This window comes from Canis aureus, chromosome 31 (genome assembly GCF_053574225.1).
Source record: "Canis aureus isolate CA01 chromosome 31, VMU_Caureus_v.1.0, whole genome shotgun sequence".
NCBI lineage: Eukaryota > Metazoa > Chordata > Mammalia > Carnivora > Canidae > Canis > Canis aureus.
In genome coordinates, this window is record NC_135641.1 from 36,966,300 (window position 1) to 37,184,445 (window position 218,146).

General features: G+C 37.3%; 2 protein-coding genes, 1 long non-coding RNA gene and 1 pseudogene across 5 annotated transcripts; 1 reads left to right on the forward strand and 3 right to left on the reverse strand.

The window, feature by feature from the left end:
* The first annotated feature begins 19,124 nt into the window (after window positions 1–19,124).
* Window positions 19,125–19,280, forward strand: LOC144302763 (U2 spliceosomal RNA; annotated as a pseudogene).
* Window positions 19,281–25,451: 6,171 nt separating this feature from the next.
* On the reverse strand, window positions 25,452–33,019 carry LOC144302252 (uncharacterized). Its single transcript, XR_013369090.1, has 3 exons — window positions 32,902–33,019; window positions 31,801–31,892; window positions 25,452–26,014 (listed from the first exon to the last, which is right to left on the reverse strand). It is a non-coding gene; the product is annotated as an uncharacterized LOC144302252 (long non-coding RNA).
* Window positions 33,020–37,432: 4,413 nt separating this feature from the next.
* Window positions 37,433–70,655, reverse strand: SERPINI2 (serpin family I member 2). 3 transcript variants are annotated; one of them, XM_077880212.1, is made up of 10 exons: window positions 70,503–70,534; window positions 70,244–70,322; window positions 68,048–68,302; window positions 62,796–63,026; window positions 61,154–61,348; window positions 60,879–61,071; window positions 49,273–49,370; window positions 45,282–45,368; window positions 41,887–41,976; window positions 37,433–37,695 (listed from the first exon to the last, which is right to left on the reverse strand). In XM_077880212.1, exons 3-10 carry the CDS (start codon window positions 68,292–68,294, stop codon window positions 37,619–37,621), a joined length of 1,218 nt encoding a protein of 405 aa, XP_077736338.1. In that variant the 5' UTR covers window positions 68,295–68,302; window positions 70,244–70,322; window positions 70,503–70,534; the 3' UTR covers window positions 37,433–37,618. The 3 variants fall into 3 exon arrangements, with proteins under 3 accessions (XP_077736338.1, XP_077736337.1, XP_077736340.1); XM_077880211.1 differs by lacking the exon at window positions 70,244–70,322 and having other exon boundaries at window positions 70,503–70,655; XM_077880214.1 differs by lacking the exons at window positions 62,796–63,026; window positions 70,244–70,322 and having other exon boundaries at window positions 70,503–70,655.
* A 5,847-nt stretch (window positions 70,656–76,502) lies between these two features.
* WDR49 (WD repeat domain 49) lies at window positions 76,503–203,603 on the reverse strand. The gene is made up of 18 exons (XM_077879533.1): window positions 202,851–203,603; window positions 181,398–181,838; window positions 175,684–175,860; window positions 174,664–174,838; window positions 166,589–166,756; window positions 164,821–164,969; window positions 150,926–151,159; window positions 130,538–130,702; window positions 127,192–127,307; window positions 118,197–118,327; window positions 115,754–115,852; window positions 113,960–114,124; window positions 111,406–111,593; window positions 110,248–110,445; window positions 106,313–106,494; window positions 97,843–97,952; window positions 95,423–95,569; window positions 76,503–76,754 (listed from the first exon to the last, which is right to left on the reverse strand). The coding sequence occupies exons 1-18, from the start codon at window positions 203,010–203,012 to the stop codon at window positions 76,630–76,632; spliced, it is 3,132 nt and encodes a 1,043-aa protein (XP_077735659.1). The 5' UTR covers window positions 203,013–203,603; the 3' UTR covers window positions 76,503–76,629.
* Between the last annotated feature and the right edge of the window lie 14,543 nt (window positions 203,604–218,146).

Consider the following 218,146-nt stretch of genomic DNA (forward strand, 5'->3'; position numbering starts at 1 on the left):
AGGTTAATATTTCTTGGTTCCATTCAGGAATTGATAAACAATTCTGGTGGACACCAACAATCCGCTACTCATTCCCCTCCATTTACCTGGAAGCGATCTGTGAGCCTTGGCTGCATGTTTTCACAACCCAACCCACTCTTCTAATGGTTTATGGGACAGGAGTCCAAACTAGACCAGTCAGATTCTCTCTTGCAAGAATGTGGAATTGAGACTGAGAGAGAGACTCTTAGGGTCACAATATTTTGTCATTTGGACCACAGGAAGAAAAAAAAGAAAGAAAAGAGAAAAGAGGAAAAAAAAAAAGGGAAGGAAGGGGATTATCTAGCGGCTTTCCTTTTCCTGAAGACTAGCTACATCCTTGCCCTTTGGTTTTAAGACACACCCCTGTATCCTTAAGATAAATTCTCCTTTGTAACTTAAGCTAGCATGGCTCGGTTTCAGTTGCTCAGAACAAAGAAATGTGACTGAGACGACTGCCAGAAGAACTGTAATAAAACTTTCTTTAAAAAGCAAGTCCAAAGTATAGATTCCCAGAGAATTCTTTTAAACAGCAGTAGAATATTAATCTATGTCTCTCATAATTTTAAATTAATATTCCTACATATGCAAAGATAGGGAAGTCATCTGGCATTCTTTTGAAACCATTGTCTCAAAAAATGCTAAAAAAAATCTCTTGTTTATTTTTTAATCAGTTTAATTTCTTAGTTTATTTGCTTTAAGTTTGGCTGTGCCAGTTTTGCTAGCAGACAATTATTTATAATTGATGTAGCTTTAGGGAAAAGCTAATCTTAAAAAGAAAAAAGCTGGCATTTCAGAGAAAAAGTCATTCATTTCTGATCCTTGCCAAGTTTTAATAAGTGTATCCTACTGTCTTCTTGAGATTTATGCACTGTTAGCTGTACTTCATTTGGAAAATTTGCATTTTTCTCTTATGCACTCAAGCTGGGAGGCACAAAACAAGAGTTACAAGGTTTGTTTGACATGAGATGTCTAACGGTAATTTTCTTTCATCAACTTTATTCTCCTACAGTTCTGATCCCCAAGGGCAGATTTTTTCATCAGATTTTGTGGAACATTTTATAACAACTTTACCTTTGCAAAAGTTCCTTCCAAAACATTCCATAGGAGCTGTCACAACTCCCTCCACTATAGAACAGACTAGATTTACTATTTTTATGCACACGTTGAGTTAACATGATCTATGTACCCATCTTCACATTAACTCAGAAAACCCTGTGCATCTAACGTAGCTAGCTTTTGTGAAGCTGTGGACAATCACCAAATACTTATAGAGGACCTGCTACACAACAGGTATTTTGATGGATAATGGCTACACATATAAACAAGACAGAAATACATTCTGTCTTTGCAGAAAGAAAATAGTCTAGATGGGAGACAGAGAAGAATTCAGAATAACAACTGCTAAAACTGTGTGAGAACATGATACTGTAGGAGCACAAAGAACAGTAACCCAACAGTTGAGGCTCAAGAAAGGCTTCTTAGCACAAGATAAGTGATGTCCTATCTAGGTTTGGCCCAGATGGTTGAGTAGGAGCTCTAGACAGGTTTTGGGGAGGGTGGGTGAAATTAGGGAATGTTCTGGGCAGAGAAAAAAAAAAAAGAATATGCAAACTTCCCCACAGTGAGTTAAAATATGGTAAGTTTAAAGAATCTAAAAATTTCCAGCATTACTGAAACATGAAAAGGGCTTTGGAGAAGTGGGGAAGGGAAGAGAAAAGAAGTGGGAGTCACGCTCTGGCAAAAAGGAGACTAATTAAGAAGTTACTGCTACAGTCTATGAGATACTAGTGGCCCAGGCCTTGATCTAGGAAGCAATATTAAAGAAAGTGTAAAGATCCAGTATTTATGGTGAAAAGCTCATCATTGGGCTTGGAATCGATTAGAGGAGAGGCTGAGAAACAAAGGATGATCCCCAGGATTTATGGAATTGAAGATAAAATTTTTGCATTTAGGTTCACGAGATAGTGGTCTGTAGTTGTCTTATGCTTTTGTCTAGTTTTGGTATCAGGGCAATGCTGGCCTCAGAGTATGAATCTGCTTCTATCTCCTGAAAGAGATCATAAGGAACTGGTGTAATTTTTTCTTCAGTGTTTTGTGGAATTCACCAGTGAATCCATTTGGGCCAGGTACTTTCTGGTTTTGAAGGTTATTAATTATTGATACAATGTATTTAACATATACAAGCCTATTCAGAAATCCATTTCTTCTCGTGTGTTGTTTCACCACATTGTCATTTTCAAGGGATTACTCTTTTTCCCCCAGCTTATCAAATTTGCATGCCTGGAGTCGTTCAGAGTATTCACTGATTATTCTTTTAATGTCCAATAGATCTTCAGTGATCCACCCCTCTTTCATTTCAGATATTAGTAATCTGTGTCCTCTCTCATTTTTCCTTAGGTAGCCTGAGTAGAGAATTATTGATTTTGTTGATTATTTTGAAGAACTAGCAATCGGTTTTATTGATTTTCTCTATTGATTTCCTTTCTCTATTCAATTTCATTGATTCTTGCTCTAATTCTTATTATTTCTTTTCTTCTGCTTACTTTGGATTTAATTTGATCTTATTTTTATAGTTTCCTAAGGTAGAAACTGAGAGACTTATTTTAGATCTTTGGGGGGTTTTTTCTAAGATATACATTCAACGTTATCAATTTTCCCCCAAAGCCCTGCTGCATCCCGCAACCATTGGTAAGTTGTGTCTTCTTTTTCATTTAGTTCAAAATATTTTTTTCACTTCTTTTGAGATTTCTATTTTGACCCATGTGCAATTTGGAAGATTGTTGTTTAATCTGCAAGAATTTGGGGATTTTTTTTTAGCTATCATTCTTTATTGATTTTTAGTTCCACTGTGGTCTGAAAACATTGTATGATTTCTATTCTTTCAAATTTGTTCAAGTGTGTTTTATGGCCTAGAATGTGGTCTATCTTGCTGAAAATTCCATGTGATTTTAGAAGAATGTGTATTCTGCTGCTGTTGTTGGATAAAGTAGTCGATAGATGTCCTTTATATCCAGTTGATTGATGGTGTTGATAAGTTCAGTTATGTCCTAATTGATTTTCTGCCTGCTGGATCTGTCTGTTTCTGATAGAGGGATTTGAAATCTCTAACTAATGGTGGATTCATGTATTTTGGCTTGCAGTTCTGTCAGTATTTGCCTCACATAACTGGTCGTTGTTAGGCACATAAATGTTAAGAGTTGCATTTTCTTGGAGAATTGACCCCTTTATCATTATGTAATGCCCCTCTTCGTCCTGACTCCTTTCCTTGCTCTGAAAGTCAGCTCTGTCTGAATTTAATACTCCTGCTTTCTTTTGAGCAATGTTAGCATGTTTTGTATTTCTCCCTCCATTTACTTTTAATCTGTATGTGTCTTTACATTTAAAGTGGGTTTCTTTTAGACAACATATAGTTGGGCTTCATTTTTCTTTTTTCTTTGTTTTAAGTTTTTATTTTATTTTATTTTTTTTTTAATTTATTTTTTATTGGTGTTCAATTTACTAACATACAGAATAACACCCAGTGCCCGTCACCCATTCACTCCCACCCCCCGCCCTCCTCCCCTTCTACCACCCCTAGTTTGTTTCCCAGAGTTAGCAGTCTTTACGTTCTGTCTCCCTTTCTGATATTTCCCACACATTTCTTCTCCCTTCCCTTATTTTCCCTTTCACTATTAACATTCAATGTATCATTAGTTTCAGTTGTACAGTATAATGATTCAGTATTTCCATACTATACCTGGTGTTCATCAGAAATACTCTCCTTAATCTCCATCAACTATTTAACCGATCATCCCACACACCTTACTCTGGTAACCATCAGTTTGTTCTCTACAGTTAAAGTCTGTTTCTTGGTTTGCCTTTTTTCTTTCTTCCCCCTTTATTCATTTGCTTTGTTTCTTAAATTCTGAATATGAATGAAATCATATAATACTCGTCTTCCACGGACTTATTTTGCTTAGCTTAATACTCTTAGCTCCATCCATGTCATTGCAACTGGCAAGATTTCATTCTTTTTTGTGACTGAGTAATATCATATATATATATATATATATATATATATATATATATATATATATATACACATACCACATCTTCCTTATCCATTCATTAGTTGACGTACACTTGGGCTGTTTCCATAATTTGGTTGTTGTAGATAATGTTGCTATAAACATCAGGGTGCATGTATTCTTTTGAATTAGTATTTTTGTATTCTTTGGGTAAATACTGGTGGTACAATTGCTGGCTCTTAGGGTAGTTCTTTTTAATTTTTTGAGGAACCTCCATACTGTTTTTCAGAGTGGCTATGTCAATTTGCATTCCCAACAACAGAGTAAGAGAGGTCACAGATTTGTTTCTCTGCTTCTTCCAGCCCGCTGTCCATTGTCTTAAGCCATTTCCAAGATCGTTTATTGCATTCTTCATCTCTGATTATTTTTTCACTGTTTTATCCTTATGGTAAGAGTCTCACTGATGTCTTCTTTTCTCAAGCCCATTAAGTATCCTTATGATTCTTGCTTTAAATTCTCCATCAGTCATGTTATTTATACCTATTTCATGTAGATCTCTGGCAATGGCTTTATCTTGTTCTTTCATTTGGGATAAATTCCTCCATCTTGACATTTTGTCTAAGTTTCTGCCTTCTTCCGTGTGTTAGACAGGCTGGTTATGTTTCTGCCCATTCCTCAATGTGGCTTCTTCTCTCCCTTTAGTTGTAGAATTTGTTCTATCAGTCTTTAAGTCTATTTCTTGGGTGTTTAGGATGATTTGATCGTTCTCTATTGAGCTCATGGGTTAAGGTAAGCTCAAGGTCCTCCTCCAAAGCTTCCATCTTCCTCTCTTGCCAGGTTTTGTTTTTTGAGCCACTCTTACATTCTGTCTTTTAATTGGTACATTTAGACCACTGAAATTCAAAGTGATTATTAATGCAGTTGGATTAATATCTATAACATTTGGTACTAATTCAAATTTCTTACTTTTGTTCTTGCTCTTATTTTTTAAGTCTTCCACTTTTTTTTGCCTTTTGTAGTTTTAATCGAGCATTTTGTATGATTCCATTTTCTCCCCTCTCTTAGCATATCTGTTATACCTTTTAAAAAATATTTTTTAGTAGTTGTCCTAGTGTTTGTGGTATGCAAGTACAACTCATCCCATTCTGCTTTCAAATGACACTATACCCCTTGTTGGGTAGTGTGAATACCTCATAATTACAATATTAATTCTTATCTCACTTTCATGGTACCATTACTGTCATTCATTTCACTTATATACAAGTATATATATATGTGTGTGTGTGTATGCCATAAACAACTATACATATACAACGATGTGTATATATATATATATATATACACACTATAAATAAGTTTGCAAAAGTAAATGCTTGCTTTTAACTGTATAATTTTTGCTTTTATCATTTTGAACAAACTTTTCTGTTAAATCAATTAAGAACAAGAAAAATAAAAGTTTTTCTTTTACTGTTATTTATTCCTTCTCCAGTGTTCTTTTTTTTGTTGTGCGTGTAGATCTGTTTCTTGCCCATATCATTTTCCTCCTCTCTAAAGAACTGAATCTACATTTGTTTCAAGGCAAGTCTACTAGAAACAGATTTCCCAGGTTTTGTTTGTGTGAAAAATTCTTTATTTCTCCTTCCTTTTTCAAGAATAATTCTAGGTAAACTCTTTTTTTTAAAAAGCATGCAGTTCTTTCCATAGGCTTTTTAAAATTAGTTTCAAGTTTTTATTTAAATTCCAGTTAGTTAATACATAGTGAAATATTAGTTCCAGGAGTAGAATTTAGTGATCTATCAGTGACATAACACCCAGTGCTAATCATAAGTAGGTAGACTCTTAGAATTCTAAGTTGGTGGGATTTTTTTTCTTAACACTTTAACTAATTACTCTCCTCTGACTTACATAGCTACCAAGGAGAAATCGATAGTATTCTTGTCTTTGCTTCTCTCTAGGTAAGGTGTTTCTCCCTCTACCTTGTTTTAAGTTTTCTCTTTATCTTTGATTTCCATGATTTGAGAATGATATACCTACGTCAGTTGTTGGCCTATACTCTGCTTGGTATTCACTAAGCTTCCTAAATCTGTAGTTTGGTATCTGACCTTAATTTGTGGGAAATTCTCAGTCATTGTTGTTCCAAATATTTCTTCTGTTCCTTTCTTTCTTCTCCTTCTATTATTTCCATTACATGTATCTTGCACCTCCTGAGCACTTGGATATTCTGTTCTAGTGTTTTTCAGTCTTTTACCCATTTGTTTTCCAATTTTAGAGGTTTCTATTGAAATATTCTCATGCTCAGAGATTCTTAGCCAAATGGAGTCCATTTATAAGCCTATCAAAGTCATCCTTCACTTTTGCTACAGGATTTTTGATTCCTAGCATTTCTTTTTGGTTCTTTCTTAGAATTTCTGTTGCTCTACTTACATTGGCCATCTATTCTTGCATGGTGTCTATTTTATCCATTAAAGCCTTCAGTATATTAATAATAGTTTCAAGTTATCAATCTGATTATTCCAAAACATGCCTGCCATATCTGAGTCTGGTTCTGATACTCGCTTTGTTCTTAGAACTATGGATTTTGCCTTTTAGTATCTTGTAAATCTTTTTCTTTATCGATGGACATGATGTACTGAGTAACGGGAGCTGCTGTAAGGCCTTTAGTAATGTGGTGGAAAGTATGGGAGGGTGGCAAACATTCAAGTCCTGTAGTTAGAATTCTGGCCTTCACTAAGCCTGTGCCTCTGAACTTTGAACTTCCACATGTTTCTCAGTTGTTCTGCCTCCCCTTCAAGTGGGACAGGATGACTAAAGCCAGCTGGGGTTGGGTATTTCCTTTCCCCCAGCTCAGTTAGACTCCAATAAAATTCCCCTTGCCCTACTAGAAGCACAAGTGGATTTTCCTCCAAAATTCATTGTGAGAAACTGGTAGGATTTCAGGAGGCAAAACTCACAAAAGTGAGGCATCCTTCCAATAACTGGGTCCCCCTGGAGTTTTAACTCCGGGTTAAACTGCATCTCCAACAATTCCTCAATTACAGTTCAAATTTCCCAACCCTCACACTGGCTCCCAAGGAAGTTTCTGTTACAGTAAGTTGTGACTCTCCGTATTTGCCTATAGGCGTCTACAATTTAGAGGCAGTGGTTTGCCCTGTGAGCTTACTTGTCTTAAAGATCTAAGGAGCATTGTTGATTTTTCACTTTCTTCAACGTTTCACTTGTTAGGACTGAATGGTGACTCCCAAACTTCTTACAGGCCAGATCATAAACTGGAATCCTCCTTGTTTTTTCAATAATTGATATGCAAAAATCATACTTTAAATTTGCATTTATTATTCATAGTGAGTTTGAGTATTTTCCAACAGCCATTTGTATTTCTGTTTGTGAGAACTGTTTCTTTTCAACACGATTAATTGTTACTATTTGATTTCTACTACAAATAAGACTATCTTTTCTTTTCTTTTCTTTTTTTTAATTTTTATTTATTTATGATAGTCACACAGAGATAGAGAAAGAGGCAGAGACACAGGCAGAGGGAGAAGCAGGCTCCATGCACCGGGAGCCCGATGTGGGACTCGATCCAGGGTCTCCAGGATCGCTCCCTGGGCCAAAGGCAGGCACCAAACTGCTGGGCCACCCAGGGATCCCAAGACTATCTTTTCTTTTACACAACTTTATTGGGGTTGTACCTACAATAAACTACACATTTTAAGTTTATGGTCAATGAATTTTGACACATGTATACACCTGTGTAACTACCACTAAATTCAAGATATGGAAAATATATATCATTCCAAAAATGTTCCTGTTGGGCTCTTTGCAGTGAACATTCCCAGAAAGCCACTAATCTCTTTTCTGCTACTATGGAATAATTTTTCCTGTTCTAGAATTTATTATAAATGTAAACACGCTGTTTGTAGTCTTCTGTGTAAAGCTTCTTTACGCAGCATAATGTTTCTGAAATTTTTCTATGTTGATGTGTACATCAGCAGTCTATTCCCTTTTGTTGCTAAGAACTAGTCCATTGAATTATGATATACCACAATTTGTTTATACATTCATCTTCTAATGGACATTTGTGTCTAGTTTTCAGCTGTTATGAATAAAGCTGCCATAGACATTTATGTACAAGTATGAGAGTTTCATTTGCCATCACTTCTTTTATAAGCATAACCTATAAATTTCATGAATGGCTTCAGTCTTTATTCAAGGAAACAGAGCTTAGTTACGTGACCACATTTGACTAAAAGCGAAGCTGGAAAAATAGTCTGTAACTTAACATAGATGCCAAGTGCCCATCTAAAACTCAGAGTTTTTATTACTAGTGGAAGACAGACAGAATGGAAATATCAAGGATTGACTTCATGCGGAAGGGAGAAATCAAATCTGGCTTCAGGATTTTGGGTGGCTTTTGGTGCCATTACTCGACCTGACATGTTAAATTTGAGATGTTAGGTACCCAAGAGGTTGGATGAGTTTATTATTATGGTAAAGTTTTAGTTTATTTATCCTCCAAGGATCAAAGCTGGGAATACAATTTGAAAATCATTGTGTATGGTGTAATTTAAAGCAATGGGATGGGATGATATCAGAAGGAAGTAAATGTAGGATATGGTTTCCTTCTGATGATGCAATGATTTCATAGGCTGTTTTCAGAAACCAAATTAAGTATAAATGTAATTAGCAGAATGCTACCTAGCCTAAAACAAAACAACAAAACATAAAATCTTTTTACCCCTTTTCTCTAATAATATGGTGAACCATTTAGGGATTACATTTCCAAGCTTCTTCTAAAGCTGGGTATGGCTATATGACTAAATTCTTATCATTCAATGGAATGTTAGTGATAGTGTCCTCCAGTCTGGATGCCCATTTCTAGACTCTTACATTAAAAAAAATAATTTCCATCTTATTTAAGCCATTATATATATATATATATATATATATATTAGCATATATATATATATATATATATATATATATTAGCAGCTTAAGGCTTAACTGCTTTAGGAAGCATATCCAATTATTTCTTACACTCAACTAAACAGATCTCCACTGCCACATATTTTACTCATTTTCATTGATTTTATCAAGATCTTGTTTATTTTTTGGCATTACTTATTTAGGTTTAGTTTACAAAAAAGTTTTAGGTTGCTGGTATTTCTAAACTGCTCCAAGAAATAACGATATTATCTTGCAGAATATTAATGAATATTTTCTTCATGTACTAGCAATTCTTTCCAGTCATTGCCTCAATTAATTCTTGGTGCTAAAGTTTAAAAAAAGCTAATGTGGTTGTCCTCATTTCACTGAAGAAAACGAAGTAGAGATATTAAATTATTTGCCCATAATAGCAAACCAAGTTAATGGAAAAGGTGGAAGTAAAATGCAATTATCTCACTTCTGTTTTTATTGAACTATTGGATTACAAGTCACAACCAATTAAAAACAGGATACAAGAGCTAAGCAGCATAACCTTTTTATCATGGAGACAGCCCCCAAAAAACTGCCCATTGGTGTTTTGCAAAATGTTTCTTACTTTTTAAAAATGTATTTTGCTGACTTTTTTCACGATTAAGTTTACACATATAAAGATGTATATAGACAAACATGAAAATGTGGAAAATATTTTAAATATAAAAAATATATTCACTCTAAGTTTTCCACACATTATCAAAAACTGTTTATATCTGTATGTATTTTCTTCCAGCCCTTTCTCTATCCATATTACTAATCATTTCATCTTCACAAAACTGTGATCAAATATAAATTCAGATGGTATCTCATATATATATGAAAATACCTATATTATGTGAAAATATGTGTGTGTATATACACACACACATATACATATATACACACACACACATATACATGTATACACATAGTGTTTCTCAACACAAGTGAAATTCAACAGAATTCCATCAGGTGGAGTTGTACTATAACTTAACATTTCAAAGTGTTTCTCAACTTTTTCTTTAACTTTTCCCCTAGGCCTGATATAGATTATGGCTAAGCAACATTTGCTATCTGTAGACTTTAAAAATATTTTATTCTCGTTGGAAATTGTTTGGAGATTGTTGGCTTGGGCATTATTTTCTTTTCTGATTGTATAAATACAAGCCACATACAAATGGACACAATTTAGGATTTAATAATCCTGTCAAAGAACACAGTTGCTTATTTTCCCCCAAAATATGTAAACTAATGAAATCAAATAGAAAATAACAATTGACTTGGTAAAAAATGTTGCTCTGTCCATCTCTCAAACTCAAGTTTTTTTTTTCCTGCCATCAAAAAGAGAGGTAAGCATCTGATATCCCAATTCCTCTGAGACAAAATGCTATGTGCCCTAAATAAATAATTCTTCATCAATGTTGATCTGTTCTAATAGTGCTACTGAAACCTGCCAAAAGTTTGACATATACTTAGAGAACTAGCTCCTCAAAAAAAGATTTATATCTATATACACAGTTAGGTTAAGCTTTCTCTGGCAGTCTGATGCAAGTATCATAAATATCTCACAAAGGACTCAATCCTAGAAATTCTGGTTTCTGTCATTCTGAGGTGGACCTCAAGGTACAGTTGAGAAGCACCCGCAATGGTAGTTTGATTATCCCTCTAATTTTAATTCATCTTCTGAAGGGTTCTTGCTCACTCATCAGAACTTATTCCCCAACCCTCTCAAAAGTACACTTTATTTGTGTCATTTAGAAGAATGAAGGCCAATATTGTGTGGGAAAATTATGAGATATGAGGATTTATAGATTGGACTAGGTGAGTATTTTCTTGAGCTCACTAGAAATTACTAAAATTGGAGTGCCTGGTGGCTCGGTGTTTAATGGGCTGCTTTTGGCTCAGGTCATGATCCTGGAGTCCTGGGATCGAGTCCTGCATCAGGCTTCCTGCTCAGCAGGGAGTCTCCTTCTCCCTCTCCCTTTGCCCCTCCTCCCTGATGGTCTTCTCTCTCTCTCTCCCTCTCTCTCTCTCTCTCTCTCAAATAAATAAATAAAATCTTTCAAAAAAAAAGAAATTATGCAAATCCTTTCTTAAGAAGAGATAATATTATTGAAAATTCCACTTTTGGTCTCATGTTTTGCATAAGATAGTTAACAATTTTGGTACTAGCTGGTTTCACTTGCAATACTGCTCTCTTTATGCAGGATTAAAATGGTGAATTCTCTTCTGCTGGCTTTACAACAAGAACAGGAAGGTAGAAAAGTAGCCAACTACTATGGAAAAATCATAAAGAACCCTGGGATCATAATTTGAATCTTAATTCCACATGCAGTAGCTGAGGAAAGGGGGAGCAGGTTGTAAACATCCATGACTTTTACATTTGTTAAATATCAATAAAAGTGCTTTAACAACTTCAAATTGTGATGAGATTCAAAATAGAGCACATAATAAAAACCTTTATAAACTGTGAAATGTTTTGAAAATCACAATAACCTTTTTTCTTTCTTTTTGTATTAGTTTCAGAGGTAGAATTTAGTGATTTGTCAGTTGCATATAACACCCAATGTTCATTACATCAAGTGCCCTCTTTAATGACCATCACTCAATTATCCCTTCTCTTCACCCACATCCAGCAACTATTTCCTAAAGTTCAACATCTATTATGGCTTGCCTTCCTCTCAGTTTTCATCTTATTTTTTTCCTTCCCTTCCCCTACGTTCATCTGTTTTGTTTCTTAAATTCCACATATGAATGAAATCATATGATACCTTTATTTTTTAATGATTCATTTTCACCTCCAAGTTACCATCCAAACACCACTGGCTATAACTGCACTTAGGAATTGAAGCCTAAGAATCTGTCAAATGCTTACCAATGATCAGTTACATCAATGCTGAACACCCTCTCTGTTATCAGTGCAATACTAATTCTTAATACAGCCATTAATTACATGTTTCTTGTGGCCCAGGGGATTACAATAGAATTATAGAACCTTAGAATTCAAAGACACCTTACAATTGTGTTTCTTCATCATAAGATTCATGTGGGGTACTTGTTAAAAACTCTAATTTCCGGTCCCAGCATCAGAACTACTGACTCACTGTCTCCAAGAGACCTGAGAATCTATATTCTATATAAGAAATCCAAAGATACTGTTATGATCAGAAGAAACCTAGAAAACTGTTTCTAGGCAACTTTTTTTTTCCCCAAACTCCTACATGATGAAAGTATTGCTCAGACAATACCCTTTAACACGGGTTAAGTTCACATTTTCAAAGGGTAATATATTCTGTTACTGGTATTTCAATCAATAAAGAGTTGGGAAGACAAGATAGCATACAAGAAATAGCAGCAAGTACTATAACTGTGAGTTTTGTGATGACATATACTGACACTTGGTGCTCAACACCGTTGCTCAAAGTACTGTTGACAATGATATACCTGAAATATTAAAGTATCTAATTTCAGGTTAATACTTGATAGCATTATCTGGATAGCATGACACATCGATTTGTCTGGATAGCATGACACATCGATTTGTTTCCATAATAATAAATATCAAAAAGTAGGAAGATTTCTACTTTCTTATTTTTATGACAACGTCAGCTAACCTATGTGTGGAATTTTTAAAGCACAAGTCATGCTTGTGCCAGACAATGTAGAAAGGAACAGGAACAGGTTAGCTTCCTTCATTCACATGTGTCCCTGAGCTTCCTCGGAGCAGGTACCATGACTCTTTTTCCTTGTGCGCCCCCCCCCCTTTGCTCTGGCACAGAGAAAGATCTGTGTTTCTTTTCCCATCTCTAGAGTGTAAAAGACTGATGAGTCATGTTTTAAGAGGTTTCAAAAGAGCTGAGAGTCAACACATTGCTTTCAATGGTCTCCCTTCTTCCTTCTCTTCCACTCAGCACAGGCTGGGCTGAGGAGAGCATCACAGTTTGTTCCCTTGTGGTGACTCTATCATCCTCTCAACTTTCCTTGATTGCTAAGTCTAGGTATATGGCCTGGCCCAAGTCTCACTCAAGAGGCAGCATTAGCCAGCTATCTCATATTAGGGCACACACTTCCTCTTTTTAAGATTTATTTATTTATGAGAGAGAGAGAGAGAGAGAGAGAGAGAGAGAGAGAACTAGGAAGAGGAAGAAGATAATCTTTAAGCAGACTCCTGCTGAGCATGGAGCCTAAGCACCAGGCTGATCCCAGGACCCATGAGATCATGACCTGAGCCAAAAGAGAAAATCCTATGCTCAACCTATTGAGCCACCCAGGCGCCCTAGGGCACACAGTTTCTTCACTCTTCTTTATATCTCTCTCTGAGTCTGGTTCATTTTGCCTTTTTGTCCATATATATCATAAGTTACACATTGGGAAGAACTAATACCAAAGTATAGAATTAAGAGAGAAATCACATGGCCCACTTTGGTTTGAGGGTTTGGTTTACTTGGTAGAAAAGGAGCCTTCTGCATGGCTCACCCTCTCTTAGTGGAGGTCTACTTTAAGGCTTGTGTCCAAACTCCAGTTCAAATAAGGTATTCCTTTGTTTTGCTTTACACTTTTATATCTTACTCAGGGATTACTTACAGAGGAAGATAGCTGCCATGGCATGATTTCAGAATTCCTTGCTTTTGTGACAAAACTTTGGCTTAATAGAGCCCAATATAATCCATTCAAAAATACAGTTCTTGAATATATGTAAACTGCTATGATAATCCTGGGTCTGTTTGCCCTCAGATTCATGTTTTATTCTACACAGTCATGCAGTAGAGCTGACTGCTGCAGGATGCATTTCCCTGGCTTATGTCCCTGCTCCCAACTGTGTTCTATTGTTGAATGTATAAATGAATGACAATGTAAACCATGTAAACTAAGTCAGTCTGCATGGTTATAAGCCAGGGTGACTGAGAGAATCAGGACTACTATGGTGCATAACTCCAGGGGACAGCATTCTCTTTGAAGTATACCTGAATGGCATGTAGCAAAATTGTGCAGAATGGAGCTTATGTGGCCATTTTAGAGGCATGAGCCAGAAGGCTGTTAGCACTGGCAGAGATAGAAATGAAAGGAATAAAAGAGTTCTAAGTATGATAATCTTATAGGCAGAGTGGAATAGTAGGCAAAAAAAAAAACACTGGATTAAAATCACAAACTGGAATTGTTAATACATAAGTGATAGAGGGAAGTCACCACAATGGGTAAAATCACTGAGGAAGAAAGTACGTATCAAAATTTAGCAATGATAAGATTGAATTTGGAGCAAGGCTAATGGCCAGAATAAGCAGGAAACAGTAAGTAAAAGAAATGCAGAAGTAGGAGAGATGAATCATCTGATGTAATACTTTGAAAGCCAAGGAAGAGAAAAAGACCAAATGTGTCTAATGGACAGAAAATAGGGATGTTCAGGTGATGAAAAATGAATGCAGGGTCTGGGCAGTAACTATTAAAGAGACTGTGGGAAGACCACGTGCTTGGCTCTGGTGCAAATTTCCTGTTATAATTTTTTTTTGCTCTATAAAGTATTATAATTGACTTTAGGTTGTGTGGGCTTGTGATTGGGAGCAAGGACGATATTTGGATGTATCTAACAGCAATAGTTCTTAGACCTTAGGGTACATAAATATCACCTAGGGACTTGTTAGACATGCCAATCCCTAAGATCCACCTCACAAGATTCTGATTAAGACTTTCATGAGCCTGCTAACTCAGTGCCATTTGAAGTGTGCTTTGAGGATGAGAGAGTTCACAAACTATTTGTTACTCTCCTGGAGGAAAGATGTACAGATAATGAGAGTAAGGGACTAGAAACTTTCTGAACAATCTTTCATTGGTACAACACCTAAGCCCCATAATTAGTGGACTTTCCTCACTGCACAGAGCATAGAACAAAATTTCAGCCCTCTAGAGATTAAGAAAATATTAAATAAAAAGACCTTTCTCCCGTATAGTTTAAGAAGCCCTGAGCTAGATAATTCTGATGCAGATAGTCCAAAAACCAAAATTCAAAGAAATGTGCTTTTAAGTTCCAAGAATATCTTCATTTGATCACATTTGAAATATATTTTATGTGTATAACAAAGGAATATTATTTATATATGTATTTATCTTTATATTATAATGATATCCAAGTGGACTCTTATATAATTTCAAATAAGTAGGTAAAATTGGGGTTCCTGAACCCAGAGACTTTTGTTGCATTTTTATATTCAGATTTGACTTATTATTAAGAAGTAGCAACTCATTTTGTTTTGCTTTGCTTTGTTGAAATTAGTCATAAATGCCTGGGTGTGTTATAAATATTTATGATTTATGAATAAGAGTATGCAAGTGATGAAGTCCTTTCAAAATAAACACAATGATGGTGATAGACAAGTCTTCAAGATTTTGTCAATGAATGTGTTAGAAAATAATGACATTAACAATTTTTCTTGCTTTTTCTTCCTAAGAGCAAAGGGTAATGAAAATTGAGATATAACAAAATTATTTTAGGAAATTTAAACTATCACCATTTGTTCCTGAATTTCAAAGGACTAAAATAAAATATAATAATATCAGATCTGGTTGTTGTTATTGTAGAGAAAAGACCAGCGAGAAAGACACTAGACTCATGGTAAGAATAACACTGTTTACCATTTTTCTTCCTAATCATTAAATCCTTGAGTATCTCATTTATAAACATGAAAAACTCAGCTACTGGCTTGCAGAACTGATGAGATATTAGTTAAGCACAGAGATTTCTCATTGGTAGAAATCTGGCTCCCTTCCATAACCGCCTTCTACTGCTCACTCATGTTCCCAGGTTCCAATTCCTTTGCATTTTTCAGCTTTTTTTTTTTTCAGCCACCAATTAAATTGCTAAATTTCATTTGCATCAGGAAGAGTGCTGCCTTAGGTTTGCAAAGATGCACAAGCTACCTCATATGAACTATATGGGTGGCCCCTGATGTTCTTTTAAAAACAAATAAATTTGTTAAATTTGTTTAAATCCCTATCCCATTACAACATATGTACACACACACACACACCTTTCCACATTATAGGAAAATTATCAAATTATGTGTTATTTCCACACTTTATCTTCCTTGAAGCACAGCCTAGCCTCATATATTAATATTTTATTCCCAAACATAACATGTCAAAGTGGAGAGTTGTGTTGACTAGTAAGAAGTCAGAAGGAAAGAAATGTCCCTGCTTCCAAGAAAACTATTGTTAGTACAGCAGCCAATAAATAATAAGGAAAGGCAGGAGGGAGCCTTTTATGCTGAGAGAAATGCACACGATGACAAAACTTATAAGGCTAAGAAAAAACAAATCATCTTTAGGAGAACTTTCACTAGAAATGGCTTTGCCTTGCAAGAGGAAAAATGCCTTGCTGAATCAGCAGTGTTTGGTGGTAGGGTGTGTGTGTGTGTGTGTGTGTGTGTGTGTGTGTGTGTTGGGGGGTAGATCTTACGTGGTTTTCAAAATACTAAACTCAAACTCACAGGCAAAAAAAAAAAAAAGATTGTGTTGCATGTAAAATGAGAATGAGATTAGGCTCAGCAAACTGCAAATTGCAGATGAGGAAAATCAGGCACAGGGGTTGGAGAGAGAAGTTGGTAGTGTGCCCATTTCATCCTGGTACTTCGTTTCATGAATGTGCTACAAGAAGGGGGAAAAAATGAATGAGCTCTAATTCTTGTTCAGTCATTGAGCTGTTCAGTCAAGCAAGATAGCAGATAATGAATATCTACAGTGAAAAATTGATTTGTGCACTCTCAAATTTTTCATTTTATGTTTTAGAAATGTATAGATGTGTCAGGATATCTTGCTAGTTTGCTTTTTTTCCAATATTTTATCAGCGAGAAGAAATAACTTGACGATAACTGAGAAATACAAATTAATTTTATCTTGAAATGCCAAATACACTATTGTCTATCTACAACAAACATAAAAAAATAAGGTTCTCTGAAGAACTAAATAACACAGTCAATAATATGCTTTTGCTATGGAAAATAAAAAATACCCAATCCTTCAGAAAAATATTCGGTCTGGATTTTTATGAACTTTAAAATTATAAGCCATAAACTGTGATGTATATATTGGATTAGCCAGAATATTTTTTCACCTAGTGAATTTATTGGGAAATATGCACATATAAATTATATAAAGATTTAATGAGCATTTATTATCATGACTGTTTGGTATTTACTGTAAACCCTTCTTTATGTTGTCTAAAGAATTATGATGGATGAAAAACAGTTTAATTTTAGATATCAGATATTTGCAAACTTAGCAAAATTTGAGGATGTGACATTATAAATAAATTTTCCTTAAATAGGTCTTCAGAAAAAATTTTCTTAAATTTTTTTCACAGGTCAACTTCACTTCATTCAAAAACTATCTAGGGACAGTTAACTGAGAGCCATTACTAAACTGATGAAAATGAGCAAATCTCAGATACAAGAAAGAAATAGTTTATAGAGATAATCCAAGAAAAACCTAAAGCTGCTGAAAGTAAGTGAAATAACTTTAGCTATTATTCATTCACTCACTCATTCAGTATTTTGTGAATACTTTGCAACAAATATTTCATTAATACCACACAGTGATAATAACTGCCATTTATAGAATGCTGATAATGTGTCAGGCATTGTACATGGGCAGTTTCAGAAAACTTAAGAAACTAGCCAAAGATTTCCAAACTATTAAGTACAAACCCAGTCCATGTAAACCCCAGTCCATCTGAAATCAAAGCCAATGTTCTTTCAACCACACTAATTTACATCTTTCTACTATCCTCTATAGCTTGCGCTCTGGGGCTGGAGATGAGAACATAATAAAAATTACCATATACTGTGGTAAGTGTTCTTAACGAGGTTCAGGAAAGTCTGACTAAAAAGATACTGACTGAGCTGGATGTTGAAGCATAAGCTGGAGTTTCCTAGGTGAAAGAAAGAAAAAGAATTTCATGTGATGGGAAAAGTAATGACAAAAAGACCAACAACAAAACCCCAGCATATTTGAAGTCAGGGAGACTATAAGAAAATATGGTATATTTGACAAATATGTATTATGTATCTACTGTGGGCAAAATCTACTATTTATTGGCATTAAGCAGACAAATAAAATGTGGCTATGGACTCGAATATTTTATGATCTTAGAGTAGGATAAGTAGGATAGAGTAGGATAAATCCTATAAACAACCAGGTACTCTAAAGAGTATCACAGCTGATACTATAGGATTAAATACAGAAGCCACAATAGAAGAATTAGTTTCAAATGAGAAGTTCTATAAAGACATCTAAGAGGTAACCCTTGAATAGAGTCTCAAAAACTACTTAAAAGTTCTCTAAGTACTTTCTGCTTCCAAGTAGGACAGAGAAGACCTTAGTTCCCATGGGAACGCCAAAAAAACATGGACAATGTAAAAATCACACTTATGTGGGACTATCAAAGAATAATGGAAACATGAAAATCTTGATGAATTGATTTCCAGAAAGAGGAGCCCTTCATAAGAGAATAGTGAGTACTGGATGGTCTGGATTCAGGAAGAGCAGACGGGCTCTCAAAACTCAGAACTTAGGATGCCTGGGTGGCTCAGTGGTTGAGCATCTACCTTTGGCTCAGGGCATGATCCCAGGATCCAGGATTGAGTCCCACATTGGGCTTCCTGCAAGGAGCCTGCTTCTCTCTCAGCCTATGTCTCTTCCTTTCTGTGTCTCTCATAAATAAGTAAATAAAATCTTAAAAAAAAAAAAAAGACTCAGAACTTAACTGGGTGGACACAAAGGCAACTGAACTACTGGCAATGATGGAAGCAGGTGGGAAATTTCCAAGTCTGAAAGACTGTCAAGTACTATAATTTACTCAACACAGCAAATCCTCTCTACCCCACCCCAAATTTACTGAGAAAATGGAAATGAAGGCAGGACTGATAAACTGAAAGAAAACATACCATCTGTCCCATCTCCCACATTTTTCCTTTGTCCCTATGCCTGAAATTGAGGAATCCAAAAAGGGTTACATAAAGTCCCAATCAAATCCTGATAAGAATGAAGGGACTAGCCATTCTTTAGGGAACTGAAAGTTTAGGCTTGCATTACCCAGAAGTGAGCTGCAGCCCAGTCCTAGCCAAATGAACTCTTATTTAAATGCGAATAATCATCGCTTCTCGGCCTTTTGGCTAAGATCAAGTGTAGTATCTGTTCTTATCAGTTTAAATGCGAATAATCACCTTGTCACTATAGCCAATAGTTGAGAGAAGAAACTTTCTGGAGGAAAAAAAAAAAAAAACTATTATTTTTCACTTCTCACTTTTCTGAAAAGTAAAGCATAGAAAGAAAAGACAAAAATACACCAAACAGAAGCATTAGTTGAACTGTGGAATTATATCAAGCAGTCAAATATATATGAAATTGGAGTCCCAGAAGGATAGGAAAGAGAGAATGGGCAGGACAAAAAAAACCTTAGAAAATAATGACAGAAATGTTTCCTCATATGTTTAAAAATACATAAACTGGAAACCCATGAAGTTTAGTGAATCTCAAGTAGAATAAATTCATAGAAAGTGCACCTAGGCATATCACTGTCACACTACTGAAAGTCAAATGTAAAGATGAAAATTCTAAAAGGAGCCAGAGAGTCAGAGTAAAATGTATAACACACACAGAGAAGTAACAATCTCATTAAAAGGACTGCAAGGCTGACACAATGGATTGATATCTTTAAGGTACTAAAAGAAAACAACCAGAATATAAAATTAGCCTAGAATCATATAGGTAGCAAAAAAAGCCTTCAAAAATGAAGGTAAATCACACACATTTTTAGATAAATAAATACATGATAAATGATAGCTGAGAGAATTTCTTGCCATCAGACCTGCACTACAAGAAATGCTAAAAGAAGTTCTTCAGTCTGAAGAGAAATGATACTATTTGGAAATTCAGATCTACAGAAGAATTGAAGAATGCTGAAAATGGGAAATAAGGAGATAAATATGCCTCCAATTATTTTTCATCCTCTGATTTATTTGAAAAACATCTGACTACTTAAAGCAAAAAAAAAAAACATTTATATTGTGGGGTTTATAGGATGTAATGGTCATATATATATATAAGAATTATAAGTGATAAAATGGAGCTATATGGATTATAATTTGGTGAGCTTCCTACATTAGACATGAAGTGAAATAACATTAATTTAAGATAGAATATGATAGGTTAAAGGTGCATACCTAGAGCAACTACTCAGAAAAATAAAATAAAAACCCAACAGGTTAGATAAAATAAAACACTAAAATATACTAGGTTAATTTTTTAAAGATCTTATTTTTTATTTGTTTGAGAGAGAGAGAGAGAGAGCATGAGCAGAGCAGGGGGGTGGAGGTGGACAGAGAGGATCAGGCTCCCTGTGAAGTAGAAAGCCTGACACAGGGCTCAATCCCAGGACTCTGGGATCATGACATGAGCTGAAGGCAGGTGCTTAACCAGCTGAGCCACCTAGACTCCCCCTAGATTAACTTTTTTTAAAAGAGGAAAGTAAGATCAAAAGAAAAAAAGAAAACAAATGGAAAATAAAAGATGTTAAACACCAAGCAAACCATATCAACAGTTACATTAAATGTAAATGGAATAAACATGCCAAAGAAAAAAATGATGTTGTCAGAGGGATTAAAAATGAGTACTAATAATAATTAGCAATAGTTAAAAAATAATTACTAATACTAGTAATATGCTCTCTATAAGAACGTCATTTTAAGTGCAATGTGAATAGGTTGAAAGTAACAGGATGGAAAAGACGTACCATGCACATCCCAATAGGAAGAAAGTTGATATGACTATATTAATATCTGAAAATGTTGACTCTAGAACAAGGAGTATTGCCAGAGATAAAGAGAGATTTTCATAATGATAACTAGGTGAATTAATCAAAATGACCTAATTTATCTAAATGTGCATGATCTCAAAAATGGAGCTAAAAAGTAAAATGAAACAGAACTTTACAGAAACAAACAAAATATAGACAAATTCACAGGAGACTAACATTTTTGCAAAAAGAAATGGATGAATTTATAATTATGGTAGGAGATTTCTTTTTTTTTTTTTAATATTTTACTTATTTGAGAGAGAGAGAGCACACAAGCAGGAGGGAGGAGCAGAGGGAGAGGGAAAAGCAGGCTCCTCAGGGAATAGGGAGCCAGACATGGGCCTGGATCACAGGAACCTAAGATCATGACCAGAGCCTAAGGCAGACATTTAACCAATTGAGCCACCCTGGTGCCCTTATAATGGTAAGATATTTCAACATCCTTCTAATTATTAGAACTTTTTCATATGGAAAATAATAAGATCAGATTTGGACTTTTCACTCTGGTGGAATTGTCAAAGAAGTTTTGAAGGGGAGGAGAGAGAGAGAGACTATTAATTAGTAATTATTCCAGTTACTAAGAGATGATGATGGCTTAAATTAATGAAGAATAAGTAGGAGTAGAGAAAAGTAATAAACTGGAGATATATTTCATTTCTAAAATTCATAGAAACTAGTCACTTCTTGGATGCTTGGTACAGATGGGAGGTGACAATAGGAAGACTTCTAGAATCTTCAAGGATTCTTGCTGGGAAACTGGATGGATGCTTTTCATCAAAATAGTATAAAGGAGGAGAATCACAACTGAGAAGAAAGGCAGTGAATTTGCTTTGGATATTTTTGTGATATCTGTGAGATATTATTGGAAATGTCCAGTCAGCAACTGAATATGTGGGTTTGAGGACAGGAATGAGGTCACGTTAGAGAAAGTCACAGTGACTGCTGTCATTGGAATGGTTGAAAGATCCCAAGAGACAAGTACAAGGCCAAATACAGACCCTTGAACTCCATCTTAAGAAAGGGTAGACAGAGGAAGAGGAAACTTCTTTAGAAACAAAGAAGGAAAAGATAGGATAATAATCAGAAAAAGTCAATCAGGAAATCAAGAAGAGAGATAAATTAGAGGATAGCATCCAGGGGAGCTAAATGCTACAACAAAGTGAAGACCGAAGCACAGTCCTTGCATTTGGAGAATGGAAGATTTCTCCCAACTCTAACAGAATTTCATGAAGAGAAGGGATGAAAACCCGACTGTATTCGATTGAAGACTGAATAATAAATGGAGGTGAAGAAAAATATAGGTTATTCTTTGAGGGATCTTGACTTTTTTTTCTTTTTTTTTTTTTTTTTTTAGGGATCTTGACTTTTGAGCTGAATAGGAACTTCTGACTTGAAATCAATAACTGGTGTCACCAATAATTAAAAAGTCTACTAAGGACTTTCAGAAAGAGGCCATAGGCACTTTCTTCAATTTAAGTGACCAATAAACTCTTCCCAACTGGAGAGATTATCATAGCTTCTCTTATGTTACGTTGATTTTCCACCTAAGTGATGTCTTCAAAAATAATTAGCTCTTAATACTGTTTTTATCAACAGTGCTGTCTATGTGAAGGGTCTAGAAAGGGCATACATTTATAAAGAAGAATGTAATAAGCACTTAAAGGCAATTTGGGCAAAAGCCTACTTATATTTTTTACAACAAAGAGTAGAAAGATTTGATACATCTTTCTTTGTAACTTATACAATGGAGATACTCTCCAGGGAACTCATGTGATGGAAAGGGTGTGTAGAAAAGAGGTAAATATTGGAGAAATCTAAATTACAGTCCTGTAGATAAAATGTTTCTCCTTAAGATAGCCCCAATTCCAGTACCATGCATACATCTAGGAAAATGTCTTACAATTCAAATTGCATCACAGATTAGTGGGTTCTCTGAGCTCTGCACTGTGATTTCTAGAAATGAAAGCAAAGGGAATGAGAAGGACTCTAAGGAGTGGTAGTAAAGACCAAAACTCCAACTTTATTCCTGCAAAGGGGGGGAATGGATATTGTACAAAGTGGAAAAAAATCCTAATTTTGTGTGTAGAACTTGGCATTTAAAAAATAAGACTTTAATTCAAGGCCCTGAGGATCCACCACCCGACCGATCCACTCACAGATGAATCTGCCCCACACTTGGAAGCACCAGGTCTGGTTCCTCCAGCGTCAGCACGTGAAGAAAGTGGTTTAACAAGCTGGGCTCAACCGCATGAACGTCTTCCAGGCAGCTGGAGACTTGAAACACTTCTGTCTGCAGAATGCCCAACGACCCCCTGTTACCTGGTCTATCTTCAAGTACGAATCCTTTCAGACCCCAGAAAGCCTGTTCTGTCCCTTTTTGTAGTAAAACAAATCTTTTGGTGGTTTTCCAAATCACTTTTCAGGAACCAGTGAATATTCAAAGGAGAACTAAATGTGAAGCTTGTACAAAAGCTCATCCCTCTAACACGGGCCATACTACATAACCTCCTACTTTTGTCAGTCCTTAACATCGACCTCTCTGAATTTTCACAAATTTCTATTTCACAAGGGAGATTATTTTATATTCACTGGCAGCAGCATACAATAAAATACTTCAGTGTAAAAAAAAAAATAATCATAATCATCTAATCCAAAACAACAGTTTTCTCTTCTAGTAGTTTCTGAACGGCCTGCCTAGTGACCCCAGAGTGGGGAGGGCAAGCTGTTTTGGAGGAAGCTTGCCTCAGTCCACCGCCAGGAATGCTTTCCTGTGTGCTGGTTCCACGCTCAGCCCCGAGTTGTAGGAAGGCAAGGAAGTCAATGTTCGCTTGGTCTGCTGGGTGGCGCCAGATCATCACATAACTACCAAATCCCAGCGACAACAAGCATTTCAAAAAATCTTAAATGACTAAGTATAAATACATACCTATGATCTTCGTTATATATTTTAATTTTTACTTTAAAAATCCGAATAAGGATATCAAAAAGGAAAAAAAAGAGTATGAAATTTCTGGTGGAAATACACTAATTTAAAATGATTTTTTCCAACATTAATGCTAAAATATTTTTATATATATAGAAACACCCAAAGGTAACGTCCACACCTATATGACCTTTCCAACCAGAGAGGCAGGGATAGGTACAATATGGTTTCTGAAAAGTGAATATTTGAGTCTTATAATTACTGATATGGGAAGACAGCTCTGGGAAGACCTTGACCTTGTTTTCCTACCAGCTCCATTGTGTTGGTCCCTCATAGGGTTCCTAAGTTTCTCTTAGGCAAGCGTAGTCTCATCTCCACACTCAACTCACAATCAGGCCCGACTAGTCTACAGAATGCTTATTCACTCTCTCCCCATTAAAAATATTCCTACATCCCGTAACTTCAAGATTTACTAAAGCAATAGCTACTTTATTGAGGGGGCTATGCAGAGCATGCTTATGTTTTTAATGATTCTGTGGTAGAGACCGCTAGTTGTCTATCAAAATCCATAATTCTATTCTTCCATAGAATAGAGTTCATACTGAGTACGTGGCTACCCAGCTAAAACTATATTTTCCAGCCTCCTTTGCAGCTGTCTCCAGGATGTGACTTAGTTATTACCAAGAGAATATGAGAGGAAGTGGTAAGTGCAATTTCTGCTTCTTTGGTTTAAAAGAAAATTGCTAAAAAGAAAAAGAAAAAAAAAAAAAGAAAAGAAAATTGCTTGCCCCAACATGTGCTCTTTTCCCTTGCCTTGAGCCAGGACATGGACATATCTGTAACTCAGCTTTGATCATGCAAATGAAGATATTTCCTAAGAACTGATGGATCTTGTAAAGCCACTATGTTTGGGACCTACTTTTTAAATAGCAGTTTAGCCTTTACCTAACTAATATAGATATTAATAGACCAGTGAGTTTTATCTTCCATGTTTGCATTTTTAACACAGGCAACAAAGAGACCTAGTTACTTAACGACAAGGAGCCCCTTTCCTACAAGAATTCTGCACACCTTGGCAAGTCAACCGTGTCTGCTACTTTTATAACACTAATGACTTGGAAAGCAAGACTGTGTCTTACTAGCTCTAGCATTTAGCAGGGGTTTTTAGTACAATGGTAGGTGCAGAGTCGATGTTTTAAAATATCAGCAATAGGGAGGATTTGCAGCTTCCGAAATCATGCCTCAGAGGCAGCCACCTAACCTGCTTACACACAGGGTGAACCCTGCAAAGGATAGGCTTTATGAGCACTTACATTGCCACATAGCTAGATATAACATCAAGCTTGAAAACAGACCATCTGGCTAATTTCGACCTGCCAGAAAATATGGCAGTTGATCAGAAGATCAGCAGTGAATAATATTGACGTTGTCAACTTTCCTGACAGCTGATTTGTACTCTCATAGTAGGTGTCATAAAATTCCATAAATGGTAAGGTACCTAGAGGTTAACAACATAAAAAAAAATACTGCAGTATTAATTTACCAGATGAGAAGGAGGATAAGAAATTTGAATTTTTAGCATTCAGGCTGCTACTTGAATGCTGTGAGAGAGCAATCCTGGCTCTGCCTGGTACATCACTGAAGGCTGTGTTTGTGTAAGTGAGGGCACACCTGGGCACACACTGACTTCACTGAGGCCTGATTCTCTAATGGGCATGACTCGAGAGCATTTCTCAGTCTGCCCTCTGCACAATAATCTTAGCTTCAGTTGTCTATTTGGTCTGCCAAGTCCAGGTACCAATCTGTCACAAGTGATTGAAAGTGATTTTTGTGCTGGACTTAATTATAATGGCAAAATGAGTCACGGAAGAAAGCATTCAACCTATAGTTTCTTAGCCTAATAAATGTTCAAGAAATACAAGTAATATCTCAATGGTGATTTTCAGTCCCTCTTCACTAAGAAATCCCACCCAGGCGGTATAGATGGAGAAAACGTCTTTCAGGGCCCGTGGTCAGTCTCAGATGCAGGAATCCTAGAATAGATTGTTTTAGTTTGATGTTCTCTGTGTCTTAAAGTGAACCCTTTATCCTCCACTCTCCTTTGTCAGGCATTTCTTTAGATTCACCTTCACTCGCTTTTGAAGATTGAATATGAGGAGATGAAATGTAGCTCTGGGCTTGGGAGAGGCATAAACAAGCCGCCTATCTGATTCCACTTTAAGTTGCCAGAGGATTTTGCTTTTATCTCTTCCTGTCCAGCTCAGCCTATCAAACAAATATTTTAGAGTTAGGGCAAAAAGTCATATATGAATAAGGCATTTGCATTTTTCTAGAAACTACCAAGAATCTGGGCATGCTGACTTCTAACATTTGTTAGTCCCTGGAAAGAATACAAATGGCGGCCCAAATCAAGCCAAGAATTTAAAGAAAATGGCTACTCTCCTATTTTGAGAAATAAACCATAATAACCTGAAAGGCCAGGTTTGAATTTAGAATTCTTGAATTCATTGGGATTCTGTAACAATACATGGCAGCAAGAGAAATCCAGTCCCTTGTGCCCAAAAGGAGGTAACCCATTCCTTTCTCTTCCATTCCTGCTTTGACCCCACTCTAGGAGGGGCCTGGTTGCATTCCCTTCCCAACCTGTAAGTCCAAGCTCCATCTATGTCCCTGTAAACACCAACCAGTCTTTTGGTCCTTTTTGGGTCTCAGAGGGGGCCTTTAGCTGTGCAATATTTCCTAGAGATAACAGACTCTAAGAATGCCTTGCACAAATGTTGGAAGTAGGCTTGAGTTGTTTGGGAAGTAAATTCTGGGATTTCAGGTATCCAAAGCTTGGTCTAGAAGAGAGTCCCAAACTTTTGATGGACATACTCCTTGGTTTTGCAGACTTTTACATGGAAAGAAAGCATAGTCTGAGGAAGTTTATAACAGGGGATTCAATCCCTCTTCTTTGATTCTAAGGGTGATATTGAACCTAGGGCAGCAATAGGTAGCCAGGAGAAGATTTGGGGGTTGGGTTTTGGTCCTGTTTCCTAAGTATTACCACCCAATTTCAATATCTGGGAGAGTATCCTCTTGAGTACATCAGTTGTTAGCTATGTTAGATGATGGCAGGGAGTTTGATAACATCAAATCGGCTCCCTAGGATCTGCTAAAGGCTAGAGGAAATATTTCTGAGTACAACCATGATAAGCATTGAGAATGGAGATTTCAAATAAATTATTTTTTAAAAAGAACTGTAACTGTAGCACATGTCCTATTGCCCTAGTTTCTAAATTAGACTAATTAAGATCTAACTTTCTAGTCCCAAGAGTGGACCTATAGCAATTATTTTTTCCCCTTTAATTAAATGGGTACTTATATAGAGACATATGTAAGACAGTACTTGTAAGACATAGTCAAGCTTAAATTCTAGCTCCAATGTCTCCCCTTAACTAGAGGAATGAAAGAGATGATATGTGGCCAAAGAGTTAGGTGTTATATTTTCTCCGCATTCCCTAGGTAGGATTCAAGGCGAATGGATCACGTTACTAAGAAAACAGTTCTGTTTTTTGGCTGTTCCAGGAGATGTCCATCACTGCATGTCAGACAAGATGGTGAGTGTCCCACTGACTCAGGCTATAGGGAAGGGGTGGCGTTTAGGACTTCCATTTTATGCATCCAATTGAGTGTTGTCCTAACATTACCAACAGTTATGGGGCCTCCTGACAAAGAGCATTCTGGACAGAATGCTACTCTAAGAATTGATCCTGGTGCTAAAAGTCAACTCTCTGCTTCCACTGCAGACCTACATACATCCATAATTATTTTCTCAGGTTGCACACATTTATATACAAGTTTTGATTGATTTAGGTTATTAGAGTCTGTTGCCCAGAGAAAGAAATTTCATTAGAGTGTAGCTGTTGCTTAGGGAGCCTCAGGTTTCATGAGGAGAATGGTCCAGGAGATTTCTACAGAAACAGTTACCTACAATGATATATAAAAAAGAGTTTTTACACCAATTACTAAACTGTAGTTTTTATATACTGAAACCACGAGGCACTGTGATTACCCGAGTGATTGGCTGGGACACTGGGTAGGGTAACTAAGTTACCTAGAGGAAAATAGAAATTTGTTAGATGTATTTACATATCTCATTTCCAGTAAAAAGCAGGTCTGTCTTGTTTATAAGACACTTCTCTGAGAGCTAACATATTCTTTCATAAGCAGGAGCTCCAAACTATCTCTAGACAATAACTATCCGATCAGGGCCGGGCATATAAACCCAAATTGGGCCAATCCAATTATTCTAAGCATTTGGAATGGGTAAAATGAGGGCAGCTTTGCTTGTAAACATGGGAACTTATGTGAGTCCTATTTAGCCACCTGCATGAAGCAGCAAAACTACTGATCTACAGGGACAAATGAATTTATCAGTATACCGGAGAGAAGCAAAAAAGTGTTTTAAAAGGAAGAAGAATAATTTAATGTCCTGAGGACTTGATGTTGATCACTTCTAGGTTCTGGTCTCTCCTAAAACTTGTTTGCAGTTTTTCCCTTGCTAACCAAAATATCTCTGTATCCTCACATAAATCCTCTTTCCTGTTGCAGCATGGTGGGTTTCTATAGCCAGGCAACCTTGACTAAACATTATTTGAAATTCTCATTTACCCTGAAAAGATCTCTTCAAACACTGGGAAAATAGAAATGAGCTTTGCTTTCCTCTTGATGTATACTGTCTCCAAAACCATTTTCTAATTTATATCCTCTTAAGAGGGGGATACACACACACACACACACACACACACACGTACATGTATTATCCACACACATATGTATTTTTTTTTTTAATTTGCATTGATTCTCTGTGGCTATTTTCAATGGCTGAATTCCTCTCTATAGTCCATCTGTCCTGTCATCATGTAAAAGATTTTATAGCTATTCTGTTTCCTTTTCGGGTGTGAGAAAGATATTGGTGCTGTTGTACTTAAAATAGTTATCCACATTGTGTGCATCTCTCTCTGACTGTGATGTGCCTATTTCACAGTGTCATATCCTCCTGCTTTCTCAGACTCATGTTTCTACATCTCCCTCTCATTTGTCATCTACAGGTTTTTGTTTTGTTTTATTTTTGTTTTCATTTTTGGTAATGTCTAACTGCCATATGGAATCATGGCCTAAATGGATATATACTCAGGGTTCTTAAACTTTTTGGTCTGAAGAAATCTTTCCACACTTAATCATTTAGCATACCAAAGAGCTAGATATTTGTCATAATAGGAAATAAAACTGAGCAATTAAAAATATTTATATTCCTTTTAAAACAGCAAAAATAAAATTATTAATGTTCACATAATGTATTCTTATTTTAAAAACCTTTTTCCAATTCGAAAAAAAACTGCAGACAAGTCATACCTTTTTATATTTTTCATATTTCTTTTATGCCTTGATGAGTAGAAAACAGCAATAATCTTTTATTTATCTCTGCATTCAGTTTGTTGCAATGTCATACATGTTATAGCCTATGGAAGCTCTATTGTACACTTATGAGAGACTTAGACTGAAATAGACAAATAACTTCATAAAATTATTATGAGAACAGTTTGACTTCATAGAGTCTTAATCACTTGGAGAAGTACTGCTATGCACTGTACAATTGCAATATTAACCTAACAATCAAGAAGTAAAAGAGTAAATATTTTAACAAACAAACAAACAAAAAAAAAGAAATCTCTTCTGGTGGTGGTTTTTAACTGAACCAACCAAAATCACATATTTGGGGCATCCTACACCAATAACTTCTGAAGGAGAAATCATATTCCTATTTTAACTTTACTGATAAAATACTTTGGGGAAATTTAAGTTGAATCTGAAAAAGCTTAAATATCAATCCCTATAGTGGACTGCTTTGTTAACTTTTCATCATCATGTGGGTAGATTGAATAAATTAGTAACAGACTTTACCTAAATGTCTTAGATGACTAGCATTACTTTTTCCTTTGAATGCCTACATATAGAAATGGACTATTTTAGTATTTTTCAGTTTTGCTATGGTTTTATCCTAACCTACTGATATAATAAGCATATAAATAAATACACTAGGCAAATTCAAATCACAGAATTCTACAAATCTCTAAAAGGAGGAGAATGTATGGTAAGAATATATATGCTATGAATTGGAATATCTGAGAATGCTCAAACACCCCAACTTTTAAATTTTTTCTTCAATAATCTCTAAGCAATTTGATTAAATAAAATGTTCTTCTTTAAACTCTTTTGAAAATGCACCAGAGCAGAACTCACTTAATCATATTCTGTCTCTCCTTAAATGATTATTTCTATGCTAAATTCAATATTTACAAAGATATCTAAACTTATCTTCTTGTTCTCTTCTCTAGGATGCACATATATAACCCTTCGAGGTGATATAAAGTTAAGGAAATCAAGTTAAGAAGGAGCTGCCTGGATTGCACCAAATCATTGCACAAGGCAATAGGGCAATGTATCTACACTTTCACTATTGAGTTCTAGGTTTTTGCTTCTTTCTTCCAAGAAGTGATACCAAGGTAGAAACAAGTTGAAAAAAATGAGGATATAAAACTAAATAAGTAACTATTTATACTGACTTTAGCAATCAGCAGGAAAAGCAATTTGGTCAGCAATTTCCAGGAGTTCTTTCAAGATTGAACCCTTTTATATACAAATCATATTCTCCACTTTCATGTTTCCATTTTTTTGTATACAGCTGAATTTTCTGTCATTAGCTTCAAAAAGATCAATCTGACCTGCAAGTAATTTTATGGCTGCTAAAGAAAACTCAACTCTATTTTTTTTTAAAGGGCAACAGATTTTTTTTAAGATTTATTTATTTATTTGCGAGAGGGAGAGAGAGAGGGGGAGAGAGAGAGAGAAAGAGAGAGAGAATGAGCGGAGGAGGGGCAGAGTAGAGGGAGGCAAGCAGACTCCTGACTGAGCGGGGGAGCCCCACCAGGGCTCAATTCTAGAACCCTACGATCATGACTTGAGCTGAAACCAAGAGTCAGAAGCTTAACCAAGTGAGCCATCCCTCATCTCTCTTTAAAGGCAGATAACAAAATCCAAAATATAGCAACATACTAACAATAATAACAATACCTAGCATCCAATCACACTGCTACATATTTTAAAATGCAGAAAATGTGATCCACAAATAAAAGGAAAGTCAATAAATTGAAAAATAAACCCCAAAATAACAGTGGTTATAGATTTAGCTAACAAGGACTTAAAATTATCAATGTATTCTCAAGAATTTAAATTTATATATTAATAATTGAACCTAAATAAAATTTGGAGAGAAATGGAAGTTTTTTTTTTAAATGAAACTGTTAGTGCTAAAAAAATATTATATCTAAAATGAAAATCCTACCGGATGGAATTCAATGAAAATTAGACTCCGCAGAAGAAAAGATTAAACAACTCAAAGACATTACAATGGAAACTATGCAAACCAATGCATACAGTAAAACATGAACAATGCTGTGTCCTGTGGAGAGATGTGATGCAGTCTATCATATCTTTAATTCAAGTCCAGAGGAAGTGGGGAGAGGAAAGAAAAATGTTTTGAAGAATAGTGGCCAAAAATGTCCAAATCTGGTATTGACTCTTAGCTCATGGATCCATGAGCACAACAACCCAAGCAGGATAAACACAGTGAAAATAACACTGCAGCACATTATAATTAAATTGCTGAAAAGCAGGTAGAGAACAGAGTCCTGTTACTTAGAAAAGATATCTTGATTGTAGATTTCCCAGCCTCCAAAACTGTGAAAATTAAATGTGTTTAACATACCCGGTCTATGATATTTGTTGTAGCAGCCTGAGCTAAGACATAATACCATGGAGATAGAGTCATGGAACTCTTATCTCAGCCATGTATCAACAACCTCCAAACTTCTTTTACTTGACAGAGAAATAAACTTTTGTCATCTTAAGATACTTTTTCTTAGTCACTGTTATAGTTAAAACATGTGCTTTATATAATTATCTATAACTTCTAGGATCTCGTGTAGACTGATAAGTCAAATATATACCTGTATCGGTGGCTCTAACAAAGTTCTTTATTTATTTCAGTTCAGTGACTCCTCATTGAGTAACTGCCAGGATGCAGGCAGAGTCCTAGGTCCTATGGGAAACATAAAAATGAATAAGACTTCATTATGGTGCAATTAAAAATACACACTACTTCCTGGCCCACTGGCACATGAGCAGCTGAAACAAAGAATTGTTATGATATATGGGGAGAGTGTTAGTGGAAAGAAGTAGCAATTGAGAGAAACTTGGATAACATTTTTAGAAAAGGAAATATTTGAACTAAGTCTTGAAGCAATATTAGAGTTTTGACAGACATTTTGCAGGAGGGGAGAAAAAAACATTTCCAGGCAGAGCAAGCAGATTTAGCGGTCATTCACTCCAAGTGAGAGATTGGAGATGTGCTACATAACCAAGCACCAATGAGTAAAGATTAATCTAAAAATGTGGGGTTACATTATGGAAGACCTTAAATACTGGCTGCAGAGTCTTGCTTTTATTCTTCATGCAGTAAGGAGACATCATCTTTATAATTCACTTACCATTTTTATTTGGATTTTTTTTTAGATTTTTTTCTATTTGAGAGGTAGAAAGAGGGAATGCAAGTTGGGGGGGGGCGGTGAGGAAGGGCAAAGGGAGAGGGAGAGAAAGAATCTCAAGTAGACTCCCTGCTAAGGGTGAAGCCAGATGTGGGGATCCATCCCAGGACCCTGAGATCATGACCTGAACAGAAATGAAGAGTCAGTTGCTTAACCAACTGGGCTACTCAGATGCCTCTTTATTTGGATTTTCAGTGTAATCTTTTCTCATTGGCTTCTTTCCTCATTGAATCGTGTATTTTGGTAGCTTGTTATAGAAGCACCCCATCAAAAATGCTAAGTTAATTTACTATTGTCATTAAAATTCCTTAAATTTCAATGAAACTATGGGATGCCTGGGTGGCCTAGAGGTTGAGCGACTGCTTTCAGCTCAGGGCGTGATGGAGTCCCACATCAGGCTCCTTGCAGGGAGCCTGCTTCTCCTATTTCTCTGCCTCTCTCTTGGTGTCTCTCATAAATAAATATTTTTTAAAAAATTTCAATGAAACTATAACACTTGCTCACATCACGGTGCAACGCCAGTGACTGCTCCTGGTGGCTTTGGCAGCAGAGAGGGTCTGCCACACACAGTGACAGAGGCACCAGGCTAACATGGGCTCTCTCATCTTCTAAATAGTTTCCAGGGTCGGCGGTTGACATTTTCAACATTGACATCACAATGGTATAGAAGAGAAAGGTTAAAGAGGAACACTTGGTTCTTAATCATTTGGGCTCACAAGTGACACACTCATCTCCATTCCAATTCCATGAATGAGAACTAATTGCAAGGCTCCACTCAGATAAAGGCAATGATGGGTGAAACGACGTCTCCAGCCAGGCCACCATTGCCTAGCAGCAGCTCTATCCCGAGGAAGCCCACCATCAAAAATCTTCACTATGTAGAGGTCTCTGCCGCAAGAGTAAAATTGTTTTATATATACTGTTTTTATTTTTATTTTTTTTATATACTGTTTTTAAAAATTGAATCTCACACCTATAAAAGACAACTGTAAATACATTAAGGATAATGTGATAAACCAATATCATAGTGAAAGGCACATCCTGGAATTTTTGTTGGTTTCATGAAAACCCACTGTTTATAGATAATGGTGACTCAAAAGACATTATTCCAGAATGTGTCTTTGTTGAGAAGTCCAAGATTTACAAACATAGGACTTCAGAATAAAGACTTAAAATAAGATTTGTCCAGCCCTTCAATGTACTGGTGAAGATATCAAAGCCCCAGAGGATTGAAGTGACAAGCCAAAAATATAATTTTAGACAGTGAAAAATGTCTCATCGTTCACTTCCTTTATACCATCAGGGTGGTCACTTGAGGCATGAAAAAGAAAAAGAAAAACAAACTGATTTTGGCTTCTAGAACTTCAGAGTTTATTTAGAGTTGATCATACAAGGAAACAGAAAGAAAGAAAGAAAGAAAGAAATGAAATACAGGGGGGGAAAACTGCTTTTACAAACAACAGATTACAGTATGCCCACTTTTCCACCCTGTGCACAGAGTCAGTCTCAGGAATCACGCAGCTCAGGGGTCAGCCCCTCACTGGGTATGTCTCAACGATGCAAGGCCCTCCTAGGAGAATATATCTTACTTCCAGAAGCTCAAACCACTGACTTCTAAGAAAACCTGCCTAATTTCTCTTTGTGTATTTCTAGATTTCTAGATCATTATTACCCAATTCAGGAAATTCTATAAATCTCACCCTCACTCAAAAAAAATCTCAGGTCTTTGACTCCCAAGGTCCCACTGCCTGAAGTAGCAGACTCCTTCCTCTAAAAAAATGTCATGAATGAGAACTATGTGAAGTCAATAAACCCAATTCCAAAGTTTCCAAAAAATACTATTACTTTAATGGCCATTTTGTCTCAAGAAGGAAAAAAAAAATGTATATGTGATATGTGTATGATGGATCAGATTTTTTTCAAAGGATATTTATTTGACAGTATTTTTATCCCACACAGATTATGTACTGTTGTGATCTTAAGAATTTCACATAGTTTGGCAAAGAAAATTATTTCATATTTATTTTATATATAAATATGTATATAAATATATATTTATATACATATATATATATATATATCTTTTATAAATATGTTCCAGAAATTTTTAACCTTTGTGATGTGGAGCTATAATAACTACTGAATTAATTTCACTGAAGATGAAGATTAAAGGTTTTAATCTTGAAAGTGCTTTGGCAACTATGTTTCTTGAACGGGTGGGAGGGGGGATTTTCAGCTGGAACCCACACCAGAAAGCTACCCTCTCTTCTATGAGGAGCTTAAACATGCTCCTTTTGGAAGGCAAGTAACAATAACCAAGTACAGAACATGAAATCAGAGAAGAAAAACATTTGATAGTGCAGTCAGTCTCCATTGCAAGGAACTTGAGGCAGACATTTAGCAGATTTTAGTGAGGAAAAGCAAATATATGAGGAACATATTATGAAAAAAACTACTTAAAGTGAAACTTGGGCAGTCACCTTATTACATTGTCTCATTTAGAAAACCCTTCTTAATTCCTTATCCTGTTTTATTCAGTGGATATTGTCCTTCTGCCACCGGTAAAATGTCAGCTCCCTGAAGGCAGAGACCCTGTCAGCTTTGTTCACTGGTATAGCCCTGGTTTCTACACCAATGCCTGGAACATGATGGAAGCTCAGTATTTCTGGAAAAAATAAATACATCTCCAGAGCAAACTCACATGGTACACATGAGGAGGATCCTAAGACTGAGGTATTCCAAGGGAAACAGGAATTTGGGCAGACCTGATTAAAACTACTATCCTCCTAACAACCTATTATTCTCTTCTTCCTGAACTGAGGAAGCATATTTTTAAATCCATTCCATGATGAGCAACAAACTTGTGATACATCATTAACATATAGATTAGCATTTACTGTGCTATAGCTAAGTAAGCTCAAGTTGGCATTCTAGAAAAATGAATATCGCTTTCAATTATGTTATGGTTTTAAGCAATCATAATTAATTATAAAGTTGTTTTCATAACGTCAGGAGTATTGTTCTAGGTTTTCCTGTAGATAGAAATCTAGACTTTGGAGACTAGATAGCATAATATTTCAGGGGAAGACCTACACTACTTTAAAGGATTTACACAGGGAGTACCTGGAAGGTACAGTCAAGTATGCGGCCAACTTTGATTTCTGCTCAGGTCATGATTTCCCCTCAGGGTTCTGAGATCAAGCCTTGAATTAGGCTCTGCACTCAGCTGGGAGCCTGCCTGAGGATTCTCTCCCTTTTCCTTCTGCTTCTCCCCTTGCTCTTTCTCTTTCTCTCTCTCTCAAAATAAGTAAATAAATCTTCAAAATAATAATAATAATAATGAAGGACTTAAGTAGAAAGGATTATAACTCAGAGATTATAGTCAGTTTTCTCACTGAGATAGTCTTGGCTTCAAACTTGGGAATACTGTGAAGATCACCATATTTATTTGCTATGTGTCCTTGACTAATTTATAAGAGCCTCAGTTCTTCCATCTGGAAGGTGGGTAATAATGTTCCACAGGGTTTTTCGTATGTTTAATGTAATGTAGATGAAGTGCTTACTTCAGTGTCTGACACATAATTAGAACTCAACAATGGGTTGTCATTACCATGAAATTCTCTGCTAAGATTTGCCAAAGCCAACAAACAAAAGGATACTCTCTCTCATTAACATGAAAATGGAAAAACTGTGAAACATGTTATATCGAGTCATCGGAATGTAATATTCTTTTGGATATTTGGATCTGACATTTCAGAGTTTTCAGAGAAAGGGTTCTGCATTTAATCTTTACAGATTACAATCTTGGCTCTAACACTTCCTTATTTCAGTGTTATAAAATCTTGGAAGGTCAGCTTCCTAAATCATCCTAATTTAGCTGCCACTTTCATGCATAGGAAAACTTCTCATTATTTTACTTTCCTATACATGTTTAAAGCATAAATCAGAAGAGGAAAATAGATATGACCTTAAAGGTATTAAACAATGGCAAATATTAAATGTTAAAGCATGGAGTTAAAAATTATGTTTTTTCCCTTTGCTCATTTGTTTCGTTTCTTAAATTCCACAAAGGAGTGAAATCATATGGTATTTCTCTTTCTCTGACACATTTCACTTGGCATGATACTTTCTGACTCTATCCATGTCATTGCAAATGGCAAGATTTCACTCTCTTTATGGCTGAATAATATTCCACTGTATGTATATGCTATATATCTATATCTATCTATCTATCTATCTATCTATCTATCTATCTATCTATCTTACATCTTCTTTATCCATTCATTGAGAAAGAGAGAGAGCAATCAAACCAAGAAGCAGACTCCTAACTACAGAGAACAAACTGATGATTATCAAAGGGGAAGTGGTGAGGGGATGAACGAAATAGCTGATGGGGATTAAGGAGTGCATTTGTCTTGATGAGGACCAGGTAACATATAGAATAGTTGAATCACTATATTGACACTTGAAATTCATATAACACTGTCTGCTAACTAACTAGAATTAAAAACAAAACAAAACAAACCATTAAGTTGAGATTAGTAAAATACTCAAAGCTCATTACTGTCATGGTTATGGGAACTCTGTATCTTAAGTGGCCCCCAGAGAGGCACACACTATTCCCATTCTGTCTCTTGACCTTACTTCTGCACAGTCTGAATAATGCTGCTATGCCTGGGAGTTAGATGGCCCAGTATTTTAGGAATACAGAGACTTTGATATCTAAGATAGAAATTCGGTATCAAAATATCTTAGACAAGATTGTTCTAATGTATTTTTTTTAAGATTTTATTTATTCATTCATGAGAGACACAGAAAGAAAGACAGAGACATAGGCAGAGGGAGAAGCAGGCTGTCTGCAGGGAGCCTGATGCAGGACTCAATTCCAGGACCCAAGGATCACGACCTGAGCCAAAGGCAGAGGCTCAACCACTGGGCCACCCAGGTGTCCCCATTCTAACATATTAATAGTAATATTTTATGTAAGATTACTGCTTTTGATTAATATAGACTTTATAAAACATAACCAGAAATATTAAATGAATACTTTCATTTATTAATAACATTAATTATTCATTAATACAGATCTATATTAGTAAAGATTGATACACATACAGTTAAAACAGAAAAAGAGATGTAGAGAATATTTGCAAGATGATGATATTTTGCCAATCGACTATTTTTCAGGAATCATCTTCCATTCTGAGGCTGTTCTTTTCAATCACAGTGAATCTAAATCTCTTCCCTTCATCTTTTGGGTGTCAGGATTTGTCACCCTTCCCATAAACAAAATTGATTCTAGGAAAAGGAAAAAAAAAAACTTGGAATTTCTGGTGAAAAAGTTGACAATAATTAGTCTTTCTGAATATTTTAACAAGTCATTTAGTCTTTCTTTCTGTAAAAGATAAATAGGCAACGTCTAACAGCAAAACCCTCTCCTTGGTCTAAAATACATAATTATATCATTATTAATCATTTTCTGGTAATTTATGAAGTAAATTAACACCAACAACAGCTTGTCACGGAAAATGCATTAGTCCTGTTTTTCATATAGGAAGGCAAAAATAAAGCAGCAGAGTGGTGTTCTTCTAAATATAGAGACTCAGGCAAACATAGCGTAATGAAATGGTGATGAACATGGTGGAGTTTTAAATTTAAGGCATTAGCAGTCATCTTTTTATGCACGTAACATAAGCCCTTAGGGTTAAGAGTGTAGCTTCTCAGATGTCCTCCTTCAGCTCTGAAGCAAAGCTTACTGAAAAAGACAATATTTTCTATTGCTAGTACTTTCAAATCCTCACTAAAGCGAAATTGTAATACAGCAGAAATGTAAACACCTGAATCCAGCCATTCTGTGTTTGTGAGTGAAAAGGAATTAGGAACTAGAGGACAAAACAGAAATAAAGGATGTGTCAAAATCCATTCACCTTTCTTTTCAACTAGGGTAAGAGAAGTGGCTTGAATGGGTTGATGCCAAGTATTGCCTTGACGTTTATGTTCCTTACAGATACATGAAATAAATGTGAATTTCAAAGTGATAAAATAAATTTTGTATAATTTAAAATCTAATGGAAATTATACTGAGATATGTTTGAAAGAATTACTAGATATTATTATTAGATATTTCATTAACTCTTTACTGTTCAGTCCAAAGAGAGCCAGTAACATGGAAATAGACATAATCTCTAGCATTTTTTTCTTTTAGTGATAATAATCAATAATACTTCACCTCAAAAACCTCAAAATAATTCCAAGAAACAGAAAAATACTCTGTTTTTCGGGTAGATGGGGACCCATAAACAACTTGCTCAGGATGTATATATTGCATTTTGTCACAATAGGAATCAGCAAGGACTGTTGTCTCTTTAGAATTTTATGGCATTAAATTGCTTATTGGAATTATTCGGCAAATTTTTAAAGTGACTTTTAGGGAAACTAACCTCATAATTGAAGGCAACAGTTTAAAATTGTCAACACTCAGAAGTGTAGGGCGTTACATAAAAGCCATTTGTCCCAGCCTTTTCAATCTGTTTCTTTGACCAAGGAGTACTATGTGTTCAATGGAGTCCTTATGCAGTCATTAATCTACTCTCCACTAAAGTGGATGGATTAGTGCACTCTTCCTGGACATAACAGCAAAAGATGGAGAGGGAAGCTGAAGCAGAAATCATTATTGTTTCATTTTTCTCTATGTTCCCCCTTCTCAAAGAGGTGTCCTCTGTATTTAACCAACATATGTATATAATATTCCAATCAGATAAAAGTAATTTTTACTTCCTAATATTAAAACACACTAGTATAACCAAAGCCAAGAGCCTAGAAGAAAGACTTCTCAATGGATACCCTGCTGTCTGCTTTTTCTTTCAAACTAAAACTAGAGTTTTAAACACAATATATATATTTTTTGTTGTTGTGTGTAGAGTACTGTCAGTTTCAGAATCATGATTCACTTTCTGAGAAATGGCACATTTCAGATAGCATCTGAAAGTCTCTAACACTGGCCTGCCCCCACGAAGAAAAAATGTCTTCATTTCCCTGGAAGTTCAGTTTAGTAAGAGCTTTGAGTGAATATACTGAATATAAAACTAACATGATAGAAAAATACAAAAAATGTTTGGATTTTGCCCAAGAGGACTATTTGACTGAAAGAAAATTTTAAATCTAGATAAAAATGGATTATACTAAATGTAAAATTATTCATCCTCTTACTTAAGAAATCATGAAAATAATATATTTTATGTAAAGCATGAGCCACTTAGTTTACTATGCTATGCTAAGGCACCATTTCTGTCAATCTCAAGGATTTCCTCAATTCATTTGTGAGAGAAAAATAAATAAATCACTGGATGTGTATTGTCTTAAGATAATGGCCCATTCTACAGTTTATATGGGAACAATTTACAGCCCCTGATAAATGAGTAGCCATTCATTTTAAACACTACTTAAAGGGAGCAACTCTAGTTTAGAAAGTCTCATTACAATAAAGATCGTGAGACAGTAGAAATTGTCATTAAAGTCTGATAGTTAAGCATTATCGCAAATAAATAAATAAATGGATTATTTGGGGATGAGAATTTTCACTGCTGTTTAACTGAAAGCGATTACATGGCCTTGGTCATCAACTTGGAAAATAGAGAGTCAAACATATTCTAAATGCTATTATTTCCTTATGCATTGATGTCCAATGAAGTTTCATTTCTTTCTATTCTCCATACTCGATAATTACATACTAATTGTAAGAAATTAGAGTTATCTAAAGGTTAAGGATGTATAGATCAAATGGCACACTCAGAATATCTTTTAACATTGACACGCCCATCGTTGGAATTGAAGTCCTGTTAATGCAATCTCAGCAAACCTAAAACTATCTCATTATTTCCAAGACATAACTTTCAGAAGGGTCATTCCGCATTGGTTTCTTGTTGCCTAAAAAGAGATGGATATCTCCCTCAGGGGGCCAATAATATCAGTACCATTGGCTAATCTAATAGATTCAGATCTAAAATTAACTAGGTCTCTTTACCATGTAACCCAACTTACACAGAGAAACTTCTCCATTCTACTTCCTTCCTTTGGTCATTCCTTCACTTATAGTTATTGTTTATTCATAATGAATGTTACATGCCAGGCATAGCTTTACGGGCTTCATATATTCTTTTATTTAACTCTAGGTGATGAGTACTAATATTATGTTTAAATAGGAGGTAGAGAAAATATGGCTTAGAAAGTATAATTGACTTGTCTCACAACCATTAGGTTACACAGCTAGGTCTTGAGCCCCATCTGACATCCAAGTTCACACTGCCAGTCTCTAGGGATACTATTACTGTGTGCAGAGCACATGGCCAAGTACACCACATGTTGCCTTTGTGTCAAATGCTGTCCAATCTACTACTACCTCTACCTTTTGTAGCTAATTGCATCATCTCTCACGAACTGCCCAGACTGGAGACGCATATTTGACCTCTCCCTTCCGCTCAAAGCCTAAAGCTAGTCACTTATTCTTTTGGACTCTATCTCTGAAATCTTCACAACTGTTCAACTCTCAATTTCTACTCCTCTCGTGGCACCACAGAGAGTTGACTTCTGAGACTAACAGGCCCTATTTCCATCTGCTACTTTCCAGCTGTATGAGCTTAGACAAATTATATAACCTCTCTCTGAGCTTCTGTGTTGTTATTGGACAAATAGCTAACCTGTAGGGAATGGTGTTAGTTAGAGATAGGTATTTAAAATTGCTAGCATATATAATAGCTGTGTTGGCAGCTATTACCACCATGGCCCGATTTTAGGCCCCTGTCACTTCTTAAAATGCAATGCCTGGTATAAAAGAGGCATTTGCCAATGAAACGCCGGGACACCTGCACCCCGATGTTTATAGCAGCAATGGCCACAATAGCCAAACTGTGGAAGGAGCCTCGGTGTCCAATGAAAGATGAATGGATAAAGAAGATGTGGTTTATGTATACAATGGAATATTACTCAGCTATTAGAAATGACAAATACCCACCATTTGCTTCAACGTGGATGGAACTGGAGGATATTATGCTGAGTGAAGTAAGTCAGTCGGAGAAGGACAAACATTATATGTTCTCATTCATTTGGGGAATATAAATAATAGTGAAAGGGAATATAAGGGAAGGGGGAAGAAATGTGTGGGAAATATCAGAAAGGGAGACAGAACATGAAGACTCCTAACTCTGGGAAACGAACTAGGGGTGGTAGAAGGGGAGGAGGGCGAGGGGTGGGAGTGAATGGGTGACGGGCACTGGGGGTTATTCTGTATGTTAGTAAATTGAACACCAATAAAAAATAAATTTAAAAAAAGAGGCATTTGCCAAGTAGCCACTGAAAGAATAAGTTGAAAAATCGAAATAGATTCAATAAATTGAACGAATAAATGATCTCAGATATTTAGATTACAAATAGCAGCTAGAACTAGGTCTGTTTGACTTAAGCAGTTTCCCCAGAGAATTCTAGAGAAGATACCTGTTGGGTTATTCTTCACAATAAACAGAAATGGATGGTTTGCTATAAATTGATTGTGAGCCAGACTCATGATTGCAGGGATGTGCATACCTATGAAATAGAGACAACAGTTATTTAGATGTTCACATTAAAGGATGAATAAAGAAAATATACCCAAAATACTTTTTGTAGACAAGAAAAGTCATTTCGTTTGAGGAGGTAACTTGTAGAAAAATGACCATTTTCAAAATACAGAGAAATCTGGAATAAATTTAAAAATCAAAGAGCAGAAGAACAAATATTGGATTATTCATGGAATAATTCTAACTTCACATTTATGCTCAATGAAGAAGAAAGCCAGATACTAGATTCAATTTAGTGAAAGCAGTTGAAAAATTTCTTCTTTTAAACAGTAATTTTCTGCTCACTTTTTATTTATGTTATATGATTTATCCTTATAATGTTTCAACTATTAATTCTTAACCAGATTTGTTTGCACTTTATTTCTATTCTTCAGGCTTGTGGTAATTACATCTGAGTTCAGATTTACTTTTTTTAACTTTTCTGAAACTATTCTGTGGCCTCAGAGCTTTTAGGATTTGTGCTGTGAATGAATATAGGATTTTTTATGTGATTAGAAGAAGAGATTTTCTGCTTTAATAATTATTTACTATAATAATTTATATCATGTGGCTCCATTGTAGCATTTGTCAACATTTAAAGTGGGGTAAAAATTTAAATGATTGTTTTTTTTTTCTTTTAAAATTAAATATTTCTGGGCAGCCCCGTTGGCGCAGTGGTTTAGCGCCACCTGCAGCCCAGGGCGTGATCCTGGAGACCCTGGATCGAGTCCCACATCAGGCCCTCTGTATGATGGCTGCTTCTCCCTCTGCCTGTGTCTCTGCCTCTCTCTCTCTCTCTGTCTCTATGAATAAATAAATAAAATCTTTAAAAAAATTAAATATTTCTATACTCAATTCAGATGTTTCCTTTACCAATAATGCAATGGTTTTGTACAATTATTTTCAGACTCATGAAAAAGTCATTTAAAAAATTGCAACAGAAGTGATCAGAACTGAAAAATAATGTTAGAGAAGGAAAAAAACCTGTCTTCTACACTCTTTCTTTGTGACTGGGGTATGCAAATTAAACTGAAAAAGACAGATTAACAGAAGAAATGGTTTATTTTATATCCCCAGAGGAGCTTCACAGAAAAAAAAAAAAAAAAAGTAAATACCCTGCAAAATGTTAGGCTTGACAGCTTATCTGGTTTATCTATCTTTTTAACAAAGGGTGGTATATTGTGGAGAATAACTCAAAAAAAAAAAACAAAACAAAACAAAAAAACAGGGTAGGGTGCTTCTGGGGCAATACATTATGGGGAGGTAAATATATAGGAAAAAATAATAGTAAGAGAGGGTTATTTCATAAGGTTTATTAAATAGACTCATTTCAGTGCCAACTTTCATCTCTTGTGATAAAGGTTGTTCTCTGATTTGGTAGAGAGGAGGAAAGATACCTTTACAAGGGAAATTTATGCCCTGGTTTTAGGCAAATCGAGGGAGAGTAGAGAGAGCTCTTTTTTTCTGTGCTGTTTCTCCATTTTCTTCAGCTCTAAACAACCCTTCAGGCAAAGAGGTCTATTTTGGGGTGGCATATTCTGATCCCCTTCAGAATCAAGCATAACCTTGGTAGTGTAAAATGCATAGCAGTCTCCTACCTGCAAGATCAGGGCTACAATGCCCAAACTACAAGTGAATATAGACTTAGGTTTGAATTGATGAAAGAATGCAAAAAAAAGTATAGTCCGTGTCATTCCTATTCTCACTTGGGTGAATACTTGAGATTTTTTCTGTTCTTGAGCATCCCCTGATCAGATACCTGAAAGTCAAAACACTCACACGGAAAACTATTCGGACATGTAATACACCAGTGTCACTGCTGATCCCTTAATGATTGTTACACCCTCTTAGAGAACCCTAGACTTAAATTAGAGGCAGTGGGTGATAGAGCTCTGAACTTGAAGTCCAAGAACCTGATTAGGGTTCAAACTCAGCTGTCAATTAATAGTATGACCGTAGGCAAACCATTTCATGTTGTGAGCCTCTTTCTTCACCGATGTAATGAGAGGATCAAAGAATGATCTATAAGGACTCTTACATAAAAGCAGCTGGAAAATTTGTCTACATAGGCCAACAACTTCATCCAAAGCAATCTTTTTATTTCTCTAAGACTGAAATAGCCCATGCCCTCCAATCTCAGTTCCTTGAACACAGTAATGCCAAGGCCTTCAGGAGATGCTAGAATGGTAGCAGGAGTCCAGTGTGACCCACCTACATGTCAAAATCCATTGGCGCTACATAGTATTATAAATTAACCAAGAAATTAATAACATGAGTACAAATTTATAGAAATTTATCAATATGACAACTTAAAGGATGCGTATCTTTTACATATTGGCTAAACTCACAATAGTCTAAAGAATTAAAATAGACTTATGAGACATCCATTAAAGTTGTTTTTGCATTTCTAATTAAATTTTCTCCAATTATTTTTTGAGGATTACTTGTATGGAGCATAGATACTATTCAAAATGCCATTTATTCAGGGAAATCTATCATGAAGGAGTGGTTCTCAAATTGTAATGTGTTCACAAATCATACAGAGACCTCAGAAAACAGAGATTCTGATTAAGTAGGTCTAGAGTTGGGCCTGATAGTCTGTATTTCTAACAAGTTCCCAAGCAATGCTGATCCTTCTAGTCCATGCACTGTACTTGCAATAGCAAGGACAAGCACTGATTCTAAACTTTGGATGTACATTAAATTCACTTAGGGAAATGTAAGAAAATGCTAGAGTCTGAATTTCACCTCCAGAGATACTAATCTAATTAATTTACTAATTTAGTTTTGGGGGATAGACTGGACATAGGATTTTAAAAAGCTTTCCAGTTGATTCAAACAGGCAGCTAACTTTAAGAGCCACTGGTGTATAGGTAATGACAAATAAAAGTATTAGAAAAGTAGGGACCTACTTGGTATAATAGAAGAAGGAAATTAATTAATTGCTTAAAAGTAAGCATTCCTGAACAATAATGATTTCATGTGTGAGGGTTAAGTTTCCCTCACAGGTCCTATCTCCTAATTGGCAGGTAAAATTCAATTTACAAATAAGCAAATATCATTAGATGGGCCTCAACTCCTAATCAAATCCCCACCCTGGTCTTTTTTTTATTATGCAGCAGCTGCAGAGACACAAACATAGCTTATACAACCAATTTCTCTTTTTTCCCTACAGTTTGCTGGACGGCAGGAGAGAAAAAGGAGATCAGAGTCCTGTAGAAATGCCAATGCCTTAATTCTGCACATTTCCCCTTAGTCATTCCTCTGGGTCGATCATGAAACCATTTGTCCTACCAGTTGCTGTTGCAGCTTCACTGCCATCTTCATTTATTTCAAAAAAAATGTGTTGCATGACCTGGGAAACAAACACTTCAGCTGAATCTGTTGGAAAATAGGAAAGTGTATTTAAGGATTAGAACTCAGACCCATCACTTATTGCATCCCATATTATATCACATTATCAAAAGAATAAAGAACAGAAAAAACAACAACAACAACAAATTCTTCCCAAGTTAGTTAATTTGCTAGAGGTGGAAGGTAGTTTAGCTCTTGCAGAAATGATACAGAGACCCGTAGAGAAAGATCAAGTTTAGCCCGGATACAAAGGCAGAGATAGAAGGGGATAAGCCTCAAATCAGGTATCCCACTAAGTGAAATATCTGTATGGACAGAAGGTTTTGCCCCCCTTAGCTACGGTCCACAGACAAGATGAAAAAGGCTTTACAGATTTGAATTAATCCCACCTATGTATTCAACCTCAAAGCCAACTTGCCTTTCAAATTCTGTATTCAGTTTTGATCTGACTTTAAAACAAAATTTACTTTCTTTCAAGACTGGTGAGACTATGAAAGTCTAAAGAGCTTTTTTGTCATCTGTTACAAAATCACTTCAGAGCCATGCTTTAAAACCTGTCAAATTTCTCAGTGTAAGATAGTGTCTTACAACATTCTGTTCCGGTGTGGATACAAGCTGAGAGAACATGCCCCTCTTCTCCCCTTGGTGGAACTGATGTGTGTGTGAAGCGTTTCTGATCCTGTGACCCGCAGGGATAGTCTTCTTGAGAAGGGGGAAGTGAAGCCATGAGTTCAGAAGCCATCAGCCATTCCCGCTGTGTCAGGACCACTTAGATCTGACAGTGTTCCTCAAAGAGACAACGGAAGCATGGTCTTGGGTTCAGTGGTGGCCAGAAAGTAGAGGAAGGACGATGGGCCTTGAAACTTGAAGAGGAAGGAGAAAAAGGAGCTTTGTTTCTCTTGGGAGAGAAACCTGATGTGATCAGACGGGCTCCACCAAAACCACCAGATTTACAAGGATTCGGGTAGCAATACCTTATAGTAAAGGGGACCCAGCTCTGGCAGCTGACCGACTAGTAAAGCCCATCAGGCAAGATAAAGAGATGTCATAGAAGGGACTTTTGCACAAAAAATGGCTTCCTAAAAATAAATTCCAAATTGCTTGTCATCACTCTATCTGGGCCCCTGAATACCTCTTATCTGCATCTGTTACCCTCCTCTCCTCATCTAGTAGCTCCAGCTCATCATCAAGCACCAAGGCCGTAGCCCTAACTCTCCTTCTACTTAAAACCCCCTTCCCCAGAACTTTCCCTGACTGGCTCTGTCGTTCTTTAGGTCCCAACAAAAATGTTACTTCCCACCCTAACTCTGCCTTCATCTGACCTAATCGCTATTTATTCCATGATATTTTAGTTAATTTACAGCATCCATCACCTCAGCATTTCATTAACTAATTGCTTATTAATTATTCATCAGCAGATGTATACTTCACTAGAAGCAGAACTCCGTCCATTTTATGCATCCCTACAGAACTGCCTGGCATGTGGTTGGCTTACAATAAATATTATCAAACAAATAAACCATGGGTATGAATATGTCCAATGATAGAAACATATAAGATGGAGAAGAGGGGACATGCACATCTTGAAATACAAGAGAATGATCTGGTACAGGATCAGGCAAGTAAGCATGCTCTTTCCTGAGGGCTGCCTAGAGTAAATCAGGATTCACATATGGAATCCAGAGAAGATGACCTAGAGACCCATATCAAGCCATGAGTGAAGAACAAAAAGCACGTTGGGGTGCAGCGGAGAATTTCACCCAGTTTAGCACTGGTACCAGGTCAAGTGACTCCATGGCCCTCAGATTAAGTCTCTGGTCTCATGTATCCTGTCTTACCACAAATAAAGCCTGATTTTTGGAAAAGAATGGGACCTGACAGAGAATAGACGAGAACAAGGAAACTAGACTCCATAAAGTCACTGATTTCTTCACGTTTGTAATAATTTTCCTCCTTTTCTATGAAAATTCCAAGAATGTCTCTGTCAAGTTAAGAGCACAAGAAGCCTTCTACAGCTTTGCTAGAAGATGTCCAAGTAAATAGTAATGTGCCATTGCCCCACTTGGCTTTTTGGTGTTTTTGTTTTTGTTTTTTTACCATTTACTTAGTATCTATTATGTGCCAGATGTTGGACAAAGTGGTTTACATACATTCTTTCATTTATTTTCACCATTACGATGTATTATCTCATTTTACAAATTAGAAAGTTGAGGCTCAGGCAGCTTAAAGGTTTTACTAAAGGTAACACAAGAAGTAATAGCACTGTGAAGTCAAATATTCATCTCCAAGTTTCCGAAAGTGACTTCCGGAAAACATTTCATTCAAAGCTTGTGAATTAGGTAAGTGTAAGATGGTAGGTCTTGTGTAAATATCCCACAGCACTAGTGTCGGACTGGCTCACGGTAGCTTTAGTGAATGTTTACTGCAGAAGTGAGAAGTGGGGAGAGCAGGGAACTTACTGTTCTCCTAATGACCAGATATAGCGCCAGTGATGGCTCTGGCTATTTTATTTCCAGCAGTAAATTAGAACCAAAGTAGTGAAAGCAACTCAAATCGGCAACTCTCCCAGGAGGGAAAGAGCAGAAAAGGTTGGATGTTTGCTTTTCTCTGTTTAAAGTTATTCTCTTGCACAAATTCTTTTAGAAAGCATTTTGGAGGTATTTTCATGATAAATCTGCCTATAAGAGGAGATTTTATAGAAGTCACAAATTGTTGGGAATTCGTACATTGAGTGACTGTTGGAAAAGTCTGATGTACAGCAAGTGAGCCTCTGAAGGCCAGAAAGAAGGCTAAGGGGGAGAGGTGCTTGAGGTTGGTGAGGTGGCTGTGCTCCAGGGCACACGTAGATAGCCTGCCGTGGCAGTATTTAACGTTGACGGCCTCATTCCTGATTGCTGATGAAATTGTCAGAGAAGTCAGATCTGTCAGTGTGAGAACAAGTAGCTAAATTATGTGTGAAGCTAATAATGAACATCTGTCACCAGTGTACCCCACCCACCTCCTCCACCAGGAAAGCTCATTCATTCTATTCATTTACCCACGTAATTGATGAGTGAATGAATTAATGAATACTTCTCCAAAGCTCAGATATTTACATAGGAATACACAATATTTCCATGTTATGATACAAAACCCCATCAGACAGACAGGCTTGTCTTTTTTTTCTTTTTTTTTTTTTTGGTCTTTTAATAAAACAGAGGACTGAATTTAAAAGAGGGTAAAAAAACTTGGGGTGAATTGGCCCTCTTTGTCTTTAGTTAGATATTTTTATTATTTTATTATTCTTTATCTTTAGTTAGATATTTTTGAACCACCGGTATTGCCAAGACAAGAAAAAAATAAATAAAAGATTGTCTAGGGCTTTGTTGTGTGAGTGAGCATCTTAGCCATGTGCCGTTTCCCAGGTGTGAGTTAGCATAAAAGCTCCATCTCCTCAGATGTGTTGTTAGTCTCAAGCTAAATCTGCAAGCTGTGGCATTACAATTTCTACATTGTGTTCGTCATCCAGCAGCTTGTGGATGCCTATTTCATGGGCTCCAGTATTACCAAATTAACATTTGCAAATTGGTTTATAAGAGTTTTATTAGCTCCGTGTAGATGAGAGTCTCAAAGTCGTAATCCCATTATTCAGATAAGGAAATCCAAACAGGGCTGAAATAAAAGCCCATATAATACTTTACCTACATAGTTTTATTACAAGCATGGTTAGAAGGCTTATCTAACATTCTGAAATGCTTTCTGACTTTCATTAAGGAAAATGACTTAAATGCAAAATAAAGTGCTTGTTTACAGACAGCGCAACATGACTGTGACATTTAGTCACTGTGTGTGTATGTATTTTCTGGGGCCAAATGCTCTTTCAGATCAGTCCGTTAGCAGTTACTAAGAAAGCATATTAACATAATAATATAAGAATTATTTATCACACTACCTGTTATTCCAGAAAGGTCACAGCCACCACTAAATATCTCGGTCATATTCAAAGAATACAAAGCTTCTTTGAAGTCTAATTTTTGTTCTACTTTAAATCTGTTAAAAAAAAATGAAGAGGAAAAGTCTTGAAAAATTGTATAACATATGCTACCAAAATGTTTTCCACAAAATGGATGACTTGGAAGAGATTATAATGTGAAATCTTTTGTTTTCATTAGACCAATTACATTTCCCCCAGCTCCACTGAGCAGTTTCTGAAGTTGCTAATAACTGGCTTCCCAGATAAATGGTTGGTGGGAAGGGGGGAGAAAATACTACATTTTTTGAAGTTATAATTATCTAACAAAACAGGGTGAGAGTTCTAAGTTTTCAATTGCTTGGCTCCTTCCCTAGAAAAGTAAAGTTTCCCTCCAGTAACTGTATGCACTCTGTTTTTCACACCATCAAAAATGGTCCCTGGCATACTTCCAAAATACTATGGAAGGAGAAGAGGAGCCACCACCCTTGGATTGTTGGCTACTGAAGCACAGAGAGACATTAATAATCTATTATCCTTCCCATCCATTGTCACAAGTGATGTGACTTCCTTCTATTTATGGACACACCTAATATCTTCCCAAAAGGTTCTATAAAAGGGGTAAGAGATAGAAAGGGAACTAAATGTCTTTAAATAAAATAAAAGATAGGGCAGCCTGGGTGGCTCAGCGGCTCCTTCAGCCCAGGGCCTGATCCTGGAGACCCGGGATCGAGTCCCACATCGGGCTCCCTGCATGGATCCTGCTTCTCCCTCTGCCTGTGTCTCTGCCTCTCTCTCTCTCTGTGTGTGTGTGTGTGTGTGTCTCTCATGAATAAATAAATAAAATCTTAAAAAAAAAGATTAGAGTCATAACCAAAAACGAACTCTATTTAAAAAAAATAAAAGATAAAAAATTATAGGAGGGGGAAAAATTGCTGGCCACTACTTCCTATGCAGGGCCCTAAGTTAGCACTGTAGGTTCCATTCAAATCATCAAACCTCAATTTATCTGATGTGAAGACTCTAACCAAAGAATCTCATAGTCTCACAGGCTGATCTGTGATTCCAAGTTAACAGAACACTGACTCTCACTTTACCATTTCACTAAAAAAGAAGAAAAAAAGAAAAGCTAGTACTTCCTGAGTCTATAGAAGCCAGAAACATCGACATGCATTTTAAAACCAGGTTGGACCTTTATGAAAGAAAAGAACAAGGAATTCTGTATATTTCTTCCATCAGTGAAATTCCAGGACAAGTCCTGCCTAAGGAGCTCAGCCTGAACTGATGAGCCTTTGCCCCTGTGCTCTCCAGTTTGGATACAGGCAAGGCTGGTCGAGAACAGGATCCTTGCTTAGCTAATAGGCAGGCCCATACCCAGGGCTGGAAATCAGCTTGAGCAATCAGTCCAATTAGATTACTGTTTTAGTTGCCAAATACTGAACAAGTTTTTAAATTATAATTCTTCAGAAAAATGAACATGCTATGGCAGAAATGTACAGGGCCTGAATTATATCTTGGTAAAATATTATGTACTTTTGGAAAATATTAACTTATGCAGAGCCCCAAGGGTGGCCACAACATGGGCATTAAAATCTACCGATAATGAAAATAGCTTGTTTTATGCCACTGTTTTCAACTTCTTTCTTTCCACTTCCAGCTAAGAAAGATAATATGCAGCCTGATGGTTTTGAAATCTTTTCATTTTTTTTCCTGTTTTTATTACCACACTCCTTTTAACAACTAAATGGAGTGTAGGCATCTAAAAGGTGGAAAATAAATGTTCTAGTTCACCTAAAAACTGGCTATTTTTAGCATAATAGTTTTAGGATAATGGCAAGAATCCTGCAAGACTTATTACAACTTTTAATAATGCCTAATTATTGGTGGAGACTCATTTAAGCTACAGTCCTGCTCATAATATAGTCCAATGAAACCTACAGCAATAGAAACTTATTCAACCATTTAATAAAAGTATAATCTACAGCCAATTACTAATTATCCATAATTACTGGAGTCATGAATAGCCAGGTGTGAAGTAGCACTTCCATGTGTTAGACACTTAATAGAGATTACAATTTCTAATCTTCACAAAAACCTGAGGAAGTTAGCATTATTCCCATTAATTACGAAGGTGGAGGATTGAAGAGGTTGATTTCCAGTCTCAAGTTTAAGATAAACCACAAAGCTGGTATTCAAACTCAGGTCCATTCCAAGTCAGTGTGCTAACCCACATTGCCTTCTAATCAAAATATAATTTGAAATCATAATCTCAATAAATATATATACAGTGTTAATTATGTGCCTCTTGCAAATTATGTGAGTCTTAATGTTTATTTTAGATGTGGTTCATTTCCCCCTTTTCTTGACCTTCATCTAAAATTGTCAAAAGAATACATCTAAAGATAAAAGAATAAGCAGCAAAAAGACTGAATAGACAATTAACAATTAAGTAATCATAAAATGAGTGTTTTCGCATATGTAAACATTAACTTTTGTCAAATTACTGCCATACAGAACCACTGGGTTTAAAGGGGCTCAGCACAGACAACAGGTGCAGAAAATGAAGAAAACAATTCAGAATTTCCATTTTTTTAAAAAGATTTTATTTATTTATTCATGAGAGACACACACAGAGAGAGAGGCAGAGACACAGGCAGAGGGAGAAGCAGGCTCCACGCAGGGAGCCAAACGTGGGACTCGATCCCAGGTCTCCAGAATCACGCCCTGTGCCAAAGGTGGCGCTAAACCACTGAGCCACCCAGGCTGCCCTAGAATTTCCATTTTAAGATGAATCCACTCCTGGTCTGCAGGCCCTATTGTGGATTGGTGGTGTCCCTTCCTTCCCCCTTATACTAAAGACTCTTGTTTATTGACAAAAAGTCTTGGATGGGTCTCCTTGGGGTCCCTATCCTTAATACTTAGAATCCCGGTTTTGATACAGTGGGCTTGAGTCATCCTTGAAATGTTCAGGTTGCCAATCAAACCAAATCTTAGGTCTGCCCATGAGGATAAAAATGTGACAATCCTTGACAGTGGCAGACCTACACTATTATATGAGTACATGGTAGTTTTTGTCACTTTCTGACCAATCACCTAGACTCTGTGTGCGTGTGTGTGTGTGTGTGTGCGCACGTGTGTATCTATGTAGGAAAAACTCTGTTAGCCTCAAGGGGTGAACTAAAAATGCTTTCTGTCACATACAAAACATATCTGGACACTGTTTAATGTAAACTCAATTCCAATTTGGATTAGTATCCAATAGGTTAAAGTACGTGAACATTTTGTAATCCCTCCAGCAGCTGGTCATGGCATTTCTATTCTCATATTCAGCTTCATTTACCACTTTCTCTCACCCATAACAGTAACATTCACCGGTTTAGAGATCCAAACGTGGCCAAACCTGGGACTGATGTCTAACCCAGCAAGAACATATTTCATGTCCTACAGAAGGTGATGTCTCTTTTCCAAAGACTCCATCATCCACATGCCTCACTGCTCATAGTGTCATTGACATTTGCTCTGTTCTGTGCTCCCCCTCGTGCCTGCTATATTACACCCGTTTTCTGACTCTTGCAATGTTGGCTCTGCCATATGTTCGCTGTGTAACCACAGGCAAGATAGCTACCTGTCTGTCTCTCAACTGTAATGTGTATATAGAAACTGATCTCTGTCAAATTTATCTTGAGGATTAACTGAGGTATGGTAAAGAGGTGCATCTAGGACAGTGTTGGCACTATATTAGATGTTCAGCATGTGCAAAACTGAGTGAAATAATAATAATATTAAGAACAAGAGATAATATCGAATACTAAAGTCTTATCAACATGACTTCATATTAACTCTCACAATAACTCTGAGGCATTTATTATCATTGTCCCATTTAACAATCAAAGAAAAATCTTAGGTAAGCTAATTAAAGTTACGTAGTAAAAAGGTGGCAAAGCTCTCTGTCTTCAGTATTATGTTCTATTTTCCATGATCTTGTTTCAACACTTGTTAAAGATACTATGAGATGCCACATCAGTCAATATTTTTTTAAATGGTACCTCTCAGAAAGACTATGGCTATTGTTTAGTTATTACTATACTTTTTAATAGAACTCTAGTATTTAACAGTTTAAAGTCCAAGACCACCAAAAATTCATTGACCACTATGAAGCCTCTCCCAAGGAAAATATATGTAAGACCTTCTATACATTAACTCGCTAATAGTTTCAAGGGCTTCGAGGACTCTCTGAAGTCTACCACAGAACTCTCTAGAAGTCTAGGGTGCACATCTAAGGACTGCTACAAAAGAATAAGAAATCACTGTCTTCTCATTTTCTTAGTATGTCAAATTTAGAAACTCCAATCTATTTCTTCATAACCCATATCTCATTAGTCAATACTCCAATAATCTTTCTATTTCACCAGTTCCTTACTATCCCCAGTGAGCCTGTCCCCTTTAAACACTACCCACTTTGTGCCAAATTATTGCAGTGGTTTCTTAACTGATCTTTTGGGCTCCTGTCTTTCTCTCTTCAACACATCTTGAACACCAAAAGTCTTCAGATTAGAGCAACAATTGTTCAGTGAACAACTGCTATTTTTCAGATGCATCCTTTGTGCTGGTGTCACAGAAATGAAATATGCATAGCTCTAACCTCAAGAAGTTTTTTGTCCATTGAGGAAGATGAAATAATAATATAACTGCTAGGCAGAAATAAACACAAGGTACAAGGAAAAGTTTCCTCAGTAGGGAAAAGGGAAGATGTAGTGTTATCTTGGATGGAAAGATCAGAAAAGCTTTCTAAAACCTGAACTTGGTTTTAAGGACTAAGAGAAGTTATCCAGAAGAGTGAGGATAGTGGTTGGAAGTGGGGAAAAGATTCAGATAAGTTATCTAGCATGAACAAAGGCATTGTAACTACCAAATATATCTCTCTAAAACACAGCCTTAATCACTCCACTATCCTACTTGGAAGTTTTCAACAATTCCCCTTTCTGTATGGGACTTAACCCTCTTGATTCTTTCAAAGCCCAGTTCAAGTTCTTCCTCTTCCATAAATCCTTTGTTTACAGTCCAGTTTCTGGTGCTCCCTGTCTCTTGTCTTTTTTCATGAATCTTCTAGTACTTACTAATTGTAACTTTCTTTTAATATTTACTGTCTACTGCTGTATATTGTTAGTAAATTTTTATGCAAATCTTACACCACTCCATCTAAGTGGTAACCATCTTATCAGTAGGCAGCATGTCTATCACTTTGCATCTGTTTCAGTTCCTTGTCCATAGCAGGGCCCCAGTCAATCTGTGCTTTTGAAAAGGAGATAAAATTTCTAGGAAGCAGCAAACCAATAAGAGCATAAAGCTGTAAGACAGTAGACATAAGACCTAATTCTTTCTCCCAAAACTTAGCTAAATGGTGATCAATTCACTTTTTGAGCGACACAGTTCCCTTCTTTTTATTTTTTATTTTTTTTTGTTCATCTTTTTCTTTTTTTTTTAATTTATTTTTATTGGTGTTCAATTTACTAACATACAGAATAACCCCTTCTTTTTAAATGCAAGTCATCCAAGTCAGACTGTAGAACCATAATATTTAGTATTAAAATACTTTAAATGGGGATGCCTGAGTGGCTCAGCAGTTGAGCGTCTGCCTTTGGCTCAGGGCGTGATCTAGAGTCCGGGGATCGAGTCCCACATTGGGCTCCCTGCAAGGAGTCTGCTTCTCCCTCTGCCTATGTCTCTGTTTCTCTCTGTGTGTCTCTCATGAATAAATAAATAAAAATCTCAAAAATAAATAAATAAATAAATAAATAAATACTTTTTAAAGTGCTATGTGAATGAAAGTTACTTCATTTGCCTTATTTGTATGTATTAAATAATTACTTTTGCCCATACACATAATCATAAAAACATATTCTCAGAGAGTTTTTCCTATAGAGAAGATATGATATATAGAAAGTGCGTGTCATACTCTTCAACATGAAGAACTTTGACTACTAAGATGTTTGTAAGATTTCATATCACATTTAGACAAAGTAACATGATTATTTTTTAGCTGCTAACACAAGTAATGTCCAAAATTAGATAGCTGGTATGCTATAAATAATAAACACTAGAAAGCACTCTAGTATTTTTAGATTATACTCTATCTTATTGGCCTTAATTCTAAACTAGTCCTACATCAAAGGGAAAGGAGAGATGTTTCTTAAATAGTAACAACTATAATCTAGTCACTCACATGTTCCTTCCTAGTGTTACTAATACAGAAGCATTCTTATGATTAATTTTTCTCTCTTTGGCATGAATTACAGTTTGCTACCAAAGAGGCTTTTTGTTGTACATTAACAGAATTTAGCATAGTTGGGGTTACAGATTGAATGGGGCCCCCTGCCCCAAATTCATTTATCAAAGCCCTATCTCTCAGTACCTCATAATGAGACTTATTTGGAAATAGGATCATTGAAGATGTGATTAGTTAGGTCAAGGTCATAATGGAATAGAGGATGACCTTAATCCAATATGATTAGTGTCCTCATAAGAAAGGAGAACGCCATGTGAATACGGATGGCTACATGGCAACAGAGGCAAAGACTCGAGTGGTGCATCTACAAGCAGAAGACAAAAGATGGTAGATCACCACCAGAAGCTGAGCAGAGGCAAGGAAGGATTCCACACAGTCTCAGAGAGAATGGCCCTGCTGACATCTTGATTTTGGATTTCTAGCCTCCAGAACTGTATTTTGAGAGAATGGATTTCTCTTATTTTAAATCCTAGGAAACTAACCCAGCTGATTAAACTGTTCGATCTTACCAAAATCTCATTTAGTTATCAATTTGAAAGCATAATGCATTCATCCAGATATAAAAGAACCACAGAATTGAGAAATAAAACCTAAAATTGTCAGTCCACTCTAAAGTATTTACACCACCTATGTAGTTTTCCCTCTCTGTACTGAATGAGGATTTTAAATGGGCATTTTCTGTTGTAAGGAAATTATTCATTATGGAGAAATATACTTCAGAACTTTCAATCCATGGTCTTACTGCTCGGGAAACATAATTCAATAAATGTGTCCTGATGGACTAAAATTGTTTGTGAACTTAACACATAAGCAAATCCTTCCTTTGATAAATTGGAAGATTTATCCTTTTGTGAAAAGTGAATGAATACATTTTAAATATAACGTTGTGTTAATGGGATCAAATAATTGATAAAAAAAAAGATTTCAGTCTTGTGAATTTAAAAATCTCATTTTTATTTCCCTAAAGAGGTTTCCAAGAAAATGGTTGATGTCTCGTCTTTCATTATGCTACGTGTATGCAAAAGTTTCATCAGGATCTTCACAAGGAATGAATTAAAGTGTGATTGGAAAGTTGAATTCTGATTTTTGAGGTATTTAAAGTTAGATAAAAGTAAATAACATGGAATTGTTTTCTTTGAAAATATTTGTATAATTTAATCCAACAGTATTCATTTAGCACACTCTATGTGCCATGAAATGTCCTAGGTATGGTGGAAACCAAAAGAAGGAGACATAACCCCCTATTCCAGAGCTCACATCTTAATAGGATAGACAAGAATGTGATCAAGAGATAGAAATGTGGGATCCCTGGGTGGCGCAGCGGTTTGGCGCCTGCCTTTGGCCCAGGGCGCGATCCTGGAGACCCGGGATCGAGTCCCACATCGGGCTTCCGGTGCATGGAGCCTGCTTCTCCCTCTGCCTGTGTCTCTGCCTCTCTCTCTTTCTCTCTCTGTGACTATCATAAATAAATAAACATTTAAAAAAAAAAAAAAGAGATAGAAATGTAAAAAGTGCCGTAATATAAATTTGTATAAAGTGTTCTAGAAATAAAGATAAAGAATGGTTGATTTTAACTGAGCATGTTGGGGGAAATGTACACTGAAGAGTTAATTGCGAGAGGACATTGAAAGATGAATGAGAATTTACTGGCTAAATACCATGGAGAAGGAAGGGCCTGCCAGACAGAGGGATAGGCATGAGAGACACTGAGAAGTCACAGAAGACTTTCTACTTTGGGGCTGCTGGGCAGTGATCTTAACAAAAGTAGAAAAATAGCCATCACTTTATTAGAACCATCTATTTGCTAAATTTTGTGCTATGAATAGAAGTATGTAATGAGGTACTGTAATTGAAACTGCCACCAATTTTTTAAAAAATCTTTGGTGCCTGGAATCTGTTTGAGAAAAGGGAGGACAACTGCCAATTAATATTTCTGTTTTTGTATCACTGAAGATTCAAATTCACCTTTAAGACAAAGCATTCTTTTGTTTGGGAAAAGCAACAGGATGAACTTCTTATTATGCATATAGAACCAGTGGGATGGAAATAGTGAAGTTTGAAATGATAAAGGTATAATTTATTCTACATGATATGAAAATGTTTCCACTGAGGGTCAAAATCTGCTGCTATAGATTCTTATCATACTTAAAGGCCAGAAAATCTCTGTTACCTTCTGTCTGTGATGGAAAAAGTTGAAGGACTCTGGATGCTGGGTAGGAGGAGGTCAGAAAAGACTGGGTGAGGATGGGTTCTGCTACCAGGACAGCAACGGACAAGGGAAGGCTCCCTGGTGACAATGACCTATACTTCAGAAATACCCAGCCCTGGCACATGGTTTTTAAATTACTTTCCACCTTATAAACCCCTTTTATTAACATAAAGCTTTCAGTAAAATTTGGTTAAACATTGAAGTTGTTCTTACTCCTAGTAGTTTGCCAAGGGCTACTTCAACAAATTACCATGAACCAGGTGGCTTAAATAACAGAACTTTATTGTCTCAAAGTTGTAGAGATTAGAGGTCTCAAATTAAGGCGTGGGTAGCCCTGGTTCCTTCTGAGGACAATGAGGGAGAGGTGTGTTCCACGCCTCTCTCTTTGGCCTGTAGATGGCCATCTTCTTCCTCTGTCTCTTCTTCCTCTGTCTCTTCTTCCTCTGTCTCTTTCTGCTATGTGTATCTCTGTATCCAACTTTCTCCTTTTTGTAAGGACTCTAGCCGTGTTGGATGGGGGCCACCCTAATGACTTTACTTTAACTTGATTACCTCTGTAAAGACTCTGTCTCCAAAAAAGGTCATATTTTGGGGTGCTGGGAGCTAGGATTTCAACATATGAATTGGGAGGGACATAATTCAACCCAGAACTGTTTTTCTTGGAGAAATTAAAAGAGAAGTCTGTGTCCATACTATGAGAGAAGTTGTATGAGCAGTGTGACCACAGTTTAGAAAAACTGATAATAAGGCCAAACAGTTTGGAAAAGCTGTAGTAGTGCAGTAGCCTGGATGGATTTGTGTGCTGTGCAACATTCTTGTGGAGATTCCTAAAATTCCCCTGAAGAAGGGAATTCTGGCAAAAGCCCATATTTCCTGCTGCCAACTGAGTTTGGGACTTACACATTATCATCTAGGCAATTTGTTAATTAGGCTGATGATGCTGGGGCCACCTCGGCTATAAGTATCATTATTTCAATATTATACTCATAAAACCACAGCTCAAGACAGTCTAGTGACTCTCCTAAAACCCCATTGCTAGTACCTGGCATGCACAATTTTCAAACTCAGTGGTTTTTGGCCCCAAATAGAGATCTTTCCAAAGGAGAAAGAGAGAAAAATAAATTTGAAAATAAACAAGTTAATCCCCCAATTGTTATCTATTAGAAAATAAACTGTCATATCATTTTATCTCCAATGTTTCATATGTAGTAGGAACAAAAAAAAACAAAAACAAAAACAAACAAACAAACAAAAAACACCACCATCAGCAACAACAAAAACACCTCTTTAAATGACTGAATAACATCCAGGTAGAGTTCTACAGGTGCTAGGGAACTGGACAACAGGTTGGAGGAGAGAATCAGATTTTAGAGACATGAAGAATAAGGGGCAAATAAAAGGAAGAAGAAGAAAATTCTGAAGACAAGATTTTGGTAAACATTAGTTGGGAACAGAAAGAAGAGAATGTAAGTCAGGGAGCAGGAAAATTTTACAGAGGAGAGAAAAATAAACAGAAGTAAGTAGTGCCCTAGGGGCCAAAGAATGTAAGATTTTCAAGAAAAAGGGGATGGTTTATAGTATTACGATCAAGAACCCAGAGTTAGGGTGAGAATAGGATATCTCCTTTTCCAGGATGTCAAGGAAGGTAAAGGAAGAGCAGATCATCAAAGATGTACATAAATTTTTGAGTGCCTGGGTGGCTCAGTCAGTTAAGCGTTTGCCTTCGGCTTGGGTCATGATCTCAGGGTCCTGGAATTGAGTCCCACATCAGGCTCCCTCCTTAGTGGGGAGTTTGCTTCTCCCTCTCCCTCTGCCCCTCCCCCCTGTTCATTGTCTGTCTGTCTCTCCCTCTCTCTCTCTCTCTCTTTCTCAAATAAATAAAATCTTTTAAGAAAAAAGATGTATTCAAATTTTGAGGTGAAGGGTAGTGAGGAAAGTTTCCTTAATGATGTGTTTTCTCTAAGGACCAGAAGCTGAGACACATGTTGAGAGTAAGAGAAATCAATATAAGGTAGCGCCTGAGGAATAGAAACCAAGTTTTGGTGTAGTGTATGTGAGTATTAAAAAAGAAAGTTCTTTGAAGAGAAACAATGAGCTCCCAGCGCCAGCCTCAATGAGGCCAGAAGGGACTGTTTTCTGGGTTTTTACTTAACAAAATCAATAGTCGGGGAGCGGGGAGTGGCTTGAGGAATAGTTTGGGGGTTGAGGATGATTGGGGAGAAATTAAAGCAGGATAAAGACCAACTAACAAAAAGCATTAAAGATCCTGGGTGAGAATAAGATTGAAATGACTGATTGGATCCCAGCTAAAGTGGAAAAGAAAGGAAAAGCTAAGAGGTTTACGAGACAAAAGGCCTAGAAGAAGGATGCACAGACCATGTTGGCCTTGAGGAGTTTGCAGGAAAATTTAGAAATGAAAGGACTGAATATCATCTATCAAACATCTGCCTCTTTTAAAAAGCTGAGGCAGAGGGTGAATTGAGTTATAGGGGCACAACTTACTCTGGAGTTTCTCCTACCGGCTAGAAGCGTGATATTAAGAAATTAGTGTCTATGATTATTATTTCCTGAGGTAAGCCTTCGCAATTTCCATTTTGTCTTAACTATTTAAACCTGGCCAAAAGATTCCCTATTTGTCATTCAATGGCTATTAGAGCACCAGCTGTCAACAGTGATTTAACATATCTTTTAATTGTCTGATATCATAAGTGTTTGGGGGGGTGTTTTATTTTCCTTAAATGTAACAGAAGATAGATATTTTCGAATTCCAATTAGGAAAAAAAATAGAGAAAGATAAATTGTATAATAAAAAATAAAAAAAATTCCTTTTCATCTTGGTATTTTAGCTTGAAGACTTACATTTCTTCATCTATTTCGGGGAATATTGAGCACTTAAATTCAGTGCTCCTCATGGCAAAGCAATACTGCCAATGTTCAGGCTTGCCTTTGTATCCATAAAGTGGAGCTATATTTCCAAATGCATTTTTCTTCTCATCAATAGCCTATTCAAATATTTGTTATCTTTCAGCCAGCTATTCAAATGCCTCCATGAGTGAAAACATAAGAACCAAATAATAAAATGACATTACCAACCTAGGGAGGCTTACTTCCACTTCCTCTTCTTGCATCTCAGAGAACCATTTTAGGATTTGATGAGCAGTGATTCGCTTTTCCATTTCTTCTATGTTCACGTCCTCTGCGGGAAGAATGATGATTAAACTAAACCCGTCACCTTTATAAGGCAATTCCAAAACCTGGTAGTTCATGGAGGGCTCAGAAAAATAACCTGGAACAGAGAAAGAAAATATTAAATAAATATTCTTGGCAATTCCCCAAATCATGCTTAGGAGAGTGATTTTTCATATTACCGTATTTTGTTCTCAGAAGAGCCTTCATCATTGGAATTTTGACTGCTGCACCATCTTTCTTAGTAAAATTCGTCAACTGTGTGTCCTCTTTTCTGAATTTCTGCTTCCAGTCACCCTTGAAATAAATAGCATTCACCAGGACAAGTCGAGTCAGAGGGCCAAAGTCTTCCCCTGAAAACATGTCTTTAATTTTCCCTGTGACGGGGGTGGAGGACGAAACAGGGAAACATGTGCAAGAGTGGTTCAGTGGGGCTGCTTTAAATAGAATTAAAACAAAAATTTCTTTTGCAGATCAGTTATAAACAGGGTGCTTTTTTTACCTAACCTTGGCAATTCTGACAGTAAAAAAGGGAGCACTCTCAAACATTTCACTTAGAAACAGGTACCAAGAGAATCTCACTAGGAAACAGGAGATACAAGATTGTCTTAGGCAAATCTGGACAGACCTACTAATAATGGACTCTCCAGCAAGAATATTTGTGTAAATCGTTTTTCAGTCAGAAAGAACAAGACCTGAATGTCTCTTCCTGCATATTTATTGATGTTTTTCAAACTTTGTCTCAAGTTTTTCCAGCAGGTCCATCAGAAGTAATAAGTTAATGGTACACCTTCTACTGGTGTAGTAATGGTAATGGTAAACCTCCTACTACTGTGGCTACCACCACTGCCCACTGGGAAAGGGACAAGAAAGGAGTTGCTAGCATGATTTTCTTCTTTTTAACAACCAGTCTGTTATTTCTATGTCCAATGGCTATTTCAGTTAAGAGATAAAAGCATGACCGAGCGCCATGGAACTGTCCAGGGATGTTCATTTTGAGTCCTGTTAATGATACTTACCTGCGAACGCCACTCAAACCATTCATCTCACATTTTCAACCATGCCCCCCTGTGTGAAACTTCCTATAAGGAATATGGTAGCACCTTATGCCATCATGATTTTTGTAGCAGAATAAATGAACAAGGAACCAAACTACTGTTAAGCTAGGATCTAATTTATGTTTGTTATTTCACAGACATTATTATCAAACCTTCAAATAACCTCTGAAACATTTTTAAAATATCCTCATTTTAGGTGAGGCATAGCTTAGAACTGGGTAGGATTTGAACTCTGATCTGAGTGACTTTAAGCCTGTGTTCTTTCTACGGTGTCTTTCCACAGTCACTGAAGAATTTTGGCTGGATTGTATTGCAATTAAAGTTGAAATCATCGTGTTTATGATAGGACTATCAACATTTATTATTAAACATTAACACATCCAACTAAGATGTGTTAATTATTTACAGTATATGTGGGAAAAAAGGCACTTGAAATTGACAGATCCAATTTTTACCTGGCCAAAGATATTATTTCTGCTGCCATAGGCTAAAAACCTATGCTTAAACAAAAATTATTATTAAAGGTTTTCCATTAAAAATTCTGTAAATGGGTGTCTCCCCCAAAAATTCTGTATGCTTTTCAAAGCAGCTTACAATTTCTCTCAGTTTTACAATTCAGAATTAATTTGAATAACAGGGCGGCAAAACAGGAGATCCCTCTGAGCCGTAGTTTAGTAGGAAAATATTCAACCATTCTTTACTTTAGGATATTAAAAACCGTGAATACAATGGCAAATAATGAGTGTATGAAAATGGGAAACTTTACCATCTGTTTTGCTTTCTACCCAGGTACTTATTGTCTCTGCAGAAGTCTTTGCATCCTGAAAATCCACCAGTTTTATGGCACTCTGAAAAAATTCCTTGTTGCTATGGAGATACTGTTCTTTCACAGTGAATCCTTCTTGAAGGTAGAGGGCATTGGCAAGATTAAATGTAAATTCTTGCTTTTTCTCTGAGATGGCAGAGAAAAATGACTTCAGCACAGAAAATTCTTCCCCTAAAAAATAATTATAATGTATACTGACATATTGAACAACATAAAAACAACAGCTTTTCAGCTTTGCTTCTAAGCGCTGATTCATATCACCATTTTTTGCACCCTTACGTATAACTAACGGTCCTTTCTGAGTTAGTATAAATATTTTAAGCATTTGTCTTCATAGAATATGCATTTTATAAAGAACTCAGTTTTTATATAGGAAGAAAGAAGAATGTCCATGTAAATTTGAAATTTGTCAAAAACAAGAATGTGCATTTAAACAGGCTGAAGGAAATTCCCTTTTTATAGTCAAATTTAGCTCATTCTTACTTGTTGGAAATTTATCTTTAGAACCTCACTCTTTGCACAACATGTGATATTTATGGAAGGAGAATTCTAATGAATACTGATGGGGGTATGACAGTGATGAGCAATCCTTTTCAATATTGCTTTTATTCCAGCTTAAGAATTGCTCTCTTGTGAGCAATGGCACCTGTCCAAGTTGTGAAATTTACGAGGCAACCCCTGTAAGCAGCTCTAGAGATGTGCAAGAATCAGAATTGCCTATTTCTTCAGGTTCACGAATGTATATACTTTGGCTGTCTACATGAACAATAAAGATCTTTAAACATGCCAACTATTACCACTAGCCAAATGATGCCACCAGAGTCAGCTAAAAATCACCACTGTCCTATTATGTATTGCTGGCTCATTCTGACTGCACTGTTGTTGGGAAGGTGTATGTGCCTAGGAGACAATTCAGCTTTGATCTTTGTTCAGGGGCTATTCATGACCGAAGGTGTCGATGTTTTTCATCCCCTTCTGGCTTAATCCTGGGACTCAGTCATTTTAAGTCTAGGAACTATATTTCAAATCAAAGTTTCACTCGGGGCCTTTGTTACATTTTGAGCTGAATATAAAAATGCCACTTTCATAACTTGAAAGTTGAGTATGTGCAATTAATCTTTATTGAAGAAAACATAAATGGTTCATCATTAGAAGATACCCACTGAATAAAGAGAGAAAAGTTTTAATGAGAACTTGCCTTGAGCTGTCCATTGGAAATACGGCATCTGTGTGTGTGTGTGTGTGTGCGTGTGTGTGTGTGTGTGCATTTTATTGGAGAGCTAGAGGCATAGGCATCTTTGTGCAGATAAGAACAGGTTCCTTCCCTGGTGGGGAAGGAGGAGGGCTAGAGCCCCATGACCTCATATCTTGTCCAATGAGTGGAGTCTACATTTCATTCCCTACTTGTCTCCTTGTTTTCCCCTGCTTCTGTGCAGGTACAACTCACATAACTGTATTGGAGGCTCTGGGAGGTAAATTTCATTATATTTCAAACTCCACGATTCTCCATTCTTGAGGATATAGATATAGACATAAACAATTTTAGCCATAAAAACTTACTTCTCTATGGTTGGGTTTGTAGAATTTCTGTTAAGTCTTTACAATCTTAGAATTCTTACGTAAGGAAGGGGAGGCTAATCTATTTTATTTGTTTCTGCGCTGATATTATGTGTAATCGTTTGCTATTTGAGGCTGAGGGAAATATCGCAATAACTGAGAAGCTACAGAGAAAGACTTTCTAAGTCAAGTCATGTGAGTTTTTTCAAAAGAATTAATTAAGGTCAGAAATGAAGTGGCTGAATTTAAAACTAATCTTCAGAAGTTTGTAATTTATGAACATCTTAGAAGGAATGGGGGGAAAAAGGAGTGGGGGAGAAAAATAATTCCAACTCATTTGTTAGAACAAATAGATTTATGTCATGTACTTAAGGTCTAAGACTGTGTGACAGTCAGTTGCCCTTTGATAAATCACTGGACTCAGAAGTCAATGAAAAATGTCATCAAGTAGCACAAGTTTGGAGGAGAATATAAAGTTATCTGCCTTATAAATTTGATTTAATTTACAGATTAATAACTTCTTTTAGCACAGATCAAAAGGAATGTGTATACATGGCTCCTAGTAAACAATGAGAATGCACTTATTTCATTTCCTAAAACAGAACCATACAACACCTACAGGTCATGGGGTGAATGTAACCTTTGGTTTGATTGTAGTAGAAAATGTTCCAGAATTCAATACATGTTTACTTCTCCTGGTATTACAAGCCCAAAGGCCAATTATTTGTGAAATGCGAGAGACCCAAAGATGAAAAACAAAGGCAGTCATAGGATTGTAGATTATTTTAGCCTAAAGATCCATATAAATTATTTATTCAAACTCCTCTTTTTTTATAGTGAGGAATCTGAAGTCCAGAGAGACACAGTAATTTAAGAGGTGTCAGATCGTAAGGTTATTTGGTTGCAGATCTGGGATTGGAATTCATGGTTGATTCTTTTTCTATGACGCTCTTGGAATAAGGAAGCACCTCCATTAGTCTTTGATTAGTAAGCAGCATATCAGAGGCATAGCAAAAATGGAGCATTATCAGAGCCCAGTAGACTGGAGGAGGTAAATTCTGAGCAGATGTTTCTACTCAGGGGAAAGAACTGAGGACACTGAGTCTTGTGGGGGTAGGATCCCAGGAGTTGTATGTTCATCTGTGAAACAAGGCAGGTGTTAACATAAAACAACCCAATACCAGCAAATGTAAAACATAGACTAATTTACAGATAGCACCTTTGATAATCATTGGGAATGGAAGGCAGGGCCAGGACTAAGATGAGTCCAAGAGACACTTATGTTGGGCATAAAACTTAAGGAGATGCCAACAGATTCCATAATCAAGATAATATTTTAGTGCAATACATTAAAAACATCAGTATTAATACAAAGAAATCCATGAGGAACAAAATGTAAAAATGTTAAATTAAGACAGGATCACTACTAGTGATTTTCCCTTCCATCTTGGGTTCTAATATGGCCCAACCCACGCACCACATTCTGATCTATCATACCCTTTGTCACCCCTTAACACCATTTTACTCATATTTCTCCAGACCCCATGGGTCTTTTCTCCATCTCCTTGCGCTCTTCCACTCTGTTCCCTTCCTTAACTCTATTTCCTTGTTCTTTATTCTTTAATTCTCTCCTCTTTTTTATTTTCCAGAGTTTATTTTTCATATTTTCTCTCTTTCTCTTGCTTGTCTTCCTTTTCCTTTTACAGTTACCTTGCATCTGTGCCCCTTTCTCTCTTCCTTAACAAAGCATTATAGAAAGCAGCTTGGTAGACTTTGTTACATGTGTTAACATACTACTGTTTAATTGTCCATATATAATCTCCCAAGGAAAATATCATATATTGTTCTTCTGATTTATGACTCTCACTGAATCATTTTTGGAATTCATTCTGGACAAGTCACTCAACGTTTCTTTGCCTCCCTGTCCTCATCTAAGCAGCAGGATTATGTCTACCTCACAGAGTAACTGTGAAGATTAAGTGAGATAGTGGATACTAAGCACAGAAACAGTGAGTGACCACACCATATATGTGATTGACACTATAGATGTGTCATCCTCATTATTGATATGATTATAATATGTGTCATCCTCCTTATTTATATGATTATCATCATATTCTCAGTCCAGAGTTGATAAGACTTCTGTGTTACTCTACAAGATATAATCATATAGAATAATTTATATTTCAGAAGCTCTTATTTTGCTGTTTTATCATACAATCAACTTTACATATCTTTATAAATGCTCTATTACTTTTCAAGGCAGTATCATGTGATTTAAATGTTTCTGGAACTATGTAGTGGGATTTGCTGAAATTAATACAGACAGTCAAGACTAAATCTGGAATGTGGTGGCTTCATTTTACATTATTCACAAAGGAAAATTTTTGCAATTACCTTGACTATCACTAACTTCTACATAAAATTGCCTTTATTTAAAACAAAGCAAATAAGACCCTGTAAAAAAAGAAAAACAAATGCTAAAATATAATTACTATGTTCTGAGGTAAACATACTGAAGTTAGTTAGTGATTAAATCTCCACACCAAAAATCTGGAAATTTCCTCTGTTGTTTAGGACATATTACCTGACAGTGATGTAAAGTTTAAAATTAAAATCATTGTGGAAGTTGAGAACATGAGGTGTCCAGAGAGATGGACAACTACTTTTTCTTTTTTAAAAAAAACATTTTATTTATTTACTTGAAGGTGGGGGAAGGAAAGACAGAGGGACAAGCAGAACCCCGCTGAATGTGGAGCCCATCCACGACCCTGAGATCATGACCTGACCAGAAGGTAGGCACTTAACCAAATTGAGCCACTCGGACACCTCGACAACTACCCTTGCAAACAGGATGCCAGCACCAAAGTTTCTACACAGTATCTCCAGATAGGCCTTTGGGCGACTCTAAAACAACCCTTCACAACAAAAAGGCCTCAAATAGATTATGTAAGTGCTTTAAAAAAAAAAAAAAAAAAAGGATTTCCTTTAGAAACCATTAACCAAACAAGCTTTTAAAATGTATACATTACCACTCTTTCTTGGTCTAGATTAGGTGAAAGAGTTAAATTTTAATTAGAAAAATAATTTTAAAAGCTAATAAAATAATGAGAGATGCACACAAAGATTCCTATGAGAGGATGCTCACTGAAGCATTTTTATAAGAAAAATACTGGAAACAACCTAATAAAGAGAGGTTAAGTAATGATATTTCCATAAGAGGCAATAAAATGCAACAATTAACAACTATATTCTAAAGCTGATGGGAGAAAATGATGACAACATAGTGAGAGTGGAAGAATAAATAAACAAATAAACATATATATATACATACAACATGATCTCAATTAATTAAAACTGGCTAAAACAGGCCAGAAGAAAATACACTGACAGACTCACAGTTTTATATCTGTATTAAAATATCTGTATTAAAAATAATATATTCTTCTGGTAACATTTTCATTAGGAAACAATTTAAATAAAATTATTTAAAATTCTCTATTTTATTATAATTTTATGCTTTTGATAACATTTTCCATGTATTTAAATTCTGCAACCCCAAGCTTCTCTCTAATTTTCAAAATAAATTTGGCCAGATCTTATCCATTATAAATAATCATATGTAAGAATCTCACCAGTTGAGTTTTCCTGAAGTTTTAAAGTTTGTCTTATCTGCTGTTGTGCTCTTCCTTTTGCTCCCAGTTGTATCATCCCAAGAACCAAAGTTGTTCCGAGGGGGGAAAATATAATGTTGTTCTCATGAGATAAACAAATAGTTTGATAAAGATCCACTGCAAATTCGACATTTCTTTGAACCAAGGGTCTTGAAGCTTGACTTCCAGAAAAAATCAATAGGAGACTCCACAACAAGATCTTATTCATTTTGACCTCTGTGCATTAATTCAAAATTCATTAGTTTTTCAAAATAATCAGAGTTTAACCAAAGTAAGTTCCAACATAAAACTTTCTAACTATTAGGACAGACTATTACAAGAAGATTCTCATGCCAATTTTCAGACTCAGCATCATCTATTAGGGGAAATAGGCCATGTGCTAATAGCATTATCATATTCTTTCAAGAACTAGTCCAAAATATAAAGCAGTCTTCTAAAATCAAAGGAGAACCTGTAATCCTGGGACACTATCAATAGCAAATCTATCTCTAAATAGCTATGTGATATTTTTTCCTATTTTTCCCATTGTTTTATTTTTTTTTAAGATTTTATTTATTCATGAGAGATAGAGAAAAAGAAGCAGAGACACAGGTAGAGGAAGAAGCAGGCTCCATGCAGGGAGCCAGATGCGGGACTCGAACCCGGGACTCCAGGATCACGCCCCCGGCCGAAGGCAGACACTAAACCATTGAACCACCCAGGGATCCCCTTTCCCATTGTTTTAAATGGGATCACTTCTAGCTCTTTATCAAGGAAATCCTCTGTCTACACTACTCTAAAATGGTTTGTAGATCAAAAGAGAAACAATAAAAAAAAAAAGGAAGACACTCTACTGTGGTTTTGATCTATAATACTAGAAAGTCAATACTTTCTAAATTAGTTCGAGTAATCTGGCAAAGTCTTTGCAGTAGGAATTTTCACACTTTATGGAATCTCACTTCTGGAGGGCAAAATACCCCAAAATCCACCATGTACTTTATTCAAAGTGAGGAAAAACAAACTCAGAAAAATTGTAAAGAAACACAATTACAATCAAATATAACTGGTACAACAATAACAAAAGAAGAAAGCAATTAAAAAAAAATCAAAGAATAATTTGACTAACACATTTAAGAAAGTTACAATTGGAACCTTAAGCCAATTCACAACACTACTGACACCCTATGACAGTGCTCTCCACTAAAAGTACAGGAAATGCAGCCACCTGATTACATCTTAAGAATGAGTTTTGCAATATTATCACAGACCTCACAAAATGCTGACTCCGAAATCCTTATAAATTTTAGTAACACTAATTTTACCTTGCAAAAAATTCATTTTAGTAATCCTTAATAATTCCTAGATTAAAAGGTTACTAGGCAGTAACCATTTATTGAAGGTAAAGATGAAGGTCTCCAGAACAATGTATTGTCAGCCTTAAAAAATGAAGAACTATATTTCTAAAGTGTTCTGCAGACAACTAGAAGGGTCAGCATGACCCATAAATGGGTTAAGAGTCACTATTAGATATAAAGCTTACTAATAGTCAAATATTCTCTAAAACTAAGATATGGAGTCATTAGCCAACTACTTCAAATTGCATTCTAATATTTGTAATTAAACTCTGTTTAGATATACAATTTGCAAAGGAAAAAGACCTCAAAATGCAATTGAAATAAATTGTTTTAAAAAAATTGTTTTGGCAAACTGCAAATATAGATATATACTATCAAACCATGTTTTATTGAGGATTAAATTAATACATAAGGTTGTGAGTCAGTGCAACAATAGTAACAGCCAGTGAGTAAGAAAAGTTTTATACATGAAATAAATTTCAGTGAATCATTTTCTAATCTATTCAATATCTCAGAAGATTTATGATTGAAAATATCAGTTTGTAGATATATAAGCAAAGCGTTATTAGTACTTTTAAGTCATCAAGTGGCAATTCATTAGGCACATCCTGATGCATTTTATTTGTATTAGAATAATAAACAATATTATGAAGGATACAATTTTTCCCCTATAGTAGAATCAGAGGGGCATCCTCTCATTATTATGAATGATCTTAATAATTAAAATTTACATTATTTGATCATCCAATTTTCCCAGAAAATTTCTAGGCATTAAATAAATTACAAGCTTACACCAAAAAAATTGTTTTAAAAATTCACTTACATCATTGGGTTTTGGATCTTATCTCATCAGGAAGCATGAAGTACTGGTGAACTAAACAACATTCTTATAAGAATCCGACCTTCAAATTTATAATTATGCCAGTTGAGGAGAATAAAAGTAATGTGTTAATTTGATAAATTTAAATAATATCTGTATCAAAGTGAATTGAAATACCATTCCCCTACTCTATTAAACACTCATGATCAATATTATTGCATATGTACTTTACTCAAAAGCTATTTAATTTTGAGGTACTTACCCAAAATTGGCTTCTGATTATTCACTGTAATGTTATATAACTATAATGTGCCTGCTGAGAAACACTAGTACATAAAATACCCAATCAGTCAAGGCCAGCTTTATTTATCTTGAACATTGTATGATTAATTCCTCTAAACCCAAAGCAGGTGTTCACTACATTTGTATAAAAGAACTAACATGACCAGGTTAATGATCAATGATACAACTGGCAAGAATTGAGAAATAAAATGACAATAGAATTTTTAAAAATCATTAAACTTCTAAAATTTCATCCATTATTCTACTTCTTTTATATAGTAAGTAGAAACAGAATTTGGAAGAATGTACCAGGGCTTGTAAATTTGCTAGTAATTAGTTCTTTTTGTTTCTCACAGGACTCACACATCAGATTACCAGTGTATGCCATCATAAATATTTTAGAATGCCTATGAGAAAAAGGATAAAGCTAAATCAAGTCCAGAATGCACAGACAAATTGCTGCCGCATTTGCAGAGTTCTCAACAATTCATCAAATTATACAATAGTCACAGGAATTTCCTGTGGTTACATTTTAATTCTTAGCAAAAAGAGTGGATGTTGAAGAAATAAACTCCCTATGTTGAACAAAAAGACCAGATTAAGATTATTGATTTACCAAATTATATGAAGATAACACTATTAAACATAGCTAATTTGATAATAAACATCAGTGTTACTTTTATATGTTTTTAGACTTTTACATGATTTTCTCTACTGACAGTTCATTAATAAAAAATGGACACATAATTTAATGGGTTTTGATCTCATTCTTCTAGTTCAAATCAATCACCTCAATGGCAATCAGATATTAAATACATTGTATTATTCATCAGTCATCTCTGAGAAGAGAAATGGAAAATTTGTTCCAGTTACTATTAAATATTCACTATTGATAACTAAATGTAATGTTATTTCTGATAAATTTATGAAAAAGAAATAAAATGAATGTAGATGACTTTAGAAGGAATTCATCAGGAAAACTTTCAAGAATGCTGTTAACCTCTTTCGGTGTCCTAATGGGGCTGGAGCTCGCTGACAGCCCTGATGATTGCCATAGGCCATAATCTCCCAATTCACTAAAATCCTTAATTGCCCATCTAGGCATCTCTAAATGTTTTCTAAATCTTGGGTTATAATATTACATATGCAAACTCATTTCCAGCTTTTAACTTAACACTATTAGAGATCATTTTCCAAAACAGTCATGCAGCACAAAAGCATGATCTTTCTTCTTACTCTACTATGCAATTCATAAATAATAAGTCTGAATGTCCAAGACTATCATTCAATCAATGCTTTTCTATCCCTGTGGTGACACCAGCAAACATCCATCACAAGTACCTTTGGCTACCAAATTATTATTTCTCCATATTACTCAGATCATAATGTGATTTATCCAGGAACAGGCCATTACTTTTCCTTCCAATGACAGAGACAGACACTCTGTCTTAGTAAAATCATTTAATGAAGTTGTTCTGTAAGGACCTTATGTTAGAGCAGTTCAAGCAGAATGTACATTTTTCTGTCTCTTGGGGAGTAAAAAAGAATAGCTATGAATTTCTTCTCCCTGGTTTAAGCTCTTTTAATAGATAATAAAGATACCACAATTGTCCATAAAATACTACTGCAGACTTTTTAAATATTTTCACAAATCTGTTCCTTCTACAACTCTATTTTATCCCTAGAGCGTCAGCAAAAAAAATTAAAAATTCATTAGTGAGAGCCAAACTGTCTTGGTATGAATTTGTACATTATCACTTCCCCACTGTAAAAAATAAACCTAGAATATGTATAAAAATAATAGCAAGAGGTTATGGGTTCAATATCATTATCTTTCTTAGGATTTTGTAGGTTTTTTAAAGTAAAAATGTGTTTAATTCCAAATTTTAAAAACATAAAAGCAACTCTTCTCATTAATGAAGGACTTAAAAGCTTAAAAGGTAATTCTTCTATTTGAGCATGGATTAGTTTCAGGCATTATTTTCCTCTGTCAGTTAGCTCCATGTATTTTGTGTGATAAAAAATGCTCTGAAAAGATAACATATTAAATTATATTTAGTGTGAATCTACATACTACAAACAAAGTAGTCTATTGAAATTTCTGGCACATTCTATTTTAATGTGACAGTAGAAAAATGGATCTTAAATAATTGAACCTAAGTGTTAATTTCAGAAATAGCTTATAAAGTCTTCAGTTCTATTAACATTTGATAGGCGAGACCCTGCTACCTGCCTAGCACAATTAGATGCTATAAGACAGCAGAGTAAGACATAATAACTAAATGTCTTTTTATTTTTCCTTTTGTGTGCATTTTGGTTCCAAACCATTAGAAATAGTAACATTAAAAGAGACTTTCATACCTTTAAAAGCTCTATTCTCATTAAATATACTTGTGAGACAGCTCTTCTTAATTCCTTTCCCGGAAGAGGGCCTGAAGTTAATTAAAGATGGGATTAGGGTTACACACAAGCACAGTGCCTTGCACACTATAGAGAGAAGCCTGTCTATAGGAATGAGACTATTTCAGACTAGTCATTTCAAACAAAGTCATTTCCAAGGGTAAAAGAAGAGAAATACATCTAGCAAAAGAATTTCTAATTTATACCAGAAAAACTAGTGCGCTCATTCAACTTTGCTTAGTAAATCACTGCATTTTATGTGCCTTCATTCCAGAAAGCTGATGGCAGGAGAAGTGCATTCTATTATACATCTATATGTGTATACCTGGGGTCTGTAACACTCCCTTACATATGTCTTAAATAATTGGTTGGGTGGATGGATGGATGGATGGATGGATGGATGGATGGATGGATGAATGGATAAATAGATGGACGGGTGGGTGTATGAATGGAGAGTAGAGCCTTTGAAAAGTATATGGTACCCATATTACATCTCTTGGACATCTTAATATTCCTCTACATTTCTGGAAATGTGGCTCAAATTTCATTCCACTGTACTGTCATCCATCTATGATTCATAAATCATATGCTTTAAGTTTGAAATGATGGATTATCTAATCAAACCTCCCAGCCAGTGCAAGAATTCTCTGCAATATCCCTGGGAGAGAGTTACTCAGCTTCTGCTAGAACATCTCAAGAAATCTTTTGTCCCAAGGCAACCTTTTTCTTTTTTAAAAAATAATTTACTTTGAAATACTTTCAAATTCACAGAAAAGTTACTGTTAAATACAAAGAACTGTGTTTCCCCAGTTGTTAACATTCTTCGTAATATGTGCGTTCACTCTAATATCTGATCTTTCCCTATCTCATTCTCTCATATAGATATAAAAAATATATAAACTCAAATACATTATATACATGTGTTAGATACACATTATGATTAGTATTTTCTGAATCATTCGTGAGCAAGCTACAAATATATATTTTTTAATCACTCAAACATTTCTTCCTTCCTCCCTTATTCCCTCCTTTTTATCTTTCTTTTTCTTCCACCCTCCCTCCTTTTCTCTGTCTCTATTTAAAACCATGAATTCATACTGGTATCTCTAAACCCAATCTAAGACCTCACAGTTCTTTCTAGTTTTCCTCCTTTGAAATTTTATAAATATCTTCTATAAAACTGAGATACTTGCCTCTCATCCTCAATATATTCACTGATTTATTCATATACTTCCTCAGTATTGGTTTGCTCAGTGTAACCAACCTCCAACTATGGTGGCCATCTCCCCCACTTACCCTCTCTGCCTTTCTACCATGTAAATCCCCCTCCCACTGCCCAGTCGCCATACTCATGGATGCACAGAGCATATCTCTGAGGGGTCTTCTCTCAGTTCCTCTTTCTTCCTTTCACAGCCATGCAGCAGGCCTACTGCCAACTCCTCTGCAACAAGATGGGAAGGAGAGGGAAAATAAGAAATCTTCTTGTTTTAGTAGGTTTTAGGAAGTAGTTGTAAAATCTACCTTCTTAAAATTGTGTCCATTGGTTCTACTTCTACTCTTTTATCTTCAGGGAAGCTTTGAAGTATATGAGAATAGGTTATATGTCCCACAAATTCTCTTTCTTAAGCTAGACTTCCCCATTTCTTTACCTCTTCCTCTGAAACATGGTTTTCAGAACCTTTATCACTCTAATAGCATTCTCCAACATTTGTTGATTGATGCATTAAACTATATATTTCTTTTATATCTTTCCCATATGTGATTGTCATTCAATGGGGATAGAAAAGCAGTGTATATAGAAGTCACAATGCCTGACCAGGATGTACTTAAATGTAGGTGGAATAAACAGTGTCTTCTGAAAACCTTTCCTCAGCCACTCTCTCTACCAACTAAAACATTTTCTTCGCTGATGCTGGAAATTCTACTGTTAGAGTTCATTCCATTGACTTTATACTAATAAGAAGTGAAGAGAAAGTTGAAGCGTAGAACCATGGTCTTTGGAGTAAAACAAGCCTGGTCTGCAATCTCAACTCTGCCATAGATAATTGGGCATTCTTCAAAAGGATGCAAAACTCAGATTTTAATCCTGTAATAGATATATGATTATTGTGAGGCGTAAACACAATGAAGTTTTGCAGTTGCTGAACAGAGTAGGTTCCTATATATTATTTCCCTTACTTGCATGTGTTGTTGCAAAATTCTTCTTAAAATACCAATATTTTTGCAAGAACTCTTTAAAATGCAAATGTGCAGTAAATAATTAAAGTTGTATGAATGAATTTATTAATTGCTCCTACAGAACATACTAAATAAAGCAGCATAAGAATGTTGGTTACCTGGTATATGAGGATATTTATGAAGAAAAAATGGATCGGGGCACCTGGGTGGCTCCATGATTGAGCGTCTGCCTTTGGCTCAGGTCGTGATCCCAGGGTCCTAGGATTGAGTCCCATATTAGGCTCCCCTTAGGAAGCCTGCTTCTCCCTCTGCCTGTGTCTCTGCCTCTCTGTCTCTCATGAACAAATAAATAAATAAATAAAATGGATCAAAGGGGCAGCCCCGGTGGCGCAGCGGTTTAGCACTACCTTCAGCCCAGGGTGTGATCCTGGAGACCCGGGATTGAGTCCCATGTCAGGCTCCCTGCATGGAGCCTGCTTCTCCCTCTGCTTGTGTCTCTGCCTCTCTCTCTCTCTCTGTCATGAATAAATAAATAAAATCTTTAATAAAATAAAAAGTGGATCAAAAAAGTGAGGTATTGTGTTTCAGAACCAAATATTTCCTACCTGAGCATCTATGTAGAGTGGGTCCTAAATACAGCCCCAGTCTCTTTGATTTTTTATTTCTAAGGCTATTACCTCTTTGTATGTGGTATGTCACTCAAGAATATGATAAAATAAAATATAAGAGTACAACATATGCAATAATTCCTCAATACATACATGGAAGAATGTATGTAAAGCTGTGGACATGAATAAGAAAAGCTGCTACTGACTGACAAGGTCTAACTGCACTATCAGAATCATTTAAAAGAGACTAGAGAGCCACCTGAGTGACCCAGTAGGTTAAAGTATCCGCCTTTGGCTCAGGTCATGATCTCAGGGCCCAGGGATTAAGCCCTGCATCAGGCTCTGTGCTCATCAAGGAGGAGTCCGCTTCTCCCTCTGCCTTTCCATACCTTCCCCCTACCCCCAGCTGCTTGTGCTCTCTCTCTCTCTCTCTTTCTCTCGAGCAAACAAATAAAATCGTTTTTAAAAGTTAAATAAAAGAAACTAGAAAGTGTGTAAATAAGTGGAAATGGCTTACTTAGTTAAGTTTGTAGATAGTCACTGTATTGGTGCTTTTCATATTTAATATCAAGGTAGGTTTTACAATAAAAATTTATCAAAAACATTTGTCTGTAGAAGCAACCAGAAGTGCACCTGGTCAGAACACATTGTTCTGAAAATGTACATTTTTATATAAACCACTTGGGAATAAATGATACCAGTTGTTATTGTCCCTTCTTTAGTCCAATTTATCTTTTATTAAGAATATACAGAAAGTGAAAGGTGATAGATAAAAACAGCACTAAGACACCATCTGAAAACAAAACTTCCTGAAGTTTAAATGTAAAATAAAAGAAAGGCACAGAATTCTTGATTCCTTATCTGCATTTTATCTTCATACTTCATGTGACAATGAAATATTTATTTCTCTTTCAATTATAATTACTTCTTATTTCTTTTTATCTTCACTTCGCTACTTGTTTCTTGACATAATTGCTTGGCTCTTCGTTCACGATCCAGAATTTCTTTGGGGAACAGGTTTTTCTCATCAAATACAGCTTTCAAAGCTACAAAATGATGAAGAAAATGACACGGAAATTATACTTGGTAAGAGACCCAATTAAGTGAAATAGTGGGGAGAAAATTCTCGTTTCAATTCATCTGAAAATTTGTGTGTTTCTAAAACCAAGAGCGTATTCGGGGGAATTTTATCTTAGGCTCCTGTTATTCCTTCTACTTCAATTTAAATTAAAATGTTAAATTTTAACAGAGTTTGTTCTATTAATGTATTTATACCATGATAGAGATCCACCATTTCACAGTAGAAGACTAAAGAAGCTTGTGTTTTCCATTTTTGCTTTTTAATCTACTTAACAGCTATCAAAGACTCATAAAAAGCCAAGAACAAATTATTCTGTATTGAAATAAGACAATTAAAATAATCAAAACACAGTTTGACTGTCTGCATGACTAAACAAGTGCATCTGCAATCACGTCCTTGTAAGATACTTTGATCTGCAGGGATCTGTGGTTTCAGAAAAAAAGAGCCAAATTATCCCCATGAGTGGCTATATTATGCATCAGTGAGAAGTAGGAGGAAATTGTGCCATGCATTCAAGAAAATAATTTTGGCCTTTTGCTTAATTTTATCATTTCAACAAATGTTTACTGAATGTATATTATGCACAATGTTCTATGCTCAGACATAAATGGGGCACAAATATGACTAAGCCACAGGCTTTCTTCCAATTGGTAGAAAGTAGGAACAGTGCCCAAATAACCAAAATATCAAGTACAATAAGATACAGTTCTAAGAAAATATGAGCAACATAAATTTTGTTTAAACATATAAAGAGGTTATAGTAATATGCAGAAATCAGAGGAAAAGCTTTAAGAAGGGGATACTATTTGAGGTAGATATTGAAGTCCAGGTAGGATTTTAACTAATAATAAGGACCATGGAGGTGGGGAAGAGTTGGCAAGGGGAAAGGAAATAACAACTAGAGGGAAAAAAGTGAAAAAAAAATGTACGGAGAAACAAGAGCTACTATTCAGGTAATTCTGAATAATTCAGTACAATGTGACCAAAGTTCAAAATATATAGAGAATAAGGTTGGAACAGGACAAAAGAACACTTTAAATGCAAAGCCCAAGGAATATGAAATAAACTATATAAACACTGAACAACTTCACAGTGTAGTGCCATCTTTATATATTTGGACTGAAAAAAAAAAGAACTCTCTCCACTTACCATACAAACGTGATCGTATGAGTCAATATCTTTCCCCTTTTTCTCTTGGATATTATATGAGAACAACCAGAAAAATGAGAAAAAATAATATGGCAGACAGTCTCCACATGAGTAAAACCCAAAGACAGAGGTAACCTGCAGCCTGCAAACTATGAAGAAGGGAGGTCTAAGAGCTGAGACTGGACAAAAGTCACGTGAATTAAAGTGAGGAGTATGGAAAGTGTAAGAAGACCAGTATCAACAGCATCTCAGAAAGTTCTAGCAAAAAGACACTCACTAAAGGTGAAGGGCTCACCCTGCAGTATAAATGCTTTATCCTTCATTCATATCCATAGATGTTAACAGAGGTGAACAAGGCTAGAAGCCAAAGCCCTCCACAGCACCTCATTGTCTTCAGAGAAACAGATGAGGCAGGGCTACATAAAGAATCATACACATGAGCTATGTTTTGCTAAAAACAATCTGCCCCTGAAGGTTGTAAAAACTTAAGGCCATTCCAACCCCATATGACAAGCTCTCCCCTAGGAACCCACTACAAATTTCAAGTCTAAAAAATCCAACTCATTAAGATTAAATAATTAAGAAGGGAAATTAAAAAAAAAAAACAACTGGTATAGCATGGACATAGGGGACTATAAGCAAAATTAGAAACAAAACAAATTTTAAAAATAGCAGGAGTAATCAATACACAGACCCACTGGAAAAATGCTGCCATTGGCCAGATATATACTGTTACTAAACACTTTGTCACAAATTACATTTTGAAACTTGAAAGAGTGTTTCCCTCTGTAAAGGGAGATCACAGAGCAGAAGTGAAAGATGTCAGGAAATGGCAAACCAGGAAGTTAGGAAGGTGACCTGGAACAACTCAGGAAAAATCTCTCCAGTGAGAAGAGACTGGTAACACAATGGGGAGTGGAGCTTACAAATAAAAGAAATAAATATAACAAGATGAAAATTAAGAGAAGACCTGAGAGAGGAAAGTGATACTGAAAAAGAAATAGATCCAATGAACACAACACTGTGATGAGTCCCCAAGAAAGAACACCAAAGCAGAACAAATACTGGAAGGCATCATGGATGAAGTTTTCCTTCAATGAGAGACCATCTGACATAAATGGGAAAGACAGACCATGGTACCAGGAATGACAGAGTCAGAATAGTCCAACAAAGCATATCGGAGTAAAATTATTAGACTTCAAAGGGAATCATTTGGCAGCTAGACAAAATAGTTGAGTCACGTAAAAGGAGAGAAATGGATACCTTACATTAGCTCTCCTCAGGGTAATGATGAGTACCAAAGACAGTAGAGCAACATCAGCAAGAAAATCGAGGAAAGAACACGGGAGGTGTGGGTGTGAAACACACCCAAGCTGTGCCACAAATCTAAAAGTTACAGTTTCAACCTGCAGGGAATTCAGGGACTAGTATTTCTAAGACAGCTTTTCCAGAATATTACTACAAAGCAAACTGATAAGTGACCAAGGAAAATGCAGAAAAAGATTTAGTGGTGAGCCCTGAATATTTTTTAAATGTAGACATGAGATTAAAATAATTTGAAGTCTGAGATAATAAAACAGAAGGTAGAAGCCACATGCCTGACAATGTAGAAATGATGCAATTAACAAAAAACTGGAGGGATAAGAAGGAAGAAGCTTCATTCATGATAAATCAGCTAAGATGCAAGGGGCTTAAGCCAACAAGTCAAGGAATAGTCGTATAAGTAAATTTAACGAAATAAAATAATCCCAAAGGAAGATCAAATTATTGAATAAAATTAGGTAAGAGAAGAGAAGGAGAGGAATGAAAAAACATGCTCATTTTACCATCAGTCAGCATGGATGTAATAGTTACTGTCCTAGAAAACTGAAGGGCTAGAAGAATTACATAAACCAATGAGTACAAAGGTGCCATTAGAACAAATATATAGCACCCTCTTAAAATAAAACCAATGAAAAAATTACAGATCCAGTGAAAACTTTAAAAAACAAATAAACAAGAAATGTCATAAGGGTGTGAGAAATATAAAACCAAAATGTCTAATATATTAATAAATGTGCTCAATTTCATGATAAAAATGATTTTTCTTAGTTGGATCCAAAAAGCAAAACCCAACACGCATCTAAAATGAAGTGATTCCAAAAAATTTGAAATAGAAGGACTGGAAAAGTATAGCAGGCACATCAAAACCCAAAGAGAGCAGAGGTCAAAAAATCTAAAATCATCAATGCATACAGAAACTCTCAGAGGATTCAGAGAAACTCATAGCAGAGGATGCCAGAAATAGGTGATACTGGGAACTGGACAAACCCATGTCATGGAAGGGAGGGAGACTTCTCACTGGATAATTTTTTATATGTTCTGGTACTTGATGAGTGTGTATTTTTGTTTTCTAGCAATAGGACAAAAATGAATCAACCTCGAACTACCTGTTAAGCAAAGCTACAAATGAAAATACTTTCCATTTGCCTAATACCAGCAGTACAACTCTATGGGTTTCTGTACATTAGTAGTCACTTATGCCCCACAGGACTGCAGATTAGCATTTGAGAATCACAAGGCGTTCTGAATGCCTCAGAGCTCTCCTGAGATTCACTGTGACAGCAAAGAAGAGCTCCTTTTGAAATAAACTCTCGCTGTTTTACTGAGATATGTCTCTCAACTAGATGAGGAAATTTCACCATAATTGACTGGGTTTCAGGACAGTTAAACCAACAACTAATGGGTAGGCCCTTGCAGATCTAAAGGGAGACAGTGTTACCCAAAAAAATTTTTGAGTTAAAAGACAGATGTTAATAGATTGATATGCAGAGGTGGATCACTTTTTCCTGGGCCCCAAGCCTACAATTTGGAAAGCTCTCTTTAAGAAAAAAATGTGAAATTACAACTACATAATTATTTATAAAAGTAGCTATTTATTCAGGATGAGAAAATAAGTTTCAGCTAACTATTGGAATTTTGCAGAGTTGGGTCCTTTTCTTCTGAGATCTCTTTTTGGAAAGGCACCTCAAATGCTTCCCCAGAAATGATCCCTGCTTGCAGTCTGGCCCACCTGGAACATTAAAACTCCCAGCAGCTACTAATATTCACAGGGATCTTTGTAGATGAGGCCCATTAAGCAACCTTTTTGGCTTCATTGGCAAATTCTTTTACGTCGCAAAAATGATGTCATTCACCTAACACCTTCTAAAGGGATAATAGTAGCCAATTCATCTTACTATTCAGAGTAACAACATCTGCTAGGTCAATGGCATAATGTTGTCATATGATAATGTGAGTGAGTCTGCAATAGATTGTGCGATACATCCAAGAGACCGTTAACCGTTTATTGAACTTGTTTAAGATTCTAAAGGAATGTCTTTAACTTTGCTGTGATAACTCGCTTTCTTGAAGTCTTAACTGGCAAGGCTAAGTTCCCAGTTATTCAATCAAACATTAATCGAGGTGTTGCTCAGAAGCGATTTTGCAGACAATCAAACATTAATCGAGGTGTTGCTCAGAAGCGATTTTGCAGATGCAATTAAAGTCCCTAATCAATGGGCTTTAAGTAAAAGAGATTATCCTGGATAATCTGGGTGAGCCAGATTTAATCAGTTGGCAGACCTCAAAAGTAGGGTTGTTTTTGTGCCAGTACCACACTGTCTTGATGACCACAGCTTTGTAGTACAACCTGAAATCTGGCATTGTGATGCCCCCAGATATGGTTTTCTTTTTTAAAATTCCCCTGGCTATTCGGGGTCTTTTCTGATTCCACACAAATCTTAAAATAATTTGTTCTAACTCTCTGAAGAAAGTCCATGGTATTTTGATAGGGATTGCATTAAACGTGTATATTGCCCTGGGTAACATTGACATTTTCACAATATTAATTCTGCCAATCCATGGGCATGGAATATTTTTCCATCTCTTTGTGTCTTCCTCAATTTCTTTCAGAAGTGTTCTATAGTTTTGAGGGTATAGATCCTTTACATCTTTGGTTAGGTTTATTCCTAGGTATCTTATGCTTTTGGGTGCAATTGTAAATGGGATTGACTCCTTAATTTCTCTTTCTTCAGTCTCATTGTTAGTGTATAGAAATGCCACTGACTTCTGGGCATTGATTTTGTATCCTGCCACGCTACCGAATTGCTGTATGAGTTCTAGCAATCTTGGGGTGGAGACTTTTGGGTTTTCTATGTAGAGTATCATGTCATCGGCAAAGAGGGAGAGTTTGACTTCTTCTTTGCCAATTTGAATGCCTTTAATGTCTTTTTGTTGTCTGATTGCTGAGGCTAGGACTTCCAGTACTATGTTGAACAGCAGTGGTGAGAGTGGACATCCCTGTCTTGTTCCTGATCTTAGGGGAAAGGCTCCCAGTGCTTCCCCATTGAGAATGATATTTGCTGTGGGCTTTTCATAGATGGCTTTTAAGATGTCGAGGAATGTTCCCTCTATCCCTACACTCTGAAGAGTTTTGATCAGGAATGGATGCTGTATTTTGTCAAATGCTTTCTCTGCATCCAATGAGAAGATCATATGGTTCTTGGTTTTTCTCTTGCTGATATGATGAATCACCTTGATTGTTTTACGGGTGTTGAACCAGCCTTGTGTCCCAGGGATAAATCCTACTTGGTCATGGTGAATAATTTTCTTAGATCAGTGGAACAGAATAGAGAATCCAGAAGTGGACCCTGAACTTTATGGTCAACTAATATTCGATAAAGGAGGAAAGACTATCCATTGGAAGAAAGACAGTCTCTTCAATAAATGGTGCTGGGAAAATTGGACATCCACATGCAGAAGAATGAAACTAGACCACTCTCTTGCACCATACACAAAGATAAACTCAAAATGGATGAAAGATCTAAATGTGAGACAAGATTCCATCAAAATCCTAGAGAAGAACACAGGCAACACCCTTTTTGAACTCGGCCATAGTAACTTCTTGCAAGATACATCCACGAAGGCAAAAGAAACAAAAGCAAAAATGAACTATTGGGACTTCATCAAGATAAGAAGCTTTTGCACAGCAAAGGATACAGTCAACAAGACTCAAAGACAACCTACAGAATGGGAGAAGATATTTGCAAATGACATATCAGATAAAGGGCTAGTTTCCAAGATCTATAAAGAACTTATTAAACTCAACACCAAAGAAACAAACAATCCAATCATGAAATGGGCAAAAGACATGAACAGAAATCTCACAGAGGAAGACATAGACATGGCCAACATGCATATGAGAAAATGTTCTGCATCACTTGCCATCAGGGAAATACAAATCAAAACTACAATGAGATACCACCTCACACCAGTGAGAATGGGGAAAATTAACAAGGCAGGAAACAACAAATGTTGGAGAGGATGCGGAGAAAAGGGAACCCTCTTACACTGTTGGTGGGAATGTGAACTGGTGCAGCCACTCTGGAAAACTGTGTGGAGGTTCCTCAAACAGTTAAAAATATACCTGCCCTACGACCCAGCAATTGCACTGTTGGGGATTTACCCCAAAGATACAAATGCAATGAAACGCCGGGACACCTGCACCCCGATGTTTATAGCAGCAATGGCCACGATAGCCAAACTGTGGAAGGAGCCTGGGTGTCCAACGAAAGATGAATGGATAAAGAAGATGTGGTTTATGTATACAATAGAATATTACTCAGCTATTAGAAATGACAAATACCCACCATTTGCTTCAACGTGGATGGAACTGGAGGGTATTATGCTGAGTGAAGTAAGTCAGTCCGAGAAGGACAAACATTATATGTTCTCATTCATTTGGGGAATATAAATAATAGTGAAAGGGAATATAAGGGAAGGGAGAAGAAATGTGTGGGAAATATCAGAAAGGGAGACAGAACGTAAAGACTGCTAACTCTGGGAAACGAACTAGGGGTGGTAGAAGGAGAGGAGGGCGGGGGGTGGGAGTGAATGGGTGACGGGCACTGGGTGTTATTCTGTATGTTAGTAAATTGAACACCAATAAAAAAATAAATTAAAAAAAAAAAGTAGGGCTGAGGCTTCCTGAAGAGAGGAAATAAAAATCCACCATTGGACAATAGTTTCTGCCTGTACCCATGGAGTTTGATCCTGTCCTCTCCTCCCTACCTGTGGACGATAGCTTAGCCTATGCCCAGTCTGCCATGATCTTCCCTTCCTGACTCAGCCCAACTCATTTTGGACTTGCTCAACCAGCCCCCACAATCCCATTAGCAAATTCCTTGTCTTGAATTTCAATATATGGGCCTGCTGGTGCTGTTCCCCTGAACCCTGACTGGTACACTTGCCGTAAAGTACATTGTTGACCTCAGGACAATTGTGAAAAGCAAAGTGGTTCTTAACCAGACAGACAGACTGGTTTGTCAAGGTTCTGGTGGTTTGTGACTAGAGGCTGCTGGATACTCCTTGTAAAGAAAATCTATGTTTATTCAAATATATAGCTTATCTTAAAGCACTCTCAATTCCCATATAGGTGTTATGTGGTATGTCAAATCTCAAACTTCTTGCTTTCTTAGCCAACAATTTATAATCTTGAAGAGGAGCTGACTTAGAAGGGCTAGTAACGGCTAATGTATATGGCCTCTAAAGGCTTCCCATTTACCAAAAAATTAAAAAATAAATAAAAATAAATAAAGGCTTCCCATCACTTAAAACCCAAATTCTCTGTCCAGGCTACATGGCCCCACATGACTTGATCCCTATCCCCCTCCAACCTCGTCTTGTACCAGTTTTGATCTATCTCACACTACCCCAGCAACAGTGACTTTCTTTCTCCTCTTGGAACACATCAACCTTGTTCGCAACTCAGTACCTTTACACTTCCCTATCCTTGGAATAGTCTGTCCCTAATACTTCATGGGACTGCTTTCTTATCTTTCAGGATTCAGCCCCAAAATCAGAGGGACCTTCACGGCTGCTCCCCTAGTCATGTCTTATCACATTATCATGCTTTACTTTCTTCATACTTCTTATTAATATCACCATCCAAACTTATCTTCCTATACTTGCTTATTTATTATTTGTCTCTCCCCTAGGTGATAAATTCAACAAAAGCAAAGACCTTGTCTGCCATTATAACTCATAAGCCCATAGCACCCAGCATTGTGTCTGGTTTATGGGAAGTGTTCAAAAACATGCTTGTTGAATAAATGAACAAATGAATGAAGACACCTCCAGGAATGAGAAAGGATAGGCTCACTTCTCAAACTTTGGATTTCTTGCATTCCAGAGACGTGAAGGCTCTGTAATGGTGGAAGAAAGGTAGCTCTCTATGTCAGACATCCATATATCCATCCACTTATCACAGCCCTTAAAAATCAACATCTAGTGTTATCAGTAACCACTTACACTTACTATTTCCTATCTGGGAAAATACGACATTTATATATTCATCAGTTCATTCTGTAGCTGGCTTCCCAACAAGGTTTTTTATAATGATACCCAAAAGGTGTTTTAAAAGTAATGAAAATGAAAGACGTAGTGGTCATGAAGCTATTAAAACATCTTCACAGAAATAAAATGATCCTATGAACTTAATAAAGCAAAGTTAATCTTTTGTCATCTGATGCTTCTCTTGTCCCTTGATTAGCAACCAACTGTATCAGGCAAAGAATAGCGGCAAAAACCTCACAGGCTCCGTGGTGAGAAAGGACTTGATGGCAGTCTCAATAATAATAAGTGTTCAGTTTCAGTATCCTGAAAACCTTTTAATTCACACCCTCAGTCCTATTCTAAGTCTTCTAGAGAAGAGCTTCTCAAAATTTGATGTCCATAAGAATCACCCAGAAATCTTGTTAAAATGTAGATTCTGATTCAATAGATCTGAGTTGGAGCCTTGATGATGCTACATTTTTAACATGATCACAGGTGGTGCCCTTGCTATTACCAACTGCCCATATCTTGACACCAAGCTTTGAATTCCTGAGTCTAAACTCTAGATCAGTAGTGCCAAGTTGTCATTCAATTTAGCCATCACTGAGTAACATCAGTTAGCAAAGCAATGGCATGTTGGCAAGGTGGTGAGGACTGGTCAAAATGCTGTAACTGTCTTCATGTCTCTCTTAAATGATTGTGGTTCAGGACCTGTTGAACCTTTTTTTTAAAGATTCAATTTTATTTTAATTTATTTGGAGTTTAGTTTATACAGATATACTCATTTTTTTAAGAGCTGCTTTAGGTTTAAAATGAAATTGAAAAGAAGGTAAAAATATTTCCAATATATCCCCTGTCCCCACCAATGCATAGCCTCCCCTTTATTAACATTGCTCACCATAATGGTACATTTTTGCCCCTGAGGATGAATCTACAATGATTCATCATAATTGCCCAAAGTACATAGTTTACCTAAGGGGTTCACTACTGGTGGTATGTTTTATAGGTTTGGACAAAAGATTAATGGATATATTCCTCATTGTAATGTCATACAGAGTATTTCCACTGCCCTAAAAAATCCTCTGTGCTCACCCTATTCACCTCCTCTCTCCTTCTCTGGAAATCACTGATCTTTTTACCATTTGCCTCCTCCAGAATGTCATATAGTTGGAATGATCAGTATGTTGCTTTTCAGGTTGGCTTCTTTCATCTAGTAGGATTCATTTAAAATTCCTCTACACGTCTTTTCATGGCTTAATAGCTCATTTCTCTTTAGTGAATAATATTCCATTACCTGGATGTACCACAATTTATTTATACATTCACTTATTGGAGGACATCTTAGTTGCTTCCAAGTTAGGGCAATTATGGATAAAGTTGCTTTAAACATCCATGCACAGGCTTTTGTGTGAACATAAGTTTTCAAATCCTTTGGTTAAACACCAAAGAGTACGATTGTTGGATTATGTGGTAAGAGTATGTTTCCATTTGTAAGAAACTGCAACTGCTTTCCAGAGTGGCTGTACTATTTTGCATTCTCACCAGCAATGAATGAGGGGCCTGTTGCTTCACATCCTCATCAGCCTTTGATGCTGTCAGTGTTCTGGATTTTGGCCATTCTAATAGGAATCTAATAGGAGCAGTGATATCTCATTAATGTTTTACTTTGCATTTCACTGATGACATATGTGGAACATCTGTTGAACTTTTTAAAAAATGTTTTTCACATATTAATCATGTCTGTCTTGTAGGACCCAAATTTTGGTGTGTGTGTTTGTGTGTCTTTCTCAGGATGATTTAGAGCTATTATATAAAGATAAAAATAATAGGAAGGAATTATACTTCCAAGATGTCTCTTGTTTACGCTCATTCTTTAGTTATCTAAAATTTCCTGGAGTACATCACATATAACAATCTTTCATTTCTTACTTAAAATGAATATATCTATACATGGGTTTTTAATTTTAATTTTTTGTTCCAGTAAGAAATTTTCCACAATATCAGTGATCCAGAACAACTGACCTTTGTCACCAACTCAAACATATGCTTCAACTGGTTTTATAGGAGCAACATCAACAAGAATCCGTGAGACACCACTTCTGAGACCCTGCTTTGTTCCCCTCCTGTCCCCCCACTGAAGTTTATGATCACCTCTGGCTTTTTCCATAAGTGATATTCCTTTCTCTTGAACAAAAGCCAGGGAACTGACAATGTTGAACCTTACTGAGCCCTGTACTCCTGGAAAGCAGGGGTGGTTAAGAAACTCCTCCATGCTTTTGAGTTTTGGAGACAGATAACTCTGCAGATAACAGATAAGTCTTCTCTCATACTCTGAGATAAGACCTCTCTACCCCTCCCCAAAAGTCTAGTAAGATTCCTGGATCACTAACCTACCCCTGTAACAGCTCAAGCCCACTTCCTTTTCTTTGAGGCATTCCTCTTTAACAAATATTCTCCCTATGCAATAGCCTGCAATGAAATCATGTCTTTAATTGTCCCATTCACTTTGTCTTTGACAGAACAACAACAACAACAAACAATTCACGTGAGCTGTCACTAATGCAGCATTTTCTCTACACTGGAAATTTTAAAGATTTTACACATACAGTGTGAATGGATTCTAGGGAATTTATTGGCAAAACCTGACCCAGAGACACTTCTAAGTCCTTGCCAGGTTTTTGAATAAGGGATATCAAAGAGGGGCTTCAAGCTGTTTGAGAACCCACAGGGAACAACTTGGAAGCTAAAGAGAGAGTATGAAAGATGTTTCAACTTGAAAGGAAAAGAAAGAGAATACAAAAGGACATTAAAAACCCAGTAGGTAAGACTAAAAAGTCACTGGGGGATTATGGAGTGTTTGAAAACTGTCCTGGGTTCCAAAGTGATAGTTTAGAATATTGAAAGTAAGTCTGGCAGGATGCCCCTCATCATACAATTGCCAAATAACCTTCCACACGCTGTAATTATGGGGATTGCATAAGTGCGTGGAAAATGCAGCCCAAAGATTTAAGTAAGCTGTTGTAATGAAAATGTGGAGGGGGGATATGTTGGTAATTGAGATTTTTGTTAAGGGCCCTTTTATAATATTTTTTTTTCAATCTAGCAGCATCCTCCCGAAAAGGAGATGAACAATTTTTCAATGAAAGTGATAAAAATAGGTAATATTATAGTAAAATGGCTGGTTTCAGAAATAAGGATAAGAATAGTCTGCCTAGGGGATATGATTTGAACAGTATTTGAACGAGGGAGATGACACCTAGAAATATTAACAACATGGACAACTGAATAACATGGACACTTCTCATGCAGGAACCACCTCTTATTAACTATGTCAGACCAGAGAAGTGACTTAAACTCTTTATGTCTATGCCATAGAGTCTATACCACAGACTCCTCATATAGAAAATAAGGACAATGATAATTTCTGTAACATAGAGTTGTTTAGTAGAATAATAATGGAATAATAACAATAAAATATTATCAGTAAAGAAATTCTTATTAGGTGTCAGGTCCTAGGCTACACACTTCACCTAAATTATTTCACTTAATGCTCACAGCAACATTATGAGGATGGTAACTAATATGATGCCCATTTTTAGTTGAAGAAACTAAGGCACAGGGAGTGTAATTGACTTGTTCGAAGTCATATAGCTAGCAAGGGGTGGAGTCTTGATTTGAAGCCAAGTGTATGCTTGGAATTTTGCCTTTATACCATTATTGCTTTGAGTCTCCCAAGTTTTATTCACTTTATAAATGGAAATTCTCCCAAAAGACAACCATAGTCATTATTAATACCTTAGGAAAGATGAATGCAATTTCAAAATACACAAAAGAATGTAAAGGGCCAAGAGTGGGGGGGGGCATGAAAATATAGGTAAGATGATAATATGCCAGTTATTGATATATTGCCCCTCAGCTCCAAATCCACTCTCCACTGCCTCCTTTGTGATAATAAACTAGAACCCTGTAAATATTTATTTTGCCAGCTGGTTGATGCTGATCCCTGTCACAAGAGAATGCTAGAGGGACAATGGAGAAGTAGATTTTTCTTCCAAGTGAGTCTCCTCTCACCATGCTTCTGCAGGGCAGTTTCTCTAGCACTAGACTCCTACAGCATGATTCCCCCAGTACCAAGTCCCCACCAAGGCTTTTGCAGCTCTAGACTCCCATGATGCAAGCATAGCTACTCCAGAGCCCAGAACCAGCAGCTTTCCTTGTCACCTTCTCGGGTGGCTTTGCAGCAGAGTGCCACTCGTCTGGCACTACCTGGTGTAGGACTTCCTTGTTTACCCTAAGAAGTAAGCAGAGGTCTACCAGAGTGATTCCTTGCTGTGAACACCCCCCTTTGTACTCTTTTGGTGGCTTTGCAGTGAGTTTTGAGATGTAGCACCTCCCTGTGGATGGCTTCCCATGTCATTGGAGAGCAGAATTTTGACACACTACACCTGCGGCAGCTCTGCCATCTTACCATTCAGTGACACATGGATAAGCCCCCTCCAGTGAGGTCTGAGTATCAGCCCTAGCTTGGATGGGCATCTTCCTTGGTCTGTCTCAGCTCTGAGGGGTAGTGGCCGTTCTTCAGGTCTGATATTCCCAGGTTCTTTAGAATTCTCTTTACTTCCTACTAGCTAGTATTCTATAATGCTCCTATATTATATCAAAAATTTAAAAAATGAGCTTAACAATAACATAAACTCTGAAACATGCCTGCACTTGCTCTTCAGTTACCACTCTGTCTTTCTTTCCTACTATAATCACTTTCTCAGAAAAGTGTTAGCTTTTCTTGTTGACGTCCCACAAGCACCTCTATCTCAGCATATTTTGAAAACACTCTAAACCATCTTTCTCCTCCTGTATTTCCTCTCTTAAAATCCTAGTCTTGTTTTGGACATAGTTTTCCAAGCTAGAAACATGATAGTCATACACATGTTCACATCTCATCAGGGCAATAACCCTGAAATTCCCTCTCCTTAACATTTCTCAACTCCGTTACTTCCTTTCTAGGGTTTCCTTATCTTCAAAATAATAACAAATGCCATCCAACGGATGCTTAGTATGTGCTAGTCATTGTGCTAAAGTTTACCCACACAGCTTCAAAATCAGGTATGCTTAGCCCCACTTTCTACATAAGAAAACTGGGATTGGCAGCTTATATAATTTTTCCAGATATAAACAACTAGTAGAAGGCAAAGCAAGGATTCAAAAGCAGATAGCTGGCTGCAAACAACAAGCTTCCATTAGTACAATATGCTGCCTTCAGTCTAGCCCTATTATAATGCATCTACGACACAGTTTCCAGAAAGCTTTCTAAAATGCAAAACTGGTCATGTCACTTTCCTGTTTTAAACATTTCAACAGAAGTTTTGAATAAACTTTCTGAATAAATAAATAATAAATAAATAATAATAAATAAAGTTTCTGAATAAAAGATAGGTAGTGGTAGGTCCTACCATCCTTCTCATTGTACCAGATAGAAAAACAAAAACAGGTAAATTATAGAAATAATATTTTTAAACACATCAGAGGGTGGTGGAAGCAAAGATTATCAAACTAAAATTGTGAAGATGGTAAAACCCTTCTTAGATGGGTTAAGATTGCCAAATATTTAATTCCCTCTGTGGATTCATCATGTCCACAAACCGGATTGCCATAGACAAAGAGACTTTTCTAAGGGAAAGTAAAATCAGAAGAGTTTTGATGACTATGTGGGTTGGTATGATATACTGGAATCCAGAGAAATCCCACAACTACGGTGAGTATTCCCCACAGGATGGTTTCTGAATGCTAGGGTGATGGAGATTGTAGATTGGACTGGAGAGGCAAAGTAATGTTTCCTGTAATCTTGCAGTACTTAGGAGACGATATACCAATAATAGGTGAAGCTTAAAACAGACATTTGAAATCAGAAGTAGACTAAATCTAACTAAAGCTGTAACCAAGCACTGACCAAGCTCAATTCCTAATTGAATTAATGTGATGTGCCCTTCATGTTCTCTCCCAATTAAAGAAAGAGTAAACTATCTCTGGGAGAAAACAACATTAATTTCAGTATCTATACATTTTATATACACAATTTCCGTCATAGAATTAAAAATTTGTACAAAAATTACAAGATTTGCAAAGAAGAAGGAAAATGTGACTAATAATCATGAGGAAAAAATAGACAGTAGAAGCAGACCCCAAGATCATCCGGATATTGATGTTAGCAGGTCAGGGCTTTAAAATTACTATTATAAGTATGTTAAAGAAAACAGAAAATTTAGACAAAATGGATGAAAACATGAATGTTTTAAGTGAGGATTAGAATCTATATAAAAAGAGATTCAAATGTCATTCTCGAACTGAAAAAATATGTGAAATCTGAAATTGATCACATGAGTTTAAGAGCAGACTGGCAAAGACAGGATTAGTGAGTGCAAAGTCAATATAAAGCACTCAAGGCCCAAAGAGGAAAATAAAATGGAAAGAAGAAAAGATTGTAAGAAATATTTATTATGTATAGAATGTCTAATATATGCATATTTGCAATCCCAAAAGGACAGGCGAGTGGGAATTGGAAAGAAACAATATTCGAAAAGATAATGGCTGAGAATTGTCCAAAACTGAAAAAACATTCAGTTGAGAATTCCTATCAACTCCAAGCAAAATAAATACTGAGAAAAGTATATTTATATCCATCATGATAAAGCTACTGAAAAGTAAGGATAAAGTGAAAACCCTTTATTAAGGAGTCAGATTTAAATAAAAAAAAAAGATATTACATTCAAAGGAGCCACAGTAATATTAAGAGCTGAATTTTAAACAGGAATTTGGGAGCAAGGAAACAATGGGACACTATCTTTAAAGACCTGAAAGGAAATAAATAAATAAATAAATAAATAAATAAATAAATAAATAAATAAATGACCATATCCTATTTAGAGTTTTAAAACCAGTGACAATATCCTTCCAAAGCCATAATGAAATAAGTGCATTTTTCAGACACATAAAAGCTCACCAGCTGACCCACACTATGAGAAATACTGCAGAACCTTCTTCAGACTGAAGAAAAATAATTTTTGTGGAAGCCTACTATTACAAGAAGGACTAAATGACACAGAAATAAGTATTATACCCTCTGGAACAATCACAAAAAGAATAATACAAAGAGATATAAAGACAGAAGAATTAATAGAAGAGATAAAATGGAATAATTCAGAATACCTGATTGAAACATTCCAATTGGTCCTCATTTCTGATAAAATAAATTCCAAGCTCTTTAGCATAGTACATTAAGTGTTCCCAGATTTGGCTGCCATTTACCTATTTAACCTTAATTCTCATCATGCCCCTTCTAGAACCTGGCCACTTGGAACTATGTGTAGCTCCCTTAGTCCTCGTTACTCATACCACCTTACATTTGCGTAAGCTACTCCTTTGCCAGAAATATCATCCCCCATTTTTCTTACCTGACTGATAACAACTTGACTTTTACTATCTAGCTCAACATAATCAGGTTTCCCCCAAAACACCCTCAATGAATCTCCACATGGTCCCATAGTAGCCAGTGCAGATCTCTATCATAGCTCTTGCTGTAAAACACAATTATTAATTTCCTTATCTATTTTGCCAACTAGTCTTCAAGATCTTTTAAGGCTGGGCCTCCACATGTTAACTCTTTGTCTCCAGCCTCCAGCACAGGGGCCAGCACAGAGAAGGCCTTCAATATCTACCTCAGAAAAGGCTAAACACGTAAATGAGCAAACATCCCTGCAGTATCTGATAGTTAAAGACTCTACGATATTACACTAGGCCTGTTACAGTCCTCTGCCCTCCTCAAGACCTTTATTTCTAAATAGCACACCAGTACCTCAAACTCAACACATTCTAAACTCTACTCTACTCAGGTGTGTCAAACTCACTTACCTAGAGTCTCCCAGTGCAGTCAACTCGGAATCACGAGGGCCTCTGCCCTACTTCATGCATTAGGTGCCTTTCCTCACACTATTTCCTTGATCTTGACTCCCCTTCCTCTTCCTTCACCCCGTGGACTCCTGCACATCCTAAGTATGTGACCACCACTCTGCATTGCTTCCTATGCCCCAAGCTACAGTTCATCTGGCTTCTCCCTTGGTGCTTCCACAGAACCTAGCGTCCCATGTCATGCATCTGGCTGTCCTCAAAGTCTGCATGTCTCTCCTTTAAGTTGGTAGAACTTGAAAGAAAGAAAGAAAGAAAGAAAGAAAGAAAGAAAGAAAGAAAGAAAGAAAGAGAAAGAAAGAAAAAGCTAGCTCTATTTTCACTTGCAGAAAAGGCAGTTAAGTTCAATATTGAAAAGAAAGCAGAGGATGAAAAGCTGAAGAAGAAAAGGTTTTATTTTTAAAAGGGGGGGCAGAAAACATCTTTTTAAAAAACTGTGGAAATTACAGAAAAAAGTTATATTGCAAAATCAAGGAGAAAAAAATTTCTTTGAAAATATATGAGAGCATTTTAGGCATGTCCATCCAGCCACCTATGCCACACCTGGCCACATGCACATCCACCTGCCCATAAGGAAGAATTCTCTTGCTGCAGAATGTACAAGGCTCCTCATGGGAGCGCGGGACCTTGCACCACTGAGGAGAGGTGTTTGCTGCCCTCACCGTTGACCTCTCCCACTTTCTTACTCCCCAGCATGGGCATACTCCCTGCCTTCTATTTCTCTTCCCTCAGTTCTGATTGCTCCACCTTGGTTTCTTCCCCTGTGCAGGTTCTGTGTCTCTACACTTTGTCCTGGCTCTGTGGATCCTTTCTTCCTGTCTGTTCCCCAGATTCCCTTCTGTGTGTGACTCAGGAGGACAAGATAAGCACTCTCCATGTTTATTCTTAAAAGATGAATCATCCAGGGGGGTGGGGGCGGGCAGGATGATAGACTGAAAGCCCTGTCAGATGCACAAAATGGTTTATGTAGAGCCCCGAAGTTTATGGATTCATGGTTTTAAAAGAAATGAGCAGAAACCATTAGATGATCCTCATGAGACCAAATAAATGATTATAAGTTTAGAGAAGAAAAACTCTTGAGTAAAGGCAAAGGAAGCTGATAACAATTCAACTGGAAACTATGGCAATGAGGAATGACAGCTGTACCTTGCTTACAAGTGGAATTTCAAAAAAAAAAAAAAATTGTTGACCAGCTGTTCTCCTTTTCCATAGGGAACCACAGGAAGATGAGAGGCTTCCACTTCCTCCAGTGTGGACATAAGAAACGCCTCCCTCCTACAAGGGTTATGATTTCTCAAGGATGATGCTGAACCCTCCTCTCAGAGGATTTGAAAAGTTTAGAAAGCACAGATCTCAGATGGTTCGAGTGTAGTTCTGATCTCTTGACTGTGACAAGTTGGAAATTCGCACTTTTCATTAATTATTTTAAATGAGTTCCCTGCAGTGTCCATATGCTTTCTGAGTGCCTCACTGAGAATCAGGTTGTGCTTCCTGCACTCCCCCCAGGGCCAATCTCTGCGGGGAGGATTCCTGCACAGGAACCTTTCTTCAGATTCTTAGGAACCTGGAAGCCCATAACCATCAGAGAAATAGAGCACGCTTTTGCACACCTTGTTTCTGAGTCTTCTGAGATCATTCACACATATTTCTAGGCTGAGCTTCCCGTCCTCCCATTATCTAAGCCCAGCACTGCAGCTGGAAGTCTCTAATCCCATGCACGTTAAGTAGCCTCTATTTATAGTGCACCATGCGAACAGAACAAAAGCAGATTGTCAGAGGCTCTGGTCTAAAGCCCTCTTAGGATATCTCTGTCTCTGGTATCAGATTGGAAAATGAAGATTGTTGGGGGGTGGGGGGACTCTCATCCGTGGCAGACTCATAAAATATATTCATGGCATTCCGACTTCAGGAGAGTGACAAAATAAAAATACTCTCTTTATGTGTTCCAGCCTGTTGGCTGCCCTTTCTGAGAGCACAGATCAGCAGCTGAGCTATAAATCGTAACAGGCAAACCACACTTCCTTTCATGGCAACCTCAAGGCCAACATGTTACTCCCATGCTCTCTGACTTTAGTGGGGTTTGTTGTTGTTGTTGTTGTTGGGGGCGGGGATGTTGAGTGGTTGAGTTTAAGGGGGAGAGAGGATGGGAGGATATGACGGCTGACGACTCACTTTCAGAGAGTGATGAAAGCTCTGGAATTTGGGAGCACTCCTCCTCTGGCTTTCCCCTAAAGTATCTCTCCAGGTCCAGAAGAAAAGCTGGTTTCTTCACTTCAGGCAGCTCTTTCAGGTCTCTGATGCTTAACGACCTAAATGCACCTTCCCAACAGTAGGTTTTAGGGGAGGATACGAAAGAAGTACAGAATCATTAATTCCTTCAGAAGGAGCTAGCCCATTTCCAAGTTAACTTTTTAAAATTTAACCTTCCTGTTACTCAGCTGCTACAGCTGCAGCCATCAGCAAACCCTATAAACACAGCTGTTCGTGATAAATCCACGGTCCTTTTATTCAAAGGGACCAAAAGGAACTCAAGGCTCCCCTTTCATTTATTTTTTATTCTGTATTCTTTCGCTGTTTTTCCCTTGAAAATGTGTGTTCTGCAGTTTTGGAAGAGCTCCAGTTTCTCTTTTATCTACCAGGAAACTGCATCATTTTTGTCAGACGGAATCTTGTTTTTAGTATTTCACAACATATCTGAAATTTCGAATTTGCAGGTACCTTTTAATTTCGCTAACACGTAAACCAGAGCTGTGTTCCTGTGCCGCAGATGCACACAGTGAGGTGATGGAAAGGAAAGCTCTTTTATTCGTGCACTTAAAAGCAAAGTCTTGGACAATGGGAAAAAGTTTCCTTTTTTTTTTTTTTTTTTTTTGCTTCCTGGGCTAAAGGGAGAAGGCTTCACTCAAGATGTGATTTTACGTTTGTTTGATTGTTAGCAGCGCAAAGGTGGGAACTGTGCCTTTGTCGTCATGGTGGCTCGGTATCCAGGAAAAGTCAACTAATACACACTCAGCACTCTGTGTGGGACAAGTCATGTGCTATGTCAGTGGTTCTCAAATTAAACCAGGCATTTCCATCACCGGGAGGGTTTGTCTCTACATGACTCCCATTTCTGATCTAGTAGGTAGGGATGGGGGCCCACAATGTACATTCCCAGGTTGCAGACGATGCTCATGCTGCTGGCCGTGGAACATGCTTTAAGAATCAAGGTGTTATGTCAAACCAAAGGAGAAATCTTCAGAACCTGGAGAGTGTCATTATGCACTTCTAAGTGATGAGGAGAGATTGAGGCTCAAGATACTTTAATAACTTGCCTGAATTTACTGGTAAATAGCAGACCTTGGACTTCAGCTCAAGCATGTTGCACCCCAAAGGTCATGCTCCAAGGCATACTAGTAGTAATAATAATAATAACATTAGTAATTAGTAATTATATTAAGTTTCTATAGTATGCCAGGCACTGTTGTAAGTACTTTACAAATATTATCCAATGTGATCCTGTAGATTAGTTTATAAACGTGCATTGAATATTAAATAATGATATACATTTTGACAGCAAAATTTCAGTAGAAATTCTAAAATTAATGTTGGGTGGCGCAGCGGTTTGGCGCCTGCCTTTGGCCCAGGGCGCGATCCTGGAGACCCGGGATCGAATCCCATGTCGGGCTCCCGGTACATGGAGACTGCTTCTCTCTCTGCCTGTGTCTCTGCCTCTCTCTCTCTCTCTCTCTGTGACTATCATAAATAAATTAAAATTGAAAAAATATAAAAATAAAATTAAAAAAAATAAAATAAAATAAAATAAAATTAATGTATCTACTCTATGAAAGTACAGCTACCCCTCAGATATACGTTTAAAACAAGATTGGCAGTGAGTAAAATATCTTCATATGACGAAGTTTTGGAAATCACTCTCACTACATTTCTTTTTTTTTTTTTAAGATGTATTTATTTATTTTAGAGAGAAAGAGCACGCAAGCGTGTGCAGAGGGGCAGAGGGAGAAAATCCTCAAGCAGACTCCCCGCTGAGCCCTACTCAGGCCTGGATCTCAGGACCCCGAGATCATGACCTAAGCTGAAACCAAGAGTCAAATGCTTAACTGGCTGAGCCACCCAGGTGCCCCTCTTACTACATTTCTAAATAATATCCTTCAGTATGATATCAGTTCTTTTTTACGGTTACTTGTTTTATATATAACTCTTTTTCTGGTTAGCCCAAACTAAACTTACATTGGGCTTCCTTAGAGCAAGAATAATTTTTATTCATTTTCATCTCTTAAACACTTATAAGTGTTTGAGAGAGAACTGATGTTCCATGCCGACTCTCTTTTAGAAACTATACTGGGCACATTATGTGTGTTCTCTGGCTTAGACCTTAAACTTCTGCCATTTATATGCTGTGCAGCCCTGGACAAGTCGCTGATGTCTCTAAGCCTCACTTTCCTCCTTCATTAAATAGAGATTACAGGACCTTACCTTCACATTTATTAAGGGATACCAGCATTCCTGGCACACGGAGTAGCTATTTGTCTTATTCATACCAATCTATAAAATAATAACACTATAAAAATATGTCAAGAGTGATTACTTACTGGATGGTTTTTGTACAACTTCACCCTTGTAAAGGTTATGTGCTTTTTTCTTAAAGATATTTCTTTCCTTATATTTTATACCCAAATGTATGACTTCTGATGGTCTGACACTGGAAGAAAATAATACATGATAAAATAAAATATCAACCACAAAAGGATGAATAGGACTTTCAGGCTTTAAATATATATCTTACTGTTGACAACAACAACAACAAAACAAAACAAAGAAACACACACAAAAAAAAACCCCTCTATACTGTGGACCTAAGTGTCGACATTTGTTTACACTAATTAAGTCATTTCTTTGAATAAAATGGCTGCAAGCCAGGTGATGATATAAAAGGGTAAGAGCCAGAGAGGCCAGGAGGCTAGTTAAGCAAAGATTCCCATAGCAACTGGAAGGTCAGAGAAAAAATTATGCAGAAGAAAATTTCACAGAAGCACACACTATTCTTGCCTTGTGTATAAATTATACTGGCTAACTGGTGGTACGTGTCAAAAACTTATCCAGTGTGAGGACTGGATCTTCACTTATGGTATCCAAAATGCAAAAAAAAAAAAAAAAAAACAAAAAACAAAACAAAACAAAACAAAACAAAAACAAAAAACAAAAAAAAAAAAAACCTCAGCATTTTTGAGACTTGTCATATGAATCTATAGGGAAACTTTAGATTAGCTTGAATCCAAGGAAACAGTGTTATCAGTAAAACACAGGGGGTGACATCATTATACAATTGTACATAATTCCTGTCAGAAAACAGGAAATGGTTTCAACTATAGTTATCATTCACTGTATAGACCTCTACCCTTTACAGTGACAAGTTATATTAGTATTTTTTTTAGAGGCATCAGGTCAGAAAACACACCCATTTTTCACACAATTACCAGAGCCCCTGGGGAGCCTGCCCTCTCCCTGCTGCCTTCTTTCCTTGCATCTGTTGCTCCTCCTGCTGACTGCTCTCTCACCCCCTTTTATCTGTAGGTTGGAGGCTGCCTCTTGAGTAGCTGGAGAACCTTGAGAGGTTTCCTATACTCTCAGCCTCAATTTCCTGCTCTACACAATGAGATTCTCATTGTGGTTTTAAAGGAGAGGAGATAGATGGCTGTTAGGCGATGTGCCTAATAAATAACACTATTCAATAAATGTTCATTTCCCTCCTTCCTTTCCCTCTGCTCTATTTGGACTGTATTTCCCAAACTCAAGAGTTTAAAATATCAATACAAGTGAAATTAAGTCTATGCATCTCAAAGTTAATATTGTGTGCTATTTATATAGGTTTAAGTAGCAATTTATTGATTGAGTTTTTTTACATAAATAAATTTTGCATTTTAGAGTTATTTTAGATTTACAGAAAAGTTGTCAAGATAGTATAGCACAGATTACCATTTATCACAACTAAGAAGCCAATATTGATACATGACTATTAGCTAAACTCAACATTTTATTAGGATTTCCCTAATGTCCTTTTTTCTGTCCCCAGAAATCACATTATACTCCTTAGCTTCCTCTAGTCTATGACAGTTTCTTAGACTTTCCTTGTATTTTAATGACCTTGACAGTTTTGAAAAATACTTGTCAGATTTTTTTTTTCTTTTTTGTAGAATGCCCTTCTATCTATGTTTATCTGATGTTTTTCTTAGGGCTAGATGGGGGGTTATGGGTTGTTGGAAGGAAGTCAATGGAGATGAAGTGCTATTCTCATTACATCTTATCAAGGGTACATGCTATCAACCTGTCTTATCACTGTTGATGTTAACCTTACTATTGGTCAAGGTTGTGTTTGCCAAGCTTCTGCCCTATAAAGTCACTTTTCCCTTCCTTTCCATATACTACTCTTGGAAGCTAGTTTCCACACACAGACTATACTTAACAGGTGGATGACAATGGAAGTTAAGCTCTATTTCCTTGACAGTGTGAAGTGTCTACATAAATTATTTGGAATTATAGATTTTTTTAAGGGAATCTTTGGCAACCAAAGACTGAAGCAGGTGGCATTTTTTCCCCAAAGCACACTGGAATGGTTCCCTCACAATGTGCAATCCCTCATGAATCAGAACATATTATTTAGCCACCATCTGGGCTTGGCAAACCACTATGATGGCACCCTTCGAGTCATTTTAAGATAGTAAGAGAATCTGTTAACAATTAGAAGTTAGTGGTAGGTACAGGAAGGGTGGAATGTAGTATAGTTATGGCTTACAGTTGTTAGGTTAATACTTTTTCCCCCAGAGAAGTATTACTGTTATAAACTGAGGTACAAACTGTAAAGGGAGGCCTAGAAGTAGGGAGGTCTACCTTTGGACTAGATAAAACCAGACCTTTATTTTCCAAAGACACTCTGAACTCTCTCCTGCTTTTAGGCAATTTGCTTCCTGGTTCTCTCATCCAGTGACACTACAATCACTTTGCCTACCTCCCCTGAGGAGTTAAATCCACAGAGGGAAATGTGTAGGCATAAAGTAGGAGGCTCTCCTGGGAATCACACCAAACTGTACTACTGAGATGACTGACGAGGAAGTACAGCCATAATGACAAAGTTCTAACTGAAGGGCAGTTCTATGAACCACTAGACAGCAGAGTCAACTCCACATTCAAAGTCTAACTTATTACTTCCTTTCCATAGACATTTGACATTTAGGGGAATGGTCACTATGACAATGTGGACACAATTAAAAAGAGGTGAATATTCCCCAAATTCCAATACTCCTAATGGATGAAGATGAAAATGGAGAATAATGTAATAAAGGGCTTAGAGGGAGTTAAAACTTTACAAAAAGGTCTTACATGGTGATGCTGGAGGAGGGCCTACTATGGGCTCTGGCAGCCTTGCCATCAATTCTATGAGAAAGAAAGGCTCTAAGATCTCTCCCCTCTTGGTTCAGGATATAGAAGAGAAGAATGACATGTGACAAGTCCCCAAGTGCCCTACTAGGCATTAAAGGAAAGTGAAAGTGCCCAGAGTAGTGGCTTATGCATAGCAGGAATTTGACAAAATATTTGATCACTTGGCTCAGAAACCAATAGCTTCTCAATATTGTCACATGATGTTTGTTGGGCAGGCAGTATTGAGCAGTGGCAATATGCCCTAGCTCTGGAGCCAGAATGCCTGCTTTGGGATTTCTGGTTCACCTCTTGCTGGTGGGTTGACACTGGGCAAATCACTTACCATCTTTCTGCCTTGCTCTCCTAGTCATGAAATCAGGATGATAATTGTAACCATTCCTAAAGATTCAGGGACAATTAAATGAGTTAAATACATAAAGACCTTAGAGCAGTGCCTAGAATATGGTAGGAGCGCAGTAAGTATTGCACTACTATCACTTTTTTTTAATTTTTATTTATTTATGATAGTCACACACACAGAGAGAGAGAGAGAGAGAGAGAGAGAGAGGCAGAGACATAGGCAGAGGGAGAAGCAGGCTCCATGCACCAGGAGCCTGACGTGGGATTTGATCCTGGGTCTCCAGGATCGCGCCCCGGGCCAAAGGCAGGCACCAAACCGCTGCGCCACCCAGGGATCCCTGCACTACTATCACTTTAACCAAAAACACGAAAATATTTTCCATTCAAAGTAGAGAGCTCCATCACCCCTATGGCCAGTCCTAATACTCTTGGGAACTATCAGAATGATGAGACAAAAAAATAAGGAGATGTGGTACTTTCAAAAACAATCATTTGCAGTACTAATATTTTTAAGATTCGAATTTTAAAAATTGAGTAAACTTTCATTTGCTTTCATTCGTTATACATGGGCAAAGGATGATTATTGCCACAGATTGTTGGCAAAAGTAGACTTTCAATCCTCCAAGTGTTTTATGTCATATAAGGCCTAATTTAAAATGCGATTTTAATGTTTTGTGTATTTTTTTCTTATAGCTGTCCATAAATTCTCTAATTTAATTTCTCACAGAAGATCTACTGGCAGGATAATTAGGTAATCAACAGCATATAAATAATATTAAATATCAATTCCCTCCTAACCATAATAAGGACTTTAGAACATCATAATAATTTCTCACGTCTAAGAAACATCAATTTTAAGCATGTCTTCTGTCTTACACAAACTTACTGAGAAATTACTGGAAATTTTTGTTTCATTTCCCATCTGATTATTTTTTTCCTGCTTTCTGATAATTAACCCTTTCCCCATTTTTTAAATGGCAGCCAAGGTGAAAAGTGTCAGATAATAGAAGGTAGAGTAGACTTGCTCTTTGTTGCCCTAGAATAAGAATGAAGGTCAATGAGAGAGAGTTCTATGCATGAATAGATTTGACTTAACATTAAAGTCATTTTATAATAAAGACTGGTTCAATAACAGAGAAGGCCATCTTTAAGATGGTGAGTGCATCCCATAGGAATTATTCAAGAAGAGTCTAGGATGTGCTTCTCTCAAAGATATGACAGGAATCAGTCGAGTGCATGTCTAATACCTCTTTCAAGTTCATTATTAAATTGTTAAAGGTTAATAGACACGTGGGGGGGGGGGGGAGTTCAGTCTCACAAATAATCAAAAAATTCAACTGAAAACAATGAGAAGATACCATGGCAACAGTTTTAGGACAATGACAACATCCAGTGTTGGTTTCGAGGCAGCCATTTCCAGGTACCTGCTGGTGGGGGAAGGTCTCAGGGCAGCAACTTAGCAAGATGACCCACAGGCCTTCAAAATATTGGACTCGGCAACCCCATTTTAAAGAATCTATTCTAATGATGAAGGCCATTGGATACTCTAATATGTATGCATGAAGGTGTTTGAGAAATGCTTTCCCAGATAACACTGGTAAACAGTCTAAATGCTTGAAAGAAAGGAAATGGTTACAAAACTCCTAAGTCCCTAGAGTGTCATTAGAGATGTGGATGTCTGTGGATACTTCTGTTAATTCACACGGAAATGTACTCCCAGTTTTTTTTTTTGAATGATAAACCAGGTTATAAACTATGTATGCTAGTCTCTGTTTTCATAAGATACACATTGCTATATACTTGCTTATTTGCCTGGAACTGGAAATGCCTAAGGGTCGGCACTACTGTTGTGACAGGTGATTTTTCATCTTTTTCCTTCTTGCTTATCTATACATCCAAAATTTCTCCTAAGGAACATGTATTATTTTCACAGAAAATAAATATCCTGTGAATAAATATTCACAGTAAAGACACATTCTAAAGTTATACCATCTGAGTCATTCGTTTTATCTATAACTTTTCTAGAGAAGAATAATTCTGTGTGAGTCCAGAGTCAAACATTGCTATAAATGAAGAAAAATGCATGTCCATTGTGGGTTTTGTTCCCTATTTTACCCTCTCATTTATTTCTTCCTTTTTTTCTTTTCACTTTTGCAGAATCTAAGGAAGGAAAAAAAAATCTGTTTCTCTGTATCCACTGTTAACTTAGCATTAGGACTTTCTATTACTCTCTTAAATTCTATATTCGTCTTCATCTCCCCAGGACTTAAATTGAAAATGACATTTTACCACCTACCCACTTCTCACACATAATATTATACAATACCTTAAGCGCTATGGAAACCTGTTATTTATGTATAAGCCAGAAGATAATATATGCCAAGATTTTTATCCTGGAGAGAGGATCTTAGGAGTTAAGATGAGAATGCAGCTTTAAAGCATCTGATCTTTTCCCTTGTTTTTCCTGCTTCTTCTACTTTCTATTGGCTTTTCCTGTTTGCATCTCCATCTTTCTTACTGAAAGATGCCTCCATGCGAACATACCCCCACCTGCACACAGACTCACCAGCTGTGCTTTTCTCTCTTTAGTTCCTTGAAATTCTTTCATGTATTTTTAAAAATATTTTGCATATGGACCAGAAGTGGCAGGATTCCCTCCTTGTATTTACTAGTCTGATTAGGGATAGGGTACATCCTTCACAGTAATATTGTCTTAAGGAGAAAATTATCTGTAGTCTCTCAGCATTGCATGGAAGCCACGGAGGACACTTTCCAGCTGACAATTACATTGCACTTGTATGTTTTCCACAGAGGATCTGTGGTCGTGTTCCTGGGAAAAGTGAAGAATGTACCTGCCAAGCCAATTCCGAGGATACATTTTTAGCCTTTTTCTTTCAATGAGTTCAATAATTCCGAAGTGATGTTATTCTGTACTATCTGCTTGTGATAAAGTCCTAAAATTATTTCAATCTAGTCATCTGAATTAGATAAAGCAGAAATTGTAAAGATCACAAGCCTTTTTTGGATGTATTGTCATCTGAAAAAAAATGCAGTATTATAGAGGCAATTTTGCTTCTTACTGCTGGAGATTTCAAGAGAAAAGCTGATTTAAAAAAAAAGAATAAATGAGTGTGTCATAAGGAACAGGAAATTAGTATATTAGCTGAAATACTCTTAAACAAGAATGTGTTATAACACTTGCCTTTATTCTGCTAGGAGTGTGACAGGAAGAGAAACAATGCTCTGTGTTACCCTGGGGTAACTTTAGCTCCTCATCTGTAAAATTGAGTTGGGTGGCTGGGTGGGGGCCTTTTATCGTGTCTAAAAATCTTTCTATTCCCAGCATTCTATTATTGTACAGGATTGGTCATGCTATATTTCTAAATTGAAAAGATCCTTCTGCCTGAAAGTAAAATGCCACTTGACATTTCAGCAAGCCATAATTCAAGGAAATGGAAGAACAAATACCAAAGTGTAATTCAGTGTAACGGGATGTTTAAAGGGGGATTTTTTCCCCCTTCTTCTATCTCCCTGTCAGCAGAGGTCCAAAAAGTCTGAAAGCAAATTAATTAATTAATTAAGAGGCAAAAGGTATTCTGATATTTCAGAGTGAGGTGCTAGATTCCTTGTGCACCACAAGGAGGTAGCTCTACAACCAACCTGCTGACACGAAGGCTGACCACCACTCTAGGATATAAATGAACTGAAGATGCGGGAACAGAGGCAACAGTTATAGGTTAGCATTGAGTCCCACTGCCCTGGGAGAGGAAGGAAGCTTCCCCTTCAGTTCTAGCTTTTGCTTACACAGACCAGTCAGAGTTTAGTGTATGCCCCCCTGGGGTAACCATTAGAGGGACAGAATGGATCCATGACTCACTAATACCTGCAAAAGTCTACAGGCAAAAAGCTGTGACTGGAGCTGCCACGTAACTAGGGAAAGAAGGGGCCCCCATGGAGCAGTTGGTGGGATAAGAATGTGTGAGCTTCCTATGGGCCAAGCTGAAGTTGACTCAGGAAAAGTGCGATAGGAGAGGCCTGTCATTGTGAGGGACTATAAAAGAAATCCACTGGATGTGTATTACCACAGTTTAGTGGCGTTGAGCCACAAGAGACCAGTTAGTGGCGTTGAGCCACAAGAGACCAGCCAAAGAGTGCATTAATTTAGAAATGGGCAACGCAGAGGTAGTCACCAAAGGATCCTGAGTATAGTCATCAAAGGACCTGCCACCAAACCTCCTTAATGTAAATCATGTACTTTAGCTAATAATAAAGTATCAGTATTGGTGCATAAACTGTAAGAGCTACACCACACTAATGTGAGACACTGTGTGGGATGGGGGTAGGGTATGTTGGAACTCTCTGTACTTTCTGTGCGATTTTTCCATAAACCCCCCAAAAGTAATATTGTGCACATAGTAAACATTTTTTCATTTGTATCAAAGAAAATACAATGAATAAAATCATCCTCTCAAAAACAGTAGTTGTTGAGTATGAAAGATGAAATTATGAGAGGGGCACCTAGGTGGCTCAGTCAGGTAAGCATAGGACTCTTGATTTCAGCTCAGATTAGGATCTTAGGGTCCTGGGATAAAGCCCGGTGGGGCTCCATGCTCAGCCCAGAGTCTGCTTGTCCCTTCCCCTACCCTGCCCCCACTTGCATGCTCACTTTCTCATAAATAAATAAATAAATAAATAAATAAATAAATAAATAAATAAATAAATAAAATCTTTAAAAAATATATATGAGAGTATGAGTTAGCAAAAAGAAATAACTAAAACTGCCTGGCATAAGGAGTAAGAGGGATGAAAGAATGAGATCTAGCAGAGTGGGGTAAAGAGAAGAAAGGGCTTCATTTACAATGAAGAAAAGGTGAGAAGAGTTCAAAGGAGTCATGTCTAATATTCAAAGTTAAACTCTTTGAATTTCTGTCATATAAACATCTGTGCACCTTCCCACACCGGGAGTCAACCTGACGTACATTCTGAGACAGATACATGCATATATATAGTATGTTGTTTTGGAGGAAAGGGGCTAATTTTCACAATTAGGTTGATGATGGAGCAGAAACAGAAGACTTGAAGATACTGAATAGAAATCAAGAATTCAGTGGAGGCAAGAAATTGAACTAGATATAGTAACCGTGAGAATATAAGTTCCCTCTTCATCACATACACCCTTGAAGTAGTTGCTGCATGTTCCAAGGAGCACAGATGGAAGTCTGGGCCATCTTGGTAGGTCCTATCTTGACTCCACTTGGCATCCAGGTAACACTTAAAATTGCTTACTTGTATGTGGTGTCATCTTTGTTTTCCTTATCAAGTAGAGAACGTTCTCGTAGGTCTAAACTTGATTCCTCCTTAGAAAGTAAAGGAACATCCCTGATGCTTTCTTCTTGAATTTCACTTTTCATTAAATTAGCATCTCTCTTAGGAAGGGAAATATGGTTTTCAGTTTGCCAATGCTTTGCCTAAAAAAGAGACTTATTTTACCTTTATGACATTTATTTTCTTTGAATATTTATGTGCTACACTACTAACTGAAGTCCTGGGCACACACAAAAAATAAAAAAACATGGTTTTTCAAAGACCTTACAGTTATGCAAGGCAGATTATATATATAAACTTTAAGAAAGGTAGAAAATTGTAAGTGTCATAAGAAGCAAAGTTTCTCTGAAAAGATAATGAGCTACAAAAAAAATGATATTCTCACTTTAAAATCTTCAATAGCAAGATGTACATTAACTAAAAACAAAACTTTTGCTGAAAAATTATCAGTTAATTGTCATACAACTACTTTCTTTCCATCTTCCTCAAAAAGTCTCAAAAAGAAAATTATTGAGCATTTTTCAAAGAAAATATGTGTATTACACAATCGTTTTCACAAAACGTGGCTACGATTCTTAATCTCTAGCAGAAGCTCTCAATGACATTTTATTTTATATTTGAAATACAGAACCAATTTCCTTATCTTATGTCAATTCCCATCATATACACAGGAATATGTGAGGGATCACAGCCTGTGTGATTCGAGGGAATTAGGCATCCCTAGGATATCTGACTAGCCTGCAAACTGATCATCTTGCCAGAAGGGACTGCAGAGTAAAATGCCTACAGGGGCCAGGAAGATAGTGTCAATGAAGGAATCAAGCCTCATACAAGGTGATAAATAGGAAACAAAGTTCAGTCCCAGCATTCACTGGCAATTGGGCAGGGTGGGGACTACCGCAACTAGACAGAACCCATTTTACAGTTGCTCTCAGGGACTGACACGTGTTCTTTTTCAAGAGAATCCAGAAATCTGGATTTTGTATGAAATCTTTAATGTTTAAATATGGGCAGCCAAGTCCAATTTTAAACACTGGGTGAACAAGCACAACCCAAAACACTGGCTGGCTCCCCATGACAAAGAGAAGAGGTGCCAATGTCCACACTCTGCCCAATGCAACTGTGGTTAGTGTGTAAAGAGGGGCATTGAAGACGTGCATACATCATCTCATTTCTTTGGATAGAACCATCATCTGATAGTTTCCTGGGACAAGTATATCTCTATGGATAACTCAGCCCCACCTCCATTTTTCCAACTCCAGGAATAGTCATACCATACCCTAACTTTGAAAAATCTAACTTGAAGAACAACCTCTCGGATCCATAGCTTTGTTATAAAAAGTATTTACACTTATTTAAAAAATAACTTCATTCGTGAAATATATTCAATCGCATAGCACTAAATCTTAAATACTTTAAGCAGACTGCACGTGATTGGAAAATTAAATCTTAATGTGGGAAATTACATTATTGCTTTTCCTCCTGTTTTTATAACTGCCAGACCAGAACTAATTCGACGGAAGAACAAATACAACATTCAAATGTAAGGCAAAAGTCACGACACTGTACACATCAAGTTTGTTCAGCAAAAATTGTTCTGATCCTAATTATGTTTACTAATTGGGTCTCTTCTTCTTATCTATATATTACCATCTGCCTTCCATATCCTTGTGTTCTTTCTCTAAAAGAGTGTCTCTTCTCACCATTAGGACATTCATTGCTACTATTTTCTCATCTCTACTAATTCATTCTCTTTCTGTGCCCACCTCCTCTCTTCCCCTCACCCTATCCCCACACCCTGCAACCAGCAGCACCTACATTCAAGACAGCTTGATCAAAGTGAGTCCTTAAGGGGGGAAAAAAAGCTCAAGCAGAAAAAAAACCCAGAAAACCCAGTTGTCCCCAGGTTTGCTTTACTTTCTAAGACTATCCCAGTTCTGAGAACTCTTTTTCCTGTCTTGAACATAGAGGGGAAAACCACCTATTTTCACACAGGTTTTTGGAAGCTAAAATCCCTCAAAATACAAAGACTTTACAAAACAGCTAAGGACAAATATCAAAGGCATAAATATTAACAGTTTTACTAGCATATGCTTCTTAATTAAAATAAAATTTAGGGATGCCTGGGTGGCTCAGTAGTTGAGTGTCTGCCTTCAGCTCAGGGCTTGATTCCAGGGTCCTGGGGTCGAGTCCTGCGTCAGGCTCCTCATGAGGAGCCTGCTTCTCCCTGTCCCTATGCCTCTGCCTCTCTCTGTGTGTCTCTCAGGAGTAAATAAATAAAATCTTAAAAAAAATAAAATAAAATTTAGCAGCAGACACTCTCTGGTGGGCACAATATGGCACCCACACCTAGAATGGTGCTATTTCTTGCTTCAGCCTCCTCTAAGGAACTTACATTCCAGATGTTACCCATTTGATGATACTTTGTTTCTTTACCTGTCATTCTAACCTCCACTTCAACTTCCCAGAGCCCATGAGGCATGGCCATATAGCAATTCAGCATCATATTAACGTCTTCACCAACAGAAGCATCTTTCCAACTCATCTTGTGCTCAGAATCCAGCTATGGCCCTCTGCCTTAGTCACTACACATGTATACACACACCCATTCAAGTTACCTCTCAGAGGCTCTTTTTCCTGACTGAGAAAAGTCTAGCATTTGCCTTACTTTCAGAGCAGAAGAGACTGTACAGCTCTTGCCTGCTACCTTGAGACGTCCATATAACCAGCCAAACATGGGCCTGCAACCCTGGATTCTTTTCTGATTTACCGTTGCCCTTGTGTTTCATAGGGTTGTATAAAATTTCTTTTAGGACAAGTTGACATCATCAAACTGATTCAAAAATAGAGCAACAAAAGACTTTGACTTCCAACATGAAGATAGTTGCTGTGTTCTCATGGCATAAGTGGCAATGAAGTCTGCTAAATAGAACCAAGTCAACCAGCCAGACAGAAATTGAAGTTTCAGCCTGACCTCATGGCACCAGCCTGACTGCATATCACCATGCTTCAGCAGTACTGGTTAAAACAGATCAAACTGATATTTTGTCCCTCAAGTCACAAAGGGAACAAGAACAGAATTCCCATGAAAACAAATGGAAAAAATAAAATAAATGTGAGACAATGAATGTTTCCTTTCTACCATGCCCCCCCCCCCACTTCATTTCCCTAATAGGCAGGTATAAATGAGAATTTAGTTTCATGGGAGAAATGGTTAAAGGCATGAGTTCTGAAATGAGCCAGCTTTAATTAAAAGCCAAACTCTACGACTTATTAGCCTCTGTGAGCTCAGAAGATTAATTCAAAGTCTGTGCCTCTGTTTTCCCATTTGTTAAATGGGAGTAATGAAAAATTCCTCCCTCATGAGATGAAGAATCATGATTACATGAGATAATCCATGTGGAGACCATAAAATAGGGCCTCAGCCATACAGGAAAAACTCAACAAATGTTAGCTATTGTTATTTGGGCAGGAGTAAATCAGACAATGAAGAGGAAGAGGGTTTATTTTTCTAAAATTTTCTATATTTGATTATTACCTCACAGTCAGTAGCCTCTACCTATTTAAGCATATCAGTAATTGTATCCACATTATGTTTTTACTAAATGTTGAAATTGAAGGAGTTTTAAAGGAGAAAATTTTCCCAGAAATCCTGAAACAGTTTGAGCTGCACAGGGCTGCCATCTTTCCATGTCTCCAGAGTCTTCCACTTGATGGAACTGTCATGGTTAATGGTAAACAGCACAAAAGATGCCTGGAGCTAAGCTCCAGAAATGGAAGTCAGTTCTTTCATGACTGATTAATATTAACAGCCGATGAGATTCAAATAGAAATCAGCCCAAGTTCATACTAAATGTCAAGTAAACACTAAAATAATAAAGAAGCAACATTTCTACCTGACCAAAGATCCAGACAGAAGCACCACAGACATCGGTCATGCAAATGATGCAGTCTGCAGAGCAGGAGATAATCAGTAAGCGGCCACCTGGCTTACACATCTCTAAGGAACTTATCTGGTCTTCATGAGGTTGGAATGATCGTATCAGAGTCGGGGCCTGCGTGATTTTGCTCTTACTGGAATTAAGACAGTAGTCCTGAATGAAAAGAAATGTCAAAATTCTAAAAAGCCCAAATATTAAATTACTGTGGTGACATAACACTTTTTCTTAAAACATCTGATACAAAAATGAAAAAATGTACTTTGGGAACAATAATCTATTCTCCAATGCAAAACAGTAGTCCATGATAACAGGGTTTTGAAAAATGGTGTTAAGTTTCAAAAAAAAAAAAAAAAAAACGTTTCTAACCGATTTGCCTAACATGAGAGGCACAAAGGAAGGAAGAGGGGGAGGAAAAGAATGAAAAGAAGAAAGAGTAAAGTCAGTTATTGGAGAGAGATGAACTTTATCATGCGTAGATAGTTGTCTATCATACAATTTTATAATATTATTAGAAAATCAAGCAGGTAATCAGTGACACGAAAATCCCAAACTAATTCAGGATAATGATATTGGATGAAGGGCCAGTACTCCGTTTAAATTAAGTTTACAGTCTCATTTCAAATATGGTATATCCTAATTATTTATGCTCAAACAATGCTGCAGTACCTTACTGACAATACCGCATTCCTAAATTGGGTGATTGACTTGGCACACTCTCTCTCTAGAGTGGGGAAAAGGGTAGAGGGAGAGAGAGAATCTCAAGCAGACCCCACACACACTCAGCATGGAGCCCTACACCAAGCTGGATCTCATGACCATGAGATCATGACATGAGTCAAAATCACAAGTCAGCTGCTCAACTGACTGAGCCACGCAGGTGCCCTTGACTTGATTATATATTAACAGAAGATTTTCATACTGAGAACAATCTATTTTTCCCCCTAAATTATTTAAGAGCTGTCTCTGCCTAGTACATGTAAATGTTTCCTTCAAAATACTCAGACTGACCATGTCTTCTGTTATCCAGGAAAGAGACAAGACCAGATTCATAGTCATCTATAACAAAAGGCAATCAAAAATAACAAAGATAATATGAGAATACTTTCAATTTACTTCTATATTCCAGATTTTCAATTGTCCATCCAGATCTCCTGTGGCGAGGTATTGGTTTGACTTATCAATAGACATAATAATGGATCCAGCTCCACCATGAGCCAAAAATTCAGCCAGAAGTTGCTTCTTAAAGGTATCCCAGAATCTGACATACCCAGATCCTCCACATGACACCAGGTTAGCTCCTCCTAATGTGTAAGACAACATTTAATTAAGAAAATGTGATGACACACACACACACAAAAGTTCTTCAGTGGCTTGCCCTGTGGAAAGAATATGGATATTGGAGGGGCAGGTAGCCCTGATATCAACTTCCAGCACTTTAATCCTCTCAAATATAAAATGGAGATAATCCAATGATAACCTTACTGGTTTGTGTTGAGTATTAAATGAGATTGGAAATGCAAGATGTTCCATTATATTGAATTCCTTTTCCTTCATTATTTCAATATAATTGGGTTTTTGAAGTTATATAGAATTAATTTGTTACTCCAAATAAACTTAAAAAACATTAATTTCAATATTATGATAATATTCTAATTGCATGAACCCATCTTTCTTAATCACCCACTGGACACATATACCAAAGAAGTAAAATTCCTCATGTACAGAGCTATGGATGCATATATGTAGTTATAGCAACATAACTAATAATTTCTCTAGGTAGCTCCATGCTTAGGATTTTATTTATGATCTTGTTTTTAATATTTCATCAAGAATTCATGGGATGCCTGGGAGGCTCAGTGGTTGAGCATCTGCCTTTGGCTCAAGGCCTGATCCCGGGATCTGGGATCGAGTCCCGCATCGGGCTCCTTGGGGGAGCCTGCTTCTCCCTCTGCCTAGGTCTATGCCTCTCTCTCTCTGTCTCTCATTAATAAATAAATAAATAAAATCTTTAAAAAAAGAGAATTCTTTGGAAGCCCTTATGGAACACTTTTTTGGTTCATAGGCCTAGAACTAACCTTTTCATTTTCTATTTTTACATGCTTTGTAGAAGCACTCTACCTAAATTATTCTTCTGTGGCAAAGTTCCTATTATTATTTGATAAATCTGTAGATGACTTTCAATTTACTTCACAAATGTACTGCCGATTAACAATCATATCTGTTTAAGGTAGAAATAATAGCATGTAGCCGCTTCGGTGGAAACAATTTGGGAATACTGATAACATTAAGAAGAATTAGTGTTGAGGAAATGAGAGCAATTTCAGGATAATAGTTCATTTTGTGAATATAAGTGAGTTCCAGAAAATAGAAAGTTTTAGACTCTAATCGTTTCAAAGTCTATTCTAAATACTCTACAGGGTTCCTAAAACTCTATAAGGGTATACCTTTATTGATTTTTAATGTTGAAAAGTCTTTTATAAAAATCATGCATATTTTCTATCTGCAAATTGAATGTAGGAAAGTAAGTATGGAAAACATTGCTCAGACGTGTTTATTTTTTTCAAACATATAATACCTCTGTGACTGGATTGCTGATATTAAGAAAAAAATGCTTTTAAAACATAATTGCTTAGGGCAGCCCGGGTGGCCCAGCAGTTTAACGCCGCCTTCAGCCCAGGGCCTGATCCTGGAGACCTGGGATCGAGTCCCATGTCAGGCTCCCTGCATGGAGCCTGCTTCTCCCTCTGCCTGTGTCTCTGCCTCTCTCTCTCTCTGTGTGTCTCTCATGAATAAATTTTAAAAATCTTAAAAAAAAAAAACATAATTGTTTAGATGGAAAGTAAAACAATATGAATTATTCTCAAAAGCAGATCTTTATTTGAGGAAGATGCGGGCAGTGTCAACACCATGCTAACACAGCCATTGAAAACAAGGTGGAAATCAAGCAAATAGTTATTTCATCTACGTAGTATTAAATGGCTGTGGTAAGGCATCTGATGGCAGCAGTCTTAGCATACATGTTGGCAGAAGCACTGAGCAGGACTCTGACTTATTCTGGAAAATACATAAAAACTGGTAATGATACCCAAAGCATTAAACCCTCAAAAAAATTTTTAGGAAAAAAGCAAGCAGCTTTTTTGACCTGGGATCAGTGGTTATTTCAAATGTTGCTATTGCCCCAATCTCCAAGTTTCTCACTATTTTCTCCTAGCCCACTTTGATCCTAGGTGCCAGTGCAATCTGACTCTACCCTTCTGGCACATGTAGATCTGAGCATTGGCGCATATATTTGGAGCATATTACTTGCTGTGCCCTCTACCCTGTCAAAACTCCTTATGCCATGGCTGGAACAATCAATTCCAATCGTCACCCACATCCAATTGTTTGCCCGAGTTTTTTGCACTCTGATCTGACCTGTGCAGCACTATATGAGTCATTGATGAGGTCTGGTCCGCTCCTGCTCCTGGACCCTCTCTCCTGAACCGTGGCCTCGTTTGCTGTGGCCTGTGGCCTGCCCTGACCCAGCCCTACTGTTAGCTGCTACACTGAGTTAGGCTCTACGAGACCTACACCTACACAGGAACAGATTAAATGGTCTTCACTGCTCCCTTTCCCAACATTTTACAAATATGCCAATCTGCAGTCAAAATGGGATTGTATATCTTACCTGTCTCTGAGGTGTTTGTTCTTGCTTCAAGGAAGCAGAGCCTCACAACGGCATTATTGCCCTTGGTGTCGGTCTCAAAGGAGTGGGCTCCCAGGGCGGCCTGGTCTGGGCTGGGGCAGGTGGAGCGGCTCCTCCCAGCACTGAAAAGCTTGTGAGGCTCTGTATCTGTGGTGGACACAAAGCTAGATGTCTTAGGGAAGAGAAACATCTGCTTTTCAAGTGACTACTTATGAAACACAACAGGCCCACCTGCATCACGGTCTCTGGTGACCCTCTTAAGTCTCCATTAAGCTTCTAGTCAACGTCCATGGTACCTTCCCCTAGTCACTGCTTCAGCACCAACTTGAAGGATCATTTGATTCCAGTTTTGTTTTGCATTTTACACACACGCTGTGTTTTCCCTTGATATGAATTCACAGGCACTTCATTTTGTTGTGACTGTTAACATCTTAGAAACCCTGACATGCCCAAGACAAATGTAACTCTAATACCATGACATTTTGGCTTATTAATCATTCATATTGATCTCGCAAATAGTGTAATGAACATGAGCTATAATGACTATTTAAATATACTTAAATGATCATTTTTAGCAGTATTATTTGCTCAGGGGTTACCCCGGGGAGGATATTCCTGGTGGAACTTCAATCATTTTGTGACGTCATCTCCTGGCCACACTAATAAAACTGGGGATATTCAGAATCAATGAATAATCTGCACATAGTTACAAAAAATCTATACAGGGGTATCTTCCAAATCTCAAAGCAAGACATCTCTAGCAATGCCTCTCTTATCTTTTAGAAGTTTGATATTATGCACTTTTTTTCTTATCTGCTTCTCTGTGGTTTTAATCGTAGCCACAATTAGATTTGCTGTAAGAGCAAGAGGTCACTCTCCTACGGGCCAATGTGAAGGGGAAGAAGAATTCCACCCAATTCACAGAGGGTTCAAATGAACCCTTATGGTTAGCTCTTCCTACAGAAAGCAGGCCAAGAGCTTTGTGCCTGGGCAAGTAAGCCCTAAATCTCTAATGGTTTACTCGTAACAAATTACTCCTTCAACTTTCACATAAAAAAAAACTGTGTTGGATGACCTGTCCTTTCCTACGGCCCAGTTCAGCCCTGTGTGTCTATCCAATTGGGACAACAGAACCTCACTGGGCCACGGGAAGAATGACATCTTCATTACCTAAATAAATAATCCTAAGGAAAAAATCTTCAGTATCCCAGGAAACTGAAATAAAATGTGAAAGGCGACTGTCAAGACATTTTGCTTAAGTATAAAATATTCATATGCTCTGCTAAACTCCCATAAAATACAATATACTCCCATCTCATGCTCTTCACAGGTTTCTAAAGCAAGAAATAATTTAAGATTTCCAGGTGGCATAATATTTAACGCGAGCTCCAGACTGTGCCTGGGCAGCCTATCAAGTGAACACGAGCTCCTACTTTCCTACCAAGGGGTACCAGAGTTCACCCCAAAGGCAACTTGGTGAGGCTTCTTGGCAAAAACTAAAGTAGATGGAAATGAGAGGCCTGCTCCCTGCTGTCAGTAATTCAGAAAAGCTGATGTGGCATAAAGACAAGAAACAGCACGCCATGGAGAACTTGCTAAGCCAAGTACATCTCAAGGTTCTCTTTAGTCACTTTGACAAGACAACGGTCTCACTAATCCCCGGTGCCTATAGCCAATCACCTATAATTGAGGAGCAAGCTGCATCAGGTACATGCATAAACAACAAAGCCTATGTGGTCTGACTCCATGCCTTTCGAGTTTCAAACTTGCACTCACCTGATTTTGATTTTAGCCGCCTCTGGTAATGGGGGTGAAGGACGCAGTGAGCATTTTCTGTGCTGTTGTTCCACAGAACAATTTCTCCATCATAACTCCCTGTGTGAGGCAGCATGGGGAAGAGAGATTGCCAGGAAGTTGGAAAACATAAGCCACAGAAACGAGCAGAAGTCACTATCAGCAACACCTCACACACAATCTGACACACAGAAAGTACTCTCTGCATTTTTGGAAACATGAATGAACGATAACTAGTATTTTTATTAAGCTTGAGGACTTACAATCCTCAGAGGGTAACCTGTGTATTCAACGTGATAGAAATTACTGGCCTTTTTATGTAATAGTAATAAGGTATTCAGGGTAAGGGCTTCGTAATTAAACTTGAGTTTGATTCCCAGGTCTGCCACCTACTGGCTGTGTAAGTGTGGGCAAGTGATTTAACTACCCGATGCCACAATTTTCTTCATCTATAAAACTGGATTAAAACTGTATTTATTTCATAGTGTTGTTGTGAAGAATGAAAAGTACTTAGAATAGTGCCTAGCATATTATAAGAGCTGAAAAATGTTCTTAATCATTTAATTATATTATATAATTTATAATTTATATAATATATAAATCAAATCCCTCTAGGTTTCTGTTTCCCACATCTATTCATGTGTGTGTGTGTGTGTGTGTGTGTGTGTGTGTGTTCTTTTCATTCCCTCCCTCCAAGATTCTTTATTGAACAACGCTTTCTCCAATCCTAAAACTTTCCCTATAGAAAGTCCTTCCCTACCACTCATCACAGAGAATATAGAGAAGCCCAAATAGTGAGACTCAGTCTGACCAAGCCTGTCCTGGGGAGAAGCAGTGCGTGCCCAGACCGGTGCTCTCAGCAGCGAGGCGAGGAGACCTCTTTATTGAGGAGAGTGTCAAGGTTGAGTGAAGAGCAGATGGGAAGAGCTGAGTTTGAGTGGGATGTATAGATGGTAACTTTCTTGGCATTTGGAGAAAGAAGAGTAATATATACTAAACTCCTTATTGTTCTGGAAAAAGCAACCCGTATAAACCAAAAATGGGCCAAGGATGATGGATTTGCATGGATTGGCTGTACGTGGGAGTATCCATCTTCTCCTATGATTCTTGAAATGCTTAAGTTGTAAAGTGCTTAACCAAACCTTTTCACAAAGGACTGGTGGGATGAGAATCAATGAAGAAATCATCTATCCAGCAGTCACAAAGGTATCTTATGACACTTTTGCAATAACAAAGATGCAGCCTTATAGTTTATTTGTCTCCAGCACATTTCAGTACGTGATACTCGCTGCAGGGGTGGACTTTTACCAGCTATAAAGCAAATTCAACTCCAGAGTTGGCCCTACTGGAAAGTAACCAGGTAAGTCTTGAAGACAGTGGAAATGTTAAGTGCACGCAGAGCAGTAAACCTTATCTTGTAACACCTCACAGATATCCTGGCTCTTTTCCTATAAGTTTTCATCCCTCCCAATTGATGACACTTTGGATTCAATTAAAAAAAAAAAGAAAAGAAAAGAACTTAGGCTGTCAAAATATGGATTCTACAGTTTCATAGTGTAATTTATCTTTATAAATTGTTTGCTTTGGCCAGAAATGATACAACAAACTTCTGATCCTCTTTTATATGTCACATCAAAGCATGCCTGTGCATCGTTTTAGGGGCTTGGATTTCTAGACATCTGGGGAGGCCAGGATTTAACCAAAATTACTTAGACTAAATTGTGCCAAAGGCTTAGTATGTGCCCATTATGAAACATCTGAGTGCCACAGAAGTATGATTTGTTCCTGTCATCCCTAACGCTGTTTCTGGGAAAAGGACAATAAAAATAAAAGCTAACATTTACCGACAAGCTTACTGTGTGTCAAGCACTGTATTAAGCCCTTACACAGATTATCTTACTCAATTTCCACCATAAAGCAAGATATTGATATATTATTATTTGCCAGAGAAAACTGTGATGTACAGTTTAAATATTTTGTTTAATATGATGCATTGGGGGACCCCTGGGTGGCTCAGCAGTTGAGCATCTGCCTTTGGCTCAGGGTATGATCCCAGGGTCTGGAGATCGAGTCCCACATCAGGTTCCCTGCAAGGAGCCTGCTTCTCTCTCTGCCTATGTCCCTGCCTCCTCTCTCTCTGTGTGTGTATTTCTCATGAATAAATAAATAAAACCTTAAAAAAATATATGATGCCCTGGAAAGTGGTGGTGCCAGGATCTGAAGCCAGGTAGCCTTGCTCAAGAGCTGACAGTCCTAACCACTAACATGTTGCCCTGGAAGTAAGGACGGAGAGTATCTATCAGTGCAAAGGCTAACTCCCCAAGAGACCTATTTATTTTGCAGTTCAGAAAAGGCTTTTTAAGCGTGACTAAGCCAAAAGAAACCAAAAATTCACCACTGGTTGTCCAATGAAGGTTCAACTAACCTGTAACAAGAGTTTGTGGAGGTAAAAACGCAGCACACAAGATATCATCACGGTGCTGTATTTCCCCTTTCCATTTTTCAGGCTGGATGAAGAATTGATTGAAGTTTTGTAGTCGAAACACAGTAATAGCCCTAGAAAAAGGAAATAGGATTTAGCTGTGGATCCAAACGTGATATAGATCTTGCGTGGTCAGCATCCACTTGTCATCCATAATCCCGAACCTCCCACATTAATTTTTTTTTATTATTACCTCTTTGAATGCTCTGGTACATTATGAATATTTAATATTAGAAAGTTAATTATCCTTTCACAGCCATTAACAGCAAACATATATGCATTTATCAGATTAATTATCCATTACCAAGACTCTAAAGCAAAGATTGCCCATATAGGTACCATAGAACCACGAAGAGTTTTTTGATAGTAACAATAAAAAAGGAGATGAGTCTGTGGAGAAATAATACTCAGTAGTTTAAACAAAATTAGTAAAGTTTCTTTTCATTAGAGATTCCAGAACAGTTCACATGTTAACATTTCCCGTGGCGTTTTCCAGACTTACCTGATCACAGAGTCCTACATCACATAGCATCTTGAAGAGCTATCATTTTGTGAAAGTCTTGGAAAATGCCACTCCAAAGGAATAAAACTCTGGACAGATACATTTTGAACAGAAATAAAAGTTTTAAAAAGGCCAGTATCTTGGGGCACTTCTGTGAATTTGACAGGCCAGGATGGGCAGAAAATGTAATGCCTGGTGCCTGGTAGGGAGAAGCATGAACATTAAATTGGGGGGCATCAGTACCACCTTGTTTTCACTTGATGATTTCAGTTCTGACTACCAGACTATACGAAGTCTCTCTTTCCTTCCAGAGGCATATACATCTCAAATGAGCATTTGTAACCACAGGCTTGGGGTCTTCATGCTCACTCTCTCTTCACCTACCCGAAATTTTGCTTCTATTCCCACCACTCCAAAGGTCTCCAAATTGCTCTGTCACTGTAAGACCTCACTCTCTGAAGGATGTGGCTTTCTCCTCCTGAAAATTCTCTCCTTTCTAGTACATCCCACTTCTCTTCCTGCCTCCCTGATCTTTCATTCCTTATTCTCTATTTTCTTCTCCCTTTTTTCTCCCCTTCTTTCATTATAGACCTTCTTATAGTCATTCCCCGATTCCCCTCTCTCTGCTCAAGTGGGCTCATTCAGGGATTCTGTACACCACCACAAGTTCCAATCTTACTTCTATAAAAATGGCTCTTAAATATATCTACACTCATAACCTTTCCCAGTGTTGAGGAGTTCCCACTTGCCAGGTGACAATTCCATATAATATCCATATATCAAGGAATTCAACGTTTTCATCTTCCCTCCACACCAGGTCCTAAATTGGTCCTGGTGTCCAAATTCCCTGTTTGTATCAAGAGACCAGCATTCCAGCTTCCTGTGTGTTTCTCTTGTCACATCAAATCCTTAGACTCCATCTCTGTGACATGTTTCCATACCCTTCCTTTCTTTTTAAACAGCCAATGTAAGCTTCCTAGTTAGTTCAGGGTTTTCAGAAGTTTGAGTGAGGGTCATGTTTGAACTGGACCATGATAGATGAGTAGGATTTGGAAGAGGAAGGCATTCTAGGCAGAGGGAATACCCAGGTCAAATATGAGGCTAATGCCTCATTAAAAAACATTTCAGGGACGCCTGGGTGCTTCAGCAGTTGAGCATCTGCCTTTGGACCAGGGCATGATCCTGGAGCCCCGGGATGGAGTCCCGCATTGGGCTCCCTGCAGGGAGCCTGCTTCTCCCTCTGCCTGTGTCTCTGCCTCTCTCTGTGTGTCTCTCATGAATAAATAAATAAAATCTTAAAAAAAAAACATTTCATAGTTTTCCATCCTCTACATGGCAAATTTTAATGTGTGGGCATGTTATTCGAGACCCAATATTATTGGGGTCCAATCTACTTTTTTAGAAATAGTTCTATTGTTCTACCCTTGATATTCAAAGCATAATATGAATGCTCAGCTAAATATTTGATGAAGCCACAGGAAGCCGTAGGGTACATACGGTTCACCTTTTCTTTTCTTTCTTTTTTTTTTTTTTTTTGTACTTGACAGGTGAACTAATTTTGTTCTCACAGAATTGGTCATTATATTTACATTCTGAATGAGAAGTCTGATCCTCTTAACAGATGACACAGTGACTCAGGATATCAGATGGGAGGTGCGGAATGGAACTAGTAAACTCCTTCAATGTCAAAAGAATAATATATATATATATATATATATATATATATATATATATATATATATATATATATATATAATGGAATATTACTCAGTCATAAAAAAGAATGAAATCTTGTCATTTACAACAACATGGATGGATCTGAAGGGTATAATGCTAAGTGAAATAAGTCAGTCAGAGAAAAATAAATGCCATATGATTTCACTCATATGAGGAAGTTAAGAAGCAAAATAAACGAATAATGAAAAAAGACACAAATCCCAAATAGGCTCTTAAACATAGAGAACAAACCAGTGGTTGCTAAAAGGGAGATGGGTGGAGGGATGGGAAAAATAGGTAAAAGGGATTATGAGTATATTTATCGTGATGAGCACTGAGTAATATTTAATATACTTGAATAAATAAAATTTGGGGTGGGGAGCACTATTACTTACTTGGAGTTTTCCATCAGAATAAAATTTGATTTAAATTTAAGATTAAAAAATAATTTTTAAAAAATAATTAATTAATTAAAAAAATAAAATTTAAAAGACTCTCCCTCAAGTCTCCCATCCTTCACCCTATACATTTGGTTTATATTTACTTGTCTATTTATTTACTGTCTTCTCTGCCAAAAATAAGCTCTAGGAGAGCAAGAACTTTGTTTATTTCCTTTCTATATTAGCAGTGCTTGGAATAGTACCTGCACATAATAGGCATTTAATAAATATTTGTGGAATTGTATGAATTATTCTTTCTTTTAAAAATCAATAATTGAATACTAATATTCTTTAGATAACATTAATATGAGGCTTAGCAAGATAAGATACTATAAATAAAGTACCTTGCAGTTCTGAAGTTGCCATGAATCTCATAAGAGCTTTACATATATTTTTTTTATTTTTTTACCAAATCGTAGGTTTGATTGAAGAGATTACCCTTTGGAGATGGAGAGAGTGGGGTGGGAATGAGAGAGAAGTCAATCCCATATAACTTCTATTATCTCTCAGTCAAAATTCAATGTCAAATGTCTTTTTGCCAAGATACTCATACTAACTAGATATATTTAGGTAATATGAGCCAAAGGCACAAAATGCATTTCATGAGATGGTATAAAAACCATCCCTTCTGATATTTGACCTTGTGTGTCAAAATCTTGAGAAACTAATTAGCTGCCACCTTTCCCTTAAAACCCAACCTGAAACTTTCAATTGAAATGACAGTTATCCTTAAAATACCTTAAGAATCCACACTGCATTTCTCACTTAGTCCATTTCAAAGATAGCTTTTTTTTTAGTTTGTACGTTTGCCAAGAGTTAAATTGAAGTGCAGAATGAGCCAATTTTAAGGCATTTTAGGAGTCTGAGGGATTTGTTCTTTTGACATTGAAGGAGTTTACTAGTTCCATTCCACACCTCCCATCTGAGATCCTGAATCACTGTCATCTGTGAAGATGATCAGATCTCTCGTTCAGAATGTAAATATAATGACCAATTCTGTGAGAACAAAATTAGTTCACCTGTCAAGCACAAAAAAAAAAAAAAAAAAAAAAAAATGTTTAAAAAAAACAACTTCTTTTAGGATGAAAGCTGGGAAAATAACATTTACCAAAGCTTATCATGTAGTAATTGTCATGGAGAGAACAAAAGAACACAATCAACTATTTGCTCCCAGAGAGCCTAATTGCTTGTGTGCTGTTAGTCCAATTATCATAAGAATCTATCCTTGTTCAGTCCATTGCTTTTTATCCTTAAAAGAGGTATCTCAAAGACAGAGAATGAGTTCAACAGAAATCAGTTCATTTGTATTCTTTTTCCTAAAATTAGAATCAAATTTTGGACACAAAAGCCATCACAGAATTAGGTCTGAGGGTTATTTGTAAATTTCCAACATACCTGTCCCCCTTCTGACTTCCAACATGATTATTCAGAAAATTACACTTTGGAAATGTTCATTCTGGTTCTCATGCTAATAATAGAAACCAGTTGAGTCACGTAGAATTATAGTATCATAGTAAAGCAATTATTAAGAATTTAATATCTTGTAATAGATAAGTTTTATTGTTGAGGAACTTCAAATCCCTAATCTAATTTCACTTAAAAATACTTTTAGAAATCAAGTTATATCAACAGCTATTTACTGAGCACCTACTTTTACGGAGCTTTGTGAAAGATGCAATCAATAAGAGTTTCAGAATTACTTGAACTTATACAAAAGATTCTCTTTTATATATTTGTATAAGTCTAGCTATTTTACAGAGATCAAACCTTCATAAATAGATATTTCTCTTTTAACAGGAAGAAAAGAAATACAGTGGGAGAAACTAAAAGCCTGAGTCTATTTTTTTTTCTGAGTCTATTTTTATAAAGTATAGAATCATAGAATTTTAGGGAAGGATAAAATTTTAAACTATTATGATTATTTATTTGATTTTTACCAAACCTATATATATTATGGACAGATGCAAAGTTAATTATTCATTTTATCAGTGTAAATAAGACCAGGTATTTAACCAAGCATTACTTAACTGGCTCTATGTCAATTCACAGTTTTGTCTCTAAATATATTTTGCTTAAAATGTTAAGAAACATGTTTTTAGAAGTTCTGATTTCGGGGCTTCTTCTTTTTGGGGGGAGGCTTCTTCTTTTTAATGGATTTAACATATTCTCTAGATATTAATAAATGTTGGTTTTCTAGATAACCAATATGGGCTCTTCAATCCAGGTTTTCCTTAGGACCATTTCACAGTGGCATTTATCATTTAGTCTGCCTCATGTAAATTGACTCCCCAATTAGAATACGATGCCCTTGACAGTAAGAATCATACTTCTTCACATTCAGTCCATCACAGTTCCTAACTCAGGGCTTGCTACCTAGGTGCAGTTTAAAAATATTTGTGGGAAGAAAAAGGGAAAAATAATAGTAAGCTAAAACTTTGATATGTTAATTTGATAAAAACAGGTTTTAAAAAAACTTTATTTAAATTCAATTTAGTTAACATAGAGTATATTATTAGTTTCAGGAGTAGAATTTGATGATTTATCACTTGCCTGTAACATCCAGTGCTCGTTCATAAAACATAGTCCTTATGTATTTCTTCAAACACACAAAACTGATTGACCAGCTTTGATTGACATAACCAACCTATTCAAACAGATTACTTGTTTAAAAGAATATAGTTGCTCTCCCATGACTTAATGACTCTATTTGTAACTCAGAAATGTTGGAAAGAGCATGGACTTTGCCATGGAATTTCAATTTGGCTGCGCACTAGCTTTATAATGTCAATAAGCCTACCCATTTTCTCAAAATGCATCTTCTCCCTTGTGAAAGAAGACTGGTAATATTTAAGATTCCCGGTTTATTGTGAAGAGAGAATAGATTTGAATAACTATCCTGCTTGCTTCTTACTCTTAGTGTGACCATGAGTGATTAATCTCTCTAATTCTCAGATTCCCTATTTAATGAACATTGATTAAGGCATCCAACAAATATCATTGAGCATCTACTAAGAATGAGACACTATACACACACACACACACACACACACACACTTACACTTACTTGTTAAATGCTATAATCTAGTTCTGTGTTAAATAAAATACAGGAAGCTAGATGGCGATTTCTAGAGAAGGGAAGAAAATAAAGGCAAAGGGGTATGAAACAGTATGGTTTACATGGGAATGCTCTGACAGCAGGTTCCTACATTTAAGCTTGGAAAGTACACAAGTGGGTACCGGCTGGCTCAGTCAGAAGAGCATGCGACTCTAGATTGTGGGGTTGTGGATTTGAGCCCCACACTGGGTGAAGAGATTATTAGAATGTACCCAAGAATGGGGGAGAATGATACTAAGAATAGGACCAGGCCAGAGAGAGCTTCAAATTATTTTGTAGACACCCTGAAAGGTGTTAAACAAAGGAAGTGACATAGATAGAATGCATTCTAGAAAGAAATTATTATAGCAAAAATGTGCAGAATCTATTCAAGAAGTAAAAAGGAGACATTGCCAGAGAAAAGGATAAATTAGAAGGCTGTGACATTGATCCAGGTAGAAACGATGCCCTAAATGATATAGTTGTAGTAGTAATAAGAATAGGTTTGAGAAATATTTAGCATATAAAATAGGTAACACTAATTGGTTGTGAAGTTGAGTGAGAACGAAGAACCAAGGCGGATATTCAGGTCTCTGGCTGCTAACCCAAGCTCTGAAGCTAAGAGGAAAAAAGTGGGTTTTGAGGAGGGAACAAATAATAAATTCAGCTTAGAATATGTTGAATTTGAGATTGCAGGCAGACGTGTCCAGAAAGCAAATGGATAAGTGAGCTTAGAGAGATAAGGGCTGATGATAAAGCTTGAGATATCTACAAAATATTGCCTACCTTTCAAATGAAGCTAAGGATTAAGTTAGATAATGTATGTAAAGGGTCTAATGCTACAAATCACAATAAATAAAATAAATCAGATGCATATTTAGGTACTTCACTCAATAAATGTAATATCTATCTTATCCTGGGCAAAATTACCAAACCAATCTCTTTATTTAGATAGAGCCTGAAGTTCAAGCTACGGCTTAACTCATACAGCCTCCCTCTAGATTTTAAAAAAAGCCCAATAAGCTGTCAATCTCTCAGTTATTTTTTCTTTAATCACTAAACTCTTGAGAATTTGGCTTAATGGACCATCCTTCTCCAACTATAACCAAACAGTGGACCTGTCCATTTTCTACTCTGTTGAATGCCTCCTAATGTAAAGGACCTTACAAAATTCTGATAAAATCCGTCCTAACATAAGACCTTTGACTTAGGAAATATAATTTTACTAAAGATTTTATTTACTTATTTGAGAAAGAGAAAGAAAGCCCAAGTGGGGGAGGGGCAGCGGAAGAGGCACAAGAAGACTCCCCGCTGAGTTCAGAGCCTGCTGCTGCCCTGGGCCTCCATCCCAGGACTCTGCTATCATGATCCTCATGAGCCAAAGTTAGAGACATCCAGCTGAGCCACTCACACACCCCGAAAATATAATTTTTAAATCTACCAATATAAAAGTGAAACAATACAATCGATAATGCACTCCTTCAACATTCCATTCCAACTAAGGGATCCAATTCCTGACAACCTTGTGGAAGATAGAAAAGATATGGAAGGATGGAAGGAGTGGCAACTGTCCCCTCTTTCATTTCAGTCTTCCCAAATCTCCCTCTCCAAGATCACTGAAAGTCACCACCCATCGAGAGAGAGCAAAACATCAGGTGTTCCCTTCCTCCCTTCCTTTTAGTCCCTCCCTCCCTTCCTTCTGCTCTATGACTAACGTGGTGCTTGAACTCAGGACCCAGAGGTCAAGTTGCATGCTCTATGGACTGAGCCCGCCAGGCACGCCAGGTCCTTTAAACCACTTCTAAAGGACTCTACTCATTTAATCTTTTAAAATTGACTTGCCTAAGCCAATCAAAAAAAAGCCTTACCTTTGATGGTAATTTCTAACTATGGATATCTTAAAAATATAATTAAGAGAATAGTATCTCCAAAGTTTTGACATATGCTGATAAATTCTTAAAATTCTTTTTCGTTACGTTCAAAACTTAAGTTGGATCAGCCATATACTTCACCTCTACCACGCCATAATATTTGAGAATTAAATTGATTTATTGCCACAGCCCAATTATAGAAATAATTAGGCCACTGTCTCTGGAGATTGAAGTCGTTAATGGATCATGACTCTTCTCAGGATGTGAAGAAGCCTTGTCTTTCAAAGGTGAGGATTATTGAATTAGTTCTTAATATCAAGTAGAATAATCCAGATTCTACTTTCTTTCCTTATAGTTAAACTATCCCTGAAAACTAAGCTATATTTGGCACTATGTTTTCTAGTCTGCAGTCTGCATATACGCATTCGCATTAGAAGAAAAAACCTTTCATGTGACTGATAAAAGTCCCCAAATATATACCACTAATTTTCTAGGTATAAAACTTGATTTGAATCCTAGCTTCAAATCATTAAGATCAAAATTCCACAGTGAATAATGTTGGGCAAATTACCTATTAGAGCCACACTTTGTGAACTGTTGAATTTATGGACAATATACTTTCTGAAAATACCACACTTTAATTTTCCTAGTGTTTATACAGTGCCATAGAAGAGGTCCTGTTTATGATCCCTTGGTTGTCTCAGGAGAAAAAGAAAGAAGTAATTTTCCTTATAATGAAATGAAATAATTACTCCTCGAGAACAGTAAACAGGCCGTGAAAGGCCCCTGTCTGCACTGATAGGAAGGAAGTGCTAATACAGAATTCCATGGCCTATATCCCTCTTTGCTGCAATATAAAATAAGTAACAAAAGAAGAAGAAATATGTTTCCTTTAGACTTGAAAGAATATAATTTACACATTAGGAATTTATTGACTACAAAGTCTAGGAAACTTTTAGAGTCAATACTCAGAAAGTGGAACTATGACCCCGTCTGGAATGGTTAAAGAAAAAGATTCCAAAAGCCAGAAGAAAGCCTTATAAACACCTCTCAAAGCTGCTTGAGCTACGTGATCTTACCATGTTTTAGTCACGAAGCTTTCAGTCAGTCCCACCTCGCTCACCAGCAAGTTAATGACTCCGAATCAGTCAAGATTTCTATGTTCTTTTCTCTTTCAGATTCTGATTCAAATAACATTCTCAAAAAAAACAAAAAAACAAAAACAAAAAACAAAAAACAAAAAACAAAAAAAAACAAAAAACAAATAACATTCTCCTTTTTGCCTCCCTACAGTTTTGCATGAAGCACGCCGTACCTCTCCCAACCCATAACCAGTATGGTCTTCTGGAGAACCAGGATCTGTGAAATCTCCACAGCTCCCTCTTGCCCAACATTTAGTGTGTGGTGACAGTAACCACTGAAGTCCCATACCTGTAAGAGAAAAAATTGAGACAAGAATAGGAAATGTCTTCTTCAGTGGGTAAAACAACACAGAGTCACAGGATTATTTTAAACCTCTGTGTTTATATTCTGGATTAGGGCTGATTCACTTAAGGTATGTCATAATTAAAGAAAATTCTCTCACCATTTAAATATACCTGTTATTTTTATTACTCTACTTATAACCCTATCCATCTATTCTAATAATAGCTGATTCAAAGGTTTTAAGTTAGTGTGTATTTTTAAGGAGAAGACTGTAAAATCATGTAGAGGCACATTTTGGAGTCTGTTGAAATTCTGGCTCTTTCTCTAAGTGTATCTATCTAAATTTCAGTTTCCTCATTTATGACACAGGAAACTTACTCCTCTGGAATATTTGGAGGATTAAACATCTAATATAGAGCCTGAAACACAGTCTTTATGGATAGATTTCCCATTTTCTCCCAGTAAAATGTCCATTTGATAGTGGATGCCAGACCCAGGCCTACAGAGGCACAAGCACTTTTGAGTTTACTTCCTCAAGCAGGTGGTGAGGACCCAGGCCCAATGAGTGAACTTTACAACAGAACATCATTACGTCACTAGCAGTTAAAGCTAAGCTCTGTCATGAAACACTGTTGTTTTATCATTTACAGAGAATAAGTTTAATTAAAATAAATTAAGCAATTAAATTGCATATACCCTTTGACTAGACTCCCTTTGATTTTCAACTTCTGGAAAATCATTGCACAGAGGCACTTATGTGTGTGAAATGGAATTATTTTGAATATTTTGATATTCTTAAAGCATTTGTCTATAAAAGCTAAATTCTTGAATCAATCAGGTTGCTCATTAATAAGGGACTAAACAATCAGACTATGGAATATCCATACAGTAGCATATAATGTAGCCATTAAGAAGAATATGTCATTTCTAGATTTCTAAGCTCTGCCAAAACTGAACCAGCTATGGAGCCTTTAGCAATTTGCTTTATTTATCTCCTTGGGCTTTAGTTTCGTCCTCTGTAAAACTGGCATAATAATAGTACCAAGGATACAGATACATATATATATGGGAGGATGTGGGGGGTGCATTTGCATGTGAGTGGGGGTGTGTGTAAAGTGCTTAGGACAGTACCTGGTTCTTAGTAAACATGCAATAAAAGTTAGCTAACAATATTATATGCATTCATATGAATCAATGTCCAAGATAGAAAAATGTAAAATGCCGAACAACATATTATATTGGGCTGTCATTAAGAAACAAATGCTGCCCTTTGGCTGGAAGGATACTCGAGAAACCAGTAACAGCAGTAGCTACAAGGGAGGAGCTGTGAACAGAGGTGAGAAAGAAACTTTCTTCTCACTGTGTAACTCTTTGATATTTCAAATTTTATTGTATGATTACATTAATTATTCAAAACATTAATTAATTAAAAATCAGGTACTTCAAAACCATGATAAATAGGGCAGTACTTTTAAATCCCGGATGACATGGGTATTGGTTTTGGGTTCTAAATTATAAATGAGATTGGAAAATGTCATTCATTCGTGTCTTTCCATGGAACATGTCCAGAGCAGTTCAACCTTGATTTATGCATCTTACATAGAGGTTGCCAGATTTCAGAATTCCATTGTGCTATTATGATAAAGACAAATATACCTTCAAAAGCTGTGATTATTCTACTAAATTCACATTAACTTCTAAGATTCAAGGCTTGAGCTGAGATGTTAGAGGGCGCACATGCTCATCACCTATGTCATTTCATTTTCCTCTAAACATGGCTTTCACCAAACCCACCTAAAATAATACCCACAAATAGGTATTGTGAAGATCTGACTGTCCCCAGGACCTATTAAGTCCCTTAGCTGGGACTATCTGCAAGCTTTTAGCAACCGTCTGCAAGTCTTCCCTACTCTGGACCCTATAACCGGGTAACATGACAAGAAAGTGTTAAAAGGAACCGAGTCTACTTGTTTTATTTCTCAGTTCAGTCTTTTACCCTAAGACTAGTAAGTGGGATACTCACTTGCTCCTCTTGCCTAAGCCTGTCTAAAATTCCAGTCCCAGTTATTCTGGTTTTATTCCACCTTGACTATTGGGGTTGGACTTGTCCCATTAGCTTCACACATCTTACCAGTTCTCCTGAAAACTAGATTACTTAAACCCACGCTCCTAGTCCTTGCCTCAAGCCATTAACCTTCCCAAAGGCCCAGTTCTGTTGACCTCCAGAGATTCCCATTGCAACCCCCCATAGCACTTCCTTGACACTGACAGTTGCCATTCTGGAATCCCCCTGAATTCCTGGCTCCAACTTCCATCATGTTCTACCCACATATCCAGATGACTTTCCATTACCCTCCCTCGCAGCCTACTTGCATGCATCATACACCTCACCATGGAAGGCACACCTAATTAACACCCTCTGATTCTAGTTATGACAGAAGTTTGAGAACCATTCAAAGCTTATTCTGGGAAACTGCCTTCTGTTGCCTCTGAGTGTCACAAGCCATCTCCAATCAAAAACTGTCATTAGTGTCAGAGCTGAGGGGAGCAGAGAGGATTCACTGGTAGACATGACTTCAGAGAACAAATATCTAAGCCTTGCATGAAAATGTTATTTTTGCAAAGTATAATAGCACCTTTCTCCCAGAAGAAATTAGTAATAGTCACAAAATAAGAGAAATGGAAGTATTAAATACTGTTAGTTTATGATAATAAATAATATGATTGTTCTTCCTACTATCCTTCTTTACTGTCTCACTTCCCCTCACATAAACGTGCAAGTTATAACATGGGTTGATTTTAAAATATTCATTTGCCCCCAAATTTACATCGATGCCATTTTAAAAAGTTTACTTGGTTGCCCTGATTTCTCATTTTATAAACTGAGAAGAAAACTAGAGGCATTAGCTGAAGCATAGGAAAATTATTTGGACATTTTATTCCCCAAAGTAGTCCTCTATCCAGAACACTGGAAAAGGCTTTCTGAGATAAGTAAGCCAAGTTGCATTTTTAGTCTAAATAATTTATTCAGAAAGATCATTTATTCATTTTCCACAGAGGCTTTTTTTTTCCTAACAGCTTTGTTATTAGATGGTGCAGGTTATTTAACTCTTCTTGCCCCATCTTTCCTCTTGCATGGCCAAAAAGGCAAACGCAAATAGAGCTATAGCTACGTCTCCTCACATAGTATTTTACCCTCCTTGTATGTGGATAGAAGAGCATCACTGTGTTCTCACCTTTACCGTCCCATCTGTGCTGCCAGTCAAAAGCCGTGTCTCATTTGCATCAAGGGCCATCGTGCTGATTTCTGCATTGCCATGGCAACCAGTAAACTGTTTGATTTTCTGCCCAGTGTCTATCATCCAGAAGGAAACAGTAGACCCCACATCAGAGCTGACGACCTAAGAGAAAATAACATTATAAAGAAATGAAATATAGTCCCAGAGAACACCATTTTTATTTCAATAAAAATATCTAACCCATGGATTTCCACTACTGAGATCCCGCACCCCCACCTCACAATAGTTAGAGACATGTTTGTGATGTATTTTCTTTCTTTTGGTTAAGCTGATAACATTTTGATTCCTAAGCCGGAACAGAGGAAATGAAGTCATGGTTCTCTTTACCAGCAAAGATAGGAATCTACTTCCCTTACCCACTGTTCAGCTGACTGTCTAGAGGCCATACTGGAACCAAATCCTACTGAAATAAACTTAAAAATCTTCTGTGTTTAGATGAGAAAGCTGATTTTATTAGTCATGGTGCTCTGACACCATTCACTATAGGAGAAGAAGTATTTGACTGCATATCACCCTCCATTTACCATTCAGAAAAGAAACCACTACCAGACATTATGGGGGGGGTAGTGAATTTTAACAAACCGCTAGAGCTGCCGCTTTCAATGCTATTAGTCCCTTTTCTCCCTTTCTCAAGGTGCTGTATATATTTTTACAACTGAACACAATTATTGATAGGCCACTAAAAACAAAGAACACAGGAAGGTTAAATATAAATCTGCATATACACTCCAAGAGGAAGGCAACAGAACAAAGGCCAGAAGCGATAGGATTATATATAGTAGCCCGACTGTGAGAAATTTTATGGTGGCAAGTAAACTGCTAATTTCAGCTCTAGGTATTTAGTCATCCTTTAAGAAAGTAAAATCACCCCCAACCGTATGACTTTGGGACCCAAAAGAATGAAAAAGCAAGCAAACAAAAAAATAAAACACTGAATACACAAATAAGTAGATAGGAAGTTGCCTGAAGCAACATCTAGACTTTGAGAAAACTTAAATCATGTCTTTATCTGCACAGGTACTGATTACCATTGTATAAAGGTAAATTTATCAATGATATGCTACTTTGAGCATTGCATTTTTATAATTAAATAGGTTCAAGTTGATTGAATGTATATTCAGAAGGCCTGGATGGCTGGCCATCATGTGTGCATGCGTTCATTCGTTTTTTTGGGCATGCACTGAACATCCACTCTGTGGCCAGCTCCATGACAGCAGCAGGGCTTCACTAATGAATCCCTGCTCTGAAGGAATCTATAGTCTAGGCTTGAATATTAAAATCACCTGGGGAACTTTAGAAACCATGACTGTACACCAGATCAGAGACTCTGATTTAATTGAAGGAAGAAGGAGCATTTTTTTAATGAGCTTCCCAGGTTATGTAAGTCCACAGCCTGGGTTGAGAGCTATTGGTCTGGATAGAGAAACAGACAAGAAACAGATAAATCCCAAACAATACTACAAGTTTAGAGGGCTCACCCCTGGTTGCAGTAGGGGCACAGGGAGGAAAATCCCAAATCTACTCCTGGGATGGGGGATGGGGAATAAAAGGTGAGGAGGGTCAATCTACAATTGAAGAAAGGAATATGAATTTATTGGATGCCAAGCCCTTTACACTCACTATCTCACTTGATCTTTATTAAAACTCTGTAAAATAAATAACGTTATCACCCTCATTCTACCAGTGATGAAATTGAGATTCTAATCAGCTAAGTACTGTTCCCAAGCTTATATAATGAGGCTTGAATCATGGGCTGTCTATGGCAGACACATCATAAGGCCTTCTGTATTCCAGCTTGGCATCCCAGATAATTAAGAGTGTGCTTAGAAGAGAGAACTTGGAGAATATTCTAAGCATGAGAAGCAATATGAAGTGTAATGCAGCCAGAGTGCAGATGATGAGATAAATAAACAGTGCAATGGCAGGTGAGGCAGCAGGTTGGTGACAGATATTGAAATCCCTAAAGAGCAATGCTAGAGATCTTAACTATTGAGAACAAACTGATGGCTACCAGAGGGGAGGTGGATGGGGGGATGGGTGAAGTAGGTGATGGGGATTATGGAGGGCACTTGCTGTGATGAGCACCGGGTGCGAATGGAAGTGCTGAAGCACGGTACTGGACACCTGAAGCTAATACCACACTGTATGTTAACTAACTGGAATTAAAATATTAAAAAAGAGCAATGTCAGAATAATGAGTCATGTGTGTAAAGTTCTTACTGGGATAGGGGCCTTAGCTCTCATTGGATTATCAGTGGAGTGTATGACTCAAAGTTAGCAGCAATCATTGTACTTGAGGAGGAGGAGAGCAACACGGTATTTTTTCTTGTTGTTGTTAGTTGGTTTGTGAAGATACTCCTGGCAGTGGTGTAGAGAACAAACTGGGGCTGCAGAAAGACCATGTGGGGGCTGCTGTATTAGGTCCAGGTAAGAGATGTTCACCCGAAACAGCAGTTCAGAAGTTAAAAGGAGAGGAGAGACTGGAAAATAAAAGGATCACCATTGAGCAAAGAACTGATTGTGAGCACATGATGTCTTGTATCCTTTTTTTTCCCTGAAATTACAACTCGGAATCAAACAACTTTTTAAATGATGTAAAACTGTATGTATGTTACACATGGTCTCTCACAAAATCAAAAGTAGCTTAAATATTTAATTACCATTGTTCAACGATAGTATAATTTCTAGGACAAAATTGCCCAAACCTGAAATAATGTGACATATCTCTTCAATTATCACTCCAGGTAACTGCCTGGTTTCTATTTGCTATTTGCCTTTTTTTTTTTTTTTTTAGATTTTATTTATTTATTCATGAGAGACACAGAGAGAGCGCCAGAGAAATAGGCAGAGGAAGAAGCAGGGAGCCTGATGTGAGACTCGACCCCACGACCCTAGGATCACTCCCTGAGCTGAAGGGAGACACTCAACCACTGAGCCACCCAGGCGTCCCTCTTTTTGCTTTGATTTGTGCAACATGCCTAGTGGTTAAGAGCCCTGAGTCTGAGACTAGGATGCCTGAGTTTGAAGGTCAGTTGTCTGACCTTGGGCTCAGTGCCTAACACCTCTAAGCTTCAGTTCCCTCCCCTACAGACCAGAAAGAATCACAGTAACCATCTCAAACCATTTCTGAGAAGTTTAAATAAGCTAATATTTGTAAAGCACAGTGAATGGTATGCAATAAATGAGCCATAAAAGTTAACTAGTGTTACTATCCTATTTAAGCTTTATTTTTCTATTTTGGGTGATACCACTTTTCATATCCAAACCAATATAAGGAAAATATTTAATATCTTGCTTTCTTTCAACCATGACAGTGAATTTAGACAATTACAGCTTTAGAAAGCAGATTGTAGATGTACACTGAAATCTCAAATTATATCATACTGGTGAATTTCTCATATAATTACTTAGGAATCTGAATTGTATTCATTAAAAACAAAACCGTGGAAACATAATTTTCCAAGCAAGAGTGAAAATGTTGACAGTATTTTTTTAAAGAAAAAGTTAAAGGTTGTGAAGACTTTACCTATTTCTATTCAAAATGTATTTATTGAGCACTTGCATGTTAGGCATTTCAGTACAAAAAGATGAACATTCTCTGATAAAAAAAGAAAAGGGAGGGGGGCAAAGTACAATGAGACCATGTTCAAGGAAAAGACTTATTTGCTTCCTGAGACTGACATCGCCCACATTACAAAGCATCTAATCATCGACTGCCCTACTTTTATCTGCTGTAGACATTCAATCAGGAGTTAGTAACTCCCACATTTTGCTGCTTTGCAGCAAAACTCTTCCTCCTTTGACCACCTGGCTGAGCCCTAACATACTATTCATCGGCTTTTAGCACCTTTCTCTGCTCATTTCATAATTGCTCATGAAACCTGAATCAATAATGACAACAGTGGATAGCCAGTCAGATCTCATTTTATGGCAATCTGCCGTAAGGTGGAGTCTCCAGGAAAACAATGTGTTGAAAACCGAGGGCTGACCATGTCTCAGACATACCACCAGCATTAACCAGACTCTTCTGTCACTATGACAATATCAAGAATACAAGAATAGCAAGGCAGGTGGAAAGACTTGCAAAGTTTGGTGAGAGAGGAATGCATTTAACATCACTTGGCAGGTGAAGGAAATGGCTTGACTATAGGACGGTGGGGACTTTATTTTTAGCAAGCTGTGATTTTCTCAGGAATGGAGCTCAGGGATAAGTATTGGTATCATATTTACATGCCAGATTTTGAGGAGACCAAATCTCTTCAAGTTTTCAGTTCATTTCTGGCTGCTTCTCACCAGGCAAGACCTCAGCCCATGAGGACGGTGCCCCGACAGTCTGCAGAGCAGAAATGACACTCCCCTAATAACTTCCCTCTAGTGCAAGCGGCCCTGAGGAGCTAAATGTTGTTCTCTGCCTTGTTTACCCGAGTTAATAACCATTTAGGAATATGTGGGTCTTCATGTCTCCCTCATCTGAAGCTGTCACAGCCAATGAGACGATTCTAAGAGATGTGAGGCTGTATCCATGTCCCTTAATTGTCTTCTTGTATTCCAACAACAGTAGGCATTTTAGTTGTCTTTACATGCATTCCAAATCCTAGGTCTAAGCAAGAAGGGAAATAAAAATTACAGCAGCCGATGTCGCTGGCTACCAAGGGATGAGGACATTTGATTTAATTGCTGTTTATAGTTCTATTTTTTAGTCAGTGCTGTTTGTGGCCCCATAATATAAAGCAGGTTACCAACTTTATTTCTATTGTACATCAAATCTCTAGAAGTTACATCTTAGTAAGTAGTGAGGTGAGGAGAATGATAATATCTAAGTACTGGTACAGAAAAAGGGCCCAAATATTTTAAGGCAGCAATTCTCCATTTATAAATCTTATTTATTACCTCTTTTAAGTTAATTTGTAGTTTGCTCTTTCAAATTCATTCCTTTTTTTTTTAATTTTTATTTATTCATGATAGGCACACAGTGAGAGAGAGAGAGAGGCAGAGACACAGTCAGAGGGAGAAGCAAGCTCCATGCACCGGGAGCCTGACGTGGGATTCGATCCCGGATCTCCAGGATCGCGCCCTGGGCCAAGGGCAGGTGCCAAACCGCTGCGCCACCCAGGGATCCCTCAAATTCATTCCTTGAGTTTATTGAATACCTAAAATATGCAAGATGTAGGATCTGGGCATTGGGAATTCAGCGGTGAGAAACTCCTGCCCTTATATTTATTTAGCGGGGCTAGAGAGGCACCGAGATGAGAAAATAAGAGGAAAAAAGCTATATAGATATATAAATATATAGGTAGGTATAGTCTAGCGGTGATAAGCATTATGGAGAAAACTATAACTGAGACAGAGGTAGAGATCAGCAGAGTGAATGCAAAGCTGGGGGCTCTGAGAAAGCCTAGGCAAAGGAAACAGCAATGCAAAAGGTCAAATCACCAGGTACCCACAAGAACTAGGGGGCAAAGTCAGAAGAATATCACTTCCCTTTTTTTTGGCTAATATGGATTTTGCTTTTATTCCTGCCTTGTTCCATGTATGTTTCTATACCTTATCTTTTGTCCTTTACAGAAAATCTAAAAGGGAGGTATTGCAATCCCTATTTTATAGATAAGAAAACTCTTGTTTAGAAAAGTTAAAAATCCCTTGCTCAATGCAAAGTTTTGGGGAACTCTGACTCTAAAACCTCACCACTTCCCTCATTCTAAACAAATAACTGAGAAAACAGGACATCAAAGAGTAGTTGAGACTGCATTGGACTCCAGGTTCTGGTCCTGCATGCTTAGAAGTCACCCATCCTACTAATAAGTACAAATCTAAACAAACTAAAAAAAAATTGACAACTCTTATTTTATCAATAATAGAAATGAGGTCGCAGGGTAAATTGCTACCCCCAGAATTGGAGAGATCAACAGACAAATAGAGAAAATTACAATTTACCAGAGCAGGAACTCATGAACTGGAAAGTCCACGGGAAGCAGCGCCAAGAGAGGAAAACTAGAACTACAATTGATGAATTGCTGGAGGCTCAAAGTGGACAAGTCTGAGAGTTAAAAATGCCAAGGGGAGCCAGTCAGGGGGGGCCTCGACAGTATTATCATTTTATCGACCAGGATTTTACTGTAATATTGGAGAAATATCCCCTCCTGCTTCTGGCCAGGGCAGAGAGCAAGAAACTATTTCAAAACACATTAGAGTAATTCTGTTCTTCCTAACAAGGTCTTCCCTCAGGAGAAACTAATGAGGGCCTCACCTGCTGGGGTTTTAACAATGCTTAACTGATCTGAGGAAGGAAAGTACCAAATTCTAGCTGGCTCTAGCTTTCTTATTGGACATAAGTGTGGTGGACAACTGAGAAGCATATGTGAAAAAAAAGGTAATAAAAACTTTTTTTAAAAAGCATATGTGAAGTTCACAGTCCAGAGACACAGGCTCACAGAAGACTATGACCTAATGCTAGTACTCTAGAATGCTTCTCCACCCCCACCACCCTCACTGCCACATTTCTAAAGGCATATTACAGAGTTCTTACTTGGTACCTTATGTCCCACTATCAAGAAGAAATTACAAAACATACTAAAAAACACAGTTTGAAGAAAGATAGCAAGCATCAGACTCAGGCATGGCAGGGATGTTGGAATTATCAGATCAGAAATTTGAAACAACTATGATTAATATGCTAAGGCTCTAATGGGTAAAGATAGCATGTGAGAAGAGATGGGTAATGTAAGCAGAGCAATAGAAATCCTTAGAAAGAACCAAAAAGAGATGCTAGAGTTTATAAATGAAGCATGCATGCCTTTGATGGGCTTAATACTAGACTGAATATGGCTGAGGAAAGAATCTTTGAGCTTGAAAATATATCAGTAAAAACCTCAAAAACTGAAAAGCAAAGAGGACAAAGACTGAGGAAAAAAAAAAACAAAACAGTATCCAAGAACTGTGGGACAACTACAAAAAGTATAACATTCACACAATGAGAATACTAATAGGAGAAGGATAAAAGGAATAGAAGAAATACCTGAAACAATAATTACTGAGAATTTTCCCAAATTAGTAACAGGTACCAAACCACAGATCCAGAAAGCTCACATGACACAAAGAAGGATAAATGCTAAAAATAAGGATATGCAGGCATATCAGAGTCAATGATGACATCTTGAGAGAAGCCAGATAAAAAAGATAACTTACTTCAAAGGAACAAAGGTAAGAATTACATTTGAACATGATAACAACAGATGTTGGTGAGGATGCTGAGAAAGGGGACTTGCACTATTACTAGGAATGCGACCTGGTGTAGCCACTCTGGAAGACAGTAAGGAGTTCCTCAAAAAAGTAAAAATAGAACTACCCCAGGATCCAGCAATTGTACTACTAGGTGTTTATCCAAACGATACAAAAATATAGATTCAAAGGGGTACATGCACCCCAATGTTCATAGCAGCATTATCACAATAGCCAAACTATGGAAAGAGCCAAAATGTCCATCACCTGATGAATGAACAAAGAAGATGTGGTATATATAGACAATGGAATATTAGTCAGTCATCAAAAATAATGAAATCTTACCATTTGCAAGAATTGAATGGACCTAGAGTGTATTACACTAAGCAAAATAAGTCGGAGGAAGACAAATACCATATGATTTCATTTGTGGAATTTAAGAAACAAAACAGATGAGGGACGCCTGGGTGGCTCAGCAGTTGAGTATCTGCCTTTGGCTCAGGGCGTGATCCCAGAGTCCCAGGATCAAGTCCCACATCAGGCTGCCTGTGAGGACCCTGCTTCTCCCTCTGCCTATATCTCTGCCTCTCTCTGTGTGTCTCTCATGAATAAATAAATAAAATATCTTTTAAAAAAAGAAACAAAACAGATGAACATGTGGAAAGGAAAAAAAGAGAGAGAGGGAAGTAAACCATAAGACTCTTAAGGACAGAACAAACTGAAGGTTGATGGAGGGAAGTGGGTAGGGGATGGGCTAAATGAGTGATTAAGGAAGGTACTTGATATGATGAGCACTGGGTGTGCTATGTAAGTGATGAATTACTAAGTTCTACTTCTGAAACCAATATTACACTATACGTTAATTTCCTTGAATTTAAATAAAAATTTTAAAGTAAAAAAAAAAGAATTATATTTGACTTCTCCTTAGAAAACATATAGTCAAGAAGGGAGTAGAATGAAATATTTAAAGTGTTAAAAGAAAAAAACCCACCAGCCTAGAATTCTGTACCCTGTGAAAGCAACTTTAAAAATCAAGGAGAAATAGACTTTCTCAGACAAACAAAAATTAAGGGAATTTGTTGCTAGTAGACCTCAAAATATGTTAAAAAGAAGTTCTCTAGTAAGAAAGAAAATAATTTAAGTCAGGAAACTGGATTTACATGAAAAAGGAAGGACATAATGGAAAGAATTTTTCCTGTTTTTCTTATTCTTACTTGATCTAACGTATCAAAACAATAATTCCAACAATGTATTCAATTATGTATGCTTATGCATACATATATGATTATATACAGATATATGCTTATATATAAGGGAAATGAATGACAGCAATGATACAGGCAAAAAAAGGGAGGAATTAGATTATTTTGTTATTGTAAGGTAATAAAATGACCTGTGAATTAATATAGTGTTATTTGAAAGTGGACTTGGATTCATTATAAATGTATATTGAAAACTCTAGGGCAACCATTTAAAAAACGTTAAAAACAAAATATAAGTCATATGCTAAGAAGAGAGAGGAAATAGAATCATTTCAAATGCTCAATTAAAACCACAAAAGGCAGAAAAACAGTAGAAGATAAAACAGGAACAAAGAACAAGGGCAACCAGTAGAAAACAGTCACAAATAAGAAATCTATTAATCCAACTATATCAATTGAATGTCAATGTGCTCAATGAACAAATCAAGCCAGATTGTCAGATTGGATCAAAAACCAAGACCTGACTATATGTTGTATAAAAGAAACCCAATTTAAATATAAAACACAGATTTAAAGTAAAATGGAGCAAGATACATTACTAACATGAATCAAAAGGGAGCAGTGGTAGCTATATTGATTCCAGACAAAGCAGACTTTATAGCAAGAAAGTTATTAGGAATGAAAAGGGGCATACAGATAAAGAGTCAAGTCTCCAAGAAAACAACAATTCTTAATATGTATGACTCTAACAACTGCATCAAACTACATGAGGCAAACTGGTAGAAATGCAAAGATTAATCCACCTTTATAGTAGAAGATTTCAGTACTCTTCTATCAAAAAGGGACAGGACCATCAGGCAGAAAATCAGTAATGATATAGTTGAACTCAAAGGGAATATAAGGGAAGGGAGAAGAAATGTGTGGGAAATATCAGAAAGGGAGACAGAACGTAAAGACTGCTAACTCTGGGAAACGAACTAGGGGTGGTAGAAGGGGAGGAGGGCGGGGGGTGGGAGTGAATGGGTGACGGGCACTGGGTGTTATTCTGTATGTTAGTAAATTGAACACCAATAAAAAAAAATAAAAAATAAAAAAAAAACATTATCATCAATCAAGTGGATATAAATGTAAAATAAACTACCTCATATAAAAACACCAAAATGTACATTTTTCTCAAGCTTGTATAGAATAGCCACCAAAATAAACCATATTTGGGGGCATAAAACACACTTTAACAGATTTCAAAGAATAAAAATCATACAATGTCTGGTCTTAGACTACAATGAAATTAAACTAGAAATCAATAACAGAAAGATAACTGGAAAAATCCCAAAATACTTGGAGATTTTATTTTTTTTAATTTTAATTTTTATTTATGATAGTCACACAGAGAGAGAGAGAGAGAGGCAGAGACACAGGCAGAGGGAGAAGCAGGCTCCATGCACCGGAAGCCCGGACGTGGGATTCGATCCCGGGTCTCCAGGATCGCGCCCTGGGCCAAAGGCAGGGGCCAAACCGCTGCGCGACCCAGGGATCCCTACTTGGAGATTTTAAACAGCATATTTCTAAATAACACTTAGGTTAAAGAAAAACTCTCAAGAGAAATTTTAAAATATTTTTAATTAAATTAAAATGTAGGTGTGTCTGGGTGGTTCAGTTGGTTAAGCATCTGCCTTTGGCTCAGGTCATGATCTCAGGGTCCTGGAATTGAGCCCTGGGTCAGGCTCCCTGCTCAGTGGGAAGTCTGCTTCTGCCTCTCCTTCTGCCCCTCCCCTCACTCACACTCTTTCTCTAAAAATAAATAAAATCTTTTAAAATTAAAATTAACTAAAATGAAAATACAAATAAAAACGTTTCAGATGCAGAGAAAGCAGAAATTAGAGGAAAATGTATGCATATATTAGAAAAGAAAATGAAAAGTTAATGCAATTAAAAGTAAGCAGAAGAAAAAAATTAAAATTAGAGCAGAAACCAATGAAACTGAAATTCAAGAATTAATAAAGTTGATGAAACCCAAAGCTGTCACTTTGAAAAGATCAATAAAACTGATAAGATTCTTGCCAGGCTAAATAAGAAGAAGAAAAAAAAAAAAAAAAAGAGTGAGAAGACACAAATTACTCAGATCAGAAATGAAAGAGAGGACATCACTAAGGACCATACACATTAAAAGGATCATAGAGGAATACAATAAAAACTCTATGCCTACAAATTTGACAACCTAGATGAAATTGGCCAATTTAAAGACACAATCTTCTCAAACTCACACAAGAAGAAATAGACATAAGACAAGTCCAAATAGGCCTGTATCAATGAAAAAAAATAAATAAATCAATAGTTAATAATGTCCCAAAACAGAAAGTGTCAGGCTGTATGGGTTCATTGGTAAATACTATGAAGTAGTTAAGGAAAAAATGATGCCAATTTACTACAATCTTGTTTAGAGGATACAAACAGATGGAATACTTCCTGACTCATTCTATGAGGACAACATTACCCTGATACCAAAACCAAATAAAGACATTACAGAAAAAATTACAGTCTGATACTCACGAACATAGATATAAAAATATTTAACAAAACTATTGTAAATCAAATCCAACAGTGCAAGAAAGGAATCATACAGCATAAGCAAGTGATATCTATCCCAGGTATGCAAGGCTGCTTCACCTTTAGAAATGAATTAATGCAATCTATCACATGAATAGGCTAAAAAAGAAAAATCCTGTGATCATATCAGTAGATGCAGAAAAAGCATTTGACAAAATCCAACACCGATTCATGATAAAAAAAAAATTATCAGTAAACTAGAAGGGAACTTCCTCCACTTTATAGAGTATTTTCAGAAAAAAAAAAAAAAAAAAACTTATAGCTAGTATCGTACTTAACGGTAAGAAATGTGAAACTTCCCTACTAAGATGAGGTGCAAGGCAAGGAGGTTCCCTCTCATCACCCCTTTTCAACATTATATAGAAACTTTACCTAATGCAGTAAGATGAGTAAAGGAAATAAATGCTATAAATATTAGAAAGGAAGAAATAAACTCTGTTAGCAGATGGTGTGATTCTCTATGTAGAAAATATGAAAGAATCAACAAAAAACTCCTAGAACTAATAAGTGATTGTAGCAAGATTGTAGGATACAAGGTTAATATACAAAAGTCAGTTTCCTATATAGCACAACAATTAAAAGCAGAATCTGAAAATAAAATTGTAATAGCATTTACATTAGCATCTACAGAAATTAAATACTTACATTAAGTATAAACTAAATAAATGGAGATATTCCATGTTCTGTGGAGAGGAAGACTCAATGTTGTCAAGATCTCAATTCTCCCCAGATTAGTCAATAGATCCCATGCAATGCAAATAAAAATCCCAGCAAGTTATTTAGTGGATATTGACAAGCCAGTTCTAAATTTCATATGAAGAGGCCAAAGACCCAGATGAGCTAACAAAATATTATAGGAAAAGAACAAAATTGGAAGACTGACACTACCAACTTCATGATTTACCATAAAGCTGCAATAATCAAGACAGTGTAAAATTGGCATAAGAATAAACAACTAGGGATGCCTGGGTGGCTCAGTGGTTGACCATCTGTCTTTGGCCCAGGGTGTGATCCTGGTCCTGAGATCGAGTCCCACATGGGGCTCCCTTGATGGAGCCTGCTTCTCCCTCTGCCTGTGTCTGTCTCTCTCTCTCTCTCTCATGAATAAATAAGTAAAATATTTAAAAAAGAATAAACAACTAGATCAATAATATCAAATAGAGAGCCCCCAAAACAGATGCACATAAATAGAGTAAACTGATCTTTCACCAAGAAGCACAAGCAATATAATAATGAATAGTCTTTTCTTTCAACAAGTGGTTCTGGAACAACTGGACACCAACAGGTGAAAAGATGAATCTAGACACAGACCTTATACCCTTCACACAAATTAGCAAAATGGATCACAGACCTAAAAATATAGGAGAAAATTTAAATGATCTTGGATTTGGCAGTGACTTTTTAAACAAAACACGGAAGGTATAGTCCCTGAAAGAAATCATTGATAAGCTGGACTTCATTTAAATAAAAAAAATTCTGCTCTGTAAAAGACATTGTCAAGAGAATGAAATGATAAGCCACAAATTGGGAGATATTATTTTCAAAAGACACATACGATGAAGCAATGTAATCCAAACATACAAAAAAAAAACCCTTGAAATTCAACAAAAAACAACCCAATTTTAAAAAATGGGTCAAAGATGGGGCACTTGGGTGGCTCAGTGGTTGAGCATCTGCCTTCGGCTCAAGTCGTGAATCTGAGATCCTAAAATAAGAGTCCCAAAGCGGGCTCCCAGCAGACAGCATGCTTCTGCGTCTGCCTGTGTCTCTGCTTCTCTCTGTGTGTCTCTCATGAATAAATAAAATAAAATCTTTAAAAAAAAAAATAGTCCAAAGACCTTAACAGACACCTCACCAAAGAACATAAATGGCAAAAAAAAAAAAAAGCATATGAAAGGATATTCCACATTATACATTATTGGGGAAATGCAAAGTAAAATAATGTGATCTATGCATCTCTCAGAACAACCTAAATCTGGGACACTGACAACACCAAATGCGATGAGGATGTAGTGCAGTAGGAACATTCGTCCATTGCTCATGTGAAAGCAGACTGGTACAGCCACTGTAGAAGGCAATTGGATTTTTTTTTAAACAAAACTAAATGTATTCTTACCATTCAATCCAGCAGTTGTGCTCCTTGATATATACCCAAAGGAGTAAAAACTTATGTCCACACAAAAGCCTATACGTGAAGGTTTATAGGTGCTTTATTCCTAATAGCCAATAATTGGAAGCAACCAAGATGTCCTTCAGGAGGTGAATGGATAAATAAATGATGGCACATCCTTACAATGGAATACCATTCGATATTTCTTTCAAATGAGCTCTCAAGCCATTAAAATATAGAAAGAAGACATAAATACATATTACTGAGTGATAAAAAGCCAATCTGAAAAGCCAGTATGCTATAATGGTGGATACATGTGATTATACATTTGTCTGAACTCATTGAATGTATCACATTAAGATTGACCCTAATGTAAACTGTGGTTACATTTAGTGACAACGATATGTCAATATAGGTTCATCAACTGCAACAAATGTACCACTCTGGTAGGGGGTGTGGATAATGGGGAAGGGGATGCATGTGCGAGGACAGAGGGTATATGGGGTACTTCTGCACTTTCTACTCAATTTTGCTATAGACCTAAAAGTGCTCTTAAAAAAACCAGATTCTTAAAAAAAAAAAAAAAAAACGACTGTGATGATGAGAGAAGCTGAGGAAAAGGTCCTCTCCTACTCTTCTGTTGGATTTCACGTGGCTTTTATGGAGAATATTTGACAATATCCATCAAGGTTACGGACATAAATACTCTCGATGAGATCATTTCAGTTCTAGGAATTGATTCTACAGGTATTCCCTCACTCATGCTAAAAGTTGTGCGCTCAAGGTTAAAAACTACTACATTATTTGTAATATAAAATGCTGAAATCAATCTAAATGTCCATAAGAGCTGTCTAATAAACTTTGGTACACCCACGTAATGGAATACTGTGCAGCTATAAAAAAGAAAGAGGATATTCTAGGTAATAAGATGATCTCTAGGCCAGATTGTTAGATAAAAAAATCAATATACAGAACAGTGTTTCTGTGCATAATGTTCTATCATTGGTGTAAAAAGCATTTAAAAATAATACCAATTCTTAAGTATCAAGAATTATACACACCCATAATTTAAAAGTGAATATGCATATGTACCTCTGTATGAATAGAATAGCCCTGAAATTTAAAAAAAAAAAAATCTGCTCTGCAAAAGACATTGTCTGCATTGCAGAAAGGGTGATCCTGAAAGTCATAAAACTGGTTGCCTCCAGCGATGAAAGCTGAGTAAATAGAAGCAATAAGAGGAAGTTTTCACTGTATGCCCTTTTGTCCTTTTGAGTTTTTTTTTTAAAGATTTTTATTTACTTATTCAAAAGGGACAGTAAGAGAGAATATAAGCCCAAGAAGAGGCAGAGGGAGAAGGAGAAACAGACTCTCTGCTGAGCAGATAGCCCGACACGGGCTCCATCCCAGGACCCTGGCATCATGACCAGAAAGTAAACCCTTAACCACCTGAGCCACCCAGGTGCCCCTCTTTTATCTTTTGTAACATTGAAATGCCTTATTCCTTCCAAGTTAATCACATTTAAATAAGTGTGTGCATACATGTGTGCATTGTGTATGCTTTGGAGAAGCCTTAAGACCAGGGCACCTCCCACATCTCCAACAAGTGACCAGAGCTCACGGCCTCAGGACTGACATGTAACCAAGTACAGCCTCAAGCTGACCACTGAAGAAAAGGCGTGTTAATAAAAGGAAAGCCACTTGGAGCCCAGCAAATAGGGCAGCAAGGAGAAAGTTTTCATTAGTGCTCATCCAGTTCTGTTCAAAAGAGAAACTCATTGATTTTGCCCTAAATACAAGCAGTAAAGAGGTATAATGTCTTGAAAGGTGGACACAGATTTCCCTCAAGCTTGTCCACTTCCCTTTGCCCAGATTTACAATTACCCAGGGAACTACCAACTGAATTGGTTAGATAGCTCAATTTCTCCAAAAATGGATATAGAAGAGAGGACAAGAGATGCAGCGTCACTGAAAAAATTCTAGGCCAGCCCCGTTTTTAATGAGTGGTCTGGCTTTATGTTTGCTGTGATAGTGTGAGAGTTGGTCCTCAAGAAACAGCACCACCGTGGCTAACGTGGAGAAGGTCTAGTCTTCAAAATTCCAAAATCAACATCCCATGCCGGATTATGGGAAGGAACCTCATCGATGGCCTCAGGCAGGGGTCCTGCTGGAGGCAGCCAGGCAGCCGCTGACGTGGCTCCTTATATACCATGCATATGATTAATATGTTTACTTCTAGAGATTGGGCAAAATAGTGAGGTTCTGGGAGGCAATTTGTGTATCGAATTATCTAATATGCATATATTTTAACCTAGAAATACATTCCTAAGATTTCACCCTAGAGAGATAAAGTCATGAGTCTGAATATATTTATGCACAAAAGAATTCATAATAGCAAAATTCTCATCAAGGCAAATGGATCGGTAAATTATGATACGCGTCTACAATGGGTTACTGTGCTGCTTTTTAAAAATGATGAAGTAGAGCTACATCTAAGGAAATATATTCCAATATATTATAAAATGAAAAATAAGTTTGCGGAACCATATTTATACAAAATTGTCTATGCACAGAGAGATATTTAGGAAATGCTGATGATATTTCCTCAATATTTAGTTCCTTATTTGAGCTTACTGCATTGTTTTCATGTCTTATAATAAGCACGTGGTGTTTCACAAAGATAAGTTATTTAAATAATAAAAATGGTTAATATCATTATCTGCCCAAATGTGATGATGCCTGAATGTCTAGCTTGACTATAAGTATGTCTTAGATGCAAGGCAAACTGAAACATTACCTATTTTACAGAAACACCTAAACCCACATCATTAGGATGAGAGCCCCAGTGATGACTCAGAAATTTTATCTATTCCAGTTTATATGGTACCTACAAATATATTTTTTAAAAGTTTCTTAACCTTCATGGTTTTTAATAAAAGCTTCATTTAAGAACTCTGTGCAGACAGTTCATTAAAACTGCCTCCAGGATATTGAGTTACTTTGATTCTTTCAAAATTAGGCATTCCAGGGACTCCTTCATCCTGTCCCAACTTGTTCTCCTGCTAGCTGTGAGGGCACACATTGCCGGGTGAAGGAAAGCATGTGGTTTCTTTTAAAAGATTTTGTGGGGCTTAACATCACTTTTTTTAGATTAGGGTGCGAGGATCCACCAAAAGGCAGGAAGATAAAGAAAAGTCACAGACTGCACCAAGTTGCTTTTATACAGGGATTATATTAGGTCTCCACTGAAGCCCAAACAGAATGAAATAATAACAAAGCGTCGGCAACACGTTAAAATGACAACAACAGAAAAAGAGGTTTTCATTAAACTCAGACAAAGATAAATTCTACTCAAAAGACACCAAACCACATAACCACAGAGCAAGTGCCAGTGGACCAAAAAAGCACAGATTCCTTTTGAACATGGAATGGGAAGTGGTGATAAGTCACCAAACCTAGCAATCGAGCGTGCACTTGCTACTCAGCAGAGGCCAAAGGGTTGTAGGAAAATACAGAAGCAGAAAACAAGGATCTTGCCCTTACACCAAAAACATAGGAGGAGAGAAAAATGGGAGTTCCGTGTCTGCCTGGAAAACACCTAGAAATGTGAGCAATACTCTGAAAGGGTGGGGGGGTAAGTGTGGCTTGTCCTTGGAGACTTGGAGAGCTGAGAGGATGACAGATGAGCTCCAGGACTATTTATGAGCAGGAGCTGCAAGGGCTGAGGAGAGAAGGAGCAGGATAAACAACTACCTCATCTGAAGGGGGCATTCCTGGACAAAGCCCAATTCGGGGTCCCTGCCACCATCCTCACTCTTCCTAGTACATGCTTTCACATGATACAAGGTGCAAATGAAGGTTAAGAAGAGGGGGGGCTGGGGTGCTCAGTGGCTGAGGATCTGCCTTTGGCTCAGACTGTGATCCCAGTGTCTTGGGATCAAGTCCCACTTCAGGCTCCCCAGAGGGAGCCTGCTTCTCCCTCTGCCTGTGTCTCTGCCTCTCTCTGTGTGTCTCTCATGAATAAATAAAAAATTAAAATAAAATAAAAATTTTAAAAAGGAAGGAAGGAAGGGAGGAAGGAAGGAAGGAAGGAAGGAAGGAAGGAAGGAAGGAAGGAAGGAAGGAAATGAAGATTAAGGGATACCAAGAAGTTAATAAGAAAAAAGTGCCATAGAGCACCAACATGTAACCTGAGAGGTATGGTGGGAGGATACCCCTCCCCAGAGGGGGAGCCTGGCTGGGGCTGACTGTGGGGGAGGAAGGAGGGCTGCTTCCAAAGGCAGGCCACAGAAAGCCATGCTGGGGAGATCCGTGTTGTTACCCTTTACGTGTCTCTGCTCTCCACCTCCCACTACCACACACACACACACACGCATATTTAACAGTCAATACACTGAAGCTTAGACATGACAAGCTATCTGCCCAACATCTGAACTCTGATCTAACTAACTCAGCATTTCTCAAAACTTTTGACCTTGGGATTCCTTTATGCTCTTAAAAATTATTAAGGAATCCAAACAGCTTCCATTTATGTAGGGGAGATCGAGAGAGAAAGAGAGAGAGGCCAAGACAGACATACTATGCATCTACCACACTGGAAATTTAAACCAAGCAACTGTTAAGACACAAGCATACAAAAGCAAACATTCCTCTAGGCATTAGAGCAATGAGGTCATCAGCAGTCATGTGGCCCCTAGAAAACTCCCTGTACACTCCTGAGACAGAGCAACAAAAGAAAGCAAAAAATTAATAATATGATGAAAACAGTTTTGATCTTATAGATTCTCTGAAAGAATCTGAGTCCCCCCAGGGGTCTGAGACAACAATGTGAAAACTGCTGTTTTGACCTCAAGTCCATGCTTTATTTTTCCAAGACCAGGCCATGGTATATTCAGCGAACGACATTCACAATCTGGTTCTCGGCTCCCTTTACTGCCTCAACAACTACATTTGCTGAGTACTTTGAAACACCGGAAGAGGGACCCCTGGGGGGCTCAGTGGTTGAGCAGCTGTCTTCGGCTCAGGTGTGATCCTGGGGTCTGGGATCGAGTCCTGCGTTGGGCTCCCTGCATGAGGCCTGCTTCTCCCTCTGCCTGTGTCTCTGCCTCTCTCTGTGTCTCTCATGAATAAATAAATAAAACCCTTAAAAAAAAAAAAGTACTACTTTTTTTCGAGAGTGCTCAAACCTCTTTGAGGATGCTCATGGTCTATCTTCAGTGTGGAACTGCTTCCTTCTCCCCTTAGAGGGTCCCATTCTGAGACTTCAGGGCTCCAGTCTGTCCCCCACCCCAGCCGCAGGCAGAAGTGACCACCTACCATGGACAGCTCTCTGCCCTTCTCTCTACTTCATTTCACTGGATTGCAGTTTTCCTTTGTGAGTTAGGAAGGTGTCTGCCTTCCTCCCCTTCTTTCATCCCCAGGTGTAACGGGCACCTGCCAGCGACGATCACCAAGAAGACAGCCAGGCCCTGAGTCTCCTTGAGCTCCCGGGAGGAAGAAACTAAAGTGTATGAATCTGCTTCCTCATTCCTGGCACCTGCGACTTGTTCAAAACCATTTTACTTTGTCTAATTACTCTGAAATGATCAATTATCACTGGCGGATGGCACCGTGGGTGATTTGGTTTTCTTTGTCCTTAACTGCAATATGTTTTGATAGTTATAAACGTAATACATTGTTAAAGCTTTTCTCTATAGCTTAGCCACTGATAGTTGGGGACCACTTAGGTATGAAATGAACAGCACTGTGTACCTCATATATACATATTAATGCTTTTAATTATTTATACTCTTCACAACAAAAATAAGGAGAGGTGCAAATACCCAACTTGATTGCACAGGGACCCTTCCTACATCACATACCATATGTGCCCATTCTACGGTTCCCTGTCACTTGCATATACTCGCATTGTCTTAGCCTTATCTTTGTATCCCAAATGGAAGATTCCACATCTCTGCATCCCATTTCCTGAATTCCTCGTGGAATACCGCTCGCTCATCTAATGGCCAGGCGACATAGGATCTTGTCCTCTACATACATGCTGGGCTCTTTAACTGCAGACCTCAATCTGCAAAAATGTTCTCCTGGAGGTCAATACATCTTCCGGAAGCCACCAGGGAGCTGAATTAACTGGTTGCCTTCATAAAGTTCAGTAAAACATTCACAGGGGGAGCATTCCCCCCAAATGGAATTCAAAATGGATTGTTTCATCAAGGGTTTTTATCTCCTAGAAATAGCCAGAAAGCAGAATGTTTGGAGTAGTGACATGACACACTCACTACTCATTACTAACAAAGGACTTTCCACCCCTTGCACAAAAAAAACCCCGAACTACTCATTCCTGAGTGAACGCAGAAGCTTCTGCAGAAGGGAAGGGGAAAAAATGGGTTGGAGTTACTGTTTAATTGGCCACAAGCTGGATACTGGCTCTCTGCTGGGCTCCCACTGTGTGGTTACAATCAGTCCTGAAGGGATCATTGCAGCAGACCAACCTCCACCAGCGCCTCTCCCTCTATTGATGCCACACGCAGACCCTCCTTGTCCCCTACAAAGGCCTGTGGTCCGGTAGGCATCTTTGCTCCAGAGGAGCCAGGCTTCTTCATTGACATTCAGGTAGCGCTCCCGTAAGCAAAGGCTGCAAAAGTGTCATTAAAGTGGTGGGGAGACAAACAACACTCGTGCTGCATACCAAGTGGCACCACATTTAACTGAATCATTTTATTATGAATACATTCCGGGCTGCCACTGCGAGCCACTGGTGTAAAATATGCTGGCAAAATGGATCTCTGCTAATTACATTTCATGCATATTTCAGAACTTTCCACAGGGATACAGGAGGATGGTGTTCATAAAATAGAATTTTACAACCAGGTTTGCTTGCATTTGGCATCACGACCCAAACCAGCGAGTAACAAACAGAAGTTCAATTGCATTACGTTTTGTTTGTTTTAGCTGGAAGATTGTAATTCCCTATAACTGTCTGTGCTGCTGTGGTCACTGGCTGAAAACGAAATCACGCTTCAAATCCACCTGAACACACATTATTGCAGAAAAGCACACAGCTCTTCAATCATTTCTTCCCCACAATTTTTTTTTCTACATTCTTCCTCAGTTGCCTTGGATCAAATTAAGGAAATGAGCCTCTAGACACAGGGAGTTGTCAGGAGAGGGACAGAAAAGCATCATTACCTGTTTCAAGACGGAATTGTAAAGAACGCAGGTGACTGCTTTCTTGTGGCTCTTCGCCCTTCTCCTGGCCTCGCTCTTCATTGCCAACAATGCGAGCTGATTATTAAAGGAGATGAAAAGCCGTCCATGGGCCTCATCAAAGTGGAAGACACATCTGAAGTCCTGGCTTTTGGGGAAAGGACAAGCTATCCTCTGGATGGACAGCTGGTGCTGAATATCCCAGAGTCTCAAAACCTGGATATAAAGTGATCAAGTCATATGAACATGTCAAGAATAATTGTAGATTTTTAGCCAAAATCGTTCTAGTTCGCTCTCAACCCCAGGCAGATAGTTGGGTCCTCCACGGTGCTATAATTGTTCATACTTTCGTCATGGCACATACTTTTTTTGTATTTCCCTTACCCATTTAAAAGTCTTCTCACTTGTAATCTTCCCCAGGGAAGGATTGTGTTTTGTCTCAGTCGCCTGAAGAGTGCTGTCTCTAGCCAGTGCTCGTGGTAGATGAAATAATACTCCCCCCAAATGTCCACATCCTCATCCCTGGAGTGTGTGAATCGGTTATTTTGCAGGGCAAAAGGTTGTTCCAGATGTGATACATTAAGGACTCCGAGATGGAGAGATTACCCTGGATGATACGGGTGAGTCCAACGTAATCTGAAGGGAGATCAGACTGATGGGATGTGAGAAGGACCCTATCTAGTATTGCTGGCTTTGAAGTTGGAGGAAGGGGGCCATGACCCAATGAAGGTGGAAAAGGCAAAGAAAGGGATTTTCCCCCAGAGCTTCCAGAAAGAAGGTGCTCTGCCAACACCTTGAGTTTAGCCCAGTGAGCCCCATACTGGAATTCTAGCCTACAGAACACAGATATATCTGTGTGGTTTTAAGCCACTGGGTTTGTAGTTATTGCCACATTAGCAATCGAAAAGTAATACAATCTCTCTAATATACGTAACATCATATATTATACTCTCTATATAGTTAACATATATTACATAAACACATTCCTATATAACTACATCATATAAAAATATATTATATACATATTACATGTATACATATATATTTATGTCTGTGTGAAATAAAAAGACTTGGTATTAAGTGAAACCAAGCTCAAATAAAGTTTAGACATTAGATTCTTATTCAAACGCAGGCAACCAAGACACAAAAATGACATGCGGATGGAATGAGACAAGCACTGAAGAAAATAGGAAGAACTGCTCTGCAGGTGCACGTGTTGCCACTATCAGTCATGGTACAAAATTAACATGGGCCCGCGAGGGAGAGCCAAATCCAGACAGTGCGAAATCCCTCCAAAGATGCTAGGGGCAAGCTCTAGGCTAGATGTTTTGAGTTCTAATCTTGGTTCTGTCCCTTAACATAGGGCAATCTCTAGCGAGTTTGTCTCTCTGAGGTTTTGATGTAGTACCTATTCCATCCAGCACTATGAAGACTGAACCAGACCCCATGTCAAGCATGTAGCATGATGACCAGCATGTAATAACTGTTCAATAAATATTTTTATTATTAAATGCATTCTATTATTTTTTCATTGCCCAAATATTAAGACCTAAGAGCAGAAGAGGTTCTTTCAAATAAACTAGTCTATCTTATCCAATGTAAGAATTATTTCTCAATTATCTATAAAAAGTAGTCCCTGATTAAATGAGCATTTATTAGTCTAGAAGGCAGACTGCCCTGTAGTTCTTACTGTATTTTAAATCATACACTCTTTTGGGAAAATAAAATATTCCAAAATGATGGTCTACCCCCTCTTCCTAAATGTGTACACACACACACACACACACACACACACACACACACATGATTTTCTATGTAATTTCTTTGGGTACATAGACACAGCTCTCATACTATGTGCAGATCTTGGGAATGCACAAGATAGAAATCCCTATGGTAATTAAGTATGGCTAGCCAAAGACATATTCTTCTGCCTTTTGGTTCTACTCTCTTTTCCTCTTCTTCTACCTCTGGTCCAGGGTAAATGATCCCAGTTCCTTCATCTCACCATCAGAACTCACTCCACCATGGCAAGCTCTCAATTCTCTCACTCTGTTTGCATGTTCTCTCCAGGGGAGGATCATCTTTCAAGTGTTTCTTACTTTTAAAACCATAGTTGGATATGTCCATGGTCTAAAATCCAATAGTCAAAAAAATAAAAAATAAATAAAATAAAATCCAATAGTCCTGGAGGGCTCCATTCTCAACCCACCCCTCTCAATCCCAAGCCCTACTCCTCAGAGACAGCCTTTTTTTAATTATTTTTATTTATTTGGAGACAGCCTTCTTTAACCTTCCTGAGTTATAGGTTTCTCCATAACATCAAATAATAGCAGTATGTGTACGTGTGTATGTGTGTATGTACATGTGTACATATTGCCACATTAGCAATTGAAAAGTAATACAATCTCTCTAATATACATAACATATACATTGATCAAATGATTCTCTTCTTTGAAAGAAAAGAGGTTACTTACATTTTTTTCTCCCTTTTTATTCCTCTCAATCTAAACTTTTTTTTATAGGCCTATTAGTTGTGATCCGTTACAATAAAATACTTATACACTAATTACTGCATTATCAATTTAAAACAATATCTTCCTACTCATCAAAATGTAAGATGAACACTTGAAGGTCCTCAAGGACCCATGTTAAGCATGGTGCTCAGAATGGGTCAATATTTCGGGTGTATTCTAACCATTGTTAGGGGTTCTATGACTTCTTCAAACCACTTATTTTTTGCATTATGATTAAGTCACTCCATCATGAATTTTGCTTACCTTGAGGTTCCAACTGTGCAAAACTCTAAATCTTAATCCTGTGAACAAATAATCAAGCCAGATGTCTACCATCCTACCTTCAAAAATGCCATAATTAAACCAAGACTAGGATTTTTTTCTACTTTTGATTCAAAAGTAGACAAAGTATGACAATATCATTTTGAATCCTAATTCAATGATATTGACGGTTCCTTCCTGATTTGTCCACATATCTCATGAGACATAGTAGAGTTTCAATAACTATTTTGGGAATTTGTTGAAGACTGTGGCTCACATAATGACTATGTCTTTATCTAGCTCATTGATAGAGCTCAATAGCTATGATAAAGTCCAAGAATACAGAACTCCAGAAAAATGTGCCTCACTTCTACATGGTTAATCACCCAATTGCAGATATCAAACAATCCACAATGACACTTAATGAAACTTTTTCAAACATCTTGTAGAAATAATTATGTTTGATGTTTAGGATAACCTCTCCATCTACAACAATTATAACAAACTTAAAATGACCTAGTCGACCCCTGCCAGTAAACAGCATTACCAATCCTTCTAACCCCAAGAATATATACCCATGAAGTAAACTGGGGTGTTTTTGGCAAGAATTTTTTATGGAAGAACTTATTCTGGTTCTTAAACATTACTAAATTGTTTTTACTTAAAACATTTTAGAAAGTCTCCAGAATATGTTATCCTCAAAAATATAAATTCTGTAAGAGCCAAGTCTTGCAAATATTTTTCAATTGTCCCAAATAAAAATAGAATTAATAAACTTTTTTGGAATGTTAAAGCCACAGGATTAGATACATCTAAATCATTTTCAAACACTCATATTGCTTATAATAGCCATACTCGCATTGTTCAGAATCCTGTCTTGTTTAGTATGCACTCCCTTCTAAAAGGTAGAAACTAACTTCATGTCAGAATAATAATCTGAGACATATTGAATATAGATTAATAATAACTTAATAGTATTAGTGGACCATAATTTCCACAGAATCATTTTCTACTGTATAGTTCAAATAATTTATGTTGCCTTTAATATTTCATTGACATATAGCCACATAAATTAAACGAAAAATTAAAAATAGATGAGCAATAACCACTAGTCTATGATAGGTTAGTTCTTGCTATTAGCAATTAAAACTAGAAATAGGTTTTTATCAAAATGTGCATAATCGTTACTTTTTCTTAAAAGTATGTTCTATTGTTCTGCTTTCCCTTATTCCTTCGAAGAACCCTTAACCTTCTCTTAATTAACAATCCCTCATCCCAGTAAGTCCCCTTCTGTCTTTAATTCTCTAATTTTCCTCTCTGATGAGCATCAAAGCAACATGGAGAAATTAACATCAATGCACAGAACGGTGTTCCGGCATTTGCCTAGAAATCATATCACGGTATGTGACCTCCCATATGTTTTTCAATTTTTTCAATACTACCACATTCTATATGAGTGGTTCTTAACCCTGACATTAGAAACACCTCTGGTGCCTTAGAAATCACCTGTTTGGGCCTTTTTGCCAGGCCTATTAAATCAGAATCTTTAATGGGGCTCAGGCATTAGTATTTTTTTTTTAATTTCCCAAGCATTTCCTTTGCGTTGTACCTTGACTTCTCTACATGGTTTTAAGGTCAATGCTAATATCCTTGAACAAGAATTCTCTCTCTCAGCTTAATCAGTAATATCGTGTGGCTTAGCTGTAAACCGGGTAACTGTATTCCCCTTCTTTCTTAATCAGTCTTTATCCTTTTAATCGTGGAAAATATCTCACATTAATTCAGTTTTATTAATCAAGTCCTTTGAGAAAATGTAACTTAAATATCTAGTTAGTATTTGAGAAGCATGAGTTCTTCTCTTTTATGTTTAAGTTGACTTCTGGGATAGAATTAGGCCACAGTTCAGAGAGAAGTATATATTTAATAACAATTTTCATCTAGATTTCCTAGAGAAGTTTTCTTTCTTCTTAATAGAAAAAATAAATTGACGAACATCTAAGCTTAAAAATCACAACTGAACAATTGATACTTTTTAATTTATTATCTTCCACAAATTTTGATCTAAACTGTATGCTCTGTTTTCATCATGATACCTGAGAATTTGTGATGTCTATCCACGCTCAGCCTTCCTAAGTCTAGTTCTTGAAATGGCATGTTTGGGGGCGTTCTTTTTTCTTTTGTTTTAAGATTTTATTTATTCATGAGAGACACACAGAGAGAAGCAGAGACACAGGCAGAGGGAGAACCAAACTCCTTGCAGAGAGCCCCATATGGGACTCGATCCCAGGACCCCAGGACACGACTTGAGCCGAAGGCAGACGCTCAACCACTGAACCACCCAGGTGCCCCTGTTTAGGGTTTTCTATTTCATCAGCATTTTTATATTAGGAGGAATAAGTACCTAAGCGTATGATTTAATATCAAGACAAGATTTAGCTATTCACATGATGATGAGGACAGATATTTTTGTTTAATCTTTACCTTGTTCTATCTGCTAGCTATTTAATAATGCAGGATTATTCATATACATAAGAACTAAAAATCAATGGCCTGAGACCAGACACCTGGATCCTCATTTCAATATTACTCAGATCTGTCAGCCTAGGTATGTGATTTTACCTGCCCACTTCCTCACCTTTCTCCGAAAGGGACGCCTGCCAGTTCTGCAATTCGGTCAATCCTGTCTCGAATGTACAGAAGTTACTCAACCCATCATCTATAGATTCTAAAACAACAGACAAACTTAATAAGGCGCACTGTGAAGCCTGGACTAAAGAAATTTAGGACACCACTGTGTTTGCAGTCGAATTTTGCTGAAGAATTTTTTCCTGCTCCTTCAAGAGATAGAATCATTTCACATAGAAATAGAAAAATGTACTGAACAATAAGAAAATAAATACATAAAACTGGCTTTTGTCCTATAAGTATATTTGTAAACAAGTAACTTCATGGATGGGTGGGTACATGGATAGATATGTGGATAAAGAAACTGCTTTCAGTGCACTTTTTAAAACCAACTCATCATTATTTACATATTGGCAACATGTCCAAGTTTCATTCAAAGTAGGAGGGAAAAAAAGATTCATGATGTCCTAATAATGATATAAAAGTAAGGGAAAAGTAGAAAATAGACTCAGATGACTATCAAAGTGAGACCTGTTTGGTTCCATCAAACATTTACTACTAACTCCTACCATCCTGTAACAGCCAGATATAAAATGAAATAAAAGAGAGAGGAAGTATATATCACTGGGGGATTTTGAGGACAGCAGTGAAGCAGCTTCAGCTCGCTGGGGTAATCCACAAAAATGGATAGCCTACTTGCAGATGATAGGATAACGGGAACTGATGGAACTGGGTCTCCTGAATACTCCTTTATGTATTAACAAGTCTATTTACTTAGAATTTAAGCCCTTGGATAATCCACAACAGCATCATCAGTGAATGCTTAAAGGCGATTTTGTTTGATACGATATATGCAAGCAAAAGTATTCTGCTATATAGCTCAGATAATGTTTTTATCATAAAGTCATAGAACAAAGCTTCCTTTTAAAAAGTATTTTTACCAATTCTTTTTTCTAGAACTGTAGTCAAACCTAAAATGTTGGCTGGAAATTAAAATCTTCTCTTGTGCTAAACGTCTTTAAATTGTTACCATAACCATATTCTTCTCTCCCTGTTTGCTTTTTATATTCTTTTCAACAAGAATTAGAGAAGCTAAATGGCTCTAAGACTCAGATTTCTATTGTCTGTATATCACTGACCTTGAAAAATTCAAAACATTTTCTAACACTATGAATCGTTCTGCAAAAATCTCATTGATGCCCTCATTCAAGTATAACAAATTTCAGTATAATAAACTCAAGTTTAATAGACTTAATTAATACCAACATTTTACTTTAGGTGCTTTCGTTTTTCAGAACAAAAGTTTACTTGGGAAATCAAAAACATTTCTATTAAACCGATTTTTTTGCCATTATCATTACTCACCAAACACTGAAAAACTTAACAGAATTTGTCTTAGTCTTCATAAAACTTTTTCTAATTTTGCTTTTCAAAGATCACCATTCCTATTTTATTTTACAAAGTAAATGGAAAAACTTTGTTTCTTTCTTTTCTTTCTTTCTTTCTTTCTTTCTTTCTTTCTTTCTTTTTCTTTCTTTCCACTTGAGATTTATACTAATCACAGCTTTGAAGGAAATAAGTGGAAACCAGCTAGAACAAGGGAATTCTGGTTCAAGTACCATTGCAGACTAGGTTTTCATAGGGAGCCTTTCTGCTTTAAAGAAACACAACTTTGGGGATGCCTGGTGGCTCAGCGGTTTGGTGCTGCCTTCAGCCCAGGGTGTGATCCTGGAGACCCGGAATCGAGTCCCACATCGGGCTTCCTGCACGGAGCCTGCTTCTCCCTCTGCCTGTGTCTCTGCCTCTCTCTCTCTCTCTCTCTCTCTGTGTGTGTGTGTGTGTGTGACTATCATAAATAAATAAAAAATTTAAAAAAAAATAAAGAAACACAACTTTGAATAAAACATAATTTCTGCTGCCTTGCTGGGTCTTCAGAGAGTGGGGACAATCTCCACAGGTTAAAAAAAAAAAAAAAGCAGGAAGAAGAAAAAACTTAAAATGGAAACAGTGAACAGTAGGCATAAATGAAGAGACTACAACCAGGAGCCTAAGCCTTGGACCATCAGCAAGGTGCAGTTACTGGGCAAGAAAAAAGAATAGTCGCCTCAGGACAGCAGTTTCCCTCACGTTTACTTTCAGAAACAGACAAAAATCTCTGAAGGAAAGCATCTTCGGTTTAGTTCCTCAGAATATCTATGGTTTAGCAACAGCGAAAAATGAGGTAACAATAAAAGATAAACAACATAAAAAGGAAACAAGTCACCATGAAAGAGAGCCCCCAGAGGAGCAAATATTTGAGTTAGTTACCTAAGGACTCCAAATATTGCAATTATTAGATAAGGAACAGATAATAATGAAATTGAAACTAAAGAGCCCAAAGTCAAAATCTCTAAAATGAGCAAGCATTAAAAGACTATTCCAAATTACCAGGCAGTTAAAAAAATGTTTTAGAAAAAAACTGTATTAAAAATAAAAACTCTTGAATGGGTTATATAGAAAGTAAAGCCTCCCATTAGAAACACTCACATTAAAGTCAAGAATATGATAAGGTATCTTCTAAAATAAAAAGTAGGGAAAACCTAAACATAGGATGGGAAAGAAATTTGTGCATGAAATTTTTCTAAAAGACAGCTAAAAGAATGAATAAATGAAGAAATACAGGGTGTGGTTCCTCAGTATTTTAAAGATGTCAAATATCATCATAGTCAATGAAATTTCAACCTAAATACTAATATGTTCTTTTTATGAAACATGAATATTGATCCTAAAATTTACTCGGAAGGATAAAATGCAGAAGATAGTTAAAATTGAAAAAAGGAAAACAAAAATTAGAAAATGCCCTACCATGTATCAAAATATACAATAAAGTTATGCAAGTTAAATGGTGTATTATGTAGGAAAAGACAAGTAGACTGATGGAAAGAAAGCACCCAGAAACAAATTCATACACACACACACACACACACACACACACGTGTGTGTGTGTATATATATGGTAATTCAAATGGTGATAACAATGGCATTTCAAAACAGTGAGAGACAAATCATCCAAAAAATAATCTTGGATATCCATTTGTAGAAAAAACACAAAATACACTGCAATGGTAGATGCAAACTATCTTCAACAACAGAAAAACTATTAGAAATAAAGGAGAATAATTTTATAAATATGAAGTATGGAAGACATTCCTAAGCTAGACACAAAATCTATAGCCATAAAGAAAACCATTTCTTAGACTCAAATGCATAAAAATTTAAAACTTTTGAATGAGAAAAAGAATATAAACAAAGTTAAAAGCTATATACTTTAAACAAGTAAAATATTTGCATCTATAATAAAAGATAATCAAAATATATTCAAACTACTACGAATCAATAAGAAAAAGACAGAGTTAATAAGATAAAGGGCATGGGATGCCTGGGTGGCTCAGCGGTTAAACGTCTGCCTTAGGCTCAGGAAGAGATCCTAGAGTCCAGGGATGGAGTTCCGCATTGGGCTCCCTGCTTGAACCTGCTTCTCCTCCCTCTGCCTGTGTCTCTGTCTCTCTCTGTGTCTCTCATGAATAAATAAATAAGTCTTTTAAAAAATAAAAGATAAAGGACATGATTCAATAATGCACAAAGAATAAGTGAATATAAATAAATCTGAGAAAAAAACTCATCCTAATTTTTTGTCCATAAGATTAACAAAAATAATGAGCACATTAAAGTATCCATTATTGACAAGACTGTGGAGAAACAGGCACCTTTACACACCTCTAATGAGTATACCAACGTGTATAGTGTTTCTAGATCTAAATCAGCAATGACTAAAAAGGTCCTTTAAGAAGTAAATCCCTGTTGACCTAATAGCATCACTTCTAGGAACTTATCTCTAAGAATTTATGACAAAGAAATTAACACATGAGATCTTAAAGATGTGTGTGTGTGTGTGTGTGTGTGTGTGTGAGAAAGATGATTTATAAAGAAAAAAATAGATATATCTTTTATAATCAACAGGTGATTAATCATTAAGTTATACCTATCCATACTATGAATTACTGTGCAGCAGGTAAAAACTCAGGTCTATGTAACATCACAAAGAAACATCTCCAGGAGCTATTATTTAGGTAAAACCAAGTTGCAGAAAAGTATGTCTTGTGTGTTACCACTTACATAAAAACTAAACTAATAATAAATACTACCTTGTATTGGGATACATACATAGGATGGTCCATATAATGTATTGTAATATGTTATTATATACATATATTATATAATCAGTTGACCCTTGAACAACATGGCCTTGAACTGTGCTGGGCCACTTATATGTGAATATTTTTATAAATACAGTACTATATATGTATTTTCTCTTCCTTATGATTTTCTTCGCATTGTCTTTTTTCCACCTCACTTTATTTTTTTTTTAATTTTTTTTTTAAATTTATGATAGTCACACAGAGAGAGAGAGAGAGGCAGAGACACAGGCAGAGGGAGAAGCAGGCTCCATGCACTGGGAGCCTGATGTGGGATTCGATCCCGGGTCTTCAGGATCGCGCCCTGGGCCAAAGGCAGGCACCAAACTGCTGTGCCACCCAGGGATCCCTCCACCTCACTTTATTGTAAGAATTAGTATATAATACAGAAAATATACAAAATATGTGTTAACCAACTATTTATGTTATCAATAAGGCTCCTAGTCAACAGTAGGCTATTGAAAGTTAAATCTCTGAAGAGTCAAAAATTATACATGACTTTTCGACTGTGTGCCCCTAACCCCCATGTTATTCAAGGTCAACTGTATATTACAATAAAAATTGTGAGACAATATTCATAAGCGTTAAACATCACTATTTCTTGGGAGAGGAATTGATTTGAAGGGGAAGTGAACAAAAGGAATATTCACCTTTTTGAACTACATGCTTCCTCATTTGCAACTTTTATGGAAGGGCATTAACCCATTTATTTGTGTAGTTTAAACAAAATGAAAATGACTTTGTTTCTGGATGATGAGCGGGAATTTGAGGAGGAAGTGTCTGCAGAAAGAAAGGGAGGACAAAGAGGTAAGATGTAGTCACCATAGGAAAGTCTCCCTTTGTTTTTTCCTTACCAACTTTGGGGCTACAATGTTGCAATCAGGCTCTGGGGAAAAAACAGAACCTTCAATGAAGGATCAAGGTACAAAGTGATCTGATTCTGGTGGACAAATCAGGGTGAACAGCCTGGAAGAGAAGAGTTAGGAGCGATTGAAGAGCCTAATCAGGCTCACCGGTTACAATGTCATCCTCAGCAGAAAGATCTCCCAAAGGCTTTGAAATTCCTTTTGCTCCCCATGGTAATTCCTCCTCCAAATCTGCAAGTTATTGACTCCAGCAGAGCCTTGTCATCAGTCAAAGCTTAGGAGTCCAAAGCGATGTGTGATTGGACTATTATTTGGCATAATATCAAATTCTATAGGGAAAAACTTATTTAATCATCACCGCAGAATGATAATAGAGCAGTCTTCCAAAAAACAACTTAAGTCTCAGTCTTTGGAAGAAATTATTTAGATCTAAAATGCTTTGGTCTGAAATTCTCTGATAGAGCAACTCATTGACCAAAATATAATTCATTCAAAGGCTCTTTGAAAAAAAAAAAAAAAAGACGTGTTCTTTCATTTTCTCTATTCCTTAACTTAACCCCAGCCCCATAAAACATCTAAAAGAATTGTACAGCAATAAAGCAAAGGCTTAACCTGATAGCAGAAAGCCCTGTTGTCTGTTGTAAAGACATAAAGACTAAGATAATTATGCCTGTATCAAAGTGAAATGATTTAGACTAATGTAAGAGACAGCATGACAAGCTTTATTATAATGTAATAGTTTACAAGTCAAAGCAAAAATAGAATGATAAAACAGCTTTGGAAGAAGCTAGGTAGTCTTAACATTGATGATATCTATACACTATCAATTCTGACTCTAACGACTTTTTTTTCCACTTGCTTTTAAAGTTATAAAAGCTTTCGGGTGCTAAAACAGCAGTGGGTAACTGATGGAAGCCTTCTGTGACCATCTCAAGTGATCTCAAGGAGAAACCAAAACAAGAATCAGAAAACCAGGTAAGCAGAAGCATGGAGGCAATATTTTTGAACAATCAGATATGATAGAAACATAATGTATTAAGATGACCTAAGGGGTCGGTCTTTCACAAGTATATGTGGAAATCAGTAAACCCTAATTTTTACCCTCGAACGAATTACACCTTGTGACACGCAATTACACCTTGGAGAACTACCTGCAAGTACATAGACCCTTCTCCCTTTTGCATATAATCCCCTGAAAAACCAACAAACTCTGGAGTAGTTCTTCAGAACAACCTGAAATACTATCTCCCAGGTTAAAGTCTTCAGTAAGATGAATAAAGCACTTCCTAACCTACTTTAAGATTGGCTTTTTTTTTCAGGCAACACTTTCATAGACTTCTGTAATGATAAAATCTCTGTTATTTCTTTCATACTTATGTTTGATAAAGATTCATTCACTTAAGATTTATTGAGGACCTGTTTGGCACAATCCAAAAAAGATATAGTCCTTAACCTCATGAACCCCAATTAGTTGTAGTTACACTATTTTATAGGTCATAGTCAGCATGTGTTTCATGTACATTAATATGAGCTATGCCCTGGGAAACACAAAAAAATGAATTCAGCAAATAATCTTTGTTTTTAAGGACTCAACCTAACGTGTGTGTACAAAGCCCACTACATTAAATTCAGTACTGGGAGTTATAAGAAAGTGCTCAAAGATCTCAAAAACAAAACCATTAAATGTGACTGGATAGTTAAAAAGTTTTCAGATTGAGTTTTTTGGTACTCTAAATTCATAGTAACATGTCTTCACTTCAAGGTATCAACGAATAAGCACTGAACAGACACCACAAGGTGTCAGGCGCTGTGATGGAAACCAAGGATACAAGCTGAAAAGATACCCCCCCTGATTAAGGAAGGAAACTTGACTATTTTGATACAACGGGATACATGCTCTAATGAGAGACACACAGGTGCAACTGGAGTGCAAAGAAGGAAACACCTAGGCTGTGTGAAAAACTCCAAAAAGTTTGAAACTTTGAGGATAAACAGGCATTTGCCATTTGATCATCAAGGAGAGGGAACCAAAGGCAGAAGGAAGAATGTGCTGCAGAGCCATGAGGCAGCACGGTGGGAACAGCCAAAGGTGGGACATGGATGGAGCATTAAATGCATGAAAGAGAAAAGCAGGAAATAAAATAGGGCTGACAAACTTGGTGGGTGGGGGCGCTTTGTACGAAAGCTTAAGAATTCTGGAGTTGATATTTAGACTGAGGATTAGATGAAGTGCTAAAAAAGGGTTGTGTTTTTTTGTTTTTGTCTTTGTTTTTACAAACCACTTCACTAGCAGGGTAGGGGCAGATTAAAGTCAGACCCATCTGAGAGTAGGGAGTCAGGTTAGGAAACCTTTGCAAATGGGGGGGGGGGGCAAAAGAAGATGAGATTTGGAATTAGAGCAGTGGCAGCTGAGAGGGAGACAAGAGGCTGATAAACATATATTGCTGATAGAATCAACCAGAATTGGGAGAAGATTTACACAATAGGTGGTACGGTAAAATGGGCAAGCTTGGCAGGACTTGTGGGGTGAAGCTAAGGAGTTGAGGATGGGTTTCTGTTTAATTTTTGCATAGACATGTATCACTTTAGAATAAAGGAAAAAGTAGATTCATTGAAAGTCTCAGAGGCTGACCCCAGTAAGCCTATTGCCTATCCTTCTCTTCTCAAGCAAGGGTCTTGAAATCTATCACAGGTTATTTGGATCTATGAATTGGGCATTATGTAAAATGAAAGTTTTACAGAGAAACAAATGACAAGATTATTGGAGATTAAGAAATTTTCCTAAGGGGATATGGATAGAAAATAATGTGGTCAGGACTCGACGTGGACTGCCTAGTTGGTACCATGTTTTTTCCCCCCACCATATTTAAAATACCCCATCAATATCTCTAAATAGAAATGGACTGATATACATAATTGAAATATTTTTCATATACTTAACATCTTCAAATTAACTTTGATTTCTAACTTACCAAGTGTCTTCGACATCAAAAGGACAGCAAATTAGCTGTGCCTATTCCATATCTTACCATTGCCGAGAAACATTTCCTCGTCTCTATTTGTTTTTTTTTTCTATTGAATTATTGAGAACTTTGAAAACTTTCAAGATGTGTGAGAATGCAGTTCTAAGGATTAAATCTATGCGTATATGGTTTTAAAGAGTTTTTTTTTTTTTTAATGAGATACTTTCCCCAGTTGCCCAGGACTATGCTTAAGTGACCCTAAATATCTTTTCCAAATTTAGATTTCCAAAGACATAGTAGTCAACCTGTATTTTAAAAATCAACACCATCCCTCAGAGGAATTCAGGACCACAGATATATTTAGGTAGGAACTGAGAAGGCAAAACTAAATAAATTAAATATACTGTTACTTACCTTATCTTTGGAGAAGCTGAAAAGTTGTTTTCTTGCAGCAAAGAATTGGACAGCTATGACACTGGCTGAGTGACCCCAAAGGACACCAACTGGCTTAGAGACAACATAAGGGTTCCAAAGGCAAACTTTTTTGTTGATGCCAGCAGTTGCTAATCAAAATAAGGGGAAAAAATTTGTTTTTAGAACATGAATGACCCAAATAATTTTCTTTTTTGAAATGAGTATATATTGCATATCTGTAAGTTGTTAAAACCTCTGAGAACCACTGCACCCTGCCTTGAAGGAAGGAAGACCATGTCAAGCTAAAAGGGCATGAGTTCTATCACTGGAAATGGTTGAAATGGAGGGGGTAGCGTGGAAGGAGTGTGCATGAGGTGATGGGACAACACAGTCCTGTTTAGGAGGCGACTGGTAGCCCAACCAGGAGGGCAGAGAATCCCGTTTCCCAGTCCTAATGTTTCCCCCCTCTGGCTAGCACAATCTAGGAATGCAGACCAAATTACAGTTATCCCAGGAATTAGAAAGGACTAAGACAATATTTAAAGTTTCCAGATTAATAAGAGAGTGGATGGAAAAAATTATTTCCACTGTCACATAACTAATTGAGTATTTACAAGCACACAAACAGCAAAGTTACACTTTTGACTGGCTCTATTGAGAGAATAAGATATTTTTTAACATAAATGGGTTTCATTCAGGGAGCACATCAAGAGCAGGGGGTACAGTGGTTCTTCAGGTCTGTGGAAACTCAGCAGAGCTTTCTTTGTTTTTCTCTTGTCTAATGCTGAGCGTAGAGCTGAGCTTCTTCCCTCTTACTTTTCCAGCACTTATGCCAGTCATCAGTGTAAAGGGGCTGAAATAATTAATCAATGAATCAATGAAATGGCTGATATTTGAGTCCTTCGGTGAACCCAGCCTTCTCTATTAGTTCCACAATTCTCTTTGAAAGGTGGATATTGGCATATTCCTGAGTTCACATTCAAGGTGTCTTTTACCATGATTGTCAGGGATTTTGGAGACTCAGCCTCCTAGCTGATCAGTATTCTATGAATGATAATTATTAAAAGAGGCTTATATTAATGAGCCATGTATGTTCATTCTCTGTCACTACCCTATTAATTTTTTAATATCTCACTTTTTTTTTACAATGTTTGGATTAATATGTATATCAAGCTATCTATCACCTTTCAAAATGTCATATATTTGGTTAACACCTAAAAACTTTACAGCTTATATCCTCAGCTAAAATATACTCTTTTATATCCAAAAAAAGAACTTTCATTTTAAACTAAGACTCTGATCATCTGAAAATGTTCAAAAAAAAGCACTGCAGGTTGTATCCTGAAAGGGGAAAAACGTTCTACATTTTGCCGTTCTCACGCATGTGTGTACGTGATAGCAGCGGTAGTGGTGGTGGTAGCAGCAGTAGCAGCAGGTTGAGCATCTGGTGGTGTCAGAAAGATGGTAAAAGAGCAGACACAACACAAAAACCATCTTCTTTCTCTATCTCATCTTACACCCTCACAACTTCTAACAAAAACACTAATGAAAGCATTGGGGCACTCTCTCATATTTTCACCCCAATGTAGTTGATACATGCTGCACATCATAATGCATCATTATCAGACATTCTCAGGCAATAAAATGTGAGCTGTTCAAGTTGGTCTCTCTGGCAATAAAGCACAAGGTGGAGAGGCTCCCTGCATACAAATATGCACCCCAGACTATTTATGAGGCCCTCATAGTTATCATGATTTATTTTACATACCAATTAAATTGAGCTGAGAGTGGTAATCAAAAGCATGAATGCCCTCGGCAACATTGAAGGATGTCATTTTAAGATGTTTTTTTGATTTCTCTCTCCAAGCCAGAACCATAGTGTTTATATTGCTGGTTGTACTGGAAATGATAGCATCTAAAGATGCATTGTAAGTAACTGATAAAAAAAAAAAAAGAAGGAAGAGGAGGAGGAGGAAAAGGAGAAGGAGAAGGAGAAAGAAGAAGAAGAAGAAGAAGAAGAAGAAGAAGAAGAAGAAGAAGAAGAAGAAGAAGAAGAAGAAGAAGAAGAAGAAAAAGAAGAAAATCTTTAGTTGGTTTCCCACAAAACATGAGCAAAATAGAACTGCTTTAACACCTAACATCAAAAACAAAACCCAGATCATGCTCACACACCCTGACACGTGAGGAAGACTCACCAATGAATGCTTCCCCTCTCCATTAAAGAATTCACAATGAGAAGTTACAGCTGAGTCTGCATTCAGACATTTTACCCAATCTCAAGATACCTTGAGTGTTTTTTTTTTTTTCAATTGGAACACATGGCACGAAACAACATTAGTCAAAATAATCATATGGGATTCTAGAGACTTAAGATGAATAATTGGCCAAATTCCTAGGTTCTGCCTCTTGGGTCTGAAGCAGGCAAACAGGAGCTTAGCAGCCATCTGCTGCTCTCCAAGGTCCAGCTCATGCCCCAACCATGGTTTATTTAAGTCATGACTGGTTTAGAATGTTAGAGTGGGATTGACAGACCTCAATGCCTGGCACAAACACAGCCAGACTCGGGTAAAAAGCCTGTCCCTACATCCTCGATGACCCAGCACCAGATAGTGGGGAGCAAAATCCCATTCCCCGAGCAAGGAAAGGGATCTTGCTGCCTTTTGTCAGGAGGACCTTTCCATTCCTATCAGACTCACAGGCTCCAAAAGGCAAATAGCTCTTAACCTCTAGGAAGAATATGATCTCCTCCTCGTTTTCTCTCCATCCTTTTCTCTCATCTGTCTTTCTTCCAAAAGAGAAAAGGAGGGGAGAGAGAGAGAGGAAGGGAGAACAAAGCTAAGAGGTGATCAGATCCTATAAAAGTGAGTCCCCTGAGCCTCTCTAGGGAGTGATTAATTTCTAGGCCGTAAAGCTCCCTGAGCACCTGCTAGTCCCCTGCTGGTGCTTTATAGGAAGTTGCAACCATCTAAAGTCTGATGACAACTGTTCTCATAGGAAGCAACCTCACTGAAAACATTCCCTTTGTTTACAGAAAATGCTGAGGGTTATTGTAACTTGACGCACGGAAGCAATATTGCAAGATCTAAAGTGTATACCATCACTATAATTATATCTTCAAATCCATGGAAATTTCATAATATCATTACAGTACAATCAAAATAAAGTATTTCCACCCAGAAAATTACTTTGTCATGTGTTCTCACATTATATCCAACTATCATCTTCAGTTTTGAGGCTATAAAGGAAAACATATAAAGAAGTACATTCTGCTCTGGTATTCAAAGTATTGCTTTTCTATTTGAATCTGCAGGCTACCAAGTGACATTTATGGGCCTGTAGTGTCAATGCCTGGCACTACACATCGGAGGCTCAACAATTCACACTCTATTTCTAGACCAAGATACGACTTGTATCTGATGAGATTGTGGAATGCCAGAGCTCCTGAGAATGCCTGAGTAAAAGGTGAGGGTAAAGCCATTTCCTTAAAATCAAATTATCTGATAAATAAAAATGTTTTCCTCACTTCTTGAGGACAGCGAAGGAAATGACAGGTTATGATGAAAAAGTTTTTAAAACATCAAGCTAGGGAATGGGCTGAGCTGATAAAATAAACAGTTTGTTTTTAATACTCTCAGTGAGCTTGAAGACTGGTAGAGGAAAAATATTTTTTAAATTACTTTTAGATAATATTTTGAGGGGGGGGAGAAAGACAACCTGATCATGTCTGTCCATTAAGATGCTCATTTTCTTTTTTCTTTTTTTTTTTTTAAATAAACTCTTGCCTTAAGTCAGACTCAGATTTTTTTAAATTTTTATTTATTTATGATAGTCACAGAGAGAGAGAGAGAGAGAGAGAGAGAGGCAGAGACATAGGCAGAGGGAGAAGCAGGCTCCATGCACTGAGAGCCCGACGTGGGATTCGATCCCGGGTCTCCAAGATCGCGCCCTGGGCCAAAGGCAGGCGCCAAACCGCTGCGCCACCCAGGGATCCCAAGATGCTCATTTTCCATGCCACTTAGTCATCAAGAAAGGCATTAAGGGAAGTGCCATAGATCCCAGTCCTCATTTGCACTGTCAAAACGACCCTGTGTAATGGCAATTAGTTAATGTGGGAAAAGAGATTTAAAAATGAAAAGTGATACCTGGAAACCAAGTAAGTAATGCTATTAGGTGAAGGTGAGGTACGCTACAGTGAGGCCACCTTGTATCTCTGCCAACAGGTAGACGCTGTAGCAGAGGAGAAAACTGGGCCATTTCCAACGAGGGACTCTTGTGATCATTTTCCAAGATTTTTTACTTTATGAGCCTTATGACTTAGGAAAACACCCCCCACCCCACCCCCAAACTTCATTTGATGTCCTCTTGCTTGAGAGCAATTTGTTTTCAGTTGCATTTCTTATTTTGAAGTTGGAGTCCCATTCTCCGAGACCACCACAGGGCCTTCTATATTCTAAGCAACTACCATTTCAAGAGGGAAAGATAGAAAGAAGAACCCTATCTCTACCTCATTTTTAAAAGTCAAAATGCATATAATTCTGCATCGGTAGGCACATTAAAAAGTAAGCATGCAATTAATTTAATAACTTCTCAAAATACTGATTAGACCCATGTTCATGATACAAACGAATCTTCACCTTCCACCATGTTATTAAACAAGATGCAGGAAGAGGCCTCTTTCTTCAAACCTAGGCCTCCGGCTCAAAGCTGATTTCAATTGCTTTAAACACAGCGAGAGAACCAGTAGGAAGGACCTGGTGTTCGAGCCAACTCAGGGATGCACCATCTTTTTGTCTGGACTCCTGGAGATGCAGGGAAGTGGAACAAGGCACAAGAAGACACTAAATGTAGCATCTCTTCCACACTTGGTCTCTGTCAGTTGTGAAGACTTCCTAAGGAAATGCGACCTGGGAGCTCTGACACACCTCGATTCATGAGTAATTACTGATTTGGGTCTCAGTCCAAACTGATTTGTACCTTCTCCTAGCAATGGTTAAACAAAGGAGACAAAACACCTTTCCACATAGTAAAAAAAAAAAAAAAAAAAATCAATGTTTTTCATGATTGGCAATTTAGTGCTCACTTTTTCAGAAGCTACACTTCCAGTCTATGATGCCCAAGGTTTCCAAGGATATTGCCTACATAAGGAGGCAATTATCTAGGACCAAGAAAAAGGAAAACTTCTCTGAGATTCAGGACATTTATGTCTTACCACTATTGCATAAAATCTCTGTCCTTACTTTACAAGCATTTCAGAATGTAATTATTTTTCTATTAAAATATGACACAGAACCACTCAGACAAGATGAAAACATTTCTCCTTCAAAGTTTGAAATAAGAAATCGGAGCCTTATCTTAAAGCAGTAAGCTAATACTTTTAGATCTGAAACTAAGTTTTCCTTTTGACATTTCAGTTTTATAAATATTTTATCCTTAGCTTCTATGAAACATTATTACCATACTTGCTCATGTATTTCTTTCCTCAATTGTATATTCTTTCCTCACACTAAGAATAAAATCAGCCAAAATATTTCTTGAGGAGTTCTAAGAATATCAATTCATGTTGTTGGGATAAAAAAATATATATATCAAATGAAAGCAACCATTGGTTGCTTGCTCCCAGTAGGGTCAGTCTTGGGGACCAGGGAGCATACTCACTAGTAAGCCCACTGTTCTATTTTTTACTCACTATTAAGCCTGTCCTCCTCTTTCTCCCTGCTTCATTTCAGCATTTCTTTCTTTCTCCTCAGACTGAAATAACTGAGCTGCAAACAAACAGAAAAGTTGTATTTAAGCTTCTAATCTCTATTGCTAAATCTGGGAATGGGCATTCGTTCATTGGGTAGCACTGAAGTGGATCCTCTTTTCAGAGGTACTTTGAGCTTCAAATCTAAAATTTGAAATAAAAGAAAATCTTATAAAGATTCCTTACCTTTCTATACTCTGTACTTTCTCCTATTTCAATTATCTTCTCTATTCATTTTCCTCAATATCCATTCATATGGTATTATTAAACTATACATTATTTTTAATGTTTTTACCCCAAACACTTCTTTAACCATAAATAACCTATTAAAAAAATAATATCTATTAATATTTAGCAAGATTTCTTTTGGTATATTTCTTTCCTTTTGCAGTATTTTCCAATAGTATTTATCCAATGTCTTAGTCTATTCAGGCTGCTATAATAAAACACAGGTTGGGTGGCTGGCTTAAACAACAAACATTTGTTTTTCACAGTTTTGGAGACTGGGAAGTCCAACATCAAAGTGTTGACAGAGTCAATGTCTGCAAAGGGCACGTTTTGTGGTTCATAGGTGGCCTAATTCTTGCTGTGTCCTCACATGGGGAAGAAGTGAGAGACTCTCTGTGGTCTCTTATAAGACCAGAGAGAATAGGATTCATATTCCCCAGTCCTCCAAACTTTCTGATGTGACCCACTCTCATGAATAGGATTCTCCAGACCTCCAAATGCTCCAGACCTAACCACCTCCCAAAGGCACTATCTTCTTACACCATCATATTGGGGTTAGAATTTCAACATGTTTTGGGGAAGGGACATAAACATTTAGTCCATAACATTCTGTCCCTCCCCCATCCATGCCCTTCTCGAATGCAAATTACATCCCAAAAGTCTCAAAAAATCTTAACTGTCTTCAGAATCAACTCCAAAGTTTAAGTTCAAAGTCTCATCTAAATCAGATATAGGTAGTACCTGGGATACAATTCATCCTGAGGAACATTCCTTTCTAAGCTGTGAACTTAGGAAATCAAACAAGTTGTGTGTGTTTCCCAAAAAGGGGATAGGACTGGCATGTGATAGGCATTCCCATTCCAACAGGGAGTGATAGGAAAGAAGAGAGGGGTAATAGATGCTAAATAAAGACAAAACCTAACAGGGAAAACTCCATTAAACCTTAATAGCGGGATCCCTGGGTGGCACAGTGGTTTGGCGCCTGCCTTTGGCCCAGGGCGCGATCCTGGAGACTCAGGATCGAATCCCACATCGGGCTCCCGGTGCATGGAGCCTGCTTCTCCCTCTGCCTCTCTCTCTCTCTCTCTCTCTCTCTCTCTCTCTCTGTGACTATCATAAATAAATAAAAATTTTTAAAAAATTATTAAAAAAATAAATAAACCTTAATAGCCAAGAATAATCCTCTCTGGTTTGATGCTCTGCCTTCTAAATCCACTGGAATGGCAGTGTTACCTCCATGGCTCGATGGGTGCTGTCCGTACTGCACAGTGGCCCCACCCATGCTGCAGCTTTCTGATGTGACCCACTGTTGTCCTGGCTTCTCTGTGCATGGCCACACCATGTCTCTCTGCAGAGTCCTCATCCCTTAGGACCTAAGTTGAGGCTGTCTGCCCTAAAGGAACTAGAGAGGCAGCCTCATCCTTTGAGACTGCTTTGCAACATCTCAGAAGAAAAGAAACAGGAACTTGTAGACCTAGAAATAAAATCTAACTAACCTAAAACACAGTGATTTAAAACAAATTTTTAAAAGACTGAATAAAAATGTATAAAGCCTACATAACTTGTAAAATAATATGAAACATCTAAGATACACATAACAAGAGTCCCAGAAAAAAAAAAGTGGAGGGGACTGAAAATTTTTGGACAGAAAATTTTGGAAAAAATAACAATAGAAAAATTTCCAAATTTAATGAAAATCACAGAACCATACATTCAAGAATCTCAATCAATTCCAAGCAGCATTCTCTTTCTCTCTTCTCTCTCTCTCTCTCTCTCTCTCTCACATACACACACACACACACACACACACACAGAAAACCAAAGCATATCACAAGTAAATTGCTTAAAACCGGTGAGAAACGGAAAATCTGACAAAACTTTGTACCATGTGTTATAGTAGATACTAAAGAGAATAAAGGACATATTCTATGTCCTAAGAAGATTGTTTTAGTTTTCAGTTTATGTATACTTGTGGTTTGCATGTGAGGCATCCAGATTTTCTCTAAGTTTGAAGGAATTATGACAGGCAGGACACAAGTTCTGATGTAGGTACAGAAACTTTTAGGATTGTTTCACAGATTGAGCAGCATCTGAAAGCAAGATTCTTAAGAAGCCAGGAGCAAAGCCCAAATTGAGAACCATGCAAGTTGTGCAAGGAAAAGTTCATCTGAATTAGATAGAAGAGACAAAGTAAAGAGTTTGATAAAGTTAAGGAGGGCTTCAGAACAATATTGGCAAGAAAAGACTCTTCTTTGGTGGTAGGATTTGGAATATCTTCAGAACAGTATTGGCAAGAAAAGACTCTTCTTTGGTGGCAGGATTTGGAATATCTCAGAATAAGGATTTCTTCAGAGGTAGTCCACATTGAGAAGAATCTGAGTATTACGCCCAAGAGGGCATCTGTGATCTGCAAATAGAACATTCTCCTCCGAGAAACTGATGTCTTTGTAGGACATTCTAAAATGGCTCGTCATTCCACATTTTCAGATCTCAAATCCCAAAGACTCCTGTTTCAGAAGGTTGTTTAAACTTCATTCTCTACTTTATCATTTCTACTTTCTCATGCTCAAAAGCCTTCTAGCCAGTCTGATTGCAGTTTCTTTCTTTGTCCTCTAACCTATGCCATACAGAACAACCAAACAACCTTTCCTAAATGCTGTGTGCATCAGGTCTTTCCAAATGTCCTGAAAAATACACAACACACACACACACACACAATGGAATCCTACTCAGCCATAAAAAAAGAATGAGAGCTTCCAACTGATAACAACATGGATGGACCTAGAGGGTATTATACTAAGTGAAATAAATCAGACAGGGAAAGAAAATACCATATGATTTCACTAATATGTGAACATAAAAAACAAAACAAACAAAAAGCAAAAATAAACTCATAAAAACAGAGAACAAATGGATGCTTGCTGGGGGTGAGGGATGGGTAAAATGGACGAAGGAGAGTGGGGAAATATAGGCTTCCAGTTCTGGAGTGAGTAAGTCATGGAATAAAAGGTACAGCAGAGGGAATAACGTCAAAGATAACGTAACAGCATTGGAGGGTGACAGATGGTAGCTCTACTTGTGAGCACAGCATAACATGGGGGCTTGTGGAATGACTATGCTGTACACATGAAACTAATGCAACATTGTACGTCAACTGTACTTGGATTACTATGCTTGTTTGGAAGCAGCTGGAATAGCTCTGTACAGTTTCTAGTACTGTGTTTCTCATTTCCATGTTATACAAACATAACACATAATTTTGTGCTTGTGACACATAGCAGATAACCAAAAAATATCATCTTTTGTTCCACATTCAATATAAGAAAGTTCTGGCTTCCCACAGATGCTGTTTTATAACACGATCCTATCACACAGAGAGCTACTGCTCAAGTACTCTAGATCAGAGGACCTCAGTCGTTATATCAACAAAAAAGGGGAAAAAAGAAAATTAAGATCCATTTTGAAGACAGTCGAACTAATATATCTTCATGAAAACATGAAGAAAATAAAGGAGTGGTTTTGAGGGAACTTGTTACATTCTCTCACTAAGCAGCCCGGGATGTAACTAGGGGACATTTTTAGGATCAGAGTTGGGTTGAAGTTAAATGGATTCTGTGACAATTTTCTCTCTTCTCTTGAGATGTCTTGAGTGCACAGTTCACCTGAATTAATTGCATTAAATTTTAGAAGGAAAGAAAAGAGAGAAAGAATTTCTGCTAATGTGCAGGAGCTAACAGACGGCCCAGGCCAAAACCTCCAGAGAACCAATTATTGGTTTTGAGACTAACATTTTGTGGGGAACATTTTCATCAAAGAATATAAATGTAGAAGTTGAAGGTGACTAATCTTTCATTACCATTCAAATTCAGTACCTTGCCTGACCCAATCTCCATGATGAAGATTATGCTGTAATGTATAGCAACACTTGTGATATCCAGAGAGCAGTTCCTCCCAGCTAAGGGTCACCATGGCTTCTTCATCTTCATGTGCACTAGCAGGACGCTCAAACAGGGAAATCAAGGCTGTGGTGAAAGCAATTGCTTGAACCTTAAGAGAGATGTTGAAAGGAAAACAAATATGGAGAGTGTAATTGCTGCAAAAGATTCTATGTTCCTTAAGATTAATAAGGAGCAGATATTGAATTAATGTTAGTTTCCTCAATATTATTTAAAGGATGCAGGCAGCAGTAGCAAAAGACAGAACAACTACAATGTTGGTAAAGCAATTACCAAGGGCAGTTCATTATTTGCTTTTACGATACGTTTGTTATTAAAAACACAGAGAATGCAAAGCTTTCACAATTAGGAAAGGAAACTGTTCAAATTAGACTACTGCAGAGTTCATGGGCATATTCTTGTGTCATTTAGCAAGTAATACTTTTTCAGCAGCTGAGCGGAATGTGATAGGAAGATGAATCACAGTATCCAATGTCTGGGTTTTTGTGCTGCCCTCTGGAATGCATCTATCCCTTTGTTACACGATACAGGAAATAAGCACTGCCCAGGAGGTCAGTACAGAGGAGGCTTTTGAATGAAAATCAGAATAATTAATTTGAAAGAGTTATAAGAGATAACTTTTAGGCATTTGATAATTGATGCTTATTAAAATTTGGACCTAATAAATTAAGCATCCTATGGTGAAAAAATTGCTTTTTTTTTTTTCTAAATAATGAAAATGAGACTCTACATCGGCAAGAAAACCACACGAAGGTTGTCTTTCATAAGCAAGAAAAGGAACTGTGACATAATCCGTCTTGTCCATGTTCAGCGTGTGTGGCCTTCTCATCTGTAACATAGTTCAGTTCAGAGGTCACTCTCTTTGCATTCTATTTCTATACTGAGCTACAATTTGATGATTAAATCCATAGTTCAATCTTCCCTTTCCTCACTTACCTTTCCAGTTATGTCCCCAAAAGAAAGAACTGATTTGTTGGCATCAAGGGGATCATACCAATATTCCATACAAATTGGTGTTCCTTTCAGGCCTTGAAGTTTATACTGACAAGGAAATTCTCCTTTGGACAGCAGATCATAGAAACAAATCTCTTTACTGGTAAAAGCCACTGCTATCTAAAGTAGGAAATAGAAAATCAGAAAGCATTTCTGATGAATTTAGTGCAATTGGTATAGAAAGACGACATGCAAATCTTAGCACCAAAGCAGACACTGTTCCCTGAGGGTCATTGACAGTATCACAAAAACATAGCATGGTGGCACAAGTGTACTTTATTCTAACTTTGGAGGCTAGCCAAGAAAAGAATTTTTCCCATTAAAGGCATTTGAACATACTTTCTTCTGTATCCCCACTTCACACACCTGCCAACCTCTTCCATCCATGGGAGACGAGATGATTAATCACATAGGAAAGACAAAGACAGAGGGCTACAGAATCACAAAGTCATTCCAGAAGCTTTACAAACCATGTTTTCAAAGCAAGCAGAGGCTTTCACAAAAATCAGTTGATGAAAACTCTGTAAGTAGCATTCAAAAGGCAGATAAAATCCCAAAACCATTTTTAAAAGGGTCAATAAATTTGGTGATAAAATTGACAAAACTTTACTAAACTAACCCAAGATTTTTTTTAAGAAAAGAGTGAAAATACACATTACTAAAATCAGAAATAAAAGATATACACTACTAACGACCTGATAGAAATAAGAAAGTATCGTAAACAATGGAAAGCCAACAAAGTAGGTAACCTAGAAGAAAGTCCTAGACGAATTTCTGGAAACAAAAATATTACCTAAACTAACTGAAGACCAAATAGAAAATCTCAGCAGACACATAGTAAGTAAAACAATTGAGTTAGTAATCAAAAAAAAAAATTCTCACAAAGAAAATCCCAGGCCCAGATGGCTTCACTAATAAATGCAATCAAACATTTAAAGAATTGACACCAATGCTTTTCAAACTGTTTCGAAAGAAAGAAAGAAAGAAAGAAAGAAAGAAAGAAAGAAAGAAAGAAAGAAAGAAAATACTTCCCAAATCACTTAATGAAACCAGTACTATCTTGACTAAAACCACACAAAGACATAAGAAAACTGCAGATCCATAACCCTAATGAATGTAAAAATCATCGATACTTGCCAAGAGAATCCAACAACATATAAATACAGATTACATACCATGACCAGTTAAGATTTATGCCAGAATTCAAGACTACCTTAACATACAAATATCGATCAATGTAATCTACTATATTAATAAGGTACAAAAACTATGATTATCTCAGTAGATACCAAAAAAAGCATTACAGACAAAAATCCAACACATTTTCATGAAAAAAAAAATGCTCAATAAACCAAGAACACAAGGAAACTTCTTCAACCTGATATATACAAAAAACCCAAAGCTGCTAGAATATTTAATGCTAGAAAACTGAATGTGTTCTCCCTAAGATCAGGAACATGATGAGGATGTTCACTCTCACCACTACTATTCAACACCACAGTGGAGTTCCCAGAAAGCGAAACTAGGCAAGAAAAATAAATAAAATAAAAGCATCCAGTTGGGAAAGGAAGAAGTTAGACTGTCTTCAGTAGACAATATGACCTTAAACATAGAAAATCCTAAAATAACAACAAAAAATGATGAATACCAATAAATGAGTTCAGTGAAGTTGCAGGACATAAGGTCATTTTTTAAAAATCTACTGTATTTCTATACACTAGTAATGAACAACCTGAAAATGATACTATCAAAAGCAGTGTTAGAGGGACACCTGGGTGGCTCAGTGGTTGAGCGTCTGCCTTCGACTCAGGGCATGAACCCAGGATCCATGATTGAGTCCTGCATCAGGCTCCCTGCAGGGAGCCTGCTTCTCCCTCTGCCTGTGTCTCTGCACCCCCCCCTCTCTCTGTGTCTCTCATGAATAAATAATAAATAAATCTTTAAAAAAAAAAGCAGTGTTCAGAAAATACGAATGCAAATGCTGTGATTAGTATGCTATGATACAGTATTTGTAAATTATCTACCTGATAAATGTATATCTAGGATATATAAAGAACTCCCAAAACTCAACATAATAGACCCAAAAATAAAATGGGTGAAAGATTTGAACAAACACTTTACTGAAGAAGATATACAGGTAACAAATCAGTATATGAAAATACACTCAGTATTATTAGTCATAAGGGAAATGTGAATTAAAACCACAGTCAGATAAAATACAAACCTAGTGATACCACTAAATTAAGAGGAGTAAAAAACCCTGATCAGACCAAATGTTGGTAAGGATGTGCTATATCTACGTAATGAAATATTACACAAGGATAAAAAAGATAAACTACTGATGTATCTGAAAACAATTGAGCCAAGTTAAAGAAATCAGACCAAAAAGGGTACGCACTGTATGATGTCAACTGTATAGGAATCTAGGAAATGCTAACTATTATATAGTGACAGCATATCAGTAGTGACCTGACAAGAAGACATGGGAGGGATTGGACAAAAGGGCATGAGGAAACTTTTGAGGGTGACAAGTGTGTTCATTGTCTTCATTGTACCATTGATTTTTCACAATATACAAATGTATTAAAATCTATCAACATGGGTGCTTTTAATATGTGCAGTGCAAGCAGCAATGTCCACAATAGCCAGACTGTGGAAGGAGCCACCATCGAAAGATGAATGGATAAAGAAGATGTGGTCTATGTATACAATGGAATATTCCTCAGCCATTAGAAATGACAAATACCCGCCATTTGCTTCGACGTGGATGGAACTGGAGGGTATTATGCTGAGTGAAGTAAGTCAGTCGGAGAAGGACAAACATTATATGGTCTCATTCATTTGGGGAATATAAATAATAGTGAAAGGGAATAGAAGGGAAGGGAGAAGAAATGGGTAGGAAATATCAGAAAGGGAGACAGAACATGAGAGACTCCTAACTCTGGGAAACGAACTAGGGGTGGTGGAAGGGGAGGAGGGTGGGGGGTGGGGGTGAATGGGTGGCGGGCACTTAGGGGGGCACTTGACCAGATGAGCACTGGGTGTTATTCTGTATGTTGGCAAATTGAACACCAATAAAAATAAATCTATTGTTTAAAAAAATATATGTGCAGTGCACTTTGTGTAATCATATCGCAGTAAAGCTACTTGAGAAAAGAAGAAAGAAAAGCAACATTCCTTAAACTTCTATGTAGACTAAGTGCAAAGGAAAGGCTAAGATTTAGTTATCAATCCTGGAGTGAAGAAAAAATGCAATATAATCATCACATAATATAACAAGACAAATATTACGTGATAATAAGATAATAGAATGCTGCACACGATATAAAAGAAAAGCTGGGCCTGAACTATGTTGTAATCCACAGTTAGCATCAGCACCAGATCCTTAGCAAGAAGGAACATCAGCGGCCACTCTAGAGGCAGCAAAGACTGAAACGCAGGTTCTGAAATCAGGCTGCCTCTGTTTACACATCTTGCAACACTGATTACATGCTGTGTGACCAGGGCCAAATTCTACAACCTCTCTTTGCCTAGTCTCTCACTCTTAAAGGGGGAATAATAGCCACTTCATGATGATCTTGAGAAGATAAAGAGAACAGGGCATGTCACATAGGAAGCTGATGATGATGATGATGACGATGATTCTTTATGTTCAAGACATTAGAGCATACCATTCCCCACTAAAAAGAACCTGGGTCTTTGGAGAAATGGCTGATTTGGGGTCTGGCACAATAAATATGCAAGATGATCCTGGAACATCTTGTCACACCAGAAAGCAAAGAAGCTTTCAAAGACTAATACTGTTATACCAGACAAGACTCAGAAGCTGACTTGTATTCATCCCAGTGTCCAAAGATAGCACAATTTTAAGGATGGGCTAATAACTCAGTGGGCTGAAACAAATCAAATTGTTTAAGCTCATGAGGTTTTTTTTTGTAATGATATTGATAACAATAATGATAATAGCTCTCATATTTCATCTTTAGAGGATTTTGAATGCTGGTAAATAAAAGTAAAGAATTAGCCATTTATCTGGCCTTTGGTCTATGATTAGTACTACATTCTAACTAAATAATTGACAAAGGACATTTCTTTTTATAAAGGTATTGCAATTTATAAAGGAAGAGGGAATGATGGAATCAGAATGCCATCATCTTGCAACCCCTAAACGACTTGATAGATCAAGGAATATTCAGCAATAAGTGCTAATATCCCAAGAAGAAAGAGAATAGGCATTTTGCACCTCCTGATTGAGGAACACCTATTTCAGAAAAAAAACATCCTGAAACTGATCAAGGTAGATCAAGATTATCAATATACTGGAAATATAGAGAACTAGTAAATATGCTAAGTAACCCTATCTAAATATGGTCTGCAAAGTCTAGACTGTGGGAAACTGTAAAGGACAAACATCTAGTTTCTTTAACAAAAACAACAACAGCTGTTTTGCAAAACAATGCAAGAATAAAGAAGAGATGGAGAAAAACATGTAGATCAAAAGAGACCTATCAACAATTCACAACAGTTTGGACCTTATTCAGATCTTGATTCAAACAAATTATCAAAAAAGAAATTAATAAACTGTTAAAAAGATTATAAGACAAGAAAGTATGTACATGACTGGATATTTGATGATAGTAAGGAACTGTTATAATTAATATTAAATATGATAGCAGTATTATGGCTATGCTAAAATGGGAGACTTTTTATAATATGAAATATTTACATATTAAATAATTGCATGTTTTGGATCTCAAAAGAGGGGAGATTTAGATGAAACTAGGTTGGCTGTGAATTGGAAATAGTTAAGGGTAGTAATTGGTTCTTAATACTATTATCTCTGCTTATGGAAGCATTTAAAAATCTTCATAGTAAAGCTTACCGTCTGCTGAATATAAAATACTAGAATATGGATTCTTTAAGTTTCTTCATCCTTCCCTCACAAACTGATTTTCACTTTGAATATGCTATCTTGCTCATAGGTAGAGTCATATAAGGCTATTTTTGTACTTTGTGGCCCTCCCCAACACAATCAAGAAACTGATTAGAATTGTGGCTAAAAATCAGACAAGCAATTAATTCCTTGTAACTGTACTGAGTTGTGCCATGCATTGTTATGGCCTCTCGGTTCAGCATATACACCCATGATTCTGCTATAGAGTTGGGAACGTCTTACCAGCTAGTAATGTCTCATGGCTGCATTGAGAACAGAGCCAAGAATCTGAGTCACTATCAGTTGGGTCCTTTAAAGGTGGCCAAGAAAATAGTTTGGGAAATTGAATAGCTCACTTAGCTCCACTTGCATTCCCTCCAGGTCAGAGGAGAGGCACCCAGGGTTCCTACAGTTCTTTGTCACTGTTAGTGTTATACTTGATACTGGTCAAGAGCCTTGTCCCATCATTTTTCCCCTTTTAAAGTAGTAAATTTATTTATTTATTTATTTATTTATTCATTCATTCATTCATTCATTCATTCATTCATGAGAGACACAGAGAGAGAAGCAGAGACATAGGCAGTGGGAGAAGCAGGCTCCATGCAGGGAGCCTGATACGGGACTCAATCCCAGCACCCTGGGATCACGACCTGAGCCGAAGGCAGATGCTCAACCACTAAGCAACCCAGGTGCCCCAGTAGATTTATTTATAAAGACTAGGTACCTTGTTTACATTTTCCAGAGAAACCAGGCTTGTCACCCACAGGTGTTTAAGCTTGGTGGCATCTGAAGTGATGGGAAGTGTTTCTTGCAGCTTTAAATTCTCTCCCCAGACTCCTAGTAAACCTTCCTTACTGATGGTCAGATAACGACTTGAACTTTTTAAGAAAATTACTTTTTGAATGGTGTCCTTGTGCTTCACTGGGAGGAATTCAAAGTCTTTCCAGGCGGGAACCACCGTTGCCTTTGCTCGTTCATCTTTCTCATAAAGTGCGAACAGCATAAAGGAAGTCAGCTTGTCCCAGTTAATGAAGCCATCTTGGGCCACATCCACTTTGTCAAAGAGCTCCCCATATTCTTGCTTTGTGCCCCAACCCACAGTCTCTGTCATCCTTTGCATAAACTCTTCTCTAGACATGCAAATGGCTTGACAAGGATCTGAGGGCTAGAAATAGGAATAAAAACAAGACAACAATGAAAGCATCCATAAGTACAGAGCATTGTACCATCCCCAAATATGGACCCAATCAGCAATTCTTCCAAAATGCAAAGACAAATGTCTTTTACTTTTATAACAGAACTGTATTTAATTGGGGCTAGGGAGCAAATAATTGACAGGGCTACAAGCTGATATTCTCAATAACAAATATCCTCATAAATGGAAAAGGGAGGCAGGAGAGTCAGAGATTTGATGTGATGATGAAAGCAGCAGTCGGAGTAATGTGGGGCTATATTCCAAGAAATGTAAGCACTTCTGGAAGCTGGTAAAGGGAAGGAAACAAGCTCCACTAGAGCCTCCAGAAGGAAGACAATGAATATCAGGCTCCTTGCATGGAGCCTGCTTCTCCATTGCCTATGTCTCTGCTTCTCTCTCTGTGTCTCTCATGAATGAATGAATGAATGAATGAATGAATGAATGAATGAATAAATAAATAAATAAATAAATAAATAAATAAATAAATAAATAAATTTACTACTTTAAAAGGGGAAAAATGATGGGACAAGGCTCTTGACCAGTATCAAGTATAACACTAACAGTGACCCTGATTTTGCCCTGGAAAACCCATTTTGGGCTTCTGACCTCCCATGTTAGATGAGAAATTTGTATGTTTGAAGCTGCAAGGTTGTGGTAGCTTGTTATAACATCAGTAGGAAACTAGCATAGTGGTTTATGGAAGATGGGTGAACAGAGTTCAGCACAGCCAATAAAATTTTACCACATTGAAACTTTGATCCAAAAGTAAGAAGTCTACTTTCATAAATACGCCATTACAAATGCATCATTACAGTGAAACCATATGTGTTTGATTTTTGTTATTAGTGGCACTTATGCTCTATAAAGTCCTTGTAAATGCTAAATTAGCAGATAACAAACCACAGTTCTGAGAGGAAATACAGTTATGTTTCTATGAGCCTCTGATCAAAATATTTTAATCACTTGATCAATTCATAATTTGTTTTGTGTTTCTGCTGAAAGACACTTAATTTAATATATATATAATTTCCTAATATTGAATTCATGAACAACTGAGCAAAGCTTATCTAATATATCTAATAAAACTGAATAAAGCTTATCTGTTTTCATAAGGTACATCATTGCCTTGTTGCACTTAGGAATATTACACAGAACTTTACCACCACACTTGGGTGCCCTTTTAAATAGTGAAATCACCAACAAAAACACAAAATGCAAAAAGAACTTGGCACCAAGCAGACCACAAATAGGATACTTGTTTGCAGTATGAGAGCTAGAATTAAAAGGGAGCGTGTTATGTTGCTTGACCTCAGCCTGAAATATATACGTTGGAGGCTAAAATAATTTGCCCCTCTGTACATGTCTGTGAATGACTATGAAAGTGTGTCTAGTATTAATTTTGGGGCTACAAATAAATTTTAGCAAGTAGGCAAACTCATAAATACAAAATATATGCATAATGAGAATATTATACTGTCAATATTATGGTTTGAGATAATATTTCAAATAAGCATATGCTTTACTACTTAATAGGCTATTTAGTTTGGTGAGATTCATGATGAGAGGACCTACTTTTCCTACTACCTTGGAGCCAAAGGGTTGGGATTGATAGTAAGCACCGAGAGACAGCATTTGTAGAGTAAGTCAAATAATTGTAGGTTTAACCCTAATTCCACCAGTAATTGTAGAAACTACTGGCAAGTTACTTTACTGCAGAGTCTTCATTTTGCTATCTGTAAGGTAAATATAGCAATAGCAGCCACAAGAAAATTGTTTTAAAAATTAACTGAAATATCCATAGATGTAGAAAAAGCATTGGACAAATTTCAGTGCTTATTCATGACAAAAACTCTCAGTAAACTAAAAATAGAGGGGAATTTCCTCAACTTAAAGAATATCTACATCACTCAGCACCAGGGAAATACTAATCAAAACCACCTCACACCAGTCAGAATGCTAAAATTAACAAGTCAGGAAACAGATGTTAGTGAGGCTGTAGAGAAAGGGGAATCTTTTTACACTGTTGGAGGGAATGCAAACTCTGGAAGATAGTATGGTGGTTCCTCAAAAAGTTAAAAATAGAACTACCCTAAGACCCAGAAATTGCACAATTAGGTATTTATCCAAAGGATACAAACATATTTATCCAAAGAGGCACCTGCATCCTAATGTTTATAGCAGCAATGTCCACAAGAGCCAAAATATGGAAAAAGCCAGATGTCCATCAACAGATGAATGGACAAAGAAGATGTGGTGCATATACAATAGAATTACTCAGCCATCAAAAAGAATGAAATCTTGCCATTTGCAATGATGTGGGTGGAACTAGAGTGTATTATGCTAAGCAAAATAAGTCATTCAGAAAAAGACAAATACCATATGATTTCATTCATATGTGGAATTTAAGAAACAAAATAGATGAACATCAGGGAAGGGAAGGAAAACAAGATAAAAACAGAGGGAGACAAATCATAAGAGATTCTTTTTTTTATGTTTTTTTTATTTTTTTAATTTTTATTTTTTTATTTATGATAGTCACAGAGAGAGAAAGAGAGAGGCAGAGACATAGGCAGAGAGAGAAGCAGGCTCCATGCACCGGGAGCCGATGTGGGATTCGATCCCGGGTCTCCAGGATCGCGCCCTGGGCCAAACGCAGGCGCCAAACCGCTGCTCCACCCAGGGATCCCAAGAGATTCTTAACTATAGGATACAATGAGGGTTCCTGGAGGGGCGCTGGGGGAGGGGGGGAATGGGGTAACTTGGTGATGAGCATTAAGGAGGGCACCCAATAGAATGAGCACTGGGTGTTGTACGCAACTGATGAATCACTAAATTCTATCTCTGAAAATAACAATATACTATATGTTAACTAAACTGAATTTAAATTTTTAAAAAAGAATATCTACCCAAAAGATGTACATCAAACATCCTACTAAATAGTGAAAAGCTGGAAGCTTTCCAACTAAGATCTGGTACAAAAGAAGAATGTTCCCTCTCACATTGCTTTTTAAAATCATATTGTAAATTTTAACCTCTGCAACAAGATAAGACAAGGAAATAAAAGGCATAAAGATTGGCAAAGAGGAAGTAAAACTGTCTTTGTCCACAGGTGGTATGATCATCTGAGTAGAAAACCTAAAAGAATCAACAAATAAACTCCTAGAACTAAAAAGTGATTACTGCAAGACTGCAGGATAAAAGATTAATATGCAAAAGACAATTGTTTTGCTATATATCAGAGCATGAAGTGGAGTTTTAAAAAATAAATTTATTTTTTATTGGTGTTCAATTTGCCAACATACAGAATAACACCCAGTGCTCATCCCATCAAGTGCCCCCCTCAGTGCCCGTCACCCAGTCACCCCCACCCCCCGCCCTCCTCCCCTTCCACCACCCCTAGTTCGTTTCCCAGAGTTAGGAGTCTCTCATATTCTGTCTCCATTTCTGATATTTCCTACCCATTTCTTCTCCCTTCCCTTCTATTCCCTTTCACTATTATTTATATTCCCCAAATGAATGAGACCATATAATGTTTGTCCTTCTCCGATCGACTTATTTCACTCAGCATAATACCCTCCAGTTCCATCCACATCGAAGCAAATGGTGGGTATTTGTCGTTTCTAATGGCTGAGGAATATTCCATTGTATACATAGACCACAGCTTCTTTATCCATCATCTTTCGATGGACACCAAGGCTCCTTCCACAGTTGGGCTATTGTGGACATTGCTGCTAGAAACATCGGGGTGCAGGTGTCCCGGTGTTTCATTGCATCTGTATCTTTGGGGTAAATCCCCAGCAGTGCAATTGCTGGGTGTAGGGCAGGTCTATTTTTACCTCTTTGAGGAACCTCCACACAGTTTTCCAGAGTGGCTGCACCAGTTCACATTCCCACCAACAGTGTAAGAGGGTTCCCCTTTTCTCCGCATCCTCTCCAACATTTGTGGTTTCCTGCCTTGTTAATGTTCCCCATTCTCACTGGTGTGAGGTGGGATCTCATTGTGGTTTTGATTTGTATTTCCCTGATGGCAAGTGATGCAGAGCATTTTCTCATGTGCGTGTTGGCCATGTCTATGTCTTCCTCTGTGAGATTTCTCTTCATGTCTTTTGCCCATTTCATGATTGGATTGTTTGTTTCTTTGGTGTTGAGTTTAATAAGTTCTTTATAGATCTTGGAAACTAGCCCCTTATCTGATACGTCATTTGCAAATATCTTCTCCCATTCTGTAGGTTGTCTTTGAGTTTTGTTGACTGTATCCTTTGCTGTGCAAAAGCTTCTTATCTTGATTAAGTCCCAATAGTTCATTTTTGCTTTTGTTTCTTTTGCCTTCGTGGATGTATCTTGCAAGAAGTTACTGTGGCCGAGTTCAAAAAGGGTGTTGCCTGTGTTCTTCTCTAGGATTTTGATGGAATCTTGTCTCACATTTAGATCTTTCATCCATTTTGAGTTTATCTTTGTGTATGGTGAAAGAGAGCAGTCTAGTTTCATTCTTCTGCATGTGGATGTCCAATTTTCCCAGCACCATTTATTGAAGAGACTGTCTTTCTTCCAATGGACAGTCTTTCCTCCTTTATCGAATATTAGTTGACCATAAAGCTGAGGGTCCACTTCTGGATTCTCTATTCTGTTCCACTGATCTATGTGTCTGTTTTTGTGCCAGTACCACACTGTCTTGATGACCACAGCTTTGTAGTACAACCTGAAATCTGGCATTGTGATGCCCCCAGCTATGGTTTTCTTTTTTAAAATTCCCCTGGCTATTCGGGGTCTTTTCTGCTTCCACACAAATCTTAAAATAATTTGTTCTAACTCTCTGAAGAAAGTCCATGGTATTTTGATAGGGATTGCATTAAATGTGTAAATTGCCTTGGATAACATTGACATTTTCACAATATTAATTCTGCCAATCCATGAGCATGGAATATTTTTCCATCTCTTTGTGTCTTCCTCAATTTCTTTCAGAAGCGTTCTATAGTTTTTAGGGTATAGATCCTTTACCTCTTTGGTTAGGTTTATTCCTAGGTATCTTATGCTTTTGGGTGCAATTGTAAATGGGATTGACTCCTTAATTTCTCTTTCTTCAGTCACACAATACCATTTAGCTCAGTATCTAGAAAAATGAAATGCATATAAATGTAACAAAATATGTATAAGATTTGTACGAGATAAACTATAAAACTCCAACCAATGAAATTAAGATGAGCTAAATAAATGACAAGCTATTCCATGCTTACAGATAGGAAGACTCAAGACTGTCAAGATCTCAGTTCTTCCCAAGATAATCTATAGATTCCTTGAAATGGCAATCAAAATCCCAATGAGTTATTCTGTGGATATCAACAAACTAATTCTAAAGTTTATATGGAGAAGCCAAAGATGCAGATGAACTAACACAATATTGAAGGACAAGAATAAAGTTGGAGAACTAACTCTGACTCCAGACTTACTACAAGGCTATAGTAAGTACCCAAGGATTGTGGTATTGGCATAAGAAGAGACAAAGAGATCAATGTAATAGAAAGCCCAGAAATAGACCCACAAAACTATAGTCATTAGATCTCTTACAAAGGTCCAAGGCAATACAATAAGAGAAAAAAAGAATATTTTCAATAAATGGTGCTGGAATAACTGGATATCCACATGATAAAAAAATAAATAGGGATGCCTGGGTGGCTCAGTGGTTGAGTGCCTCCCTTCAGCCCAGGGCGTGATCCTGGAGTCCTGGGATCGAGTCCCACATCAGGCTCCCTACAGGGAGCCTGCTTCTCCCTCTGCCTGTGTCTCTGCCTCTCTCTGTGTGTGTCTCTCATGAATAAATAAAATCTAAAAATAAAAATAAAAAAATAAATCTAGACATAACCCTTACACCTTTCACAAAAATTAACTCAAGATGTATCACAGACCTAAACATAAGACACAAAACCATAAAACTCCTAGAAGATTACATAGAGGCAAACCTGGATGCCCTTTAGTCTAGTGATGACTTCTTAGATGCAACGCCAAAGGTACTATCCATGAGAGAAAGAATTCATAATCTGGACTTCACTGAAATTAAAAAAACTTCTGCTCTGTGAAATATAATGTCAAAAGAATGAGAATAAAAACCATAGCCTGGGAGAAAATATTTCCAAAAGATGTATCTGATAAAGAACTCATCCAAATTATATTTTAAAAATTCTTAAAATTTAACAATAAGAAAACAATCCAATTTATAAATGGGCCAAAGACCTTAATTAATACCTCACAGAAGAAGATATACAGATACAGATGGCAAATAAGCATACAAAAAGAAGCTCCACATCATATGTCATCAGGGAAATGCAAATTAAAACAGCGAGGTATCACCACACACTCTATTAAAATGGCCAAAATCTGGAACTCTGACAAAAGCAAATCCTGACAAGAGTCTAGAATAGGATCTCTCCTCCATTGCTGATTGGAATGTAACGTCAGACAGCCACTTTGGAAGATAGTTTGGTGGTTTCTTACAAAACCAAACATATTATACGATTCAGCAATCATGCTCCTTGGTATTAACCAAAGTGAACTGAAAACTTAGGTCTACACAAAAACCTACACATGGATGTCTACAGCAGCTTTATTCATAATTGCCAATATTTGGGAAAAAACAAGCTGACGTCCTTCAGTAGGTGAATGGATACACCAACTGGTACATCCTGAGAATAGAATATTATTCAATGCTAAAAAGAAATGGGCTATTGAGCCATGGAAAGACCTGGAGGAAACTTAAATGCATATTAAGTGAAAAAAGCCAACCTGAAAAGGTTGTATGGTATAGGATTCCAACTACATCAAATTCTAGAAAAGGTAAAACCAGAGAGACAGTAAAAGTTTCAGTGGTTGCCAGGAGTTAGAGGCATGAGGGGGGCGGGGTGGTAAATAGGCAGAGCATAGAGGATTTTCAGGGCAGTGGAACTCCTCTGTTTGATACCAATATGGTGGATACATGTCATTAGGCACTTGTCCAAACCCCACAGAATGTACAACACCAAGAGTGAATCCTAATGTAAAGTGTGGACTTTGGGTGGTTATGATGTGTCAATGTAGGTTCATCAGCCGTAACAGTTGTACCCCACTGGTGGGTGATGGAGATAAAGCAGAAGGCTGTGCATGTTTTAGGGTAGAGGAGACATAGGTTATCTCTGTACCCTCCCTTTAGTTTCATTGTGAGCCTAAAAATACTCTAAAAATATGAAGTCTTAATTAAAAAAAAAAAAAGATGAACTGAGGTATGATGTGTACAAAAACTAAGCAATCAAGTGTTTAATAGAATTTGGTGTAGACTTTTAATTAATTAAATTAACTTTCTGAGAAATAATTGGTATCCAGCCCTTTGAACTACTCAGAAGTCCATCATTCCTTTCTTTGTTAAATTATTTTTAGTCTAAAAAGTTTAGAGAGATGGAAATTTTTCAGTGACCCAGATTTCAAGTGTGGAGAAAGAAATCTGATCCTAAAAACACTCCATTTGAGCCAAAATTGCAAACTGTTTCTGAAAGCTAAGTCAATGTCAATCTTGTATTTTAAACTTACATAATGACATCAATCAACCCCTTTTATTTATGTTATTATCTTAGATTATGTTTAAAACATTTTAAAGCTGAATATCAGAGTATTTTCTTCCTGTGAATTAGTGACTTCTCTCTATTTCTAAGCACAGGAAATGGATTTGACAGGTAGATACCAAAATAAGTCTTTTATATATTCTAGAATATGGAATTGCAAATAGACCATAAACAAATAAGACAACAAACTTTCTTCCCCAAAGTAACATGAACAATCAACGTTACAACTCTGCGTATTGATAAAGCCAATATGCCCTGGGAGATGATTTGAGGGATATTCCCAATTCATAAAGTTTGATAGAAAAGAGCGATTTTATAATACACCGGAAAATTCTGATTATTGATTGTTCACGGATTCAAGTTTGAAAATAAGACCAGTTTTTGCCATACCTTTGGTTAAAATTTAATAGTTTGCTTTAACTGAACATTTCTAACGTACTTCAAGAAGCATTATGCCTCGATCGGTATGTGTTTTATGTTCATTGATTCTATTATGCCAGCTCAAATAAATTCATTCAATGTATAACGAAAGCATGTGATCTTTTACACAAACTTTAAAGCACAAATGCATTAACTTTTACCGCGCAGCTAATTCTCATTTTATCAGTGGCTCCCACTTATGTTCTGGGACTAAAATTAATTCACTCCCTCTATTATGTTATACACATCCTGCTGTGGCAGGGGGATTGTGTGGTTGTGCAGTTGGGGCTCTAAACCTCAGCCTCAGTTATTACACCTCTAAATAGGGATAATGATAACTGTTAGGGCTGTGATCAGGATTAGCGGATAATTGATGTGAACCACATGGGATAATTTAAGGTGAGTATAACACATTTATACTCAATACATGTTAATTCCCTGCTAAATGGTTTAAAGACTAGAAGGACTATAAATACAAAGCCATTGTGTTAGCAATGACTCTTCTCTAAGGATTTAGCTAAATTCATTTGTTAGAGAGAGAGAGTGTGTGTGTATGTGTGTGTGCGTGTGTGTGTAAGGATTTGGAAGGGTATGTAGTTACTAATTTTAGTAAAATGATCCTATTTATCAGGAGTGGCCAGTTGCTAACTAGACGCTTCTAAGAGGCTTCTCAGTGGCTCCAAAGAATATATGAAGGAGACTTTCCTAACAGGATTACAAGAAGCTCTCAGTTTCTCTGACTGTTGCCATCCTGGCAGCAGAGGCTAGTTTGGGGCTTCATATGAAATAACAACTAACTGTACACATGGCCTCAGCAGCTCCTCCTCGGATATAAAACTGGTCTAAGTGAGCCCAAGGAAAGGAAGGTTTCCCCCCGTTTCCAGACCAACACTGTGAGGCACTAGAGTTTGCATCTTGTCATGAGCCACTTCTACTGCTACTTTCATGGATTTTAGGTGAGCCAGTAGTTTCTATCCTGGACTTCTTGGCAGAAGGTAACTCCATAGGAAGAAAGATAAAACAATCCCTCAATCTAAAAATGAGCTTGCATATACTGATTTAGTTGAGATAAACTCACAATCTGTATTAGATCAGTACTAAGAGGCAAAATAACTTCTCTTTGAGCCATCTTTGGGAAAAAAATACATGTATATAGAAGTATACATATATATCTAAATTAATACCACCTTATTTAACATCTGGGTATTATCCCTGAATTTGCTGCATAGTATTTGTGTGGTCATAAATCAGTCATAACAAATCTCAGGGTTTATATAAGGATCCAATAAGATAATCTGCATAGAAAGCCATCTTTACCTTAAACAATTTTATTCCAGCTTTAAGTTATTGTGTTGAAGTCACATCCACAGCAAGCTAGATTCACAAGCACGTATTTAGTAATAGCTAGGGAAACATTAAGAATTTAGGAAATTTGATTTCATTATAAAACATAAGGATAAAGTAATTAATTCTCAGTACTTTCAATTGAAAATTTAATTTGACTTTAATAAGAAGTATGGCTTTAATATAACCTGCTTCCCATAGACAATTTGTTCGAATTTGAACGTAGACTTTCCAAACAAAAACTCCTAACGGTGTTTGAAAGTGTACCCTTTCACTTCTATTAGTCAAGATCCTCTGGTCTTTTTGAAGTAGAAATTAGTACCTTGGCATCTCTTAGAACTTCTTTTATAATAAAAGTGAACAGTTTATGATCTAATAGAAAACATATTCTCATTCAGCCCTTCTAAGATAATGTTTGTACATTTATTTTGCTATGTTTATTTAACTATCGAGCAATACAGTAACACAGCATTGCTTCCAGCTGTGTCTGGTTGAGTATCTCAGTGGTTACAACTTTAGACGTTTAGAAAATCTTCCTGTCTTCCTGAAGGCCTTTCAAAGAATATTCTAAAATTCCTTTCCTTTTGCCTAGAAAGCATTTTCTGCAGATATAGTCAGTTCTCAGGAGCTATCTTTAAAAAAAATAAAATGAAAAATCATGGACTTTGTAAAACTCCCTTCAGCCTTTGAGATTTGTAAGATTTGGATTTCACGGTACCTTCTGTGAAAACTAAGTGCTAAACCTAAGTGCAAACCTCTAAATATACATCCTTTGTAAGAAACTTGACAGCCTTTTTTAAATTCGAGATCATGTACTTTCAATTAGCAATGTGTAAGAGTGCCAACACATTTTTTAAATTATTTCCCGCACAAAATAATTCATAGAAATTTACTATAGAAAATACAAGATATAAAAAAGCCAAAAATTAAAATCCTTCATAATGCCATCAACATGTCAGATTGTTTTTTGGGCAGAAAGAGAAGTACCTGTGCATTATTTTTCAGATGGTGTCATGATATACATATCTCCGTATGCTGCATTTTTCACGTTACATCAAACCTTGTACAATATATATTGGTCTTTACCATCATTTTTAATGGCTGCACAATATTCTGTGGATAAGACATACAATTTATGGCCCCCACTATTAAAAATTTCAATTGTTCCCAATGCTTTGCTGTTTTATATAAACAGCCATCTCAACGCATACATCTTCGCTCACTTGTCCAATTATTTCCTGTGGGAAATTCCCTAGAAACAGAATTGCTGAGTCAGAATTTAAAGTTTTTGATATATCTTGCCAAATCCTCCTCCAAAAGATTGAACAAATTTACATTTCCATCAGCAAAATAAGAGATTGCCTATACCCAAACCCCCACTGAGCTCATTCCTCTTAAGACTCACAGTTGTTTGCTAAAAAAATAGTTCTAGTAAGCCTAACCATTTACATACTTGCTGGCAAAATAAAGCGATACATTCTCAAAACCGACACTTAATTCTTCTAAATTCCGCCAACTTTTAGAAATGCTGTTCGTGTTTGTTTTTTCCTTATTTTTTTCCTGTAGCAATATTTTATAATGAAACAAGGGAAGAAAGGTTTTCTCTTTTTCCCCTACTCTGTAAATAAGGACTTGCCCAGGACAAGACCACAAGTCCTTTTTAAAAACTATGGAGCAACAACAATCGAATTTGCTCAGAAATCCAAGTATTTTTCTAGCATGTGAAAGCCAGCAGTGGGCTAACAGGTCACTGACCCAAAGTCCACCCTCTTCATTCACGGGTGAGTATGTGCTTTCAGATCCTGAAAATTAATGTCAAATTGTGAGTTATAAGGCACTTAGAGGGCTACTTCCTTCCATCCATACATCCTTCCATCCATCCATCCACTGATCTATTCGTTAATAAATAATACATTGAGCTTATACACCACGCAAGATAGAATAGGGTAGGTTTATTTATTCCATTCATTCAACAAATATTTATTAAGTGACTGCTCCATGCCAAACACTATTTTAAGCATGCGGCACCAGGGTCTGTGCTATTCAAACACACTTCAGTAAAAAGCCTTGGTGTACTGGTCATAATGAAGGACACATGGTTTCGGGTTTACCAAAAGTGAGAAGAACACAAGAGTCACACTAATTATTGTTTTTCCTAATTTCAAACTGAATTTAGCACTTAACACATGTCAAGAACGTTCCGTAAAGAGAAATTGTCCACGGACCAGAGACCTTCCCTTGGTTTGAAAGCTTTTTATTTTTTTTCTTTCATATCATTAGAATTTTGCAATGCTTTTTTCTTTTTTTCTACACGAAAAATAGTTTCTAATAGAGTTTCAGAATCTCGTTTTCCCCAGGACCTGCTAGTTTTATCAAGCATTTCACCCAAAATAATATTTCTTCTGTCAAATATTTGGCATGATTTTTGGGTAATGTTCCATGACAGCTGAATGAGTATACACTATCAAAATGCATCCTTTCCCCCTATCTCTATAATTAAATTTAAAATTAACATGCTGCTTTCTCATGCTTCGTTCTGTTGCGCTTGCCTCAATTTCCCTTGGTTACAAAGCCTATAGGTTATGAATATGTATTAGCGTTTGCTGTCAAACCCTGTGAACATCTTCTGGAGCAGAAGATTAGATGTGTTATTTCAAAACAGATGCATCAGTTTAAATCAACCCCTGCAATGTTCACCTACCAGTGAACTTTCATGAGAGACTGAACAACAGAACAGGAGACATGAGTCTGCCAGCCAACGTTCATATTGCCTTTTTTTTTCCTTGCTTCAATGAATTTTAGTCAGTTTTAATTTTCATGAACAGTATGATCTCAACGATTCAAGAGCTCACCGGTTTGAATGGAGTTAAAATTTCAGGACTAACCAAGACACAGGCAAATGGATGCCTGAAAGCACCACACTACTTCTGCCCAACCCAACTTTGCACTTCTCTCCTCTTTCTGGAAAACTAATCCCCCAACCTGAATTTACCTGCCAGAGTGATGCCTTTCCCTCAGATGGCAGCTTGGATGTTCCTTCCTCCAGGAAGCCTTCCAGGGGTCCCCCTCCCCAAGGTGAGCAATATGCTCCCACAACACTGTTTTTTTCCTCAGAGCACTGAGCAGTTTTTAACAGAGTAACAGCGAGTTCACTTGTTGGCATACCCTTCGGTGAGGGAAGGTCTGAGTCTAAGTGGTTTTCAGCTCCCACAGGACAGACATTGATAAGTACCTGTTGCTAGAATGAGGGAAATGAATGAATGTATTTTTAATAGGCTCTTCCGTGCTGCAGAAGAGATGCTCATCTGTTTTCCTAATAACTACAAGTTTGAGAAGGAGGCCAGAGCAATGAACAATGGCCAAGTTATAGAATAATACAGCATAAAATGTGGGAAAATCAGAAATAATTCTAAATAAAGTTTAGGGTTGTTTGCTATGAGAAAAGGGACAAAAAAAAGGGATATCAGACCACTCTGAGCAATGTTCTGGCTCTGCCCAAAACTCAGATGGAGTCGGACAAATCCCTTCATTGAGATTTTTGTTTCCTTGCCTGGAAAATAAAGACAATAAAATAGGTCTTTATCATCTCTCTCTTAATGCTAAAACTCACTGAAAGGAAGTTGATGGAGAAACACTACTTAGTAGAAGATCAAAGTATTTATAAAAAGCATTGCTTGTAAATTCAGCATTATTTAAATTCAGCATTGGTAGGCACACATTTAGAAGAGTACCATGGAATTTGTAGTAGGATACACTGACATTTTAATGACATTTATCTTTGCACTGAATTATGGTATAGATAAGGTGCCCACTAAGCCATTTGCTAGGCCTTACCCTGCTAAAGCACACTTCTATTTTACCATAATTGAGACCTCGATACACACACAAATACACACATTTTTCATTTTAGAATATGATCATGCACTGTTCTCTAATTTTCTCTTTTTTTTTGCTGAACAGTAAATCTTGACAATTTTATATGCCTGCCTTATTCTTTTTAATAGCTGAATAGTAGGCACATCCCATAATTTATTTATCCGTTCACTTGTTGGCAAATATTTGGGCTGTTTGAAATAGTCCATTTACTGACAATCACAATGAATATTCTTATACATATATTTCTTCAGCACATGTCATTATTTAGGACAGCACATCAAATTAGAATTGCTCCTTCAAAAAGGACACACTGGATACATTTTACATTTGATACACTTCTGGAAAACTGCCTACCAAAAAACGCTTTGGCAATTCACAGTCTCAATAATAGCACCCATTTCCCGGATTCTTTGCCAGCAGTATATATTGGTAATCTTTTTAATCTTTGCCAAGCTGATAAATGAAAATGCAGGTCTTTTTTTATTTGGAGTTTCAAATCAAATTCCTAATAAGTATGAGGACCTTTTCACATGATTAACAGCCATTTGTGTGGCATTTTACCTTGAATGCATAAAATATGATAAAATATATAAACATAGTTTATGTAAAATAGAGCTATATGTGCTATGTGTATGTGCATTTATGGGTAGAAATGAATAAACATACACTGGAAACATGCAACATGTGAGTAGTTACTTGAGGCAGAGCAGTGGCTGAAGGTGGACCATGGTAAAGGGGACTTTCATGTGTGACTCGACTTTTTACAATGAGAATAGTGATTCCTTCTAGCTTTGCTTTAATAACAAAGGACCGCTAAATAGGAATCATAAAGATGGGTGAAATTGTATTTCACTGGCTATAATCTCTTTTTCTTGCCCTTCTACTTCCGGGAAATAACCCTGCTACTTTATTTATTATAGCCACTCCAGTTGTTTCTCCATCCCCTTGAAAAATTTCCCTAAGCTCCATCTTAGACACTCAGCTCTCCCCTCCAGGTATCTCAGCTGCACCCATGCTCTCCACTCTCTGGGATCTACAGATCTCATTTGACTTCTCTCCACCTGCCTGACCCTTCTCCCTGGCTTTAAACAAATAATAGCCTTGTACTTAATCAGGACATTTGCAATGAGAGCAGCAAAAAGAACATGCAAGAAGCTATGATAAGGGTGAACAGAAACCTAGTAAGGTACTAATCCAGCCTGGATGGTGAGAGAAGACTTTCTTGAGAGAGTGATATTGAAACATGAAGTAGGTGTAGGAGTTTGCTGGGAAATTGTCAGGGAGCAGGCAGGAGCAGTCCATGCTGAGCCCAGCATTTGTTAAGTCCTAACACAGAAATACAGTTAAATCACTCAAACAACTAAAACATGGCCATCATGACTTAAATAATTTAGTCGAGTTCCAGTGCCAGATAGTTTTGACTGATTTGTTGGAACTGTAAATCCAGACTAAACACCTGTGGGGAGGTGGGACCAGGTTGGATGAGGAAGTAAGAATTCCCCCAAAGGGAATAGATGTTATGTATTCTCTACAGTACCAGGGAAGAATGTAGAAAAATAAGTTTTAGGTGAGAGTGAAGGGAAATATTTTCTGGTATCTTTGGGGCCAAGAATCAATTTGGCCTCCAGGCTCTACCATCTGGTAGGTATACAGAGAGTAATCCCTAGCCCATATGAATGTGGTCAGAAATGAGGAAATGGAACAGGCTAGTAGGATACCATGAAAAGGGATCAAATCAGCATTGTCCAATAGGACTCTCTGCAATGATGAAACTATTCTAGAATCTTAACTATCCAATATGAGAGCTCCTAACCATGTGTGGCTGAGTACTTTAAATGAATCTTCATTTTATTCAATTCTTATTTTATTTCACTTTAATTTAATGACCACTTGTGGTGGGCCACCTGGGTGTCTCATTTGGTGAAGCGTCACAACTATTGATTTCAGCTCAGGTCATAATCTCAGGGTTGTGAGATTGAGCCCTACGTCAGCCTCCACACTCAGCGCAGAGTCTGGTTGAGATTCTTTCCCCCTCTTCTCTTCCCCCCGCCCCCGCGCTCTCTCTTTCTTAAATAAATAAATAAATAAATAAATAAATAAATAAATAGATAGATAAATAGATAAATAAATAAATAATTTTAAAACTTAAATCAGTCCATCAATCACCACACATGGCTCATGGTCACCATATTGGACAACGCAAGTCTGGAGGAGCATGACAACCTGGTCTCAGAAGTGTTGAGAGACTTAGGGAAGAACGTGTACACACATGGAAGGGGAAGAAGTAGAGGAAAAGAATGTCCTTGGTGGTCCTCAGCAGAGAATGTAGGTAGCCAGAGAATCAAGATTTAATAAAGGCCATATCCATAAAATGGTGGGAAGACAGGATAAGGGAGGAAAAGACCCTGAGGGACTTATGGAAGTGAGAAGCCAGCGCCTTGGGAGAAAGGTTGGAAATCACCAAGGAACAATCCCAAGGCTTCTTATTTCTAGCAACAGAGCCAGTAGGTTCCTGTCATGATTGAGTGTGCTATACTGGGTGACAAATGTGCCATCAAAATGGCACAAATACAGTTCTTTAGTTGTCTGTTTTCTTCATATTTCGTTTTTAATTCTCTGGAAATTGGAAAAAGTAGGCCATGCAGTAGGTCTGCAGGTCTGGCTAAGCTGATGCATTACAAATGAATAGCACCAGGCATTTTGCTGCCTTTCCCTCAGCTTTATATTGAGGTTTTTGGTTGCTTTCTCTATTCCAGTCCTGGTCAAAGCTCAAGGTTAAAATATTTGCTCACCTAAAACACTCTTCCTCACCCTCTCCGATCCAGATCAATTTTTATAAGCACCTGCTCCAAAAGCACACAGAGAAATTGGAAAGGGCATGAAGCTGTTAGAGAACCTGTCATAAAATTCAGCACAAAGTCAACAGTGTTCAAGAAGACCAATCTTTCATGTGTGTTGACACAAAACTTCCCTTGCTTGTGTTTTGGTGATGACATAGTTTGCTGACCTCAACCGTGAATGCAACTCAGACATCTCCAAAGAATCTCCTTCATTTCCAATTGTGCCAGCAGCAGTGGTATTGGATTTGCTTTGTGCTATCACCTCGGTGCTGGGGGAGAGGAAAGGGGGACCCGCAGAGCTCTGCTGATTTTCTCTTGCCATCAAAAATAGGTTTTTTGATTCCACTAATAGAGTTGGAGTGAGACATGCTCTGACCTGCTGCCTTTGTTTAGCAGGCTATGAATTGACTGAGGCTGCTAAATGCATAGGGTACCATATAATAGGGTTATAGATTAAGCTCTACCTGTTTACCTTCTCATAAGCCTCCATTGAGATGCCTTGAGAAAGGAAAAGATGATAAAGCAATAGATTATTCTTATCTTTTCCTTTTTTTTCTTCCACCTTTTCTCTGCATTGATTTTATTGTAGGAGCTGTTGATTATTTGCTGATTGCACATTAATTCCAAGTTGCCAGGGCAGAGCGTCTGTGTGCTATCAATTTAACATGCTTGTTTTGTTAATGAAGTCCTTCTCCTATTGGATTCCCACTCCTTAAAGCAACATCCCAAAGGGAGGTTGCCTTGTGGCCAGTGGGACCTGAGCCATACAATGGGCTGGAAAGTTGACAATCTGTCCCTGGGTCCTGGCTCTATCCCATGGAGTAATTCAACTAAGTATTTTTGAGTTTCATTCTCCTTGTGTGTAAATGGAAAGTAAAAATGGTTACATTCCAGGCTGGTAAAGGATCAAATAACATGATACCAAACACAAAAATGCATCATAAAATCTTACAATACTTGAAAGATAATACACTTTTATTCATCATTTTTACCTCCCCTGATTTCCAGGAAGAGTTTTAGTTCAGTTATGAGGAAGATAGAGGTGGGTGGACCGACTGCTCAAGCAAAGAGGAGTCATATAATGAAAATAGAGAATTGTTCCAGAAAAATTGTGCAAGTCATTCAAGCTCTTTGGGCTTCAGTTTCCTTGATTTCTAAAGTGGGGATAATAAGGTTGTAGTGAGGGGTCAGTAAGATAGTATCTGGAAAATACTTGGAAGAATAAGTGCTCAGTTAACATAGATACTATATATTCAGTGAGTAGAGGTTAAACCACATGGCCTCTAACAGTCTCTTGATTCCAACTCCTACAGTTCCTAAAAGAAATTAAACTTTGAATAACACAACTATGCTTTTGCATTCCTTTTAGTTGTGCTAGGAAGTGGAAGCAATGAGTTACAAAGACAAATTCACTTAGAAGGATACAAAGGCATCATTTTTCCATCTCCTACTTCATATTTCATTAGCATCAAAAGTTTTTAATTAACGTCTTGATCCTCATCTTTATTTATTTTTTACTTTTTTACATCTTGTTTTAAGTTGATCCTTATCTTTGGAACAAAGAAATTACCTGGATAAAAGTACTAGAAAAGTAACTTGTGGATTTCATTTTCTTTCAAGTGATGGTGTCCAAAAAGCCATATATCAACCTGAAGGCATTGAAACTTATTCATAGACTTGTAAAATGGTTGTTACTCAAACTTCCCTGTCGCACTTGCAATGCTTAGAGAAATGACATGGTCTCTGGACATTCATATTATTTTGATGTCAACCGTATTTTACATTTTCTTAGCAACTTCAAAAACTAGCTATTATGTAAAGAAGGATAGCTGTGGTTTGATGATTTTATAGGAATGCCAATAAGTGGAAATTATGGCCCAAGCAAGGGAAATGGAGTTCTGGAAAAGCTCTATTGAGACCTGTTATATATTGAGTTTCTTCTGAGAGTCTGGCTATGTAGGTTTCTGAGTATTTCTTTCCTTGAGCTCTCCATTGTTGGCCTCTGCATGCCACGACTTTGTTTCTTTGGTCCTGGATGCCCTGATGGGACTGTAGTTTGCCTACACTTTCTGGACTCACTGGGTTGGGTCTTGACATACTTCCAACCACAATTGTGTCTGTGTATCATCTCCTGAAATGTCTGTTCTGGCCAACATTGGGCCCAGAACCAGGGGTTGGCCCTACCCTATCTACTCCATGCTACCATTTGCCCAAGCCCTACTGAATCTTTAGCTTAAATAGAAATCTGAACCATACGCAAAAGGTGAGCTGTTTATGCTCAAAATAGGAAAGACAAAGACATTGAGAAAGGCAGAGCAAAAATCCCAGCAAGAAGTCCAAGGAAAATGTTCAAAGAAGTTCTCAGAACAAACCTATCTCGAGAGTGAACAGAATCTATACAATGCACAGATAACTTAATCTGAAACTTAATCTGAAAAGACCAGAGAGGTTTCCTAGAGTTAAAACAGTGATTCCAAGTCATTTATACTATTCCACAATAAATATAAGCATTACATGCTTTATTCTTAAATGTTACTACTAAGATTTATATAATATGTGTATTTTACTTGGAAGCGTATGTGAAACCTTCAGCACACAATTCAAAGACCCAACTTCCCATTTTTCAATTAAGGATATGGACTTTATCTATATCTGTCAACTCTTTAGCCCCCAATAAGCAATCTGTGTACCAAAAAGATAAGAGATAAAGGGATCTAGTGCCAGAATCTTGGCATTTCCAAGAGCATGTCTTTAGTGATTGGAGTACAAATCACTGCCTTTCAATTCCATGTTGCAGGACAGCAGCTGAGGGCAATTTTTCCTTTTACACCTGTGGCCTGTGGGCCTAACGCTCATGACAGATGGACTAAACTCCACTGAAACCAGCTCATGCATCATTCTTCTCTAGGTCTCCATGCTGTGCTTGGAATTCATATTGTCTCAAGGGCCTCATTAATGTTTAGTCCTGGTCGCACATTTGCCATCGGATTATTCCATTTGGTGTCTGTTGAGTCTGTTAAAAATGGAGAGACTTCATTTTCCTCTGAAAAGTATGTCTGCAAACCTCAACTTCTTTTTTTAAAAACCGTCATTAGATTTTCTATGTTCATGCAAGCTCTGAATTGCAATCTATTCTCCCTCAGCAGAACCGGCTATTCCAACTGGTCATTTCAAAATCACTGATCCAGTCTTTGAAACATTTAAAGCAAAAGTAGAAACAACGACAACAATGAAAACAACTCTGGAGATTGATTATCCTGTTTCATTGGGTTTCCTCCAGGCTGATGAGTAGCTTGAAGAGAACACCCACCCCCACCTTCTGTAGCAGTTTCACTTCCTAACATACCAACTTCATAATGTCAACTCTCCTAACAGACCCTAGAATTCAGATTCTTTGTGTTCTTAGCAGAACAAACCACCACATTTCTGTTCATTCCAGAGTCAAAGCTGTCATCGTCTGCAGTTACGTTTCTCTGAATGTCCTTAAGCTGTCAAAATGTTTGCTGTGTCTATCAAAATACGCCAAATTCATTTGGGGCATTGGACATGAGCAGCACTGAAATTCTGCAGACAAATAGGGGTCGGATACATAGTTATATGACAATTAAAATAAGAAAAGTGTAGGCCAGAGCATGCCTTTGCTACTAGATATGATTCTATTATAAAGAAATGATTAATATAAGTGGGACATTAATTTATCTTTACAGGTAGAACCTAACCTGTTATGCATAACAGGATACGGGCAGATTTTTTCAGTAGTTAGCAATGCTTTTCGGCAGAGAGAGCTAAAGATGAAAATTTATGCCAATCACAGGCCAATATAATGGTTCCATTTCATCATGCTTTATTAATTTCAAGGTGGGATTCCAAAATATTGTATGTCTGTTTCAAATTAAAGTGGATACTCCCAAGCACCCTCAGCGGATCTTCTGAAGTCCTAAGAACATATTTTAGCAAACATAATGAAGTAGGAAGAATGGAGGCTCATGTCTACCTAAATTCTGCAGCACGAAAGAACACTTCTTCCAATTCGCATGAGAAACCAAAAGTCATTTTGATGTATGCTGTTTACTACGCATAGCTGCAGAATTCCAAATTAATTAAGATAGAGAGAAGGAAGTTATTCATTTATAGTTAAAATTCCTAAGGCCTGTTGTATATGCAGAATTAAAATGAAAACTTTTAGTTTCATTTTGGTGGGCTTGCCCCAACATTTAACCAAAAAAGTTGGAGACTGGTCCCTCGCACCGGATCTTGGGACAATGAATTGCCAAAATTGGCTTTGAAAGGGAGCTGTGTCACTTGGAGTGAAGCAGGGGAGGATGTTTGCAAACTGCCAATTGGCATTTCCAGAGTTCTACTTGCATGCGCCATGCAAGGACAGTTGTGCTGGGAGTCACCTTAGAGATCTGTTATTCCCACTCATGACAACAACTTCTGGTTTTCCAAGACTGTGGTGCTCTCTAAGAAAAACCATGTCCATGAATTAATCCTTCCAGGATCCCTGGGTGGCGCAGCGGTTTGGCTCCTGCCTTTGGCCCAGGGCGCAATCCTGGAGACCCGGGATCGAATCCCACATCAGGCTCCCGGTGCATGGAGCCTGCTTCTCCCTCTGCCTATGTCTCTGCCTCTCTCTCTCTCCCTGTGTGACTATCATAAATAAATAAAAATTTAAAAAAAAGAATTAATCCTTCCTTGATGGCAGTGATATTCAACAGCAGCAGTTGCAAACTAAATAATATTATTTAGCCCACAGAAAGGAAGGATAAAGTTACTCTGCTGTCAAATCCAAGCCTGGACGATTCTTTTCAATTCCCTGTTTTAGCCATGGAATATATAATTTTAAGGGAAAAACCTCTTTCATCCTAGTCTTCATGAACAATTCAAAGTCTCCAGCAAAGAAGATTAAGGCTTACCTCAAAGGCACTCTGAATTTTGAGAAAGTCACCCACTCCGAGCTGGTGTTCAAGCAGAGGCGGGCAGCAGTCTTGGTCTGTGGTGGCACCTCCTGTTCTCCTGGGGCTCTTCGGCCCAGGCTGTGGCCCCGTATTCAAGTCAGGTGCATTCTGGTAACTCATGATGGCTTCACCTCTTTTCAGCTGCCTTCAACTACTTCTACGCTTTTTTCTTTTTTTTAACCCTTCAACAGGTGCCTTTGGAAAGAAACCCAACTTCACAACAGAATTCCAAAAGGAAAGCACGTTTCAAGGTAGACAATGAGGAAGCAAAATGTTCAAGCCAAGAGGTAAAAGGCATAAAAGCTCTCGACCCTCGCTCTTCTTTAATGCCATGGTTTACTTTCAAAATCTACAGTCAAATCCTTTTCAAACACCCCTCCTTATAGTCTGCTTAATCTGGCTTGATTAAAAATGCCCAAGGCTTCCCCCATGTTTATACCAACTGACAGAGAACACAGCTTCTAAGTCTCATTTCAAATGCATTTAAAAAAGCAACTTCTCCAAAATCTCTTTGGCTAACCTTGCTTCTATTAACATGTTGGGGTTTTAAGCTCCATTTTCTTGTGTGACGCAGCTGAAGGCTCCTGTCCCGGTGAAGTGCTTGCCTCCGAAGGCCACCTTCCCAGCAGTGTGGAGTTTTTGTTTTCATCTGTTCCTGCTGCCTTTATGTGGTTCCTGGCAACCAAAGTCAAGCCAACAGAAAACTTTTCCTTCTTCTTCGCCACCACACTGCCCTCCCCACCCCCCCAACCCCTGACTAATTACTGACCTAAAGTTCTTAATATGTGATGTGAATGTTGGGGTTTTTTTAAAAGGACAATTCAGCTCACTCATTTTTAATTCAACTTCATTCTTATATTGTTTAAAGGCAAGTATTATAAAAGTATTTTCTATGAAGTGTGTTATATATTATGAAATAAGAGGATTAGCCAAAGAGAGAAGAGAATGACATTCTGGACTTGTATGTTTTTCCACATAGGAAACATTTTATTCTTGATGAATAAGAATCTGTTCCTTACCTTCTTTTTGTCTTAGTTTCTATGTATCTAAAATGGGGGTGTTGTCCAATTCATTGAATATAAGGGGGAAAAGCACAACATAACGTGATAAACTTTGTAATAAAACCACTTACTGTACCATCACTGGCTGGGCTAATACTGAGGGAGGAAAAAAAAGAAAAGTTAACATTTTATTTTTTTATTTTTTTTATTTTTTTATTTATTTTATTTTATTTTATTTTATTTTATTTTATTTATTATTTTATTTACCAGGTGTTAGCCACTACACTAAGCACACTGCATTCTTTTTCTTGTTTAGGTTTACAGTAACCCTGAAAAGCAGACAAGATCACTGTCTTCATTTCATAGATGAAGAGGCAAAGAAAATGCCAGAAGCCATGGAGTTAATAAGGTATGGAATGGGGGTGGTGGTGGCTCCCTAGCTTCGGAGAGCACGCACCAGAGGTGGATGCTCTCTCTGCACCTTACGTTCATCTTTGTAAAACTGAGAAGTTGTCGCTTGGTATTTTCTAAGGTCTCTTTCAGCTGTTTCAGCTGGTGTTCACAAGACCCAGGGTGATACACAGTACATTCCCTAGAACACAGGGAAGGAAGCATCCTCCAGGCATTCCTGGACCAGTTTAACAAAAAAAAAAAAAAAAGAAAGAAAAGGAAAAAAATGTCATTCATCCACACATCCATTTAATGTATCCATCTCTCTGCCCATCGTTCATTCCAAACACCACTTATTAAGAACCTACTCTATGTCACATCCTGAATTGGACCTGGTGCCTGAGCCTGAGGGGTTTATAGGCTTGTGGGAGCAATTACCTGGCTAGATAATTTTTCATACCAATCCCAACCTCTTGCAGTTTACAGTGCTATGTTGAGAAGGATTCTGAAGTCATAGGACAAGAGAGGCATTATAGATTACAGATACGTATCACAGGCACAGAGGGGCAAAGGGGGGCATGTTTACCGCAAATTTGCCTCCCCTGTTTAGACCTCCAGGTAAGTCAGGAAAACGTTTTTTAGCCCTCATTTTATATTAGGATTTTATAATATCCCCTAAGTCATCTCACATAGAGACAAAATAGCTCTTTGTGCCATCCTAGTTGGAAAATTAATACTAGCTTAGAATCAGCTGGATCAGTCCCATAAATGTTTATAAAATATTTTATAGTGATATTCTGGAGAGTTGGCCTTCGTTCAGGAGGAGACACTAATGAGGGAAGGCTGAGGAAATAGAAAAACCATTTTCTGAAGCTGTGCCCGGTGAGGTAGGTATCCCACTGGCTAACGATGCAAAATTCTCTAATTATTCTAAGACAGTCAAAATGCCTGGCCTACTTAGCTTCCATAAAGATGCAGCTCTAAACGTTTTCATTAGTCAAAACAGGAAAGTATAATGAGCAACTAATAAATTACTGCAGGAGTTAATCAATTGACACAGTTTTCTTTATGTAAAATCACGGTGTTGGAAATCATTCTTGATCGTAAAGTCTTAAATGGCTTTCACCTTCTTTGTAACTGGGTGGTTAATTTTCAGGTTAAACTTCCACGGCACCGTAAAATCCAGAACTAGCCTCTTGACTCTGCTGAAATGTCCCTTCTTGGCTTGCCATAAATCAATTATGGTTGTGTGAAAATCTGCCACGGCCCAGGCTAATGCTGGGCTCCGTGCGTGGGGCAACGTGCAGTGAGGAAGACAGTCTGTGGTCTCCAGGAGTGGATGGTTCATCAGGGGAGAGGGCTGAAAACCAGGGGACCCTTGCCTCCGTCCCCTGCAGGGACCCACCTGCACTCACCAGCACAGTGGGGCGCTCACTCACAGAAGAGGGCAGAGCAAGCTGATGCACCCCCAGGCCCGTCCTTCCTTTGGAACCTTGGGACTGAACCATCCACCCTACTGATGTCCTTATCATAACCCCCTGGCCCAGCCCATCATTTATACCCACCAGCATACATGTGGGCCTCCTCTTTCCTCCAACACCCCTCCCTTTCTTTGCTCTCCCCTCACACAAAAGCCTATTCTCACCGACATGCTTCATCTTTGCCTACAATCCTCCCTCCACTCCTCACTGTCACAGGAACCAGCTTTCCCCTACCAACCCAGTTTTCCACCTAACCCTCCTGAGTCAAGGATGCCCCAATTCCTGTTCCTTGGGGACAGCAGAAAGGTGTGGTCCCCTGGTGTCCTTGCCTCCTGAGCTCGTCCTTCCCAACATGGCCCCAGTGGCCACACACCCCACAGCTCAGTTTAAGCACCACCTCCTGCCAGAGCCTGATGGAAAGCGCTAGGCTTGCCTTTGGCAACTTTTAAGCCTCAATAAATATTAGCTTCTTTCCTTCCTTGTTCCTGATCCTCCCAGTCTGAATTAATTACTCCTTCCACTCTGCAACCACAGCATTTTGTTTATACTTTAAGCACAGCACTTTTTCTTTCTGCCTTGCGGTGTAATTAGTTGCCTGTGTATCTCTGTCTCCTACTACATTAACTCTCTGAGAACAAGGATAATACCTCACTAATGCTCCAGACGTACGTTGCCAGCACAGAGCTTTGCATAAGCCAGAGCCTTGTGTGCTCATTCGTAAAATGGGTTGAAAAGAAAATGAACTTCACCAACAGCTTTGAGTGTTGGGGGAAGGGTCCTGGGAGTAGGAGGCATTGAATCAGAAACACAGCAGAATTGAATGAAAAATAAAATGAATGAGGGAAACCAACTTACGACTGTATCTTTAAAACACCTAGAATAAACCACAGAAGCACTTTAGAAACAAAGCATTTTTTATACATACAATTTCTATGTAGGGTGGAAATGCGTGGAGACCCTATCAGTCCCAGACACTGATCCTCTAGGTACCAGGAAAGCGATGATGAATGAGACACACCCATCAATCCTCAGAGACACAAATAATGCTAAATGTCCATCTTAAATTAATCCTACTTGTTGAGAAAGCAGATCCTCAGTTGAGTTTTAGGCAACACGTTTGCCTTTCTGATCCGCTGAACAGTGTCCAAAGTGACAAAACTGTATTTTTTGTAACAGCACTTCTCAGACTGTCCCAAGTACTTGAACACTGAGAATTCACAAAATAATGATATCCCAAAATAACTAAATACATAATTCTGCAAAAAGTTGCGTATTGTAAGTTTACGTTCCGGTCTGTGCAAAGCAGTGGCAGCCAAATTTTAAAAATACGTGGAAGTGGAAGGTAAAATTAAGAGAATACTAATTATTGGTGAGTATTTCTACCATTTGAAAAGCGCCTCCTACCACTGTGATTTTCTTGTGTCAGTAGACACATAGGATCCACTGAGCTGGATATGGAAATCACTGCTTAAGAATATCCTCAGGTTCAGGGCAGCCCTGGTGGCCCAGTGGTTTAGCACCGCCTTTGGCTCCAGGCCTGATCCTGGAGACCTGGGATCGAGTCCCACGTCAGGCTTCCTGCATGGAGCCTGCTTCTTCCTCTGCTTGCATCTCTGCCTGTCTCTCACGAATAAATAAATAAAATCTTAAAAAAAAAAAAAAAAAAAAAAGACTATCCTCAGGTTCAATCTTTTTATGCACATTCGGATGGATGTGCCGGACTGTTCCTCACTTTGGAGCACCTCTTTGCCTTAACAAATCCTGCTCCTTGAAATCCCATGTCCATGCCCACAGTACACATGGGCTGGGTGTCAGCGGGGCTTTCACTAGGGAGCCGCTTTCTGGGCAATTACTCTGAATTACCAGAGTTAAGTTACCAAATTCCTTTACGTTACCTCTCTGAGAGGACACTGAAGTTGATTCTACTAGGAGTTCTGGAACAGTCTGTCAAAGTCACCTTGAGATCGAACACTTGCATCCACGTATAGGGCCACTAAAACGTAGTCATAAAATCATTGCATGAAAGGAGTGACTGGAAATCCAGTAAACATTTATTGATTTTTCTCCTTGAAGAAAGACAGAAAGCAGGTAGGTTGAAAATGAAAAATTATTGAGTTCCAAAGACTGTTAGGCACTTTCACAAATTATTTTAACCTCATGATATCCCTGCAAGATACTTAATATTTTCCCAATTTTTTTCTTTTTAGTGATGACGGAACTAGACAAGATTAAGTATCTTGCCTAACCTTACACGATGTGTAAATTGCATAAATATAATAACACCACGAGATGGTCTCTGCTAAGACTTTACACCAATGACTTCATTGAATTTACTTTGATATCCCATGATGTGGTCACTATTATGGTCACTATCTTATAGATGAAGAAGCTGAGGCTGCATCTCTAGATGATTAAATAACTTCTCTAAGATCACCCAACAAAGAAATAGCGAAGGAATTGAAAACCGAGATCCTTCTATGTACTCCATGGTGTAAAACCCTGCACAGAGCGATCTGATAAACACCAGGGTAAATTGGAATCCAGCTTGGGAGCTGAGATGTGTAAAAAGTGAGGAAAGAGAAAGTAATGAACTCAAAGTAGTTTAGAGTTTGGAGTCAGAATATTAGGGTCGCGTCTTAGTCCTCTCACTTTCAGGCCCTCAGCTCCTGGGCAAACTGAGTAATGACCCAAAATGAAGACAGCAATATTGCTTATCTCAGAATTGTTTTAAGGTTAAAATGAGATAATATGGTCAAAGTTGTATGTAAATTATAAAAACATTATGCACATGAATTACCATTAATAGTAAGTACACAGTCAGAGGAAGGCAAATTCCCTGCAAACTCAGGGAGACCAGGTAGGAAGGAGTTCACAGGGGGGGACTACAATCGTAACTGTAAAAGGGAATGAAGCAAAATTACCCACATTATGATATTTTATATTGAAGCTGAGATTCTATGATCATTTTCATTGCTTCTAGGAAGTTCTTACATCTAAATTCAACCCAGAGAGAACAATGACCTGTTGATTTTTTTTCAAGATTAGTTATTAAATGCAATTAGTATGTGTGCGTGTGGTGTGTGTGGGGGGGAGGGTATCACTTTGGAAAAATATTTTCTGCCTTAGGATTGCTAATGGCAACTATCAAAGTTTTCTCTAAGAAGACCCGGTCTGTTTGGCGCCTGTCTGAATCTATTTTTAATAATAACAGAAATAGCTTTTTCCCATAACCAAAGTAGGGTCACAACTGTGTGTCATAATGTGACCTTCTCAGACTGAGTGCCCAGAGCCCCAGAATTAGATGTTTTATTTATAAAGCATTAAACACTTCTTTCTAGAAGTTAAGTGGATTTGAATTCAATGTGAATTCTCCGAGTGGCTGAGCCTCAGGGAAGATACTACATGCACATATACAACATATACAGACACAAAAACATATACGTGAACGTGTACAAGGGAGACAGAAACAGAGATTGAGAGAGGAGACACGTAAGAGTGTGACACTGGGAGCTTCTCACACAGGTTGCCTCATGAGGGAGGACCCTGGGCAGCCACAGTGCTGGGGTGAGCACTGATCACACACTGGGGTGGCAGAGGTAAAATCTGGAGATAAAAATATCTCTAGAAGGGATAAAATACAAGAAGATGAGGGATCCAGGGTCAGGGGCAGGCAACCTGGATTTTCATGCAGTCCCTGCCCAGATCCGTGTTAACTCGACATGTATCTTCTTTGGGCTTCAGTTCCTACAGTCCTCAGTGGAGACGATTCCTACATGCCCATTTCCAACCCTTGCTTTGAAGTTCAGATGAGATATGGAAATACAAGACAGACAGCTTATGTATAAAAATGTATGCTGTTCCCATGCTTATTATTATTAAACTAATATAAAATGTAAATATAACCATTATAATATACTTACTGAGCACCTAGCACAGCTAGCTTGCTTGGCACGTAATAAGCACCAAATAAATATTTATTAAGTGAATTTCTACTAAAAAGGAGCTCAAAGAAAAAGGGATGAATTTGGCATTGACATATCATTTTATCTATTTTGTATGTTTTTTTTTTTCCTGGGCCAATCCTCCACTGATCACACCACCACCAAAACCCTAAAAAATCGATACTACTGTGAAAAATGCTGCCATTTCACCTTTGTTTACTCTAAGACATTCTGTCTAGGGAAGTGGAGGAAAAAAAGGCAATAAAAAGGAATTCAAAACTTATTAAAAAAAAATCAAAGTTCTGAGACAAACTGTACTTTAAAAGATGGAAAGCTGGGATCCCGAGAGAGAACACGGCCTAAGTAAATATTTCCCAAAGAACACAGTGCTCCCAAACACAGTGCTCTGATGAAGAGGCCTAAAGGCCGGGGGGCTCTATTTCTCCATGGCAGGAGCAGCAATAGTCTGATTAATATCGGAAGTACACTCCTAAATCAAGTTGTTGCAAATGTACTCCCAGAGAAGTCATCTTACTAAATGCAGATGGAGTTTTGCAATCATTGCCTAGACCAAAGGCTGTCAGCGAAAATGGATCTTAATTTACTCAACATATTTTGATTTTGTAATTTTCGAGATTAATTTTTGCCAAAGTCTGAAAAACATGAGGTCCTTTAAAGACAAGTGTTAAAAATACACTCTCAGTTGAGGCGGAGAGTTACACATGTGTTGAGCAGATGGTAGGAATGCTGACTATGTGCATTCAAGGCCACGTCAGGTGTGTGTGTGCATGTGCGTGCATGCATACGTGTGTGTGTGTGTGTGTGTGTGTGTGTGTGTGTGTGTGGTGGAAAGTACTTAGCTCAGGGAAGAGTTCAACCCCTTACTGAGAAAATGCAACAGTGGTAATGGTCTAGGGCATAAATTTACCAAGCAGGATGCTACATTTCGGGAAGTGAGTCTGGTCTCAAGGGAAAAATGATGCAAATTTATGACAATACCCAGCTGTGTGATCTTGGGGAAGTTATTCAATTTCTCTGGTTTCAGAATCTTCATCAGTAAAGTTAAAAGATTAAACCACATGATCTGTAAAAGTCCCTTCCAGTCCTCAGTTTTAAAAATGGGGGAGGAGAAAGTATAAGAATGCTATGGGCTTCCCAGAAAAAGAAAAGATGTTGTGTTCCAGGTGATATTACTGCATTCATACTGGTAGTAAGTACTTTTTTTTTTTTTAATGATGACCATGAAATTATCATAGGGATCAACTAATGGATCTGTCAGTCAAGCATCCGGGCACCTGCCAGACCCTGAATGCTGCACTGCCAGCGTCTCTTGCTGGATTACCAGTGAAGAGTTTAGCACTTGATAAAGGCAAATGGATTCTCTGAAAAGAAGACAACGTAAATGTAGTTGTTTATTCTCCTAGTCATTCACTTTCATACACTGATACTATGTGCCAAGCATAGTGCTCAGCACTGCTGATATAAAGTGACAATGACAGCTACTCTCCTGAAGCTTATGGTCTAGTAGGGTGAAATAAACCAACCAGCAAAGGATTATTATCGTGTAATAATTATATGTAGTGATTATATGTAGTCTATAACACCTATAAATATACACACGAGTAGATATTACCGTACTATTCTTGCAGTCAGTGTAGCTTTAAAATGTTTTCAAGCTAGAAGTTAAGAGAACAGTGAAAATCAAAACCTCAAAACGGGATTTCAGCTCAAGCAGGCGAAGGACCACTGATGCCCAGCTGAGTTTATGAGGACAAGAAAGCCATGGGCTCTGGGGTCAGTTCAACTCATACATCTAGGAGTCACACAACACTCCTCCTCTCCACTCAGATGCCCATGGCCTTGCCCATTCTCCAGTGGAGCTTGCATATCGTGATATTGCCCATTTCTCATAATATTGGTTATTCAGTATAATCATTTGCAACAGTGAAGTATAGGTGCTTGAACCATCTCTTTGGGCAGATTCTCATTCTCCTCAGTTCCCGTATACATAAACTCCTCCTAATTGCCAGAGTTAATGTGGCAAGGGCAAGTTTACAAAAGATCAGATGCCAAGGCATTTCTGAGGCTCAAAAAGGCCACTAAATGAGCCATTAACATTCTCCTCCTAGCTGCCTTGCAAGCAATTTGGGTTTCCTATTCAACATCTCTTTCTTGCCTCTGTCTTGCTAATAGAACTCCCATTACATACAGAACATCGTGCCCAACACCAGGGAAGACAAGCTGACCTCCCAGATTCCCTTGCAGGCAGAAATGACAATGACACAATTCTAGACAAGGAAACCATAAGTGGAATACTGTTGGGGCCCTGGAGAAACTTTTGTTTCATATACAACAGGAAATGTCCTCCTTCTTCTCTTTATCTTGTCCCAAAGGTCAACATGATGACTAGGATTGTTAAGACAAAAAACTAGAAAAATCTCAGATCAATACTTGAGCCACTTAACCGACATCAGCAACTGTTTTATTCAAGATTTCTTGTTATAGTAAAACAAAAACAAAATCAAAACAAAAAACAAAAAGCAACCTATTTAAATATCACTTAGTGTTTTGTTACCTGTGACTTACTACATTCACAACAGATTTAAACTAGGAAGACAACATTTGTCTTGTTAGAAAATACTAGAAAATATGCAAGGATAGAAGCAGTAATAAGTGAGATTTTTTACTTGTCTGGACCTGGGTTTTTGAGAACTAGCTAAGTGACATGTCCATGTAGGCTGGAGTATGTTCTCTTAGGTGTTTTTTATTTGGGGAGGATGGGAAGAGGGAGATCAAGATGGGCGATCGACGTAGATCAGCACCCTACCACTAGTCAGGAAAATAGGAAAGCCACACCTGAAATAATTTTTCTTTTATTTCTCTGCCTTTTGTATTTTGAACACAAAGGCAGCAAAGGAATAGGTAAAGGTTGTTGTTCCTTTGTGCTTTTCCTGTTACCTGAGAACAGAGAAGTCCTGTTGTGTTTTTTTTTCTTCTTCTACCAGATAGGAAAAAAAAAGTGGAAAACAAACAAACAAAAGGCCTAGTTGTCTTTTATTAGTTATAGGTAGAATTGTAGGGATCGTTCTTTTCAAAATTATAAGAAAATTCGGATTAGCCAGGGGAATTGTGTAGCTGAGGATCATGTGCACCCACAGAATGAAAAAGAATGCCTTATGACACTGTCCACCTCCTTTCTCTCTCTCCCTTCCTTCATTTTAGAGGTAAATTATCAGCAAAAATGAGGGGTGGAGGGCACATATTGGGGGAAATGGGGAAATTAAGAGAATACATATAGTGCTTTGACATTAGGAAAGTAAATGAGTACTTAATGATCAGTACTCCATAAATAGAGCTACCCAAACACTACTATGAGGTAATGTAGGTCAGGCTATTTTGGTTTTATAGAAAAACAAGCTCACTTAGGTAGCAAAGTGATGGAAGTTTATTATATAGTGGAGTGGACTGGATGCTTAGAAGTAAGGGATTACAGCACAGCCACGTTTGATGGAAGGTCATTCTGGATCTAAACAACAGCTGGAAATTGGATTATTTTATCTCGATAGCAATCAATTGAATTCCCATCTAAATAAATGTAACTTGAGCAATTCACCAGCGGTTCTTGTATTCCTACACTCTACTTTTTCACTATAAACTGACAACTTACTCTCTGATCAATTTTCTCCACCTCATCTTTACCCATGGCTTCTGCTTCCTCCTAATGTTGGCTCACGTGTGCTCCTTCTGCTTTATAGCCATCCTATATACGTTCAGTGTCCTTTCCCACTGTCAACCAATTATTAGAATTACTCAGTTTAGAATTTGGAGCAAAAATCTGAAGCAATGTAGCTCATCACGATTGAGCAGAGCCATACTATGGATTGACTATCTCAAAGGCCATCACCAGAAATTTAGTCCTTGAAGATTGCTGCCCCTGCTCCTATCAGCGTATTTGGGAAGGATGACAGAAACAGCCAAGATCCTTTTCCTACAGCAGTGACCATGGTGGGGCAGTTTCCTTCAGAAGACAGTCTGGAGGACACCAAGATAATTCATCCAACATTTGGGAGTGCCATCAAAAAGGGAAAGATAAGAAATATGTGAGTAGAGCAGTATGCAGAGATTAACTTCCTATTCATACTCCCAAAACCAGACACTGTAAGATAATTATAGAATACAATGAGGTATTAAGTAAGCTTGTGAATAGCTTATTTGATTTAGAAAGATGACTGCTATTTCCCTGCAGTGGTATCAAATGACTTGGTTTATTTTCTCAAAGACCTTAGTATACATGCTTGAAAAAGCTTAGCACTTTCGCTTGGAATATAAATGTCAAACTGTCAAAATCATAAAAAAAAAAAAAAAAAAAAACTCTCCAAAACAATTTTTTGGAAAAAGCTTAATAGAAGAGAAATGCACAAACATTATAAAAAGGTCAGAAACAAATGCCAATCAAGAAAGTAGGAGAAATAGACCAGTTTTCAGCCATTTTCACCACCATAGAAATTGTAATTCCAGTTAGAATTTGATTAAATTCTTTTTCAAATTTCCTTTGGAATCATGTCCTACTGATAATTTGTAGCTACCCAATGTGCCCAGGTGAAGGGACATTTTTCTGAAGCACTGGTTGCTTTATTTAGCATCTCTACAAAACAATAACAAATTATTTCGTACTGAGTGAAAGATTTTGGTACATTTATAACATAACGTTTGGGTTCCTCCTCTAGGATATTTTCCTCTAATTTCTCTTTTAATGAAGTCTTGTAGCTGAAATTCATGGCATGTAAATTCATTTTTACATTTTTGTGGTTTTACTTTTTTTATTCCCTCATGGATTTGTATCCTGTATCCTTGCAGACTGTGATGGTTATATTTGTGTGTGAGCTTGAGGGGATCAGGGATTGCCCAGCTAATTGGTCAAACATTATTTTGGGTGCTTTTGCATATTTTTGGATGAGATTAACACTTCTTTTTTGAGATTAACATTTAAATCATAAATCTATGCCTAAAGCAGATTGTCTCTGTAGTGTGGGTATATCTGATCCAATCAGTTGAAGGCCTGACCAGAACAAAAAAATCTGACCCTACCTAAGCAAGAATTCTCTCCTACCTGATGGCCTTCCCGTTTTGTTCCCTTTATAGCAGACCAGAACTGATCCAAAGTTCTGATTCTCAAGCCTTCGAACTCAAACTGGAACTAAACCATTGACTGTCCTGGCTCTTTCGCCTGCCCAATTCATCCTGCAGAGCTTGGGATTTGCCAGCCTCCATCATCAAATGAGGCAATTCCTTATAATAAATCATACACACGTACCATATCATTATTGATATATTTGATATATCAAATATATATTTGATATATTTTGATATCAATATTGATATATATTGATTATATTATCATTATATATATATAAATAACTCCTATTAGTTCCATTTCTCTGGAAAACCCTAATACAAAGTCCTACTGCCCATCTTCATCCCAAGAATCAATAAGGATATATATATCATTATTGACATATTTGATATACATATATCAATATTGATATATATTGATATTATCATGATGATAGATAGATAGATAGATAGATAGATAGATAGATAGATAGATAGATAACTCCAATTAGTTCCATTTCTCTGGAGAACCCTAATACAAAGTCCTACTGCCCATCTTCCATCCCATCATCTTCTGGGGGGAGAAAAAGGAGAGGGAGCCAAAGCTTAAAAGAGAGCAAAAGAAATGGAGAGGAAGCTAATATTTGGGGGGAATCTCTTATGTGTCCCCAAATTTCACACATAAGGAAACTGAAATTCAGGAAGTTAAAATTTATATAAAGTCACAGAGGGAGAACTAAGGAGAGTTATCCTACCCATAAATTTTATGAAAACAAAATTTCCATTTGCAAATAGTCTTCTAATAAGTATAATACCCTGGAAATAAAGATTTTCTATATCCTTATGTCTGAGTCAGGTTTTTTTTTTGTGTGTTTTTTTCCCTCTTGTGGGACCTTTTCTGGAATAACTAGTATACCAGCATAGACTTCCGTCTTTCACGGTTTACTTTTTGCAGTGTTACTTTGATTTATAGCACTTCATTAACGAGCACTCACCATTTCTTTTGGCTGGTATCTCCTGTGCACTCTGGCTCAATTCTTTGTGGGACTGGTCTCCATTTTATCACATGATAATATGAATACAGCTTAGTGTCGTTGTTTTCAAGAATACTATTCTACTCAACCATAGGTACCAGACTTTTACTTGCCCCATAAATCTTGAATTCCATACTCCAGGCAGGCAGGCAATATCTTGAATGGAGCTATGGACTGAATTGTGTCATCCACAATCCCTATGTTGCAGCCCTAATGTTTGGACCTTTAGGAGATAATTAGGTTTAGATGAGGTCATGAGGGTAGGCACCTCATGATGAGATTAGTGCCCTTAAAAAAGACACCAGAAAACACTTGCTCTCCCTCTCTCCCCCAACCCCCCATCCCCCTGTCAGGTGAGAACACAGTGAGAAGGCATCCAGGAAGAAACAAGCCAGGATAAACATTCTCACTAGAACCTGACCACACTGGTACCCTGATCTCGGACTTCCAGCCTCCAGACCTCTGAGAAACATTTTTGTTGTTTAAACCATGCAGTTTATGGTATTGTGTTATGGCAGGCAGTGTGTTTAGACATCATTAATAAGACTAAGTTTTACTCAAAATGCATACTCTTACATCGTTTATCACAATTGGTATGCACAGTTCATTGGATGACTGGAAAATCATTGAATTAAGTCACATTATTTAATAATTTAAAGCCCTGAAATATTTGATTTTAGCAACAGGAGTATGCCATTTAGAACTTTCTTGGAAGACAAATTTGTACCCCAAGTTAACCTTCAAGTTACTAGCAAGAATACTGAGACTAGGGAAAAGATGAAAGCAGAGCTTCTTTCCTCCTAGTGCAGCTTCTGGACAAAGGGGACAGGAAAAACTGAGAAAAGCCAAGAGCTTTCTGCTGAGTCTGACCCAGTGGAGAACACAGAGTCAATGACTGACCTCTAAGACCCAGTCTTTTTAATCCATAGGTGCTGGATTTTCGGATTTCACAAACTAGCAAAATTATTTTAAAAACTGGAAAAGGAAACTCCAGGTTTAGAGAACAATGGTGGCTGACTGATTCTAAATATCCCCACAGCCTCTTAAATGAAATGATAAATCCGACAAGGAGAGTAAATTAGACCTGAAGTGATGTCAACCTTCAGCATTACTAGGAGACAGAGAGCACTGCAACCTTCAAATGACCTGTAGGTAGAAAACAATTCCAACAGACCCCCACTTTTCTCCTGCTGATGGCAAGCCTGTGAGTGAAGAGAGCAAGTTAAGGGGAAGTTTAAGAGATTCTGTTGAAAGGTATAGAAAGAAACAGAGGATTAAGTAACAGCAAAGGCAAAATCATCCCTAGAAAGAGAAAGTATAACATTAAATGACAAAATTCTGAATACAGGTGGGTACTTGAGAGATGGTTCACATTACTGGCACAGAAGAGGCAGGATTAAAAGTGACAGGTTTGGTAAGGCACTGCAGGAGAAAAACACAAAATATTTTAGAGAAAATGAAATATCTGGCAGTAATAAGAAAGAAACAAGGTACGCTAGCTTTCTCCTTCCCCAACATCAACACAATTCATTTCTGCTACTGAAAATCCCACTCCCTCCAAAGAGGAAACCAAGAAGCTACACAAAACCTGTACCAGTATACCCCAACTAAATAAAATATCACCTGGTATGATATATGAAAAATACTAGATTGAATTAGAAGTACAAGTACTATGAAGAGAAATGCACAAAAACAGGGAGAAAAAAATGAGAGTTCACTGAATGTAGAAATAGAAAAAGGCAAAATTATACCAGATTAAATTACAAGGTGCCTAAGGGAGAGACACGTGGATAAAAATTTAATAAAGTATCCTGTAGGAAACCAGAGAAAAAATGCAAATAAAAATTAAATTAAAAAGGAAGTTAAAAAAAAAAAAAAAGCAAATCACAAAGAAAGTAGTTGAGATGGAAGTCAGGCAAAGATGTCCCAGAAGAACAAAAACAATGCAATAGGATTAATGTTTAAAACTAATTCAAGAAAAAATTCCAGAAATAAAAGAAGACCTCAATACACATAGAAGGCACATCAGGTACCAGGAAAATTGACCTGGAATGGTCAACTCTGATATATCTCTTAATAAACTATTAGATTATAAAAATAAAAAATTCTCAGTTTCCAGGGGAAAAAAAGTGAAATAAGAAAAGACAAGAGAATCAGACCTATCAGACTTCTCAAAACAAATTAAAAAACCCTAAAAAGACAAAAATCCCACAACAGCAACATACAAAGCAAGACAACAGTGAAGCTACATTTTCAAGAAACTTAAAATGTTAACCAAGATTATGTACAACCAAG

What these genes read in the sequence shown, in the direction of transcription:
- SERPINI2 (XM_077880211.1), bottom strand. Translation starts at nt 68,294, where the DNA reads ATGAATAAGATCTTGTTGTGGAGTCTCCTATTGATTTTTTCTGGAAGT. An exon ending in TCTTCTGAGAACAAAATACG is followed by an intron (nt 61,072 to 61,153) that starts GTAATATGAAAA and finishes TCTCTGTTCCAG; the next exon opens with GTTATTTTTCTGAGCCCTCC. An exon ending in TGAAGCTGCAACAGCAACTG is followed by an intron (nt 41,977 to 45,281) that starts GTAGGACAAATG and finishes TCTATTTCATAG; the next exon opens with GTATGCACATCCCTGCAATC.
- WDR49 (XM_077879533.1), bottom strand. Translation starts at nt 203,012, where the DNA reads ATGAGTTACCAGAATGCACCTGACTTGAATACGGGGCCACAGCCTGGG. An exon ending in TGGAGATTGGGTCAGGCAAG is followed by an intron (nt 166,757 to 174,663) that starts GTACTGAATTTG and finishes TTTTTTTATCAG; the next exon opens with TTACTTACAATGCATCTTTA. An exon ending in TGAAAATCTGGAATATAGAA is followed by an intron (nt 110,446 to 111,405) that starts GTAAATTGAAAG and finishes CTTTTCATTCAG; the next exon opens with GACTACTGTCTTAATTCCAG.